The following is a 249543-nucleotide window of genomic DNA, read 5'->3' as shown; positions in this document are numbered from 1 at the left end:
GAAATTATGGATCTGGGTTTTTTTTGAGGACCATTGTAGTTCAACTCAGTTTTAAATTCTAAAGGCTTTGAATCCACATCTTTGAAGAGAATCACGTTGAAGTAGGTTTTATGTCATTTTAACTGGAACTATTTTCCACTTTTGCTGAACCCACCCAAGAGTACAAAGTAAGTGAGCCTACACAGAGAAGATAAAATGGGGATCCTTACTGTAACTTAGGGGTCAGGGCATTCAGCTGGATAGGTGCATGGGAAATTCTAGACTGAATTGTTTTGAACTGGTGTTTAATGACTGTCTAATTTGAATACACACACTTTCTGCAGAACAGAGACAGATATTAACCCACATGGGATCTTATTCAGCCTTTTTGTGAAAACAGGTGATACAGTTTTATTTTGTTGAAGGCAGCGCTTAGATTCTCTTAGAGATATGCAAGACTGTAATGCAATGCTGTAATGCAACATAACACCTTAGAATCCCTCCAGCCAGCCTTAGGGAAGGGATAGTCTAATGTATAAAATGTTTCCCCAAATTCTTATAAAGACACAAAAATTCTTTTCATTAAAAGAAGCCATTGAAAAATTTGATCCAAAGATGACAACCAGTGAAATTTTCCACACTTTGATGGGTAGGGCAGAAGTTATTTTGCACTGTAGTTTTGCCATCTTGTCCACCGGGTGGATCTCTGGGATCTAGGTTACTATAAGCATAGATGATGAAATTTTGAGCCTGGTGAAAGCAAAGACTTTCAGCATAGCATATAAAAGTGTTTGGAATGTCTGGAGTTTTAACAGAGTTAAATAATGCTAAAAATAGCAATGTAAAATAATTTTTCACTTGCAAAAAGTGAAAGTAGACCCTTTGCCAAGCTAAGCACTGTTTATCTCCTGATATATTTGTGTGACTAACATTTTTCCAAGCAGCCAAAAATGTTCATTTCCGACCCAGATCCTACAACATGCTTTTCAAACCAGGGGGGAAGACTTTTATTACTCAGTTTGTCCTTTACAGATTTTTCAAAGACTGATTTTTCCTAAATTAACTTTTTAAAAAATGACTCTTAAACTAAACTTTGTCTAAAACTTTGGACCTTTGGAAATATATAATTCATTTCAAGCTTACTGAAGAGGAGAAAAGTAACAGCTAAATTTTGATAAGCTTTATAGGAAAGATGGGATCTATATGAATTGTACAAATGCAGTTTGTGGTGCTGGTCTCTGCATCATAAGAAGGATATAGAGGATTTAGAAAATGCCCAGGGAAGAACAGCTACCATATTTAAAGGGATAGTACAGTTACTTTATAGGGACAGAAAAAAAGGGACTGATTTGGAGAGAGAGCTGACTTGAGTCTACAAAATTGTGAAGGCAGAACTGTAAATCATCAAATCCTGCAGTGCTAAAAAAGGCATTTGTTGAAACTCAAGATCGGTTTAAAAATGATTTTTAAGAAGTACTTTTTTACACAGTAAACTTCTGGAATTTATTGCCCCATGAGATTGCAGAGGCAGACAGTATCAGAAAGTTTGAAAGGGGTTTAGACAAATTGATAGTCAACAGGTCCAAAAAGAAACTAAAAAGAATAGACAGGCACGTACCCTCTAACGTTCCTAGTCTGTTCACCATCCATGGCGAAGTGGAGCTGTTCTGTGCAGTGCTGGTCATTGCTATGGTGTCCTAGATCATTAGGGTCACTAAATTATTCTTAATGGGAAAATATGCGTTCAAATTGGTGCATAAGCTCCAGAACTTTCTCACATTCCAAATATTTTTCCATTCCAGCTGTGCCTCAGCCTGCAGGAAAATCTCAGCCAAAGTTGTCAGAAGGATCCCTTTTGCTCTGTGGGAAACGAGCATGCTTCACTAGAAAATTTTCTTCTCTGGTCATAAAGAATCATACCGCAGCAGGCATTGATTCAGATTTGCCAAGGTAACTAAATTTAAGCATCGAGCTGGATTATATTTTTGCTTTTGTAGTGAGTTATATAAAATATGAGTATAAAAATATATAAAAATTTAGAATGTATATAAAATGCATGTATTAGAGCTAGCAAAATATTGTTAATAGGTACATAAAATGTGTACGTGGCTAGCTGAATGATTTGAGGAATTAATCAGAAGTCCCTGTAATACCAGAGGCTTGGGCTATTGTCCTCACACATTCAGAAGGATATTAGAAATGGAGTATTTTATCAATTCCTTTTGCAAATACTGTTAGGAGGCCTGTTTTGGTGTTATTTGCATCTCACTGGGAGAATTTAGCTTTAGTACAGCGCTTCTGCCCCTGCAGGATGTACGGCTTCAAATAAAACCTGTTTTGATGACTGTGCATTGCTAAATTTTGTGATTATTCTTCTATGACTCAAATAGCATGTACCATCTTTTCAAACAAACATGAACAAATATTTCCTGAGATAAAATAGATGAACTTTTTGCTGCGCTATATTTAGAAAAGATGGCCATTCAGTATCTCCCCAGATAGTTTAGTTTTTTTGTTTTTGTTTTTTTAGTTAACCACAGGATCTAGTACTTTGAAAAGTACAGAAGATAATATTTTTTCTTCCTGTTTGTGGCCTTGAAAGCCTACTGCAATTGTATGCTGCCCAGAGTAAAAGCCCCCATTTTACAGTATGCTAATGCAATTTGTAGTGCATAGCAACAACAAATTACTGTTCTTAAAAAAAATCTGCATTTTTTATAGTGCCTTTTTGAGCCACCTGCTTTTGGGGAAGGCAGAGTAGGGGCTGTGATACTAGAAGGAGCAATCCTCCCCTAAACTCTCACATATGTCTGAGAAGCATGCAGGCTCCTGTCTGCAGGTGGCTCTGTGAAAATTAGTTAATATTCCTGTTGTTCTTTGAAGACATCCAAGTGCTGAAGAAGAATTCATGGTATCAATCCACATTCTGCAGCTCTGACATTGACCAGCACTTCTCATGGGCGCAGTCTCATGGATTTCAGTGACAATATTTGCATAAGGGACTGACTGCAGTTTTCAGTGGTTCTTTTGACTGTACCTGCTGAAGAAGTAAAACCTCCCTTTTTAACACTGGTTCAGATGTTTATGAATTAAGCATTTTAGCAGCACTATAAATAGGCTTAGCACACAAACTTCATTACTGAAAGCGTGAAATCTGTTCATTTTGCCCATTAAAATCTTTTGAGTCATCCTCTTTCCAGAAATTCTGCTCGTTTTACTTAGGTCATCCTATTTCAAGTCTCTATCTGTATGCCCTGACAACAAACATCTAGTTCATATGCTATATGTGTGCAATTAGTGAATACAATTTTTTTTAAAAAAAAGAGGAATGTGAGATAATATACTTAACTGAGGTAGGTTTTATAGTGTACTTAAAGAATTTAGAGAGATATAGTTAGCCAATATAGAACTGGGATCATAGCATTCAGTATTCTCCTCACCTTAAGTTAGATGTTGATATTGAAGAAGTGAACTGTATCTCCAGATATAATATGAAGATATGAGCTACTCATCTTGACTTCCATTGTAGTTGGTGGAGAGAAATGGGCTCTTCCAAGGTGAGGTGCATCTTTCCCTAAGTTAGACTTCAAAAATAGACCAGATGAACTGTATTCTAGAAGAGGTTCTCTCAGCACTTAGTATTGAAACAATTCAGACAATGTTCACCATGAAGATCTGCACCATAGGCATCCATATTTGGACAGATAAGTCCTGCTCTATTTGACTGCATGTCTACTAATAATACTTGAGCAAATCCATATTAGTCCAATAATTGTTCAAATGTGAAAAAAACCCAAACCAGCTTATATGTATCTGTTACTTCAGACTGTCCTGCTGCTAAGTACTAAAAAGAATCAGGTACTTGATTTTGGTATTTTGGACTTCTACCAGGAGATAGAAAAGGTGGATATTTTTGAAGGCTGTAAGGAAAAATAAAATTGGGTTTCAATTTTAACAATGCTTATAGCTGGATTTGGATCATGGCTCCTGTCATGACCTCTCTCTCAGAATCCTGGCAGTCTTTTAACATTGTTGAATTAAAAGAAAATGGAAAGATTTACATGACCACGACTGTCATTTTAGATTCTCGGCCAGCAGTTGTTGAGTACACACAAGACATGTTGTGGGCAAGTAACAGGCAGGCCTCCTCCTCTCATCAGCCTCTGAAGCAGGTTAGACACAGTAGCTGAAATTAGCTCAGAGGGTGGTGCAGTGGGACACCAGGCTGCTTTGAAGAGATTGCAGCTCTGAGGTGTGTTCCCACGAGCCATCGCATCACTACACTTTTCCGAAAATACTAGGTTGCTCTCAAGTTAATGAGTAAGCTTGCTGCCTTCCATTAGCCAACTGTCACTCATTAAAAGCAACGGGGGCCCTCTGTGTCTGCAAATGATTTTGTGTATGCTGCAGGGGACAACACAACAGTGCATAAGCAATCCAGGAGGATCCTGGAGAGCATGAATGACAGCTTCCTGATATAGCTGATAGAGGAGCCAATGAGAATAGGTGCTCTGCTGGACCTCGTACTTACAAACAAGGAAGGGCTGGTTGGAGATGTGAAGGTTGGAGCAGGTGATGAGCCAGCTGAGAGTTTGTGAGTAATGATCAGAGGATGGCACAACATGAATGACATTAAAGTGGGCATCCATTATGGATGGCCTGATCAAGAAGACAAATTAAGTGAGCCTTATTCAGACAGCTGGAAGAAGCCTGATGTTTGCAGGCCTTGGTACTCATGGGGAACTTTAAACACCTGGATGTCTGCTGGAAGTACAATATGACTGGATGCAAGCAATCCAGGAAATATCTAGAGTGTTGAAGACAATTTTGTGATGCTAGTAGTCAACTAACTAACTAGACGACATATTCTGCTGGACCTGCTAGACACAAACAAGGAAGAATTGGCTGAAGATATGAAGGTCGAGGGCAGCCTTGGCTGCAGTGACCATGAGACTACAGAGTTTAAAATCCTGAGAGAAATGAGCAAGAAAAATAGTAGAATTGCAACCCTGGACTTCAAGGGAGCAGGTCTCAGCTTTTTCAGGCATCTGCTTCACCCCTGGAGGGCAAAAGGCACAGGAGAGCTGGTTGATTTTCCAGAACAACCTCCTCAAAGCCCAAGAATAGTCCATTCCAATGTGCAGGGCGTCAAGGAAGTATGGCAGTTCAAAAGCAAAAAGGAAGCACACAGAAGGTGGAAGCAGGCTACCTGAAAGGAATATAAAGACATTGCTCAAGCATGTAGGGGTGGAGTTAGGAAAGCTGAAGCTCAGCTAGATTTGAAACTAGTTGGAGGCAAAAAGAAGGGTTTCTATACGTAGTAGCAAAAGGAGTGCTGAAGAAAACGTGGACCTGCTGCTTGGTGGGGCAGAGGACCTAGTGACCAAGGACACAGAAAAGACTGAGTTATTCAGTATCTTTTTTGCCTTGATTTTCACTGATTAGGTCTGCCTTCAGGTGTCCCAGGTCCCTGAGCCTACCAACAGGCTCTGGAAGAGTGAAATATTTCCCACAGTAGAGAAAGATAGTGTTAGGTATCTCTTAATCAAACTGGATTCACACAGGTCCATAAGACTGGATGAGATGCAGCCAGATGTGCTGAAGAAGCTTCCCAATGACATTGTGAGGCTGTTCTCTATCATTTTTGAAAGAAGGTGACAGTCAGGTAAGTCGCCAGTGGCTTGAAAAAAGACAAACATCAAGACCATCTTCAAAAAGGGCAAGAAAAAAGATCCAGGGAACTACAAAGCAGGCAGCTTCATCTCAGTCCCCAGGAAGATTAAGAAGCAAATCTCTCTGGAACCATGTCAGGACATGTCAGGGCACATTAAGGACAAGAACATGGCTGGGAGCAACCAGCATAAATTTACCAAGGACAAATCATGCTTGACCAGCCTGATAGTTTTCTACAATGAGATAACTGACTTGGTGGATGAGGGGACCTCAGTGGATGTTTACCTTGATTTTAGCAAGGCTTGTGACACACTTTTGTGTAGCATCTTGATAACCAAATTGTTGAGATATAGACTGGACAAATGGACAATGAGGTAGGTGAAAAATTGCCTGGACCTCAGGTTCAGAATGTTGTAATCAGCAGTACAAACTCCAGGTGGCTTCCAGTTACTACAGTTACTAGCGGCATCACTCAGGGATCAATTTGGGGACTGATACTGTTTTTACATCTTCAATATGATTTGAACAATGAGATGAACAATGAGACTCCTGCAAGTTCACAAACAATAGCAAAGTGAGGAGGGCAGAGCTACCATTCAGATGGACCACTGCAGGCTGGAGATAAGGGCGGCCAGGAATGAAAGGAAAATACAAAGTCCTGCATCTGGGCTGGAATAATCCCATGCAACAGTACGGCCTGGGGTCGAGCTGGATGGAAAGCAGCTTTGCAGAAAAGGACCTGGTGCTCCTGGTAGACAGCCAGTGGATCATGAGTCAGCAGTGCCCCTGCCACAAAGAAGGCCAACTGTATATTAAGCTATACTAGCAAAAGTGCAGTCATCACATCAGGGGGAGAGATTCTTTCCCTCTGTTAGCCATTTGTGAGACCACATCTGAAGTATTGTGTCCAGTTATGGGTTCCATTCTACAAGAAAAACATTGACATACTGGAGTGAGTCCAGCAGATGGCTGCCAACATGGTTGTGAGACTGGTCACGTGAGGCACAAGGAGATGCTGAGAGAAATGAGTTTGTTCAACCTTAGGAAGAGACACTGAGGGGAATCTAATTGTTTTCAGTTATCTAATTGGAGGGTACAGAGAAGGCAGACCAAGACCCTTCTCATAGATGTACTGTGATAAACCAAGAGGCAGTGGGTTCTCATTCTGATTGGGTATTAGGAAAAGCATTTCACCATAAGGGTGGTCATACATAGGACCAGTTTGCCCAGAGAGGTGGAATATCCGTTCTTAGAGATGTTCAAAACTAAAGGCCCTGAGCAACCAGATTTAATTGACCCTGCTTTGAGCAAGAGGTTTGACTAGAGATGTCCAGAGTTCCCTTTCAAACTAAATGATTTTATTATTTTATTGTCTTAATACTGGCTTATGCAAGAGACATTATTTAATCAGAGACCTGCTTGACTGAATGTCTGCTGGGCACCCAGCAAACATTAGAACTATTAATACATGCTATTACTATAGCAGGTATTGTTGTACGCATAGGAGGCTCTTTGCATTCTTTGGTTTCCACAATGAGCCTTGTTATGCTTTGCTCTCACCCTTCCTATATCTGTCATTTACTGTAGTTAGGTGTTAACTTTTCCACAGTGAGCATTAAAACCATAGTCCAAAGATGGTTGTGATATCCATGTTTAGTAAAAACATTTTTCTGGTTTTCCTGTTGAAGGCTTAGAGCTTGTTGGTAAATAGTCTGAATAAATATAATACTTCTTGGCACTCCCAGAGCTTCAGATGCCTCTTTTCTACAAACTCTGCACTAGCTAATGTTTATTTCTGCTCCTTGTTTTGTAGAAGCATATTTTAATGCTTCCTAGCATCAGAGATGCTTTTAACAAAAAATGCCATTTAGGAAATGGCCATTATTTGTTAATAAGATTAAAATGTTCTTCACAGTTACTGTGAGCAGCCTGCTCAGTTGCTGAAATGTCTAAATGACTGAACTTTGGTAAAATGAAGACTTTTCCTGCCTCAGAGAAATGAGCAGAGAATTTGGATTCCAAGCTTTCAATGGAAATGCCAGATAATCACCTGAATTCATTGCTTATCTCTGCGAAGCTCTAATGAAAACTGTACAATGAAAGAAGACAGCTTCACTCAGTTTTTTATATGGAGTAACCAAGGTGTAAAATGTTCAGCACTTACTTGATTGGTAAGTGATATGCATTAGGAACAAAAGGCATGAGTCACTAAATTTTTGTGTTGCTCCAGCATCATGTGCCGGTGTTTGAGCTGCATTTAGGCTGCACAGTATATGTGCATGGGGAAATACGGTGCAAGTTTCTGAAAAGAGCCCTTTCCCAATCTCCATAATGCTTATTCTCTAAGCTGCACAAAAGGAAAGGAGAATAGCTTCTTTTCCTATATACCTGTCAAAGTACTCAGCGGCAGAGCTTTAATACATTACATCCAAAGTTGAAAAAAAGCATATGTTTCTATGGAAAGGCACTAAGTTGAGTAATAACTGATCCAGAAAGCTGATTTAGATTCTCCTGATAACAAGAACCAAAAAATCATAGGAGCATTGGTTGGACATGATCTTTGGAGGTCATCTTTAACCATCATCTTTCTCCTTTTCTGAAGTGAATGCCATTGAAAGATGGAACATATTTTGAAAATGTCAAAAAAAAGTTAGAAAAAAAATGATCAAAAGGGCTCTTTTTTCTGCACCCTCATCTTGTCTCCCAAACAAGAGGTATATAAATGTGGCTGAAATGAAATCTTAAATAACTGAAAATGATTATTTCTTGAGCATTCTAGGGAGGTACTTGCTCAGCCCTAGAAATCATGCAAAGCATACAGCAGGGTTGATAATAAAAACTATATGGCAGTGCATCAGAGGTTGTACAACATTCTAGGAAGCGGCAGAACTGATTTAAAAAAATCTGTACAAGTGCCTATTCCTTTGTATAAATAAATACTAAGATTACTGATACAAACCAGGAATTTGCTTATACACGTGGCTAGTTAGGCAAATAATAATCCATATACACAAGCATATATATGAGTTCCTCTGTGGTAATCATACCCTGCAAATTATATAAGTGACGGTAAAACATATTTCGATAACAGAGAGCATGGAGCTAATCTGTTTGAGTAAAAACTCATTGACTTAAACTTCAGATAATTATAATTATTATCCTTTCTTAATAAAAGCATTTGGAAACTTATCAGAAAAACAGTGTGACAGCAAGGCTGGAATCTTAGGGGGATGATGATATTACTCAGAGAGTTATGCGTGGGAGGTTTAACATTTGTTCTGCTTTCCTCTTTTCTCTCAGGAATATAAAATTCAAATATTGGGCTGGCGCCATGGGAACCAGAACAGCGTTTGCTTCTCTGAAAGACCTGTTTTCAGTGTTAACCTGTTGCCAATTATCCTTCTATTATTTAATTCCTATTTGTTGACCACATGTTAAACATAATGCAGAATGGCACTTCTGAAACCGAACGTCAAGTTATGTTAGGTTTTCACACTCGGCTAAATCATTGAACCTTTGGAGAGTGCAACCTAGCTGTAAATGTAATAAAAGATTTGTGTTGACTGATAGCGTATTCCACAAGAAAAGAATGTCAGGTGCAGTTAATCTAAAGTTGTTACACAGAACTCTAGATTTCGTTATCTATACAAGAGACATTCCTCTATCAAGAAACTAACTCTGAACAGGTTTCTCTCTCTCTCTCTCTCACACACACACACACACACACACACACACGCAAATAGAAATCAGAAGCAGAACTGGTAAATGCTGCTAGTGCTTTGTTCGTGGAAATGAGATGCCATGAGCAACCATCTTTGAATTAAAAAAAAAAAAAAAAAAAGCAGTAATTTTCCTACCTTTCTCTGTGGAGCATATTAGAAGGTAGCTGAACCTGGTAGGCCTAATGACCCCATGGGATTCCTCCTGTCTTGTCCTCTCCTGACAGATAGAAAGCTGCTGCTCTTCCATGTTCCCAGGTCCAGACAGTAGTGAGGCTGAGCACGTATTCCCAATAAACACACACACACTATTAGCACAGGTGACCACACAGATCAAGACAGATGGAAACAGTGACCTTTACTAGCACCCACATAAACACACACAGCACTCGCACAAGCATGGTCCAGTCCTGTTCATCTCTGGCAGATGAGGATCAAACTTCACTAGTGAGATATGCACACACACACTGCGGATTTCTCCAGTAGCTGATCTTAGACATTCAGTTATGCAATGGCTGGCCCTAGGTCCTGGTGTCCTCCAGTATCTTATCATGATACACACATGCACATATGATATAGCTGGCCCTCAACAATGAAGTGTGTTCAGTAGCTGTTCCCCAGACTCTGGTTTCCTCCAGTCACTGGCCCCCAGGACTTTAGGCTCCTCAGGCTCATGGCCGCTCTCCAGTCACTTGCACTCAAACTTTTCCTCCTACTCGCCATATGGTCTGGCTTGAATTTTGTTAGCATTCACATGCATAGGCTCAGCACACCCACACAGAAGATTGCTAGGGACAGAATTCAATAAGAAGTCAGGACGGACTATGGTGATGGCTCAGTCAGACAAGCATAATGACCAGCCACCTTGTTTACACACAACTGACTTCTTTTATCCCCTTTTCCCCCTATTTTCCTACACTTGCTCCTTCCCTATGCACCTTGATCCCTCCCTTAGTGGGTTGCACAGAAGACAGAATGGTCTAACCATTGGCCTGTGGTGGTCTTAGGGAGTAGCTGATTCAGTGTGCTGTTTTCTGTGATTAGGTTACTAGGATTTCTCCACCTGTCATTGTTCCTCTGATCCTCACAGGCTCTTTATATGCACTGTGATTACTCTTTAATCTGATAACCTAACAGAGTATTTTTAGGTTGTGATCTCTTAGCCACTTATCTCAAAAAAATAAGGAAGGAGCAAAGTGCAGCAAAACACTAGTATTAGAAAATATGTATGATCAGGGCTTCCTAAACTTTACTTGCTTGAGTACCGCTGGCAGCATGCTGCTCTGTGTTGGGAGAAAACAGGTGTCCATCCCTTCCCCTCACACTCTCTTATCACACTTCTTTACCTCTGCCAAATTAAGGAGCAGTACTTCCCTACCCTTCCCAATACTCTTTACCCCAGTCTAACTGGGACCTGAAAATTGTGCCCCTAGCTGCTTCAGTCTCACTAATTAGGAAGCAGCAGCCATCGTCTCATTGTTTCAAAGTACTTGCCTATGTAGAGGTATCACTGTGTGCCTCAGATAAGAGCTATGAGAGAAGCAGGCATGTAAACAGGACTGCTACTGTGTACTTCTTCAAAGTCATTCACAAATCAGTTTGGGAATTTAAGACTGTTCATGATTTAGTGAGTTCTCTGTTCTTCGTGAGAAACAGCCATTTTTTAGCTCCATAATGTTAACAAGTCACTTATTCTTTGTGTGTATCAGTTTCTGCATCCAAAACAAAGAGAATGGTGTCTATCCCTATGTGCTAGTACATGGAGGTGCCCATGAAGCTAGATTCTATCTGTCGCAGGTCCACTTTCAGTATAAGCTCTAGCTCAGACTACTTTGCAATAGACTGAGCTTCCAGAACTCACCAGATCCTGCTAGCAGCAAGAGCTGGGCTGCTCCTCAAGGGCACATGAGATGGGAGCAGAGGGGGATCACAGCATAGGCAGTGTGTCACCAACTAGGGTTCAATTCCACAGCATCTACACACGGTGAGCAGAATAGGATGCTGAAAACAGAGTCCGTTGACAGTCCCAGACAGGGCAAAGTAATCGGATCCAGGGTCCATCCAGGGGGCCAGTCAGCAGCAAAAGGAGACAGGGCCAAAGGCAGGACAGATGACAAGGGTACAACACCTACCCAAAGAATCTATCCAGGAGACAAGCTACCTATAGGATAGGTCTGAATTTCATCCAAGAGACAAGGCTTGAGACAGATACATCTACAACATAGCTCAGACAAGGACTGAAACCCCTGGCCTGAGCTTTAATGGTGCTCCTCTATGGACAGAGAGTATGGGTGGAGGCCCTAAGTTAGGCTGCTCAGAGCCATTAAGGCCTACTGATGCACTCAGGGTCCTGAACCCCTGTACAACCAAACAGGATAATATAATCCCAAATGTACATCCTATGGTCATTCAGGCTCTGCAATTTGGAAAAAAATGGGTGAATGTAGGACTGCCTGCAAACTTGCTTTGCAGCTGTTAGAATAGTCCAAATATTTTAACTCTTGTCTAATTTAAAACCTTCTCCACATGCTTGACTGGATTTTGGAACTTTCTGAATGGAATTAATAGAATTTGTAACTGTGAGATGAGCCAGGTTTCATTATTCTGGAGATGCCTGCAGCATTCACTTTACAGTGAAGATAGCTCTTCACCTTGTAAATAATACCTTTTCTTCCTTTCGTTAGCTTTTTTTCTTCTTCTACAATTTCAGCTACTGTTGTTGTTTAGCTTGAATTCAATACTTCTAACAGCATAATTTTTTGTGTATATGGATGTGCTGTTACTTTCCCATTATTCATATCTTTTAAATGCGACACAGGAATACTCAGCAAGCATTTACTGAGCATAAGTTGAACATAAGTTGAATTTTATAAAATTTGAAAATCATTTTGAGACACAAAAATAACAAAGATTAATGTGGAGGCTTAGTGTGGATGTTTGTGCAGGGCTTATTGCATACTTTTTTCAGGCAGATTTGTTCAATGTTAATTATTAGCGAGATTCACAAAAAGAAAACAAGAAACTGTGAACTATTAAAACCAGATCAATCATTTCTTTAGAATATTCTATTCCTGGCCTTGCTACTGACTTAGATAGCTCTGAACAAATTATTTAAGCTTTATTTACAGTGTATTGAGGCAGCACTGCCGTGGGTGCCCTTGAGATCAAACTTTGTATCTGTGTAATGTCAAGGCTCTGGAACACATTTGGGGCATTACAGAAGCGGCTCTGTGCAGTGGGGGTGGAACATTAAGGAGGAAAACTTGGCCTCACCATTCTAGGATCTATGTTAGGCTTGTCAGAATATCCAAATCTGTCTAGCAAACAGTGATGTCAGAGCGAGGATGACACTAATTAATTACAGCATGACTTCTTGGCCAGCATCCAATTCACACCCCAGCCTGATGGCATTGTGTCCCCTTGGGAGTTTCTATACATGAACACAAGTGAAGCCTTTTGGGGCAGGCCCCTGCCATCCTCTCTCATGCCAGCCAGTGGAATTTAGCCTCACCTGCTTAGGGTTTTTTAACAAGTATGCCAGAATTATGAATGCACAGGTATACAAGCAGGAAAAAAAAAAGTTGTCTTTAAGTGGAGCTGTCTTTAAGTGGATTCCCAGCTTTTCCAGCTACTACTTCCGCACCCCAGATTTTGACTAGCAAGGTCAATACGCTGCAGATGGGCAAGGTCTGACATAAGCTGTGCAGAGCTGTCTCATCTTTGGGCATTCATTTTCTAGTCTGCTATGTATGTTCATGTCAGAATCACAGTTCTGAGCATCATGCCTCATGGTAGTGGGCCTAGCCTTCCCATCACCATCCCTACTACCCCCGCCATATGTCTTCCGCTTGGCTTCTCCCATCTGCTGATGCCTGTTACAGTCCAGCCCCCACACATCGCAGTCTGATTTCTGTGATTGTCTCCTTCCAAACATGCAGAGTACACTCTCTAGAAAAGATTGGTCTCTCTCTGCTTGTGGGATGGGCTTTACAAGTAAAATGCCTTGATCCAAACAGGAATCTTCTGAGGACCATATAGGGGAAGGCAGGCTTGGCATTAGTTTCACGCTGAAATGATTCTTGTTACTCATGACTGCATGTTGAGAGTCTGTGTGAATGGGCCCTTACAATCCTCTCCTTGCCCAAAGAGTCCTTGTGGAATAAAAGGCTCACTGAAGAGTTTAGATTGGAGAGGACCTCTGGATGTCATCTAGTCCAAGCCCTTGCTCAAGGCAGGGCCAACCTAGATCAGGTTGCTTATGGCCTTGTCCAGTTAAGTTTTGACTACCTCCAAGGAACAGCATTTCTGAAGCAATCAGCCCCATCATCTGCTGCATTTTTTCGCTTTCATGCATAAAGATAAGCAGTCCTGTGCTAGGTTCTCCCAGCTGATGCAGAAACATCATGGTCCCACCAAAGCTGAAGCTGGTGAGATTTCAAACAGCAGACACATGGGAGTGAGGCTCAAGGCTCTGCCTGTATTCAGAATACGAGCTCATGAAGGGAATTAGAAGAAGCATTTTGTGCTCACCTCCCTGAAGGAAAAAGCAACTTTTTTCACTCTTATATCAGTCACAGATGGAAGAAAGGCTTCCTCTCTTCCATATTGCCTCTGTGCTACTTGAGCTGCAGGCTGCTAAGCAGTCTCTAGCTACCTGTGTCTTTTTTTTCATCCTGACTGCATTTCATAATGAAAAGTCCTTACCTCAAAGAAGTCTTACTTATTTTGCATTTTATTTTTTCACTCACCTCCTTTTTTGGAACTCATGGAAAGAGAACAGTTTTTCCTGGGGGTAAGAATGGAGAGTGGAAGAAAAAAGCTTACCTGTCTTTAAACTCACTTTAAAATGTCCTTCCCTTCTTTATGTGAAGAAAATACATACTTGGCTATTGCTTCTTTCAAGATGAAGTATGATTCTAACATTGAGTTAGATATACTTTTTCCCTATATTAAAACTTTGCCTGACTGCAGTATGACAGGAGTAAGGAGCAGGGGTATTGTTATCAGCTTAATTGCCATCTTTATTGATAATAGGGAGCATATTCAACAGCATCAATCTTGAGGATTTCCATATGACTTGCAAAAAATTACAAGTGGCCTTGCGCTCACATTCCTTCAGAATATAAAGACTGCTAGTGAGTTAAGAAACAGTATCTGTGTTTACCATTGTGGTTTTTCTTAGAAATTCAGGTCTTGAAAACATATCACATCATTGAGAAGTGACAGAATACTTGGAAGCTCTGCCAGAACCTCAACTGTATGATATTGCTTCTGTACTTCCAAAGGAGGAGCTAATCTATAAAAATCACTTTTCTTTTAGCCCAGTGGCCTGTGGTTTTGTCACTGAATCTCTTGACTGAAATGACTCTGACTCATGGGCCTGGATTTTTCTGGTCGCAGACACCTGTGAACAAACCTTTAAATGTATTCAAAATACACAAGTACATGTGTATATGTATATATATATGTGTGTGTATATATATTTAGTATCAGCTTATCTTAATTATTAATTATATATTATCATCTAATATAATTATTGCAATAAATGATGCATTATAAGTATATTATACATAGATACTGTACATAATTTGTACATGGATAACATATACTGAGCAAGGAATAAAACTGTGCTACTTTATGCACTGTTGCCATACTTGGTGCAGCTAGCTGCAAATGCAGTGTTTATGCAGAGGAGTGAGTGGTTACATTCTCATTTTGGTAAGTAGCTTCATATACTCATAAAATTCATAAGAAGGAAATGTGAGATTTTAGTCCTAGTAAAAACCCCCCCTCTGCTTATCTGCAGGCATGCAGTTCTCAAGCACTACTTTGCTACTGTGCCTCAGTCTGAACTGGTGGAGACCAGCTGCTGACAGGAGCAGGCCCATCTGCTGTGACCTATTTGACACAGAGGCTTCAGGCATAAAAATGTCTGTGGTAGTGGACTGGAGAAGAGGAAAAGGCCACAACCTCATTATCTGCTTTGTCTCTGACAGTTTGGGTGCTGCCATTGAGGGAAGGGTTGGGCGGTGTGACAAAGGGGCTGGGCTACTACCGTTGGAAGAAAGGAGCTGCCAGAAGCAGCAATTGTTAGACAACTCCTCCCATCCCTCTACTGGCACTAGCATCAGGAAGATGGACAGTCCAGGCTCGCTCAGCCAAGCTCTCTATCCTAGCTATGCCCTTCTATTTCTTACAGTCTTTCTCACAGCAAAATTAACTTTTCTGTGCTTTCTAAGCCTTAAAGTGGTAGCATAATTCAATTGTATCCCTACTGCTTAGAAGTCTAGAACCATCTTTGGCTGCACTGAATTAACCATAGCAGGTTTCCCATACCTCAGGCTGTAAGGGCAGCCTCTGTTGCCTAGAAGTTGTCAAGACCAGCTAGCTTTCTACTCAGTACACTGGCTTTTGTGTGTCCCATTTTAGGCCTGGGAAACAAGCAGGAGGAACCAGAACTCCATGTCTGGTCACTGAACTGTGATGTCTGGTCAGGACTGGAATGACTGGTCAGGACCAGTCATTGTTGGGATGGCTCACAAGGCTGCAGTGCTATACTGGATGAATACAAGCTAAGCAGAAATGATGGGCAGGGAAGATAAGGAGGGGAGTTGTCCTCTATGGGAAGGAGCAGCTTGGATGTATGAACCACTTCTATGAGACAGATGACAGTTCAGTTGAGAGCTTGTGGGTCAGGATCAGTGGAGAGGCCAGTAAGGATGACATTGTGGTGGGAGTTTGTTATAGACCACATGAACAGGATGAGAAAGTGGATGAAGGCTTCTTTAAACAATTCAGAGAAGTCTCTGGATCACACATCCTCATTCTTATGGGCGAATTTAACCTCCCTGACATCTGCAGGAATGGCAACATGATGGGGAGTGAGCAGTCAAGATTCCTGGAGGGTGCTGGGGATACAGGCACTGGATGGGCTGATAGGAGGTGGCACACAGCTGGATCTGCTATTCACTAACAAACAAGAACTAGTTGGGGATGTGATAATCAGTGGCAGCTGTGGCTGTAGCAGCCATGAAATAGTGGAATTTAAGATCCTGAGAGGAGTGAGGAAGGAAAGTGGCAGAGTACAAACCCTGGACTTCAAGAGAGCAAACTTCACCTTATTCAGAAAACCGGTAGGTGGGATCCCATGGAAGGCATCTTTGAAGGCTAAAGGAACTCAGGAAAGCTGGCAGATTTTTAAGGACAGCATCCTTCAAGAGCAAGAATAGTTGAAACTGATACTCAGGAAGACAAGCAGATATATCAGGAGACCTGCTTGGCTAAAGGGGAACTCATGATGGAGCTCCAACACAAAAAAGTCGGCATACAGGAGGTGGAAGCAGGGACAAGCTACAAAGGAGGAATTTAGAAACATTGCCCAGACATGTAAGGATGGTGTCAGGAAAGCCAAAGCTCAGCTGGAGTTGAGACTTGCAAGTACAACAAGAGCAGTTTCTACCACTACTCTAGTAAAAAAAAGTCTGAACAAGGAAAATCTGAGATCAGTACTGAATGGGATGCGTGATTTAGTAACAGTGGATGCAGAGACTGTGGATGTATTCAATGTCTTCTTTGCTTCAGTCTTCACTAACAAGGTCTCCCAGGTGAGAGTGAAAGGGTTTAGGAGGAGAACTACCACCAGCGTATAAGGATTGAGTCAGGTATTACTTGAGAGAACTCGACCCATACAAGTCCATGGGACCAGATGGTAGCACCCAACGGTGTTGAGAGAACTGGCTGATCCGCTTGCAAGGCTACTATCTATCATCTTTGAAAAGTCATGGAGATCAAGGGAGATCCCCAACAACTGGAGGAGTGTAAAGGTTGGATACATCTTCAAAAAAGGCCAAAAGAGCAATCCAGGGAACTGATAAGCCTCACATCAGATCCTAGATTGGTCAGCCTCACTTCAGACCCTAGGAAAATCATGGAGCAAGTCCTCTTGGAACACATTTCTGGGCACATGAAGGAGAACAAGGTGACTGGGAACAACAGCATGGATTTACCAAGGACAAATCATGCCTAACCAACCTGATTGCTTTCTGTGATAGAATAAATGGATTTATGGAAGAAGGGAAAGCAGTGATGTCGTTCACATTGACTTTACCAAAGTTTTCAACACTGTCTCCCACAATAATCTTGTTTCTGAATTAAGATGTTACAGTCTGGATAGGTGGACAACTAGATAGTTAAAAAAGCTGCTTGGGTGATTGGGCTCAGAGCATAGCAGTTAATGTGGCATGCTTTACCTGGAGGCCAGTAACAAGTGGAGTACTGCTGGGGTCTGTCCTGATACCTGCCCTGTTTAACCTCTTTTTTTCCATCACCTGAGGAGGCAATGAAGTGCCTGTGCATAAAGTTTGCAAATAAAGCCAAATTGCAGGGGCTGATTCAGTGCCCAAGGGCAGGTCTGACATCCAGACAGACCTGGACAGGCTGGAGGAATGAGCCAATAGGAAGCTTACAAAATTCAACAAGGACAAATGCAAAGTCCTGCACTTGGGAAGGAATAACTCCTTGCAGTGATACTGTTTGAGGAGTGACTGGCTGCAGAGCAGCTCTGCTGAAAAGGACCTGCGAGTCCTGGTGGACAGCAAACTGAACATGAGACAGCAGCATGCCCTGGCAGCAAAGAAGGCCAAGAGTTTCCAGGGCTGTATTAACAGGAACACTGGCTACTGGCTAGTAGGTCTAGGGAAGTGTTTATCCCCCTTTTATTCAGCACTTGTTAAAGCACATCTAGATACTTCATTTTGTTTGGGGCCCCCTATTACAAGAAAGACATCAATAAACCAGAGTGAGTTCAGCAGAGAGCCACCAAGACAGTCAAGGGGCTGGAGCACTTGTCCTACAAGGGAAGGTGAGGGGAATTGGTCTTGTTCAGTTTGATGAAGAGAAGGCTTCTGGGAGACCTAATAGGATCCTTCCAATACCTGCAAGGCTGTCATCTAAAAGATGGAGCCAAGCTCTTCACAATGGTGCATAGTGGGAAGACAAGCAGCAATGGGCTTTAAGTTGAAATAAGAGAGGTCCCAACAAAATATAAAGAGAATTTTTTTTCACCAGCAATATAGGCAAGCACTGGAACAGGTTTCCCAGAGGGGCTGAGCATTCTCCATCCTTGCAGTTTTCACAAACAGACTGGATAAAGCTCTGAGCAACCTATTCCAACTTTATAGTTAGAACCTTCTGAGGTCCCTTCCAACCTGAATTATCCTGTGATCCTATGAATCAGGGGAATATGGGAGTTCCTTCCCCTCAGCAGTTCCAGTTACGTTCACTTTTGTCTGTTTTCTTTAACACTGTCCACTACCAGTTAACAGTGGTTAACACCAGCGGTTTTGCTGCAATCTCCTGGAGAGTGCTCTGCTGTTGCTCTTTTGGGCCACCACTCAGAGTAGCCTTAGAAACTTTTTAGTTCTTCAGGAAGCTATTGGTGACACGCAAGATTCACATGGAACCTTACCAGAAAATATTGACTAGATTTTTTTCAAGTCTTCCTTTGCTCCAGGTTATTTCCCCCATCACTGCTGACAGCAGTCAGGATCCACCTTGACCAAGCAATGGCTATGGCTCTCAGACTCAAAGACTAACCATACCAAATATTTGAGTTGTCCCTTCTTTTCTCTGGGAGAAGGTAATGGCTGTACTCACTGCAACTGTCAGCTTAGCTGTTTTTAAGAGCAATGCCCCCAAATATTGCATAGATTCTGATCAGTACTGGCCCATACTAGTGAGCTCTCTTTCCTTCCCCAAAAGTGCTGACAGAGCCACAGGTCTATAGGGAGCCTCTGTCTACCATCCGAAGTTCACAGAGAGAAAAAAAAAAATGCTACATTCTCTCGGGTAGCAAGATAGCAGGAGCAAGGCCACCAGTTTTACACAAGATTAAAGTTAATAAAATGTTAAAACTAGAACAAAAAATTGTACCTTAAAAGTGCATATGTCCCTTGTCTCAAAAATATTGCTGAACTGTAGTTCCTGACAGATGTTAAGTCTCTGGTTGCTTCATAAGACTTGCTTGGCATAATAATATTAATCAGGATATTTAACATTACTATCCAACCTTGTTTAAGCCTTTTGAGAAACTGTTGTAGAACATTCTGTTATTGTCGTGGTATTTATGTGCATTTATGATTTTACAATCTCATTGCAAAGCAATGCCTGAGAAAAACAGAGTCTCTTTATAAAAAATATGACCTTCCACCCCCTCATGAATTTTACTGGGCACTGCTAGCAGTAACTGTTCATGGAGCAATTCATATCCAGTCACGTAAATTCTCTCATGTTCTGTGATGTTTTCTAAGAAGATGAAACTGTCTCTTTGTCCATCTTCCTGATTTTTCTCCATCACTCCACTCCACACCTCTCTTCCACTCTCTGTTTCTCTCCCATATGCCAATGAATTATGACTGCCTTAGGCAATTTCATTCAAGCTTGATGGAGCAGAAATTTTCAAAGCTGTTGCTCCAGTTTTTGTGAGGATTGGATGAAAGAATTCTAAATTCATGGCTGCAATGAGGGGAAGGGAGAAAAACTGAAGGCATGAAAAACTTTCACCCTTTAGGCATTCTAAGATGCAGAGATCATCTGGGCAAACAGCATGTGCGTATTGGCTAGTATGTCAGCACCCTTGTAACTCAGAACCAGGTTTAGCACAGGTAATCATCTCTCCTGGAAAATGACCTGGGAAAGTCAAAGCTGGAGTATTGTGGAAATATGTGTGTAGCAATATCAAAATAAAAGCATGAGATCATAGGATAGTTCAGATTAAAATAGACCTCAGAAAGTCATGTAGTCCAGCCTCCTGCCCAAAGCAGGGTCAGCTATGAGATCAGACCGGATCATGGAAAAAAAGCAATGTTAATGAGTTCCACCACTCACGGGACTGTGTCATTTTTTCCCTTTTTATATAGGACCTTTTCATGGTGGACATTGTCAGATTATGTGATTAAAAGCTCATCTCCACGAACACAAGGAGTGCAGCAGAGCAATTACAGGCAGAGGAACCCCAAAAACCTAAGCACAGAAACAGAGCACCCTGATCCAGCTACTCCCAGGTGTCAGGGGAGAGTGCTCAGCCCATTGTCCACATGGGAAACCCACCTATGTGAGTCAATGGGAGTGGCTGTCTGGGTCACTTTCCAGACTGAGGGGGGTCACCACCTACAGGGGTAGGGGACTCATTAGGGGATGCTGGGTAAGAGCATCTTTGTTTTGTACAGGATTTATTATGGAATATTTAAGGGAGGAACCAAAGGTGGGGAAAGGGAGGGATCACAGTGGTTTGGGGAGGAGCAAGCATGGGAAAATAGAGGGATATGGGGGTGAAAAGGTCCAGTCATGTGTAAACAGATTGCTGGTCAGTACACTTTTCTGGCCATGCCCTGAGCCTGATCTCTGCAGTCTCTCCTGTCTTCTTATTAAACTTCATTTTTACCTGTTTTCCTGGGTGAGGGGGCTCTCTATTCTGTGTGCATGTGTGTGTGTGTGGAGGTTTAAGTGTCAGCAAGTGGAGGGGGGACCGTGGGCCGTAGGGGCCTCTGTGTCTGTGGTGCCAGCAATTGGAGAGACAGGAGAGCATGAGATGTCTAAGTGGCACTAACTGGGGAAGGGGCCATGGGTCATAGAGGACCATGCCTCTGGAGTGCCAGCAGCTGAAGAGACCAGAGTGTGTGCACATTGTGTGGGTGCATATGTCACTGTGTAGTTGCTAGCAAACATCGATCTGGCTTAGCTGGCTGATAGGATAAGAGGCTTGGGAGCCAAGCACTGGAGTGGCCAAAAGTGTGGACTGGATACTGCAGAGACCAGAGCTGTCTGAGCGCTGGCTACTGGAGGGACCAGGAGGGCCAAGCCAGCTACTGGAGAGACTGTGAGGTTTGGGGGTTGGCTATTGGTAAGGCCGTAGGCCTGGCCCAGCTACCAGAGAGACCTGTTTGCCTGTGTGTGTCTCTCCACGTGTGAGGCACCTGGGAGGCCAAGAGGTCAAGGGTCCAGCTACTGGATAGGCTGTGTGTTTTAAGGACAGTTACTTTCGTTCTGATAAGTCACAGAGGGTAACAGGATGAGGCCATTGATGCTGCTTGTGTGTGCATGAGTGCTGTGCTTTCTCCATGTTAATCCTTGTGGCCAGCCATGTATGTATTTGTATTATACATGTATATGGCTATTGGAAATACGTGCTCAGCCTTGATACTGGCTGGACCTAGGGAAAAGAAGATGCAGCAGCCTCACCTCTGTCAGGCTACTGGACTTAGCAGCCAGTAACTGATGTAGATATTAGTGTTATTAAATAACGCTGGAATTCTAGGTTATTAACAACCCTGGAATAGTGAAAATGTGAATTTTTTGGTTCAGTCATTTGAAGGAATAAATGGCATTCTGGACTTCAGGGCTCAGGACAAGGTTTTTCAAAACAAATTGATAAGGCTTATTAAAGTAGTTATAGCTTAATGAGAAGAATCAGTGATACCTAACTGCATTTTTCTCCAGTAGAATGTCATCAAAGTGGACATTTGAAAATACACACTAACAGCTGCATTTTTTTTCATAACATTTTTCACACGTTTTCAACTAGCACCAACAGATAAAGTTGTGATACAATGGCATAGGCTTTTTGAAGTCTCTGTCATGGAGCAGCCAGGGCCAACCTCTCCCTAAGGTGAGTCTGAAGCCAGGAGTGATTGCAGCACAGGTAGTGACCTCACTGACCAGGGCACTGTCCCACAGCTCCTGCATTGGCCAAGTTGAGCAGAGTACTGGGAGCAGTGTCCATTGACAGTTCCAGACAAGCCAAAGTAATCACTCAGATCCAGGAGGTCTAGTCAGAAGCAAAAGGAGACAGGGCCAGAGATAAGGCTACAGTTTAGGTCAGATGGGTCCATCCTGGAGCCAGGCTGGTCCAAAGACAGGTCTTCAGGCAAGTACACCTTAAACATAGGTGTTTACAGTACAGCCTCCACAGGGACTGAAGCCCTGAGCCTGCACTTAACTAGAGTTCCTGGAGAAACAGGCAGAGGATGTGAATGGAAGTCCCTGGTTAATTGTCCTGAGGCTGCTCAGGACAATTAACATCTATTGGTACACCTGACAATCTGCTACTTTTTTGCATCAAATTGAAAGGAGGTTTTTACATTACCAAAAAAAAAAAAATCTTAAAAAAGAACTTGTCAGTATTGGCTTCTCCTCCATGTGCATGTCGTCAGAGGCTGCTTCTTAGCAACAGGTTGGTCTTCACGTTTACACGGGAAATTTAGAGGTGAGCAGACCCTAATCACCCTTCTTTGTCTAGACATACTCATGTTATTGTAAGTAAAAATCTTTTATCTGAGAGCTTAATGAAGTAGACTGTTTTTCAAAACTATTTCTGATAAAGTGCATTAGTATACGTTTATAAATAAATGTAAGTATTGTCCATGCCATTACATTTCTTTTTACTGATCCAGCTCTCTTTTTTCTTGCATAATTATTCATTGCATTTTGCCTTACTAAGTGTGAGCCATTATCACTATCAGAAGTGATAAAATAAAAGCATAGATCATTGTCTGTGCATTAATCACCTAAATATTGTATACTTTTACATAGAGCTGCAGTTATCTTGTAAGTCTTTCATATACTTAGTCGAATTACTCAGCATTCTGTGTTTTTGTTGTCACATAAAAGAAATGAGCAAATTAAGGCCAGACTAACAAAGGGATCATAAATGCCTGAGAAAATGTTACTGAGGAAAGGAAGTTCATCTAACACAGCTGCCAAGAATGAGGCAAATGAACATCTGCATGGGATTACAATACTGCAGGAAAGCTAAAATGAGTCTGTGCTAAAAGAGCCCTCTGTTAATCTTACTTGTTTTTTCCATTTCTCCTTAGTTTATACTTTCTTGGAGCCAAGGAAACATCAGTTTCTTTATTAGTACCACTACCATCCCGATATGCAAGCATGTGCTTGTAAAACCCCATTTTTAAATATGCCAGCTAGTAAGAAAACAAAACAGAATGTGAAACTTCAGGTATATTCTGAGAAGTCATCTTTGTAAATACAGCCCTTAATTAAAACAATTCCTATGCTCTGCAGCAGCAGCCACTATAGCCAGGAACTGAGTTATTTTGTGCCCCCTTTCCTGCTGTTTGTAGCACTTCTAAAGAAAAGAAGAGAAAATTCCTGAGTAAGAGAGCAGAAATTCCAGGATAGTCTTGATTTGTGGAAGGGCTTCATGTATGTGCACAGGGTTGTCTGTCAATTGCATATCAATCACACCTTATTAAATGCACTCATTTCAAAATGAAAAATGAGACTTTTTTATAACTCTTGCAAGTTCACCTATGCTTCAAAAATCCAACCAAGATTCTTTTTCTCTGGTGTATTACCACCTATTGTAATTATCTCAAAGTAAACCCTTAACTACCTTTGTGGAATCCTGCTTATTCCCAGAGTGGACACCTCCCATACTGCTATGGTTTGCTATTACAGGTGTAACTGGTTAGTACTTATTGCTCGCTTCTTTTGGCAATACACAGGAGAAAATAGCATCTGGGCTTTTTTTTTTTTTTTTTTTTTTTTTTTTGCATATTCCTGTTTTTGACCTCATGCAAACTTAGATGATTGGTCTGTTTTAGAAGAGCAGGCACTTGGAGTTGTCTTTGTTTGTTTGTTTGCTATGCATAAGGCTTTAAATTACTGTTTAATTTTTTTAAAAAGTTAAGATTTTCTTGTATAGTGCAAGACTGAAAGAGACATAACTCTTCTCTCTTCTGTGGCTTTACAGAGCATATCTCTTGTGTACATGGTCCTGAGTGATGTAAAAATAACAGTATGTGCATAAAATATATTTTTTCCTCTCTGACTTCCTCCCTGCAAAGCATATACTTTGAAGGTTTTTCTTTTCTTTTTGTTGGTGTTATTGTGGAAACAGCACGTCAAAGAAGTGGGTTTACACATTTGTGGCGGAAGGTCTGAGGTCTGTGGCTGCTCCAGCTGAGCAGGGCAGTTAGAAAAAAAAAACCCTGAAGCCCAAGAGAAAGGTCTACACATATGTCTCAAGCATGGTAAAAACAGAAGTGTAGTCAGCTGGTTTGGCTAGAAAACAATTTTTAAAAGTTAGCTTTTCTTGAAATACGTTATAGATAAGGAATTAATGTTTGAGGTCTTGAGAAGTAGCTGACAATGTCAATATACCAGCTCCTAACTTGTACCACAGTAGCAGATAGGGTAGCATGGTGCGGGCCCACAGCAGCAGGTATAACTGTTTCTTGGCCTTGTTTCATGTGTTTTATTCTTTCAGCCCTGTAACACAAGCACAAGTGGAAACTTAAAGTGTATTAATTTAAAACTGGTAAAAAGGAAACACTGGAAAATGGATTCTTTTTTTTTTTCCATCTGAGAGCTGACTAGGTTTCTAGGAGGCTTTAGGAATGTGCTCTGTGTGTGCCTAGGAGAACTGCTTGTTGAGGTGTTCAGCATTTCCAATATTAGCTCCCACCCTTACGTGCTTTCTATTTTGCTAAGCTTTGACTAATTAACTACTACAATTTGCTATACAGGTTGTCTGCCTTAGGCAGGAATATATGGAAAACTTAAAATAAGAGACCGGGAAAATCTTACTCAGTTATCCAAGCTTTAAGCCTTTCAAAACTAACATTTGCACATTCTTAGTGAAGCTGAATGGCTGAAATGTCTGTCTGTTCTTAGCACAATACTCAGAGTAGATGCCAAGACTGCATCAGCATTGAGATCAAAGGGAGTAGGCTCCTAATGACTTCTCTTCTGAGGCTAGGCTGTATGGAGGAGGGAGTCATCTGTTTTGAAAGATCAGAGAACAAGAGATGAGAATAAGGGGCTCTGTGAGAACATGGAGAGACAGGCAGTGAATGGGAGCTGGACGAAAAACAGAGTCAGGAGAGGTGATGATGGAAGGGGTAAAAGGAATGGGACTCAGCACCCCAGGAGGTACTGACTTCTCACTCTTCTGCTGATTTGTGATGTACTGAGATGTGATGACAAAATATTCAGTATAGAGTCTGAACAGTGTTCAATTAATGCGAGACTGTATGTCAGGCAAGGATAAAACAGATGTTCAGTGAGTGAGCACTGCCTAGTTTGCGTATTGAACAAGGAAGGTAATAGTATAGGATTTTGCAGCTAAAGACCATCATTGTATCTCACCAGCAAATGAAAAAAAGAGAATGGACACTAAACCTGATTCACTAAGAGCAACAACAAGAATTGATGCCTGATGGACAGGTAACACAATTCAGACTCTGTTAGCTCACATCAACTAAAATGGACAGAGGGTAGAGTTGTCAAAGACAGGAATTTCCTACCTCCATAGCAGTTTTCACAGCCTGTGTAGGAATGAGATCCTCCCTCTGCTCCTACTGAAATGAAAGCAGTAGAACTGAACTCTGTGTCTGTTGTGAATGTACATGGGCCCTTCCATACATGTATACTGCTCTGAGCAGCTGCAGCATATGCTGGCACTTGCATAGCAAAACAGACAGAAGGTGTAGTGGGAAGCAGGGGTAGGATGTGAGGTGTTTGGTTAGAAGATACAGGAAGCAAATCTGCAGGATATCAGGAAATATACTCTGTATCTATCTGAGGACAATACGAGAAAGAGATGTACTCTTATGTATCTGAACATTCAAGGACTGCCTAGTATACCTCATTAAAGCATTGAACTTTTTGATCACTGGTAATTTCTTCTCCTTCTGTGACTAAGCATTTGGACAGTCAAATTTTGTTGTGGCAAGAGTTGGCGGCTGAAGATGACCTTTTATGTTATGTTTGAAGATGATGATGACTAATTGTAGGCTATTTCCTACCCACAGAGACCCTCAGAAGTGATGCACACACAGAATTACAGAATGGTTGAGGTTGGAAGGGATCTTTAGAGATCATCTAGTCCAACCCCCCAGTCAAGCACGGTCACCTAGAACACATTGCCCAGAACCCGTCCAGATGGCTTTTGAATATCTCCAAGGATGGAGACTCCATAACCTCTCTGGGCAACCTGCTCCAGTGCTCTGTTACCCTCCTCACAGTAAAGAAGTTTTTCCTTATGTTCAGACAAAACTTCCCATGTTTCAGTTTGTGCACGTTGCCTCTCCTCCTGTCGCTGAGCCCTATGGAAAAGAGATTGGCCCCATCTTCTTTACACCCTCTTTTCAGACATTTATACACATTGATAAGATCCCCCCCAGCCTTCTCTTCTCCAGACTGAAGAGTCCCAGCTCTCTCAGCCTTTCCTTGTAAGAGAGATGCCCCAGTCCCTTAATCATCTTGGCAGCCCTCCACTGGACTTGCTCCAGTAGCTCCACTTCTCTCTTGTATTGGGGAGCCCAGACCTGGACACAGTACTCCAGATGCGGCCTCACTAGGGCTGAGCAGAGGGGAAGGATCACCTCCCTCGGCCTGCTCTAGCAGGTCTCTCTAGCTCTCCCTCGGTCTTTCTAGCCCAGGATACCATTGGCCTTCTCTGCCACAAGAGCACATTGCTGGTTCATGGTCAACTTGTTGTCCACCAGGACTCCCAGGTCCTTCTCTGCAGAGCTGCTTTCCAGCAGGTCTGCCTCCAGCCTGTACTGGTGTGTGGGGTTATTTGTCCCTAGGAGGAATTATACAAAGCACTGTACATGGATATAGTCAAGTTTCTGTGCTCCCTCCTTTCTTTCTATATCCTTTCCTACCTTGTGATTATCAGTGTTTTGCTGGTGTATCAACATCAGAATGGAATGGGAGTTGCAGCAGTCTGACCTTTTACACAGGGCTGTGTAGTGGAGTTACAGGCCATATCTGGCATAGATGAGTTACGCTTGAGCAAATGCTAAAGGAGCCTAGCCTTGATGTCCTTGGGGCATATCAGATAGGTGCTGCAGCATGGCTGTAGATAAGGAGGTGTGGGGACTCCTACTGGCCTGCAATGTGGACAGAGCACTCTGAACAGTGAAGCCACTACTGAGGACAGCCTCAGGAATGCTGATGTGGTTACCAAGGCTGGCTCTGGGGCCTGTGCTTGAAAAGAGGGAAAAACATGAGCTGTCTAGATAACTGGCAGCATTATAGCCATGATGGTTTGAGGACAAAAGCCTCATGTTCTGGAGGTAGAGCTGGTATCTTCTAATAGTCTAATTAGTAGACATTAGATGAGGTTTTAGGCACACAAATGACATGTCTATTTTTTTTTCCTGAAAATACTAGTTGATTTTAATAAAAGATTACTTCTAGCTATAAGCATTGTCATCTGTGTGAATTCTTCTAGCAATGCTGAACCTTCTTTGCTGGTGTGTCAGAAGACGTATTTGGTTGGATTATGGAGGGGAGAAAGGAAAACAGTAGGTCCTTTTTCCTTTCAAATAGCTTTTTGCAAAGCATTATTGCTTATGTTTGTGTGATTAACAACTCCTCTTGAAAGAAAAAAAAGAAAAAAAGTCAGATTTAAACCTTGTGAGTCCTGTCATTGTTCAAAGCTTCCTCGTCTTGATCTTATTTTTAAGATGCACAACTAACTGTATTTTAAATTTTGGATTAAGAGTCAAATCCATTTGTAATGTGTTAATTTTTATCTTATGACTGGTGGTTGCTATCTTGTAACAGTCACAGGTAACACAGACACACTTTCTGTCTTGCTGGTATTATTTGTTTCCTTTTAGTGGTGCTGAAATGCCTAGCTCTTCTTTCCCCCACTACCGTAAATAGCAGGTTACATTACCTCTGGGTGAGTGTCACTTTTAACCTGTTCTGCCTCATCCAGAACATCCAGAAATTGGTCAGAAGAAGAAAAATCACAATTGGTATTGTGAAGACAAGCACTGTGAATAGCAGCATTGACTGTATTTAGTGAAGAGAGAGAAGGCAGTTCACAAAATTGCATGAAAGCAGCCTGTCAGTGGAAAATATTTTCAAAAAATACATTGCTGAAGGAGAAACAGACATACTTGGAGAAAGGTGAAGGATGCATTTATCTGCTAAAATGTGGTGCCAGACTAAAGCATTCATGTAATGTCCCTCTTTTTAAAGTTCTTTCATAGATGATGATCTCAAAAAAAAAAAAAAAAAAAAAAAAAAAAAAAAAAAGAAAGAAAAAAGAAAAATCCCTATTACTTCTATTCCTGATGCTGTCAGAAGCTTTTCAGAGATACACACTTACCCCAAATTTGTGTTTTACAGAATGTCTCTAAAACTGATCTTGATCCTAGATTATGAAATCATAAATTGGATTTTTATGTTTTATTTTTTCCCCAATATTCTCCTTGAACCAAGAAATAGAAATTATTCCAAAACCAGTCAGTTCTTGTGACTTAAGTTATGTATTTAATGACTAACAACTAAAATTGAGGCCACTATGCCTAGCATCTCACTTGTGTCAGATACCTATAGCTATGCAAAGCTTTGTTTTCCTAGTGAAAGCCCCTGTAATATTTGCTCTTGCTTATTCTTTTTGCTCTAATTCCTACACAAAAAGGTGTATCATGCCTCCAAGTAGTAACAAACTGACATAGATGATGTTCATTTTTCTGAGTGAATTTGGAGACATATTATGTAATGGTCAGCCCTAGAAGCTGCTTGTGAACTAGTAACTCGCTGCAACCAGGTGCCCAGTCACCCAGGGCTTGACAGACCTGCCCAGCCAGGACTGGAACGTGAATGTTGGTTATTCATCTTGTGTAGCAAGAGACCTGGCTAGTTTTGTCTTGTGCCTCCGCTCACCATGTCTGTGGATTACAGTCCTGCTCCTGAGCAAGTCTGCAAGCTTAACTCATGCCACTTAAGCCTTGGTTTCTGCTCCTAACTGTCCAGCCCTGCTAAGTCCTTATACCTGTTTCTACTTTGTAGTTCATGCAGATGAAAAAAAAGAAAAAAGCCCTAAAGAAGACTGCCTGCCCCCTGGAGAGGTGTATTCAGCTCACAGCACCTGACTCTGGGCTGGACTTCGGATGGCAGCTCTCCAGAACTACTTGCTTCCTTTGCTGTTAGCATTGTGTGTTTTTTCTAACTCTTGTGTCAAGACAGGTGCTGTCTCTTACGTAGCTATTCTTGCTGTGATCTTTGGCCCCTGAAATAGCCATGTCCCTGTTCCATCCGTGGTGTTGCCTTTTGCATGCTTGCCATTTCTGTTCTCATGCTGCCTTTTGGGAGGGGTAGCCTAACCTGCATAACTGCCATCTGAAGCTGCTCTAGAAACCATCTACTTGTTCCGTGCAGCTGGAGAGTAGTAGAGAGCCAGAGCCAGAATGTGGCTGGCCTGATTCTCCCGTGAATTGCTCAGTATCTCTGGTGGCTGTAGTTAAGCCTTATGGCCTCTTCAGGCTTCTTGCTTCATTATCGCACCCTGGCTACTGTTTAAAAGGAAATAATGTGAATATGTAGGAAAGGAAATAATATGTTTTCTCTGAGGTGAGTTCATTCTAAGTGGATTAGAAAACTGATCGGGGGGGGGGGGGGGGAGGGCGGGGGAGGCCCAAATTACGCTGGTAACAGAGAAGAACATCATGCTTTAACAAGCATGGACTTTTGCTTAGAGGTGGCTGTTGGCTGTATTACAATGAAAAAAAAATCAAACTGACAAGCGCCATTTAACACATAAAAACTGGTCCTTATATTTAAAGAGGCAGGCTGTTAGGATGGTGACTGCTTTGAAAGTTAAGGCTATTCTTGTCTCTTTAACAAACTGAATGAAAAATAGTACGGAATTTCTTTTTCCCTTATAATTTGCTAATAGATGTTTTAAAGACAATTTGAAAAGTTTTTGCTTTTTCTGCTTCTGGATATAATTAATTCTTCTGATCACTACAAAATACCTTCCAATTTTAAGATAGTTGAATGACTTAATTTATCTAAGTAAAATAACGGTTGCTGAGCTATAGGCTACATGAGATGTGGAGAGGGAAGAGAAAATTATTGCAGATGTTTGTGACAGTGTTACTCTGTGTTAGCAAGCACAGCTGTTTCCCTACAAAGTGTATGATTTTGTCACTTTGGGAGTAAACTTTGATGTTCATAGAAATATACCTGCAACAGCACAAACACAATTATGCTCAGACTTCTAGCAAATGTAATCATCATGTCGAGATCATCATATACCATGGCCTTGCTTGACTGACATTTTTCGACTGACCATAACTGACAGCTAGTGAGAACTGTCGCTGGTAAACTTCCTGAGGCAGAGAAATGGTATTCTTCCATCTCTACTAGTTGATATCTCATCTTAATATTGCCATGGCTTTGTTGTGAATAGATCTGAGTTTTACTTTATATCTTAGTTCCATTTTTTATGTCCTGGATTTTATTTTAAAGACTTAAAAAGCCCTAAATTTAAAGCAAATGTGTCCTGGAGTCATTTAAGTGGAAGGAAAGAGAAATGAGTGAGTGCCTTTATTAGTTGAAAAGGTATATTTCTCCCTAACATTTAATATTAAATACAAAGTGAAGCAGGTGAGACAGATATAAGCAGTTGTGTCTAACATTGACCTATCTATGTGTGTACACAAAGTTCTCTTCAGTGAAGGTAAATGTATATGGCCAAGAATATAGTGAGGAAATCCTTTGTTTCACCAGAAGTCTGAGGACTTACTAAATCATTTGCCACCAGCTTGTGGTATGAATATTGCCACTCGCTGGAGTGCAAAGCCAGCTGTAACCCATGTGCCTCAGGTGGCCAAACCAGAAAAAGAAGCTTTACTGTCTGGCAAGTCCATCTGAGATAACAAATAGTAAGACTTTCTGTGAAACCCAGGCAAGTCCAGAGGTACCTGAATTGCTGCTTCTTACTGACCACATGTTAACCTACCAGCACAGCTGAAAACTCTTCCTGTGGGCTACTGAAGAGAGCTACTCCTGCATCCAAACCATCCAGGGCTGCAGTCTCTTGTACTTGCGCTTGTCTTCCAACTCTGAGGATTGCTACAGAAACTGTTACCTGCAGATGGTTAAGAAGAGTTTCACTGGAATGTGACCTAAAATAGCCAAAAATATCTAAATTATTAAGCTGAAGATTTAACTAGCGTAGGTAACCACCTGTTTATAATGCTGAAGTCTTTACTTTCATTATACATTCAGTCATTACCTCTTTATAACCTCTATAGAATATCAGTTGCATGTCACTCCTTGAATATTTTTAGTATACACAGCAGAACAGAGTACTCATTCTGCTGCATGTCAGCACAACAGTGGAATAGATATCATAAGGATGACAACTACTCAGTTCTAGATCTTGTACTCCTTTTATCAGTGAAAGAGGATTATCAATTATGGCCACATTATCAGGATGCTTTAGAATGCAGAAACTTGAGACAGTAACCTAATACTGATTTAAGGTTTGGTGTTTGCATTGCCTTGTAATTGGCGTACAAGGTAGGGTGTTACTTTTGTGAAAACCCCTACTTCCTTCATGTAAACCAGTGGGACAGCAGGTTTGTGCCTGTGTAAAAGATCATAGTTTTCACAAGTTTATCTCAAGGAAATGCAGAAACTAGTCAGTGTGGTTACTCCTAGTGTCAGGCTCTATAACCATTTTAAAAAGGAATTGAAAATATTTGAATAAAAAATAATTTGCTTAGAATGGGCAGGGGCATTCTGGTGAAACTTGTTTTATTTCCTAGACCCTTCGGTGGATCCTGTGTGCATGTAGGGGAAAATGGTTCTTCACTTCAGCTGAACATGAAGACAGACAGTGAAATGGCTGCATATAATTCTTTGTGGGTTTATTCATAGGAAAGGAATGTTTGACATTTAGTCTGAATAGAGCCTTTCAGTGCAATGCATGTCCTTAATATAACTAAGACTGATTTTTTAAAACATGCTTTAAAAATATGTATTCTTTTGCTAACGACAAATTCATTTAATGTAGCAATAGGATCAATGTTGACATGCAAGTGAGTTTAAATTATAGGCAAAACATCCATTTCTACTTTCACAGGCTGTATTGTATAACTTTAATTGCTTGTTCAACTGCTGGACACAGACCATTTTGCATTCTGACTTTGTGTCTATACTATAATACTATACCAGTACTATAAACTTCAGAAAGAGTTCAGCCATTTCTGGAAATGGTAATTTTTGTGACCTTGTTACAAACTGTTAAAAAATTGGCTAACAGTTCTAGTGTCCTTACGTTTTAGAACAGAAACTTAAGATTTAATAAGGCATACTGACTCTCATGTGGGCAATCAGAAGTACTGAAATATCTTGATTCTTAGCGTATACGACTTGAACTATTAGGGTGTTGCACTGGGAGTGAGACACGCTTTGTTAGTGGGTTTCACAGATGCTTGTTTATAGCAGAAGCATGACCAGATGCAGGAATTTTGAATTCTTCTTGAAGTTTTGGCTGGAGGAAGGGAAGGAAAAACAAAAATGTTTTAGCAGATGTACACTCTTCTACTTTCCCACTGTGAATGACTTTTTTGCCTTTCAGATATTCTTCTGTCTGTATCTGTAGTCCAGTTCTCCTTGGCTCCCTCATTTCCATTCCAAGCCTTCTCATTTGAGGCACAATGTTTTCGCCCTTGTAGTCATGCTGCCTAGAGAAAGACTGAGTCAGGGTTTGTACAAGAGAAATATGTAGTTCCCTCTCCCAAAGTCTAAATATTTATCTTTGTTTTCCTTGCCACCTAGTGACAGGTCCCATTTCCAGACTTACCTGTCCTTTCTCTACTTTCTTACTGGCTTTTAGTCCTGTTCTTCTTTGCTTTGTCTCCATCTCCTCCCAATTTCCTGTCCCAGGCTTTTCACGCAGTCTTATTCTCCCTTTTGTACCCTTTTCATTGTGATATTCACCTATCCTCTGCACTAGTCTGGTTCCCCTCATACCTACCACTGTGCCCAACAGGCCAGGTCCCTTCCCTTCTAAAGACCATCTGATGGGAGATGCCTTTTCTCCCAGGGTTTCCATCACAAGCTTCAGGTCCCTGATTGCTCTTTGCTTCCTTTGCCAGCCAGCCCCAGCCACGTGATTTTCCATTTTTTCCAGTGCTTTTTATAATACTGAGAGGGAGGGATAGAGGAGGCAGAAACATTCAAATTACATGAAATGAAGCATTGAATAGCTAGGAAATGCCAGAATTCTTGGCCTCTGTGATCTTAATTTGTACCTTCCTGTAGAGTATAGTACAGGCCTAACTTTAATTACTTACATAAATGCACACTCTTTTTCCTTATAAAGATGCATTGAAACAGCATTTATACATATTTTTAAAGTTTCTTGAAAGGTGCCTTGTTTAAAGGAGGAAAAAACAGAAAATGCAAAGTCTTGAAACATATGTTATGATCATGAAGGTGAATCATCAAACCACTGTGAAAGTAATTGTTTAGCAGCAGCTAACAATGTGATATGACCAAGTCTGATGGTGGCATGATTTTTTTTTTAAATAAGGACAAGGACACACTGTAAAGAATTGCAAAGGGACATTCCAAGAGTAAATGACTGGCAGATAAAATGGTAGATGAAATTTAGTTCTACTGCTCATCATAAATGTATTTACATGTTGAGAGAGGGACGAGAAATCCTAACCATACATAAAATTACCAGGCAGGAGCAAATTATTGGACATTAGTGTTCCATGAAAACATTGTCTCGTTTGTGGTCAAGAAAGTACGTCAATTGCTGGCAGGAAAAATATAGAGAACATTGTTATGTCACTATATAATCTTGGGATTATTTGCATCATGTGTGGTTATGGTCCTCCCACCTCCCCCAAAGACCAGGGTGAGTGAACTAGAACAGAATAAACTCAAGAGAAAGGCTAAAAAGATGATTGAAAGCGTGGAATGGTTGTAGTACAATAAACGACCAAGTTAAGACTCCTCAGTATAGAAAGCAGACAAGTGAAAGGGGCATATGAAAGAGGCCTCTAAAACCACAGAGAGCATTGAGAAAACAGAAAGGACAGTGAACAGGTAATCCCTATTCAATACAAGAACTAAGAGGCATCAAACAACATCAGTGGGATGCAAGCTTGAAACAAATAAGCAGAAAGTTCGCTGTGACAGGCGTAACTGAGCTGTGGAACTCCTTGCTACAGGCTACTGTGAGTGCCAAACATTTACGCATGCTCAAGAGAAGTCCTGGCAAAAGAAAACACTTGTTCTCTTCTAGCATGGCTTTTTGTTCTCTTCTGACTCATCCAGGTCTTGGTGCATACTACCTCTCTAATGCTGAGCTTGCACAAGGGTATTCTTATGGTGTTGGCATATAGGCTAGAAGTGTGCAGCTAAGAAATTTGTGTTGCAGGGTCAGGAGGAAAATACTGTTTAACACAGATGACCAAAACCAGAAGAACACTCAGCCATACTAACTCAGTGAATGAATGAGAACTGCGATAGCAGCAGTGTATGTTACTGTTTCAAATGTTAAGGAAAGCAATCAGTTGACAGAGTTGAGAAAAGTAAACAAAACTGCTCCCTGCAAAATGGATATTTTTAACTAGCAGGAAGACTCAAAGCCGAGATGAAGACAGCTGGAGACAGTACTGAAGGAAAGGACTTATGTCCTTGTTCAAATGAGTCCTGCTGTGTTTAAAATAGAAGAGGTGCAGTAAGGTTAAAACTGAGTGGATGTGTACAAATGTCACTGCCCTTGTGGGGAGCAAGGTACAGTTAGGAGATATAGAGAGAGTGTTAATACTCTGTGAGTATTAATACTGCAAGTGAACACTAGAAATTCAAGAAATCTCAAGGCACTATACAGAGGTGGGGATAATAAACTGTTTATATTTAGAGATTTCTCCACTGCCATCCATTTAAGTCTGATGGAATGCAGAGGTCAAGAATATGCTTTGCTTTTCTTTCCTTTATCCAATTGCTCTAAAAATATCCAAGATTGGCCAGCCATCCACCTTAAAATATCCAGCAGAAACTAAAGGCTTTCTCAGTAGCATTTCATGTAGTTCATGTGCATGAACAGTGTAGTTGCTGCGGGGGAAGGAGAGATGTTACTTCCTTTTTTCTACAGGCTTTCTAAAGTCAGAGGAAAAACTTGTCCAATCATAAACAATAGAAGAAATGTTAAAATGGTTTGTCAGGACTAATAATGACTCTCGCTAGCTATTGTTAAAGGCTACCTGAAGAACTGGAAAATTGAGCCTGGCTTATAAATATATGTATTTTACAAGTTCTCTTAAAAAATGATATCTTTCTCCTGGCATAACAGATATCTGGTGTCCTAGATAAAGGCATAAAATAAATACTTCTGGTATATGGTTTGCACAAATGTTGCAAATACTGTTCCTAACAAGCAGTACTGCTGCAGGCAATAAAAGTAGGGAAACTTCAGGAAGAGAGAAAAGAAAGAACTGACAGCCCTCTGTGGAGAAAGTGAATGAAGAAGCATTTTTTCAGCCCTGATATAGTATTATGGAACAGGATGAGTGGGGTTCTTGGTCCTCTGGGGAAGATGAAGCAGTGTTTGTTTATAATAGGAAACTTGACTAAAAGATATTTTGAGCTCTTGCTTCCTTATCACTAAACAGAAAATGGGCAGCCAATATTGCTGGTATGTGGCTCAACTGAAAATACACCTGAAGAGAGCTGAACTAGGTGGCATTTCTAATCTGCAATGGGAGTCTGGGGCAGAATCAAGATTCTTGTTTTTAGAAGCCTAAGCTGTGAATTTCTGCATCAAAAAAAAAAAAAAAGTTAAACCCAAAACTCAAGCATGTTAGTCATTGTAGAATGAAATTCTTCTTAGTTCTGCTGATTGCTTGGGTTTTTCCCTTCATTACTGTGTTAGTTCCCTCCCATTCCAGGTAACTCAGCTTTTTTTATTTTGAACATCCTTAAGCCATCTTCAGCACCTTCCAGCCAAATGCATCAAGAAACTATGAGTCCTTTTCTACATGCAATGTCTTCCAGGCTCGGCAAATCCCTGTTTAGGCTCCCTCCTGCTCCAGTCAAAAAGTGACAATTGCTGTCTTTGTTAAAAATCTTACGACTTCAAAATTGACTGATCACTCTCGAGCTTATTCTTTCTTCTTACTTGAACTTCTTACTTGAGCAGGAATTGGCTATGAGGAACTACATTTTTTGGAAAAAAAAAAAAAAGACTTTTCATGAAGTTAGGAGGGAGGGGTGAAATAACACTTTCAGTGGAAACTATTAGAAATGCTTAGCTACGGGATCTCTATAGCAGAGATGTGTATGTATAGCCACTGAGGCAGATACATACTCTTAAGTTACATTAAGGATATAAATCTTTGTAAATAGATTCCTATTTACAAAGGACTTAGGAAATTTGTCCTAAAAAAGGATGTGGTTAGAAATGTCTCTGTAGGTAACAAAAGAACTATAAGGTAGTATCTAGTATATGTTGCCTTTTAACTGTCACTGCTCTGTCCTACTTATGTCTTAAAAACTTGCTCATGTTAAAGTCTGATTACAATGACCAGAGATATGTCCCATTCCATATGAAAATGCATAATATTGGCTATATAATGCTGGATGGGAGGATGTTGGAGGTCATGTTTTATTGGGTGAGTGAGTGGAAGTGATGAGTGGGAAGCAGGGGAGAAAGTGGAAGCTAGAGAAGCTGTGCTGCAATGTATCAGGGCACACAGTAGTTTCAGCAGGACCAGATGATAGCACTGGGATGATGTATGGCAGCAAAGGGGTGTCCCTCGGTAAATAAAGGAGGAAGTTATAGGCAGTGCTCTGACAGGAAAGTCTATGCGGAGTCGAATTTCAGTGCTGGAGCAGTAAAGTGCAATGAGTCACCGAAAGGGAGCCTGAGAGCTGCCTTTGTTCCACTTGTGTCTGGACGCTGGAGGAGAAACAGCAGGCTCCAGTTTTTATTAACTTCTTATTTTCATTAGCATATAACTCATGTTCACTGAACTTCTTCCCCACTTGAAGTCTTTCAACTGACTTTCAGAAAATGCTCTCATGGTAAGAACTCTCACTTCTGAATTTTCTCCTTACTTCCCCCCCCCCACCTTGTCCTTCTGCATTACACTCTTCGGTCTCATTCTTTTTTCCTTCCTTCCCTCCCTTCCCCGCTTTTTGGTACACCTGCTCCAGGCATGCCTGGTGGACCTGGGACTTGCTACTACCGCTCTTAGGCTTGTCAATCCATGTTGGTTCAGCAGCTCAGATCATAGAAGGTAAGACTTCTCTGAATCGCTTCTGTAAAATGAGAGTAAGAGTTCATTTTAAAATAAGCTTTCCTAATATGGAAAGACACTCTACATTTCAGCTCTTCATTGCCTCTGCTGCTTGCTGTTGTTTGTTTCATTTAGGGAAGTTGCTGCAAGTTAAGAACTTAAATTGCCATTCATTCTGGAAAAAAGAAAGTAAATACGTTGATCCCCAGACATAAGGCAGCATAACTGCATGGCTGCTCTCTCAGTGTTGCTCCAGAGCATAACAATCAACAGAAAGCACCTCACAGAAGTGCAGAATACTGAATGCTCTGCGAAATATAAATTCAGAGAAAGGTAGCAGAAAGCATTTAGGATACAGATATGCATCATGGTGGCAGTATCGGGAATGTGCCGAGTGTGGTGTGACTGCAAAGACATGGATGTGATGTTTTCTCTGTGTGCAGAGAATTCTCCCGAGAAGCGTCTGAGCAAATTGTGATTTTCAGATCTCTTGAGTTAACATTAAATGCCTAGCTTTACCAACATAGCCTTCATGGCCTTTCAGTGAAAGGTCTTTCTGTAGTTACCAAACATATGCTCTTGTAACACAGCCAAATCTCTCTGTATCTCTGGAAGGCATAGCCTCAAATTTCATGTTAGAGATACAGCACTGATTTAAAAGTTTACATGCAATTTTGAGAAAAGTGAAAATGCTTCAAATATTAGTTTTCCAGTATGGGCAATGATACTGATGTTAGAAAGGGTTCAGCGCTATCCTCAGACAAAAATGGACTGTTTATTTGTTAGGTAAAATGACAACTACAGTGATAGGAGCATTAGAAATGCATTCAAGGGGAAAGTAGATATTGATTGTGAAGACTTTAGCATTACTCAGACATTTTTCCCCTTTCAACTGATACTGGCACAGAATAGATGGCATATCTAATAGCCAAAGCTCTAGTAATTTCAGTAGGAGAAAAAGCCACATGTTAGTAATTACTAATAAATGCTGTGAGTGCAGATGACAAATAGGTACTACTAGTTAATTAATTAAGGAAACAAACTGGAGACAGAAATACAATATATGGCATATACCATGAAGATACGTTTGTTGCACCAGGTGAAAAGGATTTTTTCTACCTGATGAATGATGTGGACTGGACAGTGGAACTAAATGTCTGGCACATAAAAATTAATAAGCAGGATCTTATTAACTACTATAGGCACAGGGATAAACAGAACAAATATTGATTGGCCACATGACTTCTTTTTTGATGAGTCTATGCCAGTTTCTATTATCTGAAGCTTCGGTTCCTTAAATAGGTTGTCCTGTAAAAGTAAGCTCAGAAGTCAGCAGTGGGAAAGATAATCTCTCCCTTCAATATGTGACAGCTTCTTCCTATGCAGCATCTTGTTAATGCTGGAATGAATCCTAACCACAGTCCCATTACATGTGGGATTTCACAGGTCTCCTTAGGTTGCTGGAGACTTGGAGGCTGTTCTGGGGAAGTGTTACTGCATGTTTGTCCTGGCCTAATTTTCTTCCTTAGGCATTTGCTGCTGCCACCATCACAGACAGAAGCCTGACAGGGTCTTTGATCTGAGCAGGCATAACCATTTTTCTGTTAATGCAAAAGTCCCTGTTTCAAAATGTTTACTAGAATTGTGTTAGTCTGATTCTTAACTGCCTCACAAAATAGGGTTCTCATGCTTTCTATTCCTCAACAGGGGACTATATTATAAGAAATATTTTCCTGATGCTCGGTCTAAAAGTTTCCTTTCCCTGAAATCATATAATGAGGTGTTGAATGCTAGAAATAGGAATAATCTTCCTTTCTTTCTGGTACTGCAAATATATGAAGAATATAAATACTCCCTGCAACTAGTGGAGTTAGTAATGGATAGTAATGAGGCATATACTTCAACTCTTCTAGTCCATTCACTGCACAAATAACCTCTGTTTTTTTTCCCCCCACTCTTTCTTATAGTAATGGAGTGCACAGAAATAAATTGGATGTTTAAGATGGGGTTCCATGTTTGGAGACACAGGGAGATTAATTGACTTTCTGGTGTTCAGGCCTTCTGCTGTTAAACTAATCACTGATCCAAAGTCTCTTTGTCACTGTCTCCTTTAAGGCAACTGCTTTCCAGGATTCTCCCAGTCCATCGAATACTGCCTTGCTGCCTTTCTGTGGCTGACCTCTCCTCTCTCACCATAAGGCATCTGTGGCTGAAAGCCACAGCCTACTCCTGGGTCAATAAACATTTTTCAAGTTGATCTGTTCAACCTCATTTCTTAGTAATGAATTAGACATGTTGTCTCTACTCTGTGTTAAAAAGAAAAAAAACTTACTCAAAGAAAGGGAGTAAAAGGGAAATCTGCATTAGATGAATGGTGTAAGTCCCTTTTGCCATACTGCCAGCGTATATGCAAGGGAAAAAAAGAGCTTGAGATGTTCTTAAGCTGGTTAAATAATGTCAGGAAAAAACCTCCTGGATTAAGTTATTACTATCTAACACGGAATAGGAAAGGAATAACTTATTTTCTACTGACCTGAAGACAAAGCAATGGCAATCAGAGATTCTTTAGAGGAGAAAAGTTTGTCATCTTGGCCTCCACGCATCAGATAATCTCTTCAATGAGGTCCAGTGGATCTGCTTACTCGTGTGTGATTAGGCAGCAATGTCCCTGCCTTGCTGTCCAAGGGCTGCAGTTCTACCATGCCTTTGTGAGAGACATTAGTAAGATTCATTGGAAAATTTTGATCACTTTCCTATTGAGAAAAGGGTTTTGACCAAGCCTTCTTCTTCCTCAGGAAATTATATACTTCTGGACAATTCTTATAGGTGAAGAGGAAAGAAACTGAAAGAGAGGAAGGAAAGTGTAAGAGAAAAATTTAGTTGGCAATTTCTGAAATTGAGAACTTCAGGGTTTTACTTTAGATTTTTATTGTATTTTTTATTATGTTTAGACTTTTGTTTCAGTAGAAGTGGTGCATTCATTTCTAAGTCCCAGAATGTCTGGCTGCAACTTGCATTTTAAAATAGGACAGACAATAAAAGAGAATATTTAGAACCTTATATTTAAAATCATGAGTGCCTAATTCACAATGCCAACTGAAAACCCTTCTTGACTAAAATTACATCTGTTTTGTTAAAATAAATTTTGATATGTTATGTGATTAGTAGATCAAGCTATATGTTGTGACAGAATATAAGCAAAATTGAAACATTCTGATTCCTAATTTTAAAATACTGTTTTATTTTCTGAAAATTTATGGATTTTGGTCATTGTTTTATCAAAACTCTTAAAAATACCTGGGTTTTATTTTGGAGTGAAAATGAACAGGAGTCCTGGCATCTTAACAATTCCTGTGAGTTAGAATTCTGAATTTTGACTAGCTTTTGGGGGGAGATTTTAGTCCCTTTCACTACAGCTAGCATGTATACAAAAAGGTAAGGAATAAAATGCTTCACTCTTTTCCTTCCTCTTCCCCCAAATACAGTGTTATTGGAACTATGGAGAGCTTTTGAGGTTTTTCTCATGTGCTCATGAAAATTTTGGAAATGTAATATCCTCTTCTCCTTGGGTTTTTTTTAAAGATATGTTGGGGTCTTAATAAATTATCTCACCATGTCTCCTTTGTTCAAATACCAATTAGGCATATATTTATCTGTACATAAAAATTTAGTCTGTTTTATTCTATCTGGTATTGCCTTTTGGGGCAAATACTTGGCCTTTAAGTACCCCTGATAATGTATGCTGACTGACCTTAACTACTCATGGCTGCTTTTTGTCCTCCAAGTGATTTGCTCTAGCCTTTTGAAGAAGTTGTATTTAATCTTCCAGGTGACAGGTTATCTAGGCAGTTATTACCGTTGTTCGGTTCTTGGCACTCAAATCCAATGCATGCCTTTTTTTTTCTTTTGATTTACAGAGAAAATGAATTGCTTAAATGTATGTGGTTCTGCAGTTTGTATTATGTTTATGCTCTCTAAAAAATGTTTTACAAGTTTCTCATTTACATCTGGGTTTCATTATTAGACAAGCTGAACAGCACTTTCTTGCCCTAAATAACATGCTCAGCAGTAGTTTACAGAAAGTAAATATTTGTCCCTTTCCTTGGCTCTCTGAACATTGCTGTCATTAGGCCGTTGACATAAACCTTGCACTCCTGACCCATTGATTTTAAGGAAAGAATTCTGAATTATTGACTGTCAGTGGCTTTTGATCAGCTCATGTGATGCATACAAGTAGCTAGACTGGACTTCTTTTCATGACGAACCAACACAATGAGTGTAAATAGATATATAAATACATTTAAAAACTTGTTTCTACCTAGTAATTACTGTGTATGCTTTGTGTGTTTAATACATTTAAAAACTTTTTTCTATCTAGTAATTATTCTACATGCTTTGCACGTTTAATGTGCACAATCACACTGATGTAGTGTGATTCACCACTGAAGTCATGATAGGAATGGTCCATTCTTTTATTTGCTAAGAAGGAAAACAACTACAGTAATGCTGATCTGCATGGAGCACAGTATTTCACAAAGATAGCTTAGATGCCACTATATCTTGTTGTTCCAGACTGAACATTTGGATATCATCAAACTGCACTGGAGTTAAACTGGACAAGCCATTATGTATCTTTCAGAGGCATCTTCAAGCTGTTACCAGCTGTTTTGCATGCTGTTAGTGCAGAGTTAAGCCTGCTTTTACAGTTGTTAAAATGCCTTTCTGTACAACATACAGCTAATTTACTGTAGAAAATCAGTTGGGATCAGTTGGCATCATCTGTACGTATAACTGAAGTTGTTGATAACAACTGTAGAACAAACTGGAGTTAGTAAATTCGCACTGTTGGCCACTTTTCTAAATGGATTCATTTCAACTGCAACACCCTCTAAACACTAATTCTCCAGGACATTAAACAGCAAGTTTGTTAAACTACTCTATCAGGCAGCAGGAGATCCTTTTGGCCTTTCCTGAGGCCTCCAAAGGGGAAAACAGTTGGGGTGGATATAGTGACAGTCTTCATTTCCTCTCTCAAGGCTTCCTGGTAAAATTGGATGCTTACAGTAAGCAGTTGTTTCCATGGTCTAAGTAGAACTTATCATTTCAATATTGCATGCATTTGCCACTAAATTGTGTTTGAAGGACCTGCTGTGCTGTGAAAAGCCATAGAGAAATGCCTCCTGTCTGTATTCTTCTGGCTCAGCTGTCGTGCAGGTGGACATAGACCCAAATGTGGATTTCAACTGCAAGCTGCTCTTTCAATAATGGAATATGGGAAAAGGAAGGGCCAAGCCGCTTTTAGTGTCCCTTGTAGACTAGATTTTTGGCTGGGGCCCCTTGTGAGTCTACTGGACTCCCATCAGATAGTTAATCCAGCCTGAGACTGATGTCAGCTTATCCCTAAGACACAGGTCTTTTCTGAAAGCTTGGTCCTGTTTGGACCATGAGGAGAGCAGATCTCTTCTTTATTGCAGATGCAGGTTCTACCCAAGAAATCTGAGGTCTCATTTAATGTTGTGAGCCCACCAGTTGTGCTTCTATCTGCACTGGCACCAACCACAAGCTTCAGTGTGCAGAAAGCATGTAATATCTTTCTAATACTAGTCTTCCAGATCTTATCCCTCTTTGTTTAATGGATCTTCCAAAAAGGGGTCATAAAAGTACAGAAAAGATGATAACTTATCAGATCTCTATTGATCAAGCCCAATGGGAGATGCTGTTTCCTGATAGATGAATAGGTAAACTTACAATATCTTGGGGGGGAGACGGGACCAAAAGCTGAAATGCAGGAGGGGAGATTTCCAAAGCCAAGGAAAAGGTATAAATTTAAAGTTAGACAATTAGAGGTGGAAAGTCAAAGAAGGAGTTGTTCACATTTGTTCTTTCCCCCCCTTTCTTCCACCTGTCCTAGAACAATCAGACTTACTGTCTTTCTTTCCAGCTTCATGGAGGAGAGGAGAAAACACACAGAGAAATCTTCCACCATGAGTTTCCTGAAATGTTAATGAGTGGTCCAGAGTGGTTATCATAGTAAGCTTTGTGGCAATATGCATGAATTCCACTACTAGACTCACTGAAATGGAACAGTAGTAGGAATCAGCTATTTGCAAATGCCAGGAGACTGGCAATGCAACCATGTTTCTGTCCTGAAGCTGAAGGTGTGCCGTTACGGCAGTCCTGCAGAGCTGGTCTGGGAAAGGGCTGAAATCGTAACAGATCTGCAGTATTTTGGCTAAAATTGGCATGCGTTCTTTCCTGCTTTTTACATAGTCATTCTGATTTTGTTTTTCATGCATATTTTAAATCCAATATATTAATGTGCTTGGCAGAATTCACAGAAGAAACTATTTTGGGAGCTTTCCCAGTCACATTTGGGAGCATGGGGATAAGAGGGAGAGAATCCTGATGCTGGATGTGCATGAGGTTGCAGGGTGTAGGAGAGTGGGGTATTGTTTTTTAATTCAGACTACTTGATAAGCTTAGGTTTGGATCCCCGTTGTAGTAGAAGGCAAGTTGACACATGCTTGAAAAGATGCATAGATGTTCCAAGGATTTAATTTACCAGCAAAAAGTTTAAAGCTGTATCCTCTTTTCTGCTATCCCTGTATGTGCTCCAAGGGATTCACTCAATTGAGATAAATATGAAAGGTGGTCTGAGTTCCAAATATTCTTTTTTTTTCTGCTAAAACAATTCTTTTATTCCTCTTTGTATAATCTGTTATTGACTGCCATGTTTACGTCTGGGATATTCAAAGGGTTCCAAAGAAATTACTCCTATTTGTTTCTTACTCCTATTTGTTTCTTATCCTAACATGTTAATTTCCCAATCAAACACTTTCTTTGGGGGCCGCTTGTCCCTTTTGCTGTGCTTTCTTCCCCTTTCCTTTTGTGAGTGAGCAGTGCATTGTTTTTCCTTTTTTTTTTTCTCATAGTGGCTTATCACATTTGACCAAACCCATGCAGGAACTTTGCAAATTTGAGCAGTGTACTTTGGCCAGAAAAATAGTGAATTGTGTAGTATATTTGATGAGATCTAGCTGCCTTATTTCAAAGGATTTAATTCATGTTATATATTTAAAAGATGTTTATTTACCACAAGTATTTCTAGGTCACCAAACAATCTTGTCCCAATTGACCAACCCACACAATTACCATGGGTTTTTAAAAAAAGAAATGTAGTCAGTAATTTTGACTATGATGGATTCTATCCAACTGAGTAAGTCACTTTCCTCTGGTGCTTTGGATTTCTCATTGGTGAAATTAGGCATTTGCCATGTACACCAGGCCTGCCTACCAGTGCACAAATGGTGCATCGAGCTGTTCCATACTCTCACAGCACCCATACAGAGCATGTCCCATCACACGTAAAGCCGTTCTATACCATCTAAAGATTGTTTTGTTCTGCTCATATCAGTGTCTTCAGAGCTATTATAATGGGCCCAAGCTTGCACTGTGGGTAGGAGAGAGAGTCTTATTTCAATTCTCCAAGAATTTTGCATTCCACATCAGAAAAGGGGATCTCCAAGAGTTTTTCTGTCTAGCAAGCCTCTGTTACTGGACATAATTTCTCCATTAAAAAGAGAGACTCCAGCTCCAAATCTTCTGCGCCTGCTTATCTTCTTATTCAAGGATGAGCTCTATCTTTTAAATATGGCCATGTCGTTCTCCTGTTGACCCTAGTTCCTGGGCTGCGTGTTGTGTCACAGCTGTCTCTATGCACCCCAGTCTTCTCTGCATTACACTACATATCCTTGTGAATCTTCAAGTTCTTATGACTCCAAGTCTTCATCCACTGCTGGTACTGAATTCACTTATTGCTGTGATCTGTTTCTAGCATAGTAACTTTTAACTGCTCAGGCAGCATTAACTCCCAGTCCTATTAGTGGCATGTCTTTCTCAGAACTGCAAAATCCTTCTGTTCCATACATAGTAGGATGTTTGACTCTGCTTATCTGGAAAGTTGAACATAGCCTCTGACTTCAGAGCAGCTCTGGCTTCTCTGCACTTTTTTGGTGGCCAATGACAGCTAAAAACCAGGAAAGCATTACATTGCACGGCTGTTGCCCATCACATTGTATACCTATTTGCCTTCTTACAAGTAATATACATTCCCTAATTCAAGGGGAACAGAACCCACTCAGAAATAATTTTAATTTTGTGTTGCCTGCTAATGAGTAAGTTAATGACTCTTGTTTGAAACAAATTGCTTCAGGACATGCTTCAAAGTTCCTTATAAGCACTAGCTATGTTATGATCATATTCTGAATAGCTTGTAAATGGGGTTGGCTGCAAAACTGTTCTGGAAGAGAAGTCAGTGTGGCCTCTGACTGCTGAATCATTTCTGTTGATGCTTCTCCTAACTAAACTTACAGTAAAATAAAGCATACAACAGGTAGACACAGGGTCAGGCGACCTGGCAGGATTATAGGGACACTGAGTATGCAGGGATGGGTTTAGGAAAGCAGAAGCCCATCTGGAGTTGAACACGGCAAGGGACATGAAAGCCCACAACAGGGGCTTCTACGGATATTTTAGCAGCAAAAGAAGGACTAGGGAAAATGTGAATCCATTGCTAAGTGGGGCAGGGGATCTGGTGACATGGTACATGGAGAAGGCCAATGTACTCAACATTTTCTTTGTCTCATTTTTTACTGGTAATATTTGCTTTCAAGAATCCCAGGCCCCTGAGATCACTGGCGAAGCCTGGAGCAATGAAGACTACCCCTGGTAAAGGAGGATCACATTAGGGAACTTTTTAAATTGATTGGACATACGCAAGTCCATGTGACCTGATGGGAAGCATCCAAGAGGGCTGAGGAAGCTGGCCAGTGCTATTGTGAGAGCACTCTTGATTACCTTTGGAAGGTCATGGTGATCAGGGAAGGTTCCTGAGGACTGGAAGAAAGCAAATGTCAATCCTATCTTCAACAAGGGCAAGAAGGAGGATCCAGGTAACTACAGGGTGAGCAGCCTCACCTGGGAAAGTGATGGAGTAAATAATCTTAGAAACTATTGCCAAATCTAGTAAGGACAAGAAGGTGATTAGTAGTAGTCAGCATGGTTTTATGAACGGGAAATTGTGCCTGAGCAACTGCACAGCCTCCTATGATGCAATGACCAGCTTGGTGAATGAGGAGAGGACAGCCAATACTGTTCATCTTGACATGAGCAAGGCTTTCAATGCTGTCTACCCTAACATCCTCACTGACAAACTCATGAAGTATAGACTAGATAAGTGGGCAGTGAGATGGACTGAAAACTGTGTGAACTGCTGAGCACCAAGAGTTTTAGTCAGCAGCGTGAAGTCCAGCTGGAGGCCAGCCGCTAGTTGTGTACCTGAGGGGTGGATACTGGGGCCAACATTGTCTAACATCTTCATTAATGACCTGGATGATGGGATAGAGTGCACCTTCAGCAAGTTTGCTGATGATACAAAACTGGGAAGAGTGGCTGATATGCCAGAGGGTTGTGCTGCCATTCAGAGGGACCTCAGCAGGCTGGAGGAATAGGCCAACATGAGTCTCATGAAGTACAACAAAAGGAAATGCAAAGTCCTGCCCCTGGGGAGGCATAACCTAATGCATCAGTACAGGCTGTGGGCGCTTGGACTGCAAAGCAGCTTTTCAGAAAAGCAAAAGGGGTTCCAGAGGACAACAAATGGAATATGATCCAGCAACGTGCCCCTGTGGCAAAGAAGGCCAACAGCACCTGGGACTGCGTTAGGAAAAGCCTTGCCCGTAGGTTGAAGAGAGGATTCTTCCCTTCTACTTCAGAAACCACATCTGGAGTGCTGAGTCCACTTCTGGGCTTCCCAGTACAAGAAAGGCACGGACACACTGGAACAAGTCCAGTGAAGGGCCACTATGATGATTAAGGAACTGGAGCACCTGACTTAGGAGAAGAGATTGTGAGAGGTGGGATTGTTTAGCTTCAAGAAAGCTTCAGGGGATCTTATCCATGTGTATAAACACCTGACGGGAGGGAGTAAAGAAGATGGAGCCAAACTCTTAGTGATATCCAGTGAAAAGGGAAGAGGCAATGGGCACAAATTGAAATACAGGAAATTCCACTTCAATATCAAAACGAACATTTTAATTGTGAGGATACTTTTATTGAGAGTTTGTGGAGTCTTCGCCCTTGAAGATATTCAGAACCTGACTGGACAAGGCCTTGAGCAACCTGCTCTAGTTGTCCCTGCTTTGAGTGGTGGGGCTGGACTAGACAATCTCCAGAGGTCCTTCCAACCTCAATTATTCTATGAAATATAACACTTGCGATTTCAAACAACTCAAATGGCTCAGAAGGAAGTCTGTTTTACAAGTTGAAAATAATCTTGTAAAATTTAAAACAAACTTGAAATCTTAAAACTAGTTGAAATCTATATTAATGTTTACTCACTATTTTTTAAGAACTCCATACAAGCCATGGTTCTCCCCCTGCCCTCCACCTTGCTGGAGCAGAGAATGCTGTGAGAAGTATCTGAATTCCTTATGCTTAATGCTAAAACCCTCTGTCTTCTGGTTTGCTGCTTTCTGTCCCACCATTATTTATTTCATTCAGATTTGAAGAATATTACTAAATATAATGGAGATTTCAAAAATCAAGAAATGGAAGTTTAACAGAAATTGTCTTGTGATTTTCTATGCATTTATCACAGTGTAGCTTGTGGGGAAGAGGAAATCAAGCCAAAGCATTTGAAGGAGAGGAATTAGTATTGCAGGTAGGCAAAGCCACTATTTTAGGGTTAGTCTGAATAATAATTGGTGGACTTTGTTGCTGTTCATTACCATCAGAAAGGGAACAGATAGGATGCCCAGAGGCCAGAAACAGCACAGCAGTCAAGTGCAGTGGGAAGACATTTGTGGGAGGCATCCGGGTTCCTGCAGAACAGAAGGTACTGAATCTGACTATGCTTGATTAAAAAAGCACACATAAGCAGATCATTGACTAGTCCAATTCAAAAGCTCTCACAACAAGGTATAGAGGTTTTGAATCATGATTCAGTGAGTTTATCCATTGATACAATGTTCTTCTAGCATCCAACTGTGTATAACTGACCTGGGAACTACTGACATTAGACAAAATGAGGCATTAAATATGCTCTTGAATGGAAAACAATTCTTTATGTTTTTACAGCAGTTCAGAAGAACAGAAAATAGTTAAACAACCTAATATAGCAGCTGCTTTGTATGTTTCTTTTTAGGAGAGATGTATAACACTTTTGGGTGGGAGGGGCAGAAGTAATGCAATAACTAAGTAGACTAGCCTTCTTTTGTGACATTTTTTGCTGGCATGGTTCTACTGGCTTTGGTTCACACTCACAGGATCACGTGATAATTCAGGTTGGAACTGTCCTCAGGACGTCATCTAGTCCAACCTCCTGCTCAAAGCAGGGTCAACTATAATGTCAGACCACATTGTTCAGGGCTTTATCTAGTCTGGTCGTGAAAACTGCCAAGGATGGAGAATGCACAGCCTCTCTGGGCAACCTATTCCAACGCTTGACTGTCTCCACGGTGAAAAAGTTTCTCCTTGTAACCGATCAGAATGTCCCTTGTTTCAGTTTATGCCCATTGTCTGTCTTCTTCCCACCATGCACCACTGTGAAGATCCTTGCTCTGTCTTCTTGATAACCTCCTCACAGATATTGGAATGTTGCTGTTAGGTCCTCCAAATCTTCCTCATCTCCAAACTGAACAAGCCCAGTTCCCTCAGTCTCTCCTCACAGGCACGTGCTCCAGATCCCTTGACTCTCTTGGTTGCTCTCGCTGAACTTGCTCCAGTTTATTGATGTCTTCTTTGTATTGAGGGACCCAAAACTGGATAAAGTATCCCAGATGTGGTTTAATAAGTGCCAAATAAAGGGGAATAATCTCTTTCTTCTGTCTGCTGGCTGTGCTCCTGTTATCACACCTGACAATTCTGTTGGCCTTTGCTGTTGGGGCATGCTGGCTGGCTCTTGTTCAGCTTGCTGTCCACCAGGACCCCCAGGTACCTTTCCACAGAACCACTCCCCAGCCTGTATTCTTGCAAGGGCTTCTTCTGTCCCCGATAAAACTTTACCTTTGTCCTTGTTGAATTTCATTAGGTTCCTGTAGGCCCATTCCTCCAATCCATCCAGGTCTCTCTGGATGGAAGCCCTGTGCTTGAGAATATCAGCTGATTCCCTCCCTCCCCCTCCACCTTTTGGTGTCATCTACAAATTCAATGAGAGTGCATTCCATTGCCTCCTCAGGTCACTGAAAAACAGGATAGGTCTAGAACAGACCCCTGTGGTATTCCACTTGTTACTGGCCTCCAAGTAGAGTATGGCCCATTAACCCCATAGGGGTTTTGTCAAGTTAATTATCTAAAGAAGAATTACCAAGACTGGCACTTCTGTGCCATTCAGAACAGAGGCCCAAGATAGATTTCTGGATTTGTGTGTCCATAGCTATCGACATCATTGTAGCAGGCTAGAGCATCACATAGTAGTGTAAAAAAAAAAAAAAAAAACCAAAAAACAAAAAACCCACAAAGTTCAGCAGCAGTATCCTCTCATTGTCACAGGCTTCAACTAGTCACTATATGCTTAAGAAGAGAGAATTTATTCTCAGAGCTTTGCTTTCTTTTTCAGTGACCAAAGGGTCAATTTTCTAAAGCAGGGAGGGAACTGTCTTGTATGAGAGATGAAATTATGAGTAATATCTCAGACAAGATACTATGACAACTGAGAGACCCAGAAATAGGTCTTGACAAATCCAATCAAAACTGACAGGCAACAGAAGTTTCTGAGTCCAGACTGAAATGTGGACAGTGCTCTCCAAGTGGGTGAGGAAGAGGATCCAGAGTACTTCATGCACAGAGCACAAAATCAGAGTTCCTAAAAGTTCATTATTTTCCTGAGAAAGATGAAGCTTAGAGTAAGCCATTTGGATTACATTATTTTGCAAGTGACAGTGGAATATGTGTCATATGAGCAGACAGAAAGGTAATAACACTGTTAGCTCAGAGAAGTTTTGTGGCAAGAGTACTATAGGAGATCAAAAGATTGTCAGCCTGATGATATGACCTCCATTTATGTGTCCAAAGGCATATGTATACAAGATTTAAATAAAAGGAAAAGATGTGCTTTCAGAAGAAGCAGTTGTTGGACATCTTGATCCAAATATTTTCCCACTTGGTTTTTCAACAGTGTCCCTGAAGCCTCAGATCATATCTGTTATGTGCATTCAGCTTCTTTTTAGGAAGTGCTGTTTGCTCAGACTGTCATTATATTGTATTCTACTTAGGGAAGTTTTTTCACTGGAAAATAGTATCGTTTTTATGGGCTACAAAGTAATGGATGCCATTTTTGTCCTTGGGAAGAATGAGTAGAAGATGACCAGAAGCTCAAGGTGGCCTTGAAAAAGCCAGAATTATCTTGCTAAAGTTAAACAAACCAAGCTGAAAATGCTTTTTAATGGAAATAACTACCAGAACAAACTTATGTGAGCATCTCGGGGGTAATGCAGGTCTGTAATTAAAAGTGATCCCTGAGTACATTTTAAGACCTGTTGCATGTGCCAAGAACAAGAGGCATATTCATGGGAAAAACAGGCACCTAGAGAGAGCAGATTTGTTTGTGGAGGAGAGAGGAACTATGTATTTTTGCTGATGTGTTATTCTCTCTTTTTTCGTGGTCACACTGAAGCTAAATAGATGATAGTGTGTATCAAGTCCTTTTTTCCACCACTACGTATATATTGTATCATAATATGCTTGATGTATTAATTAGATAACTAACAGCCATAATACTTAAGTGTACATGGTACTGTATGTTGTTGCTTGCAAAATGTTAATTTAGACCCATTGCTGCTTGTCCCTGTGTTTCTTTATGTCCCACAGAAAACTTCGTAGTCAATATTGTTATGCTTCCCTGGAAGGCCTTTCTTCAAGAGGCGAAGGGCTGTTGTGGACAACAAAAACAAATGTACTATTCGTTTATTTAATTATTATGCAGTGCCATGAGTGTGGTGGTCTACAAAGCAAAGTATGTAGTGGTGAAGGAAATGCGAGAAAAATTATGAGAGAAAAATTAGGCTAAGATCTGAGTCCTTTCTGGGAATGCTCTCATATTTGGAATTCCTTGCATCAAAGTATCCATTGACCAGGCTCAATAATCCTCCTTACCAGTCCATTGGCTCCATCATAGAGTGAGGTGTGAGGGAACAGTGTCTCTCCAAAATAGGGGTCTTTATTTCTGCCATCCCACTTTGGTCAGCTATGTGCTAACTTGCTACATTGCATCACTTTTTTGAATATGATGTTTTCTTATTCTCGGAGGGACAAACATCCTCAGTATCCTGCTCTTCACAAGCTGTCACAGTTCCATCTGTTTCAACACTTTGCCAAGCCAACATAGCTCTTGACTTGCCATGAGGAACCACTGATCTGCAATGAATGTTCCACAGTGATACTGCCATTTTGAGGCACTTCTCTATGTGCATGTGCAAAAATCTAACCTTGTTGTGCCATTCACTGTAAAAAAAAAAAAAAGAAAAAAGACAAAACGTTTAATGTCTTTCAAATGAACTGCAAATGTGGTTTAAAACATGTGGTTTGAATTTCTTGATCTATGTCTTGCAAATGCAATGACAGGAAAGGTAAGTTTCCTTAGCTGAAGAAATCTGGCTCTTGATCAAAACGAGCTATCCTAAGGTTGTCATCAATTATTGCAGCGCAATAGTATTAATGTAAAGACTCTTACATGAAAGTTTTGAACTTTTAATTAGAATTCTATGATTATTTGATATATTAATGCATGTTAATGTATAACTACCTACAATTTTAACAAACAACAATACTTGATTGAGCTCAAAATAATGCTAAGGTGGCCTTATATTATAATCAGAGTTTAGATTCTACATGTGTAGCTATATCTTTGTTTTTTTCTGATATACAAATAGTGAAACATGCATCTATCATGACATGTGGATCTGACAAATAAGCATTGCATGGCTATTGTGCTGGCCCATAGGTAAGATGAGAACAAGGGGGGAGGGCAGTTTCAGTATAAATCTGAACATACTTAAAATTTAAAAGATGCATTCCCACTGGAAAAATAAACATATTACTGGTGGCCTAAAGTATTCTAGCCCCCTTTTACACTTCACTTTCAGAATCTGAAAAGAGAGAACTGAACTGTGACAGCTCTGTAACTGCTTCGCACACACCAGCTTTGAATTGTCCAACAAGGAGGTTTTCATCATTTCTCTTGAAATATTCCCCTTCAGAAAACTGATTTTTTTTTTCTGTGTGTGTGTGTGTGTGTGTGTGTGTGTGTGTGTGTGTTGATCAATGTTGCTTTGTATTCCTGAAAAAAAACATATTTGGTGGTAAAAGACTGCTGCTTAAACTAGGAGTTAATCCAAACACCTCTGAGTATTTACTGTATGATTATTAAACAAATACTTACTTAGCAGCTCTGTGGGATACTGAAGGCACTTGTACATGAGTATCCTATTTCATGATATGTTGTTTACATACAGATTGCAGAATTCCCATAAAGAGTCTTCAGAAGAAGTTAGTGTCTTATTTCCTTCCCATACAGTCAGCAGAACAAGATTTAACTGGTAAATGAATGATTTGGTACAAATCCTTGAGGCAACTATTGGGAAAGCTAGATTATTTAGATGAATACTTTGTTATAATCAAAATTTTTGCCATCTGCTCTAACCATATTTTGAAGTATTGTAGAAATATTAGCTAGGAATTTCTTAAACCATCACTATATGATATTTTTATTAGACATGAACAAAATTGTTTTTATCCACTGTCCAAATACTTAGCTCTGCTGTGTTTCCTCTTCTTTATAGACAAATCTTTAAAGGCATATTAGTGCAATGCAAACATTGCAGAGCCAAAGTCATGATGGAAAAGTCACATAAGACAGTATATTAGAGGGGCACCACCCTCCAGGTGAGTTGGTAGGTAGTGTTTATTTCCTCGCTGAGGAAGTCGGGACAGATGAGTGCCTCCAACGCAGTTTGTCCTCTGCTCTTTTCATTGAAAAGATGTAGAAGGAGCAGAATTTTTATTCAGAAACAGAAGAAGTGGGGAGGCACGCAGCACTTTTCCCCACATCCTCTTGAATCTGCACGAGGATCAGGCAAGATCTCCATCCCAATCCCTGTACCTTTCTTGAAGTCTAAGTGAATCGTTTAAAGGGCCTCAGATAGTTTTCTAGATATTGCACAGTGACCATTACACAAAGAGTTAGATTGCTTAAAATGCCTTTTGTAAGTTGTAGGGAAAGCCTAAAGATTGATGGCCACCTTCATGTTTTCTGAGGATATCCCAAAATGAACATCTCTCAGTCCAATTCAGAAACTTCAAGCAAGGATTATCTGAAGAATTTTTTCTTGACACATAGTTTTGTTAAGCAGCTATAGCATATAGTATCTTGTACCTAATATCCTCTCCCTCCTTGCTGGTGCATGAACAGTTTACCAGCTGCTCTTTTTCAGTAGTCTACCACTGTTGTGAAAAGCCTACTACAGCTTTCACTAAATAAAGAGAGCGTTGTAGACATAACTGAGCCCGACTCTTCTCAGAGGACAAAAGAGAGCAAAAGGACAAAAAGGAGGGGTCATAAATTGCAACAAATAAAATTCTGGTTAGACAAATGGAAAAAAAATTCTTCTCAACGAAGCAGTTAAGCACTGGAAGCGGTTGCTCAGAGAGGTTGTGTGATCTCCATCCTTGCAGGTATGCTACATTTGACAAACTGGGGCCCTGAGCAACCTGATTCCTCACATTTTTTTTCCTCATGTTTTGAGCAACAGATTGGACTAGGTGACCCTCACAGGTCCCTTCCAACCTATTTGCTGTGATTTTCCACAGGGAACATAAAGTTGAACTGTAAATACTTAATACCTTTGTGAATCTGGTTCTAACTGACTTGCTCACAGAATCATAGAAAAGAGCCTTTTGTGAAGGGCCTCACAGTTACAGACCAGGAAACTGAATATGGCTGATACTATAAGCCCTGGATCATGCTTGGTTTTCTTATCCCTGTCTGTTAGTCTGTTAGATCAAGCTTTAGAGCTGCTAGGCAGAAATTCTGCCATTAGTAGCACAAAACCCAGTATTTTCATGGAATGAAATACCTTTTTTCCACTTCTTCATCTAAAGGTGAGTCAAAGAATACACCCTTCCCCTTTCCCCTTCTTTTTTCCTTTCTTTTTAAGTTCTGTAAAAGGCTTTTAGCAAAAGAACTGGGAGATGGTAGCAGGAATGTCTCACCATAACGCTATGACTATTCATCTTTCTTCAAGGTCCTGCTGACCCTGAGGTTGAGTAAACAACTCTCTTGTCTGTTCTCCCTTCTCAGGGGGTGGAGGGTGGAGGTGAAGGATTTTTGAAGTGTTATGCTGCTTTCTTGCTCTCTTTCCTCTCAGGGGTTTATGACCAGGCACACTACGCTGACTACAAAAGTCAGCTCGTCCTTCTCTACAGGTGTTGTACCCTGCCCTTGAATGAGTCATAGGAAGGGAGGCCTTTGGGCATTTTCTTATCATAGTAGCTGACCAGTCAGCTCTCATATAGTCCATCAATCTACCCCTGAAGGACTCAGTAACCTCCTGACTTGTCTTCTGTTAATCTTAAATATTGTTTCATTGACCATATTTCCTGCTGTGCAGCATGATAATGAATAATTCTGTGCATGTGAAATACCCTTCTCTCTCCATTCTAACAGAGGAATGGGGGAGTCAGTATCCTCAGAAGGGGGAACTGGAAACTCTTTTCAAAGGAATGAGCCTCAGACTACTACTTAAGTTTTGTGAAATCCAGTGTAGGTGACAAAGGCCATGATGGACCACAGCAGGTCCCTTGAGCACTTGAGGTATGATCCAGCCCCCGTAGAGAGCCACAGAAGGCTTTCCAGTGACTTAAATATACTTTGAATTAAGTCAGCTAACACAATTCTATTTCATGCCATGCAAATTCCATGACATAACTACACAAGCTGCCTGGGGCAGAGACTGGTTATATCTCTACTCTGATGACAGCATGTCTGTTACTTCAGTGGCTATTATGACATTAGCTCCTGGATTATTCTCCTTGTACTGCTGCACAAATTAATATTCTTAATATAAAGAATAAAGTCTTTGTTTTCAAAAAATATTTTTTTGAAAAATCAGATCCTGAGCAGATTTTTATCTGCCAAAAATTTTAATGGTATCAATAGCATGATCAATACAGTGCATTAGATCAATTGCCTTTTCATAATTTTCTGGTTATGCGCAATTTAGTTTTTACAGTGCTGAAGAGTATGCAAGAGAACTTCCTTCATATCTAACTCCAAGATGGAATTTGTTATCTGGAGGTACTTCAGTGATAGCATTATTTTAAAACACTATTTTTTTCTGCCAGATAGACTTACCTCAAAGATATCTGATGTATGGGAAAATATTCAGGCCCAGAGAATTCTGTCCTATATCGTCCTGACCCCTAAAATATCAAATTCGGTGACTTTGTGAACTAAGCTGTGATTTACTGTTCCATTTCTGAGTTATTCCCTCTATACACAGATGTGTATGTATGTCACAGAAAATAGACAACACTTTAATTTCAAATAATTGCTGAACATCATTTAGGGTTTCCATCCTGAAATATTTATGTGAATTTTTAACTTAGAGCAGTCAAGAAGTCCTTGTTGTAACTGAAGCTTATGCAGCTGCTTAAAGTTAATTGAGTACATAAGTGATTATAGGATCAAGGCTCAAATAAACTAAGAAAAATGTGTGGGAAGATTAAGAAAATGAATACATATTTACTCCCTTACTGACCACAAATTCTTATAATGCAACCAAAAATAGCACAGGTGTATACTTACTGTCTCTACTAAATGCTCATAATTTTGAACTTAGAAACAAATACAGGTGACCTGCTAAAATGAACTGCCCAAACTAGACATCGAACACTGCTGGAGAAAGGTTTGTGCCAACCTTATTTGTGATATAAATCCGTCTAATCAATCCTTATGTGTTTTTCTTATTAGGTAATTTTTTTACAGCTACATGAGCTTACAAAGAATTGTTTGGCATAATTCTGTCTATTTAACCTCCACAACTAAATATTATCCAAAGAGGCCTTTAAAGACTAAGAGCCACTTACTTTACCAGATTCTTTGTGGCATTGTATTAGCCCGGTAGGAGAGAACACACTTCATATTAATTTTTGGCACCTTAGATGAATTACATAGTTTTTCTTCACTTAGAAATCATTGGACAAATAGTCTGTGGTCTAAATGAATACCTAAGAAGATGTTCTCATAATTCTTATTCTCATGATAACACATGTAGATGGTCAGGGAGCAGCAAAGGCAGGCTGCTCTGCAGGGGTAGGGGAGCTGGGAGCCAACCATGACACCAAGGTAGGCAGAAAGAGTGATGTCACCAGCAAGGGCACAGTCCCACCGTGCCCAAGGGAGATGCATGGAGCATGTCTGTTGGTGGTGACCAAGTTCAGCCAAGAGTCCAGATCACTGGACGAGTCCACAGTGATGTTGCAGGTCAAAGGTCAAGCAGGGAAATAAAGCCTGTGCGTCAAGGTTGGGGGCTGGGTGAACAGGGTACCTAGCTAAGCACAGACACAGCTGCACCACAGCTGCAGCATGGCACAGGCAGTGACTACATCCGAGATCCTCAGGTTAAAGGCAGCTCTCAAACAGAGGAGACTTCTGAGGCTTCTAAGCAGGGTTGTTGCAGGGGAATTAAGTGCATGAGATCTACAACTGTAACAGCAGGAAAACAATACTTCTGCCCCTGCTCTGGACATGAACCTGCTTTGTAATTGAGGTGTGTTCAGATTTCAACATACAGTATGGAGCTTTGGCTTGATTATGTGCCCGGGGCAAAATAGTGAGTAGCTGCTCCTTGCTTTTGCACATTTGAAGTGATTCATGGCAGTTACATGGTGGTTATCCTTTTCTCATGGCAAATTGTAATTATATGGCATGATCTTTTGATCCAGGCTTTCAGTCCAAGATGTAACTCTGCCATTCTTCTGTGCGTGTTATGTGAATCTGTTGCACAGAAGCAATGATGCAACCACTGGTGTACTAGCACCAAATCTTGTCAGGTACAAAATGGCAGAATGGAGGGTCTGTCTCTTAGCTTTGAATCTAAGCCCTACTGGATGGTCCTAGCATGATATCCCTGGTGCAATCCTGCCCCACCTAGGATACAGAGAAAGGTTTGCAAGGCTTTGTGTTACAGAGCAGAGCTCCACTGCAGCAGGGGCATTGTGGGATATAGAAGTTGAAAGGCTTAGAGATGTCATTATGCAAATCTCACTATTCTCTCACCTTTGTGTTGTAGATACCCCAGAAGTGACTTAGTCACTGTTGCTAATTCTTTCTGTGTCCTGGAATTCCTTGCTCTGCCTTATTTTTACTGGCCTATTTACACTTGCACACTGAGCTCCAAATTTGGACATTCAAGAGTTATTATCAGTCAGTTTGTGCAGCAGCTGGAAAAGGCTTCTCATTCACTCCTCCTTTTATAGGGAAGATGTTGTGCTCGTAAGTGGCAATAAAAGTATGCATTATACAGAAGGAAAAATATGACCATTTCCAAGAAGTGTGAGACAGGTATTCTCTGGATCTTTGATGCCATCTTAACTATTGACATGCCAATTAATAATTGGTGTGATAACTAATACGACCAGTGCTAACAAGAAAAGCTAGTGAGAGCTGAATAGGGCTGCTAATGACTTTGGGGCAACGTAGCTTACATTTGGATGCATGATGTTTTATCCAGACAAAACCATGTTGTCTTCTTATTAACAATAATTTGTTTTTAGCTTTGCTGCCATGTGCCTGTCATTTTAATATGGTCAGCAGAGGAAGTTTAGGGGCAGACTGGCATATGATTCTTGCAACTGTCTTTCCTAGGAGGAAAAAAATAAAAAAAGTTTTGAAGTTCTCTTTACTGTGTTTCTGACAAAAGCCAGGAGCCTTGTAACTGCAAAACCTGAAGCATTTTTGAAATGACTTTTGTCTGTGTGACATCATGGTGCTGATATTTTGTGCCAAAGGGCTGACAAAGTCCATTATAATTGTCATTTATTAAATTGTAGGTGAAGAATTTCATGCAGGAATGTCTAGATTGTTCAGAAATGGCTATTTATAATGATTTCCATCCTCTTTCTCTACATGAAAGCACTCAAGCCAGCTGTTCAAACATGCAGTTCTGTGTATATAAAACAGTGACACTTCACTGCAACTTTGAAGTCCAGATTATCTCAAAAGTACTTGTCCTCTACTTGCTGAACTCAGTGTTAATACCATTTGCCACGCCTGTAGTTGTTCTGAATTCCATCGAGATGAATGCAGTTTTGTAGTACCTGAAAGTAACACTTCTCAAGAGATGCTAATTGTAATGAATTGTGAAGAGACAGTAATTTTATTTTGTTTGGTGTTTCTGTAACACCTTTGACCCTGGCCATAAACTGGCACCTCTGCAAGGGCAGGTGCTCTACAAGCCCAGAGTGAAGATATACAGGTATGACACAAGGAGCAGCAAGTAATATAGGGACATTAATGAAGGAAACTACTTTTGGATACCTGTCAACTTAGAATCAGTTTTGGTTGCAGAAGAAGATCTCCAGATATTACTAGAGGAAATATATATATATATATATATTTACTAATAATGACTTAGTTTTTCCACTCTCCCCCATTAATATTACAGAATCACAGAATGGTTGAGGTTGGAAGGGACCTTTACAGATCATTTAGTCCAGCCTCCCGACCAAGCACAGTCACCTAGAACACATTTCTCAGGATTGTGTCCAGACGGCTTGGGAACATCTCCAAGGATGGAGACTCCACAACCTCTCTGGGCAACCTGCTCCAGTGCTCTGTTACCCCCCTCACAGTAAAGAAGTTTTTCCTTATGATCAGATGGAACTTCCTGTGTTTTAGCTTGTGTCCATTGCCTCTCATCCTGTCACTGGGCACCACTGAAAGAGTCTGGCCCTGTCTTCTTTACACCCTCCCTTCAGATACTTATATACATTGATAAGATCCGCCCCCCCCCCCCCCAGCCTTCTCTTCTCCAGACTGAAGAGTCCCAGCTCTCTCAGCCTTTCCTCGTAAGAGAGATGCCCCAGTCCCTTAATCATCTTGGCAGCCCTCCACTGGACTTGCTCCAGTAGCTCCACCTCTCTGTTGTATTGGGGAGCCCAGAACTGGACACAGTACTCCAGGTGTGGCCTCACTAGGGCTGAGTAGAGGGGAAGGATCACCTCCCTCGGCCTGCTGGCAATGGTCTTTCTAGCCCAGGATACTATTGGCCTTCTCTGCCACAAGAGCACACTGCTGGCTCATGGTCAACTTGTTGTCCACCAGGACCCCTGGGTCTTTTTCTGCAGACCTGCTTTCTCAGCCCCCAGCCTGCACTGGTGCAGGAGGTTATTCCTCCCTAGGTGCCATACTCTGCACTTCCCTTTATCGAACTTCGTGAGGTTCCCCTCTGCCCATTTCTCTGTCCAGGTCCCTCTGAATGGTAGCACAGCCCTCTGGTGTTTCTGCCACTTCTCCCAGTGTTGGATCATCAGCAAACTTGCTGAGGGTTCACTCTGTCCCTTCATCCAGGTCAATGAAGAATATTGCCTCTCCATGGTGTGAGAAGCTCTCATGATTCAGCTTACTTCTTCTAGGGATGTTGGTTCAATGGTGAGGAAGATAGAAAGAGCTCTTGACATTTTCATGTTCCCTGCTTTGAAGTCAAGGATTTTCTAGGTTCTAGTGGTCCAAGTCATAGGTCTTCCAGACTCCCAGCTTAGAGTCTCATGGCTTCAGCACTTCTTGCTGTGGAGTTGAAAGCAGAGCTTTGGAAGCCATGAAGTCCCTAGGTCTGGGGAATTCTTTATGATGAAGCTGCCCTGAAGCCATAAACTCTAGAAGTCCAAGTGAACTGAAAGAATCAGTTATAGTGCTATGCTTAGTATCTGATTTTATGTAGCATGTCAGACCTGGCAAAGAAAGCCTGTTTGTGTTTTGGAAAAAGTTCATTGACATAAATATGTTTTCTAGAAAACATTACATTTAATATTTTTTTTTAATGAAAACTTGCTTCATTAGAAGTTTCTTCCTCACATCAATTACAAAAAACAGCCAGAGAAATGTATCTGAATAACATGAGTAGTTGTGTGTGGTATTTACTTCTGCAAAAGAAAATTCATTTGGGTGAGCTGAATGCTAAAATGAATGCAGGAGCAGTGGAGAACTTGGACCAGAGGCATTGAAATCTTTGCTGATTTCTGCTATCTGGATCCTAAAATAGCACACAGCACTGTAAGGCTGTAGTAGCATCATGAAAATCCAGCACAGCCTTGAATATAGAAACTGCACCGAAAGAAGAGAGTATGGGCAGAGGACAGACGAATGGACTGAATCTTTTCACTTGCTTCTTTTGAATATCAGTGACTGGGGTATGACAAAACTGTTGCCATAAATCACTAATTGTTCAGTCAGTGTTTGAGTTGGAAATGCTCGGTAGACACTGAGTGGAGCCAACATACTAGAGTTAAGACACTGTTTGAAAGAGTTTGGTGGTTTGATTGCAGAGAAATTAAAGCTGTCCAACATATTTCCAACCACTTTATAGAAGTTGTTATGAATTCTATAGATGAATATGAATTTCCAGTTGTGCTGAACACATACCCAATTCTTAAAATGGCTGGGAACCTTATTTATCTGAACTGTTGATATTGAAACAACTTGTTTTTATAGCAGCTGTAAATCACAGGAATGCAGAAGTCCTGATAAAAATTCTGGGCTTTGTGGAAGAAAGGAAAAAAATTGTACTAAATTATGAACCTTATACGTATTGAAGGGACTTTGGTTTGACCAGTCTCAAGGTTTTCTGTTATTGTCAGTGAAAATCTGACTCAGGAAAGTTGCCTCATATCTGATTCCTTATGGCTGGGTAACAATAACCAGAAGTCTGTGAGGTGCTCTCTCTCTGTCTCTCTTAGTTTTGACCTATATGGAAACTGTAAAATCGCTGGCAGAACTGTGAGATGATTTGTATTTCTACCTCATATAATAAACAGTTTTAATTGGATTCAAAGGAGGGAAACAGTGCATGTGTTGCACTTCCCATCACTTACTATTTTATCACAAAAAAGGCCAAGGAGCTTGATTCCAGGTCCACAATATGGAATTTCATTTTTCACTTAACTGTGCTGGATCTTGGGAATTTAGCTACACACAGAAAGCCAGAGTGGGCAGGAATTTGGAAGTTGTTAATGTCTTTGTTGTGAGGAGTTTTATGTGAAGCAGGTAATCAAAGGGCAAGAATTTCTATGATGCCTATAAAGTAAGTGAAAAATAAGCAGACAAAAAGTATGCTACTCTCAGTGTTTCAGTCATCTGAATATAGTCTACAATTAATCAAAATACTGGAAAGCATAAAATTTAGAAATATGTACTGCCACTGAGCATCGGTAAATCCTAGCACATCAGGGATGGGCGCTAACATGCAGTATGATTTCTCTCAAGAAGAGAAAATGTTGCCAAGCAAATCTTCAACGCATTTTCTAGGCCCAGTGTTTTCTTTGCAAAATGATAGTGCATGCCTAAAATGCAAAGATAGTGTCAATATTGTAATATCATGATTCACTTGGAATAATACATTATAAATCATTATTTGCAACATATGCAGCAAGTTTCTGCAGGAATTCTGACAAGAGTTGCTATTTTAAGAATGTAATTATAAAATCTTTCTGTAAAATTTACATTATTTTTTTGTCTCCCTTCTCCATATTATTCCCATGCTGCCTTCAATCCTGTTGCAAAACTTGAACTTTTAGAGTTCTTGGGAACATTTTATGAAGTATTTACTTTGTCATGTGTTCCTTTTCATGTTCTTAGTTAAAGATGCCAAAAGAATTTCTATTCTGAAGCTTTTGACATCATATTTCTGTAAGATTATTTCTTGTACGTCCTGTGAATCAGCAAAAACACCATGCCATTTCATAAAGGTAGCATAGGAGAGCTCCTCATTAGAAAGGTTACCATCAAGAAGATAAAGGCTAAGTTTTACCCCCATGGCCCTTCTGGACCAGTGCTATTTGCGAAAGGAATGTTAACATAAATTATATTAGTGTTTGTCATGACCTGTTTCTGCAGTTTTCTGGACTATATAAATAAGAGTGCCATTTATATTTACAACCATACCAAGCATGTTAATTATCAAAATAACCTGCCTGCTGCACTGAAAATATTTTTCATTCCCTGATCCATGCCATAGCATATGTAATCAATGATAATGGTAAAACTCAAAGTTCCCACTGATTGTAGCCAGGTCAAAGAACATATAAGAACTCTTCATAAATGAGTTTTGTAAGAAGCACACTACTAGGCAAGTTCACTATTACTCTGTACTGTAGAGCTAGACAAACCGGCACGTGTCTAAGAAACATCTGTTTCCATAACTCTTCATACAAAGATGCTTTGTCTTTCTCTTTTAAACAAATAATCCTTTAGTCAGCGGCTTTACTTTGTGGGCATTTAGTGCTACCTACCAGCAGGACTTCTGTAGGACTTTTCACTGTAACTGTATTGTGCAGTATTTTTTCCCAAAGATATTTGAAGTTTTAATGAGATGTGAATTCAACATGATTTTAGCCAGAAAATAAACATGCTGTCTCTTGCCAGGGACAATGAGGGTGGCACCATATAATAGAAGAAAACTTTCTGTATCATTTTCTTAAAAGCACCAAGACATTCAGCCTTTTAAATACATCATTAGTTTTGATTGTCAGGGTTCTGTGGTGGAAATTTCACTTTACTGTTTCAATAATGAGATCCTTATGAAGAAGGTGTTGAGGAGAATATTTCAGCAAGTGCCTCCTTTTAAAAATGTGCATACTCACATCAGTGGGGTGACATGTCCCAGGAGTTAGGCTCATCTTTAAGTAACATTCTGAATCAGAGTATGAAAAAACACAATCCTGCAGCCTACTGATAACTTGAGAAGCAGCTTAAAATTGTCCAGTAAAACTTCCCAGGATTGTGACCATAAAGATTAGAAGGATGGAAAAATGCATGGCAAACAGAGCTGTATGAATGCTTAGGTGTTTACAGTATTGATTTTTACCATAAAAGTTATGGCAGGGATTTTCATATCACTTCAGGAGACTGAGGAATATCTTCCATGATTCTCTCTTCAAAAAGATTGCACTTCCTACCCATCCTGTTTTCCTAGTATTTGCTGTGTAAACCTCTCTTTGCCCTCATACACTTTTCTGTAGGCCTTTTCTAAAAAATGACTTCTCTGAAAAAAATTCAGTCTATCCTTCCTCCCCTCCACCAACATTTCTCTTAATACATTACACTTAAGAGGAAATCACCGGAACAGGGTCTTGACACCAGGTGCATGCACAAATGTTTGCATAACTGTGGCCCTGAAGTTCATCAGAGCAGGTTTGTTACTTCTTAGTCTCTTAAAATGCCAATAATATTCACAGTAATGTATCAATAAATTATGACAGTTACAATGGATAACTGTTCAGCTGGAAAACAAAATCCCAGAAACACTGGCTGGAAGGGAGCTCTGGGGTTCATCTATTCCATCTTCCCACTCACATGGGACATCGCTAGTACTAGATCAGATCAGCTATGGCTTTGTCTGGTGAGTCTTGAACTTCTTAGATGTGACGTGCCTCCTTGAAGGTAAATCTTTTTAGCGCTTCTAACTACTCAACATATATGGCATTGCCAATAGCCTGGTAATTAAAGGCAAAACTTAATATTCTTGGGGAGATCACTCTTCAAGCAGCATGGGGAGTAATGAATAGAGAGGAATGAAAAAAAAAAACATTTGTCTATTTTAAGGGACTACTTTTTTTAAAATATGTATGTTTTAATCAGATACTCCTGCATTATGTACTCATTCCACTGGTGTTAGAAAAGAATTTGTTGTGAAATGCATATCTTGCCTATTCATATTTTTCATTCCCTGATCAATGCCATGGCATATGTAATCAATGACAATGGTAAAACTCAAAGTTCCCACTGATTGTAGTTAGGTCAAAGAACATATAAGGACTCTTCATAAAAGAGTTTTGTTAGAAGCACACTACTAGGCAAGTTTGCTATTACACTGTACTGTAGAGCTAGACAAACCTGCATGTGTCTAAGAAACATCTGTTGCATTTCATGAATGAAAAATATGAATAGGCATAGAATATTGACTATTCTGTATTCTAAATATGGTTTGCAAAATCTATGCTTAAAAATATAACAGAGTTAGAAAAATTTGCTTCTAAAATCAATAGTTCACCTCCTTATGGCCTCTCATAACCCTTAACATGCTGAGGATAAATGAAGTGGAGCTGCACAAAAAAGAAAATTGTTAAAACATGGCAGTGGTTGAATTTTTTAAAGCCTTGTACCTAGAAAAACACCTTTCACAAACTGTGAATCCAGACCGCTGTATTTTCAAACAGTAACTCCATTGATCAATGTATGGAATGAAAGAAATTCCTATGGAATATAGTAAAACATAGAAAGAGAAAGGCAGTCACTAGAGCAGTGTATATAAAAAAAACAGTCAAGAAGTGTGTGCTTTGAAAATTCTTTTATTCTATAGTCATGTTTTAGATATGATGCAGACTAATGCATTTAGCATTTAGCTGATGCATTCAGCAGATGATACTTTGCTGTACTTCATCTTAAGAATTACAACACATTTTGTCAGAAGTGAATTTGATACAGAAGCCAAGCAATAAATTCATTCATTTTCAATTTAAAATGAAAAGTCTGAAGTGAATGTTAAAACTACTTGTCAAGAACACTACTGTCATAAATATGTATGATGAAAGTATAAAGGTATGAAAATGAAAGTGGGGAAGGATCATGTTTAGGTATAAAGGCATGAAAATAAAAGTGGAGAAGGATCGTGTTTAGGCACACTTAATCAAATTATTCTGCTTTCTGTATCATCTTTGGATTCTCTTAAAAATGAAGCAGAAAGACGTGACAAGTATCTAAATACAGCTTTTCCTAGCTCTAAATTTCCAAAAGTTTAAACTACATGTGTTCCATAAATGCGTTCCATACATGCGTTACCATGCTTTCTCAGCCCCCAGCCTGCACTGGTGCAGGAGGTTATTCCTCCCTAGGTGCCATACTCTGCACTTCCCTTTATCGAACTTCGTGAGGTTCCCCTCTGCCCATTTCTCTGTCCAGGTCCCTCTGAATGGTAGCACAGCCCTCTGGTGTTTCTGCCACTTCTCCCAGTGTTGGATCATCAGCAAACTTGCTGAGGGTTCACTCTGTCCCTTCATCCAGGTCATTGATGAATAAGCTGAATGGGATTGAATGCAGTATTGACCTCTGGGAGACACTGCTAGCTACAGGCCTCCAACTAGACTTTGTGCCACTGATCACAACCCTCTGAGATCTTCCCTTCAGCCAGTTTTCAATCCACCTCACTGCTCATCTATCTTGCACTTCTTGAGCTTGCCTATGAGGATGTTATGGGAGACAGTGTCGAAAGCCTTGCTGAAGTCAAGGTAGACAACATCCACTGCTCTCCCCTCATCTACCCAGCTAGTCATCCCATCACAGAAGGCTATCAGATTAGTTAAGCATGATTTCCCCTTTGTGAATCACGCTCACAGCTCCTGATCACCTTCTTATCCTTCACATGCTTAAAGATAGCATTCAGGATGAGCTGAAATTCTGCTGCATGCCAGTTTCTGATACAGATCAAAGTACCAGAGCTAGGCAGTCCAGAAATGCACAAATTTGAAATAAATGCTCAAAGAACCATGCTATTATGTTGGCTTTGTAGTAGAGGTGAGGAAACAGACATTTCTTGGTGGCATGCAGAAGTGGTCCATGTAAAGCTAAACCAGCAAAATGCTGCCTTAGTATTATGTGTCAATGGTATTTTTCATCTAATTCCAGAAGCCCTGGAATCTAAATTTATTGTTTTGTTTAACTATTTCAGAATCACAATTCAGACAAAGGCATTTGGCATGCCTTCGTGTTTTATCTTACAATATCCATTCTGAAATAACATGCAACATTAAGTAAATGTTACAGTGCATTCAGTGCAGATGACCCATCAGTAAAATAAATTTACATCTCCAAAGGGAAGTATATTATTTATTTAATTGTCCAAGGCATGTTCTTTGTTATTCCTTTTCAGCAGATTGTTCTTCTGCCTTGTTTTAATTACTTGTATTTCTTCAAGAACATAAACCACAACCATTAATACTTGAAGTGCTCCACATCTACTTGGTGCTTGATGCTTTTAGGTGAGCAACACAGTGCAGAATTGAACTTATATTTTCATTCTGTGTCACTATTGACCTGAATACAAACACAAGTGTTTGTTTCAGGCTTGTCTTCTTGGAAATAAATGAACTCTGAAGACTCGACTGTTAGTCTGAAACACCTGTAGTTGCCATCATAGGCAAAGCTGGATGAAATAGTGTAAGATCTGCCATTAATAACACTTCACCAACTGCTTCAAAACTAGACTGAGCAGCTCTTGTTCAGGAAAAAAAAAAATCTGTTACCACATACTGTTTTAATGTTTATGGGGAATCCAGAGCGGTCGCATGATTTTGAATGCATTTGGCATACTTGTGCCTTTTGGATCATGTAGTCTCAGAAAGGAAATTTTTATCGTTATAAACTGACAGTTGGACAAATTCAAATAAAAAAACCCCCACAACCATATATGTATGTGTACGTATCTCAGTAGTATTAATCCAAAGCAGAGTACATCCTTGTAGGCTTTTGGTGCATCACCATGGTATGATATTTAACTACCCAAGTAGTTTGCCAGTTAGCAGAGTATGAGTTGTTCAGTTAATTTTTTTTTTTAGATTATGAGTCCTTAGTGGTATATTTTGTTAAAAATAAAATAGCCAAGTAGGAATTTATTCAGTGGCTCTCTCCACTGTGAAAAATATTTTATAATGAAAGGATAAGAAAAAAAGGGGAAAAAAAGTTTATAATTCATACATTGATACTTTTAATGTATTTCTCAATGGCATATTTGGATCCCTTTTCAACTTCTTCATCTCCTACAAATTTAACTTCCTCTTCTGTAAAATATGGTGCTTGGACACTTTCCATTCCCTTTGTTTTGTAATGACTAATCACTAGCTCTTACCTTTTGTACAATTTCTGTATAGTTCTTGTACCCTCAGAATCAGTTCTGGGTAGAGGTAAAGGATGAAAGAATTGTAAAGGTAAGTTTAACCATTTGTTGTAATGCATACTTTCTCATCTCTTGGTCCTGTATGTCAGGTCCTTGAAGCACCTCTGAGCATGTTGCCTCTAGTAGCTAGAGAAATATGAGTCTATACTATTACTAAACTATATGTATATATGTAAAAAGAAAAAAAAAAGGCTTTGTTTGGGTCCTTATCACTCAAAGTCTTCCTCTGATGTACTAAATTTTGTATACAAAGTGGAATAAAACACTATGAGTAAAGCAATGGATGAGCACACTGCTGTCTCAAAGCTGTTCATGAAGGCAAGGCAGAAATAGAAAAGGAAGGACAATTATGAAAATGATCACTCTTTTTTAGCCACGTGTGGTATTTTGCCTTTCCGAAGCAACATTTCTTCATTAGGAGATTGTTTCTGTTATTACCAGACTGCATCCATTAACTATGCAACTACTACTGTGGCCAAAAGTTACAAAACAACATAGGAGGATAAACTTATTGGCAGCCTTGCTGATATTTCTGTTGAACATTGTTTTTCTTCTGAGTCAGGATATCTGTCTTTCTATTGTTTCATTTTTAGATATCTCTAGATATTTATGCACTATTTTATGAAAACCTGTCTTTACTTTCCTACCTACCCTAATTCACCAGTTCACTTCAGGTCACTATAGATGTTCACATACCAGATAGGAGGATGTAGTCAGATATATTATGTGACTTAGGCTATATAACCATGTAACAGAACCACAAAATTTCAGTTGTAGAAAGAGGTGTCCTGTCACATCCAAGATAAATGTCTTGTCCTTTCAAATCTGAAGTTCTGCAGTTGTGTCCCATAAGCCAAAATCATTCTGTGATTATTTTTCTTACTTTAACATAACATGAAAAAACCCTCATAGGACCCCACAGGCTGTGTCAGTTAGTTCCTTGGTGTCATTCCAAAGCAAGCGATGCAAATGCCAAATAAACTGCTGGGAACTGACCTAGCTCAGAAGGAAGTTAATCTTTGTAGGAAAGTGCCATTCTTGGGAAGGCGCTGGGGGAATCGATACTTTTGAGCTCTGTATTGTAAATCTCAATGCTCCAGTTATACTTTCTATGTTCTGCTACCATGACTATGTAAAGCTGTAATTCATGTTTCTACAGAACGTAACTGATGAATACAAGTTTGATTCTGCCTTCGATCATATGCTTCAACATTTGCAGAATCTCAGTCTGAGTGTTGGGGGTAGCTGCTATGCTGTATAAAATTATTTCAGTTGTATTGAAGGCAGCAGAGCTACCATAATTCACCCCACCTGAAAATCAGTTACTCAACCACAGAGCTTTTGGGAACTGAGAAACCAATTTCAAAAACAGTCTTTCCCCCTCAATTCCCAGAATGCTTTCAGGTTTAGCCTATTACAATAGGATTCTGCTATTGCGTAGAGAAGCAGGTAAAAAGGTAAAAAAATACAAGCTTATGGAGTGCCACAAAAATTTCTAACACACAGATCTGGGGATAGGCCTGAGCATGCTAGGCTCTTTGTCAGTTTATTCATTGCAGCATTGTGTTTCTAACTGGCTGCAGGACTTATATGTCTTACTATCCAGGGAAAAATCAGTGAAGATACCCACTATAAAATTGTGATGGAGGGTACTGTACCTACTCTGTTTTCTAAGCAACCCATGTTTATCTATTGAATCACTAAGACTGAAACAGGACTGATTGAGATAACTTTGGATTTTTCCACTTGCTTCTCTCTCATTAATCATATTTTGCTGTACTTGATCTTTCCTTAAGATATATTTTCTGAAGTGATCAGTTGTGATTTGATAGTATAGTTTCCAATAAATGAATTTCTCAAGATAAACTGCGTTAGCAAAACCAGGTACATCAGCTTTTAGGTTCCTCATGCAGAAGTCAAACTTAAAATGTAACCTTAACTGAAACTACAACCTCCTTTCACAATCACATGGGTATGCATATGTGCACATACACACACAAGGAGGGTAATCTTATCAGTTATGGAATTTCTCAAATGCTTTGGCCAGAAAATCAAGTTATCCCTGCTAATTCCAAAGCAGCTGTGCTAATTGATGCATCCTCAGAGCAACGTACATGGCTATTACCATCAGATTGCTAGGACTGCTGCTAAACCAAACAACCAAAAAACATATAAGCTTAATATTCTTTTGGAAGACTTTTAAGAGAAAGGCAATATGTAGATTCTGTTCATTTTTAGATTTTCTTGACAGCTATACAAATGCAAGTAGGAAAGAGAAGAGAGAGAGGTAGATAGTTTGGAAAATTACTGTGACATATTTTTGTTGACAAGAATGACAACACAAACAAAAGAGGCAGGACTTTGATGACTGGTCTTATACAATCTCATCACTGTTTGCAGGTCTGGCAGTAGCTTGTGCAGCATATACCACAGAACAAGACTAACCAGTGTTGTGTTCTCATGGAATAGGGCTGCAGCAGTACATAGGATATTCTTCAAAAAGCCTCTCTAAGGCTTGAAAAATCCCTCCTGAAGCTGCAGCTCAGTGCATTGGATGGCATGTCTTTATCAAGTGTCTTCTGCAAGGAACTGCTACAGGAGTTCAGACCAAAGATGAAATTGTGATAGATGATATATGGCATAGTGGAGAAGTAAAGTGCTCCCAGCTGATGGCAGAAGAAAAAGGAGTGGACAGAGAGCTGAAAGGATCTGGAGAACCCACTTCTTAGGACTGAGAAGGCTCAACCTTGCAAGATGCTGTAGTTTCAACTACCTGAAGACTTCTATCAAAGTCCTGACACAGCAAAGTACATGCTTTAGTTCAGACATAATCAAAATTCATGCATCATAGTTGGACTATTATTTAATAATACACAACTGTACTTATTATAAGAAATTATCAGTGTCTTAGAATGTGGATTCAGGCAGAAAAAATAAAGAATAAAACCTATAATCAAAGCAAAAAAAAAAAAAAAGGCCAACAATTCTGTTATTTGTTGTTATTATGTGGCCTTCTTTTTTAATTTTTAGAAGATTCAATTCAAATAAGCGTTAAAAAAATGCAATAAATTCCAAGGACATTACCTTTTCTTCTTTGTATCACAAAGAAGAGAAAAGCCTTAAGAAAGTAATCTTTGAAATTCAAGCCAAAAGATTGTTTTTCTAACAGTGCAAGATTTTTTGTCAACTTACTTTTAATGCATTTATAAATATTGGAGCCAGATGTAGATTGATTGTATTCTTCAAGTTTGGGATAACATGCAGTTGGGACTTAACTAGGAATGACTTTCAACTGTATATCAAGCAATCAGAGTACTTTTATCTTTTTTTGCCTTTTTTTCAGCTCTTGGGTCAAATAATGTTTGTCTGAACTTAAAAAATGTAGTATACATTAAAAACAACACTTCTGCTATTCTCTACATACTCTGGAGGAAATTAAGTTATTTTTGACCATGCATATGTAAAATGCAATATGTTCTTTGCCTATAAAGGACAAAAAGCCCATTTTTTCATTTTGGTCATGCAATTTTAAATCTTGAAAAAATCTAGAAGATAATTCAGTTATTCCAGATGAAACCTAAGGATTAGTCCATGTTGTAGACAAGCAGGGAAGAGCTTCTGTTGAGGGCTCTGTAGTGGCAATATGCTACAGAAGCAAAAAATTAGTTCAAGAATTCAACATGATAGTAGAGCTGTTAAAATGAATGTTAGCAAGTTGGAAGATGTATTATCTACTATTTCACTTAAGTCAGCGATCTTGAATTTAGTCATGGTCTAGCAGACAATCTAGTCTAAACAATTTGGCTTCCAGTCAAACCAAAGTTGTCGTAAGTAGATAACTCTCTCTTTGGAATACAAATAAAATATTATTTATGTACTATAGGCTGCTTAAAACAGTGAACAGCACTGGTGAACTATTTGATCTTCATTGCAGTTCTAATGTTGTCATACTGCTCCTGTCGTACTCCTTTGGAAATGAACCAAGACACCTGTAACTGTGAATATGAGAGGAAGAGTTTGCCTTAGTTCTCTCAGATTCCTCAAACTGCTATGTGAGGCAGTGCACTGAGTCATGAGATGGGGGCTTGTAAGCAATGCAGGAAGTCAATGGGCATGTACACGCCTGCATATGCAGCTACATGATGGAGCAAGGTGGCTGGCCTTCACCCACTAGGAAAAACGTATTTCCTAGCATGGCCCCTTTCTGCATGGAGCCCATCTGAATGACAAGGCACACATTACAGCTTAGTTTGAGGCCTTCTTTTCTGGTCCTTGCATGACATTTTCTTTCTTCTTTTCTTAAGTAAATGAAAAATAGGAACAAGTATACTGATTTGATCACAGACATGAAACATCATACATCTTTAGTTTTAATTCCTTGCTAAGTTGCAGCAGTAATCAAATATTGTAATCTGTTCTATGTGTTCAAAGGACCTAAAATCACCATGGTGTGAGACAGTGCAAAAGTCCACTCCTCTGGCAAAGCAACATTACGCTACCATGGTACTATTTCAGTGAAAATTGTGGGGTGAAAAACATAAATGATGATAAAGCTTGTTTGTAGAGCTTGTACTGAATGCACTGGTCTCTTTGGAGTTACCTGACAGAGCCAGCATTGAGAACAGCAGAAGTCTGATGAATTCTACAGCTAAGGATTTATTCTGAACTTGTAGCTTTTCTCATTGTGAAGAAAGTCTCCCAAACACAAATAACATGATGTCCGATCCTGTCTGAAGCTGAAGTCAGCTTGAAGTAAGGGCACTACACTGACTTACTCCATTCATATGAATGAGATGCAAAGTGTGAAACCTATGGACCCATTTGAACAAATATCCACCCCATTAATATGTCTTTTGCTGAATTCAGGTAATCTTGTTTAGCGTTCCATTTTTTCTCTGAATAAAACTCTTGAGTTCCAGTTAATGAAGATAACAATTCTCCTAATAGCTGCTTTGCAAAATATTTGGTTATGAAGTCATGTAGGTAGAATAGCAATCATTCAGTCCGCTGTTGCACAGGATCACGCATGAGGTCTGCAGTGGGAAATCTGTGATTTGTAGGCAGTATAAGCAGTTACTCCTTTGAGCTGAAGAAAGAGCATGCTGTATTTGTATTCAAAAGAAGAACTGTAGGCATGTGTTAAAGTGAGGCATTGAATTTAATCTGGTTTCACAAGGAAACAAGGAAACATAATTGCAGTGTCTGTGTAACAACTTGAGCCTGCTGTGAATCTGAGTATGTATGAAGCAAATCTGACAAATCCAGACACGTCTCATGGCCATTAAGTTCTTACAAGTCTCATAAAAACAGCTAAATAATGGTGGGGAAATCCTACTTGTGTCCCCAGTAGGAGGACTGTACTGAACACCAGAGAATTCACATCAGCAAACTCACTTTAAATGCTGGAAAAGCTTTAGTCAGCGCTTACCCCTTCTTGACAACAGGCTCCAGCCACATGACAAAAATCTAATCAGAACGAGGCTTCAGTAAGACTACTACTCACAGCAGCATTTTGTTTAGGAGGAGGCCAGCAGTGGCTTTGCCCTCCTCTGGAGGTAAGGTGAAGGTGCTGAGGGCCAGTTTCTTCACACTCAACAGGATGTAGAAGACGGTTCCTCTCCTACAGGGCTGATGGGCTCCTGGAGAGGGATATTTTTCATATTTAGTCTAAAGTGTCAGGACGACTTTGAACTAAATTGACATAACTCTCAAACCAGCCAGCTTTGGGAGCAAGGTGAAAATAGTTTTGCTTCAGTAGTTGTGTTCTTGATAAATATTTATAGTTGTTAGGGGAGAATTACTCCAAAAATCTGTTCTGAGGTGAAAAGCAGCCCTTGAACAGCACATTTATGTCTTTTCCAGCTTTGTTGGCCTTTCAAGTAGTGATGTGAAAACTATGACTGATGAGGCTGGTCAGCATTTAGAAAAACAATGTTGTCACAAACAGAGGAAAATATGACCTAATGGACAAGGTGGTTCATGCTTTTTTTAAAGGATCTGGAGAAGCATCTAAGAAGTCCATCTCAAATTCTTGCAGAAAGTGTCCTGTTCCTGTAAAGAGTATTGCTTGCTTAATGGGATGCATCTTTTTAAATGAGGCTCTAGTATGCAAAGCTCTATCCAGTGATTTATAAAATCTGGAAAAAATACTACCATGCAGAATCATGAGACATATATTTAATGGAATCACAGTAAAGTTAATTAACAATATAATTCAAATATTTCATGTGTGAAGGAAGGGGTGTCTAACACATCTTTCAGCAGACGGCTCCTGAGAGAGTTTGCCACAGCAGCAGACTATGCTTCTGCAAATTGTACGCTAATATCTTGCTTCTGACTATGAAAGCTTTGTCTGACTCAAAGCTGCCGTTAACAGTGTGCTGTGGAATATGATCATTTATACTAATGAGTCTGTTTAAAACAAGAAGCTCTTTCACTTGGGACTTTAGCCATGATTTCAACCCAGAACTTTTTCTGCGAGAAATGACATTTTTAAGATAGACTGTTTAATCCATTCAGAGCATTCCCTGGGGAAATACAAAAATGAGAGCACAATAAAATCACATACGATTTACACCAACAAAGAATAGTGAGAAGGTAATTCTTGGGAAATGTAATTCTTGGGGAAAAGTAAGATGGAAGAGGTAGAATTAGGTTGGCTTTTTGTTTACATTTTAATCATGCACTCATACCATAAAATTCTTCACTCATCAGAGATATTAATGTGCAGTAAAAAAGCTACTCTTAGATTTTATTGTTTCCATATCCTTCACCTCACATTCAGTTCTCAACCTCTCTGAATCCAAGCCCTTTATAATCTCAAATCTGTTAGCTACTTAAATTACAGAGTGTGCAGAATATATGAGAAATACAAAGAATGAAGAATGAAAGGAAGATTATTCAGAAGGATAAAAATAAGGAAGAAATGTCAGGCACATAAAGTGGAGGACACTCATGGAAGAAATTTTTTGAGAGACAAAAAAAAAAAAAGAAACACTTCCTCCTTAGGACAGGAAAGAAAAGGTTTACAACAAAGTATCAATTTCTGTTGCTCAGCATAAAAGAATGGGTAGCTTAGTTAGATGGGAGAGAAATACAGTCTACCAGGTCTCAAACAGCCGTATAATTGTCAAGAATATATAAAAATATCCTCTGGTTTTCCTCATGGAACTAGGCCCATAGCCCTTAATTACACTGAATAAAGTATATCAAGTATAGCAATATTTTCACTTTTCTGTCCGGATCTAACCTGACTTGGAATTAACCACTCTGAGATCAGTGGAAGGTCTCACAAAAGCTTTACATATACCTCTGATGATATCTTATAGACACAGACTGTGCCAGATTGTACATGCTACACAAATGCATTAGTTGTTTGTTTCTCTCACCTCCTCTTCAAAGCCTCCCTGCAGGCAGCCTTTTCAGGGTAGTATTTGTGGTAATGCTCCCCCTTGGGTGTGCTTTGGTAGGCTTGAGGCTCTGCTTGCATGCTCAAACTGCACATGGCATGCAAGTTTGGTCCTGAAGGCAACCTTCACTGGACGGTACAGACCTTGTTTATTCATACTATGCTGAAACAGTTGACCTGAAAGTGGCATGGATAGAGCATGTGACATCTATCTTTTTACTACTGTGCTGACTCCATGAATGATGATCCCGAGCAGGACCTTCTCACAGGAGCGAGCCTCCTGGGTCATTCATAGTGTCAGAGGAAAAGTGGCAAGGAGTGCTGAACTGCTTATGGCAAATATGGGGAGATGGTGGCATCCCAGATCATTTGGCTGAGCTTAGAGATGTGGCATGAGTGTGTTTGAGGAGGGAAAGAGAGTTTTTGGGTCAAGGTTTCTAATCTTTGTAAAGGAAGTTGTAACCTGCAATTCCCATCCACTCCTATCCTCTTTCTGAGAGCACCGATGCAAGGGCAGAACCTTGTAGCACAGACGGGGCTGGCAGAGACACTTGGAGGAGCAGGAGGATCTGCTGAGTAGGCGCTGTCTGTCCTAGCTTCCTATTAAATCTCTTTATATGGGATGAGAATTTATATCCAGGTCAGTGTGCCAGACTCTGTTCAGTGTTTTTAAATAGGTCTCATTTTTTCCACATTTGGGCAGAGAGTCTCTGCCAGCATGTACAACTGTTAAATCTAGGAAAGCATCAGACATGTATCCCAATATTTTAAAAGACAACTGTCTTCATCAATTTAGAAATACAACTTTTGGATATGAGAGTGTTGGTCATGGCCTTGTAAGAATTTGCTCCCTTAGACTTCAGGAAAAAGAAAAGACAGAAAGAGAAAATGAGAACAGCAATGTATTTTTTTCGCCATGAAAATACACAGCAGACTTAGTTTGATGTATTTTGTCTCATTTCCAAGGTCATTGTGAAACAGAAAGGACAGGGTAATATTTCACATCTGTTTTGTTATGAACGTAATGGAAATTTAAACATGTGCTAGCTTAGACATTATAAATGAGCAAACACAGCAGACACCGACAGTGGTGACTCATAAGCAATGCTTGCCTTTCCTAAACCAAAGCTCCAGGCTGATTTATGAAGTGCTGCGTTGCTGCCTAGTGGTGAAATGTGAAAGCTCCTGCTCACTTGCAGTCATTAAAGGCTACTTGTCCCTCTAACTATGAATGCTATTGCCCATATAAGTACCTTCATTTACATATTTACATCGCTCGTAATTTTCATTCCGTAAAACCAGTGCCCAAACTTGTCATAGGGTGCAAGCTATTGGACAGCTGCAGTATTCAATACAGATTCAATACAGTCGCACACAGATGAACTTTGTCCTGTTATTTTCAGGAGGATGCATGTCCCAGAAGCCTTTCCCGCTCATACACGCACCTTCTTTACCTGAACCCAGCTAGATACAATAGCAGCTTTGCATTGTTCTGAGTGCAAAGAGAGCACAAAAAAAGTTTCAACGCTGGCTGGCTTTGTCACAGGAAAGTAGCTGGGATAAGATTATGCATCTCTAGAGAAACAGTAAAGTTACTCAAATCTACACTCCTCTCAGTTTTCTTCTACCATATTGCCCCAAATCCCTTTTCAGAGGAGCCCCTCACTGCTCCTGTTTATCCCAAACCCTCCTGAGCCCTCAACCATCCTTCAGGCCAAGTCTACTCCTCCTCCTGCATCAGTCTCCAGCTCAGCCGAGGGTCCCTCTGTTCCCTTCCATTCAATCTGTTTCCCTACTTTTTTTTTTTGAACTGGTATTCTATTGCATTGTATTGTACCTGTTACCCTGCTACCCAGCATAGTATCCCACTGCTTTGTGTCTCTCTGCCACCTAATCCTTCTTCTCTCCTCCCCTCCTGATGTTGCTGGCATTCTTCCAGATGTTGCTGTTGTCCCAGCACTTCACCCTGTATGCTCAGTGCTGTTGATGGCCAGAGCCTCATTTTTGTTGGCCAAGGTGGCAGTTCATTTACTAAAGCTCAATTGACAAGCTATGCCTTCAAAACAGGAATCTTAAGATAATTATCAGCATTTGCTTTAAGCCTTGAGGTATTTTACAATAACCATATCTAGGCATGCGTTCCTCAAGTACTTTGCAGACTGCATTTGCAGTATTTCTCTTTAAGGCATATGATAAGCAGTATTACACTTAGCCAAAGGTTAAGGAACATCAGAAAAATTCAAGCCCGGAAGCAGAAGTTGGGTTATTATTTTCCCTTGAGAATGCTGAGCTAAAATATCAAGAATATTTTACCAATTTTTAAGGAAAATTCAAAAGTGAATCGGAAACTGAGATTCAGCAGATCCTGGTGAACCAATCATCTTAAAAAGTAGTCAAGAAAAAAAAAAGGAGTTAGAGGAGCATTACATTTGCTGTAATGTGAGTGAGTGAGGCTCAGTCAAAAATTTAGCACACCTGCTTTCTTACCGCTTAATGGAAGCTTAAGTTCTTGAAAACATTTTGCTATGTTACTAAGTTAGGAAAACCAGATGGTAGCTGCTCCAGAATAAGCAGAGTTTTAGACTTAGAAAGGGAATTAGAGTGTTTATAACCAGAACACTCAATCAGAATTAACCTTCTTGGGCAATTCAAATCTCTGACTTCTAGTTGCCAAGAATACCAAAATGTTGTCCATTTACTAGAAAAAAGTGGTTGCATCCTGCACAGAATAAAGACAAGATAAAATCTTGCTCCTGTAAAATTCTAAGTGATTTCTTCCAATTTAAGACTCTGGGGGGTTATCAAAATTAGGTTTGAAAGGGTTAAGACTTTTTTTTTAATCTTTTACCAGCCCATGACACTTTCAGGTAATAACAGGGCACAAAAGAAAAAAACTAGGTAAAATGGCCAAAAAAACAGCTCACAGAAAGAGAAAACTGTCAGTTCAGGTCAAAGCTATAGAGAAAAGAGAGTAGAAAAATTGCAACACAGTGTATCTTTCAGAGAGGTTTGCTCATAGTTCCTGTAGGTTCTGTGAGTTAACTGGGCAGAGAGTACAAAGCCTGTTGGATCCTGGCACAAGTGGTTTGGGTCAGCTTGAACTTGCAGGAGAAAGCAGAGTGAGCCTGTCAGCAGGGAGAAGCTGCTGGAGCACGCAGCATGCGATGGAGCCACGTATATCTGCAACAAAGCCTCTGGGGAGAAGGAGAGAAGATAGACAGCTTTTCTACAAGCCTGGAGAGAATGTGCAGTTTGTCCTACATGGGGAGCCACTGAAAGTTGCTGAATGGAGGACAAGGTTAGAGGGAAGGTTTTGGTTTTCAAACCCTCTTATTTTTTGCAGCCATTCTGATAAATGTTAGTTTCATGTCATGTTGTTCTGTCTGTAAATCCTGCTCAATACAGAAGGAAGCACGGGGTCAGATATTTGGTGGGTTTTGGTATGCTTGCTTTCAGACAAAGATCTAAGTAGCTCTTTCACAAAGCTGTGCCCAACTTAGGTTTCCGTTTCAATATTCTGTTAACTCCTGATACGCACATTTCCAAAGAGAGTAAATCGTAATAAAATAGTGTAAAACCAAAGCTCTCATTCATTGAAATTAGTGAGGACATTCCTACTGACTTCAAAGTCAGGAACAGGCCTTTGAGGGAAATCTGGCTTCTTTTAAAGGACAGTGTTTAGTGAAAGGACTATAAATTTACTGTTCAGGCAAACTTACTGAATGATCAGTTCTGATTCCTTCTTGATATTAAAGATCAGCAAAATGTTTTTCTGTGCTGCCAGAGCGCATCTGAGGTAGTACTTGGGAGGTGGATGTAGTGATGTGTTGCCAATGTTTTAACAAGTAACTTTCTTTCTCTGTGATAAATGATGCATTGTGGCAGAACAGGATTGCATATACTCTGTTTTTCTATTTAAATGCAAAATATTAATCAGAAAAACCCTTTAATAATTAAGAAAATTACATGCAACCTTATCCTGAGAGTGTCTTTTCTGTGCTGAACTCTGTAATGAATGCAAGTAATGAGCTGATAATGAACAATGAGTCATGCTATTATACCCCCAAATTAATTAGCCATTTTAAAATTCTTTGCTTATATTGTATACTAGTTGGTGAAAATTTTAGGATTCAGTTTTAAATCAAGTTGTGGAATGAGATTAAGGAGTTTGTGGAGCAGCCTTCTGCATACTCCTGTGCCTTCATCTGTCCTGCAAGCCCAAGTAATCAAGCTTTTTATACTATATCCCATGTCTGAGAAACAGACAGGTTATGATACCTAAGATGCCTACTTTTCACCATACAAACATTTATTGGAAGGAAGCTCTGGAAGTCATCTGGTCCAAGCCTCTGCTCAGAGTGGGACTATCACCAGCACTAAGCCACTTGTGGCTTTGCCTAGCCAAGTCTTGAAAACCTCCAAGGAAAAAATTCCACAGCCTTTCTAAATAACCTGTGCCACCAGCACTTCACCACCTTCCTATAAAGAAGTTCATCCTGAAGTCAAGCCTAAACTTTCTGTGCTGCAGCTTGTGGCTTTTGCTTGTTGTTGATTCATCTGACACTACTGAGAAGACTTTGCTTCATCAGCTTTGTAAGTAGCCTTCAGGTTACAATAGGCAGCTATTTGGTCAGAGTGTTTGCTCAAGATAGAATTAGCCAAACAGAATATATTTTATGTTAATTGCAAATGACAACTGCATGGAACAAGTGTTTGGTATGGTAGATTATGTCTGTTTGAGGAACACCTTAAATCAGTATACGTGTGCTATGACTTTTTCTGCTGAAAGGGAGCATGGAGGACCCCTGTTCCTCTCCTTTAAGAAATATATGTGTGTCTCTGTTGAAGCAGATGCTGACAAATAGTAAATCTGGCACACACAAAGAGAGATAAAACTACTTCGTATTTAGAGCAGTTGTGACAGACAGGTAGCAGATTTGTTATACGCTTTTGATGATGCTAATAAACTGCTGTCACTATTTGCCTGCTAAAATACTCATGCAACTACTGTAAAAGCAGGTTGCTTCAAAATCATCCTTTCAGAAGACAATAAAACTATTACTGCAGCGTTACAAATATGCTTGGACTCACAGAATCACAGAATCATTGAGGCGGGAAGGAATCTCTGGAGATCGTCTAGTCTAACCCCCTGCTTGAAGCTGCGCCAACCAGATCAAGTTGCTCAAGGCCCTGTCCACTCAGATTTTGAATATCTCGAAGAATGGAGACTCCACAGCCTCTCTGGATAACCTGTTCCAGGGTTAAACCACTCTCACAGTAAAGAAGTGTTTTCTGATGTCGAAGTTGAATTTCCTGCATTTCAATTTGTGGTCATTGCTTCTTCTCCTTTCACTGGATTCCACTGTGGAGAGTCTGGCTCCATCTTCTTTACACTCTCCCATTTATTGGGAGTTGATAAGCTCCCCTGTGTCTTCTTTTCTTGAAGCTAAACAATGCCACCTCTCACAGTCTCTCCTCTTCTCCCCTCATCTCTCCAGACCACTAGGTGAGGTGGAATCTCAAACTTTTGGGATCCAAAATCCTTTTTTCACTGCTCACAAGGGGTGAAATACAGAAAGAGAGAGAGAAAAAAACAACTCCCTGCTTAGAGGTCAATTACTTTTGCTCTGTTAAAGTACCATAATAGTGTTTACACATTATAGAAGGGAATGGAGGCAGAGGGAGAGAAAGTCCCAGATTCATCTCGCTTAGCTTCAGGTACCCACCTGAGACTTTCAAGTTAGGAGCCTTCTCTGAGTTAGGTGCCTCAGCTGTCTGTACAGGCAGAGTGTAAAAAGTGACCAGCAACATCCAAAGGCAATTTTTCCCCCACCTGACAGCCTCCAGCGGCACATCATTCTTGCTCATAATTCATATGCACTGATTTGACACCTACAGTTAAAGCAAATGGATCTGAGCTAAAGGGAGGCATACATAGATGCAGTGATGACTATATCCAAAGGTTGGAGTATGTCTGTACCATATAAGTGAGTGGTAGCAAAATAAATATTAATAGTTATTTTAGAAATTGGACTAGAATCTGTATGCTTATTAAAGCTAGTAACTGCAAATCTGAGATATTGCGACACCTGGAGTGGAGTATTTGTACTTCCTGCTGTGTAATAGCATTCCTGTAAAATATGGAATACCCACAACACCAGTTTTTAACTAATATGCAGCTCTTTGGCAGAACCTAACTTCTAATATGGTAAATAAATAAGCTAGTGGACAGACTTTAAGAAATCTGGAACAGCAGAGTCAAATGCAGCAGGGTTGCAGATAAGGAAACTGCTTCTCAGTGTCCTTCTATCCTCAGTTTCACAACTACAGAAAATATACAAGAAGCAGAGCTCAGAAAGCAAGACTGTCTTCCTCTAGGCAGAAAGAATTACTGATCTCAGCCCTATTCTATAGCATACAGCTCCAAAGGCCCACATCTGGGGAAAAAAAAAAAAAGAAAAAGAAAAAGAAAAGTAATATTGATGTAAACTCGTTTGAGCAAAAGAGCATGGTTGGTACTATATAGGGTGAGATCAGTCCCCACCACAGGTACATCAGCTACTGCACTAAACCAGGTTCTGCTCCAGTTTAATGAACCTTAACCAGTTTATTAAAGAGCTCGTATACTCAAACAGATGCTACTCATTAAATGTAAGAAGCTGACTATTAGGTAGCTAAAACCATGGCAGCCATTTTCCAGCTTTTCAAGGGAGGGCTTGGATAGCTCTAGAGGCTTGGGGAAGGCAGTCAGGGGGGCTGACTTTTGAATGAAATTATTTTCACTTTCTTTTTAACTGATAATCCAAATTCACCTAGTGTTTTCCTCCATTCCCCTTCAGATTCTCTTTATCAGAGTTGCTGTTCATAATCAGTCTCAGGCTGGTGAAAGCCAAATAATGCTCTGGTGGTTCACTGTGCACTCCGTGAACAGATGCTGCATAACACTGCTCTTTGCTGCTGCTCAGGCTTTGCTGGCCTCTCCTCTTTACAGTTCTTCGAAGGCAATTGGATAAAAACAACATTCTGCAAAGACTTCTCTATTCTGTATTCAAGGAAATGCCATAATTGTAATAGAATAGTGCTTTACGCTGGATGCAGCTGTGAGGTAAAGTGAGAAAATTCCTTCTCCTCTGCTGCCAGAGTGCATTTATTTTACAGTTAACAAGAAGTACTTATAGCAAGACATAAAACAGAGAAGGACTTCCCCATCTACAAAATAAAGGTTAATCAAATGTTGTAAACTGAAAAACAAGGTAAATATTTTAATGCTATCCCAGATGCACTAAGTGAAGTGGAAGAGACTATTCTCATTGCTGTTCTCAGGAAGAGCAGTATTTGCTCTGCTTACTCAGCTTGAACACATTTCAAGCTGCCGTTGATACGCTGTGGGGAAACATGAATTGAAAACATTGGTGTTCAAGGCTGCAGCATTTTTCTCCAGCTTCCCAAGGAAACCTCAGAGCCAAGCAGCTCTTTTTAGTGGTGTTGCACAGCCACAAGAGAGATGGCACTCAACAGGAGCTGTGGGCCTTACGGCCATTAAGATACAACAATCTTTTAGGAAAACTGTTTCCCAATCCTTTCAGCCAGCTTTCCTTTTACGTCATTAGCATTCTGCCCTCTACTGGACACAAACGTATGTAGTTTACGTAGTTCGATACAGTTAATTAAATCTGTACCTATATTGCACAAAAATAGCCTTACTTTTATTCCCTTTCATCTTATCTTGTTTGAGAAATGTTACCTAATTGCATGCTTTCCAGTCAACAGAAAATTGTATCTTCTCTTGCATACAGGGCAATTTTTCAGCTTTTCTGATCTAGTATTGGACTACGTTCTTATTGTTTTGTCAGCTGTTTGTCTAGAAGACCTTCCATATATACTTTTGTGCACATGGCTGTTTGTAAAGAATATCATGCCTTTTTAACAAGTACCTTTATTCAGTGAACTATTCTCCTTTAATAACAAAAATCTGTGTTTAGAATACAGCCACTTTTTTGAGCCATGGCAGTGGCTCACTGCAGGATGTCAGATATAGCATAGACATTGAATAGTTACTGTCCTTTTCTCAGAAACAGATGAAGGGCAGAAATGGAAAATATTTAGCAATTCAACTACAACAGTGTGGCAAAGAAGAAGCTAACAGAACCCTTAACCAGAAGGTCAACAGACTGAAAACAATTTATTGTCTGCTGCATAGTCTCGGGCAGCATTATGGGCCAGGTCATATTTAAGGTCAAGCAATCAGTGACTCACCTGAATTTATAATCATGAATAACTATGTGTATTCATACATACGTCTCTAAAGAAAAAGGAAGAATTTACAGACCTGGTACATCCTCAAAGGATGGGCACAAGAGAAAGGGGCCATTTTTGAAGGGATGTTTTGCTTTCACAGATAAATGGCTCAAAAGGCCTCATGAGCAGCGTATGAATTAGGCATGAAGAGGTATAGAAAATTTTAGGAGTTGTCATAGGGGCTGCAAGGTCAGAAGCAGAAACAGGAGTCTGATTTCCACCTGCATGAGCACAAAAAGCAGAGGCGAATTAATAAAGATCTCCTTCATGGGAAAAGAAGATTTCCAGACTTACAGGAATATTTGTCTGTAAACAAACACACACTCAACCAAACAGCAAAAAATACCAACCCTGTCTCCTCAACTACATACTCTCCAAACACTGCAGAACATTTACTATGAATTGAGAAACCTGGAAGGGTAACACAGCAGGACGCAAGCAATCCAGGAGATTTCTGGAGTGCATTAATGATAACTTCTTAACAGAAGTGATTGAGGAGCTGATGGGGGGGGGGGGGCACTGTGCTGCACCTCATACTTCCAAGCAAGGAAGAAGTAGTAAGGGACAGGAAGTTTGGGGGCAGCCTTGGCTGCAGTGACAATGAGATGGAGTTCAAGCTCATGAGGGAAATAAGGCAAATGAGATCACAACCCTGAACTTCAGAAGAGCAGGCTTTGGCATGTTCAGGGACCTGCTTGGCAGAATCCCCTGGGAGGTGCAAACTATAACACAGCCCATAACTCTAGAATTATAAAAATATCATCCTAATGTATGATACTCCACTACTATCTTTTTTGAGATAAAATACAGCTAATATGAAAACTGCTCCTTCAGCACATCTTCCAGTGCCCTGTGCCTCTGCATATGGGCATAAGGGGATGAATGCTGGGGAATCCTCTATATCCAGTGGTTTAGTAGCATTACATGTTTGAAACAAAATTTTACTGGTGCAACATAGTGCTCTGCTGGCTCCACTTACAGTGGCTTAGCCTGTACCTGTTAATTTAAGCGAATAAGAGAGCATTTTTATCCTGGCATAACTGCATCTGTAGCATGGGATATGAATTTATCAGAGATAATTGAATGGGAACAAACTTGTGGCTACAAAAGTCCATAATCTGCTCCCAGTTTAACTGTAGTTCCTGATAAATCCATTAGATGCTGGAGATGAGCAACAGAATTTGGCCAGAAGCTTCTTGTTTTGCTTTTCTGCAGTGCACAGGTATATGTGGTAAAGGCAAGCTTCTACTCCAGCCTCCTTGAAGTTCAGGTATTTGCTTAGCCTTTAGACTTTTGTTTTACTGGAATTAAAATCCTGATTCTTCCTTACTGGGTTTTGCTGACACTTTTTGTAAACAGATTTCTTGTGTCTCAGATCCTGTGCTAAAGCAGCAAGTATTTTGGGCTCTGTGTATTACTGTTTGGTATGTGACAGTGGAAACAAGATGCAAGTTCAAGGCTTTATGTCTGGTATTGCATAGTAATACAGTAAAGAAACGGTAAAAATTTGTTGTTATATTTGCAGCACTTTTAGCTTAGTAGAAATTGAACTGTTGACATTAGAAATCTCTTAAGAATACAGATCTTCTGCAACATAACAAGGAAATGTTGTCTAGAATTTTTAAATCGTGCAGACTGCTTATGCATTTATAAAGTACATCCATTGATGATGTACCTTGCACCATCCCTAATGATTAACACTGTTTGGTTAACATTACACTTTTAATGTAATATTACAAGATAAAGGTTATCAAACATTCACTTTGCAAGTATGTAGAAGAACATTGCCTGTTGTCAATGGTGCCTTTATATGGACATTTCATGCTAGATTTGAAATCTAAATGTAAACTTAGTCAGGCACTTCAGGGCTTGTTGCTTTTACTTCATACATAAAACATACTCCTTTTCTCCAAGAAAACCATTCAAAACCTTGTGCCTGATACAGACAATGGTGGGTTCTCCTAGCAGATTTCCATTTGTTTCCCACTATTAGTAATTTAGTGCCAAAAGTCTTAATACGGACAACAACTATCAAGTCAAGATCATAAGCTTGGATTATATATAGGATTTTAACAAGGATTTTCATACAACATTTGCATTTAGCAAAAACGAAATCCACATTGTGATAGATGCTCTTTATGGCAAAGCTTTGTAAAAATTCCAAAATAAAATTCCAAAATTGGATGTGAAATAATTTTTTTAATGGCTAGAAGGAAAAACACTATAAAATGTATGCACTTCTAATCCACAGAAAAGAAGAATTCAAGCAACTCTTAAATGTTCTTGTGAATTGTCGCAAACTGGTATAAAAGCCTGAAATTAAAGGGTCTGAGACTGTTTGGTCAATGACTTGTTTCATCAATGACTAGTCATTGCCTCCAAATGAGCAAAACCAAATCACCTCAGCTGAAGATGTAATTCTTTGAGAGCAAAAATTGATGGGGTTATGTCTGATGTCATGCTGGCACTCACTATTAGGACTGTGATTTCTGTCATAATATAAATCCTGATAATTTAAGGAGCCACAAATATATGTAGGAGGAGGCCTGGGGACAGAGACTAAGTTTAGATAGCCTCATCTCCAACTGCCTCAGGGACCTACCTCAGAATCTACCTGCCCACCTACTGAGTCAGGGATTGTGTTTTTGTATATTGTCTCCTGTAACCCAGATGCTCAGGCAACCAGAGTTTTGCCCAAGACGGGTTATGGTAGTTTTCAGCAGGGCCTTCCTGCATTCAAGGTGCTTCAAATTTTTGCACAAAGGCAAGAGGATGGTGAGTTTTCATTCATATATCTGGTGGCTGTGTAACCTTCGTCCAAAATGGGAATGGTATTAGTACCATCTAAAAGCCGGTCAGAGTTCTGGAAGATTCACAACAGGCTTTAGGAGATTCTCTACTTGGCACCTTACTTCATCTCCGTTGCTGCTCTGCTTTCTCACCACTTCTCTTCCTGCCTCCTCAACCATTTTCTCACCCATCTCACCCATCTTCTTCTCATCACAGGCTCAGGTCCACTGTCTTGGCCTTTTGTCTCCTTTCAAGCTGGAAGCTGACGTTGTCTTGAAAGGATGTGCAGAGATTCCCCAAGCTGATTTGTGTCTGAAACTAGGGAAATTTAATTTGATATTTGGAGTTTTAATAAAAAGCCCTTCTATAGACTCACAGAAATTAGTTTTGGCTTAGTATAAAATAGAGTCTGTAAATTAAAAGAAAGGAAGTATAGTAACTATTATATGTGACAAATCAGACATAAGAATAGGAGAAAAAATAATGGAAGTCTATTTTGATAGACACCCTATCTAATTACTAATTGTTTTTAAAAGATGCATAAAATTCCATTGCATTCAAGCTAATAAGAGCTTAATTTATCTAATTAAATTTGCCCTTTAACTGTGCTAAATTAATAAGCCTTGGTTTCATTCTTATGTTCCTCTTTTTGACAGTATACGTATATTTTAGAGTCAAGATCCTGTTAATTATCTGTTTACTTAGCTCTTTCTGGGTTTCATATGCCACATACCAGCATGATATTCAAATGCCAGTCAGCTTTTGAGAATATTTGTGAGTATAATGAGTATACGAAGCCAAATTTAGGCCTGCAAGGCATTTGATTCCACAGTTCCAACAAGTCAGGTTTCTCCTCAACAGGACTGCTGGTAGTGGTATGGCCTGCATTTTTCCTCAGGGATGCCTTGAGTTGTAAATGCATTTGCATATATCAAAGTCTTTCTTTCATTAATATCTTCTGGGAATTTTACTGTTGGCTTAATTATTGCAGGATGATATTCATGATCTATAAAACTTTGATCAGAATACCTGGTAAACCATGTCTGCAGATTATGAATATGATGAATTTTGTGCACTTGAATATCAGATACTATTTCATAACAGACATATCAAATGCAAAGAGTTGGGGGTAAAAGCTGATACTGTTATCTCTCTACAATCTCCAGTATATCCCAAATTCTGAGAACTGAAAATTAAGTTTTATGATTGCCATCCACTCGATCTTCACTCTCATCACTCTGAGTGCAATGGCAGCACTGTCACAACATATGCTCACTCTGTCTTTAAGTTAAAACTGCCCTGTAGACAGACACTCAGTCTATTACAAAGATGGGCCATCGTATCTGCTAAATTTCTCAGCCTCTTGTGTTATGCTTGTGATGCAGTCTAACACTATGCTTTCAGGTAACCATTCACTTAGCCCACAGAACTCATCTATCACCTAATTGTTGTAAGACCCAAGGTGACAATACTGACAAGCCTTACAAAAGATGGTCCTCGAAGTACACAGGCTTGGTTTCTCATGGAATACACCTGTTTCGATATTGTGGACTGTTGGTTTTCCTCACTCATTTTTCTATTAATCTAAAAGGGAGACCTTGAAGCTGGCTACATGTTAAGGTGGATAACCAGTCAGATTCTTAGGTATGTGCATGTAGCTGACAATATTTGATCAGGATCACAATAAAGTGATTCAGAATTTTTTACAGCCTGCATTATCTGATCTTCATTTAACCAGACTCCCTGTTAGTAAAGTCTTCTCTCTCTACCTGATTCCTGAATATTCCACTGGTGATTTACTCATCTATCCAAGACTTCTCTTATCCTTAGAATATACAGAAAAAATCTAAGGATCCTATTTGAGAATTGTGTTTTTGAAGGACTGATTTGTATACTGTACAGATGAGATCTTAAATAGGAACTATTGCAAGTACAGTAATGTTTATAGATATAGATGTATGTGTGTGTAGGTATATACACACAGAGAGGCATGAGCCATTTTGAAATGATTGCATAAAACAGTTAAAAATAGTATTCTGGGCTTAATATCATGTAAAACCTTGAGTAACTTACTAATTAGATATTATTCACACTGCAGTACCAATTTCCATTGCAGACTTCCTTCCAAGACATGTCTGATAAAGATAATTATTATGGTAATGATAACCAAGCTGTAAACATAGCATGATGAGTTATGAATAATACAGTGCACAATATAAAATTATTAATTGCCAGTTGGAGTTTTTCTTTCTGTTTGTAGGACTTAGTGAAAAGATTCTTTCAAATGAGATCAGAGCCAGGTTTAGGCTTCTCAGCAATTCAGGTAAAATACAACTGATGGGAATGAAAAGTAGTTTCTTTCCATGTTTACTCTCACTTGTTATTTCCTGGAGTATAAGACACCTTCCTGTTGCTGGGATTCATAAGGTTCTCTCACAGTTAGTCCTCTCCAAAGCCACCTTCTTTTTTTCTGTGAAAGCTTTCCCAACCTGTTTCCCACAAAATTACCCCTACTTTTATACTGTCCTGGACTGCCAGCAGAATGGGATGGGGAAAAATGAAAGATTTTCCTTACATAAATCTCAATATACCCTTCAGAAAAGACACTAACATTCACAGACTTCCTTTTCTGTGGGAGGCTAGATATCTTGGCTTCTCAAGAAAAAAATTGCTCATTATGTTTTTCATTTTCCTGTCCCCACAATGCCAGCTCGCAGTCTTGCATTCGTATTGTTTGGAAAGTCACTGAAAAAATTTAAAAGTGCTTCTCTTTCTTTCTTTCAAACTTTTTAGAGCTGACTTGTTAGTCTGTGAGTTTTCTAACCTGGCCTTCATGTTTGGTGATGCTCTAGATTAACTGACTCTCTAGCTAGAATAATTTGCATTCTTTGCTTTAATAAAACTTTACTATGACTGACCTTGTATGATGTGTCATCTAGTACATTTTGCACTTGAAATTGTTTGGGAACTTTTGAATTAAACATGCCAATCACACTGTTTTCCCAAGCCTGCAGCGTAGCAACACATCAGGCTTTCGGTCAAGCCTGAAGGAGTTACTAAATATCCTGAGAATTAAGAACCTTAAGCAGCAACCACCATGTGGCAAAAGTGTTCTACAGTTAGGAGGAATTCTTTAGTACATTGGCACTCCTTAGGAACACACAAGGAAGGATGAAGAATTCCTGATTTATGATACCTAAAAAGGAAAGGGGTATGCCCAAACAGAAAAGTTTTAAGGTAGTGAGTTGAGTAAGCTAGTCCAAAGACTAGTTAGTTCAGTTCTCATTTTGAAAGCTAAGATTTTAAATAGCTAAATCGGAACATGATGTCAGCCTGCAATAGGCATAAATGAAAGTATTTGCTAGAGACCTGAACTTTGACCTTTTGTAGGGGTATACTTTAAAATATAACCTTGTTCTTGAGGACACCTCTGATCAGGAGGAAGAGAATTTTTCTCCTAAAGTTGAAGTCAACACAGGCATTATGAATTTATTTACACGATAAAAAAGTTTGGTCTCTCCATCTAGAAAAACAAGTTATGCTTTTTTTGCATTTGCCAAAACTTCCTTTGAGAATGGGAAACAGGAAAGAACGTTCCATTAATGAGATTGACTCCTGCTATCCGAATCTGATAAGGTGATTAGTAGCCACCTTAGGTATGCCCCTTCTGTTTTCTAAGTCACTTTTCCCTTGGATCTTTGGAAGTAGGTTTGGAATCCGCATAAAATTCTCCATATTCTTCTCTGTGCTTAGTATTTTTCTTACCTTTTTACTCTTGAATACAATAATTACAGCTGACACATTTTATCTGTAGTTGCGGTTCCTCTGTGTGTATGTGCACGTGAATATAAAACATAACTCTAAATACTAGATTCAGGTTCAAAAAAGTGTTGGCTTTTTTGGCCAGAATAAATGTGTCCACTTTTCAAGCCTTTAGGAAGGGGCAAAGTCTATCATGCAAAGGATTTAAAAGTACCTAAGGGAAAATAGTTTTTAGATAAGGAGCTAGCTTTTCTAAGTACAGCTTCTCTATTTTCTAAAATATATAAGGGAAGTAATTTCTATATAGAAATTCATCAGACTTTTCCCATTTATTGAGTTCCCTAACTGAGTAAGTACTGAAGCTAAAGTACAGAGAAGATGATAGATTAGAACTGATTTAAACTTGACTATAAAAACTTTGGGGCAGGGAGAGCATTTTCCCATTTGTTTCACAGCCACTAGAACAATGGAGAGCACTCAGCTGCACACAGCCCAGGATGGCACTGAATAACAGGCGTACATTTCAGCCAAAGATCCTTCTTCCAGCTCTTCATCAGAACCAGCTTGCCAAGCTTCCAAGCTCAATGCAAGATTCATTTGTTTCACGTGGCTTTTAAGGGGGTGTTTTAAGCAAAGCTTTTCAGTTCATTTTGTTTGCCAGATTCAGATGCAGTATCATACCTTTTGTATTACTGTTCCACCTGGATTTTCTCAGCCTAAATAGCTATTGAAGTTATGGTAACTGGGGATGTTTAAAAATTGAAATATACTGCATCAATCAACACTGCGTAAATAAGTAGATACCTTACAAAGAACTTGGGATAGCTTACAAATGATGGAACCGAGATTAAAAGGCAATTTATGAACAATAACTTTGAAATTATTCAAATTACAGTACATTTTTAACTTAAAATTATTTAAAATTTAATTAATTAATTTAAAATAAATTTTTAATTTAAAGTACAGTACATACTACAGTACATTTTTAATTCTTTTGTACAGTTTTGTTTTAAATTGCCAGCCTGGGGGAAGGTCATTGTCCCCCTTATGGGATTGGACTGCAAGCAGAGAGATGGCTTGTCAGCACAATTTTCCTCATATTCACTTCAGTTTATCTTCTCCTTTTCTGTTTAATTTCATTCTATTAGTCTTCCCCGTGGTAGAAGGCTCTCCATGCAAGCAGCTAATGGACACATATCCTCTTATATTCTTGAAAGCCCCAACCTTGTGATGTGAGAGTAGCATATTAGTATCTCAATGAGAAAAAGCTATGGTGAGAGCTGGGAGGTTAAGTATCTCATTTCTGCTCCTTGACAGCTGATTATCATGCCTGAATTAGGGATTTAGGAGTACTACAGGCATTGGGGGCAGGAGCAGGCCCTGATGACATGAGGGAGAACTTAAGGTATTCCAGGTTGGCAGGATGTGCTGAGCTATACTATGTGGAAATGAAAATAATGATGTAGGACGCAGATCCTAGAAAACTAGGTCTTACCAGTTCTGAGGCAAAAATTGTTCATTACATGTGGACATCCTGTGTTTTTCTACTGAGCTATGAAACCTCCACTCATCCCATGACTATAGTACATGGACTGCTGGTGAAATGCAGATCATCTCAGGGTGAAATGTGGCAGAATCTGGGGATGACCAGGTCCCTCGCAGGCAGGCTGAGCTCAGAGCCAGCTCCATGTGCCTTATTACTGCTTACCTTGATGCAGACTGCGAGCTTGTTCTGAGCTTCTGTGAGTTCTTGCAGAAAAACAGATCTGGGGACTGACTCCTATCTCTAGTCACTAATATATTTGCAAACAGGTGGGTTGTTTTCAGGTCCTGTTCCCTGCAAATGTCTGCAGTGCCAAACTACCACAGGTGGTATCAGCTCTCCCCATGTTGTGTTGATATTGAGGTGGTCATTAAGCAAGCTACCTTTGCTTAACGCTGTCTGGGGACAAGCACCTTATGCAAGTTTCCTGAGGCAGACTGCTAATGCCTTAGGAATACTAATAGTAGGAGTGGTAGTGGTTGACAGGCCGTGTGGGTACAAAGAAGTACCTCACCACCACAGATAGCTCTTCCAGACATATTCTTTACACCTGCTGTGAGAGAAGGCAGAAAAGTGAACTATCTGAGGCGCAAATCTGGTCTTAGTGAGATTACAGTGCTGTTTGCTTCATCTATACTTTTCTACCATCTATACTTTTCTACCACCTCCTTCTACCAAGGAGCTCTATTTTCCACGCTGCTGTTTTTATCTGATGGAGTTCATCTGAAAACCATGGTGTGTGAGGTGGAGAAAGAAAAGAACTGCAAAATAGTTGTTCCAAATATATCCTCTGTTTTACGTAGGATCTAAAGATTTTCTGCAAGAAAGAGGAATGTAGAGCAAGTCTAGGATATGTTTGATCATGATTTAAAAATCTAGATTTCTCATTTCATGGTGATAGGGTTACTTTTTTACCTATCTTGCTGAGAAAGCCAATACTTACTTAGTCATGAACTGGAGTTTACAGCAAGAGTGATTATAGTTTTACATTATGTGGCTGCATTAAGACATACCCTAAATACTTTGCTTCTGCATAGCATAAATATTCTGGAAAGGGTGCAAATGTACACCAGTCAGAAGTATGGAGACTTTTAGATACAATGAAAAGCTTAATGTAAGGTTTGAGGAAAGGTCTAAGATCTGAGAGGAGCTCTATATAGATTCCAACATGGACTACTCATTATGGTTAAAAGTGGTATACTTCTTTTCCTTGTTTTGACTTCCTAGAAGACGACAATTCATAGGAATTCTGTTTCTGGTATGCTGTTAGAATATGCCTCAATAAGATTCTAGAAAACTTAGCTAAAAATGGGCGTAGATGCTCAGTTCCTGTCATGCTTCCTCATATGCCTGGATTTCCAGAAAGGAATTTTCTCTCTAGGCATGTTCGGCAGACGTATTTGCTTCTATGCGTTTGATGAAGTAGAAATTCTTTGGTTTCGAACTGAGTTTTGGCTACTGAAGAGTATTTGTAATGCGCACAGTGAAACCAAGGACATAAATTTGAGAAAAAAGGAAAAGAACAAATACTGCAGTTTGTTCTAGAAGAAAGTATTTGGAAGTCTTACAGCAAATCTAATACAGTTGTGATTTTTTCTGTTGTATTTGTGAAACTGTATAATGCTGGTTGTGCAGAATTCTTGCTTTCTCCTTTGGTTGTGAGCATAACAGATCTCAGTTTATTTGAGAAAAAAAAAGATTGCTTAGTCTCAACTGAATCCACTCTCCAAGTGCCTGCAGCACTTTTCTTTGCAGTTCATGGGCAGCTAAAGTAAAACATCTTTTGTAGGAACTATTTGTTACCACTCAGTTTCACCAAATGTTTACATGTGCTGTTCTTTAGCATATGAATAACCTCAACCATGTTGAGTCAAAGGATCACACACATACTTAGCTTGACACGTGTTAAGCAGTAACTGAACTGGGGCCTAAAATATTAGCAGTATGTTACTGGTACTGTGACACTGCATTACAGTTTTTAAGGTCTGTATTAAGTCATTTAAATTACATAAACTGCATACATCAAAAATAAATGACATGTTTTTTCTTTCACACTTTACAGAACGAGGCTCAAAAGGACATCTTGATCTCACAGAGTTAATAGGAGTTCCTCTCCCTCCTTCTGTCTACTTTATCACTGGCTATGGAGGGTTTCCAGCTTACAGCTTTGGTCCAGATGCTAACATCGGCCGATTGACAAGTGCTATAATACCACTGCCTTTCTACAGGGATTTCGCTATTGTAGTTACAGTGAAACCAAACAGTGATCGTGGAGGAGTGCTATTTGCAATAACAGATGCCTTCCAGAAAACTATTTACCTGGGAATGAGACTTTCACCAGTTGATGACAGCACCCAGAGAATAATAATGTACTACACAGAGCCTGGTTCCCATATTTCCCGAGAGGCTGCTTCATTTAAAGTGCCAGTGATGACTAACAGGTGGAACAGGTTTACAGTGACTGTTCAGGGAAATGATGTTGCTTTGTTCATGGACTGTGAAGAATATCAGAGGGTTCAGTTTCAGAGATCAGCTCGAGCCTTGGTGTTTGAATCTGGCTCTGGTATATTTGTTGGTAATGCAGGAGCCACAGGACTGGAAAAATTCACAGTAAGTACTGTCTGAGATATTCACTTGTCTCAGTGTTGTACATATGTACTGTCTATCCAAGAAATTCTACTTGCAATGGTTACATCCCAAATTAGGTTACAAATTATATAACCTATACTTTCCATACCAGGCTGGTGTTCAGGCAGTGCAGATATATAAAATTGGTGGTTTAAAATGCAGATGTTCCTAGGACCTCAGAAGTTTATTAACGGTCTGGCTATAGACCTCTGTGCTCAGTCTGAGTAAAGGGAAATTCAAAGTAAATGTATCATATAACTTTATATGCCCTTCATCTGGAGGGCTGATTTCAGGGTATCAGTTTGTTTAACTTCTGAGAATAGCACCTTAGTACAAAGTCAATATTTTGAACTTTTATTAGCTAGGTTATTCCACACTGAACACCAGGAAGAGAATGATATTTTGAGTTATATGCAAATCAGCCCAAGGAAGTACATCAGAGATAAAGGGAGCTGGAAGATAAAGCTACATCTATAATTTATATATTACTTGAAGCTTATCGGACGCTCTAGAAAAACAGAATAGGCCTAACCATTACTACAAGGCTCCCGAGCCCTATGAGGTTGAGTGAAAGCATCCTCCTGCTGGGTCTAGCCTGGAATTTTCAGCTATTGAGTGTCCAAATGGAAATACAAAAGCTGCCAAAGTGCAAGATTTTGGCAAGCTGCCAAACTGAAATGGAAATGTCACACTTTTTCTCTTGTTTTTGTATCTCCTCTGTACTTCAAAACTTGTACAGTAGTTTATGAGATTACTATCTCTTCCTTTAAATTAGTAAAGCAGCAGTGCAAATCTGAGCAGATCCTTTACATTGGAAGAAGAGGATGTTCTTCCCAAAGCTCAAGTGTATTGGCAGGTTGTGAGCTTTGGTGAGCAATAAGGATAATGTACTTGTATCTTTTATCTGACTATTCCGAGCACCAGAAATACATTGATTAGTAGAAAACAAGTTGTGGAAAGAGATAGGTAGAAAAACTGCCTGGTAGTGCTACCTTTCTTAGACAGATAGGGTGAGTGGACTATTGGGAAAGCTTGATTAGTAAGTAGGAATGAGAAATATTCAACAAAATCAGAGCATTTTGGTGCTCCATGTGGAAAATATGTGTGATGATTATTGGTGGTGATTTCAGCAACTGAATCTGTAAATATGGAAATATGGTGATAGAAATGCACAGTGGATCATAACATAAGCATTTCCACTGAAACAGGCAGTTCTGTGCACTATATGGAGTACCCCAATCTGAGCCATTATCCTGTAAATGCTTCAGTACCATTAATTGTGACATGTATTCTAGGTTATTTCTTTTTGCATCATATGTTACAATTGCTTCTGGGTAGAAAAATTGAACTGTTGATTCTTCCTCAAGTTCTATCTGTATGACAAGCACTGCTTACTCTGGGTGCCCAAAACAGAAACAATTCACAGAAGATTGTTCAAATGACCAGATTATGAACGGATATGAATTCTGTGAAAATGAGACATCACTTTCAAAAAACTGCTGAAGTCTCTGATCACGCCTCCTTTCATGTGTAATTTGTCAGTGAACTGTTCAATATTTTGGCATCATTCAATATCTGAGTTGCCCATTACTGAGTTTTGAGGGAAATAGGATGGTTCAGATCACTGAGCTGTTATCTTAGATTGTCTGCAAATTCAGGAAACACCACTGCATGAGTTTCATGGTCTTTGAAGTTACAGAAATTAGAGGATAGTCAGTTGAAAAGAGAATCTCAAATCTTGTTCTCTTCTGAAATATTCTAGAAGCCACCAGAGATACTGCCTCAAAAATATTCCCTTGCTTATAATTTCCCAGTATGTCTAGGACAGGGAGTGAGAATAGCTGCAGAGAGGAAACAGTGAGCCAGAAAGCCAGGCATAGCAGCATATAGAAAGGGTAGCTACTCCTATGCTGGAGTTTGCATTTTTTATGGCATTAAGCAACAACAAGAAAGCACAATACTCTTCTGATCTCAACAGCTGTTACAGTTTTCCTTACCAAGACACAGTTTTTTTGAATCTCTCAGGGATCAAATCTTCTATGCACCTGTGACAGTACTCAGCAGATCAAACGCAACCAAAATATCTTTGCGCAGTTCTGCATCTGTCTAGAGACGAAGACTCAAACCTCACGTAAATCCATCAGTTTCTTCAAGCTCTTCTCTTCAGAAAGTGTAATAGCAAAAACCAAATATACAGAGAGTCATCAAAACAGGAAGATGCAGGTCATATGTGTTAAGTAAGTTGGCTTTTGATTTGAATACACATCTTTTTGTCCTATGTATGCATCATGCCTAACTCCAGGGGACCAAGGTTTGTAATTAGGGACTACATGCAGTTATACCCATGTAGTAAGTCTACAAATGCTACAAACATCAGAAGAGAGGCTATTTTAGTATTAGAGACCATAATGAGCAAAGGGAGGTCAAGACTAGAAGCATGAAGGCAGATCCTAAGGAGCAGAAAGAAATGTTTTTTGTGGTAATTTTGACAAACTTCACTGGAAGTTCTATTCATTTGCTATGCAATGCTTTTATTTTCTCCTGAAATGAAATGGAAAATCTTCAGATTTGTTTCGGAAGGTGAAGATGGCAGTAAAATTCTTATTTTGCTGTAAACAGAAGATCAGAGACTCAGTTAGGCCTTGGAGGAGAGGTTGGGAATAGTTAGGGCAAAAGGAGCTGCAGAGGTGGAAACTGCTTCAAGCTTGGGTAGAGCTGAGGTGATGACATGTATGGATGAACAGTGTTACAGATGACAGTAAGTAGCTAGACTTGTAGTAGATAGACAGTAGTACATAGGCAGTGAAGAACTGCAAAGATGATAGTATTCTGAGGTCTAGGCTGAGATACATGAAGTGGGCAGTGTAGAGAAATGGAAAGAACCTGGTGGGGGAGCAAGTCATTTGACACTAGGCCTCTTTTCTGCAAGAAAACTTTTATCAAACAGTCAAGGTAGTTTGTCACCAATTTGACAGCCTATGTGACTAACAGTCACAAAAACCTGATGACATGAGAAGCTAGATGAGTTGCAAAAAACTATTTAGAAGAGTTCTTTAGGGTACACTGCAACAAAAGGTGAGTTTTACATGATAGGATGAGGGCTAGGCTGTGAGTTGCAGCGTTACATAGTTAGGCTTGAAATTTAACATAGGTAAAACAAATTATCTGAGCTTGATAAAGTCTGATATGCAATCCTTCTAATAGCAGGAACACAGAAATGAATTGGATATTGTCTGTGAGTTTTTTACGATATAATTTCAATCATTGATTCTTAAAGTAATGCATATTTACATGCCTAAATAAGTAATAAATGATATTAAGAAGTGAAGGATGGAAAGTTGTTATTTTTAGATAACCCATACATAGAAAAACCCCATACTCCATAAACTCCAGGTCACTAACACCTGAGAGATATGTTTCATATCACTATAATCGTTTTTACATGTTCACTAATGCTTGCACAATTCATTGTACACACAGTTTACATATCCCATAAATTCTTTTTTTGGAAAAAAATAGAGTATTCATGATATTGCATAATATAAAGCAAATTCAGGTTTAAATTTGTAACACATTTTCCATTCCTTGTAAAAAAAATCAGCAACCATATATTTTTGAGACAGAATTTTCCATGCTTACCTTCAGCCTGAACGAACCTTGAATATGAACATTTGGAACAAATTTGGTTCACCCCCTGTGTCACTTACTAGTAGTTCCCTCCCATCCTTTGTCTCCATTTTTAGGGGTTTTCCCATGCCATCTTTGGAGTTATATTACACTTCCTAACTAGAAAGACCAGATGGCTTTATAGGCTCTGGGACAGAAACCAACGCTAAATCCTTCTGATGGGGCACTATGGATACAGAGGATGTAGCCAATCTCTTGTTATGTGGACATTTCCCTTCCCATTCCCATTTCATCCTTTATCATCTGAGAGATTCACAGTACGAAAAGGAAGGATGGGATTGGCAAGCAGATGAAAGGAAGGCACTTATGCTTCCATTAAAAAATCCAGTGTGTCTCTAGGTGAGTTTCCTATACCTTACGTTCAATCTGTACACTCACACAAAGGTATTCTTACCTCCATACATCACTGGTGCTCATGAAACTCATTGTAGTATATGGCAGATTTGCCATTTCCAAAGTTTTCTATATTCTGCAAAATGAAAACAGGAAAACATATTTACATTATAAAAATGAGCTTATTGTTATAAAATGTCATGATTTCATGCTTCAGATAATTTCCAAAGCAAGTCAGACCAAAGTTGGGGTTTTTTTTTCCTTCATACATGCTACTTAGAATATTACTTCCTTGACCTGCTTTTGTTGTTTCATGTAGGGCTCTATTCAACATCTGACAATCAAATCTGACCCAAGGGCTACTGAAGACCAGTGTGAAGATGATGACCCTTATGTGAGTATTCTCACACACTTCTTTATCTGTTCTCAGTGCCTGTATACCAGAGATTTCAAAATCACTTGCCATAGAACATTTTCAGTAAGACTAAATGTAGTATTTCTTCCTGAGAATATCCTGCAATACTTTATGTATGGGTGGAAATCTTTTTTTTTTCTTTGACTACACAGTCCCTAAAACTGTGATTTTTCAAAGAGCATCTTTTTCTTTTATCTTTGACTATATGAACTATGACATTCGTTTTTCTAAAGGCTCATTTTCATGAAATGCTTTAGTACTGAAATAAATTAACATCATAATGAAACTGAGACGTCACTTACTGAAGAAAAACGGTAACTAAGTCCTATCTGCATTAAAGTAGCCAGTTCCTTGAAGAATATACTTTTTTTTCCCCCCTCTGGACTTTTATGAACTTGTTATCATGATTTGTTTTTGCATAGGCTTCAGGAGACATGAGTGGCAATGACAGCATTCAAGAACATGAAGCTATTCCCAAGACAAAAGAAGTGCTGGCACCTTCTCATCTTCCCATAAGGGTAAATTTATTTGATTTATTCAGCCTTATCGTTGTTTAATAGTAATAACCTTTTAGATAGCGAAATCTGGATTCTGTCATTAGTTTTTCATATGGTATCTTCTGGAGGCACCTATGGGAAAAACATGCACCCAACCAAGGAAGAATTTGACTCTAGAAAATCCAGTTTAAGGCAAGATTGCGCAGAGCAGTTCATTGGCATGGTGCTCTAGCACTAATCCAAATCTAGAGAGTAACACAATGGCATACTTTTTTCCAAATGCTTTTGAAATCTCCAGGATTCTTATACTTCTACAAAAGATGTGGCTAAAATAGTCTGCTGAAGACATTCCTTTACTAAATAAATGGAGGATAACAACATTAGAATGACTGACAGTCATCAACAGCCAATGCCGCGGAAAGACTGTAAGAACAGGGCAAGAATGCAAACATGATATTCCCCCTGAATATTCTTCTGAATATAAGTGTTATGGAAGTTAGGCTTGTCGGCCACCATAACAGGGTCTGACCCTAGGTTCCCGCAGAAAAGTTCAGAGCTGAATCAAAGCAAATTAAATAATTAAATTTTAATTACATGCATGCAGTAATTACAGCTCGAGCTGGGTGCCTCCGAAGAGGGACCCTGAACAAAGAAATCCCTGGGCAATTATAGCTTTTTCAAATTAAGTTTCCCACCCCTCACGCGGTAGTTCAGACCAATAGTAATTTTTAGGTCTGGGGTCTCCTGCTCCTTATTGGGTCTCATCGTTGTTGCTAGGCAGGCTGTTTTTCTCCCTTATCTTTACTGCTGTGGTTTCTGCTGACGATTGTACCTTTGTTTCTTGCTGGGTCTTACTGTTGTCTCTCAAGGTCCTGAGGAGAAGGAGGTGATTCTAAATCATAACAATTAACACTGCCCCAGCAGTGAGCTGAGGCTTTGCCCCTCAAGGTCCTAATGCCCTGCACTGGTCTTATTTCAAAGCCTTGACACCCTGCCTTTCGGAGTGTGAGACGCAGGAATGCAGACTGCTTGTAACTTCCTTATCTTCCCAGCTGGAACCAGCTCTGAGGCTCTTTTCTTACTGGACTAAGTAAAAGTTCATTATTTTATCTAAGTGCGGCCTAAGGCTTCAGCAAATTTAGCTACTCATGCTAAGCAAGTTTTATAGAAGTTGTGCTAAGCGGCTACCTCTACACAGTTTCAGTTCGCTATTCCTTAACAATAAGTCTGCAGCAATTTCCATCTCAGGAAATGCCTGATACAGGAGTGTATTGGTTTGTGTTTAGTGAACCTCAGCTGAGTTTTCCTCCTTGAATTTCTTGGTTTGTTTTTTTGACCCATGGGAATTTTAGCATCCCCATCATCCTGCCACAAGTTCTTTAGCTTGATTAATGACATACTTTGTGAAGCACTTGGGCCTTTTGCTTGCCCTCCTGAACCTGCGAACTGCAGCTTTCATTTGGTGGTTCCTCTATTAGAAGACAAAGTGAACAGTTGTTCCTTACTCATTATAACATCTATGATTTTAGAGATTTCGATCATATTTTGTCCCCTTTCCCTTTTTGTGCCAGGCTGAAACATTCTGTCTATTCAGTTTTTCCTCATAATGAAACTTCACATGTACGTTGTATCAAGCATGTCTCTCTTATTCTCATTGATTCCTTTAGAGAAAAGTAGGATGGTTTGTGAAAAATTTACAGAAAAACATGCTGACATTTCCCTGATATAGCACATACCTCAGCTATTTCATTGTTGAAATTGGGCGAATACCATCTGGTCATGATGATTTGTTGCCATTCATTTAGTGTGTTTCCTAACCTATTCTTACAAAGACTTCAGTTTTAGAAATATCCTCAGCTGAGTCTCCCATGAATATCCTTTTGCAGGACATCCCTTTAGCTCTCCCATCATCAACATGAATGCAAAATTTCATTTATTTTTTCTGCTATGGTTTAACCTTCTCTGAGCGCTCCTTTTACAACTTAATTGTTTGTTGACCTGGCTTCCTTCTCCTGACATATTTGAGAAGATATTTATAATTTATTTTTATGGCTTTTGCAAATAGTTGCTTAAACTTTTTTTGGCCTGCCTTATTATCCTTGTCACAGAATCACAGGAACACAGAATAGCTGAGGTTGAAAGGGACCTCTGTCTTGTTCAACTCCCTTGCTCAAAGCAGGGTCAGCTAGAGCAGGCTGCTCAGAACATGTCAGGGCCAGTCAGGTTTTGAATATCTCCAAGGATGGAGATGCCGCAACCTCTCTGGACAACCTGTTCCAGTGTTCAATCAACCTCACAATAAAAAACTTTTTTCTGATGTTGAAGTAGAATTTTCTGTATTTCAGTTTGTGCCCATTGCCTCTTCCCTTCCACTGGATACTACTGAGAAGAGTCTGGTTCTTTGTGCTTTACTCCCTCCCATCATGTTTTTATACACATTGATAAGATACCACAGAGCCTTCTCTTCTCAAGGTTAAACAGTCTCAGTTCTCTCAGCCTCTCCACATAACTCAGATGCTCTAATTACTTAATGATCTTAGTGGCCCTTCACTAGACTTTCTGCAGTGTGTCCATGTCCTTCTTGTACTGGGGAACCCAGAACTGAACAGAAGAGAAGAATCATCTCTGTCATCCTGCTGGTGACACTCTTCTTAATGCAGCCCAGGATGCTGTCAGCCTTCTTTGCAGCAAGGGCACATTGCTGGCTCATTCTCCAATTGTTCACTGAGTTCCTTTTCTGCAGAGCTGCTTTCCAGCCAGTTGGCCTCCAACCTGTACTGGTACATGGGGTTATTCCTCCCCTGGTGCAGGACTTGCATTTTCCTTTGCTGAACTTCAGGAGACTCTTGTCTGTCCATTTCTGCAGCCTATTGAGGCTCCTCTGAATGGAAGCACAACCATCTGTATCAACCACTTGTATCATCTGTAAAATTTAGTTCCACAGGTATCACAAGTTTCCTTTTCCATTTTTCTGTAATGTTTTTGTTTAATTTATTTTAATTTCTCCATAAATTTTTCTCCAATCTTACTTGTTTTAATGTTGTGTTACTTCTTTTGTTCATATATTTTTAAGATTGGGAAATTCAACCAGGCTTTAAGTAGACACATATTTTTCTCTGAAGTTCTGTAGCTGTATGTTAATAAAGCAAATATGTCTCTCTGGCAGTTTATCACCCTTAAGCAACAAGAAAGAAAGAAGACTCTCCATAGTTCTTTTTCATTTTACAAACACTTTGTTGTTAGTGGCTTGTCATTTTTTTGGACTGTGTAGAAACAATGAAGAATCTGTGTGCAGTCCTAGTTACCATTACAGTGACTCTTTGTATGAGCTAATCACACCATGGTTTATCTTGCATGGATTTCTGAGCCAAATAATCATAAGCCACAAACGTTGATAAATGATCATTTTCTTCAAAATGTAAGAACTTCATGTGAAAATATTTCCCTGGATGGCACAGCTATTGTTTCTAAAATACCTGAGGACTTCAAAAAGCCATACTAGTGTGTCAATAAATATGTAGGCTTTATGTTTCTTTTAGCAACATGTTTAATGCTTATGCCAAATATGAAATGTCTAAATGCCAATGACTTATAGGATTTGTATGCCTTCCACTGTAACTACCCATGGTGTTTTAATGGCCCTATTCTTTAGAAATATTAAACAAGAGACCTCAGAAATGAATGACAATTTAATAATCAATATGGTCATTTACAGATGTTTCTGAGAAAGTTTATATTCACATTCTACTCTGAAAAACTGCTGAACACTCTCTAATTCAGCACTTCAAAGCAAACTGTGTTGCTGAGCTGGAATGAAACGAGTCAAAGGTCATACTTGAAAATGTAACTGCTGAATAAAGAAGCTTGTCAGTGTCAACAGTGTATATTCTGATTTGTATTATTCTGTTAAACTGTGAGGTAGGAATGGTTAGCATTCTTTGGCTTATTTCAAAATATTTCCACTTCAGGGACCTTACATAACTTTTATCTCAGTGAATCAGCAAAAAAGACTTTATTTATCACTTATAGAAGACATGTCTCTTCATGAAGACTTTTTTTGCAAATTCCCTGCTAATTGGTTATTCAGCCAAAAACTGTCCTTGGCAGGTCTCATTTATAGGGATCTTCAGAAAAATTATAGCTTCTACTTCTCTGGAGGTCAGAAAAGCACTGAAAGGCAGTGCCAGGAAAGGAAAGTAAGGAAACAACTATTTTCATTAGTAGTTCACAAGTCTTCGAGGACATTTCATGATTGTTTAGACTACTGGGCTCACAGGCTTTCTTCACAGAGAATCAATACTATCCACTTTGTTTCTTTAAGCTTACATCTTTATGAACTAATATTCATAGAACAAGATCATAGGATCACAGGATAATTCAGGTTGGAAGGCACCTCAGGAGGTCATCTAGTCAAACTTCCTGCTCTCCCAGAAACCTTCTCTTCTCCAAACTAAACAAGATCCTGAAGAAACAGGATCCAGACTGAACTATGGCATGTTTCTTTTTATTATCATTTCAAATAAAGTGACTAAGAGCCTAGTGCTTCCTGCATTCAGATTAGAGCTCTTTTCCATTACAGAGGGCTTTCTGTGAATTTTGCACCTTACTTGAGGGGGCAGAATCCTCAGTGTCTGACTTGGGGTGTGTCTGGGTCCTAAGAGTTAATAAAGAAGAACGCTAGACTACAAGGAGATGAACTAGGTGACCCAGAATTTATTTTCCTTATCACCAAAGGCCAGAAAAACTGCTAGAGAGGAAGCAGTCTGTTAGTTTTCTGGAGGAAAGTTTTGGGATGGGCCAAACAGCAGGGGAGGACTTTGAATCTGGTTTTATGCACAGAGGCAAGAAAAACCTTTGTATAACTCTGCTTTTATGTAGATCCCTGCAGGAGCTAGATTGCAACTGATTGTCTCCTCTGTAGTGTCCTCCTACTCATTAAGACCTACAGATGGGAAAGCAAAAGTGCTTAGTGCTCCTCAGAGCTTTGCTGACTCCAGATCAGATGCACGTAAATACATTAGCTCGGCAAGGAAGAGTGCCATGGAATTTATGCTGTCCACATGCAGTGAGAAGGTTTCATTTTCTATAGGTCAGGAGATGGTTCTGAAATGCGTATCTGTAATCTCTACTCCATTCCCCCATGTCCCTTGTGCACAGGGAGTGCATGTAAAGAAAGTGAGGATTCCCATTCCATTCTTCTTTTACTCGGCACACCCTTCCAACAGCATTTGCCCATGTTTATCACCAATCTTTGTGTATGGTTGTTAGCTGCCACTTCTTTTTTCCACTGATATGTCCTCATGTCTAAATTGACTTGGATTATTTGAAGAGATTTTATGTTTCCTTTCAATTGGTTCACTACAATCCATATAATCCATATGTATTTTTCTCATTACCCTAACTCTAATAATTCCATCAGGCAGGCAATCATTATTACCAGGCACACATTCTTATGGGCGTAGTGTGAGCTTTTTTTTTTTTTTTTCTACTATCTTTAAGGTGTTCAACAAAGTAAGTATCTCTATTTTTCTCATTGTTTTCTAGTGCAGAAAGTTAGATTTGGGGGTGATAATTATTAATATTATATTTCTTTTCCCATTATATAGCTTCATTTTTATTTCTCAAAAGGAAGAGTTTAAATCTTTGTACTACTGTTGCTTTATTTATCTTCCCAGTGAGATAAAAACAACAGAGTGCTTTATAGACTGTATAACTGAGCACATTCTGAATTCTATGAATTATTTTCTGGCGTTCCTTTGAATTATTGGTTATATTGCATCAGAAGAGGGAAGTCATTAAACATTGTATTTAAAGGGAAAAGTCTGTCCTCCTTTCTCAAAGAAGCGAGACTCAGTCTTATTAAAAGCTTTTTAGACACAACCCCCCTGTAATACATGACACAATACTACAAGTTTACTGTTATTCAGACAAACTGGTTGCATAAAAAGATTCATTGGTCTCTAAAGAGTAACTAAAGTATTCCTACTCAAAATGTCAAGAACAAGGTATGTAGTTTTAAGGGAACAAAGAGAAGAGGAAACATTCCTTTGTTTCTTTCTCAGGTGGAGTAAATAAACCTGAACTCCAATGAAATTACTTTTGTCTGCTGCAGCTGGGATCAGATTTGGCCCACAGTGGAAAAGATTTCTATCGCTCGGGAAGCTGGGTGACAGACTTTTGCTCTCACCATTATTGATTCCTTTATTCAGCATACCACTAGTTCACTTAGAAGCATGTGATTATCTTCCTTGATTTGAGTGGAACCAAGGCGCATATGTGCCTACTGTCTAGAATTATCTATCCTTTCCTTTCCCCTTCAGAGACCTGAAGCCTATTTTCAATAAATTTCTTAACAACAAGAGGTACTTGACACTCTCCCTAAATTATACAGATACAAAACCAGTGGGATAAAATTATTCCAATGTTACCTTTCTTCCTTTTGCTGACATGTGTAGCCTATCATTTTTAAAAGTCCTGTTACGCCATTTTGCACTTCTTATCCTGGTTCAAGACCGGGATGCTTGGCCCATTAAATCTGCTCCAGGTTACTATGGCATCACAAATCATATCTAAATCTGACTTAATTGGCAAATGAAGGTCTGCATGAGGAAAACTCCTTGTGGCACAGAGCTAGCACTTCTTCAGGCCTCTAGCAGTAGGGAGTAGGCTGGTTACCTTCCTGCACATGGCTGATAACAGATTTCTGCAATGGCCTCCCCAGGCAGCACGCAGCCTGCATGAGAAAGGGTGGACACTAGCCAGCTCCTGGCTCTTAGACCTGCAGTGATACCTTTATGTTCCTTATGCTTTTCTCCTTCGCTTTGGGTTTGCCATGTGTCTGGAGGAACTGAGTTTGAAAATGCTATCCTAGCTTTTCGCAAGAGCTTGACTTTGATGTTTATGCTTATTTAATATTGACAGAGTATGAGCGCCCATGTGACTAAATTAGTGTGACATCTGCAGCTAGGCAGAAACTAGATGTACGTTGCTAATAAAGACAAAAAAAGGAAAAGGAAGGTGAAATAAGAGGAACTAAATTAAAAACTTGCAAATGCAAGAGTGCGTATATATATAGGACATTAGTAAATTTCCATTTTATTGCTAGAAAGGACAGCTAATGTTTCAAAGAGCACATAACAGCAAGGACGGATACTTGCAAGGTGTTATGTTGGAGAGATCTGGCCTTCTGGTTTGCTTCATAAATGTAGTATTTCTCATTACTATGCTTTGAGGAAGGTAACAAGTCTGTTGATTCATGCTTTAAAACATGTGATAAACCTTTTCTCTAAATAGTTCTCTGGGATTTTACTTTTTTTAGCCTGAAGATACATCAGCTGAGCCAGTGGAAGCCCCCCCAACTGTATTGTCTCATTTGGAAGAAAACGATTTCTCAGGACATCACATATCAGAAGAAACCACTGAACCAGCTAAAATTAAAGAACAAGGCACTGCCTCTTTTTTGGGGGGATGGGGGTTCCTTTTATGTTCTCTAGGTCACGGTCTGTAGTTTTCCTGTGTATGAAAAGCCCCTGTAATATTCCTGGTGCTGCCAGGAATTTAAAACTCCATTATTTTGGCATCCTACATGTTAGAAAAGAATTGGCATGTCAAACATTTGGTCTTTCAAACTAGTAGACTGTAATTTGTAATTTGTTAATAGCAACAATGATAAGTGGTGGAAACTACAGCCACCTTTAGCTCATCTCTTCCACCTCTCATTTTTCACTCAGTGGAAATGTTTATCTCAGCCATTGTTATTTAACATGCAGAGAATAGGTTTATCCTTCCATAGTATGAAAGTTTTAATCATAGAACTATGGTTCATATTTTAAAACAAGAAAAAATGGCTAAAACAAATAATTTTTGAAAGTTCTCCTTTTTGGGAAGTTCTCTTACAGTAATAATGTCATAATAATGCAGACAAGTTTACCTGCCATGCTGCTGCAGTGATACTCTAAAGCACTCCAAAAATGTGCAGGTGTTAGGCACAGGGAAGGAAAGGGGAAAAATTCCTTTTCGTTCTGCTAAGATCAGTGGGAAGCATGGTATTTCTTAGGAAGTACCTCTGTAAAAAGTGCTACTGGCTCTAAAGCAATATGGCCCCTTTTAAAAGTATTTAACATGGGTATTTAATTTGAATATATGAATATATCACAGTAATGTTCTCTGCAAAAGATTTGAATCTGCCTGGTACACATGGGGTATTTTGCATACAAGTGTAGGCAACAAAGGGAAAAACCTAGGATATAGCGCATTGAGGAATTCCAGTCCTCCACTGGTAAGATGATTTTTGTGCACTCTTAGAGAACTAAGACTGAAGCTAGTTACCTTAATGAGGACCAAGAAAGTGTACCTATTTAAGTTTCATATATATTTCAAATAGTGCCTGCTGTACATAGCTGTCATGTATAACATCATGTAGGTGAAATACAGGCAACCAATAGATAAGAGGCTGAGGCAAAGATGAAGATGCAGTACAGTCTCTTCACTTTGTCTGTCCTTAAAATAAGTATTTGTTCTGTAATTTTATTCTATTTTCTCTTTTTTCTTTCCTTTTAAATCTTCACAGTTATGAAATGACTGATATTAATTCTTGGAATGTTTCTCTTTCTGTATTTTGGTCAAAATTTAAGTATTAGCTTTCTTTTCCATACTGCTTGTGGCATCTATGCTCTGATAAATATATCTGAATGCCTGTTCTGTCTCTCATTAATAAGGCATTTTTTTGTTTAGATTCTGCTGTCTCAGAAGCTGGACAAGGCAACAGTGAATCTACCTCTGTCACACAGGAAACCTTAAGAGAAGATGTTGGCTCTGGTGTTACTGTTTTGCCAGGAGTGAGCAGAAGGAAGGTCTGTACAATGGGTTTATCATTTGCCCTCTCATTTTGTCCCAGGAGCAGGAAAACAAATGAACTTTAAAGTGCTTTCCTGAGTCGATACCTTTATCTATTCTAACCTAGCAGCATGTGAGCACAGAAGTTACTGCTTACATTCTCGCGATTTCCTATCATGATGTGAGATTGAAACACATACATGCTATGCAGAAGTTTGGATGTACAACCATTTCTGCCACTGAGATTGGCTTGAGATTTTTGAACAGCAAAACAAATTTGTTCTCTGAGTTTTCCACCACTTTTATTTTGCATTAAAGAATACAAGGAAGAAAGAAAATAACCAGCATAAGCTCTCATCACAAAAGCCCACACTTTTTCTTTCCTAAAACCAGCCATCTTAATGTAACTCCTAGTAATTGCCTCACAGTCCTCAATGTCCTGCTTTATTCTCAATACGCTATTCTTTAGCATATAAATATTTAAAATGGCATCTTCTCGAGTGCTCAACCTAGTGCTTCTGTTTTTCAAACCCCAGTATGGCCATGTCATATGTAACAAAGTCTCTGGTGTGATGCTGGGCTTTGAAAGATACTGTACTTATTGAGCTTGTAAGGTAATATGTAACCAGAATTTCCTGTGATTCTGCAAATTAAAATTATGTTCTCTTGGCCTGGAGTCCTGAGTTGGAAGGGGTACTTCAGGCTCAAGCTACTCACATACTTGCCAGACTTCCGTTTAGACATATCACAAAATAATCATCTAGCATTAACCTTTTTGTTAATCAGCATTCCTGATCCCACATCCACTGCATTTTTTTCTATTCAGAAAATAAATAATGTCCTTTCTTTGTGATTCTTACCGCCAAGGTCCATTCTTCATATCACTTGAAATGGGGGTAGGTTACCACTGGTTCTCTCTGCCAGAAAACATACAGCCTCATGAATGATAGAACTGTTAGCCTGAAGTTATGCATTAGGTATTATATTCCAGTGTTTACTATTGCTTCTTATAGGGTCTTCTGGTGTTTCTGTGTTTATTGTGGCAAATTATAACAATTGGTGAAACATTAGATTAAGAATAAGAGCTGAGATACAAGAGGCTTTAGTATTTTCTGAAGGACTTCCAGGTACGATTCCTCTAATATTTTCATGACGGTATTTACATTTCTTTAAAGTAGTAGTTTTAGTGCTAGGATGCACTATTGTTCTCACAACCTATTTTTTTCAGCTTGGAGCTCTTTATCATGTATAAAAATCCAGTCTTGATTTAAGCAGTGCGATACGAAGAGTTTCTTAAATCTGTTGTGACAGGTAGTTTTGCCAGACGTACTCATCTGTACAAGTTGTTCTAGAACTTATTCCAATTTCTTCATCCTTTTCACTACATAGACAAAGATGGCTGTACAATATGCTAATGAACAATCTTCTATTAAATTCAAAAAAAACTTGTTTACTGTGATAAAAACTTGTCTCTGTGAGTGCATAGCAGAAGTGGCCCTATCTCCTGAGTTTTGCATAGTACCAATTCTTCACTCTATCGGTTACACAGCTTGTAATCCAATTAATATGGGCTACAGTGATTTGACACAACAATTTTTCTGCATTATGTAGAGCTCAAATGCCCCTAAGGAAAAGTTGCTAAAGTCGAATCAATAGGGTTGCTCCTATCAACCACATATAACAAAGAAAATTCTGACTTGTTCGTGAGACAAAACTTGTTTTCTAACAAAAACTTGTTGATTTAGCATTCACTGTGTGTTCACCCTTCACTTTTGTATTGATGACATCCTGTATCAACCATCCTGCAATATCACCCAGGTTATGATTTTACCCACAACTTAGTTAAGTAGGTTCTCACCTAACCTTTTTCCTTTTTTATCTCTGGTCTTTCCAACTAACTTTCTAACTTTCCTGGTAACAAAACCCAGAACTGGTGATTCATAAAGCTCTTTAAAAAAAACCCAGTTAACAACTTCTTTGCTGAAAGCTGTCATCCTGCTAACTTTAAAATGTTTGAATAATTACTATATTACATCCCTCCTAGTTACATTAGCTACTGATGGAACGGAGATTATCTCATTGCTGTTGAAAAAGTGAATAAATTCTGGCACTTTTTTTCAAAATACAGAACAAAAGCTGACCAAATGTTCTGTCTGTCCTGCAACTTTGATTTTATTTTTTTATCTGTATTAGCATCTGTGCTTCACCATTGGAAGAGTTTAGTTTGTTCCTGCGAGGTTATTCCTTTTATAGTTCTTACTCTCTACTGGCCAAATATTGATAAGGTATGCTTAGCAATTTTTTGCTCTTGCTTATTGCCAATTTTTACTCTTTGCTGTTAGCTTTCTCATTTTATCTTCTGTCACTTTCCCTTTTAACCAAACTGGATATGTAACCCTCTCTTTCAACTAAGTTGAATACGTAACCTTCTTTTGCTAGAGTTGTAGATCTTAGGAGAATCTGCTAAAGCATTCCTAAACATCTCTCTTAACCTTCACAGTTTTCTCCCATACAGACTGAGTTTGAGAAATTATTCTTATTCAGATGTGGTTATATACATTATTGATTGACACTGTATTCTATTTGTATGGATGAGAAATTAGATCATGGTCATTTGCATGTAGGTAACTCTCTCTCTCTCTTTCCAGCTTGGTGAGCAATTTATTACTTGCCAGAATGATCTCTTATACAAGCTGCCTTTGCTGAATGTAATATATTGTTTGTACAGTGCCTAACAGGGTTGTGAATTTGTTGGAGAAAAAAATAAATAAAAAGAAAAAAATGAAAAATAGGAAAAGTAATGCAATGTATTTTTGATATTTTGCTTACTCAGGACCAAAAAGGTCAGAATGGAGAGAATGGACCCACAGGGCCTCCAGGAGGACCAAGAGTAGAAAAGATGCAGAAAAAAGATCAAGGATCTCCTGGACCTCCAGGAAAACCTGGCCAAGATGGTCAGCCTGTGAGTATTGTCTGTCTATTGAAAGAATGTGTGTATTTTTGAAAGGGCAATAGTCATTCATAACGCACATATTAAGGGCTGAAACTGCACAGCCCCACATACTATTGTCAGTTATACTTTCTCCAAGATGGGTTTTTAGCCCCACCAAATCAAGTCAGGAGTGTCACATCTGCTTTGCACATGTGTCAATGATTATGCAAGGGCCCAATGAAAGAGAGCCCACAGAAGGCCTAAGGCAAACTACTGATGAGCCAACATTTCAAGTTTTCCAGCCCTTACTGCTTGGACAAATAGAGAAACACAGAGTCATAAAATCATGTTAATTGGAAGGGAATTCTAGATGTCTCCATTTCAGCTTCCCATTCAAAGAATGACTATTTTCAACACTAGATCACGTCAACCATGGCTTTGTCTAGCCATTTTGTCCAGTTTTGTCTTGAAAATTTTCTTAAAACAGAAATTCCACAGACCCGGGACAACTTGTTGCATTGCTGTACCACCCTCCTAGTGGTCACATTTGAACATGTTCAAAGCTCCCTACCCTTCGTGGCATCTTGATGTCCAGAATGTTTTATACTTCCTGTCCTTCTTGATCAAGAATACAAGATGTATCCAATTAAACGGAGGTGCAAAACAGATCACATTGTAACATAATATTTGTTCCCAGTTCTGTTCAATTTGTTCCCAATTTTGTCATGGCTTGATACCTCAAGCTACAGTTCATTGCTTTTTTCTTCTGTTTCTTCTTTGTTATAATGTTTTATTTTCATTTCTAACAAAAATGTTTTATTTTAGGGCATTCCTGGTAAAAGTGGATTACCAGTAAGTACCCTTTTATAAATATTTTGGTTAACAGAAGAAAAAAAAATACAGCATCTTTTATCAGAGACTCAGCTAAGTTTAAGCTTAAGCAGTCAAATGCTTTCTCCGCATGCTTTCTTGGAAGGTACCTCTGGTGCTGTAGTTAATAGAGCCCATCTGTTAACTCCCTCAGGCTGCCAAGTGAGGGGCACCTAGATTCATAAGAGAAATTTGTGATCTCCCATTTGCAAAGAAAGTAAGAGGCATGACCTATCATAAGCAGCTCTACAATGAGCCCAGCACTGGTGGGGAAGGTGGGTTTTTTTTTGCAGAGAGAAACTGCAAAAAAGAAGGCATACTCAGGCTTTTTGCAGAGCAAAGAACTGCTTCATTGCCCCTCAATAAGGGCATACTCCCATGTTGCCTGCTTGTAACATCAGCCTATATTAACTTTCTGCATGATCCTCTCTCTCTCCTCAACTCTTTTGCAGAAACTGACCTGTGCCACCTGCCCCATCCATCCATTCCCAGTTACTGCAACCCATATGATTATTTGATTCCATACTGGAAAAGCAACCTTTCGTTACCTGCTGCTGTCATTTTTTGCATCATTCCCCCTCCCTAAGACCTTCCCATGCAGAGGCTCTCGTCATTACCAGCTCTGCTCTTCCTTTAGTATACCTCCATGCACCACTGCTACACACTTCCTGTCCATTCCTACCCCCTGCAAGTGAGGCTTAAATGAAACTGGTATGTTTTAAAATATTCAAAAAAAATCAATGGTCAGGGGATTCATTATTAATTCAGTTCATGCATGAATGCTGTCTGCATGCACTGGTGTACTCAGAGAAATTCGGTTGTTTCTACAAATACTTAGCGTAATGTAAGGGTATGTATCATTATTCTGTCTTAGGAGAAGAGATTTACATTTTCTTTATTAAGAGAATTCTGACTACATGCAAGCAGAACATTTTCAAACCAAATAATGAGAGAATGTCTTGTAGAAAATGTTTCAAATGCACGAAGGTGTTCAGGCCAAAACAATTATTTTTTCTGCTAGGAAAATAAAGGGAGGGACAGTACTTCAAAGTAACCAGTGGGTATGTTTGTTTTGTCTCTGTAGTTCCTTATAAAGCAAACAGTGCTATTTCCTATCATAGAAATTTTGTCGTATCTTATGAAATCAACCATTGTCCAGCATTTTTTATAGATAGTGTTTTGCTGATGAGCAGTTGAGGTCCATCTTGCGTGTACCTGTGCCACTTTACTATCAGTCAGATTGATGGGGCTTCACTGAACAATGAAATTAGCACTCACTAAGTTTATGCTTGACCATGTCTTCGTAGGTTTGAGTACCTTATGTCTGAAATCACCACTTTGCTATAAACTTGATACCAGTAACTCCACAAGGAAAAAATAATAGGAGGGAAAAAAAAGCTTGAAGTCTTAACAGATGCATTTTTATGCATAATAAGTTTGTATAGCCAATCTTTAAAATGAGCAGCATAGTAAGATCTGAGCAGCAAAGTCCATAATCAGAGCTGTCCTGATTCCCAAAATGCCATTAGGTAAAATAAATCTGAGATTCTTTTGTCTTCTGAGTCTTTTTCAGTGTTCTAACTGAATTCATAATTAGCACCACTTTATAATAGTACTGACTTTAAAGTCAGTAGCAGTTTTCTAGCCCGTGATCAAGACTGTATAGGAAGAGTGTAGGTGTATTATGTATGGATAAGATGAACATATACAGAAAGGTTATTTGGGATTAATTTTCTACTGGAGTTTAGAATAGAAAATGGGACCAAATGCTATGTAATACCAAGCATCCCATGTCAAATGCATGTCCTCAGGAAGCATCTGACTCAGTAGGAACTGTGGAATAAACGAGGATTTTCTTGCCTGTTAGATACATAAATGGCTAAGAGAAAATTTGAAAGGGGCTTTTCACAGACAGCTGTCATTATTTGTTCTAAGGGAATATAGTTTTCAAAATACTTGTCATCAGTGCTGGGTGGTCCATACAGTTGGCATCATCAACTATCAAATCTAAATGCAGCCTGCCAAGTGTTTCCATCCATATCCACCAAGCAGGCTTCACTGCTGCTTTGATGTGGGAAGAATAGATGTGGTCAGAGACACATTTTGTGCACTGCCAGCTGCTTAGAGCTGTAAGTTGCTGCTCTTACTTCCATGACTCCTCCCGTTGCATCTAAGCAAGTGCTTAAAATCTAGCACTATTACATCCAGCCTCTGTTACTAAATGTGCAGTCTGTCTGACCTATGAAAAAGATCATGTCTAATTTAAAACTATTTTTTCTTTTAGGGAAAAAAAGGACTTCAGGGGTTGCCAGGGCTGAAAGGAAAAGCAGGCCTAAAAGGAGAAAAGGTATGTGTCCTGTTAGTTTCCAATGATCAGTCAGATACCATTTATGCTTGGCCATGCATTAATTTGGTACACTCAGAGAAAAAAAAAATCAATAAATAATAGGGAATCACAGGAAGAATTTAAACATCCTGCTGTTCACCCATGCATCTGTGTAAAGGCCAGTCATAACAGAACCATAAGGATATTGCAAGAAAATGGAAAACTTAGGCAGTAGAAAAAGCTGGGCTTTCGGAGAAGAGCTGTTAAATATATTTCACACTTAATAAAGAAAAGCCAATTGTTATGTATAACTGCGTAACTTACTGCACTAAGTGATTTAACAGCACCATTATAATCATATTAATCTTATGAAATGAACACAGTTGAAATATGAGGTAACAATGAAATCTGAGATAACAACTTGTATCTCTTCTGAGCTGAAGTGAGGTATGATAGATTAATCTATCATTAAGGCATGTGTTCCACACAAAACTGGCATTCAGCCAGTTAGTCCAAGGGCCAGATTAATCATTTGTTTCAACTGATTACCAAAGCAAATCATAAATTCACAAAGCATAACCCAGATAAAGCTCATGTATTCAATTCAAAAGAGACCAGAATCATTTAGAAGGTAAAATTCATCTCCAGTATATGACAGGTCATTGGGCTGCATGAAGAACTACTATAGCAACTCTGACAGAGGCTTAATTTTCCCTATAGTATTTGTCAACCACACAATGAAAGAGCAGGAAAAAAAATGGCCTAAATTTCATTTCACACCTTCTCAAATTTATGGGAAATCTGCTTGGGTCATACTTGTAGACTTCAGTCATTTCCAGGACACTTGGTACCCACATTAATAATTCATGCTAGTACACTCAGCATAAAGCCAGACTGCTTTTAGTTAGAACAAAACAAACAGGAGAAGCTTTCAAGATGTGGATGTTTACATTTCTTCCACTTATGAGCAAAGGGCAAAAACTGCAGAAGAAGCATTGTTTTGCAACTGCTTCAGCTACAACTACTGTTAGGCAACCATTGTGTCCTCCAGAAAGAAGTGCTACATCTACAGTGACAAATAAAAACAGCCTAGGGACTGACTGGATTGCTGACACTGCTTTCTTGCTAGCATGCTCTCTGACAGCATTTTGGCCCATGTCAGCTAGACTTCTCCCAGACTATGCCCAGGCATGGTTCAGGGATAGCATGGGTCAGTGACTGTTCCCAATATGTTGCAAGATGACACAGGGCATAGTTTGGCTCTGTCCATACTATGTGCTCCTCCAATGCTATCCCAGCAGGCTTTTTACTTTCCAACACTGGTCATGTATTTGCATGATCAAACAGTGTATGGCAGCAGTGTGGTTCTCATGTTATTTCATGTTCACTGCACCAAAAGAACCTCACACAAAATATTAGCTTTGAAAACACAGAGCTGAAAGAAGGCCCGGGGCCAAGTGTTATGTACTATGAACAAAGCCAGTCTGTTCCAGCTGACCTCAAGACCAAAGAATGGTTCCTAGCCTTATTTTGTTTAGCAGAATAGACATAATTAAGGACAATATTTTGGTAGGAGAAGAGGCAGTTTGTCCCTAGTGAGCTGACATAGATCTTGGAGCAAAAGATTCCGGTAGTCAATTCCTGACTATATATATGGCTACTTTAGTCAAGATGTCTTAAACTTTATCTTCCGTTTTTTAAATTGGACTAATACTTTCAAGGGATATTTCAAAATGGTACTGTGAAAATAATTTAGCAGATACATGCAAAGCACTGTTTTACAAGTGCTAAAAATCCTAGCGATATTTTGAAAAACACTAAGGAACACTGACAGCTTCATCTGCTGAGCTTTGTCTTGGGTGTCTAGATCCAATTCCTGCAGCAGAAAGTGGGAAGGAGAAGAAAGCACTGCTCTGGCCCTCTTTTACATATGTGGGATATTTTTTTAATTTTAAGTTGTCCAGAAAATCATTTCATGATCCCAATCAGTGTGACTTCCTGAGGTCTGTTATGTTGGCAAGGTGAGCAAAATTTAAATAATTGATCTATGCACAAAAAATATTCACACCAGCTATATTCTCTGAACACAGCCAGAATGTTTTCAGCATAATAATATTTAGAATTTGAGGAACAGTAGCAGGATCCACCTGCCTGTTTCTGGCTCTTCTCACTGAGGATGGAAAGCTGGGAATGAATATAGTGCTATATCCAGTGGAAGGTGGGGAGCTGGCTATCCTTGGTTGGGTGTCATTTTTTTCACTGTAGTCTTTGTTCAGTGCAAGATACAGCCATGGGATGTTCCTTGGAAATGACTATAATCACGGCTTTCTAGACATGACTGTGATCACAATGTGAAAACTGGGATTTTTTTTCTTCCTTATAATACATGCAAAGCAGGACAAACTGCACAAAAACAAGCACAAATCCCTGACAGGAGCCAATGTAATGATCACTGAAAAAAGCAAAGCATCTATTAAAGCAAATAAACAGCATCTGTAAAGGAACATGCTGACAGACAGTGAAAATAGCCCCAGATTAATTAAACACACTCCCTGTGAATATGACTGAAGTATCACTATAGGGACCATTTGACAAAGCCACAGGGAACAAAGAAATGAATGAATACATTTATCTAATGAATTCTCAAACACAAAGCCCTCTGACCAAGAAGCAGGTGAAATTCTGTGTTTCCTGCTATGTGACTGAATATATTAATTTAGAGAATGTAATTAAAATGCTTATATGAGTGGAAAGAGATGTAATCCCAGGTAACGGATTGGCAGCATTGAGGATAAAGCACAGATCCCTAGTGCCCTAGTGCCTAGGATCCCTAGTGCCCTAGTGCCTAGGATCCCTAGTAGACCTCTCTGTGGCTTCCACCCCGCTTAAGTTCAGTGTCAGCCAGGCTGGTTTCCCTCCTCTTGATGCAAGCTGGGAAGCAGATCACCTCTTGCAGCTCTGCAGGCTCAGGATGGATGGGCAGAAATGCCTGCTACATACAAACAGTGGTGGAGTGAAGGCTGAACTTGCAACTCCTGAAGTCTAAAGAAGCTCCAGTATATGAGCAAAGAGTTACTAGCTCCTCCCTTCTAAACACACATCTGCTCTGAAACCAGGAATGCCATGTAAGCAGACTGTCCAAAATTCACACAGAGAAACTCCTAACAGCTGTGAACTGGAGTTATTGAATGCCAAAGGAAAGAAATGTGAGACAATCAGGGAGGGAGAGGTGGGCACTATATCCACCTCTCTTGGCATTCCATCTGTCCGATGTACCAGGTAAAAAGCAAGTGGAATCCTTCACTTTTAGTTGCATACACAGCATAAAAAAAAGAAATGAAATGAAATGAGGGCCAACCATTCAATGAAAAGAATGTGCACATCAAGCAAGCATGGTATTTTGCATTGTTCACATTGGTCCTCTAGGTATTTATGACACCATTGGCCTTGTGTTTTGGGGATGCAGAGACACACCCTCCTTCCAAAAGGGTCTAAACACAAAGGCCAAATCTGGCTTAGTGAGTTCTCCGGAAAAAGAAACGTGGATCATTGAGAATGAAAAGGTACTTTATAAAAGGCTTTCAGTTTAGGGCTCCAAATGTTGAGTCACAACCTCAGCTCTTGAGCTGAGTGAGGTAAAGTTGGAGTTGAGCAGAAATTTTGATACAATTCATAAATGTCTTAAGCAGAAGCACTTCACACAGACCTCAAGGTGAGAGGTACTCTAAGCACTGCCAGAGAAGAGGTCGTACTAATTACGAGGAAAAAGTGACAATCCTGAATCGGTACTTTTATTGTCTTGGCAGTAGATAAGGGTCAACACACAGAAAAATAATCATTAAATGTTGATTTTGGAAAAAGTATGACAGATAGGAGCAATAACATGAAGAAAGGTATTTATTAAATACCACTGTGCGACCACACTTCCCATTTATTTATTTATTTATTTTTGGCATATAATATATATTAAAAATGTGTGATACACAGTAAAATGTAGTTCTGGCAAGAAGTATGTAATGTCTAATGCTGTTGATGCAGCCTGAACACTCGTATATTCATTAGAGATGTTAGAAAGGAAAAAGTCCTTTCTTTGCCAATGCAGAGATCATTTTTCTTAGGAGCTAGTCTTAAAAATGAACAACTTCAACTCTGTTCATAGCATCTAAGCAGACAGTTCTGTTGCTGCTTGTGTCTTTGGCTCCACAGAGATTGCAGCTAGTTCTGAAAAACCATGCTATGGAGGAACAATAAGCTGACATGATCAAACATTTGCTGATTCATATTCATTCCTGTTTTAGGGTGATCCTGGTGAGGGATTTCCAGGACTCCCTGGACCCCCAGGACCCCCAGGACCATTTGCTCCTTCTGGAGGATTTGTGAGTATTGGGGGGTTCTCTGTCAAAAAGTTTGGCTTGCTGCAAAGGAAGATAAAACTAAATAGGTTTTGCCTGGGAAGGTAGACTGCTTGCCACAGAGATCACCACATTTTCTAAAACACTCAGGCAGAAATATAAATAAACATCTAGCTTAAGTTTGTGCATATTCTAATCTGCATAGAGACAAGTATTCACATTTTTAAAAGCAAGTCTGTGTGTTTACTCTCCTGTGCAAAAGCAAGAGTATATGGCAGAACAAGAGACAAAAATTTCGTCAAAAAGACATCATAAGACTGAATTATTCATTTCTTCCCATCGTGAACACGGAAATGGTTTGACAGTCATTTATGTTCACTGTCATTAAATACTGCAACACATACTTTTGTGATGACAGTATTCATATTTTGCATGCTCAGTATTCCAAAAATGTAAAAGAAAATATTTCAGATGCATCTCTCCTCTGCACATGGGAACATCTCCCACTGTTTCCACGAGGAGACGCATGTATGCAGCTGGGGAAAAAGTTTCGTATAGAGTTTCAATTCAAATTGCTGGAGCTGATTTTACAGATAGATATGGTTTCCACTGACACCAGTGGAAGTCCTGTGGTGGATTTTAAAATAAAACTATTTGTCATGCTAAGTATTCTGAGTATTTCACAATGTAGTCTGTAGCATATTCCAGAGAGTGAAACCAGTGGTATACTGGGGGTCTCTGAATTATTTCAATCTGTTTCTATAGCACAAAATAGAGTAACATTGCTATGAAGAGCTGCTTGAATTTACCTCCATTAATAGTGACTTCAAGAGACCAACAAGGCAGCTGCAGACCACCAGGACATGGTGCTCCAGCCATACCTTTTTTCACACTCTAAGGCCACTTCAGTAAATACAGTGCTGAGAACCTAGTCCTGCACCACTTTTTTCTTTTTTTATTGTCTGTGATAGTAAGCTTTGAAGCCTTTTATTCTAGAGTGAAATGAAAGAAGTCTCAGTGCAACCAGGAAATGCACCAATGACTCCTGAGCTTTTGAAACTACAGATGATTCAGATACTATATGAAGCATATAGTTATGCTTTATAAAGCTTATGCAGCTATGAAACTCATCAGGGATTTGCAATGGGAAGCATCTGTAATTAATTTCCTTTTGTATGAACTGACATTTTTTCATTTTAAATGTGGTAGAACTCACACAGGTAGAAAAGTAGTATTTCAACTGCCAAGAATTGTTTGTTGGACATCTTGATTTATTCCTTTTAATTTTTTAAATTATGAGTTCTGTAGAACTTTTGTAGCACTTTTAAGTTCTGTAATTTAAAAATGGATAGCTGGATTTCATTTCGCTTTCCTTTATATTACTCAGACCAATCATGGCAAATTTTCCATGAAAAAGAATCTTTTTTAGAGTCTTAAAAAATACTTTTGCAGCAGCCATACTGACTATACTTTACATTATATGTTCCATATGTTTCTGTATATGTTCCATAATACAGAAAGATGGCTTGAATCTAAGCTGAAGAAGTTTGGGTCCATGAAATTGCCTTATAGATGAGTATAGCCAGACTCTGATGCAAAACCAAACAGTGTTTTCCCAATTCAATATTTTAGAAAATGCTTTAGTATATTATTTTCCCTTTTTAAAATTTCTCTTCAGATCTCAGCTGTAGGAATGTCATAATTTGGTTTTTGAACTAGGGGGCACAGAAAAGGAAACAATGTAGGATGAAAGAAATTAGTTGTTAGGTATGCATTTAAGGACATCCTTAATGGTGATAAGTATCTTTCTAAAGTTAAAATCTGTCTGAAATACTAGTTAGTCTTCAGTCCACTTCCACAGTCACAATGGCAACTACATCCTGCAGAATTACTGTCACTGCACTGGTAAAGCATCTGCAGGAAAATATGGAGCTCAGTATCCACACAATAAACTCGTATGAAACTCACCGAAAATCTGACTGAAATGCTTTTTTTGCCTTTAGACCCACAAAATATTAGTTGAAATTCAAAGGTATCATTTATTTCACTAGCAACATTCTGCTGCAAGGATGCTGACCATAATGGTATTTGCAGTAACTGACAAGGGATATTTTCATTTGTTGTCTTTTGAAGCAGTGTTTTAAAATCAAATTCTCCTAATTTCAGAGTATACTGGAACCTGAAGAATCAGGTTCTGGAGACCTTGATGGAGAGACTGAGATTTTAAGTGTAAGTATATATTAATATGTATTTCTCATTAGCATAATAAAGAGCTTTATTTTACTCATCCAGGTTGTAAAAGGTCCACTTTCATTGACAGTGATATAATTTCACAATACAAGTCATGTCATTTTATAGAGTATGCTTAATTCACTGCATTCAGAAATTCTTTGCAGGGAACTGTTGGGATTTCATTCCAAGATTTGAAAAAATGAATTGAGCTATGATATGAAGGAAGGCAAAGAAAGCCAAAGAGAAAGGCCCAATAGAAGTACATCTTTTTTTCCCAGCTCTCTGCCACAATTGCAGTGTATTAGGGAAAGGCCTAAATGCATGTACAATGTGAGAAAGGAGAGGACAACAAAGAAATAATGCCAAGAGGACTTTTCTAAAGGAGAAGATGCTTTTAACCTGATTCTGAGAAGGCAGCAAAGATGAGAGACATGGGAATGATAGTATTCATTGCTTATTTTAATTTGGAGAACCTGTTCTTAAAAAAAATATGTATGCCTACATGAAATACTTCACACTGAACTTTACATTGTTTATCCGTTTTGATGGCCATTTGCACTTTCTTGTATCCTTGCCTTTGTGAAGAAATGTAACGTTGTCACATCAAGGCTGGATAGCAGAGAGAGATGCTCAGAGTCAGCAAAAGTTATTACAGCTTTGACACACGTTCCTACATAAATTACTGTGTAACATCAGACCTCTGATGTCAGGAAGGAGTGTTCGTCCCAGGTAAAACCTGAGCCTCAGGCTATTGACACATACTTGGCTACAGGTTAAGCTGGGACAGCCAAAGCAGTTGTTGCCTTGGATATTTACTTCATCCTTCTCCTGGAGATGGCCACCTCAGCTTCAGAAAGAACTTCTATAGCTTCTGCATCAGCTAAACCCCTTAATTTTACAGCCACAGCATTCAGGAAATTCAGCATCGATTTCAGTTACAGGCTGTGCTGTAAAACGCCGCAGTTAGAGCTAATTCACAAGCTGTTCAACTGTGTTTGGGATCAGCAGGCTCCAGGAATACAGCAGCACAAGTGAGAGGATAAGCACTGCTTTAATATTTTAGCTTAATCTGTCACTGTTAGCATTATGTGTCAACATCCTCAAGCAAGCTTTATTTTATGGATTGAAATGGTGCATTGGTCCTGTGCTTCCCCTTTGCAGAAGGATGGCATATTTTGAGAGCCAGTACTCAGAGCAGGGCTCTGGATTGAAAATGGAATATCTGGCTTGTTTTTCTGTTTCTGCTTCAGAGCAGCTGAGGGGCAAACGAAACATTTGGAGGCAGGAGGGTTCTACTTAGTTTTTGCTGCACTAGTTTTTCAGAGGAGAGGCTGTATTTCCTTATAAGTATCCTGTGCAGAACAATGTGGGATGCCTTTCCTGGGCAAAATGGCATCAATTAACTAGAACTTGCTGCCAGATATACTTTGGAATTAGTCTGTATGTTTTGCCTTGTTCTTGAGCCACTTCTGCCTCTTCTTATCTGTAGACAACCAGCCAGACCAAGCTTTGCTTAGTTCCTACTGAAAATCCAAATAGTAAACTATGAAATATCTATTTCTGATCATTGTCAAATGAGCTGCAAATAACATGGTTTTCTGTCTAGAGAATCAGTCAGAAATATAATGAATGAGTGGAAATATTACAGTTAAGGAGAACTGTTAGAAAAATGAGAAGCCAACTGGCAGAAGATGAAGAAACTTAAATGTGAAGGCTTTTACTGATCCCTCTAGACAGACTGAGGGACAATCTTTCATACAATCTTTAGGACAGAGCCTTTCTGTGCTTTGATTAGAGCCTGTTTCATCAATAATGAAACTTCCTGAGAAATGAAATCCCTGAATGCCTCTTTCCTAAAGTCCAGAATGCTATATTCAGGGGTCTCCATTCTGCAACACATTTCAGTGATATTCTTCATTCTCCCAAATTGATTTCTGCCTCAAGACTTCTTTCAAGACTTCTTTCCTGTCTCTTCTTTCTGCCAAAGTGCTGACTACCTCATTCCCATGGCTATTCAGAAGGGACTCATCATGTATTGAAAGCTAGTTAACATGCCAAAATTAGGAGACTAGTCTCTTTAAATGCCCTATATAGTTAAAGGACAGAGATAGCTAGTGTAGTTGCTGGGAGCGGCTCCCTAGAAAAGGCTCAGTTGATGTACTGAAAATCCAAGGTGATCAGCTTCCTAGCAGAATCCTGTAGATGAGTCTAGGGCAGAATTAGAGAGTTCCTTGTCTTGCAGGCCCATGCCCCTAAATTTCAACATGTCCATGATGTTTGCTTGCCAATACAAAGGATCAGTGATAAGGATGGACTTGCACTTGAGAGAGGAGTTTTGCAAACATACGATTTCTCGCAAAATAATACATTTAATTCATTCTGTTCAGTTTGAATAGATCTGCTCATGGCTGTGTAGACATATATGTGGAGCAGAGGCTGTTTTTATAGCACCAAGGACAGTCAGGTCCTGACCATGAATATAGCTTCTCAGTGCTACAGCAATTGCATGGAGAAGCCCTTGGAAATCAGTGGGGAAATCTGTGATCCCTTGATTTCATTTTAGTTAAATTTATTAACACTAGGTGGTGACTGGAATATCTCTACGGTCTTTACTGGATTACAGAAAGCAGACAATTTTCTATTTTTAACTTCCTTCCATTGCGTGTTATGAGGAGGCACAATTCGGAGAGCAAGGATGGAGGTCAGCATGACCCTACATAAGGAGTGTATCTGTGAAACCAGAACTGGTTCTTAATGAAGTGGAAGGGAGATAATGACCCAAGCTGAGAGTTTTATGCATTTGAAAATTTGCTGTGAGCTTTACCCATTCCATGTATGCTAAGCAAATGAACTTGACCAGGAGAGAACTGAAGGACGTTATAACAGTAACAGCTTTCTAACAAAACTCCTGATTTATCTAGGGTCTTCCTGGGCCACCAGGCCCTCCAGGATTGCCTGGTCTTCCAGGAAAACCAGCACCCGATTCAAATGTAGGACCTCCTGGGTCACCAGGGGAAGATGGAGCTTCTGGAGAACCAGGCCCTGAAGTGAGTATCCACTTGTGCACAAACATTAATATTGTTCCATTGAAAAATGCTAAGGCTTACAGTCTGTACAATTCTTAACAATATTGCAGAATATTGTTAACTGTAAAGCTTGGATTTTATGCTGGTTTTTTTCAGATTTTTCTGGAAAATAAAATTGTCTAGTTATCCCTATCAATAGCACATTACTCCACAACAGGTGAAGATTAGGCAGAGAGATACCAGTGAATCTGATCCAGAATGAATGAAAACTAAGGATGATTTTTACCAACACTGAATAAAACTAAGGATTTTTTTTTCATGTGATATTTTCAGGAAAATGAAATTGGCTACATCACTTACATAATCTGAAGGCAATTTATAGCATAAATTGAATTTTCTTCTTTCAGCATTGTCTTCCTACCTTGTCTTCAGTTAGGCAGAAACACTTAATCCTGTGGACATATATATTCCTACTGTAAAAAGTGTTGCTAAAAGTTTGAATTTTTTGTATTTATTGATAAATTCTCAGTCATGTGCTTCTCAATGAAGAAAAACAGTTTTTTGCATTGATCAGCTCTATGAGCCCTCTCTGGATCTTATAGCAAATATCATTCTTTCATCCCCTATGAACCATTTGCCAACAGCAGGTGTTCTGAGAACTACATTTGATCTATATATTCATATTAGCATCAAAGCAGGTCACTCTTGCTGTGTCTGAGAAAGTGTAATTGATATGTATTAGAGAAGTGTATTGGTGATGCCTGTTAAAGAGGAGATCTCACTGCATCTCAGTTGTGCCAAATTTGGGGGGATAACCAAGTAAGAGGATAATATCAAACATGAAAAAGATGAATATTGTAACTTCAAATTTCCAAGTGTCTGGCCTTCAAGGTGGAACCCGACATCCTTGGGCAGAGAGAAATTAGACACCTGAAAATCTTTAAAATGAGATCCAAGGTTCACTTACAAGAGATCAGGATGTAATTAGCCCTGAATTAGGCAATAAGAAAACACTGAGAGTAGTTTGAGTTGTTTATATGATATCTCACTTAGAGCTATAGGGAGGTCCCTTTATCCAGTACCTCAAAGCCCTATCCTGACAGCTAGTCCTTTTCTGTAAGAAGCTGCATCTCACAGTCTCAGGCTACAAGGGAGTATGAACATCAGTAATTGTTGTCGAACCAGGCTTCAGGCCCTTCCAAGATGAAGTGTCCACTGAATAGGGGCTGGAAATGCAGTTTTGGTCTTTGAAGTCTCAAGAGGTTTGTTCTAAGAATAAACTGTTTCCCTACTAATCTGTTTAAATTAAATCTCTGATAGATATAGAAGATGTAGCAGTACATGGATTATTATGTTGCTGAACTACACACAGTTGTGTAAAATTTACTTGCTAAAAATTTATGCTCGAATGCTTTGGCTGTGTTTTGAGTATTTAGTTATTCACTGAAATACCCTCTTGGTTTTCGATTTTACAGGTGACTGAGGAGGCAATTAGTGGTTCTGGCATCATAATGAGATGTTTCACTAAGACCAAACAAGTTGGTCCTATAAAAGTAGACTCAAAAAGCAGTATTTTTCCTCCAAGCTCTTAACGGACATGTTTCAGGAAAGAAGGCCTCCTTTGCATATGTACAGGAACTTTGACAACAGGGTTAACAGTTAACAGTTATGATTCAGATCCTTAGAAGTGTGCCTTTGACTTAAACGTGAAGACAAATAACAAACGTTTTAGATTAGTGTAGTGTAAACATGGTCCCTTCTTTTGATAACTCTTTGCTTTCTAAAAATTATCAGTGGATTTTTAAATTCTTTTATGTAGCAAACTGCAGCAAGGTCATGTTTCTGATTGTTTGTTCTGAGTGCTCTTTGCAAAGTTAGCCTCTGATCTACCAACAAGATCCTCCCAGGACATATCTGTCCTGCAGTTACTGTAGCATACACCAGGTCTTGCAGTCAGCAGGTAAGCTTGGAAGTAGTCCCTAATGCTTGGGTAGCAGTGTGGAGCTCAATGCCTGCCAGATGCAAAACCAACAGCAAGGCTGGCCTGCACTGAACCTCATGCTGCCATGACAATAGTGCTAGCAATACCCGTACAAGCTGTATTAGTATGCTCCTGACACCTCCTGTGGGTAAGATCCTTAAGTATGCCTGAAGCACCAGTGGTTTCGATCTCATTTACCATGTCTAAGCTGTAGGGCCTGGGAACGGTTCTGTGGTTTGGATAGGTGACCTTGTCACCTGACAGCGTAATAGAATAGGACTCAACTATTTGCCATCCCCTTTCCACCTCCATCCTCCTGTACCCTGGTTTCCTTGGAAGAAAAGCCAGACGCCTGGAAGGGAAGAAATCTCTGGGCTAGAGGTCATGGGGTGCAGGACAAGAGTTGTCCAAGAGCACACCTGCCCTGCTATTAAGAAAATCGCCATCAACAACCTGAGGGCTATGACAGCAGGAAACCATTTGTCTATTCTTTCCTGTTCTTAATTCCTTAGTTAAGGAATGAAGGTCTGAAAAGCCTATGGTATAATTGAAAAGAGCTCCAGAATGACTGACTAAATGACAGCAGCTCTCCAGTGTTGCTTGCAGTGGCCATGCTCCTAGCGTGCCTTCCACAGGCCTTGCTCATCCTGCAGTACACATAGTCTATCAGCCCTTCGCAGATGTTTTCTGCAGTGATTGCAAAGGTGAAATATTTCCCTGCAGCAGTCAAGTTTTTGGAGCTCCTTTACTATATGCCAGGCCCTATCTCACCCAGGCCCAGAGAAGGGAGATGAGCTCATCTATGGTCTGAGCACAGCCAGCACTGGATGGGTTGCTGTGTTTATTACAGGACTTGACTTCAGTCAACTGGCTTGCTTTATTTATTTGTTTGTTTGTTTATTGTCAAGTTATTTTTCCCTCAAAATCATAAGCTTGGCTGAGAACCTATGAGATTGAGATCAGGCTAGGTCCTTTTTATTTGCTGTTTAACCTGTGAAATTTATTATCTTCTTCAATCACATTTTCATGTTTGTGGGCTTGTTTGTTTGTTACAGTAACCAAAAGAGTTACCATCTTACTATTTCAGTTGAAACCTGAGATTCTCACCTGACACTGGGGAGCACACCAGATGTCACTAGATTTCCAAGAGTGTTTCAAGATTACAGCATTCTTGCGGAGTAGTAAGGAATTTGTTCAAATGCTTTCTTAAGATGTGCTACTAATTGCCCTAAATATTTCCCACTAAATGCTGTGAATACTTCACACTAAAAGAACAGGAAGTGCTAAAAACCACAGTACTGCAGTGACTCAGATAGATACTTAATTGTGCCAATTGTCTCATTTCAAGCATGAACAAAAGACCTTATAGAATATAACTAGGGAAAAGACACTTTTATACATGAATGCAGTGCCTGCACTGTCTTCTCTTATTTTAGCTTCCAAAAAATTAATTAAGTTTACATTGTACTTGAATTGATTTAAAGGTAAGCTATTTCTAGTTGCATTTGTCTGACACTGAATGACCAGCTTAAACTTAAGAACAGCCAAATCACCTTCAGCTGGAAGAATATCAAGCACTGTAAAAAATTCTGGAGTGACCTTTCCTGACAGTGCCTATTTTGGCCACATTTCTCAGAATCATAGTATGCTTGGAAAATAAGTAGAGGTTTCTGTTCATTTCTCTAATACAGCTCAGTGCTATTTCCTGGTGTTCATATATTTAAAATTAATAATCAGTTTTCAGTAAAATGAAGGTGCTTAACACCTTAACACTTACTGTCAGAAACAGTCCACATAGGACCACATGACTAAAATAGGCCTATATTTTCCCATAGAAGAGAATATTATTTGTTATTTAGATAAAGATTCTGAGAAATTACAAATACATGTCTAGAATCAATAATAGAAAAGAAAAAAAGTAGAGATGTGCAAAAAAGAAAAGCAGTAAGCACATTTAGCCAGTCAGCTCAGGTCCTGTACATGAGATATAGTGATAAAATTTCATATCAGCTCCTTTTCATGCCATCAACACAAATTAGAAGCCTGTATAAACTTGGAGTACATCTGTAAGAAAAGAAATTAAGAGACAACAACTTAAAATATATGTAGGTTTTAACCTAACCAGGAATGATTCATGAAGTTTGGAAGGTGGAAAATTTCCCCACAGCAACCATAAAAAGAGTGGGATGTATTGGAATAGGTTGTTATGAGCTGACTAAATAGATTCAGAAGCATGTGTCCTACAACAAACGCATGGTTCTGGCTTTAGTTTCCCTTCCCTTTTTTCATGTCTACCCGTACAGCAGACCATACTGGACTTCCTACATTCTTTGTTCATGCACCTACAGAGACAAATCAGGATGGCTTCCTAAGACAAAAAAAAGTGAAATATTGGTTTCAGTGTTTCATCTAACTGTGATGCTTCCAGCCGTGCCTTTTTGTTTTGTTTTGTTACCCTGCATCCAAGACAGATCAGATTGTATTGATTATTATGACTGCCTTTTTATGGAAATCTATTGACACATCTGGCAAAACTGACTGTTGCCCTAATACTTCACTTGCTGTATTTGTCAAACTACAGTGTTTGATTAAAAGGTCTTTTATGTTAAAAATGTACATTCAACATCATGAGCGTGCCTGTTTCTGTATCTGTGGAAGGTAAAGTAACTAGAATCATCTGCGACATTTGTTAAAAGAGTTCTCAGAAAGTAATAATGTGAAAAGAATTCAAAGAAAACGGAGGAATATGTGTTCATGTTACACTCATCTTCCATTTTAAGGATAAACATCTTCCCTGTTATGTAATCTAGGATTTCACAGGCTATAATACTGACTACTTGTAACCATTTGTGTTTCTGATGCACTAGAAATCATTGCTCACTTTCACGATAATTCCTGAGAGACATACCAATTAAAAAATGGAACTTAAATGTTAACCAAGTTACTAAAATAAGTTTTAAGAAGAATCAGATCATGACAAATTTGCAGGCTGTTGAAGGGAAAGTCCAGCTATTAACAGTACAGACCCATGCACATGTTGGATGACCTAAGAGACTGTGAACCTGCTCTCCAAAGATTTATACATCCTTGCACACTCTAGGTGAATGCAGTGGGATTTATTCACAGCAGCAATTTTAGACTGGGAGTCCTGATTCAATAAGACAATGAAATAGCTGTGTAATTAAAGTTTTTGAGTTATGAATCCTGATGTCTGAAGACTAGCTATTTACTTGAAGTTATGCCCAGGCTTAAAGACCTTGCTGAACCAGTGACTTCATGATGTAACAGTTCTTTTTATGAGAAACATGTCTTGGAAATGCTTGAATAAAAACTGCTTTTTGTAATGTGAAATACTGCTTTCACTAACTGTTCCACATTGCATCTGATAATGATCTGATTACTTTTGTATTTTTGAAATGCTACATGAAGTTAAATCGGCTCAAGTAGCACACAAACACATGGATGCACCCCGAAGTGAATCACAAATCTCCAAGTGTTGCTTCATAGCTACGTAAGAGAGACTGTTCAAAAGCTGTAAAGGAAATAAGTGGTTGTACAGCAATGAGATATGAAATTGTTAAGCAGTATAGGTGAAAGAGTCATAAAAATTTAGAACAATTTTTGTTACTAATCCAACCTCTCTTCTACCTGGCCTCTGTCTATGCAATTATGACAAAATACAGTATGAAAATGGGTTTCAGACACACAGAAAATATTTCTTATATTTTAATAATAAAAATAATCTATCAGCTTTTCTATCATGTATAGTGCATCCAAAGAGCAAAAATAATAAAAAAGGTGAGGAGAGCAGTGAAAAATGAGGCCTTTGTGACCATTCTGAAAATACCAGAGAAAAAGATTGCTTTCCTCTCTCCTTCTACAATCCATTTATTTACTTCTCCAAAACAGATCAATAAATAATTTGATAAATGATTCTTGGAGGCCAGACTACACATCTGTAAATTTAATTAAAGGCTTGCAAGGGCCAATTTTTAAAATGTAAAGCATGCAAAGATGTATGAAACTGTTTCCTTTCTTGAATATCTGCTTAGTGTGGATTGGACTCCGTTAACTGTGTTCATTGACTTGTTGACCCTACAAAGGCAGTTCTTTCCCTGTCTGGCTATTCCCTCAACCATATATTCAGTCATTGAAACAGCAAAGGAAATTAGATGCAGAGCTGAAAACACATTTTTAAAGGAAAAATTAGAGAGAAGCATTAGATGTAAAACTGGGGCCACTTTCTGACTTTGTCAGTACCAGCTTGTTCTCAGCTATCTCTCATCTGGCATTGGGGTTGAGAAGGGATGGATGGCTGAGGTGCATGTGGATTCCAGCCACACGTGTAGTACAGTGTTGTCAAAACCTGCTGATACTGTTTTATAATAATTTTTACTTTAGTATTAGATGATAATTTTATATTATTTTATATTTAAAAATATTTAAATAATGTTTTTGTACAAAGCTAAACTCTCAGAAAAAAAGAAATACTGGTGTTAAAATTTAATGGTGTTGGCTGCTATGCATTAGAATACAGTCTTTCATATTGTTATATCATTAGCTGATCCAAAATACTTAGTTGCATGTGCTGGGAGGAGAACTACTGAATGGCACCTGCTTTACACTTGCTATCCTTCACAGGGTCCTCAAGGTCCTCCTGGTCTTGATGGAATGGTTGGCCCACCAGGGCCGAAGGGAGAAAAGGTAAGTTAAACATTGATGTTGCTCCAATCCAGTGGAAAATCTTTGTCTATTTTAGGCTGGAAAAAGCCTAAATAGTTGTTCTTGCAATACAATGTTGGCTAGCTTAGTAATTTCTTTTAATTGTATCCAGTTGCTAATTGCTTATTAGAACATACTCCAAAAGGCATATTGAGCGACTCAGAATTCTCTGATGGGTGTAATCTTGTTTTCTGCAGCATGAAATGTTCAAAATGCAGTATGAGCTATTTCAGTATGATTTACCAGTAAAAAGCCAGTCATAATTGGATTCATAGAGGTGAGCCTGTAGCAAAAGAGAACTTCACTCTTTGTTCAGACTGGCACAAACTTATGGGTTGTTCTCTACTGAAAACTCTCTCTATGGTACGTATGTATAAGGGTTACTGGAATAACTTAAGTTTTGATGCTGTGGTCTGTTCCCTGTGCTTCATCCTGACTTATATAAGACCAGGCCTACTAATCACTGACACAGCAAGTTTTGTGCACTTAACTGCTGACTGCTGCAGTGCTGCTGCCCCCAGCCAAGTTATACCACCTCCTGCACTTCTGGCAGCTCCAGCCTTCATTTCACCCCTTGGTGAGAAGTTCCAGCATGCTAACTTGGCTGCAAAGTAGTTAATGGGTTAGCTTTCTGTTGACTTTCTGCACTGCAAGACTTCATGGCAGATCAGGTGAGCACTAGCCACCACAAGGCGAGGAATGCGAAAAATGCAAAGGGTATCAGGAGATGACAACATCCAGCAGACAGAGATTTTCTTATGCTGCCATGTAACCAAAAACTACGCATTGGAATTTGACATTCTTTTTGTATATTCCCAAATTATTGCATCTATTTTTTGGCACCGCACTTCAAGAAAAATATGGAGAAGAAGGACACAGGCCAGCAGAGAGCTACTGAGATGGTCGGGGTCTAGAGTGCATGACCTGTGAGGAGAAGCTGAAGGAGCTGGACCTGTTCAGTCTGGCAAAAAGGAGGCAAAAGGTGCTCTAACAGCTGCCTACAACTCTTTGAAGGCCAATTGCAAAGATAATGAAGGCAAACTATTCCTGGTAGTGCCAGATGATACAGCAAGGGGCAATTGTCACAAACTGCAGCTTGACAGGTTCCGGCTAGATATCAAGAGAAACTTGCCCACTAGGAGGCTAGTCCAGTACTGAGGCAGGTTGCCCACAGAGTTTCTGGACTATTCATCCTTGGAGGTTTTCAAGACTTGGCTAGACATGCAATGGCTGACCTGATTTGGTGCTGGTGGTTGTTCCACTTCAAGGGGTAGATTGGATTAGATGGCTTCCAAAGGTCCTTACCAACTCTGTTTCTTTGATTTTAAGCCTCCCAGAGTTAAGTGAGTGCAGGAAAAATTCATTCTCCAATAAGCTTCTAAACCAAGCTTAACGTGCAAAAACTTGAAAGCACACTCCCAACTGCGCATTGAAAACTCACATTTTATAAGGCAAATAAACAATCACGTCCTAGACAGCAGGAATGTTGATGTATTTATTTATTTTTAAATTTCAAGATTTTTTTAATACAGCCTCTGCGGACTGAAGGATCTGAGTCGTGGTTTTGAAAGGCTGAGGTTGGCAGAGCTACAGAACACATACAAATTGGCAGCTATCCAGAAAATGCCAGTATGTAGAGTTGAACAGTGTTAAAAAGCAGGCAACTGAAACTTGTGCCCATCATTATCAGTGGTTAGAGTTTTATACGAAGAGTCTAAGAAGAATAAAGGTCTAATTGAAATAATCTGAACCTTAATCTCAGATTATAGGAAGAGAATTTGGTGTGGAAAAGGAAGCGATTGGAATAAAATCTTTATTTTCATAAAGGGCATAATCTGCCAAAGAAGGACTAAAGCTCAGTTGTCTTTTCTCACTGAGCCTGTTTTTTTCTGCATTGCATAGATTTGATAAAATTAATTAAAAGTGAAGCACTATGTATTTGCACTTGCTCAATACAGTCCCCAGCACCTTGCAATTATAGGATTTTTCCATTTCTACTATTCATTTTCCTGAAAACCTTGGTTTAATGTATATTGCAATATCTAATTTTAATCATTATTCCCAGCCAGCACAGAGAGGACTATAGGAAGAACCTTCAGAATGCTCTGAAGAGTGGGATGTAAAATCAATTTGTGCCTTGGAGTGCAATTTTTTGTGGGGGTTTTTTGACATTGCTTTTGGAAGAAATCATTATTATTTCACCACTGTTTGGTGCTTATTCATTTTGCTCAGTTTCTATCATAGCCCATGAGGAGTTTTTCATATAAAAGAAGCATGTTCAGAAGCATGAAGATGTGACCCACAATGCTTAATTCTGTGTGCTCCACACATTTAAAATTTGCAGCAATAATTGAAATATGAGATTACTTCCTGTCTGCATACCAGACCAGAGTTACTCATTTGCTGTTATAACTCCTGAATTACAAATTGCTTTTTTTTAAACTAAATCGTCTAGTGTTCTATGGATATTTTAATTAAGAAAAAATATGACTTTGTTTTTGTTGCCTAACTAATGTTCTTACTGTAAGTAATTAGGATTTGTTTTCTTTTACAGGGTGATCAAGGTCTTCCTGGTTCTGTTGGTCCAAAGGTAAAGAAAAAAACAGTGTTTTTATGGGATAGCATTATCACTCCAATATAGCATGTTGCTTATAATTTACCATTGGAAATAGCTGAGAAGTCTAGAAGATTATTATTGTGCAATGTAATGAAGTCAGCAAACCTGACTTCTCAGTTCACCAAAGCACATATTTGCATCTACTTGTGCATTCCCAGTTTAACAATAGACTGACCTTTCACTTTAGGGCGATATTGGAATCACTGGATCAATAGGCCCCAAAGGAGAAGCAGGTGCTGATGGGCCTCCAGGGAAACCTGGACCACCTGGACCACCTGGACCTCCTGGACCCCCAGGTCCAAGCTACGGTTTGGGATTTGAGGTATTTTTCTATTATGGGGTTTGTTGTAACTAGGGATCCATTTCCTTCAGAGAATGGGAGATGTAATCATCTGTGTATCTCATAACTATCACAGATACTGATCACAGATAGATTAATTTTCCCCCGACTGAAATTTGTCTGTCAATAGCCTACAATTCCTTTTTCCATGGGCATTCGGCCATTTAGTAGGCCATGCTTAGACCATGCAAGTGATGGATTTCTTCAAGCAATTTTCATGAAACTATTCAGTAATGCCAGTTTTAAGGTGCTATTATTGATGCTAATATCATTTGCTAAAATCAAATGTTCAAAGCTACTACTGCACTACAAGGAAAAGCTCCTTTGAAACCATTTCATTTTTTCATGTAAATAATTTAGAGCAGAGATCTAAATATACACGGACACCTGCCAGTATTCATTAAAATTGAACTGCAGGTTCTGCTTAAGCTACTACTTTCCCATGCTGTCATTTTTGAGGCCATAAGTTTAGGTTAGGCATGTCACTTATGTAAGGTGGAACTACACAGTCAAGTTTTAGACATTTATGACCTCACGGTCTAAAAAAAAAAAGAAAGAAATTCCAGATGCTTCATTTTACTTCTAAAAGTAATACCTTCATCACCTTCAAATATGAGATCTGGTCACCTCAAGCTGAGTTTTACATGTCATTTGAGAACTGCTCATTTAGATAATCTTTCTGGAGCAGAAAGCAACTGTGCAGTACTGAAAGCCAAAGGGAGCACACTCAGGTTCAACAAGAGCTTCTGCATTTGACATTTTTGTCAAGTGATTGCCTGCATGACATTCACATATGGCTCTTCCCCTTTTTTCTTTTTCCATGCATTTTTGTTTTCTATTTTAGCTGTTTGGCTCAAGAGAATCTTTTCAGAGATTTTTTCTTTTTTTTTATTTCATAGGATATAATTCATGTTTGCACAGAAACTAAGGGCAGTTTCATCAGAGTAGGCAATGTCTGACCAAAACTACTGTCCATGTATAGAACTGAAGTGGTAAATTGGTGGTGTTTGAAAAAATGCCCCTTTACTTGCACATAAGTACACATGTTTCTCCCAGTATCAACACTACCCCCTTTATATTTCTCTTTGGTTTACTACAGAAACACTTCAAGTACTCCAGGTACAGGGCTGACCACTGATGCTTGTTTGGAGGTAAATTCCAATATCTGATATCTGACTAAATAGTACTGTACACTACTAATTAATAATCTCACTGACATCAGTGGATTTCAATAGACAAAAAACCTCTCAGGTAGCTCTTAGTTACCACCACTGCAATCGTTAGGAAGGAATGGCATCAAGTGTAAGTGTACAAACAGTCCATTGCATTAACTTACACCCGCTGTAAAAGCTAGTGCAGAGTCTCCCCTGAATCAGTACCTGCTTGGCTCAGAATGGAGTCAGGACTGCTGGGAAGCCTCATCTTCATCCTAGGCCTGATATGAGTTAGAGCCGTGATTGCTTCTTTGTCTTATATCCATCTGCTGTGACCCTTGAGGACCCAGGTATGCATTAGGTGTTGCTCTGCCCCATTCACTCTATTTGAGGAGAAGCCACCTTTGCCTCATTACATTGACAAAGAAATCCCCTGCAATTAGGTGGTTAGGGCAAACCTCTGCCATTTCTGATGCCTAAACTTCAGAGAACAAAGTTATCAGAAGAGTAGGGAACGAAAAAATTGGGAGTCCTCTCTTTGACAGACACAGAAGGATCCAAGCTCTAACTCCAGCAACAACTAGCTTCATTTAAGCTTCATCCTGTCCAAGCTGCATTAGCATGGTTGTCATTTCCCTGAGAGGAATTATACTATTAATAGACTTGCTAGTTCTAGCTGAACTTTTGGATGCCCACCCCTGCCATCTGTTAAGGCAGCACTGTGGTCTGCCAGTTCGTTAGGGCTACACTACCTTTTGGTTGGCAATCTGTTTATTGCTGTAAAGCTGTCTCTGAAAAAAATTCCTGTTAGCACTTGTTAGCATCTGTGATCAGCTATGTGCAAAAACCAAATGGCTTTGGGAAAAGAAAGAGACTGCATTTCTGGCACTTGTGCTTGCCAAAAGAACAGTTTGAGTTGCAGAAGGTACCTGGTAAACCTGTTAAAAACATGCAGATGTCAAAAATGACAGTATGTTTTATAAAGCAGGCATCAAACACTCTCTTTAAGGAAAATATGTTGGCAGAGACAGACCAGTTAAAGCACAATGGAGGCAAGGGAAGGAAGGACCTAGAAACACAGCTTGCAGTTTACCCTAAGAAGTTACTGTTTAGCTGAACAGGCCAAGCACACCATCTCAACAGATCTTCTGTTGATATTTGACCTGCTGAAAATTGATGGAGGAACTAAATGCAAGGCTGAGTAGCAATCATTCTCAGATGAAATTACATGGAAGGGCTTGATCCAATCTAATGGCTAGTTGTTCCCTGCCTCAGCTCCCAAAAGGGAGGTCCTGATCCCAGCTCTGCACTGCTGCTTCCCTTTCACTTGTTCTCATGGGGTTGGTGGAGGAGGAAAAAGAACAAGACCTCTCCTTTTCATTGGATCAGTTGACATCTTCCATAACTTCAGCATTAGGCTGTCATTTCATAGCAGTGTAAGCTGATCTAATTGGTCTTCCTACCCTTTTCCTTACACTGTCACTGGTGTACATCAGCCTCTTGGTGATCTGAGCCATTTCAAGACACTAACAAAGCAGAAAGCCAAGTATGCAAAGATTATGGGTCCTCTAACCATGGTAAGCTGAAACAACAGCTCACTGTCACTCAGAGGTGCGGATTCGACTTCCTTCCCCCTGTTCCTCCTCCCATCTGCAGCCATTCATTGCATGTGCCTGCTGTTTCCATGCACTAGCAGCCAGTGTTCCATCAACCCTTCCACAAGCCTGGCTAAATTTAACTTGCTAATCTGGTGGAATTTAACACTTTTTTCTTCAGTTTTGCTGGGATTACTGCTGAAGATGCTAATACAGTATCATATACATTGTAGGCAGAGCAATAAGAAAGTCTGCTTGGACGAAACTTTGGAGTTTAAAGCAAGGCAGGCTTTTATTTGTTGCTAATTTCCCAGTGCAGACCTGAAAATTTAGGATGGTTTTGTTTATTCCCTTTTTTCCTCCCGAAAAACTCGGATGATGGATACTGCATATTTCATGTGCATCTCCTATGGGGATTTAGAGAAGTCTCCATTAAACTGATCATATCCCAGTCTCTCATGGACATTTCTTTTCACCAGACTGTACCAACTAAAGGAGGGGGGAAACCAAGCCTCATACCCAAATTTACCGCTATTCCCCAGAGAGGCTGATATTCTGCCTTTTCTTCTTTTCTTCTTTCAGAAATACATATTCGCTCATGAGAAATATTGTGCCTCAAAATAGAGGTTAGGGAAGTCTTTGTGTATACTGAAGAAATTTAATTAGATGTGCCCTTTTTTGGCACGCTGCTGCCCCTAAGGTTCCAGATGCCATGGCAGTGAATGGTCCACAAGGAATTAAAACTGAGGAACGTTTCTTGGTGTTGTACTGTTATCAATTTTGATGGTTTTTTTGGCAAGCAGAGGCTCACGAGCTCTTAGTTCTGGCTGTGCTAGGCACTATACAAATACGTCTGGTAAGCTCTCCCCCTTCTAAAGAGCTCATAGTCTGAACAAAAAGTGGAAGCATTAATGCCTTTTCTTTTGCTAGTGCTAAACTAGTAAATTTAACCTGCTAAACTGGTGGAAAACTCTCCCCACTCCAAAAAAATTGCTCATTTTCTGCCATTTTAGTGAGTTAAAGTCATTCACGGGAAAATCAGAGGATTCAACATGTGGCAGAGCTGGTGAAAATGGAGACTGTATGGCTGTGAGCAGGAAAGAGGAGTGAAGAAAGAGCGAGATTTCCCCTTTTCAGAAGAAGCAAACCATTAGGTCATTTAAAACTGCAGCTGAAAACAAGTGAATCGTTTCCTGCTGGCATAGTTCATCAAAATGGCCTAAAGCACAGTCTGTCAAGCTCTGGAATAGGCATAACACAAGGAATAGGAACATGTGGCTGGGGTGCAGGATGAGGCTAAAACAGTGAATTATGACAGTCTGCAGCTTTATTATTTTGGCTACTTTGGAACTTCCACCTCATGGCTCTGCACTGACTTTGGAAGAAGTCAGAACAATCAGAGCTGGAAGCAGGTTGCCACTTTCTCTATTGCATCCTTCAAAACCTCTAGAAAATCTCTATAGAAAATATGAATATTTCCCTCAAAAAGACATCTATTTCAGAGAGATCTTTTTTAAGTCAGGAGATGGTCACCATGATGGTCAGAGAACTGAAGCACATAACCTGTGATGAAAGGCTGAGGAAACTCAGCTTGCTTATTCTGGAGCAGCCTTCCAATACCTAAAAGGAGGTTATCAAGAAGACACAGCCAAGATCTTTACCGTGGTGCACAGAGTGATGAGAGACAGTCAAGCTTGAGAACAGGTGCTTAGAGAGATTGCAGAACTGCATTCTTGGAGGTTTCCAAGACCCAAATGGACAATGCCCTGAGCAACCAGATTTGAAGTCAGTGTTGACCCTGCTTTGAGCAGGAGGTGGGACTAGATAGCCTGATGAGGTTCCTGTCTAACCTAACGAATTCCATGATTTTGTGACAGAACAGTTCTTTCAGTTCGTGTTCATTTCAGCCCACTGCACTCCAGGCAGGAGTTCAGCATTCAGCCATGAGAGTTAGGAAGGACCTTTATTTTTGAATGATGATTGCTGGTCTTAAATTGCCTGCAGGCCTTCCCTGCCTTAGATCAGTTATGTAACCATTAATAGTCATTACGATATTTCAGTAACAAGGTGGTAAAGAAGCACTAACAGAAAAATACCACTACAGTATGCCTAAACATACTGCATACTTAAAACTGTGATACTGTCTCACTTCTGTCTGATGCTCTCCAGCCTGAAGTACCAGAAAAATGCTGTCAGAGTGGCAAGTCTCTAAAGACCAGAGGTTTTTACACTGTATGAAAGATCAACATACTCATGTCATTTGAGTGTAGCTTATCTCTAAAACAGCACACATTGATCAAAAAGAAGTTAATGAGAAAAATTTAAAAATATTTGCATTCACTGTTTATCCAGCTTTTACAGTACTCTAGAAAACAGAGAGAGTGAAAAAAAAAAAGAGAAATACTTAATTTGGTGTAACTTTTTTCCCTTTCACCAGGACATGGAAGGATCAGGGAGTATTGGCTTGTTAAGTGAATCCAGAACTCCCGAAACAAGAGGGCCAAAGGTAAGAGGGTGTTTGGGGGGAGAAGAGTTTTTTCTTTTCATAAACAAAAATGTCCTTCTCTACTATTTGGAAACCCGTATCCCCAGTCAGCAATAGATCTAGAGTGACTTCACTGCATGTGATTTAGTTCCTATAGACTCACATTGCAAAAAGAGTGTCCTCAGAAGAGGCTGAATGATATTTTTCTGATTTCTGGTGGGCAGATCATTTTTAGATAATTGACTTTCTACTCTGGTAAGTTTTGCAGAGATTATAGGATGAAATGGAGTTTCTTTGTATGGTCTTGTTCTGTATTCCCTGTTTTTATCCCAGATAGAAGCCCTTGCTGCTTCTTTCAATTGTTTTTCAATTTATAGAAAATAAATAGAAACTAAGACCTAAAACATTCTAATGCTGATAATTAAATCCAAGTGTACCCACACATAAACTGAGCTGTTCAGTTTTCAGAATACAATACGGAAAATAGGAGACATTTTAGTGAGCATATGCATAAAGGATTGGAGTTGTAATGTGAATTCTGTCTAATTATTGAACAGATCTGGAATTCTTATGTAGAGAATAATAAAAGAAGAAACAATAAGTTTTGGGTTTTTTATTATTTTCATAATTGAACATCAAAGTTGATAGAATTGAAAGACAACACACTTAAAGAGAAAGGTAAAAAATAAGTTGTGTAATAAATAATTAAACCAGGGAACTCACTGCCATAGGATATTAATGATGTCAAGATTTCAGCAAGATTCTAAGAGAAATTGGACATCTATGACAATAACAAACCATCATCTTTTGCATTACAAAAGCTACACTTTGACAATTAATATTTTATGTTCATGTTTCTTAATATAAGTCAAGTTGTGACTGATTCCCCATGGGTGGACACTGGACATGGTGTCTTTACGCTTATATTGAAAAATTTAGCCCTCGCTACTGATAGAAAAAAAAGAGAAATGAGAACTAGTAAATGGGGAAAAACAAAATTGTTATTTTCTTTCTCAGTGGCTTTGACAGCTCGGTAGATAACGCTGTTTCATAAACACTTCACCAGTAAAAATAGCATACTCTACCAAGCATTTCCTTCAAATGTATAATCAAATCCTTCTGGCTTTTTCTCATTTAGCAACTACGAATTTGCATTACATGAAAGTAACCCAAGAATTAGTGTGATACCATTGATTTAAAGTCTTTTAAAAAGCCCTTTCCAACTTTAACTGATGAATTGCATATATTGATAAACTGAAGTGAATAGTTATGGTTTGACCATCAAATGTTCATAATCTGAAACACCATTTAGACTAAAAAAAATTTCCCAGTTATATGGAAACAATTTCCCAGGAGAAGGGATGTTTTTTCCTCCATCACCTTCTCTCAGGAGATTTCTGTCACTGTGGGCAACTTTAAAACACCAAGGGTCACATGCCTCCTGTGCGGAATGCATTGTCTCAGTGTGTTACCAGATCATTTGGTTTTATCTTAGTCCCTACCAGTAACACCAAAACTGAAGCATGTGTTGCCTTTTGCAAAGTAAACAATTATCCAGCATTCGTATTCCCAGAGCTGTCCAAATTGCTCCAGTCTGATGCTCGTGAGTCCTGCCCCTGTGCTCATTCCAGCAGAAATCAGCTGAAAGAATGAATCTTGTTGCCCAAGTCTGGAGAGGGTGCTGCTGAAAAGGACCTTGGGGTTATGGTAGTAGATGCCAGACCGAATATGAACCAACAGTCCACTGTCAGCACAAATAAGGCAAATCAAGTACTGGAGTACACCAGGAAGAGCATGGACAGCAGATACAGAGATGTTACTATCCCCCCCCACTCAGTGCTAGTCAGGCTGCATTTGAAATACTACATCCAGTTTCTGACAGCCCATTTCAGGAAGGATCTGGAGAAGGCCACAGGCCAGGAGAGAGCTACTGAGATGGTCGGGGCCTAGAGTGCATGACCTGTGAGGAGAAGCTGAAGGAGCTGGACCTGTTCAGTCTGGCAAAAAGGAGGCAAAAGGTGCTCTAATAGCTGCCTACAACTCTTTGAAGGCCAATTGCAAAGATAATGAAGGCAAACTATTCCTGGTAGTGCCAGATGACACAGCAAGGGGCAATTGTCACAGACTGCAGCTTGACAGGTTCTGGCTAGACGTCGGGAGAAACTTGCTCACTTGGAGGAATATTCAGAATAAAAAAAAAATAATGAGAAGTCCAAAAACAAGTCTAAAGTTGCCCTTTCTGACCTGTCTAAATGACAGCCTTAATCTCAGTTTTGCTTTTATAACAGGCATTGTTTCCAAGTCACTCTGCTATAAATACAGAAAAATGCCTTCTAGCAGCTGAGCAAAATGCTGAAATGTTATTTTCCTGTTACCACTTAGTCACTCCCCAATATTTGGGTCACTAAAGATGCAGAAGAACTTGCCTCTAATCACAAAAATGATTTTAGGTACTTGCTGGTACTGCATGAAAACATTATGAGCCACTTACACTGTGTGAAAACCCTAGAGGCTCCTGATTGTGTTAGAGGGAAAATTGAGTATCTGCTTCTAAGAGGGCTGTAATTAAAAGCAGCTGCTAGGAAATCAACTACAGTTATTCGTGCTATGTTCGCATCTGTTTAATTTTTTAATGGGATGGCAGTTTCCCCAAAAAACACATGATAAGAGCTTTGATTACTGTTTTGTAAAATTAATAGTGATATAAATAAAGCAATTAGGATTCGATGGATAAAAACCTTATTTCAATCTTTTATGAGAAAGTGCTCTGAAACAGAAGTATCAAATGCATTTTTTCTGTAGGCTCAGCTATCTTTTCCAGGATTTCTATTCCCTTTCTCCTGAACATCTGTGATGAAACAGGGATTGTGCATATGTTTCGTTGGTATTGATTTGTCAGTGTCTTGTCTTCATATTCAAGATGAAGATGACTTGACGACTTTGTTGAATTTTCATTTCCATCCTACCTTCTAAAATGATCAATAATAGTATGGTTCATTTTGACATCAAAGAGTTGTAATTGGACTGTATCATTGACGTCACCATATGGAGAGAAGAGGATTGCTTGCAATCCCCAATCTTTGTTTCAAACTACTTTTACACCTGGAAAGAAAATGCAGTGTTGCCTCCAAACTAGAAACATATCTTCATTATAGCCAAGGAGACAAATAATTCAAAAAACTAAGCACTTGAAAGTAACCCCTTGCAACAAAAGCACTTGGATCTTTCACTTTAATCTTGTCATTACATACTATTACCTATTTTAAGAAAATGTTAGAAATAAAGCTATCTTTCTAAGAGCAAAATCTTTAGATCTTTGCATGATAACGTAGAGCAAGTCACTATGTATTAGAACAACAAATCTGAAACAATGTTTACATTTTACTACTCTCTGTTTTACTACTGGTCGCAGACATTGTGTTTGTAACAGTTGTGGGTTTGAAATTGTTTTTTTCTGAAAAAAATTATTATGAAATTCCATTAAATTCCAGTAAATTCAGTGTGATTTTATAGGGTTCTGCAGGAAGACATGGAGAACGTGGACCATTTGGACCAAAGGTACCCTGTATAACAAAGAGCATTTGCAAGCTAGCATATTTTGCTTTGGCATAGATTTTTGATTTCTATATTCCCAGCATTTGCCTTAATAAAACAACTTTTTGGTTAACATTCATATATTGAACAAGTATGGGATAAATTTTGTTCTCTTTCACATGGGGTATGCAATGTTATTTTGTACTACTGGAATGCAGTTGTATCTTACTGTACATTACTGGACTGGGGATAAATAGAATTATGTCACATTTACACTAGAACAGTGGGGAGCTGTTCCAAGGAGTCTGCTGTAACATGGTACTTTCATTTCACTTTTTAGGGAGTTTGGCAGTTTTGCTTTCTCTCTCATTTGTACAATATCATTGTGGTTTCCAAAAGATTGTAAGTGTGCAATTGAAAGAGAAAGCTCTAGAAAAATGACCTTCTGGAGTGACTGTAGAAGGCTCTAGGAAAAGGTCTTAGAAGATTCTAGGGAAAAAAAAGTGAATCGTCGTAACTTTTTTGCCTTGGTTTTGATTTGAGCTCAGCTGTAACTGAATTTTTCCACTTTCAGGATGCTATTGGTTAAGTAACCTTGAACTCGTTTAGGCCAGAAACATATGCTGAAAAAAGGGAGAGACAAAAAAAAAGGAATAAAAGGGCAGATTCCCAGAATGGGGCCGTAGCCAGGAAGAGGCTGTTTCTGTTCCTTTATAAAGCCTAAATTCTGCTCAAGTTAACAATACAGCATGCCAACACCTTTTCAGCACCTTAAATCTCCAGGGTGTAGTTTAAGAAGCTCTAAATCTTCATTGCCCTGGGAAATGAGAGCAATGTTCAGATAGCAGGAGATGGAAATGATAGCTGGGGGCCCCCATCCTTTCTTCCTTAAATCTATTTCTGGACACACACAGCACAGAGTCACTGGCTACCCAGAAAGCAGAATATCGCTAGCAATAGCTGCAAGTATCTTTCCTACCTAGAAGAGCAGCAATTAGAGACCTGGACAGCCTCTGATGTCTAGGGTCTTCAGAGTTAGGCCAAAAGGCCCTCTACTACGTAGCCCGTCCTGTTAATGCTGGACAACACGAACAGATGCAGTCTCTGTGCTAAAATACATTTCTTGTTAAAAATTTACTCTCTTCCCTTAAATAGAAATACTGTTTTTAGAATATTGTGGAATTTTTTTTCCACAAAGACTTCAGAAAGGAGGTAGCATTCTGGATTTAGGATTTGGACTGGGACTGAAAAGAAAGTTATCAGCCTTTAGCCAGGAGACTTCACCACAACCTATACTTGCCTTTTGGTTGATGAATCTTGAGTCATTCATCCCCAAAATGATGGAGACACAGAAAAGAGCTGATCATCTGTTTCCTGACATCTTACAAGCCAGGTACACTACATCAAAATTAATATAAAGTGGCTGTAACACACTCTCATTCTCAAGGGGGTGAATTTTACACCCACTTTTCATGGTTATAATTGACTTCACTAGGCAACAGTGGCAAAATACAACAGCCACCCACTTTTAAAAAGCAAGAGCTCATGCATCACATCTTTACAGTTTAAGGTACAGTTAAATTATGTTTCATATATCCGTCATCCTTCAAACATCCTAGACTAGAGCTGTCAGAGCAAGCTTGTTGCGACCAAAGTTTGACCTGTTTCCTAACCAATAAATATAGATCCAAATTCTGCTTTCACATTTATTATTACAGAAAGCTTTCTTTCTTAAAAAATACATAATATACAGTCTTCCTGCATTCATGAATGTAAACACTCCCAAAAGACAAAACTGAGAAAGGCTTTTCAGTGAGTGCAAATGTAAGTTTATGCAATGATCCTAACTCCTTGTGACTTTATTGCTGTTTCTAGTCTCTCTCTCAGCTGAAATCAGCTAAATTACATATTTACTGTCTGTAATGAAATCAAGGAATTCTGCCCGCTCAGAGCCAGAGCACTGCAGAACTTGTCCCACAGGTGGAGCAGTGAAGTATTTGACACGCTGCTCGTGGTACAACACAGTGCCTCAGTAGATGAGGAGGACGGGACAGTGGGGAAGGGACTTGTTTATCTTTATTGAAGGAAGACGGTTAGTCACTTGTGGAGGTAAAGATCACTGTGGCTTTGGGAGATCTGGGAAACGGGTATGGTCCCATGTGTAGATTTTGGCCAACCAAAAAGAAGGTTCAGGCATATGGCTTGGTGCATGCTCAGCAAAAGCAATGAGTAGCAACCATAAACTCTAAGAAGATGCTGGTGGCAGTTGAAGATTAAATCCCCAGAACCAAATCGCAAAAGTATGCTGAGCATCACTTTACAGAAAATATACCCTCTTTTTGACTAATCATTTTGCCCCATTCGGTCCCTTTATTTTCAGGGAATGTAGCACATGTGTAGAATATGTGTAATTACAGCTCACTTTGATACTTCAGCCTGTGTCTCTGTTTCAGGGAGAAAGAGGCAACATTGGTCCACCAGGTTCAAAGGTGGGAAACTCATTTAACTTGATCTAAAACTTCAGCAAGTTCTTTCCTCCTCTTAGTTTCCTTTCTTCTTTTTATGAACTCAGGTGATAATGAACATTTCTAGCACGGTCAGAATATTAAATCCCAGAGAGATTTCTCTGGAAAAAAAAGAACTGAGTTGAATTGTGATTATCAACAGCCAGTGTTACCTGTTGCTTAAGACTTCTGTTTAAAATACAGTTAAAACTGCATTTAAAATCCAGTTCCTCAGATGTGCAATACCATGGTGTTGTTTGAGGCCATTTTCATTTTCAGCAAAATTGAAATGAAGATCAACAAATTTTATATAAAAAAAATCAAGTTCCATGTGCCTCTTCATCCTCATTCTCATGGTGTATAGCTTGCACCTCGCACCTGAGCACTCCCCCCATGACTCACCTTTGTGGTACAAGAGCAGATACATACAGTGCCATGCAGAGGCCTTAGGAGCCACCCATGACCCCAATCTGGTGTTCAACACACAGGCCACTGTTGTGACCTATTTCTGTGCTAGAACTTGCCCACCATGCCGCAGCCACCTATCCGATACATGACCATGCAGTCATGCAGTTAGTGACTGGAAGGACCCTCTCGAGGTCATCTAGTCCAATATCACACAAAGTATGAGATCACCAAGACTAGATCAGGTCAGCAATGTTTTTTTGCTCACCTGTCTTAAATACTTCCAAGGCAGCTCCACAGACTTTCTGGATATCCTGTTCTGGAGCTTCACTATCTTGCTAGTGAAGAGAGTTTCCCTGATGTCCAGCCTGTATCTCTGAACCTGTAATTTGTCCTAGCTGTCTAACTCCTTCCACATGCCAGCTGTGCCTGCAGTGTGCACAAGCTAGACTTGCAGCTGCTAGCCATGAGACCCCCTTCAGCATGGAAACCAGTACATTTACCCTGGTTAACACAGTGTTAATGCCAGAGCCAGGTCCTTCTTCTCCATTATTCCCCATCAGCATCCCTGTATAGCCTGGTCTGGGCTCCTCCTGGAACGCCCCCAACACCAAAGCTCCTGCCTGAGTTCATGTGGTTTTTGCCAGCCCTGGCTGACTTGGGTGCCTGGTGGAGGCATAAGCCAGCAGAGGGCAGTGCCAGGGCAAATAAAAAAATTAAAAAATGTAGCACAATACAATACAATACAACACAACACAATACAATACAATACAATACTTCTCTTGCATTTGGGCCAGCATCAAAATCAGCAGCAATGATGATTTCATCGATGATGAAACAAGCATTGCTTGTTTCACACAGCATCAAAATTGTTGCTGTGTGAAACAAGCAATCATGAATCGACCCTTCTGCATGCTGAATTTACAGGAGTATTATATAGTCTTCTAACAGCATCTGCTTGTTTATTTAAAAATAAAACAACAACAATATAGCAGGACTCTGCTTGCCATAAATTCCATCTGCTGTACATATTTTGAGTGTTACCATTTCACAGAGATAATTGTCAGCATGATATCTGATAGATAGATGATAGAATCTGATGCATGGATGAGTTGGACAGTTGTTTTAAAGTCTTCTTTTTAATCTGAGTTTGTAGATTATTTTCTTACTTGAGTTACTACTTCTGCAACTGCTTTGTTTTGTGGTCTGTGTTCTAGTAATTATTACTGCTGATGTGACAGACACTTTTCAAAAACATGCATATACTGTGAGTGGAGTGACTACAGTGTTATTTTAAAATAATCCAGCTCTATAATCCTCAGATAGAAAACCTAATGATAGTCCTCTTGATAGGTATAATTTTCTAAAAGCACTGAAGAGACTGAAGTTCAAAGTCCCATTTTTACAAGTCACTCCGGTGCCTAAATCCCATTAGCTTTCAGAGACACCTTTTATGCTGAAGTTGTCTATAAAATGAAAATTAGAATGCTTCTAAAATTACACTTTATCTTAATAAATGGCATGTTTATTCCTGAGCCACATGCTTTGCTGACTACAGACAAAAATAACAGATAATAACAGGAATAACAGAGAAAATCCGTTCTTAATGACAGAGACACTTTTTATGTTGATGGTTCTGCAGTCAGGCAAAAGAAGACAGAAGATTTTGAATCTTATGAACGGTTAATTGGAATTTCCTCCATCACACCAAAAATGCAGCAGAGAAGACCATTTGACGTAGGATGCTTTAAAGCTCTGTTGTATTCCTGTAGAGTATTAGAGAATTCCCAGTGTTTTTACTGGGTCAGATCCATCCATCTCAGTTTCCTGTCTCCAACAATGGCCAAAAGCAAATGCTCAGATACAATTCGACCCTAGAAAAGGGCAAGTTTTACACTATAGTTACCCTGAGTACCCTCCCAGACTTCAACAGTTTGTGACTCAGAGACCTCCTCAGCCAGAGATGGTTTCTGTATTAGAAATATTCCATAGATCTCTTTGGCATGAACTTGATGTCTCCCCTGGAGCTCATGAAAACTTTTGCCATCTGTGACATCTTGTGGCAAGGTGTTCAATGAGCTTAGCTATGCTTTGCGTGAACCTTTCTCCACCTATTTTCACATGTTGCTCACTAGTTCTTGTATCAGAAGAATTCAAGTATTCAGGAATTCAGTATTGAAGTTATGGGCATACAATAATTATATACAGTGGCATAGCAATATCCTCTATTCTTTTCTTCGTTTTCTTTTCCTAATAATCCCTAGCATTCACTTTATCCTTTTGACAGCTACTGAGCTGACTTTTTCAGGGAATTGTCTATGTCTATTAGATTTTCATGATACTATCTGCTGTAAGAACCTAAAACTATTTTCTTGAAGCAGAAGAAAATGCAAGAAGCAAAGCAGCCCTCTCCTGAAAACAAAAGCCCAAACAAACACACAAAAATCCAATAAAAAACAACACAGGACTGATCTGGTACCTGGAAGAATCATTAAGCTGTTCTGTGTCATTTCTTTTGCGCTTCCATACAACACAGAAGAAAACACATGCAAAAATGTAGTTCACTGTTTATCAATGTTTACCAATGCTTTAAGAATTCGTTGTCTTCTTTTATCCATTTTTCTCTAGGCCAACTGCATTATTGTTACTGTGTGATACTTGACGTTTTTCCCATAGGGTAGAATCAGATTTTTGATAATAATGTCAGTTCTGTATTAAACTACAGCAGGGGTTATCAAACTTTTTGCCCCATATCCAGTCTCTCCAAATATGCTCAATGCCTCTCCCCCTGCTTCCTCCAGTTAGATCATCACTTAACTGAAGGGTGGAAATAACTCAGAAAATGTATCTTGGGAGGAAGCAACAGAATTCACCCCTTTCGAACAGAGACGGGAGCAGTGGAGAAGAATGATTGAAGCGGTATTAAAAAAGATCTGCTCTGAAGAGGGGAAATCAGGAGGAGGAGTGAAAACAGTTGATGACTAATGAGAGCCACTGATCATAACGCAGCTGAGCTCTCCACAAACATGCCCCATAGTTCCCTCAGGATACCTCTTGTGTCCCCCTGAGAGTGGTATGGTCCTGCTTTTATGAGACTGAATACAATTTCAAATGAATAATAGTATTTTTGTTGTGTCAGGGAATGCCAGGTACAGATGGAAGACCAGGCTTTCCCGGCATCGCTGGCCGTCCCGGAGACGTGGTGAGTTGGGCTGTTGTACTCTGCAATCACTTAACAATCTGGCTCCCAAACCCATGTCTCAAGCATCATCAGCAACCCTCATAGCATCTGCTATTAGTCTGTGGAGAGGTGGGCCTGGGTTTGTCCTGCCTAATCTGGAGCAGTTACCTGAGGCACCAGACACAGGAAGTCTCCCTTGCCTGCCTCCCTAGCCAAGAGTGATGCAGGCCTCTCCAGAGGCTGATTCAAACTCTTCAATGCTCCTTTTGTTTTAAATTGTTCAGAAATAAGCTCTGGTTTTAATTAGAAGGAAGCCAATAGGCTTGTAGGTGATTTTAATATATTTCTCCTGCTCAGGAACCCTGGGGACTGAGGGCATGCTTTAGCCAGAATGTCCTGCTGCTCCTTCCCTGCCACCTGCCTCTTGCTTGCAACAGCTGAGCTGTCTGCATTCCCAGAAGAGCGGACTGTATTGAGGGGCTGATCAAGCTTAGATATAACCTGCCTCAAAAATGGTTGTTTAGATCACCCACCTTCCCTTGTACAACCCACTGAGCAATCCCAGACACAACTGGGGTGGTTAATACTGATGTAGGAAGCAGCAGACAGGCATAGCTGATTTCAGTGCATTGAAGGAGCTTGCTGAGTTAATCCCTGACTAACGAAATGTTGCATGCTGATTTGTTCCTTGTCATTTGTGAGCTCTGTCAAAGGCAGTGGCACATATTTTCAAACATCAAATCCTCAGAGGGTCTGAGAGGAAACCAGCTGAACCTTTCTGCGATTTGATGGAGCTGGGAATCATTCCATGCCAGCATTTTACTTCATATATTTTGTAAAATTAGAGAATGCCATTTTCACAGTTTTTCTTTTTAAATCAGTTATGTTCATTTTTGTTATCACATGCAGGGTCCGAAAGGGGAGAAGGGTGACCCAGGACCTCAGGTGAGATTGGATGGATTTCATTCTTGTTGAGAAACCTACTTCAAATGTAGTGTTTAGTAAATGGGCTTTCCATCTGTAATGCTCTTGAAATAGGGTGAACCAGGACAGGATGGGACCAGTATTGTGGGACCACCTGGACCACCAGGACCACCAGGACCAATCACAGCAATACCTGAGGTAAGTATGCTTGTCGAGAATCTCAAAGTTCTTATAACTCAGCTTGAAGTAAAGAGGGCACAAGCAGTTAGCTAAGTGGAAATTCTAGTGTTGATGTTCAGGTCATAAATCCACTCCACAAAACAAAAATCTCAATATGTCTCTAAATCAAATGGATGTATTTTGAGAAGATGATATAGGAAGCAAAATGGGTAAAGAACTTACTAGAATCATGCGGTGATATTGAGAGTTTCTCTTGAACTCTGCACTTGATTCTGCAGGAATTGTGAAAGTTAAATAAAAATCAGCCAAGAAATACAAAACCAGGAACAAAACAAGGCACCTGAGGCATACCAGTATGTAGGAGAGAGATGCAACCCCCTTGTGCTCTCTGATGGGTATCCATTGTACAAACAAGAGCATTGACTCTGTTGTGGAAGCAATAACTGGAAGCATCAAAGGGTAAAATGTTCAACGTTCCTACAAACTACATCGTATCCCTCAGCTGCACATATATTTTCAGTCAGATTTGCTTTATGTACACCAGCCTTTGCAAAAGCAATACTAGTTAGCAGTAACAAAACCAAGAAATTAGGAGGAACCCCTTTTCAAACTGACAACAAAAATCTTTGGTAGTTAGCTTGATATGACATTGAGAACTGGAGAAGCTGTGAGTGGCCACAGGAAATTCTTCATGTTTGAGAGCTGGGGATGCCTAAACCAGCCAGATTCCTCCATAATACTGCATATAAATACAGTCAGAAATGACTTCTGATTACAAGGAGTGAAAATACCAGGCTGAGAAATCTGCATTAGGGGTAGCTGGGCACAGACATTGTCAGAAAGCTGACTTGCGCATTAATATTTTCTGTTGACTAAAGCAACAAGGCTTCTGCTTAGGCCTCAGCTTGTGACAGCAAATATAGCACAACTTGACATCCTATAGCCCATATAATCAGTCCCAAAGGAATTTGTTTGGTTTCTTCTTAGCTTGCCATGTAGAATTGTCATCTTAAGTGTGGCTCTAAGATCTTTGATGAATAGAAGTATAGAATCATAGAAATGTTGGCTGGAAGGGACCTCTGAAGATCATTTAGTTCAAACTCCTGCTCAAAGTGGGACTGTTACTGCACTTCGTCATGTTTCTCTTGGAGTTTCTGGCAATTTCCTCAACAGGCCTGAGAGGAAAATGTGGCCAAGTGAGAGAGTTGTGGTGTAAACCTTATGTTCTTTCTCCCAGTGCTGACACAATATGATTGTGGGACGTTAGTACTTACCAGTCACTAAACAGTTCTGTTTATAGTAATAACGAACCTGAATATGTTGTTCCTTAGCTCATTAATATTTGAAAAACACTGTGAGATCCTCAGCGGGAGGACAGCATGTATAAGAAATGTGAAAACATTACTGAAGCCGACACAGCTGGAGACTGCATGGTTTCTCCCTACATGTCGTGACAGTCACAGTGCACACATGTCAAACTAATGTGTAACTATCTCTGAAGGACCCTAATGTGCGTCCTCTTAATTGTCCAGAACTTCTGAAAGGACCAGCTTCACCATGTGTTACAATGACGTGCAGAGCCTAGTAGAAGCTGCATTACATCAGGTGCATTACAAACCAATGCAGAAACCTATTTCCTTCTCTAAACACCTTGGAGTTTAAGAAGTAGGCTGTCTTATGAAGTAAGGTGCATATGTACTTGGCTTTATGTACATTTGTGGCAAACAGGTATTGTGCAGGGATACAGCAAGTGTCATCTGTCCTCATATGCTTCAAAACCTATCCATTGTCAATCAGATAATTTCTCTGAGGATTTGGCAAGCTGGATTTGGAAGCAGTTGATTAAATGTGCGTGTGCACATGTGGGTGTTTGTGAATATATGTGAAATTGAGTTCTACCTACCTCACAAATGTTTGTAGAAGAACATAACCTTTGCTCATTATATATTTTCTGAGAACGTTAAATTGTTTAAATATATTTTGTTGATTCAGTCCCTCAGAAAAAAAATTTCCTTAGTTAGCATCAGCTGTGGGAAAGAACCACTGTGAGCAGACCTATCAGCTGCAATTAGAAATACAGAAGTAGAATAAATACCCGTCCTGACTGTTGCAATGTGGATATTGGCTTGATCTGGATGAAGGGGTCAGAGATCATTTACCATTTAAGTGATCCATGAGGCAGTCAGGGAGATTGTTCTCCAGATCAGGGTCTATTAGTTCGCTCACTCAACCATTGTCTTGCTAAAGACAACAATACTTCCTCAGCTCTGGAAGTCCAATGGACTGATCTACCAGAGTCAGAAGGAAATTTTCTTACTAAGGTCTGAGAAGCTACCACTAAACAGATTTTCTGTTGCTTCACCACAATTCAACAAATTAAAGAACCAGTGCGGTTTCAGTGTTGTTGCAATATTAAGGTCTGATCTGGGCAGTTGTGGCTTAGAGCCACGTTTCATCTGTAACTGTCAAAGAGCAGGCTGATTGAATTACGCTGAAAAATGAACCTTGATTTCCTCCTCATTTAACATGATCCCTACGTGCACTGAGGAAATTTGACTCCTGCAGACATGGGATATATGGCAGGAGCCACTTCTGACAATGGAAAAAGATAAGATAAATTAAATTTGAAGTCTGCAATGGACCCTGGCCATTTCCAGGCTTCTGCAGTAGCCATTGACAATTGTTGGTTTCAGAAGCTTGCAGCCATTTCTGTCTCCTGCAGTCCCTCTTGTTATCAATCTGAAAGTCTGCTCTGAACTGTTCTGTGTTAAAAAAGGTCTCTCAGTTTGCTATTGTCTGATATCCCAAAGTGATTAAACCAATATTCCTTATCATACACTGGTTATTTTGCTCTTTTGTAGCCTAATCTGATATTTTGAGCATTTTCATGCATGTAATTATGATAGCGAGTAAACCACATTAGTTGTTTCTGGGCTTTTACCACATCACATTAGTTGGGTACTGTGTAGAAATAATTTTGAATAGAGAGAGTTTATTAGATTTAAATACAAAAATTTAGAGCAATTAATTATCTCTGGTTGGCATTTTTCATCCATAGTTTAAGTAGAAGAAGTAAATGAAAGAAAGTCCTGGAGAAAGATTAATCTCTGGGGTGTAATGCAAATACCAAGAGATTTTGTGTTACCTGTGTTCTTTCTGTAATTATAATTGTGCATATTCATGCCACTTGGATAGGAAGCTGAAGGTGTGCTTAGAATCCACCTATACAGTCATACTAGAAAATATTGTTTCTTCATCTCTGTATCAATGAAGAAAATATGAAAAACAAAGTTGTCCTTACTGTGTAGCCAGCACTTTCTGAACTAATGTGCTGTGTTGAAAAGGTACATTGCTGGATTGTTGCTATTAAAGCTGTTTGCGCATCCCAAAAGGAAGGTAAATAACTATGTACCTGGAGCAGGCTGGAAAGGCCATGGACTTTTTTCCTAAACATAATTCTTGTACCATACGTTTTCATATATTCTTCAGCGCGGTGTATGCTTTACTGACTCTCAGCCACAGTTTCTATTTGCAGCTAAACTCTACTTATAAAATATACAAAGTGCCTAATCCCAAGCTCAACAAAGCCTTTGGGATTCTTTCCACTGATTTCAGTACAGTTTGGATTGGGCCCAGAAAGAATGAATACTGAGTAATTCCATACTAAAAAGACTGTTTAAACCCAGGGCTCCTGGAATTCTGCCACCAGCTATAGATAAAGCAGAACAATTGCAGCAGCAGGATTCTTTTATTACTGTCATTAAAGTAATAGCCCACATCCTGCTCTCTCTCTGGGACATGTAGGGCCTGGAATGTAATGGAACAAGAGGTATTTTGCTACCCAGGAGCAATGCAGTGGAGAGCTCACACGGACTGGGTGATGGAGTGCTGATAGCAGAACTGAAGCTGTTTTTCTGACTGCTTCAATAACAATTTTCCAGAGCTATTTGTAGCACATGAGGACAGGGAGTAGGTAGCAGCACCCAGTAAAAGGTAACAACTTTCAGCTGCATGAATCATGAAGCCAACAAGACCTCAAAATACAGAAAGTTGACCACACGCTGCCATGCTTCAGGTGCCATGGGTAAGATAAAATAAGATAAGATATGATGTGACCAAGCAGGTCTGTCCTCTGTTGTGTCCTTCTCGCATTCCATATTAGAAAACTACTATTCAGACACTTATAAGATAATTGGAAGGAACCTTGGGAATCATTTGATCAAGCCTCCTGCTCAAAGCAGGGATAGCTTCAAAGTTAATTTCTGAGTACTGCATTCCTAACAGGTGTTACAAAGGATTCTGATCTGATAGCATTGATCAGGACATGCTTACATGCAGAGGAGACATGAAGATTTCACAGTATCTTGGTGGCAACATGCTTATTCATGTGCTGCATGGAACCCTCTGGCACCTACAGGCAAACCCTGACCTCATTAAAGTCAGAAGGAGATTTTTGTTATGTTTAATGGGAATGTACTGCCATACCCAAAACCTGAAACTGAAATGGATAGAGTGGTTTGTCTGCTACACAAGCAGACTAGTTCAAAGCTCTGTGGGGATTCAGTACATATTTCTGAATCCAAAACCAGGTTAGAATAACACACAATAAATGAAACTGTTGGGTGAAAGAGGTGAAACAAATGACAAAAATTGAGTAAGGATCTCTTTTCACTTACAACGTTTATGTGGAGCAAGCGTTTATATATCATCCTGAATTGTAATGTATGACTAATTAAACCTAGTTAAACTGGAAAGCAAGCTCTCTGAAACCAAAATGAAAGAGGAAAGAAGCCTAATCACAACATCAGGACAAAAAGCTGATTGGGAACAGCCAATATGGATTTCTCAAGGGCACGTCATTCCTGAACAACCTGATTCCTTGTCTATGGACAAGGAACAGCCACTGGATGTTGTATACCTCAGCTTTAGCAAGGTTTTTGACACAGTCTCCCATAGTCTCATTATCACCAATTTGAAGAGCTATGGGTTGGATAAGTAGATAACAAAGGTGGGTGGAAAATTTTCTAACTGATGAACTCAAAGATTTGTGATCAATGGTGCAAAATCCAGCTGGCAGATGGTAAACAGTGGCATTTCTCAGAGACCAATACTGGGACCAATACTGTTTAATGTCTTCATTAATGACCTGGATGATGGGATGGAGAGCACTCTAAGCAAGTTTGCGGTCACCAAACCTGGGGCATGGTCAATATTCTGGAGGACAGTGCTGCTATTCAGAGGGACCTGGCAGACTGGAGAAATGGACTGACAGGAACTTCCTGAAGTTCAAAAAGACCATGTGCAAGGTCTTGCACTGGGGATGGAATAACCCTATGCAACAATACAGGCTGTTGGCAGATTGTCTAGGAAGCAGCTCTGCAGAAAATGATTTGGTGGTCGTGGTGGACAGAAGCTGGCAGTGTGCCCCTGCATTGAAGAAGGCCAACCACATCTTGGGCTATATCAGTATGACGGTAGCCAGCAGGTCCAGGAAAGTGGTCCTTACCCTCTATTCAACATTTATGAGACTGCACCTGGAGTGCTATGTCCATTTTGGGGCTCCCCAGTACAAGAAAGATATTGACATACTGCAGTGAGTCCAGCAGAGTGTCACCAAGATGGTCAGGGGGCTGGAGCACATGAGGTATGAGGAGAGGCTGAGAGAAGTGGCTCTGTTCAGCCTGGAGAAGAGAAGGCTAAGGGGAGACCTTATTGCTGTCTACAAATACGTGATCAGAAGTTAAGGAAAAGATGGAGCTAGACTCTTCTTGGAGGTACACAGCAATAGGATGAGAGGCAACAGACACAAGCTGGGACATGGGGAATTCCAATTAGATATTAGCAAAAATGCTTTTACCCTGAGGGTAGTCAAACACTATAACCGGTTGCCCCAAAATGATGTGGCATCTCTATCCTTGGAGGTGTTCAAGACTCAACTGGACAAGTACCTGAGCAACCGGATCTAATTAGACCTGCTTTGAGCAGGGTGTTACACTAGGTGACATCCGGAAGTCCCTGCCAACCTATGATCACAAGCTGTAGAGATACACAAGTTAGTGCTGAGCTTACTAATTCCACACTCTGTTCAACCTTCCTGAGACTCAGAGCTGATTAGCTTAGGTGCTGCACCACATTCCAGTGTATATACTGTTTGGAAGATCCAATCTAGTTTCTTTGAATGCTCTGTATTGCACTGAGCAGGCACAGCAGCTTGCTCAGAGTTAACTTAGGAATCACTATATGGTGCACCACTGTGTGATACAGACATGTCCAGAATATAACTATAAATTTGAATCTACAACAAGGTGTGTGCGGTCAGACAGTTTCACCATCTCAGAATGTCACTGATGTCTAAAACTTTTATTTTGATCTCTGTCTTACAATGATGTCAGGTCATGGCATTTTGTTTTAGAGTTTTCAAATCCTCCCCCCAGTTAGGGGTTTTATGAGGCTGAGTTCATGAAAGTTTTTCATTCAGAGATCTTTACATATAAAGCGTAACACAAGTGCTAGGTTTTGTTATTCCAGTTGCATGACAAAAATTAAAATCAGAGAGCATTCTCTATTGCCTCATTTGTGTTTCTTCTACCCATAGTTATAATGGGATGCTTTAACTGTGTGTGCATTTCCAAAAATGTATGTCTATTCCAGATAACCAATTTAGCATTTGAAATAATCTGTTCCTTATCCACTTTTTTTAGCTACTACTGAATGATACAGATGGAATTTTTAATTCCACTGGAATTAAAGGATTGCTTGGGCCTCCAGTGAGTATATGCTGCTTTATTAAGTGTTCAAATTTGCTTGGTCTTCAATATCTCCTTTTGAGTACCATCTACAGCTCAGTTTCATACGCCTCAGAAATGTGTGTGTAACTCCTGCTAACTTCAGAAAGAAGCTGTGCAGGAGTACAACAGGGCAGAACTGAATCCTGTATGGATACATTAATTTTCATATATTTGTACTGAAGAAAGAAATTAGGGAGATTGGCTTAGCTCTGGATCTGAACTATATGTTCAGAATGACAGAAATGTGGAACTGATGCAAAAATAGGGACTCAGATTTACATAGAAATTCTTCCATTTTTTTCTCATTTTTCAAGTCATGAAATGTTGGAATAAAGTTTTTTTTCACTTCTACTTGAGTCTGCAATTAGGAATGCTAAGCTCCAGTGTATGAGTTTTGTCTTACAGCAATTAGAGTTGTGGATGTAAAGCTGGAAATCTCATGGGAGAACCACAGATGTGAAATTTCAGGCCCTATTTTGCAGCCAGGAGTTTATCACATTTCAGTCAAATATTTGAAATTCTGGGTGCTTCTTGGTACTGATTTCAAATTCCTAGGGCTAGATCCACAGAGAAGCCTACCTTCTTTGTGCTGTGGAGTCTATGCAAAGTTAGAGCAGAACTGGCCTGAAAAACAACAATATATTGCACTTTGCAAAATTTTACTCCCTAAAGCTAAGCATTGTGCTTCACAATGAGTTTAATTTGCAGCATGTTGTGTGTTTTATTTTATCTGCTTTCATGCTGATTTGTATGCTAGGTAAAATCACAAACAAGATAAGCCCAGTTCTCCTCCTCAAGTTCAATTCCTGTCAAAACAAGGAAGACTAGAATGTGTGTACCTGATAACAGAATTTGACTCTACATAGCCACAGTGAAAAAAGATTCATATTATTGATATAACTGCCCCCAAACAAATTTTTTTTGAATCTGTTAGTGAACTGAGGGGAAGGACATTAACTCCAATAATAGCTTTCAACCCTGTGTCTGTGTGACTGTTAGCCCAACATCCCTCTTTTTCCCTTTTCACATGGCAAGAAGGCGCTATTATAGTGGCTGCATCCAGCTCTGCTTATGGTAAAACAGCTTTCTTAGAGGAGCATTTTGCTGTGTTTCCTAAAGACCTGATTCTCCTAAGCCCCAGACATAATAGGATGTGAGGATACGACGGGCCCTCTCGTGTGAGCTCTGTTACTGCAGGTGGTTGCCAATCAAACCTTAGATGACAGGTGCCCAAAACGATGTAGATGAGTGGGTTCATGAGCCCAGCCAAAATGCAGTGATTTGTCATACTGATTACAGTTAGTCCCAAGAGAATGAAGTAGGTCTTGTAACTTAAAGTGCAGTTGCTATGGAAACTTTGCATCTTTGGGAACCTGCACCTCTGAGTACTCCCCAGTTAGGAAGGAGGAGCAGTCTCGTAGTGATTCATATAATATGCATCCAGGTAAAACTAGAGCTAAGGGGGCTCTCTGTGGGTATCACAGTGGGGCAATCTTAAATATGCCCAGTGCAAATCCAAATCCATGTTTCTACTCACAATCTAGTGGACACTATTTTGTGATCCACAGATAACCAGTAGCTCAGTGGCAAAGGCCAAGGGAGGGCTACTCTGTTCCCTGTGATGGACACTGGAAAAGACTCAAAGGAGGCTGAGTTTTGGTTGCCTTTGATATGTGGAAAATGTCACCTTTCTTCTGCTTCTCCTGGATCTCTGTCCCTTCAGTTTTGGAAAGTAAACTCTAATGTTCCAGAATAAGTTGTAAGATCAGGGTACTGTGGAGTGTTTGCAACCTACCACTGGCTGAAAGAAATTCTTCTTCCAGTTTCACATCAATTAATATTCACAAGTTAGGAGGTACGTGTAAACTGCACTGTCTGTTTTGCAAGTCCATAATATGTGTTTGTATGGGGGTGGGGTTTTTTGCATTTTGCAGGGGCCAGATGGCAAGCCAGGTCTACCAGGATTTCCTGTAAGTATTATGTTCCTGGGATTTAAATACATATTCTTGAATATACTTTAATATTTTAACATTTATGTAGTACAGAACTTATACAAATTCTGATAAATTCTCATATGGGAAAACACAGGTCTTTATGCAGTCAACAGGATATTATGGTTGTGGTAGAAATGAACTCTGTGTTAAGATCTTTCTGCAGTTCAGATGCAGGCATATGATCTCAGGATCCTTTCTGTATTGCCTAACCAAGAAGAAAGCTTGAAAAACTGACAAATAATGTTGACAAAATGCTGGCAAATTGCCCAGAATTCTACGGGAGGTTGTTTACTGAGTCCTGGGTATTGTGGACTGCACCGGAAGCCAAAGGGGGGGAAAACAAAAACCTTAAAAAATTCTTTTTAGTTAAAAATGAGCTGGTAAGATTTAGAAAGTGATTCAATGAATTGTATCATCTCTCTGGCATTAACAGAATTTCTATAGAAATGAAAATACCATTCTTGTCCTTACCTCAGCTCTTTTCTCTAGCTCTTTACTAATGTAGAAATCATGTAGACTTGAATTTGATCCTTGATGGGAGAAATTCTGACCTGAGCCAAATGTTTTCTTCACATAAGATACAGAAATGATCATTTTTTCATACATATAATCTATATTTCAGATAAAAATATTTTTAAAGTATTGTTCCTTAAAAATGTACCTTCAGAAATTCTTCTGAAAATCAGTCTGGCTGAATGCAGTGAGACAGAATAGAGTAGGGAGGAAAAAGAGAATTTTAGGCTGAATTTTCACTTCTATTAATGTTTGCTTATTTCCATTTGTGAATGTGTGTATCTTCTACATTGGTGAAAAATATCAGGGGGTTAGTTTTGTTGTTTTAACAGATTCTCCCTATCTGATATTTGTTTTAGGGAATAAAGACAGCAATTTGGTTTTATAAAAATGCTTAGATTACAACCAGAGTGATTTAAAGTTCAAGATTTCCAGTTATTTAAAATTACATTTAGTAAAATGGCCCAGCTCCATATTCTCAGCAGATCTCACCATAGATTTATTTATGTATTCACTTTTACTTAGGGCCCTCGGGGACCAAAGGGAGATACTGGCTTACCTGGACCACAAGGACCTAAAGGACAACAGGTAAGAGAAAATAAGTAGGGAAAAGTACAAGCTGCAAAATGTGTTAGATAACAAATATTTGATGACATTACAAGTTTTATGATTTTAATTTTGTTAGGGACTGGGCTGTTAATAAGTTTATGTGAAAAATTTACTAAGTGGAAATTGAAGCAATGCTGAACAAAATACCTCGATATATTACTGAGAGCTAACATTCTGTCCCCGGCACTGAAATTCTGCAATGCAGTATGCACTTATCAGAATAAGTTTGCATAAACATTAAACATGAGGTGACCTTTTCTTACAAGCTGATCATCTGTGCTGACAGCCTGGGATCCTAGCTGAAAGGCCAAGTATATAAGGATGTTCTTTTCCTCCTCCTGCCTTAGCACAAAGGGCTTTGCCTACAGAAGCATATTACAGTGTTTCTGCTCCCAAAGAAAGTGTAAGACCTGCAGAAGTCCTTCCTCTGGATTCTTTCTCTTATTTCTACACAATCAGGTTTATGTTGTAGCATTGCCGAGATACGACTAAGGACTGACTCTGCTGTTTTGTAAATATCCCAGTTGTTCTACTCTTCTCCCCTTCTCCTCCACCTGCAGGAAGCAGGGGAGAAGGACAAGTTATTACAATCTTGGGGATAAGAAAAACAAAAACACTGTCCTCTTATTCTTTGTGTTTGTAAGTAGCTGACCTCACTCTCACAGGTAATATGAAGGTTTGGGAATGGTTAATTACCGTTTGAAATGAGATTGTAGATGAACGGCATCTTCAGTGCTTAGGAGGAAACATCCCAGGCCACAAATGCCAGTCCCCTTTTGGCACAGGGATTCCTGTTGTTTTATCCAGTGTGTAAAATCATCAAGCTCAACCTTAAAACCAGTTAAATGTTTTTTTTGGTATGGTTGGGGGGGGGGGGGGTTGTTTGCTTTTGTGGGGGGAGAGGGGGACTTCTACAGTCCCTACTGGAAGCAACTCAAAATTCTGAAGTCATTATATTATACACCCACCAATGACATGGTGATTCTCAGGCCGATTATGAGGCATGAACACCAGATTATGCTCAAGACTGATGAGCTCAGGAGGTGCAATGAAGCTGCATAGACCCCTAAGAATATTCCCCTTCAAGAATCATGAGAGGCTTCTATTGCAGCCTTGGGTCCATAAGGCTTCACAGAAGACAAAGTCAGTGAAGCCAACTTCAGGGAGACTCCAAAGTGTGCCTTAAATATGCAGAAGATGAAGCACAAGGGAAGTTCTCTGAGTCAGGCTGCCAGTGCAATTGTTACGTTCAAAGCAGGTGTTTTCCATTAGAGATCTTGGGAGAGCTATTGTGCCAAGCTGCTCAGACTGCCTGTGTTAGGAGGAGGAGAGTTACAGGCGAGGTCTAGAATTGGAACCATTTGCACTGGGGAATGAAAATTCATGGTTGTGGTGCCATTATTGAATGGAACTACACCTTGAAGAAGTGAAATGCAGAGGTTCATAATGCTGAGAAGTAACCTTCTGTAAAGGTAATGAGGCTGCATCATGCTCCACCTGTTTGGAGAGAAAGACCCATGCCTTCCTGATAGTCTGGTTCTTTCTAGTTAGTGTTCTATCAAGATTTTCCATCTCCAACGGGGCTTCCTGACCAGTATCTAAGCTGATAGTCCACAGAAAGATGCCAATAGCTTATCTGCTTTTGGAAGAGGTTTCTTTTGGACCCAGCATATGTTTCGTGGGGTTCGTCTGATGTATGTGAGAGCAACTGAAAGTCAACCCTACTCACACTGATTTCACATTATAGCGTTTTTGTCTGACTAATCTGTCACACTTGGAACAGCAACATTGCTGCTTTGACTCTTCCTGCTTCATTGACGGTTCCTTTGTAAACACTGTAAAATACTTTGATAATTGCAGGGTGAAAAGGGAGAACCAGGAGCTCTCATTGCTGCTGATGGATCTTTAACTGAATTATTAGGAAGAAAAGGGCAGAAGGTGAGCTAACACTGCTTTGTGTTCCTCCAGAATATTTGATGGCCTTATTGCCAGCCACCTCTGCTAGATATTGCAGAAGTTCTCTCTGTCATCTGTGTGTTTGTCTATCCCCAACAGGGTGAAGCTGGAGTGGTAGGACAGGCGGGACCAATGGTAAGACATTTTCAAAGTTTAGTGGATTCTTTTTTGATTTTGCTTGGTTTTACAGATATCACTAAATATAAAGATAGTTTGTTTTAGCGTTTCGTTACCTCAACTGTCTGTCACAGTTGACTCTCTTGACTCCTTTGCTGTTGTAAATGAAGTTTCCTGTTCTGATAAGCAGTCTGCTGTGGTTTCCTCACTTCCCTCTTTCACTTCTAGCTGTGGCTGCTGGCACGTGTCTTGTGTAGTTGCTAACATTTGTCAGGGAAGGGATGGAGTTTTGACACAGGAAATAGTGAAGGTGGCTCCAGCACAGCACAGTCAGAGGCTTCTCTTTATTTAAGCTAATAAACAAAAAAAGCCTGTTTCTAGTCATCTTGGTTGCTAAGTAAGGCTCAGATTTGCATATTCTTTAAGGGCTCAAATATGAGAAAGTAAATCAGAAAAATGCCCCACACATTTTGGGTTTCTTTTTTCAAACCCCATCATTGTATTTGGTGGTGAGGAAAGGTGGGTTGACTCATTTTGAAAACTTGGGGGTGCAATACTGAAGTTTATATCTTTTAGAGTCCACTAGTGATCTAATGTCTGCTTTAAAAACAGACATTAACATTGATCATATGGGCAGAAGATACTTTCAAACAGGAAATGAAATAAAAGTTTGATAAAGGTCCTACTATCTTGGAACAGTTTCAAATGTCATTAGTCAGAGGTGCTCTAAATTCTGATAATGGTGTTGTTGTGAACATTATTTTCACAAGTTAACCATTCCTGAATTTCGCATCTAAGGCAGTCATCAGTTTTAGCATGATAAAAATATACAAGGCAATGCTAGTGAACAATATTCAACTTGAGGTTATATAATCTTAAATTTTACCTCTCCTGTGGAATTCATTCTGGAATGCACCTTGGTTTTTTTGTTAATGACAGCTGCTAATTGCAAAGTACTATAGCAATTAATCTATCAACTTCAGTTTGATGCATAAATCATTGAATACATTTTCCATGAATGTAGATTGTTTTTCAATTAAATGATATTACATAAAGTAAAGACAAACACTTGCCAGTTTGGGATAAAAGGATTTGGTAAATGACAACTCTCTCAGTTTGGCAACGGCTTAATTCAGAAAATGAATTGGTGAGAGACTGGTATTTAAATCTCAATGATATTCCTTGATCAAGATTCTGTTATCAGATGAGATGCAAAATTCTGAATATGCAAAAGATTCCTTGGGATCCTTCTAGCTCTTAACTTGTCCATGCTTCCCATATGCCTTGAGCTAAGAAATAACAGGGCAACAGCACTGGACTCTAAATAAGATTCAGAGTGGCACAGAATTCAGTTCTGCCACAGGCTTGCTGAATTATCCCATGCAAATAATGCTTCTCTTCCCTCAAGTGCAAAGGGAAGGAAATATTGGTTAATTTTGTAAAGCGTACTATGGATAGAAAACCTCAAAATGTGTAGGTATTCAGTTTTAGTATGCTGAGGGACACTATTCTGGTGTCCTTCATTTTTGCTTTGCTGACCCTATTTACGCCTTCCTATGAAGCTACCTAAATCCCCTGTATCTTCAAACCGCAGAAAGACAGTTCAGAAGGAGCGGGTGCTTATTCCCATTCTGCAACAGCAAAAACATATGAAACGCTCCTGTTCTTATTGTCACAGCCCATGGAGATGAGCATGAGATGTTTTAGGGGATTTCTTGCATAGTCTTTACACAGAACTCTACAGATTGGTGGGCTTAGCTGCAGTGATGCTCAGTGATTTCTCAGCAGTGATTTAATCAGAAACAAGAAAAAAACTGCAAAGTGAAATAACTGTGAGTTCAGCTTCATGCTGTGCACTATTCATAGCTGGGAACCAAACAGTTCTTCTGGTCCTCCCCAGACAGGCCCCAGAGGTGTCAGTAACAGCAAGGCTTCAGTGCAACTATGGAGAGCACTTTTTTCAAAAGACTCTTTGCTGTCAGCACTATCCTGTGTGAAGGTGGTTGTTGCTTCTCAATGAAAATATGTACTTCAAGTAGGTGAGGCAAACTGAAAAGAGCAAAAATGGATCAGAAAGTATATTGTCACTGTTTCCAATACTGCTGCTGATACACTTAAATAGGGAGAAAAATGAGGAGAAAGAGGACTTGTGGTTTTGGAGCTAAGCAGAGCAAAAGCAGAAAGGATTTATGTATCTAGAGCATTTCCATGGATCCTTAACTTGCCAAATTTTGCAGATCACTGCTTTTCTTTCCTGCATTTCTTCTTTTTGTCTTTTCTCACTGTCTGTTTTCACCTTATTACTTCTGATTTGATTTCTTTCACTCTTCCTTTTTTGTATAATTCATCTTCTATTCCTTCTTAGTCTCCACATTCCTAATTAATCAAATCAAGAGGATCGACTGACAAGATGAGGATTTCCTCGTTTTTCAGTTATTTGCTAGTCATCCTTTGAAGTAGAAGTCATGATGCCAACAAAAGTTGGTGACTTAAAGTGACATGCCCGAATTGTGGTAGGCAGTGCAATTGCCAGTCTTTCTTCCATCAGCATAGGTCTGCATTAACCACCATATTGCAGGTAACAGCAGAAGGTTTGTTACAATAAACACACTGAAAGTACTGTAATTTCTCAGGATTAAATATATAAATTGTCACCTGTGAGAGGTATCTACATGAGATCTGTAGACAGAAAGACTATTTAACCCATAATTGTTTTAGGTATTTGAAGTACCATTTTCAGATTTTATGCATCCCACACACATGCGGTCTTCACCTTCTGTCTTCTATGCATATGTGGAATCACTGCTGAAGTTAAAACACAAGAGTCATAATGCCAAAGGAGGAATATCCCTCAGCATTTCACCAGGCTGGAAAAAATGAAAATGAAACCAGAAAGGCTGACACACACATAAAGGGATTGTCTAGACTCTGGTGGTTTTGTTGAATCTTGGGAAGCTGACAGCAGGATAGAAGTTTGTGGTTTTCCTCAGGTTTGCTGCTTTGTATTGACTCACTTGCTGGCTGTCTAGAGATTACATGTTTGTAAATACCGAACCATGGATGACCAATAGTCCTGGACTACTTTTCCTGAGGGGCCTGCTTGTGCCTTCTTTCTATAGTCACTTGTATCAGTCAGTGTGGTCTGATGGGTCACTCTTGTGTAAGGAAGTATCTGCTCCGTTTCAACTATTAGCCCTGAAAATCCACATACCAAGGATGGCAGGAGATATGTAGTCATCTGATGATATATAAAGTCTTGGATTGGTGCACAGACATTTTCTCACAGGCTGTGACACAAAAATATTTAGAAAAAACATCTAAGCCAAAAGCAGATATACCAAGCATACACCTATTTAGCACCACTAAGAGAGACTGCCTTTTTTCTATTGATTGATAGGTTTAACTTTCCTTCATACTTTGATGCCTGGCAACTCAGTTTTGAACTTTACACACTATCATTGGCTGAGAATTCAGACTTCATTTCAGAGGACCAATCTTCTTCCAAGCCAGAGTTCATTTTTGTATACATACCTCTCAGTTTTTGAGATCCCTTAGAATAGTGAGTAGAGAGCACATTATGTGCATTGTCTGCAGACCATCACAGATTGAATTATAATGCAAATGTGACTATGACTATGATATCCTTTCTAAATAATCAAACATATGTCACAGTTTTGTTCCATTTAAAGTTTATTCTGTTTTATTCTTCTCCATAATCACATTGTCTTTTCTGTCCAGGGACCAATAGGACCTGCTGGACCCAAAGGAGAGCTTGGTTTCCCAGGACGCCCAGTATGTATTAAGCTCTCTGAAATGGAATAAAGATAGAACAGTCTGCTTCTGAATGCATACTAAACTATTTCTACTTATTTCAGGGCCGCCCAGGACTGAATGGACTGAAAGGTGTGAAAGGTGAACGAGGTGAAGTATTACATGTAAGTTCTTCTTATATATTGCAATTAATTCAAAAAATGTTGTTAAAATTTTAAGTCAAATCTGATTTATATGAATCCCTTTAAAACGATAACAGGACTAAAATAGCCAAAAAGATCTAGAAGTGATGATGTGCTTCTGTTATTTTTCCTATTTAAAAACTGTCATTGAAAAGTCAAAATCTGGGTACCTCTGGACAGTTCTTACAGTTATACATAGTTCTATCAGCCCCCAGGTGTGAAAGTTATATGTGTGATTCACTGTCAGCATAGGTTCAAATAGGCAAAGGATATGAGATTGCAAATTCTTTCTATTTATGTAGGAGTTTCTAATGCAAGTTGTCAGTGTGACCCCTCACACAGCTCTTGGGAGCTCATACTCACATGCTAACTATGTAGCATAGGTACCAAGACCACCTGAGCGTATCTTTAATGAAGAGTCACCTATCCTGCTAACAAGTAGGTAACTGTCGACACCTACTACCTGCTTTAGCTGTAGTGTTGTATCCAGAATAATAGCTACTGCCTAGTGCTTGGAAGATGATAGAACTTGCATGCCCACCTACATCCTGTAATTGTGGAATGAAAAATGATAAACCAAGGTCCTGGTTTGGCAATTCTGTACTTATGAATAACATTCATACAAATAATCTCATGGCAAATAGTAAGAATGGACTATTCAACAATAAGCACTGCTTAGCATAAGCAGTAAGTTTAAGAATAGCATATATTTTACTTGGCAGAGTAATCTGTGTGGTTGTTCTGATGCCATGGGGAGATCTGTGCTAGAAAAATTAGTACCTATACCACAGCAGCAGTCAATAATATTTTATCTGCGTCAGAAAGGGGCTGAAAAAAAAGACAAGGGACTTTTACTGTATTATCATAGAAATCGTAAGAAAGCAAGGATCAGACAGGCATCAGGAAAGATTATTAATTCACTCTCACTGTATTTCAATAGAACACTATCTGTAAATGAATTCTGTTGTATGAGTCTTATGGTTTTTCTTTGTTTAAAAAAAAAGCAAACAGCACCCAAACTGTGAAACATATGTGGTGTGTATCTGGACAGTAAATTTGAGATGATATTGCTTTCTCTGACTAATAGGAAGACTGAGAATTGACTTGGTAAGTATCTTGGTACCTTCAAGGAATAGAAAGACTATGTATTAATGGTTAGAGGAAGGTTTAACTACAATTTTAGGTACTGGGAGGTGAAACTAGACAAATCAGACAAATTCTAATTGGATGGAAAAAAAACAAAACAGAAAAGATGATTAGCCACTAGCAGAAAATACCAAAGGAATAAGTATATTTTCCATTTCTTGATATCTTCAAATTGCATCAAGGTACCTTTTCTGGACTGTCTGCTTTAACTAAACACAAATTATGAGTACAAGGGTAACTAGATAAAGTATATCAGGTTGGGAGATTAAAACAAACAGATAAAGAAAACAGGTTACATGCTCTAGTCATCCTTTCTGGAGTGCTAAAGGAAGATAAAATCTAATAGAATTCTAAAAGTATGAAGTCATTGATGAGATGATGTGCAACATCTCACGGAAGATGGCCTCAACGTAGAGTAGCATGTTTTGGCCACATGGCCAGGATTTTAAAGGCCACAATAAGGAATCAGCATAGCTTTTGTGGGGGACAGTCATGTTTTCACTGTAGTAGATTTCCTTGAAGGTGCCAATTAACATGTAGTTATCTGCTTGACATTTGAAAGTATATGAATCTCAGTGGTTTTGAGAATCCCAAAACAGTCTTAGGGACCAAATAGGGTTTTCCTTATGATGATATGGTTGGGAGAGCCAGTGGTATTATTTTAGATTCAGTTTGTATTGGTTTTGGTTTTGGGATTTGAGTTATTGTTTCCTGAAACAAACAATCTTAGGCCACTTTGTTCCCTACAGAGTGCTTTAGGTTAAATATGAAAATTCACCTGGCAGCTTAGGTTGGCCTCGGAAGTAAATGTTCAGCTTCCCCCCTGGCCTTTTAATATAAAACTCCATGATTAAATTGAGCCTTTTGGGCCCCTTGTCCTTCTTTCCCTAGGTTCAACTGTATTGCATGTGAAAGGTTCTGTCTAATGTCTTCCTTACTTAACTTTCTCTTATCAGGGTCCCCCTGGCTTGCCTGGGCCCCCAGGGCCCCCTGGACCTCCAGGGCGTATAGTTCATATCAAAGGAGTAAGTATGACTAGAACTCAGTTGCTGATCTGTCACTGTAGCAGAAATATGCAGCTCTTGAAATGGTTCGCAAAGTGAATCCTCAAAAGTTGTTTCAGGCAATACAGTTTACAGTGGTTTACCTTGCTTGTGTGCATGTGGAAAAATCTTTTAAACAGAGCCACTGTGGTGTAAGAGTTTTGCCCCACACATGCAGACTGAGACCTACTGGTGGAACCATGAGAGTTCTCTATCAACAAGCTGAAATCGCTGTTCAGGATGCCGACTTCAGTCTCCAGGCCTTGTCCTGACATTTCTTTTAGATCTATTTGTTATATCATTTACTGTATTATTGCCTATGTTCATTAAATTCATTTCCCTTCCTATTTTCAATAGACAGTTTTCCCAGTCTCTCCCAGACCTCATTGCAAAATGCCAGTAAGTCATACACACAATCTGCTCTTAGCAATATGCATGGCCATGACAATACATAACCCCGGTAGCTATATACATAACCACAGTAGCTGTGCAGCTTTCCCCCTCCCCGCCTTCTGCTTTGCACCAGTTATAAGATGTATTTTACCCACCCTTCAAGATAACAGATTTCCAAGTGTTTAGATATTCAGAAATGAGCCACACACAAAATGTGTAACAGAATTACAAACATGGGAACCTTTTGCATAAAGCGCTTTGATTATTTGGTTGCCCTAACTCTCTTAATGCCTTACCAAGCCCCATGTTTCCATAGTGTAAGATTTGCTCTTGGGAGCTGAATGCTTACACATACATGTACACACATTTTTCATGTGTATATATAAATAATGTCTCCATGTAATTGTGTCTTTGGCTGTTTTCAATTTCCCTGTCTAAGCGGACGTAAGATTTCTTATCTGTTTCAATATGGCACAGAACATTGAGTGGCAAAGACTGATCCTTATTTGACCCTCAAATGCAATAGATCTATTTATATTTAAACCTTTATTATCTCATGAAAGCCAGCAGGTGAAGTTCTGCCCCTGCTTTCCAAAGTGAATGGCAAAGCCTCCATTGTCTTCAAAAGACCTGCAATTTTGCTATATCACAGAAATTACATTCCAGAATGAACTGTGAACAGGGTTCAGTCATGGTAGAACTTTCCCTACAGCAATATGGTAGTGTTAAGCCATGGGCTAGGTATTTGGAAAGGATTCTGTCTTTGAGAGCCACAGTCCTCCCCTGAATACTGTGATGTGCAGCACGGCTGCTCTACTTTTCCACCCTAGGGTAATTTTTCATTTCTACAGTTTTGGTCTACCACTTTCAGGCATCATTTTCCTAACTCTTTGAACTCCTCCCTTAAATCTTCCCATTACCCCTATATAACTTTCTACATGTCCGTCCCCCCCTCCCCCCCCCAAAAAAAAGTTCCTCTGGTTTAGTCAGCTTCACCTGGTCAGTTCTTTGAAACCTAATTGTACAAGGCCCTGAGCAACCTGCTGTAGCTGACCCTGCTTTAAGCAGGGTGGTTGGGCTAGATGACCTCCAGAGGTCCCTTCCAGCCTCCACTATCTATGATTCTCTGTGGAATGATTCAAATGATAGAGGCCTATTTTAACTGAATTTCAGATAATAAAAAGGTTGCCTTTCAAGAAAAGTAAAATCAGTGAATAACAGTAACTTGTATGTACAGAAATAATAGAAACTTGTAGTTATAAATACCTCTTCATGCATCTGAGTATGCTAGATAGCTTTATCCTACTTTTGTGAATAATTTCCTAAACCTATCCAAGTTTATAGATAAGAAGTCTGCTGTACATGCCTACATAAATGAATATCCCTAAAGAACTACAGACTGAATCCCACAAGTTTTCCTCATGTGAACTGAACTTCTGAAGTTAATGGAACTATCCATGTGAGTAAAGACTTCTAAGAGCTAATACTATAGGATTAGTCAGATACAGCAGCTGTATGTTGGATTTTTTTTAGTATGCTTGTTTCAATTTATATGAATAGTACTAGTTAGTACTAAGATCTGTCCATTTCAGAACACTCTGCCACATTTTAACTCCTGCACTGCCCATATTTTGAAGACAGAAAGTGGAGGTAAGTAGCATGCCCATCATTACAGGAGAATGGAGTCAGAATAGGATAGAATAGAATTGGAATAGAATAGTTTCTGCCACCCAATTTTGATCCCAATGCATACAGAGCATAGGATCATCAGACAGGAGGTATAATTATGATCTGATGAAAAAATTACAAACACAGTCTGTTATCTTACAGTCAAAAATCAAATCCTGCTTTCAAATGCAGTGACATAAATTCAGAATCATTCATGGAGAATAAGTTGAATTTTCTGATGTTTCACTACCATGACTGAGAGTAGGATTTGCTAATGCTTCAAAAATGCATGTTGTTACCCTCTTGCTAAAAGCATGTTGCATGTGGAAGGCAGCACAATACTGAAAAAGGCTTCATTGGCTAATACAGACCTCATCAAACTGGAGATAATCACAGAGCATTGTTATAATATTTACTGTGATAGCATGCAAATGTTCCATGCTTTCCACTATGCACTTGAATCAGTCAATATGCATGGATAATTTTTAATTAATTTCTCTTTGTCTGTAGGTGAACACTCCTTACCCGGGAAATCAAGAAGCTCTTAATGTCCAAGGTGAATAATTCTTTTCTTGAAGCTTGCTTTAAATAAGCTCTTCTTGTTGTGAACAAAGAACATTGCTTTCTCTTGGCTAGTGTGTGACTGATCTTATGAGAAAAGCATAGATGGTGTCACTCCTTTTTCTGGTGAACCTCAGATCATATCTTGCTGCAGTCTCAGCATGTAAGCCAAAGAACAAATGAACCTAGGTCTGAACTTCTAAGGCTAAGACATATAAATTTAGTAGGGCAACACAAGTTCTGCATGTCTAATTGTAGGACTTTTCTGTCAGAGCGGACAAGTGACATTGAGGAGTAGGTGCCACACAATTCTGCGTTGAGTCTTTACTTCTCTGCTCTGGCAGCGCTCTTCAGATGCAAGTTCTAAAGTCTACCTGATATTACATCCCATCAACCAACCAAGCAGTCTCATTGCTCAGATGTTTGACTCGTGGCATCAGAAAAACTTCCCTTTTCTGACTGATGCCAAAAATTTAGCTTGTGATCAGAGTTCCCATCCTGTTGCTCAACAGTAAATTATCACAGGCAGGGTTAACACATACTGACTGCTGGAGCCCCAGAGAAGATTGCTCAGGGACGGAACAAGCTGCTAACAGTCCTTGCTCTGAAGTGGACTTTGAATTTTCTGGGAATACAGAAGAAACGTTCCAAATACCTTCATTCACTAGGAAGGTGAGGCCTGTTGAAGAGAAAGTGCAGAGAGGCGCAGTCTTGAAACTTCTGTTGTAACACACAGGGCTCTGAAAGTGAAGTTCTTTTCATTCTCCTATATTTGTGGCAGTTCTGCAAAACTAGAAGAAGGAAAAATGCTGTAAATATTTTTGTCCCTAAAAATGTTCAATAAGCAGAGAATGAGCCTGGAAGACTGCTGCAGAAAACTAATGGAAAGGCTTCCTTACCAATGAAGTCTTTACTGGAGATGCACAGCAAGAAGATTCTGCTGGAAAAGCAACACCAGGTCATGGAGCAGGGACGTGGTACCCAAGCAAGCCGGAGATTGTTTCTATACTTGCCCTGGTGAAATTCACACCTGCAGTGAAAACAGGTTAGAGAAGAGACTGTGCACTTAGTAATCCACTGACTCCCAGCATAGGTCACAACTGAACAACAGGGACTGTAGCTATCATGGGCAGAGAACTGTTAAAATGACTTCAGGAGATGTGTCCTGTCATCGTCCTTGTCATTGTACTTCAGCATACTTCCTGCCTATTGCTCAGAATAGGACCAGCTCACCTTACACTTGAGGAGGCATTTCTACCTGAAGTAAGTGGCTATAAAATGTTACTGTGTCAGAATGATGCTTTTTGACATGAATTTTGCAAAGGTATTAAAATTACTCAGGCAGAAAGGAGAGATAAATCAGGCCTGACAAATCTAATTAATCATTTTACCTAGATATTTTATAGGGTAGAGTTACCATGAAAATTGAATAATACCTGGAAAAAAATAGAAGGCTTATCCAGATTTATTTGGGTAAAGTTCTACCCTCAGCTTGTCTAGAAGGAAAATTATGCTAAAAATGTTTCTATTCTCAGAGAACATTTTCTTCATTGTTAATACGTTTATGACATGAAGGAGCAACAAAAGACCACATTTTTTCGCATTCACAGATGCAGTTATCATTTACTGGTTTGCATCTGAGCCTGGAGATACTAGAGGATGTGGTATCAAAGGTAGAGGTGTAACCCAAGAACTGACAAACGTATGAACAAGACAGTTAGCTCACACTCTCTTTTTGCTTTGTTCATAAGGCCCTAGATTAGATGGCTAAGGAAGAGAGAGTGAAAGATTGACTTGCAAGAGAGACCTTGTTGTAGGTGTTGTGACTGATAAAGAAACAAAGATCATCAGCTGAAGAGAGAACACAGACAGGCAGTCATTAAATGTTCACGCGGAGAGCGAGCAAAGCACATGCGGTGTGGAGCCGTATGCACCCACATGTGAAATACTGGCTCTTACTTCCTGTAGTTTGGTTGTCATTGCAGGCGTCTCTGTTTGCAAATTCTCATGAATTTTGCTTCCCTGTGATATTTTTATGGCAGGTGCTAAAGGAAACGGAGATTCCTGGGGAGTACACACTTCAGCAGACATAAAAGGAGAAAAAGGAGACACAGGTGCTCCAGGACCACCAGGTATTCTGAATATGACATGTCAGTGACTTCCTGTGATAGTCCCACTCTAGACAGGATATTGGACTAGATAATCTTCAGAAGTCCACTTCAACCAACTTTTTAATGTTCTATGCTTTATTTGTCATAATTATGAAAAGTATGTGTGGGCTAAATATATAAAATTACTAGTTCTAGGAGCATTATAATAGAAGCTGCTCACTAAGCATTTACTTTTCTGTATCAAAAGTTGAAGCACGTGACTAATTTTTATATATTCAAAAATAATTACAGTAAAAAGCATCTATCTGAAAAGATTGCTATTACAATTCACAAATTTTTCCTTTTAAATATAATTTTTGAAAGCTCACATATTGAGATAAGGCTTTGCCCAATGCCAGTAATTCTTCAAAGCAGAAGGAGCAGTATATCAAATTCATATTCCTATACCATATTTATAATCTTTGTCCTCTTAAGTGTTTAAAATGAATTTAAAACTACATCTACATGGATATTTCTGTCTTTGTTCCAAACGCACAGTTTTGTTGACTAAAGATGATATCTGTTATCTTTGAGAGGACATGTGTTGGTTCTCATAAAAGCTCTTTTCTTGTGTTATTAATTTTTATTCTGATCAATATCCAGTGCCACAAAATACATGGTAGTGCTTCCAGATATCAATAAACTTGTAAAAAGAAGGAAAAAAAAGGAAACAAAAAATAGGAAAATTTCCTCTTCTGTGTGTATTTACATGGACACATGCTTGTTAATTCCCAGGCTTTGTATTTAATGTAATTTAAAGCCCTACAAGTATTTTTGCCTATACCTGATGATTACAAACCAAGAGGATGATGCTTAAGACCTACACCAGAATTCTGGTTAAAATGTCACATATCTACCTTGAAAACAGAATTCACCTTTATCATAAAACAACAGAGATCTATTCATTTGTCTGCCAACAGAATCCAATGAAATCAACTAGCTTCAATATTCTGCAAAGTTAAAACATATAAACTGTGGCCACTTCTGTTGCTGCTCTAAAATTTTTTCCTATTTAGTTCTCATTCATTGACGTAGTTGCCAGTATATTTTTATATTTTTGTATTTTTATACAACGGAGCTCTCCAGGTCTTACAAATATCCGCATAACTTTTGACACTGGAAATACCCAAGCCAGAACTTGCAGGGTGGGACATGATGGAATTATAGTATGTTTTCAAAGCCTTCTCTGGGGGACTGGCAGCTGAAGCTCCTTCCCCTACAGTATCTGCTAAGCCCCAGATATCAGAAAAGCTTTCTGAACTGTGCTACTTGTCCACTCAGAAAGCAAGTGCATTTCTTTTTCCTTTTCCTGAAACATCTCTGCTCTAATTTTACACAATGGCTCTGTTTAATTGATACTAGTCAAAAAGATGAAGCCAACACAGAGAGCATGGGTAAATGGCAGGCCACACTTTATTTAGACACTATGTATTGAGACAGGCATGACAGATATGTAGAGCGTAGATGCACTGTCCCAACCATACGTACTACGCTCCAACACAGCCGCAGTGCTTCTGGCTGTAAGAACAGAGTCTGGGTGCTTGTAAGAAACCATGGTTAGAAAAAAAGGAGAAGACCTCACTGTATCACAGTTTTGGACCCAGTTCCCTAAGGCTGAAGATCTACTAATCTAAACTGCAGTGTTTATTGCAGTGTGCTGACTCTTGACCATAATCAACCCCCTTCCTTCTTGTGGGTCATTCTCCACATGGCCATACCAGTACCTGACATTCTGGACAGGTTATCACACTCATCCACATCCATCCTTTGGGGTACTTGTCTGTCCTGAGACCTTGTTTTCTGTAGGAAGGCGCATCACCCTTCTGTCTGTGAATCCTGAAAGGAATGGAACTAGAGAAAGAGCAGTGAAGAGCTTCCCACTAGGCAAGCATTAATTCCTGCCATAAATGGGTTCTGTTGCTCCGGGGCTGAATTCATCCCTACATCAGATCCTAGATCTGAAGATAGTGTAGCTTTCTGTTTTATAAAAGAAAGGGCACAAAAGTTATGTGACTTCAAGATCATTGTGAAGATGGGATTTACTATTGATCATGCAGGTGTAAAGTGCTATGAGTCTGTTTCAGCAGCATGCAAAAATAAACCAAAAAGAAATGTCTGATCTGTCAGCAGAGGCCACACCACAAATCATGTTGTGTGTTAGGATCCCTAAAAGTCCTGCCAAAAATTGCCTACCAGCTCTACAAGGAGTGCCTAGAGATGAGGACTGGACTAGGTTTGCCCTTTGAGAAGTCATGTTCAAAGCTAATCAGAACATATTTGAAGCAAACACATCTGGCTGTTATAAGCAGCTGCAAAAAGGTCTTTTTCCAAGTGTATGCCAAACAAGGAATATTTGAAGGCTTCTGAAACTTTTTGTGCTGGCTTGACAGCTTTGGTGGATCACTATTAGCAGACAACACAACCCAGCTGCTATAATCATTGATGCTGGTACTGGTTTTTATTGCAGAAAAACAGCAATGGAAAGTTATTCTATTATCAGCAGAACGGCAGTAACCTTCGTTCTTTCTCTTGTCAGCAAAAGAGATAGCACAACTGTAGTTAATTCAGAATTGGACAGGTACTGCTTGACCACCCCACTGCTGTCAAAACATATGGAATGCTTTTGTTTTTTCTTGGTTTCCATCAAAGGGGTTAATTTAGAGGCCTCTCTTTCACTCTCTATCCAGCTGCCATTTTCCAAAAAACTAGGAACTTTTCATCTTTGATACTTCCTTGCTTTCAAATGTGACTAAAATTCACAAACAGGTTCAAAATGTATTAAGGTGGAGGAGTGACAGACAAGCCAGAACATTTAAGCCTTGTTTCATTAGGAAACTGAACTAAAAATATCTGTTAGATTTAAAGGTTAATGTTATTATTGTAAATCATTTTCTTTTAAACTCCTAAAACAGTAATATCCAAAGCAGTGCTTTTAACACAGAAATTACAGATAATTATTCTACTAAAATAATTTTCTTCATTTTTCAGGTCCACCTCTGCCTCCATCATATTTCAGCCACTTTATTAATAGCATAAAGGTAATTATATCTAATTTGTGTTTGAGTTCTATCAAGCTTTTTTAAAGTAGGTTTTATTACACACTAAGCAGAAAATTCTATAGTAGGGTAGAACATAAAAAAACAGATATCTGCATCAGAAATTACATATTATATTAATTTCCTAAACTTCAGCTGGATAAACAAGTTTATTAGAAGTATAGGGAATGTAGATGTCAGTAAATATATAAAGATTACTTTTGAAAATACTTTATTGCTTTACTACTGAGGCTTTTTACCCTCCCAGTCGTATAAAAGTGAGTCATAATTCATTGTTACCTAACATAAATTGGTATAAATTGTTTGCCATAAGTTAATGCTTTTGCTTCCATGCCAGCTCAGGTAAGAGACATCTATTTGCTAAATGGGTGCTAGAAAAATTTAGCAGCAATTAACATATGAAAAATATTCACTTATGTATAATACTATTTATCTTTTCAGCACAGTGAATAAAATAGGTTAAAGTGGAAGCCACTTTTATGTTTCCCCATTCTTGTTTCCTGGAGTGTCTTAGGAGAAAGCCTCTCCATGCCTTGATGTGTTTGGTCTCTCTCTATTCCACCATTTTTCCTGATTGCTTTAAGTGACAAAATTGAGAACCAATGTAATAGTTTTTTAAATGTTCTAACTGAAGAAGGCTGTTATTGCTCTGGAACAGTACAAGATCTGAAAAAAATGGAATCAATTTATCATTCAATGATACCTCTAAAAGTAGTGTTCTATAAAGATATTGTTAATTTCCTTGAAGGACTCGTAATTCCACCTTGTTTTCAGATTTTGTTTTTACTTGGGTGAGTGCACATAAGTTATTTCTGTGACATAAAGTGTGTCATCCATGCATGGCAGATATGATGTGGTTTTTTTGATCTCATAGAACAGTGTCTGTATCTTTAAAACTTTAGCTACAAAGAGCTGATTTTGCATCTAGTCCTTCAGCTCTCCAAAATGACATGTCATACAGAAAGCTTTATAGTCCTGTTTACTGGGAAACCAACATGAAAGAAAGTCAGAGGAAGGGCTATACATAGCCACTTCTATTCCCTTCCTGCAGCTACTTGCCATTCTTGCTTTGCCCTTTGCTGCTTCTATTCACAGGTTTATTTCTCAGAAGGGTGTACTAAAATAGATGAAAAAAGTTGAAGGAAGAAAACCAGCTGAAAAGCTGAAAGAAATAATGTGAGGCAAAACCTACTATTGCTGTGGCTCATTTTGCACAAGGAGATAATGAACTAGGCTTTCAAGGCTGCTGCTTCTTATTTGTCACTTTATTCTCCAAACAAGCTGATAATCATCTTCATAAGAGAGGAGGAGTGAAGCAGTCCAAAGTGTTTGCAATTTTGTCTGGTGCCTCTTCTGCTGTCCTGGTATACAGCCCCACTCTATTGTCTAGGTGATCTTCACTTTGCTACATACCTTTCCATGTCTGTCAAATTCATATCAGTCTTGCTTTGCTTTCTCCATGATGCATGGGAAAAGCAGCAAGCCTGCTTTTTTTGCTTCCTCTGACTTACACTCTCTTTGCCTCCAACTACAGCACAGAACACAGTTTTGCTGGGTAGAAGGGCAGAAAACAGCAATAGAGCCAGTTTCCTCTGCCTCATTTTCTTCCCCAAACCTCCACCCTGAGAAATCCCTGCATCTTCAATAGAGGATTCCATATAATTGAAGAAGGGAGTGATGTCAAAAAGCAGATAGTAAGCTGATGCTATTCTTTCTTAAGCTGAGATCTTTCATGTAGCTTTAAAAGATCAGTGCACAGGGTTATGATCTTGCTTCAGCTGAATATTTGAAAATGCCTTCTCTTCAAAGGGTGAAAAAGGAGACAATGGAGATCCTGGTGTAAAAGGAGAAAAAGGAGAACCAAATGGAGGTTTTTTTCTGACGGGACCTCCTGGACTGCCTGGAAGACCAGGATTAGTTGTAAGTCATACAAACTGTATAATAGGAATAATTGTGGGTACACATTGTTTTAACTTAGAAAGCACTAAATAGAGACAAACAAGATGGTGCTAAGAACTATATGTAAAGTCATATGCTAACAATTAGATTAGTAAATGAAAGAGCCATTAGGATAGACACAGACACTTCCGTATTGTGCATGGAAATAATTTTCTATGAAAAATTGACGCAATGTTATGCTAGCTGCTCAGCTGCCTAATACAACTACATCAGAAAGTAGGTTCATGCTATTAATAGCATTACAAATCAAGGCAGAACATACAACTGGTGATGCTACTCCTTACGTCCTCGTAAGGGCGAAAAGAGGCTACACAAAATGAGACAGAGGCTGTCTTCAAAAAATGTTGGCCATCTAGGTAATTCATCTTATTTTCTGTTCTAGTGATCCAAAAACATGAATGAAAAGTCCAGTGTGTACCAGTCTGGACTATTCCTTTAAAATCTAGCCACTGTTTACTCTGCAGAGTGGTTTAATCTCCTGGCAGTTGCCACCACATTTGCTTTGGAATCAGATCTGCTGCCACTTCACAAACTAGTTAATCCCCAGGATCTGACAACTAGTGCATGCATTGCCATACTATATTGCCATTTTCTGTGCCAAGGCGCATCAACAGTGTGTCACAGTTGAGGACAAAGTTTTAGGTTAGCAATCCTATCTTCAAAATCTTCCTGATCCTATTTCACATTGCTGAGAACCATCTCCCTATTTAGAAACTGATCCACTGACAAGAAGGAGTTGGAAGACACAGCTCAGATCCATGAAACAGCGACTAAGCTCTCCTAACCCAGGAACCAAAAACTTTCCATATATGCAGGCCAGTCGGAGCACAGGGGGCATAAGCCCTCCTGATTTAGGCTGAGAATGACCTGTTATGACATTGCTAAACCAGAAACTTAGAGATGGAGCCTTTTTATCCTGGAAGACAAGCAGCTGAGAGCATCAGGGTACAAGCATTTGTTCAGGGGAGAAAGAAGACAACATTCAGCGTGAGATATACGATCTGCATAGGGACATGTGTTTTTAAAACTTTCTGCCACAGTCCTTCAGGCAAACTCAAGACCTTATAAGCACATCAAAGTGAGTAGTACAGCACTCACTTTGCACAAGCAAAGCAAAGATTCAGGAGTCTGAGAGCACTGCAGAGTGTTTGGCGGACATCAGCTGCTTGGGAATAGATGCAAGAATTTTCAGAAAGCTTTCTGAAACTTATACTCTTGTATTTAGTTTAGTATATGGGCAGATTTTTCATTTTCCATTAATATCCATGGCTCCTTGAAAAAAATCACCTATGGACTCATATCTAAGTAGGGATGCGGTGGCCCGCCTTCAGAAAATGTTGTCCCCAAGGATTAAGGTCCTGCAGCAGTGAAATTAGTACATTCAAAGAAAATTTTTTTGTTATTGATAGGGACCAAAAGGGGATTCAGTTGTTGGACCCAGAGGACCTCCTGGATTACCTGGCCTACCTGGCCTACCAGGTTATGGAAAAACTGGACCTCCTGGCCCACCTGGCCCACCAGGCCCACCAGGACCCCCCGCAATATATGGATCAGGTGAGAAGGTGTGATTCTGCCTTTCACTGTACATATGAGTGCATAGACATGCTTACATCTCCCCTTCACCTCTCTTCACATACTTGTTCTTCTAGCTGCCCTTTCACTCTTCACATTTAAATCAGATTACTTCCGTCTCTTCTACACACTCTAGATTTCTTCCCTGGGGGTGTGCATTGGAAACAAAAGCATAAAAAGACAGCAACTGCAATCAGGTTTCACTGACTAGTGCCAAGGGAGCACTACTGCAGGAAAATCTTATTTAAGCTGCAATTGGGAAGTCTACGTAACAGAGGAAGGCTGCCTAGAGAGCTTTCTGAAATCTATCAAACTGAGCAGTTAGCAAAATTCGGGAAAAATTTAATGTGACAACAAGAAGCTCTTCCCTGATATAAGGGCAGTACTCACACCAGAGTTGAAGTCTAGAATGAAGCTGCAAGCGAACTGCCTCTGAGAAAGTAGATGTTATGTTAATGTTGAGTACATAGAAAACTGTTTTGAGGTTGGTTATTGGACCTTTAATGATTTTTAATTTACTGGATTAGAAAGGGAGCAAAATATGCCACAGGTGGTCACATTTGAGGGAGGACCTTTATAAACAAGGTGATGCTGGAGCTTCCAATGGATTATTTCAAACTTGCATCAAAGGAAATGCATTAATCAAGTATCACAGTTCAAGAGAGTTTCCCTCTTGACTCCTCTTGGGTCACAAGTCTGCTAGTGACAGACGTCTTACTGTTATATGTCCAGACCTTGGACTAGATTCTGGTAGATGGGCTCTTGTGTGCCTCTGAGACTACTTAGCAACTTTACCAGAGTGAGGGACTCTGATTCTTCCCTCTGGGAACTGAGACCAGAAAGGGAATCCAGTGAGCCAAAACCAGTCTTCCAGACCAAAGCATTCCTTAATCTGAAGGAAGCTGAAGGAAGATAGCATACTGACAGCGAGGATGCTGTTAACAGTATAAAGAGACTATAATGCAGATCTGTCTTGCCTAAAGTTTGGGTTGGCCTAGCTAATTCAGATCTCCATTTCTGGGAACTAATGATCAATGGGCTTCTCTGCAGTACCTCTTCTTCCCATGTGCTGGTTTTGGGAGCAACACTTCAGGAATTTTCTCGTGTAATTTATATCAAGCACTTCTGAATATTAGCTAAGAGACCCAATCAGACAGAACAAATTATTATTAGTATTCCATCCTTCTACTTTTGCTTGTTCACCCTGCCATTAGCCCTCATCATCCTCCTGCACATTTGCTTCTTTGCTTTGTAAGAAGCTTCTTTAAGCAGCACACTGATAGATGTCCATTTTATTAAATGTTATGAATGCTGATGTTAATTTACTTCCTATCTTCAAGGTACCTAGTTATCTCTGTTAAAGCTGAGCTCACATACTGTAATGTGGGGGAAAGAGGAATGGTTTATCTGCAAATAAACAGTGGGGCTTAAATACCCCCAACAGCTTAAAAGCTGTTGATCTTTACCTCCCATGTAACAGGTAAAAGCATAAGTTTCACCACTGCTTTTAAAAAAACCCTTAAAGGACATTTTCTGTAGTTCTTTTGGGCAAAGCTATTCAGAATTTGACCTTGTAAGAACCATGGTCATTATGAGCTTATACTACTCCTAGACACCAACACCAAATATTTTCTTTAGGTTCACTTTCTCTCAAAAAAGACTTACAACATGTATTGTACACTTATTTTGTTTTAGCAGCTGCAATTCCTGGGCCACCAGGTCCTCCAGGAGAGCCAGGGTTACCTGTGACCAGGAATCTGGTAAGATAACAAACTATGGAAGTTTGCCTTTGAAAACTTTGCTTCAAAGCTTGTGGTGGCTGTTGATAGCGCTGCTTGAGGAGGAAAAATTGAGATCCTGAATTTTTATTTATTATAAAGTTTTCTGTTTTTCTGAACATCGTAATTTTTTCAGAAGGAAAACCATATAGCTGGGAAGAGTGAATGAAGTAGTCTGTCTATTGTCTTGTTAGTAACAGCCTATTCAACAAATGGGATGTTAAAGCAATGGAAAGGTGTGCATATTGTGCATATTGCATGTTCAAAGCGATGTCTCTGAAAGAGTGTAGCAACTTAATATGATGAGATGCTAGAACAATTATTCTGAATACTCTGTTTCCATGGAAGAAACACTTTACATTACTAGATTAAAACTCAGCAAATCTTTTTCTAAGAAAAAAAGTAGTTTTTCTTAAGGAAATCTAAAAATCTGTAAAGCCTCAAATTGCCATGCCAGAGAGTACATATAACTGGAATTGTTTTGTTTTATTACTGGGTCACTTAAATCAGTTGTACCCCGGATGTTGATCCTGTAGAAAAGAGATCCAAGACTCCTGCCATGTTAACTTCTAGATCAAATATTCTCAGTTTATGGGGAAAAAAAAGGATAACAAGTTTGCAATGGAGTTTCATTGCCATTTTTTAACTTATTCATATTCTCATGTTATGATAGAAGAGCAAATTCGCTATATACCTTGGCAATCATTTAAGAATGCACTAATAAACAAGCAGACTTTCAGATCATCCACATTATATAAAATGGCCTGACATGAATGCAAGCATAAATTACTTCTGATGCCTTCCCACCATAGTGTTGTATCTCTGCTAACTGCCTTTATGCACAGAAATTCAGCTGACAGATGTTACAGACCAGGGGAGAAACAGATGAACAAAGACTGATGCCTCAAGGTAGAGGACTGTGGTTACAGCCTGGGAAATACTTTCTTAGGTAGGACATCCCAGCCTACTTAGGTCAAAACAAACATTTTAAAACCAATCTGCAAATCTATAGCAGGGTCTGCATGGGTTATAAAGCATCAATAGATTCCTCTGACACTCTCAAGAAATGAAAAAGAGATGACATTCAAGTGTCAAGAAATGACAATCTCAAGAAATTTGCCACTGATTTTGTGCTACCTGCAATTTTCATATAGACTGTAGAAGTCATTCCTCTTAGAGCTCTGCATTCTAATCTTCAGAGGACAAAGATGCAGGTAATAGGTACAATAGCCACATGTGACAGACATCAGTTTCAGCTTACTGACCATCTGTAAAAGAAAAATTGAAAAGTACTGGCTGCATAAACTAGAGGCACATGGAAACATAACAAAAGGGATGGAATAAAACACCCTTAAAGAAAAGAGCAAAATTATCTTTTCCACCAATTCCACTTCTTCCAACAACAAACATATCTTCAGTCTTCCATGGATTTATTCATCAACCAATTAGCAAATCTAGAGTTTTAAAATGAAAAGACTCTCCACTAAAGACAACTTTTACATTTACTTAGGTACTGGGCAAATATGATGGGCAGCTCACTGAGTCCAAATGATTTCATAACATTTATTTAGTCTTTATTCAACAGGTGACATTTTTGAATGTTAAATATTTTGCTTTAATCTTTGGATTTTAAAGAGGTTCTATTCTAAAATACTATCTGGACTAATCCTGCTACAAGTTTTCAGCTTGCCTAAAAGGTGTTACCTCATCTGAATTTGGTATGTTATTAGTGCTATTTTTCATTTGGATGCCTGATTTGAAGTTATATGCCATGAAAATCAATGGACTAAATATCTGAACTAATCAAATTAACAAGATCACAACAACAGTAAAGAAAACATAACAACAGAGACAAATGTATCTAGAATTGCGTGTGATATTCATAGGGTATGCCCAGCCTCATCAAGTCTCATTTGAACTCTCCCATTTTGACCCAGTGTAGTCAACTTCAGAGATGTAATCTTCTCACTCTGGGAAAAATTAACTGTTGGTGAATTTATAGTAGAATCAACAGAATTACGATGCTGTTATGCCAAAGCAGCAACACCTTTATGTTCTAAAAGCTTTCTGTATGAAATAAGGTAAAACTGACTTTATGAGCATTTCCTGCACAAGCAGCTTTGATGTTTCTAAACTTACTCACATGAAACTTAAATTTAACATGCGAAATGTTCTCTGTGTTTGGTGCCCTCACACAGGGTTTTGCTTTTGTTTTGTCACTTGATAGGTTACAACATTCCGCAATGTCGATGGTATGTTGGAAAAGGTTCATCTGGTAGCAGAAGGTACACTAATCTATCTGAGTGAAACCAGTGAGGTTTTTATCCGTGTTCGAAACGGATGGAGAAAATTGCAGGTACTATTGCACTGTTTCCCAATCCTTTCCAGTTCCCTTACTCAAAATGGAGTTGTTGCAGATGTAAAGGGGTGGAGAAGTATGGGTACAAAGAATTTTTTTTAGTTCGGAAGCTGCTATTAATATGGTTTTGTTTGCTTTTTGTTTTGTGTTTTTTCAGCTTGGTGAGTTAATTCCTATCCCTGCTGACAGCCTTCCACCTCCAGCCATATCAAGCCATGTAGGTACAAAATATTGGACTGTGAAAAGCTTACCCTCGGTGTGCAAAAACTGGGGAAACATTGGGCAGAATTTGCAGGAAGGTTTCTCCACAACATGATTTCTTTTGAGGCTTGTCAATTCAGCATAAGTATCCTACCACTACATAGACTTTCAGATTGGTTCATACTGGCCAGCCATTAGTCTATAGCCATTATCTTCTGAGACTCTGAATACTACAGAGACAAAGCAGGATCTCTGAAGCTGTCTGAAAAAAAAAAAAATCAGAATTCTGTTTTGTGACACTGAAGTCAGTCATATCAAGCCCTGGTCCCTTTCAAGGAAACTCAGTAAAGAGCTTCCGAAAAACAGGTTTTCTTAAGAAGATTGTAGTCCTGTATTCCTGTATTCAGGGTACCTAATTGTCATCTGTATGCAGCTTATCCCATAGTGTGCTGAGGTCTATTCTAAAGCCTCATTTTTTTAACCTATACCTGCCTCCATTCTGCAGGTTATTGTACAAACCTGTATGTGAACATGCTGCCTGCCCTCCCAAAATCCCAGGAGGATGAAAAACAAAAAGTGGAGAAGGGAACAGAGAACAGTCTTTGTGGCAGGTTAATTGATCTGACTGTGTAGTGCTGAGGTAATGAAGGGCAAGAGAGTGCTAGGAAGGAGTGGGGAGAAGGGAGATGGCCAGAGAAAGCCTGGTGACAAAGAAATAGACAAAGTTGGAGGAGGTCAGAGACAAAGGCACTTAGCACACTGGGAAGATGTCTAGACCTCAGCTTGTAGGAAATGGTTTGCAGCCTCCCACTGACACCACGTGAGTTTCCAGACTGGTACACTCACTGCCCTGTTACTCATATTTCCCATGACTACAGAAGAAAACTTTGCTGTTCTTGAAACAGCTATCAAGATCATCAACCCTCTGGTCTCTACAGTCAGCTTTTTTAAGAGGGGGAACTACGGAGGCCTTCAGAAATCTTTCCACCCACCACATTTTCTGTTTCTACATCCTCCTTATGCTTTCATTTTTATTTTTTCTCAACCAGTCTTCTGCATCTGCCAGACCAATTCCATGCAGGACTCCCAACATGCTCTGACATGGATGCTAACTGTGAAATGCTTAGACTCAGGTTTAGTAAAGCAACTCTGTCCAGGACAGTATTCAAACATATATTAAAGTGACTTTCTAAATTAATGATAGGTAGAAAAAGCATGTGGCTGTACTGTTTTGGTTTATTTTTCAGAGGCAGGACAGTTTCAGATTCTCTAATATTCAATGTTTGTTTTATTTAGAAAACCGCCGAATGTCTAAAATTCTGATTTGAGTAAAGGATTTAACATATCTGTTTTTGTGTTAAAATAACAGGGATTTCAGTCTCTTCCAGCATTGAGTCCAATTTCAAATATGAATAATGGAAAACCAGCAGTAAGTATGAGAACTGTATCCAAACTGCATGGCTGTGTTTTGAAACATTGTATTTTTGCATTATGAGAGAGTTTTGTAATATTTCTTCTTCAAATTCGCAGAATTTACCTTGGAAATGTTGAAATACACTGGTTTAGACACCTTGAACAGAATTTTAAATGTTTTCCTCCAGAACTACTGTGGTCATCTTAACCCTTTTCTTTTCTCACTCAAAAAAATCCCCAAATCCTGATTTCTAAGTTAGGAATACTTATTCACTTAGTCATTTTAACAAAAATGTAAAACACTAAGTTGCGTTATTATTAAATCAATAAAATATTAAATTTTTTTCTGTCTTCATGATGCTGATTGTTTTTAAATAGACACTTTAGAATCTAAGCCTTGATTTAAAATACTTTAAAATATTTTGATAAAGAAAGCAAGATAACCAAGATACATCTTAAAAAACCAAACAAACTGTGGATTAGTTCCTGCATTTATATCATTAGACTCAGGCATGCTACTTCTGCTACTTGACAACAGTAAATTTTAAAATGGTATATGGCCACATCTTGCTATTTATTTCCATGCTTGTAAGATTTGGTATTTTGTTTGCATGATAACTCCAAAAAAGCTGTTTAAAAATCTTAGTTTTTAAAATGAAGGTTTTATCTTTTAGAAGTATATAATTTTCATGGTTTTCTGTCTGTTCAAAGATAAATATGTATTTCTGCTGTCAGCTGATAACTTTAAGAAATGTGATGTTATGGCAGCAAATGACACTTTTATACCTGGTACGGAATGTACTAGCTATTGTGCTTGGGGATTTTTATAATTTATTTCAAAGATGATTTCCTATGTTATAAACTTAAAAAATTGGTGGTTTCTCTTCTCTTTTTTCCAGCTGCATCTGGTGGCTTTAAACTTGCCGTTAGCTGGTGACATGCGAGCAGATTTTCAGTGTTTTCAACAGGCGCAGCTAGCAGGTTTGATGTCTACCTATAGAGCCTTCCTCTCATCACATTTGCAAGATCTGGCCACAGTTGTGAGAAAAACAGACCGATACAATTTACCGATAGTCAATCTTAAGGTAAAAATGAGTGCTTATTACTTGTTTTATTCAGATAGACCATAGGTGCCCTGAAATCTTGGAAAACAGCAAAAGCGGAAATTTCGGTCCAAACTGCACTTTATGAAAAAGAAGTTTTGCTCTATATTTTCAAGTCAGGGTCCAGAAAGAAATGTAATATTGAAGTAAAAAGTTGCAGACTGTCTCACATTTCATTTATATTGTCTAAAATTACTTTTTTCAGTACCCTGAGACTAATGATATAAATGAAGCTATGAGAATGGCTTACTTAAAGCAGACTGCTGACATGCAACAGTCTGATGTTCAGCATTTGGGAAATTTTTATATTAGCAAGGAAACTGCATCTTTCTTTCTCAAAAATGGATATTATCTTCTACTTTCTAGTATGACCACAGAGCTTAGTACACTAAAATGCTTATTTTTCCTCATTTTTAAAGATAATGGCAAATTTTGTGCTTAGTAGTGATACTGCATTTACCCCAATGAAACTGAGAGGAGAGTTTTTGCAAGAGTCTAGAACATGAATCATCTTGTGGTTTCACATAAACAGACGCACTCTAAAATTCAGGAAAACAAACCACGTCTCAGTAGTATTGGATGGCTCCCAGCATAAACAACCAAAGAAATCTACAGGAATAACACATGATTCTTGGAGCTTACTGAATGGATTCTACTCTGAAGTGCATGCAAATACAGATACTTGGAGGAAAACTGGTAAAGAAAAAGTTGTTCCACCTTTTACTGGAAAAACTCAAAAGCAATTTGAGAAGTACCCTGACACAAAGCTTTTGATATTTGCAGCACTTGTCACAAAATTGTGACCTCATCACAATTTGTATTTCCATTACAAACTACTTTTATATTTTCTCTTTAGCTAGAGTAGTTATAAGGAAATCTTCAAATAACCACGTGGACAGTCAGGAGGAGTAGGCGGCAGAGGGCAGTGGAAATAGTGAAAATAGTGGATCAGGCTGAAGATCTGAGCTGAAGCCAATGGAGCAGAGATGTAACCGTGACTGGAAAGGCCAAAGGCAAAGATGTAGATTTAAGAGCTATTAGCACAGTCATGGGAGATGAGATGAGTTTGTTCAAGAGCATTGTGTGGACACGGTGATGTGGAAGCTGGAATCTGAAGTGTTTTTAAGTGCAGATAAGATTTTAGATTTATAGAATTCTTCTATAGAAGTCAGGTATGACATGTGGATTTCAGATTCATTTTGTTTGTAAAGTGGCTTTGAAATTTCAACAGGGAGAAACACTTTTCAGTAACTGGGAATCAATATTTAATGGGAACAGTGGACAATTCAACCCTCATGTTCCAATATACTCATTTGACGGGAGAAATGTCATGACAGATCCATCTTGGTGAGTTTACATTACCTTTTGCAAGTTTTACATGACATTTATTTTTACTTGATAGTATAAATGACAACAGCTTGGGCCACTAGAAAGGTGATGAAGACTTCTCCCTTCTCTTATGCCTTCTTTCTCCTCCATTTCTGCTAGCCTACAACTGGGATATCAGGTTGTGTTCTCCTTTTCTCCCTTGCCTTTTGCCTCAAGCAGACAGAGAAGAGAAATAAATTTTTATATGGTATGAACTGAGCAAAGTCACCACACGTATAGGCATATAGTTGAATAATGCAAAAAAGAGCCTTTTTTCAGGAAATAACCTCTTAACATTATCTTTCAGGCCTCAGAAAGTAATATGGCATGGTTCAACTGCAAATGGGATCCGACTGGTTAGCAACTACTGCGAAGCCTGGCATACAGCTGATACAGCAGTTATGGGACAAGGGTCACCGCTGAAGATGGGGAAACTTCTTGATCAGAAAGCATATAGCTGTAGTAATCAGTTTATCGTTCTCTGCATTGAAAACAGTTTCATATCTGATACCCAAGGAAAATAATTAACCTGTTGCACATAAGAATATTCCATTTTATGACAGAAAAAGCTGACACTGAAATTTAATTTGTAGTGATGTAAATATTCTATTTTTTGTAATTGCACGTTTCAGGAAAATATAACCAAAGAAAACATACCTCAACACAAACAGGATTCCAGTTGGGTGGAACATCTAGTGTGTGTGAGGCTGACTTAAAGCTTTTCCTTCCACTTGAACTCCACAGAGGGTAGCAGATTTGCCAACAATTAACTCACAGCCCCTTGTCTTTCTGGCTGAGCTGAAGATCACTTAAGGACACTGGTCAAGGGTGGTCTACCAGGAAAATCTCGTAGCCTGTCTTCTGAACAGTAGGGCTCAGCAAGGCTGCTGCTTCTTCACAGTCGAGAAGCTGCATGCTCTTCCTCCAGTTCTAAAATATGAATTTCACATCCCTGTCTCCCCTCTTTTCGCTTGCCTAGATTTTGAATACCCAAGGCACTATTCATATATATGAATGTACACATATTATCCCTGAGTGAATAACAGTAGGCTGTTAAATCTGACAAAGCCGGAATTTTCAAAACAGCTTTAAAAACATAGGTGCTCACCTTTGCGTTTCAGTGGAAGCTGAGTACCTAACTCCCAGAAGCTTGTACAGATTACAGTCTAAGTGCTTACATATGACTTTAGTGGCTTGACTTCTTATTTACACTTTTTCTTTGTAGATTCTTCACATAGGGCTTTATGCAGGAGGAGTAAATTTCACCTAGACAAAGTCTGGTCCTTATTTTGGTGCCACTGTCATCAGAAAACCTGAAGCAATGTTAATAGAAAACATCCTGTTTTCCTGGCTGAACTGTGCAAAGTAAATGCAGACAAAAGAACCGTCTGACCTTTATTTATTCCATTGCATACTAGACGAAGTCATTTCCTGTTGCAACAGACTGCTGAATGAAAGATGCCTCTCATAGTTCCTTTAAAATAGGTTTTTAGACATTGTTATCCTATTAAGTTGTATGTAAAGTGACTTTCCTTTTTGTGAATTTACCCTTCAGATGTTCACATAATGAAAGAGTTGTTAATATAAACTAGCAGCAGTAGTGACAGGAATGATCAGTAAATGCTAATATTCTTCATAAACGGTATCACTGTAATATTTTAAGTCTCTTGTTTATATTTTACTGGTGTATACACTAAACAAGGTATTTACTTCTATTTTAACAGGCAGCAACTATGCAAATCAATATTCATTTACCACCAAATAGAATATTAAATTACTAGATAGCTACTTTCAAAGAAAAAAAAATCCCAAGCCAGATCATATTTATTATACTAAACTGATTTAATTATTATATAACATAATAATGTGAAATCCAGGTTTATTTTCCCAATTTAATATAAAAGCATATTTCCCAGGGTCAGCTGAATCATTTCTTTTCTTTCTTTTCTTGGAAAATTCAACACTGCATTATTAAAATATGTTAATGAGGCCAAGCCAATTTATATTACATTTAAACTGTATGTATCACAATTCACTGCATTCATTTATAGTCTGTTCCCACAAAATGCTGAGCACTCTTGTGAAATACAAAATTCCTTTAGCTTCCACAGTTGAAAGAGTTGTATATGTAGGGCAGGTTTTCACTGTGAGTCACAAAAGGTTCAAGAAGGACAATAAAGTGTTTACATTCTTCCTGCAGAAGCCATCTACCTCAATTGCTGGCAGAGCCTCAATCCCTCGAAGGCAGGGAAGACAGGCATTTATTACTAGCTTGCAGCTAGTAATTACAGTCAGTTCTTGCTCTTTCACTCTTGAGCTGGAGCTGGCAGTCACTGCGAGCTGGCTATTTCCTTGCCTAGAACTGTAGTGACAAGGGAGAGAATGAGAGATGTGGTCAGACAGAAGAGCTGAAGGGGAGAGGGAAGAGGACTAAAAATACATGCACCTTTTAGGAGATACTGATCTAATATTTAGGCGGGGCCCAGCAAAAATGTGTGCAGAATTCTGTTTGTACTGATCATTTCACAGCGCTAACTTCTTTCTGTATCTTGGATAGCTGCTAGAGCTTTACAGGGAACTGAAATGGTTAATAGCATCCATAGGATCTTAAAGAAGTCCTAATGATTACTTCCCACCTCTATTATTAATCAACAGGCTATAGGAATCTATTGTACAGCCTTCAAGTTAATACAGAGCATGATCCATGCATTATCAGTGCTGCCACAGTGCTGGGCATACTTACTGTGCTAACACACACCACAACGAAGGAGCTACCTGATCCCAGGATGACATGAGAGAGCTGTTGGTAAGCTGGGGATTGGCTGTAGAAAAAATCTTCTTCTGTCATTTTAACTAGAGCCAGTGAGGCTCTTTATACTCCCTGGGTAACCCCAGAGAAACAGTAATGTTTGTCAAGAATATGACAGAGACAAATTTAGCCCAGTATCTTACAAGAAATTATCCTTCCCTATCAAGGCAGATTATTTTTGCAGTTGGACCTAATCCTAACACAAAGGTCAGGTGCACCCAAGGAAGAACATTTGCTAATTCATGTAAGAAGCTGTGTGTAACGCAAATGAATCACCAACATCAGAGCAAGGTTGTCGTAAAGAATAACTGCAATAGAAGTCAATGTAAAGTGAACGAATGAAATCAGTATCGGTCAAATAAGATCCTTCTTTCTTTAAGAGAAAGCCTTTGGTTGATAACATCCATCTATTTTGAAGCTTTGATGCACTTTAAGAGAAAGAAGCTAATATACTGTAAATACAGAGGTGAAAATGTTATAAAGCATCAGAACTCCAGAGCCTGGCTGATAAATGCTGCACTGGTTTGAATAAAGGGTTTCTTAAAATAAACATAGCATACTCATTTCAGCTACTGAAATGGGTATTTCTAGAAATCAGACCGGTAGATTTGTTATTACATGAATTGTAGGTGCAAGCTAAACCAACAGAGGCCTGGTTTAAATCAAGAGCAATCCACAGTGGGATTTGCACTTCTTCAAAAGAATCAATTCTCCATTAAAAATAATTAAAATTTAATTTTAATTAAGCTGGTGCTTAAACTGAAGAAAAAAGAAAATCCCACTAACAGTTAGGAAATATTAATAACCAGCTGAAAAGGGTTATCAAATCATTACTGAAGAGATTCTTTTTTTTTTATCATGGATACTTTGGGAATGATGCAAAATGCAGGAATACATAGTTTAATACTTACTACATATTTGTTTCTAATCTGAAAGGATTCATTGTTATCAGGGTAAATTGAAATGTAAGATTTTGACTGTATAACACCAGACTGAACTTAGTTAAAATCAGTCCACATTTTTCAGGTGAAACAACACTCTCTATTGCAACAGTTCATTGGTTTGCATCAAATTTGCCAGCTACATTCATGCTTTATGCAGCCAGAATATAACTCCTGGCGGCAGGGCACATATGTGCTTACATGTACTTACAAACTAATGTTTCAGAAGCAGTTCAGTACAATCAATAATATAACATCTGTCTGAACTGACTGACTGCCTCCAAAGCACCTTGTGGTGTCATGCAAAGATTTTTAGAATCATCTTTTGACTTGAAACAGCAAGGGTTTGTATTTTTTTTCAATTCCCACTGTGTCTCCCCAAATTACTTAAAAGTTGGTGTAGAAGAATATAATTTTTAGCCTAATTAAGAAAATGGAGGGGAGGTGTATTGGGAGAAAGGGCAGGAGTGTGCATGTATGCACACATAAATGCAGACACATTCATCTCCAAATAACTTTCTTTGACCTTGCTGCCTCAAACTCAGTGGCCAGGTTAGTGTTTAACTGCCTCATCAGCTTCTTTGACCTCATGCACAGAGGTAAGTGTTATACTAGGGTGGATGAACTTCTGACAATCAACGTACAAATCAGTGCCTGGCAAAAAAAAGTGGCTTCTCCTCAACTCACTTTTCTCCAGTTCCATTTTTCCTGAGAGCCAGCATTCCTCCACAGAGTCTGCTTTCCACTGAAATGTGAGTATAAGCAGTAGATTGTAGGCTCCTTACAATCCTGTCCTGATCCATTGATATATTAGAGGTATGTAACCAGGATGCCTTTTGTCCTGTTCAGTTTAAGGATCTTTCCTTTGGGATGTTGCAAAACATTACGTGTTAGATCTTCTGAGTGCAGGTGGATGAACTCAGCAATGGGCTCAGATCTATGCCCCCATTTTCTGAAGGCAAGAAGCTGAGATCTGTGCACGTACCATGACTGATGTTAGGGCAGAAGAGTATCTAGCTGGTGGACAAAGGTCTTTGTGATGCATGCCAGAATGCATTTGTGGTCTGAGCCTCTCAAAATATATTTCCTGTAGAAAAGCCTCTATTCTTACAAAGAAACAGTGAGGCAGAGAAGCAAGAGAAGTTAGTCACATCTAATCCAGTCATCTCCTAATGTCCACATTTTTCCTGGAAAAAATGTGGGGTCAACCCCCACAACCTAGATATTATTGAGGTAGTGATATATCAGAGAATAGTGCAAGGCTTGGGTACACATCAGCATTTTAAACTTCTGTTCTCAGTTTGAATGCCACATAATGATAGATAATAAGCCACTCATCCTATCAAAGTCACTTAACCCCAATATGTGTCTTAAAAAAAAACACCAACAGGAGAAAAGGTCAGAAATGCTGATGAATAGCCTAGAGGGTTATAGCCTAACCTTCTAGCCTAGAGGGAATAACCTAGAATATAATAGTCATTTAGAGCTGCATCCTCTTTTCCTGGTACATTCATTCGGCAGGACTCAAGGTGATGAGAGAGAAAAGTAAGAGGAGTTAAAAGGATTGGGGAGAAGGCAGAATAAAGCACTGAAATTGTGGTGAAATCTATGAATGAGAAATTAGGAGGAAAAAGCAAATGATCACCTCTGCATAGGATCTATAAAAGCAACACTGAAGGCAATAAACAGGCTAGTCTACAGGTTGGAGCTGTAGAAGGAACAGTGTGAACTCAGAGGAAATGTTTGTGAAAGCAGTAGCTAAGAGATGTCAAACACAGCGATGAAAAGGACTTGGGCATCCATGTCCAAACTTAATGATCCTCTAATTCCCCCTCAGCCAATGGTACGTATCCGTAGGCAGCTATGACACTTTGGACACATAAAGAGCAAAAAGTCTCATAAGTAAGAATCCACAAAAATTGAAATAGCTCTTATAGACTCAAAAAATCACTCCCAATATCCTTAATCTTGTAATGTAAGGTCTGTGAGCACAAATCCCTTCAGCATTAAACCTACATTTCCCACATTAACCATCAGATAGTAAGTTAAAGGGTAACAGCTCCCAGCTGTAATTTTGCAGAAAAGTACTGATTGCACATAGAAACTTGACTATAGAGAGTGAAAAGGTTTCAGCATCCCTGGTGGTGCCCTGCTTACAAGGCTTGCTGTTAAGGCTTTTTTAGATATGTATCTCCCTGTACATTCTGCAGGAAGCTAAAAGCACCTCAAAGTGAAAAACTACAGTAAGACTTGAGCTGCATAAGTCTAAACTTCTAAACTACTGAAACCTATTGTAATCAAAAGGCAGTTCCTGTTAAGCAGAGCAGCAACTTTTTTTCCATTCAAAATTATGACCTTCTGGAACAGTTAGTCTAATCCATGTTGCAAGAGAAGCTTAAACCTGTTTTAGCCCCAAGCAAAATACAGAGGCTCAGAGCAGTAAGGAGCTACCTACTTCACTAAATCTGAGAGAACTAGTCAGCATCTTTCTTCGTTATCAGTAATGCCCACCAACAGCTGTGACTTTGTTTTACCATCCAAGCAACTCGGGAGTATACAGAGAAGTAAGCACAGGAATAAAGTAGAACAGCACAGACCAGGACAGGAATCTGCTGACACCTGGTTATGCCTCTACAGGTTTTGGTAGCAATGTCCAAGTGTGCACTGCGTTTCAGACCCAAGTGATTTATGGTGGTTTCCTTTTCACAAACTCTTCCTCATTCTTTACACAGAAAAGCAATGTCCAAAGAATAAGTTAGGATTTTTTTTACCAAGGATAACGCTGCCTGGGGAACCCCAGCTTCATCTGTTAACAAATGCTGCAGTGACTAAGGCAGAGGGTGGCCAAAGAGAAAGCATGATTTTATGTTTATGGTAATAGAATGGTGCCCAAAGGAACTGGATTATGCCCCTGATTCTTTCATGGAAGAAAATCTCCATAGAAACTAATCTACCTCAGAGCAAGTTACAAGCAGTGTGGAGAAGATCAGCATGTCACTCCACGAGAATTAAAGCTAACCTAAATCAGTTCAACCAGAGATATGATCTCCTTTGTGTACCATGCCCCCTTTCTCCCTTGTGCCCACCCTGGTTATCATGCATCCCACAGAGAGCACACCATATCAAAAACAAACCCTGCGAAACAAAACCCATTTATTCCCTGCTGATTTATCTCCTTGATCTGGCTCCTGTGCAGTAAGACATGGGCCAGTGCCAGCACATGGAAAGGCAGAGTGACACAGCCATGGGTGCAGAGAACAGAACTACAGTCGTGCTTGCTTGCATTGCTGAGGTACCGCACCGCAATGCACATGCTACTGAACTGTGAGAATAAAGCAAATTTCTGAACAGCTGATCACTAAGTGGGCTTTACTCATTTTGTGCACTGAATAAGGCCTGGATATTGTTCAGGTTAAAAATTTTTTTAAAGTACTAAAATATGTAGATCCAAGTGGAAATGGGACATGGGTAACTTTAGTTCTGGCATAGCTCAACTTCTGAGTGCTTTACTTTGCAGCTCTGAACATTTTTTTTTTCATAGTTTTTTGTGTATGTATAATCTATGACATTCTTTGTGCACCTAAACACAATTCTTATATCTCCAACACAATCCTAGAAATGCTAAGAAGTGTTTCTTCTCAGCCAGGCTGATAGAGAAAACCAATTTTGGTGTGTTTGTAGGCCAAACCATTTTTGAGAGCCAATTCAATTAGACACTGAAGCCATATACAAAATAAACTACAGATAGTCTTCAAAATACAGTATTTACACCGCTCTTCTAAGAAAAACAATACCTTGGGACAAGAAAAAGCATTCAGCATCTCAAGAATATCTGTTCTTCTGGAAAGTAAGACATGATACATTAGACTTTTAATCACTTCATTTCAAATAAAACTACAAAATGTGTAATCTTCTCTATAAATTAAACTGCCATGGAAAGATACTCAGAGACACTCTAACATTAATATTTTGCCATAGTGAACATTGAAAATTTACCCCTACTCTTCATTTTCTGTCCTGTAATACATTTGTTAGCTATGACAAAATTCATCCCAAAACTAGCCAGTTAGGCTGAAAATACCACATACTCCCTCTCCTTGTCAACAAAGGCTTTTCCCTTCCCATCTTCAATTCTTTGTTAGATCCTATATATATATTCTTACTAACATTATTTCCAATATTTTGTTGGCAGATGAATCCAGTGCCATGCTGGATATTTTTCTGACGTTCACTTAAAATGCTAGTTCTCTCCTTAATTTTATCCTAGCTTTAAGGTAGGAAATGATCCACTTCTCATGATTCTTCAGCTATGGCCACCTTTAAACACCACTGACAACAGACAGTTTGGTAGGGCAGGTGTCATGAAAGCACTTTCAGCACTATTACTGCAGAAATCCTAGGAAATGTAGGTTATGTAGAATCTGATCAGATGCAGGACTGAGGTCAAGTTTGACTGGATACTGTCAAACCCTTTAATGTCAGTATCTGCTAGTGGCTCCTCTTGATTGTGGGAATAGGAAATATTTATGATGGCACTGGCATGAAATTTAAAAATCCTCTCAGATTTTAACAGGAATATTTATTTCTTAGCATCAGTCTCCTCTAGCATTTCCTGTTTTGTGGCTCATGATGGACTCTACATAGTTTAACCGCAGTAACATTCAGTAACAAACATATAAAAATAAGTTAATAAATTTGATACACCCTGATACACCCTACTGTTTTCAGGCACAGTACTTCATGAATTGTCATAGGAACAAATCACTACAGTACAGCAGTATTCAGTGTTTCATAATCTAGTCCTGCTGGTCCTGCTCACAGACCACAGATGAATTCTCACCTTCTAAAGTCTAGTACTACTATCAGCTTTTGCTGACAGTCGACCTGTACTGAGTTGGTACATGCCACAGAAACAAGATGGTTCCCAGACAGGACAGCTATTTTGTCCTGAGTACCCAAAAAGGGACAGGGAATTAGTGGCACAAATCCACAAGGAGTGTTATCTTCTGGTACAGATATCAGCTTACCAAAAATGTATCATCGAACTAAAGGGTTTTTAGTGAAGAGCGACAAATCAAACATTATGTTGGATAAAGATGCTAGCGGACAGCAATCGGCAGCAGCAGTTACCACTGAAATGGTGAGACACAGTTGTCTATTAACATTCCTGTGATAGACATATTTTCAGCTTGAGGACATACCATTTTTGAGACTCCCTCTGGTATTTTCTGCTCATATCACATGCCTTGCTTTTCAGTGTTAATAAGCTAAGATACCAGTCCTATATTGAGCTCCAATTTGGCAGATCTGCATTCCTCACAGGTGTGCAGAGGCTGCACGTACTAGAAAAGGATCTTTTTTTCTAATCTTGCTTCCTGCACCATCACCCACATCTAACCTATTAACCTATCTAACCTATCATGATCAGAGCCAGATGGAATGAAGAAGGCTGGCAATTTGTATGTTGTCCCCCAGAAAGTAGGATACAATTAATTGTGCTCAAGGAATAAAAACTATTTGTGAAAAAGGAGAATGCTTGGTATCCAGATTATGGCATCTATTCCAGGAGGAAGAGGCCTAGTTAAAGCAAGGATGGCTGATTATATAGATTTGGCATGGTTAGCTGGATAATGAGCATCCAGAAATTAGTGTTCTAGGTCCTACTCACAACTATGCTTAAAGTGACATAACGCAACTTCCTAATTCTGTGAATTACCAAAAGGGATTTGTGAACTGTACAGAAATATCTGCAAAAATGAATAATGGAGGGCAGAACTAGAACGCCACGTCCCTTGGCCCCTAAATTAAGAGATATGTGAAGAGGTTTTTTCCCATATAATATATATTGCAGACATTTTACTAGATGCAAGCAAGCAGATAACCAAGTAACAGGAAAGCTATACGACACTTACTAGGTCTGTGACTGTGCTGGACTGTTGTAGTGCAGAGTTTTTAAAATGAAAACAGAAACAGCTCATGACTTCAGGAGAAATCTGGAGCTTTATTAGTGAGTCAATGGTTATCTTTACATACTGGGAAATTTTGAAAAGTTTTTGGACAACATTCATATTAGATTGAATACTGGGGGAAATGATTAAACAGCAGAAAAATGGCTACCAGCAATCCTTTATGAGGACTTCTCATCAAAAAGACCTTTTTCTCCCTGGCTTGAGCTCACTCATTTTAATTATATACTGCAAAACTCACCTACTTTCACGGACATTTGAGAAGAGTATTGCCTGAGGAACTTGGCAATGGAGGCTGTCACTGGCAGAAAAAATGGTTATGAAGAACGTGATATGAATGGCATATTTTTAGATTTGACAGTAGGAATCTTAAGTGTGGATAAAAAAACCCACACATTTGAAACAGTCTATGAAGACTTAAACTGTTTATCAATAGGAGGTCATTCCTGATTACCATCTCTCATTTTTTCTCACTTAGTTTTAGCAACTGACACTCTTACACGCTCTAATAATTAATACTTCATTCTGTCTGAAAGCAGGATAGCAAGCTTTTAAAAGCAATATCATTGCAAGGATAATGACAGTTGAGACAATGTTCAGGTCAGAATTGAAGTAACATTGGGAAGAAAGGCAAAATGGTTCAATAATTTATTAATCCTCAAAGACAAAAAACAATTTACACATTATTTAGAAAGGTAGAATTCATGTCAAGAAATACCAATTGATATATCACCAGATATTCACAAAAATGCACACTATCATGCAATCATTAGTCTTTTGTACCAGACACATCCATAGACAAGAATATTTCCATACCAAACCCACGGGAAATAAATACTTGCTTTGTCTAGTCTTGTACACTCAGTAACCATTGGTCAACAACCTGACTTAGAAAGCTAAGACTCAACTTGGAAAAACTCCTGAGGGAGGAAAGCAAGAAAATGAAGAGTTATTGTCTACCCAAGAAGCATTCTGGACTCTGTAATAAGAATGTTATGTTTGTTGTATGTGGATATTGTAGTTCTTACTGGCTCTAAAAGAAAAACAAAACAAAAAAACATTTATTAAGGCCATGATTTAAAAATGGTGGTTCCATGGTGCAGATGAATGGTAATATAAATCATATTTCAATATAAGAAACAGTTTAGTACATCCTTACCAAGAACTCAAGTTCTTGTTCTTATTTGCAGCCAGAAAATTATGTTCAGAGGTCCCACACTAACTCCATAATAATCCAATCTAGAAATGAGAAGAGCATTATCACTTCAAGCTAGAAGAATAACCAAGGACTGAAAAGATCTCAAAAACAGATATTATTGGAGAAGAGTTATAAACTCAACGGCTCAAGAACTGGTAAAGAACAAACAAGTTCTGCCATTTCTACTATCTCTGTTTTTACTGATTAATTTGTCATCTTATTCAGATAGGGGTTTAGTCTGCTTTGCTTTCTTTTAATTTTAATTCCTGAGTAAGTATACACTCCGTTACTTGATTTAAAGAACAATTAGGAAAAACAATACATCAATATATCACATGCATACTGATGAAACCTCAACTCAGATGAGTACATGCCCTCTTGTAAAGGCTTTGTACATGTGCTAAACAACAGAAGCAACAAAATACCTTTTTAGAACACCCTACAGAAAATCACCATCTAACTGGCTCAGACTGCTGAAAGTACAGCAGCTTTAGGAGTGAATTCTAGCTAGAGTTTGGAAACAAACAGGTGAAAACTCATAGAAAACACTACCAAGAGAGACTACAGAAAGAAGATTTTGAAACATCCAGACAGAACCTGAACTGTGATTGAAGGCTGACATTCTCACAGGTAATGTACAACATAACAAGCACTGAAGAATGAAAGTGGGTGGGGAATATGTAGCAAAACTAGAAGAGCTGCAGTGAAACAGGCAATTCCTCTAATACCCTATAGAAGAAAGTATTTCTTCTCATACCTGCTTTGTAGGGCTATTAAATCAGTGTCAACGGTTAGTCATTGCTGAGAATCTGTTATTTTCTAACCCTCCCCCCCCTTTTTGTACTGTAGGTTTAAACTTTCAATGACAGAGTGACAGAAGCTTTATTAAAAACCTGACTTTTTTTTAAGAATGATTGATATTTAATCCAAGCTCAGAAGCTGGAATTTAGAGCCACAGAGCTAATGCTCTAGGGTCTGAGCAGCTTACCACCACAATATTTGTTTCTTGCTCAAAGAAATTTCTTGTCTCCATTTAATGAATCTTACTTCCATAACAGAAGAACACAAACACGTCAAACCCACAGGATGCCCAGCTCGTAGTGGATACAAAGAGATCTCAAACAGGAAAAGTTTGTGCTCTGTGCACTGCTAAAGGGACATTAAATTCTGGTGAGTTATACACCTTCTTCTTACCCCACTGAAGTTTTGAAGTCTAAACGGAATCCAACCTGAAACTTAGGTTTCGATGCAGGAAAAAACAGACCTTTGTTGAAAAGCAGAGAACAGCAGAAATACATAAACTAAATAAATAAATTGCAAGTGCACCATCAGCTTGGCGTGGGAAGAAACAGTGCTCAAGCAATTAAAAAATGTACTTGCACAGGAAAATAAACTATCCTTTCTTGATTAGAAGCAAGCTACTTTAATGTATCTATGCTTCACTGTAGTCTGAGGTGAGAAACTCATACAATTCCTGGGTTGCTATAGCAATATAAAGCCTTCAAGCAGACAATGACGTACAGTTCACAGTCATTTCCAGACCCCGTTGATGTCAGCCTATTCACTTCCGTTACTGGTCTTCTTAGTCACTTCTCTGTTTGGTAAACATGTCTTGGGCTATAGGCTTCTCCTTCCCTGCTTTTAGCACAAATTAAAGGAGCAACCTACTACTGATAGTACTGATAGTTGATAGTAAAAGCAAAACTCCTAAGCCTGACTTAATACAGGGGTTTCTGATATTATCACTCTTCAATGAGTTACAATCAATACCATTTTCTTTAAATCTGTGTATATCTGATTTCAAATGAGGTTGAATGCTGTATGTGTAGGGAACAAGCTCTGAAGCTAAGGGACTCTACAAGCTGGAATGAAAGGTTATGCTTGAGAGGTTTAATAGCTGCAGAGCAAAACTGTCATTACAGCAATCTGCTTAACTGCAGTCTAAGAACTTACAACACTGTAACATACCCACAAACCTATTAGCTGTAGAATAAGAAGCTTCTTAGCTGTAGGGACCAAACAGCTGCACAGTGAGATGGTGTATTGCTGGGCTGCCCAATTACTACTTCTGAGATATGAGTCTGGTGTGTTTCACAGACTATAAATTTAAAGGAAAAGGGTTTCATATGACTTAAGGTTTAACTGAGCTTCTGTTAATGGAGATGATTAACTGGGTCTTGAATAATTAAGATCCCACTGTATTTAGTTTTTAAGGCACTGCTAAGATAAATCAGGCAGTGTTTATAAATGGTATAAATGGAATAATTTTAGATATTTTACAAAATAGCAATTTCAACAAATGATTTTCTTTTGCCTGTCTCTGATTTAGTAGCCTCACAGATCTTTGCTAAACTTCCTGACTTGTGTGCTTGTAGAAAAAGCACAATAATGAGCACCTTGATCCCTTCTGTCCTGATTTGAGCAAAACTAATTGGCAAAATCAAGCACCTGAAATTTTTATTTTTGAAAATGGCTTATTCTGTTAGTTTGGTAAATGACAAGCATTTGGCATTTTTCTCTTGGTGAGTTCCTTGATGAACATAATTTGTAAATATCATCATGCACTGACTAGTTGTTAAAAAAAGCACAAAAAATTTCACTAATTATCATGGAGAGAGAACTGTGATAAGAATTCTACAAATGCAGCTTTGCAATATCCTTATTTCCTCTTGCACTAGGACTAACTATGCATATTTTATTGCTGAAAGATAGATAGATTCATTATATCACTGCTCAGATGTTCTCAGAATTCTTTGCTTTATTAGCCTGAATACAATATCTCTTACACTGAAACACAAATGGAGCTTTTACTGATTGCCATCAATAATATTTCCTACCTTATTTCTATAATCTTTTACTTTAAAAGCTAAGAGAGATTTTATTTATTAGTGCCTGTGTTCTTAAGTAAATCAGCTTATAAAACAAGGACTTTCGTATCTTTGATCTTAATCAAAGACTAATATATAGAAAAAATTATAGTTTGTATAATTATTTATCTCATCGTTTGTCCCTTTGCAAAATTGGTTATACTTTAATGATCCATGTAGTTTCTTACTAGGTGTTTTTCTTGCGCTACAGAGTTTTGTTTGAACCCTTCATGCAGTCCCAAGTGTTTTGCTTTCCATCTTCTAGAAAGAAATCATAAAACCCACTGAAAAGCTGACAATAATTATTACAAGAAACAAAACTAGCACTAAGTAAAGCTCATTTCTTTCATCTCCCTCCCTGTGGCTGCAGCATATTTTATATAATGTGTCTAAATGCCATATTCCAATACAGAAATTAGCAATGAACCTGTGTTTAAACTGCAGATATTCCCTGTAAAATAGCCTGCTTTACCCAATCAAAAATGCAAATATTTTTAAAAATATGTTCAATCATTTCTAATGATCTAAACAGATCTCATAAGGCCAGATAATTTGGATTTTCTATGTTTTGTTGCATTGTATTCCATGCATTAGCAAATGATGAAATTTTTTGCATCTTTCTATAATCAGAATGGGGGAAATTCAATGAATTATGATATAAATGAGGCTAGGCAACATGATTGCATGTTGCCTGTTGTTTGTTCTTGTTAATATATTTCCACTGATTACAACTTTATTTCCATTCTCAGGAAGCACCCTGAAAACAGAGGATGGACTAAAGCAGACAAGAAGTGGCCTGAAGGATTCCCTAAGATATCATAAACACACAAAGGTGTAGAGTTGCTCTCTATTGGACTTGAAAAATTAGTATGGTGAAATCAATCTTTTTCATGTTATTTTTGCAGAAAAAGACCAAGAAGTTATTGCCATTTTGAAAAAATTGAAATTGCAGAAGAGTTATTTTCTTCCTGAATAAAATGTCATTTTACACAAGGGCATATCTTGGAGGCTGTTTATTGTGTCAGATTTCCTTACACTGAAAGGATGTTAAATCATCCTATTAAGTTGGGAATAAGCTTTCTCAGTCTGTGAGAAAACTTAAGTGTGGTAAGTAACGAATTTGGAGAGTTCAATTGTTAAGGCAATACCAAGGGAGCAGGAAACCTCATGCAGATTAAACACAAACAGAATGTTGGGAGATGGGAAAAATAACAAGAAACAATATGTATTTGTATTTTGGATGAAGCTGAAATTGACTTTTAAGAACTTTTAAAACTACTTTTTCCTAATTAAAGGCACAAGCTGTTGAGAAACTAGTAATGACAATTTCTGAGATTTTAACTGAGTTGAGCACAACTTGCAGGGCTCCACAGCACAGATCTGAGTTCTGTAGTATAATGTCAGTTTTGCCTCAGATCTGTAACAACCTAGTGTCTTAAGAGACAGCCAAGCACAGCCTTCACTATTTTGTCCTTTGGATTAAAATATCTTCATTGTTCCATTTTCACAAACATTATGCTACTCAGAGTTCTAAAATATGGTGAGAGTTAGCTTCATCTGCCTAACTAGCATATTTAAGGATGAATGTAACCAGGTATGGACATAAATAAGTTCTCTTGATTTCCTGTGGATTGGCATTCAACTGTTTGCAGATACAGGAGGAAAAAGCTGATGATTTAAATCTTCTCAGGCTGTCATTTGTATTTTGTATCTTTTTTTCCAACTGCTCTGTCTTGCATAGCAAAGAAGACAGAATTGATTCATTGTCAAACAGACTACGTAACATAATCTACTATGCAACACAGCAGACAATGCTAGGTACTTCTCATGTAACCCTTGTATAGACACAGTCCTGCAGTCCTGCATGGAGTAGAAGTACAGCAAAGAAAGGGGTAATCGGTAATCCTGGGCCCCCAGAATCTCTTTGAGGATCTTTGCAATTGCCGCTTCCACCCTGAGTTTACTTTGGCTCTTGAATCTGATGTAGTACCCAGGGATCAGAACAGGCGATGGCAGAACCATAGGTATTTCTTCAGCATTGGTCTTCACCTAGTGTCTGTTCTGAGAGAAAGGTGATGCCTGGTAAAAATATTTAGTTTGTGCTGGCACTGTTCACTACTTGAAAGTGACTTGACTTGAAACCATCTTAGTTGGTGAGCTGTCACCTGCGAGTTCCTGTATTCTCTCTTTGGCAGGCAGCCAAAGATCATTCAGGATGCTATCACAAAATGCTTCCCCTAGGACTGAACTGGGAGCCCTGAATCAAATTCTTTACCACACACTGCTTCCTTTTCCCTTCTATCCTCCAGAGATTCTTTCTGTGGGCCAGCCTTAATTACAAAAGGCCTGTAACAGGGAAGTGAATGGTGATTTTTTTTCCCCAAACACAATATAAATTTCTTAAGTTATAGTTTCAATGTGCTATATAAATTTAAAAGAGGCCTCAGGATTTGAGCAATTTTAATTGTGCTTCAGTATTTCTTACTGATGCCAATATATCATTTTACTTAAGGATTAGGCTTTTATGTATCTCTATACATGAATAACTAAGAATGTATCTGCTTAGTATTGCCAACTTCAGTATTTAATTATGGCATGAATCTGTATCAAATCCAGATGTTTGGTCCACTACTAACTGTCACTAAGGATATTTACAGTAAAACAGTATTTTGCTCAGCAAAAAAAATGCAAATAAGCACTGTTCATATGCGATGCTTATCATTGCTAGGAGAGAAGGTAGAAGAGAATGAACTAATAAATATTTACCTCACTTGAACTGTTATATAAACAGGATCCCTATCCAGAGGAGAGGATGTAAGGTAAGAGAAATGACACTTTTTATAAAGGTTGTGTCAGCTGAACAACTGTAAGTAAAATAGCCAGTAAATCAGCGTGACAAGGAAGTGAAATGCAGCACTGTGCAGCATGGTGGCTGCTGCCCTGCACACTATGAACTGAGAAGCCACAATCTGGTGGAGGCCAGATCTGAAGCTCCAGGATGGTATGTGAAGCTTGCAAAAATCTGTTGAAAATTTGTCAGAAAGAGTGACTGCAGATAACATATGAAAAAACACCTGTGAGCTGTATGTCACCTGTCTTATGATTAGAGGGCCATAGAGCAAGCAAGCCCAGCAACAGAAGTAGCATAAATACACACATTGAGCTTGAAGGACTTTGAGTCAGGATCTGGACATGGCAGCCAGGTAAAGGAAGCAGGATGCTGGTGGGCGATTTCCAGAGCGAGCAGGTAACCCGATCAGAGAAGGGGAGAAGAGTGCCTGCCCTCTTTCCTTGCCACACATGCAAAAGCTAAAAAGCATGGTGGATAAACATCTTGGTGGTGGTGATTTTCCTCAAGGGGGGATCCTAGCTGGTGCAAGTTATGTGACTAAGTAGAGTCTCAGACAACTAGGCGAGTTTGGTTTGGTTTCCAAAGTGACTGCTCCAGTTGTTTGCAGTGGGTGATCAGGCTGTGCAGTGCAGGGGACCGCGCAAGCACCGTGCACCCTGCAATGCGAGTGGGATCTATAGGGCTCTGCAAACAAACTGTCCACTCCCAAAAGGCAAAGCAAGCCGTAAGGCTGGGCTGTCTCCGCTGTGTGCTAGTTAGCAGGTTAGTGGGGAGTAAGCTCTCAGTGTTGCCTGTCACGTCTACACCCCACAGAGCAGCTCTTACGAGGCTGCTGGTGAGGGAAAAGCAGCGCAGAAAGAAAGAGCTCTGCACACTCCCCCTAGTTCATGTCCCATCCACACGTGGTTTGCAAAGAGAAGTAACTGTTCAGTACTGAGACTTGCTCTGCTCTCCCAAGATAGCGTGAGGGCTGCTTAAATCCCGCCCGTACATCTCTTCAGGGCGTTACTCCCACCTCACCGTTCACTCAGCAGATCTAGGTACTCGCCAGTGAGGCCTCCCCGCTGCTGGCAGCTCGGTGACACGTCTGGGCGCTTCTCCGCCGTCCGGCAGCGTCTGAGGCAGACTCGCGCCTGCTTCGGACAAGCCACAGAACCCGGGAACAGCCCGCGGCTTCCTGCGCACGGAGAGCGCCCCTCGCCGGGGCCGCGCACCTCCCCGAGCCTCGCCGCAGGGACCAGCCGGTTGCCCCGGGGCCGAGGCCGCCACCGACCCCGCGCCGCACCGCGCCCCCGCGGCTCCTGTTGTTTTTCGAGCGCTCGGCAACTGCCGGCGGGGCCGGGCCGGGCCGCGCCGGGCGGGAGGGGGCGGCGCTGGCGGAGCGGCCAATCAGGCGGAGCCTCTGTGTCAGTTACATTAGTGGCCACGGCCAGCTGGGGAGGTGCAGGCGGCGCGCGCTTCTCTCCGTTTCTCTCGCGGGCGGGGGGAGGGGCAGGGAGGGGGGTCGCGAGCCGGGATCCTGGTGCGCGGGTGCGCGCGCGCGCGCGCCCTCGCTCTGCGGGTTCGGGACCGGACCATGGCGTTAACGGCCACTCGGCGGCCCTGGGCCCTGCTGTGCCTGGTGGCCGCGCTGCTTTTCCCCGGGGCGGCCGGTGAGTGCATGTGTGCGTGTAGGGAGGGGGAGGAAGGAGGAAGCGCGGGAGGTGGTGCCGGGGGGGGGCGGAGAGCGGCGGTGGTCCGCGGGTCCCCGTCGGTTCCTTTCAACAACATGGCGGAGGGGCCGGTTGGGGCGGAGTCGGCCCCCCCGCCCCGGTTGTCCGAGCCTGGCAGAGCCCGGGGACGGCGCGTTTCTTTGTTGGCCGTGGGCAGCGGCGGTTCCGCCGGAGGGGCTGCGCCGCAGGACACGCGCGATGCTGCAGGGCGAGGAGGGGTGCTGGCGACTTGCGATGAGGAGGCGGTGAGGGATGGACGAGGTACCCGCCGCGGCCTCGGGAGAGCTGCCTCTTACCCGGCTTTCCTTTCCCCCTCGCCAGCGCCTGCCTTGCCCTGCAGAGAGCAGCGCCCCGAGTGGCGTCTCCCCAGGGTACCCCCCGCTCTGCTCCCACCCCTGGCGAATCTTTCCACCCCCCCACCCCCCCCCCCCCCAACCAGGGGACAAGCCGCTGTGGCCCGCCAAGGTAACGCGGCTCCCCGTGGCGGAGCACACCCCTCCCTCCCTCCTTTGAGGTCACTGTTGTTTTGCATCTGGGTGGCTGGAGCAGAGCAGACTGTAAAAACTAACCGCTTGGGGATGATGTCTGCTTTGGAAAACTTCTGTCTGCACTGGCTTCATCAGCGGGCTGAGGGAAACCCGCTATGCCTTGCAGGCAGACTCCTCTCGGCTTGCTGAGGGTGCTTACAAACAGTACTACGGGGGAGGAGAGGTAGGAGGCATCCGTTCAGGCAGCGACGTGTTGAATGTTCCACGTAGTGAAGGGAAAAGGCTCTCTGAAGTCCCAGGTTAGATGCTTTAGCTAAGCTAACGTGGCTTGTGGTGTGCTGCTACTGTCAGTTCTGAAAACGAGTGACAATTTAGGTAGATGATCTTTGTGTAGTTGAACAACTAACCTTTGCGAGGCCCAGAACCTGGGGAGACAAAACCTTAAGCAAAAGCGTACAGCAAAACAGTTCTGTCCCTTTGGCCACTCCATACCTATGGTCTCTTGTAAGAGAGGTAATATCAGAGCTATACTGTTGGATTGGTAATGTGTGAAACAGATTGTTAATGATATTTGGGAAAGCAAAAACTAAAGTGGTTATAAAAAAGCATATTTTGTTCACTTAAGCAGGAAGGTCATATGTGTTAGTGAGACATAAATGATATATATGCTTTACTGTCCAACTGATTTGGTTTTCAACTTCTGTGGTATGTTACATGATGACAATCAGTATACAAAATCTGTATTTTATGAGTGCCACTCTATGAATTCGTCTTATAGGTGGCATGTATATTTTTCTGGGTTTTAAAGAGGAAGAGGAGATGTGCCATGACACTTTCAGTTACAGCTTTAAGACATGCCTCTCAGTGTGAGGTTTTTACTATGCTATTCACATTTCACTTTAAGATAGTAATCATGCTGCAAAGAAAACATTACTTAAGGCAAAATATAGCTTACTATACTAAAATACCATATTAATTGCTTATATCTTTAATAAAGAAGATGAAGAATTCTTGAAATGGAAACAGTGAGCTTAACCTCTTGTGTGTGTACTTTAATAATTTAAAGTTTTTTTACCTAAAGGCTGATGCATCTTTTTTAAAACATCAAATTTAGCTACTGAGGGAAACTTTCCCTTGCTTTGAGCATTGAACCTTTATTTTCCCATTTAATGCCTCTGAGCAATCAAGAATTTTCTTTTAATTTCAGTCATGAAAAGGTCTAAGAGTTTTATGTGGAAGCAAAGCTAGATTGCCATAGATTTCCAAGGCTAAAATAATTTTCCATACAAAAGCTTAAGGATGGAAGTGGTGTGTGGGTGTGGCTTTTTTTTTTTTTTTTTTTTTTTTTTTTTTAATAGCACCACTATTATAGTCTGGGATCCTTTGGTCCTTAGCTCATAGATGAGTCCTCTGAAATTGGTAGTGGGATTTTTTTCTCTGAACGTTGTGGTCCAAGTTGACAAAGTATTGGTGCAACAAATGCTTTGCCTCCTGTTACTTAGTATTCTTATCATGGGTTGACAAAAGCTGGACACTTTCTGATCACTTCTGATGCTAGCATTATTGTAGAATGAATCCTCTCATAATATCGTTCATATGGAGGGTCAGACATGTCACAAATCACAGCAGCTAGTTGAGCTACTGCTGCTTTTTTTTCTTGCTTCCTTCCTCTCCACACTGTGTGAACCATAATTAGTCTTTCATCTTCCCAAAATTCTGGGAAGTCACCCTCTGGAAATTCTGTGTGTTCCCACGATTCATTCTCATTTGTGATAATGAGTGAATCTGATTTGTATGCTGAAGTGAATTTAAAAGTACAAAGGAAAGAGTTCTTCATTTTCCTACTTGATCTAGGTTTCTAATTCTAACTCTTTTGTTTTTCTAAAACATATTCTTCCATGAAAGGTATCAGAAACAAATTTCAGCATATCTTGCTGTAGAGGCATGAAAACACTTGTGTGTTGCAAAAACGAATAGTGCCATTTGGCACCTATGCTACAAAGAACATAATATTCTTTTTTCAAAGCTGGGATCATTCCCAAGGCTTTATCATTACTTCCAAGTTGAGGGTAGTGCCTTAATAAAGTAGGTTGTTTGCTTTCTTGAGTGCGTCAAGTAAGTGGGTCTTGTAGTTGCCCCAAACTGCTGTTTTCAGTGGAAGTTTTCCTTAACAAGGAAGGATGGAATGTAATACAGTGAAAGCTGTCCTGAAAACTTGATACTCCTGTGCAATACATGAACTTAATTAGCACCTTTGTAAGAAGAATGACTTGCTAAAGGTCATGAAGTATCACAATTAAAAAGTGTACCCTTGTCCCAGACATGGTAAGATCTAAACATTTTTTGCATCTTGAGCTAGAGATTTCTCTCGGTGGCACTGAGGGCAGTGTATAAATAAGAAAATGGGAGGCTGACAGCACCCTCCTGTATTATGGTTTTGCTTCTGACAAAGCCTATTGGATAGGGAAAGAAGTTCTCATAAACACTGCAACCCTTTCACTCATCTCCTAAAGAACTCTCACTGTCTTTTACACATCATAGCCTCACTCTTCTCTCCTGTCAGACTCTAGCTTGTGGAAACAAAGTTCTGATTTCTTCTGGTGGTATTATCTTTTTGTTTCAAAGTGTCATTTCTATTTTCCATAGGAAGAGAGTTACAATATCACAAGAGAAGCATCTGGAGGTTCCTGTTCAGCATAGTGCTGCTGTTGGGGCCTGTGATTATTTGACTTCTGATGTGAGAGGTTTTTATTTGTAAAAAAAAAAAAAAAAGATTAATGATTAAATAATTACAAGTATTAATAATATAATTAAAATGAATAATTATTAGTATTGAGAAGTGGTATTATTTTGTAAAACATCTTGGAAGTCTTGAAGTGTTTTTATACTTTTGGTAGCATGTTCTGAAATACACTATTTCTATATATATAAGATTTCTGGCCAGAACCCCTTTGATTGAAGGTGGTGTTCTAAGCATTGTAAACTGTCAGATTCCAATAATTCTGCAGAGTGTTAGCAAATGCTGTATCATGATTCACAGGGTTTTATATAATTCTGAAAATAAAGGCTGTGGGCAATTTTTTTTTTACTTCAGGAAGGTATCAGATACAGAAACAGAAAATTTTTTTTAGGTATCTAATGATACATAAAGCTAAGTGGACAGGGTTTATTTAATTCTCTATTCTGTCTACATATTGTATTAACATTAATATCTGAGCCCTTCAGAAACAGCTTTCTTAACTCTTGTCAAGATGTGTAGTTTCACTGTGTCGTACTTATGTCATCAGCTTGTTTCACCCTCAGTGTGGATTTTCTATACCGCAACACCCAGAGAAGCAAGACTTTTTAAAGACAGGAACATGAAACTGTCAAAATGAAAGTCTGAGCCAGAGATAGTACTCAAGTAATTGCATTCAGCACAAGAGGCTAATCTATTGTTAAATCAGTTCAAGTTACAAGAAATATGCTGTAGACTATATCACATTATGTCATACAAGTTATGATGTATTTTATATATTCATTTTTTAACTGCATTTTCTCAGTTTTCTTTATTATGGTAGTCAGTCACCTAAAGGGGGAATGATTATGCAGGATGGTCAGGGCACAGTAAAGGAATGCAGTAGAAAAGGCACTGAACTACTATGAAGACCTGATTTCTATTCTTGGCTTTGCCACTGGTCATCTATATTACCTTCAGTTCATTCACTTAGCTATCTGTACTTTCTTTCTCTTGCCTTATCTTGTATCATTGAAACAGAAATGACCTTCAATTAGTTGGTAGTGGAGCTTCAGACTGGTGGTTGTATCCAAACACTGTTGTAATACATACAAAAAAGAGTAAAGTTGCTGTTCTCTGCAATTAAAAGCATGACCTAAAACTTGGATCCATTTCCCCCTTACCACCCTCCCCCCTCCATCTTTTAGTTTAAGTAGTTTTAAAGGGGCTTCTTGTGGTCTTATCTTTAAAAGCTGTTTTCAAAATATATTGGAATATATTATATCTGGAAGAAATTACTGGCTTTGGAAAACTAGATTACAATAGCCATTCTTTGATGGCATACTGTTATCAACCAAATCTGTCTAAAAAGAATACTTATTTTAAGTGGACTTGGAGACCTGACTGGATTCTCTCTGAATTTCTAAAATGGCTATAATGCTTTTTTACCTCCAAAAAGTTTCCCTGAGGAAAAATGAACAACTGCTTTATCTTCAGGATGACAACACGGTGAATTAATAGATTGTTCTCTCTAAGATTATGGTTATTAATGAAAACACTTGTTTTAACTAAATGTTGGTCATTGACAACTCCTCATTTACTACTCAGTGTTAAATCTCATCTATAAAGTGTTCATTTAGTCATATTCTTTGTTCTTTCATACATAGATAAGTGGAGACTGAGATTTGTGCAAAGATATTAAAATTCTATTTCTTCTCATCCTGATATGTGTTGTTGCTTAAAATACTTAATCCAGTTTTCCTGTTAGTAAAATATGGAAATCCTACTGTTGCCCATTGGCGTTGTGATGCATAAAGAATTGTAAGTGTCAAAAGTATTAAGGTAAATGAAATATTCATTGATTTGATTTTTGTAAGGCTATGTCTACCAGAGAGCAGCAAAAAACTTGTGTTCCCAGAAACTTGACTATTCAACTGATAAAGCATTGTTTTCTGCTTCTTAAGAAGTGGGGAGGGGGGAAGACTAGCTTCAGAAGCAAGTACAGATGTATTTGTGATAAGAACACAATTCAGTTGTCTGACAGTGTACTATGTCTTGACAGGAAACTAGAAGATAGTGGCATTAAACTGTAGAGACAGTATAAATTGTCTTACCAAATAGCACTCGGGAACTATGCAGCAAAAGACAGCAACAAAATGAATAAGGAAGATAAGACTTTGGCCCAACTCTTTGACTAAGCAAAGAATGATATTAGTGTGTCTTTACAACTTCATATGATCAGGGAGCTGTTGTTTGAGGTGACCTTGTTATGCTTACTCATTTTTCACTTCAAGGAACTTAGCATCTATACGGAGGCTTAATGTGAAGATAATCTTATTGAATATCTAACTTAAATAGGCATTCAGATGCATGAGATTTTTCCATTTAAATAGTCTTCTTGGCTCATTGTAACTATGTCCTGAATGAAGCAAGTGAGATAATGGTTTGCAAGGGTTAACTTGTCTGAAGAGGAATAAAGTTCCATTCTGAAAGCCTTATGGGGGGAGAAAGAAATATGCTTATCTGTCTGTGGATATTTTATGAAACTTTTTAAATGGATTTAATTGGATTCCAGAAATAGTTTGCTTTATATTAGAGGTTATTTTACTGTCAGTGTGTCTTTGGTAAATGTTATCACAGATAAACTTTGAATAATAGGGACTTCCTTACCTTGGGGGGGGGGGGGGGGGAATCTGCATCTTCAAAAAGTAGAGCTGTTACGAAGATTTACCTTTCTGAGTGACAGTTATCACTTCATACAATTTTTAATTATAAGAACAAATAATCTTCATGCTAAACAAGTCCTTTCATAATCTTGTGTATTCTTCTTCCCCCCCCCGCCCTGGTCTGTGGGGTACTGACTACCTCTGATGTGGGTTAGCTTTCTGTAGCCTGTCCTAAGAACTTTAATAAACAATTCTACTTCTTAGTGCAGGGTGACTGGCAAGACTTTCATTTGATTCAGAAAACTTAGTGGGGGGTTGTGGGAACTCAGAAATGTGAATTCTAAATTAAGTGTATATTTGAGATCAGGTTGCCTGTCAGATTCCCCTTTATTGAAATCCATGATATCCAAGGATAAAGAGGGATGGAGGTTCATAGGCAGTTTATCTGTTGAATTTAGGTGAAGAGCGAAACCTCAGATTTCAGGGCATCTTTTACTGTGCCTTCTTGATGCCTCTGATGTGAGATTTTTGTACCCTTGAAAGAAGTTTATCATCTTGCATTACTTGGAGTCCTTCAAAATTCCTAGAGTTGATTGTGTGAAAGCATATATTATATTCTTTTCTGCTAATTTTCTTATCTGCTTTTCAACCTGACTTTTGTCATCCTTGGTTAAAAGAATATCTTCATGGAAACATCTGCTGTTCCACCTGGAGGATATACAGGATCTGCATGCAGATGAAATCTCTTGGATTATCATTTCCTCTCTAAATCATGTTGTTGTTCACTACTTATGAAAGATATAAAGTGTATAATATAAATCCCTTATAGGTTGCTGCCTTTTTGGAGGGAGAGGAGGGGTGTGTGTGGGGGGGGGGGGGGGGAGGTGTTCTTGGGTGGTGACTCCATGACTGTTTGCTTAGACTTGACATATTTTAGGTTTCACTGTTGACCTAGTCAGTCCTACATGCCAGTATAGCTTTCTGTATATATTCTGCTTATTGCATTTTTGTGGTTCTGGGCACAAATGTTTAAGATCTGCAGTTGTCTAAATCTCTGTATTTTGTCTCACTTTTTTCTGGGTGAACTAGAGTTTAGATTTAACTGTGGCTTTCACTAAATTTAACGCATATATGTACAGATAGCAGATTAAAGAAGAAGAGGAAAATCAGTTTTTCATTTTTGAAATGGCATATCCTCGTTTCTGCTTGAAGGTTGTGTACAGCTTTTCCTCCCCACAAACAAGTAGAGTCAGAGTATACTGGTTATTTCTGTTGTTGCTTTTATGCTGTTTTTTGACTTTAATCCTGTAAATGCAAGAAGGAATGGAGAGAGAAATTAGAATTAGTAAACTTCCTTCTCCAGAACTTCTGAGATTTAATGAATAAAACCTAGTTATCTTAGACATGATTAGTCTGTCATTTCCACCCCCCCCCCCCCAAATTTATAGTGCAATTGGTAGTTTTAGTAAACAAAGACACTGAGTAATGTAAGGCAATATTTTTCTTTGGATTCTTAAATAAAAAGTTGAAACTATCTTCTGCTTATGTGAAAAGATATGTTCTCAGGATCTTTGAATTTTTTTTTAATGGGGATTAAGTTTTTATATGCCCCTTCCTCAACAAAAATTCTAAAAGCTATCATGTAATATATACAGCATTAACCTTCTTAAGTAGCCAGTAGCATACAGTTTGTCACATATGAAAGATCTACCCTTGCTAGTTGCGATGAAAGTGGCATTATTTGTATTGGTTTTGAAAACAGTAGGATTGCATGCTGAATTTTGTAGAATATACTGTGTTATAAAAAGTCTGAATTTTTGCTATGAGAGACTGTAACAGAACTTGACCATCTGGAGAAACAGCTAGAATCACGGTCTTTTTTAATCCATAATTGTATAAGGAGAGATGACTTCAAGTTTGACTTTGTCTTCTCATCTCCTAATTTTATTGTACCACTGAAGCATTGTAGTATTTGTCTTTAGTGTTACAACTCTGTGTTTTATAACTAAAAAGATTACAGGCCTTTAGTGTCTCAAAAATTTCTTGATCATTCAAATTGTTTCACAAGCCAAATATTTAACAACTAACGTTAATTCTTTCCTCAATACAGCATTACAATGTTATTGCCATCTCTGTACAAAAGACAACTTTACATGTGTGACAGATGGGCTCTGTTTTACCTCAGTAACACGGACTGTGGACAAAGTCATACACAATAGCATGTGTATAGCAGAAATTGATCTGATTCCCCGAGACAGGCCATTCGTTTGTGCCCCCTCCTCCAGAGATGGAGTTATTACTTTGCCTCATTGCTGTGACAAAGACCACTGCAATAAAATAGAGCTTCCAATTCCAACACCAGGTAAGGGGTTTGGGGCTTATTAACTTTTTTCTTTATAGCTAACACAGAATTTTCTGTTAAGAGTGGAAGTTTGAGTGTGTATGCAAGTTAAGAGGCCCAAAGTTCACCTTAAATGCTGTAATTACAATTTTAAGAGCTTTGGAACAAGAAACTGATATCCTGAATTGGAATGTTAGAACCAATTTTGAAGACATAAATGCAAATGAAATATAAACTAAGTAATAATACAGTTGCCTTTGTCCTTCATAATACTGATTTTGATTCTTGAAAGTTATTGTTCATGATTTCTAATTTATTAAATGCATTAAAATAATTGGAAGAGCACTGTGAAATACAGTCACAAACACTTCAGTTACTGCATTACATAGGGAAAGAAATAGCTTTACCCTTTCTTTTTTTGTTTTTTGTTTGTTTCTTTTTATTGACAGGCCCAACTCCAGGAAAACCTGCTTCTAATCTAGGACCTGTGGAACTGGCAGCTGTCATTGCTGGACCTGTCTGCTTCGTCTGCATTTCACTAATGTTGATTCTGTATCTTTGTCATAATCGTACTGTAATTCATCACCGCGTACCAAGTGAAGAAGATCCCTCATTAGATCGTCCCTTCATATCAGAAGGAACTACTTTAAAAGATTTAATTTATGATATGACAACTTCAGGCTCTGGGTCAGGTAATGTCACATTTCTAATTGTAATTAATCTGTGTTTAAGAGTTTTAAGGCATTGGTTTCTTTTTTATATTATCTTATCTGCTTAAACTTATAACCAGAAACATGAGCAAAAAGAAAGAAGCTGTCTTCATATAGATGCAATATATCACTAAAGGTTCAATATACTGGAAAAAAATATATAAAAATCAAGTTTAGTTGCTGGTCTTTTTCCTTAATCTGCAAGTTTAGCCAAATGTGCAATTCTCTGCATATCAGACTGTCAACTGTTTTGTTTGTTCTATGCTGCCTTACTAATGAGTGTTCCCTCAGTAATGTAAAGCTCAGTCATATACCGTTTGTTCTGCATAGCATATATATTCCCATCTTCCATGCTTCTGAGACAGTTCAAGAAGTTTTTCTTTAGCTTTAAACTGACATTTATTTACACTTACAGCTATCGATATGTGAAGGATATTCTGAGTTCTAAGTACAAGTTAATATTTTAGCTAGTTTTCCCTCTACAGAAAGTGTTGCATCAGCAAATATGCAAATACCTGTTTCTGTATGCATAGAACATGCAATGTGTAGAACATGTCTGGAAAATTTCTATCTTTTGATTTTTATTATTTTAATTCTGACTTCAAGTGCTGCTCTGGGAGGATGAGGCAGTAGTCAGTGTTCACTGCATTTAGCTGCTGCTGTCAGAACCCTGGTCTACTTGTTTATAGGGTTGTGGTAGTCTGTCACAGAAATTTGGTTTAGTAGGCATTGATAGGGGATGATGTGTCAGACAAATCATTGCGTAGGTAAATTCATCTTTGATCCATGTTAAGATATTTATGTTCTGCAGGAGTGAAGCATCAGGTTGTAGTTCAGTCTCTCCTCAGCCTTCTACTGTATATAAAGTTTAAATAGTGTAATACTAAGAATTATTCCTGCTACTTGCAAATGTATACATATTGAAAGACCCATGCACTTTCAGAGTATTTTTTTCTGCCAAGAAATTAGTGTTTGATTCTCAATTTCTGAATACTTCAGTTGTCCAAAATTAAAAATATAGAAAAAGTGAATACCTAGGTCATATTTCCCCATTGTAGTAACTGGCAGAACTGTTTACAAGGCGACTTGACTTGCTAAACCTGTTTAGAGTATAGATAAGAGTAAGTCACCTGTAGTCACAAATCCATGGAAGAAGTTGAGGTTAGACTGAATGTACGGACAGTTCTTTCAATTGAGAAAGATCTGGTGTGCCCAGATAAGATTTGATCACAATAAGGAAAGCTGCTCTCAATTTAGAACTGGAGCTTTAGTAGTCTGTGTTTATCTCAATCTGCTCATTTAGTAAACTAGATATTTAATTCAAAAAATGAAATTGATAGAACTTCTAATATATTAAGGTAGAATTTGATAAAAGGTAGAATTTGATAAAATGTTGGATTCTTTCATCTGGTTACGTCCTTTGTAGGCAGGTATAGAGACTTAAGAGATCTGGTAAGAGAATATGAATCTGAAATTCACATTTTGGGCGTCCAAGAAACTACAATGTATGGTCATTATGCTTTTGGGAGCATCAAGTGGTTTAGGAAAAGTCTCTACCTGCAGACATTAAGTAAAGAAGGCTCTAAAGAAGTTATGTATGTTCTGTATGTAAAAGTTATCTTCTGTAACCTGCAATGTACTAGCTCCTATAACTTCAGTAAGGTTAGTGGGGGGGGGGAGGGAGTTTCAACTTTAAAGGCTTTGTTACTTGTTTTAATGTACAGTCTAGTCATTTGTTCCCTGTAGCTTGTCTAGATCCTCACTGTACTTCTGCAACTTTCTACTTGTCTGCTTTCCCTCAGCTCTTTGAATCAAAAGTTAGGCTATGATTATGTTAATTCACATTTGGTTGTTAACTGATCTTTCTATTTGCTGTTTGGAGTATCCCTTCATCTGCCTTTTTGCCTTCCTCCCTCTGGTGCTTCTGAGCCTATTGTTATGCTTGAAAATATTCTCTGGAAGTACTCCTTCAAAATTAGTTCTTGAAAAGCTGGGAATTGCTGCCAGAAGAGAAATTTGTGTGTGTGGTGTTTGTGTGGTTTTTTTTTTTTTTTTTTTTTCCTTTTTTTGGTGCCCCCCCTGCCCCCCCGAGCAAGTGGTTAAAAGCTACTGAATCTTTCCTTCCTTCATGACTCTCTAATTTGATAATTAAAAAAGTGTGTGTGTGGGAGGGGAAATCATTTAGGTTTTTAGAGCATCAGAACACTCATGCTGTTCTAGACTCCAGAGCACTTGACTCATACTACCTGAGCTTTGGCTACTGATGGCTGTGTCAGAGGAAGAAAAACTAGTTGAATGTAACTTAACCTTAGGGAAAACTTTACTCATTTGTTTTTATGCATGAAAGATGAACTTATGTTCCCTATAAAATAAGAAACTGTGCATGTTTTCATAACTTACATATGCAGTCTTTTGACTTTAGCATTTTAGCAACAGTGATGTGTTCAGCTGTTTTCCAGACAAGTATTAGTCTTACTTGGTGTTCTGCGCCTCCCTTTTCCTATGAGTGGAATAGGAACTGCTTCAAGTGCTTATTTTCTGTGCTGTTAATGATGGTGTGTTTATATTTGCCATGACTTATATCACTTTGACTCCAAATTAATCAATCACTTACTGTGTAAACTCTCAACCTTTCTGTGCCCTAAGATTTAATGATACTTTCTTGTGTCCTGGAATGCCTGCAGCAATTGCATACCATTGAAATGTGTATTTTCTATGCCAAAGCCTAGGTTGTGCATTTAAAACTGGGATGACTGTATCTTTATGGAATAAACTTGGAGGGGGAGGTGTCTGAGCTGCTAGTTAAAATAGTGCTTAATCCTATCAGAACTGAAGTATATGAAAGGGATGTTGTTGCGGAGAAAGGTTGCAAGAAACACAATGGCAATGTATAGAAGAGACAAAACGGTCCAGACCTAGTCAGAAAAGCTGTAGTTAATTGGCAAAAAATGCTCTTATATAAGATACATACTTAAAGTGTTTGGGATGGTGACCTAAAGTAAATGCTCTTAAATTCATACCATGATCAGGGGGACTGAAGGAGTTCGTAGTTAGATAAAAATGATTCCACTACAGACTTGTATTATGATATTCTCTGACGAGAGGCGCATAAAACTGAGAAATGTACAGAACTCTTAAAAACAAGCTTACTACTCAGATAAGAAGGGAAGTAGGATTCATTTTCTACCATGATAAATAGTATGCTGGTATTGGGTATTCAGTCTTTGACTTGTGTTAGTGTTTCCCTGGTGTTCCACGATAAACGAACAAAAAAAAAAAAAAGACCTGAAACAATTAGAGATTTGATGAAAGGAATTAATAAAAGATCTAAAATAGAAGCTTAGGCTTCAGAAGAAGGATCTAAGAGGTGTTCAAATCATTCTCTTTGAAGCAGAGAATGATTTTTCAGGTCATGAGGGACATCTCTGAAGCAACAAACACGTAGTGGGTGGACAGATTGCGAAGCCTAGCTGTAACTTTCCAGCGGGGAATGGCAAGACAACTCTGTTGCAGTGAACAAGGAAGAATCCTATAAAGCAGGGGAGACAGAAGCTTTGGTTATTGGTAGACGAGTTGATGCAGGAACTTCAGGCGGTTAGAAATCCAAAGGGCCACAAAGTCGGCTTGTCTCAGTATCAGTTGAAGAACTGGATGTAAAACTGTTTAGTAACTTATCTACAACTTTATAGAGGCTGGAAAGAAATGGAATTTTCCCATTTCCAGGGCTTTTGGATTACTTATCCGGGGAAGACTCCCGGCATAGAGAGTTATTTAGTGGGGGTGGGGTGGGGTGGGGGGTGGTTTTACACAAAAAGAGGAGGAGACTGCTCAATTGAAACAGTGTCTATAAGAAATCTTGGGTTTTTTTCCTTATGGTTTTAAGATGAATGTGGATTCCACTCTCCTGACTTTCTGACAAGCAGTAGCAAAAGTAAGCACAGCTGCAGAAGACAGAAGTAAATGAATCTTGTAAATATTGTAAAAAGCAGGATAGCAATAAGATGGATAGATATCAGTTCCCAGGGTTTTTATGATACTGTAACATCTTAATGTGGCTGATGTCCTTGGACATGCTAATTTCTTTAACAAAAAGTGGCATCTATACATGGCTCAGCAAGTTGAATGCTGTGCATCTAAAATTGAAGGTGTACAAACAGTTTTCTAAGACAGCTGTAGAAAAACAAAATATTAGACAAATCGCCACTTTCATATATACAGAATTAGTTTATACTTAAACTTTATCTGTGGATTTTGCAGTAGTGCATAAATGGAAAGAAAGAAGTTTTCTCTGGCCAACAGAGTAAGAATTCACATTTTCAGGACTAAGTTTGACAGTCCAGTAATTGTTCTAGCCTTGCCTGTTCAGCATTTCAAAATGCTGTCCTAAAAGAGTGCAAATTAGCCTTCACAGTTCAAACACAGTGCAGTTGACCTGGGGACAGCTACTACAGCAAAAGCTGAAATTCTCTCAGCAAAATGTATTGCATCATCTGGCAATGATTAAATCTATGGTATGGTGTCTTTTTTTTTTTTCTCCTCTCCTCTCTCTTCACATAAAGCATACATGTTGTTAGTACAGACTGTACAGAAATTCTTGTAGATTTGTAATTCTTGAGGGTGACTTCTGAATGCTGCAGTGTTCTAATTTGCCTTCCTCAGACACAAGCATGACAATGCTGTTGACCATATCTAGCATGTTTGCAAAAAATGTCCAAAGATGGATAGGAGCTAGTTGCTCAAGAGGTATTGGTTGTGTTTTATTTTCTGTAGCTTTAGGAAATGCAGATGTTCTTGTATCAGCTATTGAAACAGTGGTTGTGGAGTAGTTTTTTTTACTTAAATCAAACACTTCCAAAGTAATCCTATATGCTAAAAGAGCTTATTGTGAGCAAATAACCTGGCTGATGTAATCATCCTACAACATAGTATTGCTGCAGGATTCCAGGGGGAATCCAGGGGAAAAAGACTGTTATGGCAGGAAGGACTTAAACAAAACCAACACCCTGTATGTGAGGATAGTTGGGGGAGTACCAGCGCTACTTGCTCATTGTACTGATATATTAAAGTATGCTGTGAGGTGCTGCAAGTTGAAAATGTGCAGATGTTCTGAAGCTGTATAACCTTTTGAATGTAAGCATCTTTCTTAGGTAGAATGATAGTGAGGTGCCCATAAAATGGGAAGTTTGTTACAAGAAGGTTTTCTTGTATTGCTGTGGTTTGAGAACACTAACAGGCTACTGGTGTATTTGAGCCATCAGCCTGAAAGTTTGGCAGTGTTGCTGATAAGCATGGATTATCCTAACTTGGAAAGAGACTGGGTCTTATCTAGTAAGGAATTAAGTAAGCACCTCTGCTACTGTTGCATTTTTGAACTGCTTTCTGAGGAGAGCTATGGGAAGGTCACTAAGAAATTTTCAATCCTCATTTGTTTCTTCTTAATTAAACTTATGGATTAATTTATGGATCAACAATTCTAAATTGAAAGGAAATTTGCACTTTCCTATTAACAACTATAAAGGCCGTTTTAGCATAATATCTTTCAATAGTTGTATTACTGGCATTTGTGATTGAGGGTAGCATCTTAAGCACATGCTTGTTAGCAGTCTCCAACAAGCTGATAAACTCTAAGGGTTTATGTGCATTCTAAAAGAAATAAACAATAAAGCAAGCACTTACCCATATTCCATTCAGTTAAGTAGATGATGATTAATGTTAAATCTTTTTTTTAGGTTTACCTTTACTTGTGCAAAGAACAATTGCAAGAACTATAGTACTTCAAGAAAGCATTGGTAAGGGCCGCTTTGGAGAAGTCTGGCGAGGAAAGTGGAGAGGAGAAGAAGTTGCTGTGAAGATATTCTCTTCAAGAGAAGAACGCTCGTGGTTTCGTGAGGCAGAAATTTATCAAACAGTTATGTTACGGCATGAAAACATTCTTGGATTTATAGCTGCAGACAATAAAGGTTAGTAACATGTAACATTTTTGCTGATTATGTGTATACTCAGAGTATATGGTAATTGTGGGGAAAAAAAACCCAACAAAAAAACCCTACCCCAACCTTCCACTATTCTTGTTTGAAAAATACATAATTTTGCTACTTGAATATTTTCTTCCATTTGGTGCTTTTACAGGCTTTTCACAGGTCTGCAAAAAGTACATTTGCCCCTTTCTGGGGAAAAAAAAAGTTCTGAACTATTTTAAATTGATTCCATATTTAATGAGATCTAACTTAATGGCTATAGGCAAGTTAAAATACTGGTTAAGCCTAGTATCAAAAGGGGATTTACTTTTCCGGTAAGCTGACAGGTTTGCTGAATACTTGTTCTGTACCTGTACTTTAAGTGAGGTGTGTGGGACCAAGAGAAATAATATCTAATCCTATTGTGCTAAAATAAAGTATGAGGTGGAAGATTCACTTCTAAGTCTGTGATATGTGAGATTATTATTTAGAACTCCAGTTAGCAAAGAAACTGGGAAAAAGGAATTTCTGGTTTGATCCTAGCATTAAGGAACTGCATCTAATTCCTGAAGCTGTCTTGGATAATGAGCCTTTAAGTATCCATCCAAGAGGAACAGTATAAACATTTTTCAACTTTACTTGTTGCAGTCTGTCAGGTTCTTGGATCTTTCTGCAGTCCCATTTAAGATATGAAAATTCTTTTACAAAGCCAACAATAGTTCTGAATTTTTACATTAAGGTGAGCTTAAAAACTAATGAATAAGACATAGTGTAACACTTTGTGGTGAAACTCATCTTTTCAGAATAAATGGTCTTTGACCTCTTTGCTTAAGAGGTCATTAACCAGTAATTTTATCAACTTTGGGGAGAAGTCGAGGTTCCACACACATTCTGGATCTTTAAATGGCTTTGAGGTTTTTGGTTCAACTTCCTAGGTGGTTTTTTTGTGTAGCTGGGGTATCCATATAATCCTCCATATCATCTGTAGGACTGGAACAGACCTCAAGAGGTCAGATAGACCATTCCTTTTCTGCAAGGAAGGATTAGCTATAGCAGAATTGCTCCTAGCAGGTATTAACCTTCAAGAGGTTGGAGATCCAGAGTGTACTAGACTACTTGTTAGACGCTTAGCCTAATACCTGATACAGTTTTAGGCCTGAGAGTAACAGTACTTGTGAGAGCTTGAGTTTGTTCTCATGGACCGAACTGAGTATCTGGAGCCTATATTTAAAACTATTAGATAGTTGCATCTAAGTATACAGCATAAAAACATTAATAAAATTCATTTCTGTAGAAGTTTTAGGCATTGTCTCACTTATTGCAATATATCCTTTGTGCTTTTATCTTAGATGTAACTTTTAACAAAATCTATGGTTAAGCATACCAGTCTCCCATTTTGCCAAAAACCCATAAATAATTTGTCCCAAAACTATGCCTGACTACCATGCAGAGGAGGTAGGAGGAAGGCTCCCTAAACTAGTGGGCTCCAAAAAGATGATAAAAAGATAAAATCTTAATTGCTGGCTCAGGTTCTAGATACAGTAGGAAGAATTCTTTTGACTGCACAGACATACACATTTACTTTGGTCGTCTTTAAGTTTCCTTTAATGTAAGATTAATATTTCTGGTTCCTCTTCTTAATACAAGAGGAGAAAAAACTTCCTCAGTTAACAAGTCATGTTGTTTTTGAGGCTCTATGGCTTTAGAACAAGTATCTTGAGAATTGGTTGGTAATTTATTTAAAAAGTGGATGAAGACAATGTGTTTAAAAATGCTAGTACTCTTGACTCTCCCTATTTTCTAACAGTATTACTAACTGGGTGAAGGTGGAAAGGTGAACTTGTTTCTCAGCACCTTCCTTTCCCCCCCCCCCCCCCCCCATTTCCCAGTATAAATCCTTCTGAGCCTTCTCAGCAAGGAAGTCTCATCATTATATCTCTGGGTTAAATATTCAGAAGTTCTGAATATCAAAAGAGGTTAATTACTCAAATCTAGTTAAAAATACTTTAGACCACCTACACCCCATTAAGTGGGGGAACACACAGGGCGGTTAAGGAGGTAGTTCTTCCATTTTTCTCAGGTATGTTACCATCTCACTTTGAAAGAAGCAAATGTCTCTAAAGCCTCATTTTGATACAGTGAGCTTAAAAACATGTATTAACAATCAGTTTATATGCTGATGCTAGTTGATTAAAAATCTGATCAGATGCAAGATGAAATGTTAGTTCACAATGATAGCAGTTGTGAAAATTTGCATGTTTGTGGGTTTTGGTGGTGCGTGTGGGGTGTTTTGTTTGTTTTTTGCATAGGCAGATTTGAGTGTGCTCAGGAATTACTGCAGCCTGGCTGGAATACACTTAGTCATTAAACTGCAGGAACCTGACAGTATATCCAACACATTGTATATTTGGATATAGTAGTAAAATACAATAGTACAAAGAACTACTTGTGCAATTCCAATTCAGTGCTTGCTGAAAGTTTCAGTGGTGTATGGAAAAGAACTCTGAGTGGGTTCTCATATATTCGTCATGAATGTTCAAGACTCCACATTTCTTTAGATGTACTTTGTGATGTAAAATGTGGCCCAGTTTTGTGCTGCGTTCTCTCTTCTAGTAAGAACATTAATAAGGTCTTTTGTCTCAACACAACTGTGTATTTTCACAGGTTTTTGGGAAACCTCTGGCTGGCCATTGTAGCTACAGAATTTGAGGGTCTGGTGATGCCTTCAGGCAGGAGGGTGCATGTAAAAACTTATGCAAAAGCAAGTAGATCAGTCCAGTTAGTGGTATCAAGCTCAAATGGTTCTTTGCTCCTAGAGCTATGCTGTTTAGACATTCTGTGTCCCTTAAAGTCATATGTTCTTATTGTCTACCTCCCCACACAGCTATATTGGGTGCACTTTACCTTCCCAAAGTTTACTGGGAAATAGGTGCTATTGTTAAGCCAGCTTGAGGACTGAAAAGCGATGCACACTTTTTTAACTGCGGTCATGTTCTGTCTCGCTAGATGATTTCTGTTCTGGTTAGCTCTTTACTCAGCCAGGTGCATATGCTAACCTTAAAATAGTTAGGTCAGAGAAATTACGTTCTGGGCCGTGCATCACCTTGATTTGAACCACCTAAACAGGTAACTCGATTAAACCTAGATAAGCCAATTCTAAAGTGTATGAGGGAATTCTCAACTACACTGCTCTACTAGCAGGAAAATGAGGGTAGCAACCTCTTCTTACAATACTAAAGACTTCCCTCAGTGCAGCTGTCTAACTGTAATTTAATATAACTAAGCGCCTTTTAATAAGGTAAAGTCTTGTACTGTACACTATTTCAGACAGCTTTAGGCACTAAAATATTTCAGCTCCTCTATTTCTTCCACCCAGTTGAGAAAGCTGCACTTTTCTAGGTGAAAGTTCTGAGCTCTGCTCATTCAGACTTCCTTACATGTTAAGTAAATCCCCAAGAATGATGATGATAGGCAAGATGCTGCAGGGAAATGAGCAGAATTTCTTCTTCTTGCGAGAAGTGGTGTTTGAGCCATTTATTCTTTCTGAAGCTCTGAATTTAAACTGAAGAGAAAACTTGACTGGAAGATCTTACTAATCCACAGCTCTAGGTTTTTTTTATCCATGACCTTTCTTCTTTGTTTTGATTTAATCAGATGAATATCTTAATGTGATAGAGTCATGCTGTTTCACTAATGATAAAACTTCCAGACACAGAAATAGTTTTTTTTCCTTAAACTCCGTGTTTCATTCCTGAGTGTTTTATAATTATAGATTCTGTCTGTATCTGATCTTTTCCACTGGTAGTTTTCCTCCTTTTTTTCCATTATGTCACTTGCCTGCCAAGAAAGGCTAGTGCTATCCTATTCTCTGTTTTGAGACGTTGTACTAAACAGTATTACAGAAGCAGCAGTTTCTGTAACTTCTTTTAAGCATTCAACTGGAAGCATATGTTAGGAGTTCAAAACTTTTGTGCTAAGCAATACTGTCAGACCTTAATTTTTTGTTTAAAAACAAGTGCATACCAAATTCAAATGTTTATACTAGAACCAATATGAAAAATGCTATTTATGTCAATACCGTCACCAAAAAACTAATTAAAATCTGATTGTATAAATTTGGTTAGGTAATTGTTATAAGTGCCTTTCTTCAGAGGTAGCTTGTCTAAGACAGATGCTGCTTGGAAATCACTAACTTGTTTTCACAAGCTGTAATTGGTCTCCCAACCACAAATTGGAAAGTTTTCTCTATTCGCAACTTCAAATTTTCTTACTCTGTTACAAAAGAGAAACCTTTCACTTCTGAGTGATTTGATGGTCTTAAAATATTTTCGGAAGATTTCTTCCAAAGAGAGGAAATAACCATAACCTAGCTGTTGAATTTATGCATGTTCTTAGAAACCAATATACTTGTCATGTTTTAAAACTGAAATTGCTTGAGGTTCTTGATCATAGAGTGTGTATGAATTAAATTAGGTTACCTTGTAACTGTCAGGCTGTGCTACTGCATATAATTACTGCTGAGCATAATTACTTTTTTCATAGCTGATAATACAAATCCTGTGACTGAAAGCCTCGTGGCAGATGCTGTTTACTATGCAGCCAGAAATGGACTCAGGATCGCTAAATAAGTCTTCTCGTACTGTTTACAGGGTGGTTACGTTCATAATATTGTGCTTTCTGCTTAGGTCCATGAAGAAATGTACATGTGTGGTTTGTCAAATATAATGAGATTTAGAAAATGTAGTAGGTTCTATCTAATAGCTGTACATTGATGTACTTATTGCTGCATTTCAACTTGTCTGTAATTAATAAGTCGTGTAAGTGTGGATGTAAGAACTGTTCTGTGTTAAAATCTGGTTAGAGGGCTGCAAACATGGTATACAATGGGAAAGAAGCATGGCTCCATTCAGAATGAGTATCAAGCTCAGCTTTGTATTTTCTCCTTTGGAAAGAATGTAAGAACAGGCTAAATGTTTAGACTTGCAGGTAATAAATTAGATAATATGAAAAGTAGGTATGTCTATAGCTAACAGGATACTTCCTTGTTAAGTGGGTGCCTACAGATAGGAAGAAGAAAAAATCTTTATACAAAGACACTATAATCTTGATTCAAAGCAATGATAACTTTTCTCTACAAGAGGAAAATTGAAAATTAAAGGGAGCTCTCAACTCTGTTATTATTCATGTGCCTGATGCAGAATTCTTCAGATATTTGGTCACCTACTGGTACCTATCAAATCTTGCATGAGACTTGGGATCATTGAAGTTTAGCTGGTTGTGTTGGTGCTGGCATCACTTCTGTGACAGATCAAACCTCTAAATCCATCCCTCCATGTTTAAGACTGTGCAGACAGTTTAAGACTATTTACCTTTCAACAAAGCTTACCTATTTCTTTTGAAACTTTCTGGCATCTTTGAAAGACCTGCTTAAATGCAACAAGAGGTCTGTTAGACAACTAAAATAGATTACTTTGGGGCATCACTGTTTAATTCCCTACTTATTGGTGTCCAGCTTAGACACCTAAGGAATTGTATTGATAGGAAATACGAGAAGAAATCAAATATCAAACAAATGTGTATAGCATTAATGCCCAGGAGAGAGGATCATTTCAGGCAGCAGAGGGATATAACTGGTGAAGCAGTAGAATGCAAATGGGTGAAGAGAATGCTCTGACTTTTAAGTTGTTTCATTTTGAACTTCTACAACTTTTTGGAGCTCTTTGATACTACCTCAAATATATAAAGTCATACATGCCTGTAAACATGAATTTCTAGTGGTTCTGTGAAACTGGTTCAGTGTAACTCACTGCTGTTGAACCGACTTGACTTTTCAGGGACCATAATTTTTTTGAAAAAAATTTGCGTTTATTAGGATGCTGAGTTCTACCAGTAAACTTACTTGGCTATTCAAAGTAGGAAAAGAGAAAGCAGCCCTAGATTTTAAGAAGTAATCTTTATTTCCTTGTTTGCCTTTTAAAAAAACAAAGCTCAGGAATTATTTTTGTGGGCATATTGTAAGAGTTATCTTTCCACTGCAATAGTAGCTTTCCAACAGTCTTTGGATCAGAGCATTTGATTACTTGTTTTTGCTTGTTCACATAAACAACTAAGTTAAGAGTGGACCTTGTGTATAATTTGTGTTCAGGAGTGTACTAGTTAATCAGCATGTAAGTAGAAGGTCATAATTCTCTTTCCATTATTAGAATTGTTTTGAATATATACTACTCTTATTTACCTACTCTTGAATATATACTGCTCTTATTTGCCTACTCCTTGTTTGTTTGTTTTGGTCTTTTTTAGAGAAAAAACTGGAATCTCTGGCTTTTCTAGAAACTTTCAAGTGAAAGGAATTCTTGAAAGTTGATATTGATTTTTTTTTTAGGCATCCCCACCTTCCTGTCCCCCAAAATCTGAGCCAGGTTTTCTGAGGGGAGTGAAAGAAAAAGGGAAGGGAATGTAAGAAACTCCTCTTTTGGAAACTTAAGAATTTTTCAGTTTGCTCACTGGTATGTATATCATAAGAATTAGCTTCTGAATTCATTTCTCTCCTTGTCCTTCATAGTTAGTTCTCAGTTATGTATCTTGATAGTCCTTAGGGACTGCCACATCGTGAGAGATCTGTTTAGCTTGGGCTGAGTTCTTTCAGTTGTTCTTTAGGAATAGCAGCTGTATAGTGGCAGGGTAGAAGTCCGGCTGGAATCTGTTGTGGGGTAGCTACCGTTCTAAAAAGACAAAACACTGTTCTATAAAAGTAGCTTTAAAAACAAACAAACAAACAAAAACACTTCTCAGGTCTGCTATGAGACCTGCTTTTAAAACGACAAAATTGGAAAAATCTGTCTAGTGGCAGGATTGTTCTACTGTGTCCTGCTTCCTAGCTCAGACTTTTTTCTTGATTTGAATTTCTTTAATGTGGTCTGCTGTCTGTGGCTTAAACATTGAAGTATTCTGTGTCCGCTTGTTTAATAATTCGAACAATTTGCTCTTAAATGTCGTGTGTGGATCTTGGGATATGCTGCAAAGGTATTATAGCCTCTGTTGTGAAAAATCATTCAGCAAACTGTTTTTCTCATAGTCAATGTCTTTCACACTCTCTACCTTTGTGCCTCCTTTACCTTCCTATCTCATCTTTGGCCAGCATCTTGGTGGTCGTGAGAGGTGGAGTTTGGTTTTGCTTTTAGAGTAATGTGTCAGATTGTTGCGTGCAGGCTTCTACTGCAGGACAAAAATCCACCAACTGCTGGTAATTTTGGAATTTGCCTCCAAGGCTGAGGCTGGATAGGTTATGGGGAGACTGAAGGAATCATGGGGCAGAGCTTGAAAGGCTTTTATTTGGAAGTGAGGCATAGTGTTACACAGAAGAAATACTCCTGAGAGTGGGAAAGAATTGGTCGTTTTCCCTCTGTCCCTTATTACCCTAAATGACTAGTCCAGAGAAGCAAAATTCAGCAAGTGAAGCTGTAAGATCACACATAGTAAACTTGCAAAAAACTTCAGATTTCTCTAGGTAGCCTGGACACTTATACTAGAATGGACTGACACTGGCAGCATTAGCTCTGCATCATGCGTTCAGCATTGTTCCTCCGACAGAAAAATTGGGAGAAGGCAGGGCCTGATTAATAACACTAATAACTCACTTCTGAATAATAGTGACATTGAATTTCAGATTTTAGTTTGGATAGTATTCTTTTATTCAAACTGTTCAGAATGTCTTGCATGGTAGGCCCAGGTCTTACAGAAGCCTTTAAATGTTATAGGGATAGAAATACAAATTAAAAAAAAGTCTAACTGGCTGAGGTACCTGCCTAATGTAATTCGGACTTCATAAACATCGTATAAAAGTATGTGGTGGGGTATGTGAGGAGTGTGTGTAATATTCATGCTGGTGTTATTTTGCAGACAATGGTACCTGGACTCAGCTGTGGTTGGTGTCAGACTACCATGAGCATGGATCACTCTTTGATTACCTGAACAGGTATACAGTGACTGTGGAAGGAATGATAAAATTAGCTTTGTCTACTGCCAGTGGCCTCGCACATCTTCACATGGAAATTGTTGGCACACAAGGTAATCTTAACAGCTGTTCTGTCTGTCATGTGGATAATACTAGATTTTAAAAAATGATGCATATGTAACTGTTTCTACTATAATTCTCTTCATTAGAACATTAAACACGTCCAGGGTCTACTAGCTTTGCAGATAGCTACTTACGTGTGTGATGAGGAGGCAGTGGAAATCAGCAAAGATAAGATACCCAGGTTAATCCCTTGAAGCTAAGTGAATTGGAAAGTCTGTCTGGGACCTGTGATACGTTCTGAACTAATAGAATGTTTTAATTTGATGTAGGCAGTGTGTCTTGGTACTAGTTTGTACTGAGAACAATATCAGAATGAAAGTTTTACCGTCATTACCATTACTGTCGTTACACAACAACAACAACAAAAAACAGGGGGCACAGTAAACTCCTCAGGGTATGGCAACTTATACTAGTATGCTTCTCTTCCCTTCCTCAACTTCCAGGCAGATTGCTACCCCCAGCTCCAGTTCCTTTACACACTAAAGTGGCTGCTCTTCTATTGCTATAGCAAAAAACATTTAGGTTTCCTTCAAGAGCCTAAACTGCCTAAGCTTTCCCAGTGTTAAAACATTCAATGTTTCTAGTAGTGGTAGGCTTTTATGACTGACTCTTTAGTGAGACATGCTTGCGTATTCTGCCGGTTTGGGCTTTTTTACCTTCCCTTCTGTGCTATATCCACCTGTTACTGCTCAAGAATTTTTCATACAAAATGACTAGAAGGGACTAAGTAGTGGTGCCTGTACTTTATAACCTTGATTTGTGTGTGTGGTTTTTCTTTTTATTAATCATCCTTAATGGACGTTTGTTTCAATAGATACTAAGAATCTTTTTGTGGCAAGTAGTGTGTGTGCACGTGCACACAGCATATGCATGCACAGGAAGAGGGAGAAGAGCAGCAGAGACAGATAAATACTTTATGTATTTTTCTGGACAGCCAGCTAGTCCACAATGAATAACTTCAGGAGGTAGTCTTGATAATACATGTGAAATGACAGAACTAGAAGGGATATTTTAGTAACATCAAAACCTGCACCAGGATTAATGATATTGGCTGTCTTTTATTAGCAGTAGAGATTTCTTGCCCTTTCTAATTTTTTGTTGTTGTTGTTGTTTCTTTTCCTTCCAGGAAAACCCGCAATTGCCCACAGAGATTTGAAATCAAAGAATATATTGGTAAAAAAGAATGGAACATGCTGCATTGCAGATCTAGGATTGGCCGTAAGACACGATTCAGCTACGGACACCATTGATATTGCCCCAAACCACAGAGTGGGAACAAAAAGGTCAGTATGCTCCCTTTCTTTAAAGGCCTACCTCTGAATTTGGAAATAACGTATTTTATTGTCTTTACAAGAACTGTTTAAGAGCTGATGAATGGCACTTGTTTTGATGCAGTTAAACTTGTTGGCTGTAACTTATCATTGATGGCGCTTCAGACACTAATAACTGGAAGCTATGCTGTGAAGATAGGTAGGACTAATTTCCTTTAATAATCTGTGCAGCTATATAGCAAATAGGTGTGTGTGGTTCACTAACAGTGAACCACAGCAGTGGAGTTGTCCAGTGTGGGCAAATCCTTTTGAAGCCTATAACTTCAGTGGTATATCGGTGATCTTACAGTAAAACTTCTGTCACTGAGAAATGCATGGAAGCTCTATAGTAATTTGGGGCTGCACAAGATTAACCTGAACGTGTGTGCTAGCAGTGTTGGACAAAACTCTATGCTGACGTTGCCCAATCTCCAGCCTATACATCTAAAAGTACTTTTTTTCTTTCTCTTCACTTTAGTGAGAGATACTGCAGTTGTGTTGTGTGTGTTACAGTTAACTAGGATGCACATAGTGGCTTTTTTAATTATGGAGTAAGGCTTTTGGAACTTGTATTGGAATTTATTTTTCTGACGATTATATTGCTGAAATTACAGGAAATGACTTTGTTCTAAAGCTCTGCTGTATTTAGTCCTTTGTCCATTTAAAAAATTCTACACCAATGGTCAAATGAGACTTGTTTTCTGAGTTATCACTAGATTACAAAATACTGGCTATTATTCTTTCCCTAAGTCTCCGGTAATCATTAGTAAAGAAACAGCGAACAGCTACTTGAACCTTTTATGTCACTACAAATCTAGCTTGTATGCAAGAAATAAAACAAAGTGACTTTGTTTTTTTTACTACAGCTACATGCAAAGAAAAATGATATGCAAATCAGTCACTTTCTTCAGTCCAGTCTTTGGAGGAAGTATCTGTTCAGCTATGTCTGTGGATCCTGCTTGCAAGATCTTTTCTTAAACTGCCTATTCATCTGCCTCATGCTGCTTTGCAAGGGCAAAGCAGTAGCAACTCTCTCGCTGCTGCTCACAGCAGCAAGACTAAATCCACTTCCTCTTTGAAGGCATTAGTCACTTCAGCCCCTCTGCAAATTGTTCATTCTCATGACTTGGTCCCCTCTTCCTCCCTCTTGTGAATAGTTAGGTAATAACTCTGCATCTTTGGCTTCAAGTTCCTCCCCCTGCCCCTCCTTTCATAGTAAAGTTAAGATCTTATCTGTTCTGTGGCAATTTTAATTCCCACTGATGACTACCATTGTGGGTACCTCCTCTGCATATGGAGAAATTTTGTGTGCAAGTTCAGGGTGACTTGACCATTTTTAGATCTTTCCAGGAATTGTCTATTGTAAAATATATGGTCTAGGGAGAAAGCAAGACTCGTTTCAGGTGAGTGCTCTAAGCACCGAGTCCGACTGGTGATCCTTCTCTCTGGTTGAATGAATCTTTATTTCTTTTCTTCTCAGAGGCTTAGCTTCAGTGGGGTTGTTAATATGTGTTTTCTCAGCTTGGCCTGTAGTATAAAGCAGGAACATGTGAGCTTTAAACTGAGAAAGAAATAAAATCTTTCTCCCTCCCCCTGAAGCAAGTAAAAAGTAGGCCAGTTCTCCTTTCTTTTTGAGAAGTATGGCAAAACTGTCGCTTTTATAGTTGAAGTAGGTAGTTTAATTATGAGAAGTAGTCTGGCTGTGAATTCTACCTTAGCATGGGCACCCTTCTACAGTTTGTCCAAGTCTGACACAAGCAGAATTTAACTGTGCTTGTGGAGTATAGGCTTAGTGAAGGGAAATGTTGCACTTGGTATGTTGTATATGGGTCCTGGTCAATGACACCAAGCTCCCTGTGTGTTGTACTAGAAATTAAAGCAAATAAGAGTCCTGGACTGGGAGGGCAGAGGGTGTTGGGGAAAGCCAGCAGGCATCTAATATTAGGCATGGCCATACTCAACATCATTTATAAACTCCTTTGTAGACCTGTCCTTGCATTCTTGGAGGGTAGCTGCACATCTTGTTCAGAAGCTCAAAACCTATCATGTTAGTCTATGTAGAGTAGTTTTCTCCAGAACCCAAAGCACTGTTTCTGACAAGCAATGTGTTTGTGATACATAAATTGCTAAGGAGATGTTTCACTCCCTTTTGTCTGATAGCCGTGAAACTCCAGCTATTCCATTAACTGCACTAGATGACCTACTTGCCTTTCACCTCTTGTTCCAGCAATAATCTCTTTCTGAGCAATTAATCTGCATTCTGAGTTGTTATGGAAGCCAAAGCCAATATAAATGCTGATGGAGAATTCTGGTAAGAAGTCAGTTTGCCAAGAAATTAAATGGAAGTTATTTTTTTAAGAGTATGAATTTGGGGCCACTACCAAGTTCAGACCTTTTATGTTCTTTTCTGTTAAATCCCTTGTCCTTAGGATGACTTAGAAATTGGGGAGGGGGAGGGAACCTCCTATACTGCTCATTTAAGTGATTCTTGCCGATAGACTTGCAACATGGTGGTGATTTTCAGCTCCATCTTTCTTTTTCCCCATATGATCTTAAGATGGATCAAATATCCTTTCTTCTAGACCAGTTGCTCACTATACCATCAAGCACACTAAGTAGCACAAGAAGATTATCCAATATGTGTGCAAGATCCTTGTGCAGAGCAGGAAAATACCAACCCACCAATGTTTTATTTTTCTCAATAAAAGACTTTTGATATAGGTGGCCCAGAATGACTTCAGCCTTGTCCGTGTGAAGGATTGTGACATCTTGTTGGCTTAATTTTAAGACTCTGCATTCCATCTAATGTGTACTGTCAAAGTAAATCTTATGTTCCTCTTCAGACACTCATCTTCTGCTTATGCTGTTATCACTTCTGGACTACTGGTTGCATTTTTTTCTCTTTGTTGGTAGCCCTTGCTTCCTCCTGTGTCACTTCCATAGGACACAGTAGTGCTGAGATTCTTAAAGCTTATTCCTAAAGAAATCTTGAAATTTAATCTTAAGAGTAAGTTTTGTATTCTGCCTGCCATCCCTGGTGCTAGGAGAAAAAAAAAAAATCTATTTAGGACTCTTGTACTATGTTGATTGGATGAAATTGTACATAGGCTTCTCCTGTGTCAGTTCCAGAGGTTGAGTTATTGCCTGACACTGTATTCCACTCAGTAATCTATGCATGTTGCTTTTTTACCAGTTAACTGTGTCATTCTCTAAAGCCTTGGTATCATTGTTTGCCTGCTTTATTAATTTGAGATTGACAAGGCAATAGAAAAATGCACCAAATTCTCCAGGGATTACATAGATTTAGCTGCAAGAGCTATACCAAATTGACAAAAATACTGCAACTGCTGTTGATGGCAGCAAGTACCATTCCTTCCAGCACCATAAAGGGATACTGCCTGTCAGTCATCCCAGATGAGCTCCACACCAACATTTTACTTGGAATGTTCCAACACAAGGTATAGCCACACTAAGTGAGGTAACTGTAGTTTGGACACTATGACCAGCTTTCAATCCCTGTTTATCATTTGAGAGGCTATCTCAGACTTTAAATTGCCAGGAAGATTGAGAAGGCTATAACCACCTCAGTCCTTAATTTTTTCATGTGAGAACAATTGTCAGAATGTGTAACCTGAATGTATTTACTATTCAAAAAGTCTTGCATGTATGAAATGCATGGTTGCTTAATGGTAGGACTTACTAATTGTATTGGGAAGAATCAGTTACTTTAAGGTAGAGAACCTTTATTCCCAAAGAGCCCTTAACAGTGCTGCCTTTAAGTTTGTGCCCCATGAGTTCAGCCTTTCCACTCTACTCTTAGGATTATCTCCTGTAAATCTTTTCCCTTGTGTCTCAGAAGTGTTCTTCAACAAAATCTCTACATTATTTTTGTGCTGATCAGCTCCCAAGATAAAATTGTTTCTCTTTTTGAAGTTGGATGCTTCTAAGGCCTTGTAATGTAGTTTACTTTTTGTTAAGAACTGCTAGCTTCCTGTAAACTGCTTCTCTTTATGTGAGAATTCTGTTAGTGCTTATCTCAGTCTGGTACTTGGAGCCTCTGTTTTTGCTGTTTGTTCTCTCCTTCCCCCCCCCCCCCCCCTTTTGTCAAGGCTTAAGCCTTTTCAAGCTGTACTCTCCATTTCCTTGCTCTTAAATTGGCACTCAGGTTTCTTTACTTACCATTTTCTAAACTGTCAGGCATATACTCTGTTGATTATTCAAACATAGCTATTCCCATTAAATTCTATTTAAGGAATACAGTCAGTCTCAGTTGTTTGTTTGACCACTGTTTTTACTGATTTTTGGAAATGTATAGGCGGAGAGCAAAGAAGCTTTGCACATCCTAATCTTCATAAAATATACTCTGAGTCTGTCTCCTTTTCTGCATAAGCATTTAAACTTGTTTCTGAGCTGAACAGTATAACGGAACATCCTCTACTGTAAGTACTTATGAAATTAAATCTGTTTTATTGGAAACAGGTACATGGCTCCTGAAGTTTTAGATGATTCCATAAATATGAAACACTTTGAGTCATTCAAGCGAGCAGACATCTATGCAATGGGATTAGTATTTTGGGAAATAGCTCGGCGATGTTCAATTGGTGGTATGTGGCAATCTTTACAAAACTGTACATACTAAAGAATTCCAAGTAACTTGCAGAATCTGACTAAGTTTGAGTAAACTGTTTTCTCTAAAAAAGAGTGTAAAGTGAGCATGTTTCAGACTTTCTAATTGTTAATCTTGTAAATGACTGGCTCATTCTACCATTGTGTAAATTGATAAACCATAGCTACTGAAGAAAATACGAACTAGTTTGTACTAATTTTTCCTCTAAAATCCTTACATAAAGGAGAGAAAGGGGTGAAGGTAATGTTTGCTTCTTGAGAGCAAGGGACAAAACTCAGGTAAGTGCTGGATGTAATGTGTGCAGATGGTGTGAATACCTTATTTAAAATAAAACACAGTATAATAAATCATCTGCTTCCAAGAAGCATGTCTTTATATCATATGAAAGATCAGACATAGCTTCCATCTTTTTCAAATAAGCAAGCTTCAAAACTTAAAATTCAAGTGTAGTTTTAGCACTCCTAAAATACGTTTAAAGCTTGTGGTGTTTTTTGTTTGTTGTCAGTCATTAATGTAAGTTTAAAAATGAAAATGGAAGAAAATTGTTTGGTACCAATAACCCATGAACATAAGAAGTAAAGAGTATGTAACTTAAGTGTTAACTAAAGTAAAACTATTTTCAACCAATTACAGGAATCCATGAAGATTACCAGTTGCCATACTATGACCTCGTCCCTTCAGATCCTTCAGTTGAGGAAATGAGAAAAGTTGTTTGCGAGCAGAAGTTAAGGCCCAATATTCCAAACAGATGGCAGAGCTGTGAGGTGAGTGTTAGCTAACCATGCTAAAGCTGTTTGAACACTTTTTTTTAAATTTATTTATTTTAATTTTTTAAAACTTTTTTTATTTTTTTTTATTTCAACAGCTTAAAAATTGTGCTTGACTCTTATTTCTGTTGTTGAAGGGAGAAGTTTGCCTCTGAGAGATCTTGCTTTCCTTCTAATTATTCTGGCTTTATTGAATGCTGTTAATCTTTGGTCATGCGTAAACTTTTAAAATAGTGTCATAAAAATGAATAGCTAATTCTATGTGGAGTATTCCAGGATCCCTTCCTGTGAAGCAATAGACAAAGGTAACCAAAGCTAGTACAGATTATATTATCCAGGAAGCATCATTGCAAAGAAATTACATAATAGATGGTAGTAGAGATACCTGAGCGAGTCAAAAACAATCTATAGCTTATAAGCAGGTTCGTGCCAATCAGTTTGTAACAAGTCTGTCCGGTTATCATTTTCAACAGATGGGGCTCACTAGTTAGAAGTCAGTGCTGTGCCAACAGAGTTGTACTGCTTGTTGGGCACAACTGGTATCTTCAGCACTATTGTACTGCCTCAGGTGCATGCTCAAGCCCACGCAAAACTAGCTCGGAGGTCTTTCCCTGTCATTGCGTAGTAGATGAATTTTCATCAAAAACCATGATGGCCTTAGTACTTTATCTCTCTTAATTTGTACTGTATGCACTTACTCAAATATGAACACAGTTATTAGGAAGCTGAGGATCTTGTAAGCCAAAGACTTAAAACTGGAGTATGCATGTAATGACAGCTCCTGATCATGCCTCTGTAGAAGTGCTTACCTGATTCTGGAGTGATTTCCATGATGCTTACCAGCTCCCAGGCAGCAGTATGCACAGCAACAAACTCCTAGCTTTCCAGTCAACTTTGTTCATATTGCTTGCTCCAGGAGCCTAACTAGGACTAGAATCAAATGCTCCTGGTTCAGAACACAGGAGAATAGCAGAAGTAGGCTAATGTAGGAGTATGAGATTGGGATGTGATGTACTTTAGATGAGGGAACTGGGTTGTGGAATGTGTGAAACGAATACATAGGGGAAGGCCTGAAAGAAAAGATTTGGTGAGAGAATGCAGGTAGGAGGGAAAGGCAGTATGCACCTACAGACTACAGATTAGTTCTTAAGTGCTGCCATTCCAATCCTGCAAACTTACTTAACCATTCTTTTTTTTTTAATAGACCTGAGTTTAAAATCTTAGAATTTAAAACTAATAACCAAAGTAATAGCTGTTACATTACTTGCATTGTTGCATGATAGTAGCATTCACAGATTTCAAGGAATGGCTGTTTGAAAGATGAAGAGACTCCAAGAGTTTTCAGAGTTATTAGCTTCAATTTGAGGAAGACAGCTGATAAAATTAGTGAACTGCTATATGTTAAACTAACTCCTTGAAAAGCACTTTGAGGGAAGTGATTGAGTGAGTACATTCTCAGCTGCACAGCACTTTTGTACCAGTTTTAGGTGTTTGCTTCTATTTTACTACTGTTTTTCAACTGGAGGTACAATAAAAGCAAGAATATTTTTGTTTAATGCAAAATTTCAGAAAATGGTTACAGCCAAACTGCTAATTTTTCATTCAAATATATTAGTGTGCATGAAGTGGTACTAAAAAATATACTAGTGTTCCCCTCTACAGTATTTTAAAGAACTTTATTTTTCTGTAATGAAGTGAGAATTTGGGGTTTTTAATACAACACTCTTGCATGCAGCAGTAGTACTAGTAATAGACTTCAGAAATGTGTATTGTAAAAGGCCAAGGCAGAACAAAGTCTATTATATGGGAACAGCATTGCATGTAATTATTTTCTTTCCTTTGCAGGCATTACGAGTAATGGCAAAAATCATGCGGGAATGCTGGTATGCCAATGGAGCTGCTAGGCTAACAGCTTTGCGCATTAAGAAAACATTATCACAACTTAGTCAACAGGAGGGGATAAAGATGTAATCCTGGATTTGCTACTGAGGAATACTGTAAAAATCTGTATCCGCACCAGGTGGCGTGTTATGAAGGTTAATTGTTCTACCTCATTGAGGGAACAGAAGGATATTGCTGCCTTTTAATACTTCATAGGAGCATCACTTGTTAGCCCCAGGATTTTTGTGGACATGCTGAACAGTTGTGTTGGGTCCTTTCTGTGCACTATGAACACCTCTTTTCCAGGATACTTAAAAACTATTGCGTAGTCTAGTTTTATTTTTTTATTAACCTGTAACTTCTTATTTGGAAAGCTGATAGCTGGTCTTAACTTCTAGCTAACTGTGCTAAAAATATGAAGATCACTTCTAAAATGGAACTGGTTCACTAAATTGTTCTGGAGTGCATCGATGGCTCTTAAGCAACTTTAGTCCTGGCTGGTACATTGAGTATTCTGAACCACTGTCATAGTTCTTTAATTCAGATTTTGAATGTACTATTGCAGTATATTCTGCTAGCTATAAGATTGTATATCTTTTGGATTCTTACCTTGATTTACAAAATGACCTCATTCATTTGTGGGGAACATAATTTATGCAACTATACTTTCTACATGCTTACTGTTTTTATTTCTTCACTTTTTCAGAGCATTACATTGCCTTCAAAATAGACTGTATTATACCACTAAGTGCCGCTTTTCAGTCTTTTTAATGCAAAACAGTAGGAACATGCAAAGCCTATGGTACTTGTGGTTTCCAAATTACAAGTTCAAAAGTCAATTATTCATTTGCTTAGCTAAGACCTAATTCAAACTCTTTTCAGCAAGTGAGTACATAATTCTCAATGTCTTTAATTTTACCAAAATCTGTTTCTTTAAACCACTGTAGGAGTTTTAAATAGTGTAAGCTAGTTAGTTCACTGTCATATTTTTGTAATCGTCAAGTCATGAGTTATAATTATATATGACTTTTTATCAAGTGGTACTTTTAAAATGCTTGAAGTGCCCTTGTCTACTTAAGAGAAGTAGCAAGAGGACTAAAACGTTCTTAAGGGAGATTGTGCTCCTTTAAATCAATTGTGGAAAGTATATCTTCTGCTCAGCTCTGCAGAGTCTCTAGGCTTACAGAACAATATTTGCAATTGAAGATTAAGTGCATCTGTAATTAGGGAGAATTTTATTTGGGCTTTTGTGCTAGAAAGTTCAAAGCTGCTCATAGAGTTTATATGCACATACTTTGTGTGTGCCTCATACACAAAGTGGTGACCTGCAGGTCTTTGATACCAGAGGATTTCAGCAATCTTCTTCATAGTTACAAGAACAAAGCTTATGGTGGCTTGTGTTGTCATAAGAACCCAGAAGAATATGCATAGCTTTAGTCCAGATTTGCCTGAGAATTTAAGAAGACTTTGGCAACCTTGTTCATAAATTGAATTGCTTCCTGCCCAAATGTACAACATCCAGGGAGGAGCAGGGCAATTCACATGGAAAATCTTAAGTCTGCAGTCTCCAGGGTATATAAATATATATGTTTGAATTGCAGTATTAGGAAGAGTCTAGTTGACCTTTGATTTCATTAATTTCCAAAAAAGTCATTTGGATTTCTGTATTTATATGTGCCTGGTAACTAACATGCCACCTAACGGTTAACCACCTACTCTCCAGAACACATCACTACACATCCTACTATCCAAGTAACTATTAAGTAACCTTAATTCTGTGTGTGTGTGTGTGTGTGTGTGTGTGTGTGTGTGTTAAATGCTTCAGCATAAAGTACTTCAAGAATTTTTGACAAAGCTAGTAACTCTGGCAAGAGTATCATTTGGTAAAGGGCTGTTAGCAGTAAGGATTGTTTCTTGGTCTGTGGTACATGGTTGCTGGAGCAATAAGATGGATAGGTTTTAGTAAGAAGAGGCTACAGAGGTGGCATAAGGCGTATGTTCAGGCTGTATAGGTATAGCAGCCAAAGCAGTTCATAACACTCATATGTTTCCAAATTCTTAACACATGCTTGGAGATGGATTTAAATGATGTGGGAATAATGGACCTGCAGAGGTTGAACTGTACGTATTGAAATACTTTATTCAACCACCATTATGGATGAGTTTACTCATGCTGGAAGATGGCACCTGCAGAGGAAAGAAAGAAAAAAAATTCTTAGTAGAAAACAATTGAGTTTAAACATCTGTACAGCTGTCAGGTTTATATTTGTTCTGCATTATCTGGCCAGTCAGGCTCGCTTGCTTCAGGTCTCCATCGGAGTTGGAAGTTGACTTTGTGCAGGTATTTTTAAATAGAGTAAACTATACCTTTGTGTAACTGGACAGTCAAGGTGTGCACCACCGTTTTTTCAGTTATGACTGACTGAGAAATGATTAAGTGCATCCAAACTCCCATTGGCATCCTTCTCTGAGAAGCTGTGTGTATCTAGACAAATATTTAAAGAAAACACTTCAGCACGGAAGTAGAATTTACTGTAGTAAAATATAGCCTCATGCTAATTTCAAAAATTTCCTATTTAAAAAAAAACTTGGTAACTTTGTTAAATTCTGAGGTTTTCCATAGGTGTACCTGTTTCTTCACCATAGATACAAATAGTATAAGTCATATTTTACAAATGTCAGGCTACCAGTATGCTTCCAGTCTTTATAACAATCTCAGTGGTGACATGGGAGTCTTCAGTAATTCATCAAATTTCATTACTGTTTTTTAGCAACTACAAAATCTTATCACAATGTTCAGTCTTCTAATATATAACAAGCAGCTCTAATGCATTTAAAAGAGAATCTAAGGCAGTTGAACAGCATCATGACGTGCAGATTACTTCTATCAACTATACAGTAATTTGTTGCACCTACTAGTTGCACCTACAAGTGCACCTACTAGTCTTCATTCTCCTGAGTTGATAGTAACTATTCGTATGCTGTTCTAATTCTTAACCTTGTAATAGCACCTTGCAAAAACAAAGCTCACAAAGGAGGCTTGATACAATGTGTGACTTTATGAAAATTATTTTGGGACAACCTTATTATTCACACTGAAATGCAGAACAGGAAAATTCTGAATAGAGCTGTATGTATCCTCAGTTCTGACACCACAACTTAAAGCTTTGTTCTTTTCCATTATAGAAACTGAACACCTTTTTACAAAGGGGTGTGTCTGTATATATTATGTAACTTTAAATGTTACCTGTGTAATATCATATCTTATATATATGGACACAGGTACACATAAGTATTTTTTAAATTAAGATTCTAATATCACCAGATCTGCTCTTGGAAATCCAGGGGGACCAAAATATTTTAGCATTCAAAATATTAATTTTATATCATTTCAAGTGTATACCAAAACAATTTCTGATGAATACTGATGCAAATGTTTGTTGTAAATATGAATGCATTTTACATTCACTCAAGTTTCATGGATTTAATCAATTTGACACTAGTAGCACTGATGCCTCAGTTCAGTTTACAGGCTTGTGACTGGGTGGATATGGACATGATGAATAAGGAATGTTGGAAATGATCTGATGCTGAAAAGCTTGAAATGTTTTTGGAATGCTGGAATTCTTCAGGGACCTTCCAACCTTAAAAGCTAGAGTTCTGGGATGCTTCTCAAGCTGACTCTCCAAGCATGGCACACTTACACCCTCAAATGGTCCCACTTGTAATCCTGAAAAAGACTATGTATATAGGATAAAGACTTTGGGACTGATTCTGTAGGGACGTGAAAGTGTCAGAATAAGAGGCTGTTTTTTTTCATAATTGTTCTGAGAGTGATTGCCATGAAATTCACCTTTTAGTTAGCTCCTTGTCTATACTGTGCCATTGAAATGATTACAAGTTGTTAATCATTTTGTGTAAAAGAAAACATCACCATATCAGTTGCTTTAAACTCAAATTACCTCTTAAAAGACCAAGGTACATTTACCTCGTGTATATAATGCTTAATATTTTTCAAAACATTCTCCAGGTTTGCAGTTATGTGTTCCTAGAAATATGGGTATACTAAATTTACAACTTCAGTGGTACTAAATGTATTATCTGGTGCCCTAAAACACATCCATTTTCTGTTTTTTATTGTATTACTGCAAGTTTGCTGCTTTGTCATTGTAGCACCTGCCCTTCCATAGCTGTGTGGATACTACCTTGTATAAACTTTATTTCTTGGATGATAAATTTGAGGATCCTGTACAGATGAGTGTCACTTTTTTAAATTTTACAAAATTGTGTATTTCCCCTTACATTTCTGAAAACATGTATTGTATTTGTAGAGTATACACTTCAATGGATTGTAAATAGACAGTTAGCGATGCTTATGTTAAGTGCTAACACTACAGTAGAGAAATTAAAGCAGTAAAAATAAATGACTTTTTTTTTTTTTTTCAAAGTATGCAAGTTGTCCTTCAGAGGAAGAAGTTACAGGTAGGTATATTCTTGGGTGTGATGCTCTTACCTGGCAAAAAGCGGAGTCAGTGAGGTGCTAGTGTATTTCTTTCCTCTAAATGAATTTCTACTATCAGGAAAATAAAGGGTCTGCTTGCTAATGCTGGAGCAATCCATCCCATGTATCCCTATGGATAATGAAGTGCCTGATCTTCCTCCTTTGCCCCACAATAATGTGTGAATAGGTACTTTGCTGTTTTCTCTGATCTCTTGGGTGAAATAATTATGACTGGTTTTAGAAAGTTTTGCTTCTGTTAGGTCTCCTAGGTCTCCTTCTGTGTAAACAGCTCTGAGAATTGCAAGAGACTTGAACATCTGACCTCAATGCAAGCGTCATAAACAGAAGTAAACCCAGCTTATTTGTGTTGTATTGGATTGTTTCTGTGCAAAAATAACAAACTGATACTATATTGCTGAAAGAAGGTGAAGATGAAGCCGTAACAAAAACCTGACATCTTATGTGCTGCTATTAGTTTTGGCTCAGCAACTAGCAGATCTTTGTTTGTGTTTTTGTAATAAACAACAACAACAAAAAAAAACAGGCACCTCTTACAGCAAATTCCTTTTCTAAACTGGGAATCTTCAAAGTGTCCAGAGAAAGCCAAAAGCTATGTGAAAATGCTGTGTTACTCTTAACCTCTTTCCAAAGAGGTGGGGTTATTTGGCTGTTTGTAAAGTAGATCTCTCCTATCTTATGCTAGGGTCAGATATTATTAGAACAATAAATATGTTGCCTTGCCTTTGCTCAGTTAAAGGATGAAAACATGCTTCTCTCCCATAAGTGACTAAACCAATACTGTCCCCCACCACTGCAAACAACTAAAATGCAGTGCAACTAAAAATCTCTCCCAGATTTCCTAGCAGAAGAAAGATATGGCTTACACAGAGCAAAGTAATATTGTCTGCCTCTTTTTACTAAGTTACAGGCTTTCACGCTTTGAGGGTAAGGTTCAGGTTATAGGTTACTGAAATACAGTAAAAAGATGTACTTGAGTGTAAGCAATTATTCTCCTGGACAGGTGGTTTTGATCTGAGTAGAATATACTCTTGCATAATTGTTTTACCTTGCAACCTTTCATCATTTTTGGTCTTGCTCTGATTTATGGCTCCCAAAATTCCAGTATAACCCATGCTGCAAATCACATTTTTGCCTATTTATGGTCCTCAACCTAAACAAAGAAACAACCCATTCATAAGTGTCCCACAGTTAAAAATGAGTCAAACTCATTCAAGCTTGAACAGAACTTATTCAGCCTGGTACAAAGTTACTCATTTTGATCAAGACAGGCTTGGACATAGGAACATGTAGAACCCAAGATAAATAGCTACTTCTGGCTATGCAAAGTAATAGCCTCCAAAATCTGCAATGACCAAGCCATGTTTTGGACAGCTTTTATTATTTATTGACTGGAAATATTCAGTAAATGTTTTTTCTTGTGTTTTGCAGAAAGCAGTACGTGGTTAAATGAAATGTTGATGGGTTGTAACTGTGGTGTAGTTATACCTAATGTATGATACATTTTGCTTAAAGGAATTGTGGCTGTTAACCCAGTCTTCACTGGTCCAAACCACCTAAAAAGGAAACAGCCGGGTGGAAATTACACTTTACCTAGGAGCTGCTAAGCATGCATATCTGTGGGAAGCTTCTGGAGCGGAAGGTGGAAAAGTTGGGAAAGAAAAGACAAAGTCAGTACAGGGCCCACTAAACAAGGGGAGCAGGGAGAAATGATAAGGGAAATGAAAGTCCTATATGGTTTGATGGTTTTGGCAAAAATGCTGGACTGAAACAATGTGGAAGACAAGGCGACCATCTGATGGTGTTCTGGGGCAGGAAGAAGACTATAAGCCTTTTGATTTTTATTCTGCTTGCTCAGCAGCTCTGAGCTTTATTTGAAATACTATCCTGTTCAAGTTGTGTTTCAGTGTACCATTAGCTTTTAAAGCTGGCTTAGTCAAGAGCTGTGGAAAAGAGCTGTTAGTTCATTTTAGGATACTGAAGGATATGAAACCATAGAATGGCAAAAGCCTTCTGGTATTTTCAGGTTTTACATGCTTGCCAGCCACTAGCACAAGAACTTTAACAGCTATTTTGAAAACTAAGTAATTATGAAATAAAATGTTATGGGTTTGAACTAATTCAGGAGAAATGTCTAAGTAACTTGCCTAGAGAAGGCAAATACCGTGAACTTGGCAAATAGTGATAGTCCCTTCATGTTACGTGAAAAATTTGCATTCATGAAATAGAAGCTGAAAGTGATGAAAGTGTAATTTAAAAACAAAACGAGTATTATAAATCTCATAGCAAAGAATGTTAGTTTAGGAAGGGGGAGATATTTGATATATACTGAGCTTCTTACATATAAAAAAACCATGAATATTTAAAAGAAAATGGTACAGGCATAACAGAATCTTTACAGAATTGCTCCAAACAAATGGTACCTGCTCGTTCACAATCCACAATTGCATGCCTGAATTGCTAAATATGCTAGCTTCAGAAACTAATATGATCATATGATGAAAACTAGCTTTCCACCATATTTTGATGCTCATCAGAACCATCTGCTTGATATAATATGACTGCATGAAAGAGATGTACATGCCTCTTGTCAGACACACCAGCTGGGAATGCAAAGCAGCAGCCAATGTATCCTGTTTAGACAGAGCAGGCCATGTATGCTACAGTATGTATAATACAAAAGCTCCTGCACTATGTCTAAATGGACCATCCTGGATACAGGATACAAGATAACTGCTGCAGTAAGGAGCTCTTCTGACTGACCTGTCTAGTCAAAATCAGTCAATTACTCTCTAACTTCTAAGATGCCTTGCACAGTGATTTGTAGTAGTGGAGTTTTCTTCAAATATCAGTAACTTTCTCTTGCAAAAGATAAAATTTGTCATCTTTCTCCCTTCTGGAAGCAAGAGGTTTTAACCTTACACTTAGTTTAACTTGCAGGTTTTAAGCTGCACACTCGGAATGGAAAATTTTAGCTTCAATAAATACAAGCCTCCCTTCCCTCCTCAACAGAGGCAAAGCTGAGATCTTGATCCTTCTTCTGTTTACTCCACTCATGTATTAATTTGAACTAAGAGTTTTTTGGGAAGGATCCTCTAACATAGATCCTACAGAAAGAAAGCTGTTAAGGTTTTAACTGCTGGTATTTAAGGTATTAACTGCTGATGCTGTTGGTCTTTGCTGTTGCTAGAACATTAACTCTCTACCTCAATATTAACTTTCTGAAGTACAACGCTGACCCAGACAAACCACTTGCTCGTATTGCCATCCATAGGCTGGCAATGGGCGAAGGTTTGCTTGTATAAATCCTGTCTGCACATGAAACTGAGGAATGGGGCATTGCTAACACATGCCCTGACTGGGCATGCCTAGAAACTCTTGCATTCATTTATGCATTATAGTATTTTGTCTAGCAAAGGTTAAAGTCAGAAAAATGGAAGTTAAAAAAATGCTAGGAGTGCCTTGTTTTATTTATGACATTGATTTCTTATGAGATTCTAGTTGGGTAAATACAAGTTAAAGGTCAGCTAAAAAGTGGAAGACTTTCAGACGTTTGTTGTGCCCGAAGTAAAATTCCTTTTTTTTTTTTTTTTTTTTTTTCAACTCAGGTTGTGGAGGTGTTGAAATAGGTTCTTTTTAATACCCACTGCATGAAACTAATGAATAATTTTGGGTACGTGTAGCACGATTAAAGGTTAAAACCTGTGTAAGTGAACCACTTTGAGGTAATACCAAAGAATTACTGCAATTCTCTTTGTATCCTTTTTGTAAAATAGATAACTGATGTACAGCAACGCACCAGGAAATTATCATACAGAGCACAAGGGATTCCGCCTCGCGGCTGGGCTGCCACTCGCCGCGGGAGAGCGGGGCTCGGCTTTCCGCTCGCCACGCCGAGCTCTGGGGGTGCCGCGGCGGCTGCCGTGGGCTGCGGCGCTAACGAGGCGCAGGAGCTCCTCCGCGCGGCGGGTTTACCCCTCGCCAAGGAAGGAGCAGCCGGGCGCGGCGAGCGCCCTGCGGCGGCAGCGGCGAGCGCCCAGCCCCTTGTGGGCGCAGCCCCGCGGCGGGCAGGGGCGGGGGGAAACTGCCGCCAACGGCTCTCTGGCATTAACGGCTCCTGCGCGATGCTCGCCTACCTTGGCGGAGGTTAACTGGAGAGAAGAGCCTATATACCGCCGTCTCCTCCCCACAGCGAGGTCTGAGGGCGGGCTGAGCCGAGCCCCTCACCGTGAGCGAGGTGGAGCAGAGGTGCCTGCCGCCGCCACTCGCCTGGGGCTGGGAAGAGCGAGGTTGGCTTCTCATCTCCGGAGGCCTCGGAACCGCCTCCACTCGTGGTAAGTCGGAGTGGGACGTGGTAACTTGGGTGTTCGGCTTTTCGGTCTGGTCCAGTCCGGTCTGAACTGGGCCGCTGAGCCAAGGGAGTCTGGTGTCCAGGAGACCCACGCAGAGGGAGCCCGAGTTACTCCTGGCTGCTCATGTGGTTTGTAAACAGCTGAGGTGAGCTTTTTTAGGAAAAAAAAACGTGTTTTGCTAAATTAGAAGAAGCATCGGTGTCTAGATAATGATTTGTATGATCAGGCATTTATTTAGAGTTTTTTTTTTTTGTCTTGGAATTGGCAGTGTGTAATAGTGTTGGATGAGACTTCTTAAGATCATAAGCACTTTATTGACATCGTGGTTGAGTGCTGTGGTTTTATGACACCACAGATTCTGTGTTGAGGTAGTTAGAATTGTTTCTAAGTCTTTCCAGTGGAAAAAAAAAAGCATGAAAAGATAGCATTTTTTTAGTTAACTTGATTAGGTTGTAGTTAAAATGTCCAGACCCCCCCAGGTAACCTACAGCCTTGCATGTCCCAGAGACCTTTTGAAAATAAGATTCAAATCCATCGTCTCTGAGATGTGATAGTATCTGAAATCATTACTTTCTTTTTAAAGGAAACAGAAGCAGAACAAACCCTGTTGATGGAGTGCAATGCAGAAGTGCAACATTCATTGGTATTAGAATAATTAAATGGAAACGAAAAGTCAACTTGCTCAAGTTTAGAGAATACTTTTAATTAGCTCAGTTTTAAAGCTAGAGGTGTCCAGCTGTCAGTAATGGGAAGTTTGTGGAAGCTATTGACGTTTTTGACACATATGTCGTTATTCATTTTTAAGTTTATATAATATCAAATACATCTGTGTGGATTTTTAAATGAAGGCTGAGGAGTTAGAATTATGCCTAAGAATACTCCTTTAAAATTTTAAAGTGCTGATGCTAATGAAATAATAACTAAGCCTGCAGGAAAAAAATACTGAATCATTACATAAAGGACAAAAAAGGAAAGTATTCTGTGTAGTAAATTAATATAGAGATTTTAAAAAAATCCTAATGTATCAGTATTTTTTTCATTAACTCCTTAAGAGGAAGCCTTCTAGTGATTAATTCAGTATAAATAACATTTCTTTTAAGTTGATTAGACTTGCTGGTCAAGTGCTTGTTACACAGATCTCACTGAAATTTTTCAAATTATTGCTAATCTGGAATCTTACAGTTCAAGCAGATATGAGAAATGTTGAAATATAAACTTGACACCAAAATCTTTAGACCCTTTTTTGATGCTGTTTCTATTGGTATGTCTGGCAAAGTAATGCATGCAGCAGTTGAATTAGTCACTAGCTTTTTTTTTTTTTTTTTTTTTTTTTTAAACCTGAGTGGTTACAGCACAAGGGTGAACTTGATGCATGTCTCTCTAATATTTTGAGCCCACTGTGTGGGTGTCAGACCCCCAAATCTGTGCTTATTTGGCAAAGCACCAAGGAAGCTTTCTTCTGTGCAAAGCTACTCTGAGAAGTTCAAGTAAAATGATCTTGGTTTGTTACTTTTCCCGTAGGTGCCTGGGTGTCCTGGCCCTGAAGTTATTGGGTGCACTGAAGTATATCTGCATCAGCCTGTTTGCATTAAATAGCATGAGGATTCAGTATTAAGCAATGATGTCTAACAAGGTGGATTATAGGTTAAAATGGGAGGAATCAAGCACAGGTTTTTACTTTGAAATCCCATAGTCTCAGTACTTTCAAGAGGTATTACATAGCCTGCAATCAGAAGAACTTGCAGAATAGAAAGCAGGTATCAGTGGAGCTGTGCACCAGTGAATATCTACTCAGAGACTGATGCTTTATTTGAATACTGTGGCACTTTGGTGAAGCAATTTGAAGCCATTCAAAAATTCACTTTAACCAAGCAAAATAACTGCAAATGTGTAGCAGATCTATTTTTATGGGCAACTCTTAACACAAATATGTAAATCCTACATCATCTTTTCTACTTTCATTATAGGGTTTCTCTGTATGAATGTTTCAGTTTTAAGTAGTAGTATGCTTTTGAAGCTAGTGTTCTGGTCATTCCTGCTTGCTATCTATTTGTCTACATCTTAGAGGCATGTGAGGTTTCTTGAGGGTTTTTTGAGGTCGTGATCACAGGTGTTGCTAATATGCAGTAAAGGTTAAAATGGGCATAGAATAGTAGAGGAGACATAGCTGGAGCAACTGTGCTGACCAGAAGAGATCATGAATTGAGCAGCAGAAAGTAACACAAATCTTGGGAATCTGTTACTTCTTAATCAGTTTGTGATAAGCAATCCAATGAAAAGATAGTGACAGGCAATCTCATGCTTTCCTGTTCCACTCTAGGCTGTGAACACTTGGCGCGGTTGTGCCCTTCAGTAGTGAGGACACAGGTAACATCCCAGACACAGCTGCCATCCTGGGATCGCAAGTGGGGAGCTAGGCATACAGCTACAGAAGAAAGTGGTCCTTAATTCCAGGTGAGATGGAAAGGCTTACATACATCCTCTCAGAGGTTGCAGAGGACACAGCATTCACCTGCAATTTGTATAGAAAAGATGGAGCTTGACTTGGCTAAGAAATATACAGCTAAAGGACAAGAGGTAGCAGTCACAAGCTGGAAATTCTGCCTGGACCTAAGGAAAACACTCTTCACCAGGAGAGTGGTTAAGCGCAGGCATAGATTGCCCAGAGAGATTATGGACTCTTCATCTTCCAGGATTTTCAAAACTTAATTGACTGAGGTCCTGAGCAACCTGGTTTAGCTAGGTTGCACACAGAAGTTATGAAGAATGGCCAGGGAGAACTCCGTCTCTGTGGACTTGTCTACTGAAAACTGTTTGGCAAACGACTGTTGGGAGCATAGGTTCTCAAAATCTCCTTCAAAAATGTGGTGAAGTCATGGCAGAAGACTTGGCTTGTGCAACCCCACATCTGAAAATTTTTGCAAGTGGTGCTGATTATCCTACATCTTAAAGATCAGCATGTTCCCACCACTCTGAGTTGACCTAGAATACCAAGAATCTCTGGTAGACGAAGGGCAAAGCAGTCACTGTGGCAAGGGCACCTAGAAAGTCATGCTGTTTCTTGTCTTTCTGGGACAAAAGAATATCCAAGGGTTAGTTCATATGTGGTGTTCTTGAGTGGCTACTGCAGTACTAAGCCTATTATGCTCTCATCCTCCCTCTGTTACCTTTTTTTTGACTGCTGACCATGCTTGGAGATGACAGATGATTCATATGGCAGGTGTCACTTATAATGAGCAGTAACAGAAACAAAGCTTGCACGCATAAGGAATGTCTTAAACAGGCAATGGATGTAGTACTTTCACCTTTGTGAGGATGATGTGGCACTTTCTAATTACTCCCTAAAGGGCTACAGTCCAGAAAGCAAAGATTTGCTGTGTAGCTTTCCTTTGGATGGCTTCAAACCATGTGTGTAAAAGATGTGTTCAGTATGAAGGACCAGACTAGATAAGGTTTAAAGTAAAATCCTAAAAGGCATATTGTAGATGTAGGGTCCTTAGCATTAGCTGTTCTAATCTACCCATCTGTTCTGATTGTTCTGCATTACCTGTTAGTGTAGACATATCCATAGCTCTTTGTTGCATGAATTTGTGGAGCAATGCAGTTTTTGAGATTACAAACCTGCGTCTTTTAGCTTAGACAATAGATGCTTGTACTTCTAAAATGGGAGGTCACAGTTGTGATTCTTGCCATTGGCCATCTGTCCACAGAGAATAATGTTATATTTCAAAAGCATTTATTTTATTGTGGATTTAAGTTAAATCTTAAGTATTTAGAAATCTGACAGACAGAAGTAGTAAGAGACTTATGAAAAGATGAAGTAAAGGGAGAACTGGTGATAAATTCCAAATT

The 249543-nt window shown here is 39.1% G+C and overlaps 2 protein-coding genes and 2 long non-coding RNA genes across 7 annotated transcripts in view; 3 read left to right on the top strand and 1 right to left on the bottom strand.

Annotated features, from left to right (window-relative positions):
- The first annotated feature begins 37013 nt into the window (after positions 1-37013).
- COL15A1 (collagen type XV alpha 1 chain) lies at positions 37014-188592 on the top strand. Of its 2 annotated transcripts, XM_026115040.2 has the most exons (43): positions 37014-37247; positions 37380-37462; positions 93544-94091; positions 98449-98523; positions 98967-99062; positions 106360-106486; positions 107775-107893; positions 110710-110838; positions 111634-111660; positions 113963-114025; positions 118303-118380; positions 120523-120585; positions 123510-123635; positions 130237-130299; positions 132872-132907; positions 133122-133256; positions 138461-138529; positions 142022-142066; positions 144496-144531; positions 148091-148153; positions 149042-149077; positions 149171-149254; positions 155938-156003; positions 157959-157994; positions 159057-159119; positions 161001-161078; positions 161196-161231; positions 164952-165005; positions 165089-165148; positions 167269-167337; positions 167713-167754; positions 169927-169972; positions 172020-172109; positions 175116-175165; positions 176993-177103; positions 178552-178696; positions 180410-180474; positions 182720-182848; positions 183009-183068; positions 184422-184481; positions 185365-185550; positions 186800-186915; positions 187244-188592. In XM_026115040.2, exons 1-43 carry the CDS (start codon positions 37237-37239, stop codon positions 187458-187460), a joined length of 3891 nt encoding a protein of 1296 aa, XP_025970825.1. In that variant the 5' UTR covers positions 37014-37236; the 3' UTR covers positions 187461-188592. The 2 variants fall into 2 exon arrangements, with proteins under 2 accessions (XP_025970825.1, XP_064362879.1); XM_064506809.1 differs by lacking the exons at positions 37014-37247; positions 37380-37462; positions 93544-94091 and adding an exon at positions 96328-96346.
- A 150-nt stretch (positions 188593-188742) lies between these two features.
- Positions 188743-204955, bottom strand: LOC112992145 (uncharacterized). The gene is made up of 2 exons (XR_003261464.2): positions 204589-204955; positions 188743-189298 (listed from the first exon to the last, which is right to left on the bottom strand). It is a non-coding gene; the product is annotated as an uncharacterized LOC112992145 (long non-coding RNA).
- TGFBR1 (transforming growth factor beta receptor 1) lies at positions 204953-241244 on the top strand. 2 transcript variants are annotated; one of them, XM_026115039.2, is made up of 9 exons: positions 204953-205220; positions 213261-213512; positions 213941-214183; positions 219931-220161; positions 228058-228225; positions 229362-229518; positions 234025-234149; positions 234806-234936; positions 236785-241244. In XM_026115039.2, the coding sequence occupies exons 1-9, from the start codon at positions 205145-205147 to the stop codon at positions 236908-236910; spliced, it is 1509 nt and encodes a 502-aa protein (XP_025970824.1). In that variant the 5' UTR covers positions 204953-205144; the 3' UTR covers positions 236911-241244. The 2 variants fall into 2 exon arrangements, with proteins under 2 accessions (XP_025970824.1, XP_064362881.1); XM_064506811.1 differs by lacking the exon at positions 204953-205220 and adding an exon at positions 205283-205541.
- A 4052-nt stretch (positions 241245-245296) lies between these two features.
- Positions 245297-249543, top strand: part of LOC112992149 (uncharacterized) — a 16980-nt gene continuing 12733 nt past the window's right edge. The window contains exons 1-2 of one of the 2 annotated variants that reach the window (XR_010387755.1): positions 245297-245673; positions 248012-248145. This is a non-coding gene — a long non-coding RNA (uncharacterized LOC112992149). The remainder of the gene's footprint in view (positions 245674-248011; positions 248146-249543) is intronic. The other variant, XR_003261465.2, reaches the window with a different exon arrangement.

This window comes from Dromaius novaehollandiae, chromosome 2 (assembly GCF_036370855.1).
Source record: "Dromaius novaehollandiae isolate bDroNov1 chromosome 2, bDroNov1.hap1, whole genome shotgun sequence".
NCBI classification, from domain to species: domain Eukaryota; kingdom Metazoa; phylum Chordata; class Aves; order Casuariiformes; family Dromaiidae; genus Dromaius; species Dromaius novaehollandiae.
Note: the sequence above shows the minus strand (reverse complement) of the source record. Positions and strands in the feature narration are given on the sequence as shown.

Bases quoted from the DNA above. Each gene is read 5' to 3' on its own strand.
- COL15A1 (XM_026115040.2), top strand. The intron at 161,232-164,951 runs GTAAGACATTTT...TTTTCTGTCCAG, and splicing joins TAGGACAGGCGGGACCAATG to GGACCAATAGGACCTGCTGG. The intron at 178,697-180,409 runs GTGAGAAGGTGT...ATTTTGTTTTAG, and splicing joins CCCCGCAATATATGGATCAG to CAGCTGCAATTCCTGGGCCA.
- TGFBR1 (XM_064506811.1), top strand. From the start codon at position 205,337: ATGGCGGAGGGGCCGGTTGGGGCGGAGTCGGCCCCCCCGCCCCGGTTG. The intron at 213,513-213,940 runs GTAAGGGGTTTG...TTTTATTGACAG, and splicing joins GCTTCCAATTCCAACACCAG to GCCCAACTCCAGGAAAACCT. The intron at 229,519-234,024 runs GTCAGTATGCTC...TATTGGAAACAG, and splicing joins CACAGAGTGGGAACAAAAAG to GTACATGGCTCCTGAAGTTT.